Here is a 288,358-nt window from a genome sequence, read left to right on the forward strand (position 1 = left end):
GGGTTCCCATTGTGGCTCAGAAGAAATTAATCTGACTAGTATCCATGAGGACACAGGTTCAATCCCTGACCTCGTTCAGTGGGTTAAGGATCCGGTGTTGCCATGAGCTGTGGTGTAGTTTGCAGAGGTGGCTTGGATCCTGCATTGCTGTGGCTGTGGTGCAGGCTGGTTGCTACAGCTTTGATAAGATCCCTAGCCTGGGGACCTCCACATTCATGGGTGCAGCCATAAAAAGACAAAAAACGATTAATACAGATACGGATCAATAAATTAGAAATAGTTACAATACATGCACATACAAGGGTTGGTATAAACAGATATATTTCCAAGTTTTGTCTGTCTGCTGAGAAGACCTAGAAGCAATGACACCCCAGTTGCAATGAGCACACCTAGGGTCCAGATACTAATTTCTATGCCATTATTCAATAAAAGGAACCAGGACTCCTTGGAAAAATGGTTGATTCTAAGACTAGGGAAGGGAATATGCAAAATGAACTTAGAGCATCTTATAGTGCCAGAAGGAGAGGAAATGCACAAAAGATAAAACAGTGGGGGTACAGTGTGGGGGGTGGGAGTGGGGCATCCTTGGGCATCCTCCCCTCCTGCCATAGCAGCCGGAAAAAAAATAAAAAATAAAAAATAAAACAATGAGAGTATGTCTTATCAATGCAGGGTCCAACTGAAGGAACTCTCAATGGCCAAAATAGAACAATTTGAGCAAAAAAAACAAAGTACTGGGCTATAACCCAAAGTATAAAATTAATATCTATGAATCCATATTGATCTAAATAAACGATTTAAATAGAAATAATTCAGTTAGACAAATCTTTAATGCAGAATTCCAAACCATTTATGTAGACATGCTGTGATAAAGATGGGAGAACATAACTCCCCACTCCTTAAATGTGGGCAGCACAACCAATGGCATAGAAGCAGCACTATTAACAATAGCCAAAAGGTGGAAGCAATTCAAATGTCTATCAGCAAATGTATAAATAAAATGTAGTAAATGCACGTGATGGAATATTATTCAGCCTTAAAAGGGAAAGAAGTCCTGCCATTTGCATCAACATGGATAAACCTGGAGGACATTATGCTAAGTGAAATAAGCCAGACACGAAAGGACAAATATTGTATGATTTCACTTATATGAGGCATTTGCCTTGTAGCTGTAAATTAGCAGCACTGACTAAAACCGAAAATCTTTCTATTCCAACTAGTACTGCACTTCTATTTATGTTATCCTATTATAAGTTTTTAGTTTGAAATAAATTTAGACTTACAAAAACACTACAAAATTAGTCTACAGTGTTCCCATATACCATTCACTTACTTTCTCCATTGTTAACATCTTACATAATCATAGTATAATTATTGAAACCAGGAAATTAACATTGGTTCAACACTATTAAATAAATTACAGACTATTCAGACTTCCACCAGATTTTCCACCAATGTCCTTTTCTATTCCAGAAGCTAATTCAGGATCACATTCTTCTAATCTTACACAATTCCTCAATTTGTCTTCCCTTTAATGACTTTGACACTTTTTAAGAATATTAACCAGTTATTTTGAAGAATATTCCTCATGTTGTATTTGTCTGATATCTGCTATTTCATTATGATCAAATTCAGATTATATACTTTGTAAAATAATACAAAGAGGAGGGTCGGTGCCTTACCGGTGACCCTTACCAGTAGGTACATGATGGCACCATGTCTCATCACTGGCACTATTAACTTCGATCTCTTGGTGAAGGGTTTACTGTTTGCCAGGGATTGGAAATAAGCACATTGCCATTATCTTGCTTAGTCCTCACAACAAACCTATACATTGCATATTATTATTACCCAGAATTTACATTTTTTTTAAAAAAACTGAGCCTTTTAGGAGTTGAGTAACTTGCCTAAATACATATTGTAAATGGTAGAGGCAGAATTTGAATCTAAGCAGCCTAACTCTTTTTGTCTTCTTTTTATGGTCATACCTGTGCATATGGAAGTTCCCAGGCTAGGGGTTGAATCAGAGCTGCACCTGCTGGCCTATGCCACAGCCACAGTAATGCCAGGTCCAAGTCACATCTGCAACCTATGCTGCAGCTTGGGGCAATGTCAGATCCTTAACGCACTGAGCAAGGCCAGGGATCAAACTCGCATCCTCATGAATACTAGTCGGGTACTTAACCTGCTGAGCCACAATGGGACCTCCTAGGAAGTCTAACTCTTGAGCCTCCAGTGTTAACCCCTATGCACACTCTCTCGCTACCCTAAAAACATAGTTTTACCATTCTTTAAAACTCATCACTGAGAGAAGATTAAGATGGCAGAATAGAAGGACTGGAGCTCAACTTCTCTCCGAAAAACAACAAAATTCACAACTGAAAGCTGAACAATCCCCACCCAAATGGACTGGAAACCTTAAAAAAAGATACCCTACTCCAGAAGAACAAGAGGAGGCCACATCAAGAGGTAGGAGGGGCGATTTCACGATATAAACAACCCCGTACCTCCAGGGTGGGAACCTCCACAGACTGAAAACTAATTAGTTCACAGAGAGACTCACCTACAGGAGTGAGAGTTCTGAGCCCCGCATCAAACCCTCACGTGTGAGGATCCGGCACTGGGAGAAAGAGCCCCAGGAGCATCTGGCACTGAAGGCCAGTGGGGCTTGTGCGCAGGAGCTCCACAGGACTGGGGGAAATGGAGACCCCATTCTTGAAATGCACACACAGACTTTCATGTGCACTGGATCCCAGGGCAAAGCAAAGTCTCCATGGGAATCTGGGTCAAACCTGAATGCAGTACTTGGAGGACATTCCAGGAAAACAGGGGTGAATGTGGCTTGTTGTGAGGGAGGGACATTGAAGGCAAAACTCTCGGGAATATTCAGCAGCTGCCTTTCTCTGGAGGTGGCCATTTTGGGAAAATCTGACCCCACCTGTCAGTCAGTGCTGAGAACCCCAGGGCAAACAACAATCCCGGTGGGATCACAGCCCCACCCCTCAGTAAACAAGCTGCCTAAAGACCCCTCAGGCACACAGCTGCCTCTAATCTCATCCAGAGACTAAGCCCCACCCACCATAGGGATAGGAATCAGCTGCACCTACCAGTGGGCAGGCATCAGCCCCTCCTATCAGGAAGCCTACAGCAAGCCCCCATACAGACTTCAGCCACAAAGGGGGGCAGACACCAGAAGTAAGAGAAGCTACAACCCTTTTATCTGTGAAAAGGTCACCACACCAAAAACCTATAAAAATGAAAAGACAGAGAACTATAATTCAGATGAGGGAGAAAGGAAAAATCCCAGAAAAACAGCTAAGTGAGGAGGAGATGCTCAGCCTCCAGGAAAAAGACTTTAGACTGTTGATGCTGAAGATGATGCAAGACATTGGAAATAAACTGAAGGCAAAGGTGGATAACTTACAGGAAACTCTGAGCAAAGAGATACAAGATATAAAACTTAAACAAGAAGAGATGCAAAATACAATAACTGATAAAAAATTCACTAGAAGCAACCAACAGCAGAATACAGGAGGCAGAAGAACGAATAAGCGAGGTGGAGGACAGATTAGTGGAAATTACGGATGCGGAACAGAAAAGAGAAAAAAGACTGAAAACAAATGAATAGAGTCTCAGAGAACTCTGGAACAATGTTAAACGCAGCAACATCCATATTATAGGGGTGCCAGAAGGAGAAGAGAGAGAGAAGGAGACAGAAAAAATATTCCAAGAGATAATAGCCGAAAACTTCCCTCACATGGGAAAGGAACCACTCACTCAAATCCAGGAAGCACAACGAGGACCATATAAAATAAACCCAAGGAGGAATACACCGAGACACATATTAATCAAACTGACCAAAATTAAAGACAAAGAGAAGATCTTGAAAGCAGCTAGGGAAAAGAAATAAGTAACATACAAGGGAACCCCAATAAGGTTATCGGCAGATTTTTTGGCAGAAACTCTTCAGGCCAGAAGGGAGTGGCATGATATACTTACCATGATGAAAGGAAAAAACCTCCAACCAAGACTACTTTATCCAGCAAGGCTCTCATTCAGATTTGAAGGAGAAATCAAAACCTTCACAGATAAGCAAAAGTTGAAAGAATTCAGCAACGCTAAACCAGCCTTACCACAAATACTAAAGGAACTTCTCTAGGCAGAAAAGAAAAGACAGCAACAGGAAACAAAAATTCCACAAATGACAAGGCTCTCCAGTAAAGGTATCTATACATTAAAGATACAAAATCATCCATGCACGATTATACCACCAAAATCAGAAATCATGAAAAGAGGTGGGTACAAATGCAGGACACTGGAGATGAACTTGCAATTAAGAGAACAACAACTTAAAACAATCTCATATACATATAGACTCATATCAAAACTTCAGAATAACTGCAAACCAAAAATCTACCATTGATACACAAACAAGGAATCTCTGAGGAAGAAATACATCTCATAGTAAATAAGTGCATAATCCACCATGAAGGGGGTCATTTGACATCATTCTTGGAATGCTGAAGTCTTCTTACAGCTGATTCTGATTTCCTCTCCATCAAAGAATTTATGATAATTATAATTAAATAATACAACTGTACAATTAAAAATAAATAAATAAATAAATAAATAAAATTTAAAAAAAAAAACAGCTCTGATTAGACCCCTAGCCTGGGAACCTCCATATGCTGTGGGTGTGGTCCTAAAAAGACAAAAGACAAAAAAAAATCATTTGTAAATTTTGTTTCATTCCCAAATAAATTTCTGGCCAAGGGAAGAACAAACAAACAAAGAAACAAACAAAAAACCTCATCACTAAGTTCCTATTCTTCTTTTCCCCTCAGTTCATCACCATATAGATCACTGGCACTCAATCATGAGGTACAGTGTCTGAAATTCCTCCCCTTCCAAATTAGGGGAACATTAACACATTCAAATAAGGTTTTGAGACTGTTTCACGAAAGATTTTGTATAAACATTTGTTCAAAGCATCCTGCATTCCTCGATCCTTGCATCCGGATTATTAACGTGAAGGAAATCTCCCTCTCTCTCAAACACGCACACACTTAATTCCAAAGGCAGAATTGAGAAAATACCATATTAATTAAAAAGCATAACATAATGTTTAGGCATGTAAACTTTGATGTCAGGATGACTGAGTTTAGAACCCAGTTTTATCGCTTATACGGTATGTGACCCTGGTTAAGTTGTTTAATCTAACTTTTGAGCTTCCTATATTCATGTGTAAAACAAAATGTTACTATTTAGTAATAATCAGTAAATGTTAGCTTTACTCTTCCTTTTATTATTATAAAAATAAGTAAGATGACTGAGAAAATAGAAATAACAGGAAAACAACAGTGGGAAAATGATATAAAGCCAGAGATAGAGTCTATATTAAAAAGACCATAATTCCTCTATAACTGCCAGAAGTGAGACAAAAATTTGGCCCTGAGCTCTCTAGTGTCTACTCTTGATCTAAGTAAAAAGGCAAAAAATTAATTATCAGATTCAACAACTTTATAATATGGAGTCAAAGCAACTGCTCAGGAGAGACCCAGCATTTTCTGAAAGCTAAAATTCTGAGAACCCAAGAGGTATTTCCCATGGATTCACATAAAGAGAAAACAGTTTGACATGACAATCTGCATCCTCCATGTATCCCATGACAAATATAATAGTGAGTTTTTTATAGCTTCATCTTATATTGCCTTAATATTTGCCTATCATGAAGTAAGTACTACATAAACTTTTGGTGATTGAATGTCTTCCCTTGCAGGCTAATTTCATAAAACCAAGGAATATTCAGTACCAGTAGTTAGATAAGGGACAATAATAAGGCAATTCAAGAATATAGCTCTCTGATGGTCTAGATTGATCCAAGGACAAAAATCTGAATATCTAATGGTCATAAACTGGCAGCAAGAGAGCTAAATTCAACTTGTGCATGTTTGTTTTAGTCCACTGTGTGTCCTTATTTTTCCTTTTGAATTTGAATATATTAAAAGAGTCCATGTAGTCTCCAGTTCCCTATAATCCCTACCACTCTTGTCTTATTGACTTGAACCTTTTAGCCTTTAAAAGTATGTAAGGTCTCAATCCTTAATAGAAGGACAGCCTATCCTCAAAAACTCCTGCATGAATGTGATTTCTCATAACTAGGCTTTTAATAAGAATCAAGCAGAAAGGGGTTTATGATCATACTCTCTGGAATAATCTGAAGTGTAGAAATCTATATTAGTAAATAAAGTTAAATAATAATAATTTTGAGTGCTTCCTATGTGCCAGTCACTGTGTTAAGTGTTTTACATGGATGATCTCATAAAGTAGTTATTATTACCAACAAACTAAAATTTAAGTAGCAGGCCCAAATTCTTCAGTTAGGTTTCTCAGCTACAGAGTTAGGATTTAGTCAGATACTGTGACTCCAGAACCCCTGCTCTTAACCACCAATAATTAGATAATTAGATAATTAGAAAGTAAACTTGATGATCTCCTAATGCTAACCAGGATCTATGTCTGAATAATTGGCTGACTGACCTACCTCTGCAATTGGATCGGGAAGAGAGTACTTGCAAAACAGAGCAGCTTTTTTTTTTTGAATTATGTATATGTTCCAGTAGAAAGATAAAAGGGCAATAAAGACTCCTGAGCCTTATACCACAGATATGGATGCAGTACTTTTGGCCTGGCATTTTAGCAAAACAGATGTTTTAATCACTAGGAGAGTCATAGACAATAATATTAATAAGCGTTCATTAGACAATTTTTTTTCTTTTTAGGGGCTCATCTGTGGCATATGGAAGTTCCCAGGCTAGGGGTCCAATTGAAGCTGCAGCTTCAGCTGCAGTCCTATGCCACAATCATAGCAATGCTGAATCCAAGCTTCATCATTGACCTATGCCACAGCTTGCAACAACACCAGATCCTTAACCTACTGAGCGAGGCCAGGGATCGAACCTGCATCCTCACAGACATTATGTCAGGTTCTTAACTGCTGAGCCAAAATGGAACTCCTACACAATTTTTTTTGCACCTTTTATTTATTATTATTATTTGTTAATAGTTATTTCCCCAATACAATTTTTCTTATACTGTACAGCATGGTGACCCAGTTACACATACATGTACACATTCTATTTTCACTCATTATCATGCTCCATCATAAGTGACTAGACATTGTTCCCAGTGCTACACTGCAGGATCTCATTGCTAATCCATTCCAAAGGCAGTAGTTTGTATCTACTAACCCCAAGCTTCCAAACCACCCCACTCCCTCCCCATCCCCCTTGGCAACCACAAGTCTATTCTCCAAGTCCATGATTTTCTTTTCTGTAGACACTTAATTTTAAGCAATGATTTCCCCTCAGTACTAGTTCCTATGTTTGTAAAAAAATTAACACAAATTTGGTGCCTTAAAATAGCACAGATGTATTCTTACAGTTCTGGAGGTCAGAAGTCAAACCTGGGCTGCAATCAATGTGTTGGCAGGGCTGGCTTTCTTTCTGGAGGCTCAAGGGGAAAATCTGTTTCCTTACCTTTCCTGGTTTCTAGAGGCCACCTCTAGTCCTTGGCTCATGACCACTTACACCATTTTTAAAGCTAGTGATTTCATTCCAACCTCTACTTCCATCATCATATCTCCTATTCTGACACTTCTGCCTTCCTATTTCACCTTTCAAGGACTCCTATGGTTGGATTTAGGGCCTGCCTAGAAAATCTCCCTACTCAAGATCTTCGATCCATTCCTATTAGCAAATGTCTATTGCCATGTAAGATAATAAACTAATAGATTCCACAGATTAGTATGTTGACATCTTTAGAGGACTATTATTCTTCCTTACAGATAGTCTAAGCAATTAATGACTATACAAAACTGTATAAATTAAAAATAACATGATGACATATAATAAATACCAAGAGGGTTATGTTCTTTAGGAAGCAAAAGCCTAAGTCCTTTTGGAATTAGGAGAGCCAAAGGACTCTCTTTAGTCAAAGGACTAGGAAAGAGAGAGCAACTGATATTTATATCAATTTTAGACTTTATTCTTTGAAATATCATGGCAAAGTCCAATAAATTTCTTGAGCAGATTCAAATATAGCCTGATTTTAAAAAGCCCAAGAAGCAATTATTATTACAAGATATATGGCATTCTAAGTACATTAACCACATCTTCCCAATAAAAACAACTGAAAGTGATGGATAAATTATTACTTTAATTTTTTTAATTTATTAAAGGACCATGAAGAAAGTTTATAGACTATTCCAGCCAAACTCTAAAATATTTCAATGCAATTATCAAATAATTCCCATGCTTAAAGCACCAATAAATATCATCACACTGTGAGAAATCCTAAAAAAAACAAGGAATAAAAGACATTCTGCGTAAGAACCAGCAAAAAAAAAAATTAGCCAAATTAGATGTGCAAAGGATATAGAAATTGCAAATATAAAATAAGTAGGTTAAACATATTGATGTAAATGAATGAAAAGGATAAAAAATGAATAAAGGCAAAAAAGGATCAAAAATAAATAAGCATATTTGAAAAGGACTAAATTGAGCATTTAAAATAAAAAAAAAAGAATTTTCAGTAATAGCAGGCCACAAATTTGGTTTGATCCTCTTGCTGAAGCATACATATGAAATATACTGGGAAATGATATTTTAACTTCCATTTTAAAAATTGAAGAGTGAGAACTACAGAACAATAATCAAGGAAATTAAAGAAGATGCAAAGAAATGGAAAGATATTCCATGCTTCTCGGTTGGAAAAATTAATATTGGAAAAATGGCTATACTACCCAAAGCAATCTACAGATTCAATGCAATCCCTATCAAATTATCCATGACATTGTTCGCAGAACTAAAACAAATGATCCAAAAATTTATGTGGAACTACCAAAGACCCAGAATTGCCAAAGCAATTATGAGGAACAAAAACCAACCAGGAGGCATAACTCTCCCAGACTTCAGGCAATATTACAAAGCCACAGCCATCAAAACTGTGTGGTACTGGTACCAAAACAGACAGACAGACCAATGGAACAGAATAGAGAACCCAGAAATAAACCCAGACACCTAGGTCAATTAATCTTTGACAAGGGAGGCAAGAACATAAAATGGGAAAAAGAAAGTCTTTTCAGCAAAAATTTCTGGGAAACCTGGACAGCTGCATGCAAAGCAATGAAACTAGAACACACCCTCACACCATGCACAAAAATAAACTCAAAATGACTGAAAGACTTAAATATACGACAGGACACCATCAAACTCCTAGAAAGGAACATAGGCAAAACATTCTCTGACATCAAACTTACAAATGTTTTCTCAGGTTAGTCTCCCAAAGCAACAGACAGACATAAGAGCAAAAATACACCCATGGGACCTAATCAAACTGACAAGCTTTTGCACAGCAAAGGAAACCAAAAGAAAACAAAAAGACAACCTACAGAATAGGAGAATGTAGTTTAAAATGATGCAGTGGACAGGGCTTAATTTCTAGACTATACAAGCAACTTATACAACTCAACAGCAAAAAAGCCAACCACCCAATGGAAAAAGGGGCAAAAAAACTGAATAGACTTTTTTCCAAGGAAGATATACAGATGTCCAACAAGCACATAAAACATGCTCAACATCCCTGATTATTAGAGAAATGCAAATCAAAACTACCATAAGATACCACCTCACACTAGTCAGAATGGCCATCATTAATAAGCCCACAAATAACAAGTGCTAGATGGGGTGTGGACAAAAGGGAACCCTCCTGCACTGTTGGTGGAAATGTAAGCTGGTACAGCCACTATTGAGAACAGTATGGAGGTACCTTAAAAATTTATACATAGAACTACCATATGACCCAGCAATCCCACTCTTGGGCATATATCTGGACAAGAGTTTCCTTGAAGAAGACACATGTACCACATGTACCTGCATGTTCATTGCAGCCTTATTCACAATAGCCAAGACATGGAAACAACCCAAATGTCCAATGACAGATGATGGATTAGGAAGATGTAGCATATATACACAGTGGAATACTACTCAGCCATAAAAAAGAAAAAAATAATGCTATTTGCAGCAACATGGATGGAACTAGAGACTCTCATCCTGAGTGAAGTAAGTAAGAAAGAGAAAGGCAAATACCATACATAGATATCACTTATATCTGGGATCTAACAGACAGCACAAATGAACCTTTCCACAGAAAGAAAATCATGGACTTGGAGAATAGACTTGTGGTTGACAAGGGGGAGGGGGAGGGAGTGGGATGGATTGGGAGCTTGGCGTTAATAGATGCAAACTATTGCTTTTGGAATGGATTAGCAATGACATCCTGCTGTGTAGCACTGGGAACTATGTCTAATCACTTATGATGGAGCATGATAATGTGAGAAGATAGAATGTATACATGTATGTGTAACTGGGTCACCATGCTGTACAGTATTAAAAAAATTATTGGGGAAATAACAATTTAAATAAATAAATAAAGTGATAAGAGCTAAAAAGATAATATAGAGACTTCTAGTTCTGGACAAAAATGTTGTAGACTCATTATTCCTGCTCATCCCTGCTATGTACTGCTAAAAACTGTACATAATACAACAACCATAAGAGGATACTAGAAGATGGAGAGACAAAGTGGGACTGGCTAGGGACCTTAGGACCCACAGCAATGAGTTCCTGGTGTTTTCTTTTTATTTTTCATATATTCTAGGTTGGGTACTTGAGAATTCTGTAACCACACAAAAGAATTACACAAAAATAAATCCCAAAAGGAGTTCTCTTGTAGCTCAGTGGTCAAGGATCTGGTGTTGTCACCACAGCAGCTCAGGTCACTGCTCTGAGGCACGTTCGATCATTGGCCCAGGAACTTTCACATGCCTTGGGCATGGCCAATAATAAATAAAAAAATAATAAATCCCAAGAAAAACCAAAGGACTCTCTTTAGCCAAAGGACTAGAAAAGAGATAGCAAAAAAGGAAATAAACTTGCCCTATCTCAGACAAAAATCATGCATAAGCCTCCCTCACCACTGCCCCTCTTTTTATGCAGTGTTAGAGGAAATCAAGTGGAAAGTCTGGACTCCCATGTTTTAATTGCTATGAGTTAGCCCCAGAAAGTATATTCCTCTCTCTGCTAGCAGTGCAGTGAAGGCAAAGGAGGTAGGATAGATTCCTGGCTCCTCACGTTGTAGTAGCTCATAAACCACAGTGGCACTTTCCAAACCCAACAGTGACAGTAGAGATGCTGCAAGAGCTAAGGGCAGTTTTTTTTTCTCCCTGCTAGTGGGGCCAGGTTGTCTGTGGAGGCACCTACCTCCCTGCTGGATGAAACAGGGAGTCTGGTATCATGACCTCCCACTTGATAACAAAAGGAAACTAGAGGAGTCAGTTTACTCTTCCACAGGAATATTATCTTCAGAGACAGAGTGGAGAAACTGCGTTATAACCTCTCATAAACAGTATGAGGGAGCCTAGGGAGGCACTTTCCACCAGAGTGGCAATATCAGCAAAAGCTGAGTGAGGTATATGGACTCCCATGTTCCAACCATCAGTAGCAAGTGATTGAGGGCATGGTTCCATTCCTATGAGGGGCTATTACAACAAAAGACAAAATGAGGAGTCTGGATTTAAACCCATTTTCCAGCAGCATAAAATGGAGTCCATAGCCCTACCAAACAGAGAATAAAGAAAGGATAGCAGAGAAAAGGAGTTAGAGAAAGAAATTCTTTGTACGTTCAAAGGAAATCCTGGGAAGTTCCCTGAATGACTCATACATGACACTGACTAGTATCACACACCCAAAGCTTAAGAACTGATCTGAAATGTAGATAATCACCTTAATTTTTGGAAGGGCTTCCAACTAGCACAGAAACTAAGAGACCAGAATAAGACTATAAGGCCTCTGGATACTAAATCATCATTAGAACCACAGCCCCCCAAAGTAGGCCAGGATTGTATACTAAAAATAAATACAATTTTTTTTTAAAAAATAATACATACATACATACATACGGAGTTAGCCAAAATGGCAGAATAGAAAGACCCTGAACTCACCTCCTCCACAGACACCAAACAACTACTTACAGAGCAACTTTCTATGAGAACAACCTGAAGATTAGCATAAAAGATTTTCTACAACTTAAAGATATGAAGAGGGAACCACAATGAAACAGGTAGGAGGAGTGGAGAAAAAGTATAGTCAGAGCCATCCCCCAGCACAAGGACACACCCACAAGCAGGAAGAAAATCGCAATTGTGGAGGTCCTTTCCCTGATCAAGTGGGATTTATTTCGGGGATGCAAGGATGGGTCAATATCTGCAAATCAATGACTATGATACACCACATTAAAAAACCAAGGAATAAAAATCATATGATTATCTCAATAAATGCAGAAAAAGCTTTTGAGAAAATTCAACATCCATGTTTAAAAACTCCCAACAAATTGGGTATAGAGGGGACATGCTTAAATGTAATAAAGTCCATTTATTGAAAACCCACAGCCAACATCATATTCAAAAAGTGAAAAGCTGAAAGCACTTCCTTTAAAATTAGAAACACTTCAAAGATGCCCACTCTAGCCATTTTTATTCAACATAGTGTTGGAAGTCCTAGCCACAGCCATCAGATAAGAAAAAGAAATAAAAGTAATCCAGTTCTTGAATAGATCCTTTAACCATTAAATAGTATCCCTTCTTTGTCTGTCTTTATGGCCTTCGTTTTAAAGACTATTTTGTCTGATATGATTACTGCAACTCCTGCTTTCCTGTCTTGTCCATTGGCATGAAATATCTTTTCCCACTCCTTCACTTTCAATCTATATGTGTCCTTTGTCCTAAAGTGAGTTTCTTGTAGGCAGCAGATTGAAGGTTTTTGCTTTTTTATCCAGTCAGCCACTCTGTATCTTTTGATTGGAGCATTTAGTCCACTGACATAAAAAAAAAAAAAAGAAAATGTAATAAAGAAAAAAAATTAATCCAAATTTAAAAGGAAGATATACAACCAACACCACTGGCAAATGACAGGATACTAACATATTATATAGAGAGAAAATCCTAAAGATGCTACCAAAAGAAAACTAGAACTAAAAAATGAATTTAGTAAAGTTGTAAGATGCAAAAGTAATACATAAAAATCATTTGTTTCCATACACTAATAATGAGCTATCAGAAATTGAATTTAAGAAAATAATCACATTTACAATTCCATCAAAAGAATAAAATACGTAGGAATAAATTGAACCAAGGTGGCAAAAGACTTATACGCTGAAAAGTATAAGACATTGATGAAAGAAATTGAAGATGACACACAAAAAATGAAAAGATATACCATTCTCATGGATTGGAAGAATTAATATTGTTAAAATGACCAAACTACACAAGGTGGTGCAATCCCCATAAAAATAACAAAGATTTTTCACAGGACTAGAATAAATAATTCTAAAGCTGGCATGGAAATACGACAGACGTTGAATAATCAAAGCAATCTTGAGAAAGAAGAACAAAGCTGGGAGACATCATGCTCCCTAATTTCAAACTATACTACAAAGATGTAATAATCAAAACTGTGGTACTGGTACAAAAACAGACACTCAGATCAATGGATCAAAACAGAGAGCCCAAAAATAAACCCACATGTATATTTTCAATTAATCTACAATAAAGGAGGTAAAAATATGCAACAGAGAAAAGAGCCTCTTCAATAAACAGTGCTAGGAAAACTGGATAGCACTTGCAAAAGAATCAAATTGGACTACTTTCTCACACTATATACAAAAAATGAACTCAAAATAGATTAAAGACTTAAATATAAGACCTGAAACAATAAAATTCCTGGAAGAAAACATAGACAGTATGTTTGTGATATCAGTCTTAGCAATTATTTTTCTTACATCTGTCTCCTAAGACAAGAAAAACAAAAGCAAACTTAAGCAAGTGGGATTATATCAAAATAAAAGGCACTTGTACAGCAAAGGAAATATTCAACAAAACAAAAAGGCAGCATAATGGGAGAAGACATTTGCCTATGATATATCTCATAAATAGTTAATAACTAAAATATACAAAGAATGCATAGAACTCATCAAAGAAGCAAACAATCTTGAGTTCCCACTGTAGCTCAGCAGTAACAAACCTGACAAGTATCTATGAGGATTTGGGTTCAATCCCTGGCCCTGCTCAATGGGTTAAGGATCCAGCACTGCTGTGAACTGCAGTGTAGGTCATAGATGCAGCTCAGATCTGGTGTTACTGTGGCTGTGGCATAGGCTGGCAGCCAGCAGCTCCAATTTGATCCCTAGCCTGGGAACTTCCATGTACTGTGAGTACAGCCCTAAAAAGACACACACACACATACACACAAAGAAAACAAACGATCCAATAAAAATGGGGAGAGGACTTGAATATTTTTTCCAAAGAAGTCATACAGATAATCAACAGACACGTGAAAATATGCTCAACATCACTATGCATTAGGGAAGTATAAATCAAAACTTCAGTGAGATACCAGCTCACACTATTCAAAATGGCTATCATCAAAAAGTCAACAATAATAAATGTTGAGGAAGATGTAGAGGAAAGAGAACCATCATGCACTGTTGGTGGGAATATAAACTGGTGTAGCCATTGTAGAAAACAATATGGGACTTCCTTTAAAAATCAAAAATAGGAGTTCCCGTCATGGCTCAGTGGTTAATGAATCTGACTAGCATCCATGAGGACACAGGTCTGATCCCTGGCTCAGTAGGTTAAGGATCCAGCATTGCCATTAGCTGTGCTGTAGGTTGCAGATATGGCTTGGATCCTGCATTGCTGTGGTTCTGGTGTAGGCCTGCAGCTGCAGCTCCAATTAGACCCCTAGCCTGGGAACTTCTATATGCCACAGGTGCAGCCCTAAAAAGCAAAAAAAAGTAAATAAAAAAATAAATAAAAACAGAAGTGCCATATGATCCAGGAATTCCACTTCTGTATATTTACCTGAAGAAAATAAAAACACTAATTCAAAAGAATAGGTATCCAAATGTTATTGCAGCATTATTTGCAATAGCCAATGTAGGAAAACAACTTAAATATACATTGATAGATGAATGGATAATGGATATAGTGTGGGGGGGGGGTTGGATGGTGGAATATTATTCAACCATTAAAAATGGAGAGAGGACAAGATGGCGGAGGAGTAGGGGGACACGCTCGCCCTCTCCCACAAACACAACAAAAAAAGCACATCTACAGAAGAAATGACTCGCACAGAACAGCAACCAATCGCTGGCAGAGGAACCTAAACTCCAATAATGGCAAGAAGTTCGTGACATTATTGGGCAGAACGGGAGAAAAGAGGAGAGTGAGAGAAGGTGAATCCGAGCGGGACGGGCGCTCCCGAAAGGGAACTGCGGAGGAGAAAGAGATCCTGCACCCTGGAAAGTCTCCTACCGGGCGAAAGATCAAATGAACCGGAGGAATCCCCAGATGCAGAGAAGAGTGTAGCAGTAAGTCGGAGTACGGAAAAACGGATCAAGAACCCAACGGACCATCTGAACTACGGGCACAGTCACCAAAAATTGAGACGCCTGGGTGGGGGCTGGGCACCGAATCCTCGGCTCCAGAGGTTAGTCCCCGGGAAAGGGCCGGGGGACGCCTGGGTGGGGGCTGGGCACCGAGACCTCGCCTCTGAAGGTTGGTCCCCGAGAGGGGGCCGAGGGACGCCTGGGTGGGGGCTGGGCACCGAGACCTCGCCTCCGAAGGTTAGTCCCCAAGAAAGGGCCGGGGGACGCCTGGGTGGGGGCTGGGCACCGAGACCTCGGCTCCAGAGATTAGTCCCCGGGCTAGGGGGGCGGGGAAGAGCGGAAACTGCTTGGGAGGTCTCTAAACCATTTGACGGGGCAGAGACTGCCTGGGAGACTAGAAAACAAAGCTGTCGCAGAGGAAGGGAGCAATACTCTAGGGGCGGGGAAGTGGAAAGCCGCCTCAGAGGGAACCTGGGAGAAGAGCCTGGTCTGCGCCCGTGCTGGGGAGCGGAGAAAAGAAGGGGTGGGTTCCCATAGAATACCCCCCACGCCACAGCAAGCTTACAGGCCCGCTAGCTAGCAGAAAGCTGTGCTTCCCAGTGCATTCCCTCCCCCCACCCCCGCCACCCCCTACGCTCTCGCGGAACCTGGGGCTGCCTGCCATCCAGGAGGGCTGGCCTCAACAATTGCCTGAAGCCTACCACCGCAGGGGCTCTCCCTGCACAGGCCTGCTTGCCCTTTGGAGGGGCTACACTTCCACAGAGCAGCACCAAACACCACCAGCCCCCTAGAAAAGGCCTGCAGCCCAGAAAAGCTAGAACAAGCCTAGCCAGGCCGTGAATAGATCGACCTAATTCTCCGACGGTTTTTCTGAGACGGGCTCCCCCGGGGAGGAGCCTCTTGGGTCTCCAAGGGCCTTGCTACCCGCCCAAGACCCCAGGGGGTGCTAAGACCTAGTGGACCAGCTGCATAGGACTGCCAGCTCCAGGCAGGACCCCCTGCAGCCCAGAAAAGCTGCAACAAGCCTGGCCGACTTAGGAAAAGATCTCCGACGGTCTTTCTGAGTCGGGCTGCCCTGGGGAGGAGCCTCTTGAGTCTCCAAGGGCCCTGATACCCGCCCAAGACCCCAAGGGGTGCTGAGACCTAATGGACCAGCTGCATAGGACTGCCAGCTCCAGGCAGGACCCCCTGCAGCCCAGAAAAGCTGCAACAAGCCTGGCCGACTTGGGAAAAGATCTCAGACGGTCTTTCTGAGTCGGGCTGCCCTGGGGAGGAGCCTCTTGAGTCTCCAAGGGCCCTGCTACCTGCCCAAGACCCCAGGGGGTGCTGAGAACCAAGTGAAATCTGCTACCATCGTGGGGTGGACCTCCCAGTCCTGTCTGCCCTCAGGAAGTCCTCCTTTGCTTCAAAGAAACACTGTTAGCCCCATCAACACTCCAGAAAAGCCACACTGCCTCAAAAAAGATTGACCAACAACGACAGCCCTCAGGAAATATTCCACGGCAGTGACAAGGCAAACACTACCCAATAACGGAGAGTACAACTCCCTCAGGAGAAAGAAGACAACAAGCAAGATGAAGAAGCTGAGAAACCACCCCCAGTCAAACCAACAGGAGAACTCACCTAAAACAGTCAACAATGAAACAGATCTCGGCAGTCTGACAGACCTAGAATTCAAAAGAGAAATACTGAAAATACTGAAGGAATTAAGAGAAGATATGAACAGTAATGCAGATACCCTCAGAAAGGAGCTAGAAAATATAAGGAGGAGCCAAGAAAAACTAGAACATTCATTTGCAGAGATGCAAACTGAACTAGGGGCAGTAAAAACCAGAATGAATAATTCAGAAGAACGAATCAGTGATGTGGAAGATAGAATAATGGAAATCACTCAATCTGGTCAACAGACAGAAAATTGAATCAAAAAACTGGAAAGCAATATAAGAGACCTATGGGATAATATAAAGCGGGCCAATCTACGCATAATAGGAATTCCAGAAGGAGTAGAAAAAGATAAGGGAATGGAAAATATATTTGAAGAAATTATCGCTGGAAACTTCCCAAATCTAAAGGATACTGGATTCAAGATACAAGAAGCGCAGAGGGCCCCAAACAAACTGAACCCAAACAGACCCACACCAAGACACATCATAATAAAAATGGCAAAAGTTAGTGATAAAGAGAGGATCCTAAAGGCAGCAAGAGAAAAACAGAATGTTACCTACAAGGGAACCCCCATAAGAATATCAGCTGATTTCTCTACAGAAACACTACAGGCCAGGAGGGAATGGCAAGAGATATTTAAAGTGCTAAAAGCAAAAATATGCAACCTAGAATACTTTATCCAGCAAGAATATCATTTAAAATAGAAGGGGAAATAAAAATTTTTCTCAACAAACAAAAACTTAAAGAATACAGCAACACAAAACCCAGGTTAAAGGAAATATTGAAAGGGCTTCTCTAAACCAAAAAGAAAGGAAGGAAAGGGAAGAAAAAAGAAAAGAAAAAAAAAAAAAAGAAGAAGAAGAAGAGGAAGAACTAGGACTGAGGAAACCGTAATCAGAGAGCAGTCACTCAAATAAGCCAGCATACAGATTTAATCATGAACATGCTTCAAACAAAATAAAATTAAAAAGAAAAAAATAAAAGAGTCATCAAAACCATAAAATGTGGGCAAGGGATGTTAGGAGGTAAATAATCCTTTTTGTTTGTATGTATGTCTCTCTTCTTAATTTTAATATAATAATGAAGTGTTTGAACTTACAGGACCATCAGGCTAAAACACACAATTATGGGAAGGAGTTAGCATACTTAAAAAACAGGGCAACCACAAGCCAAAACCAAATATTGCATTTGCAAAAAATGAAAAAAAAAAATACACTCAAGCAAATAATAACAGGAGACCATCCAACCAAAAAAAAAAAAAAAAAAAAAAAAAAGAAGAATGGAGAACCATAGAATCAACTGGAACACGAGGATCAAATGGCAATAAATAATCATCTATCAATTATCACCTTAAATGTCAATAGACTGAATGCCCCAATCAAAAGACACAGAGTGGCTGAGTGGATAAAAAGGCAAAAACCTTCAATATGCTGCCTACAAGAAACTCACCTTAGGACAAAAGATACATATAGATTGAAAGTGAAAGGCTGGGGAAAAGTATTTCATGCCAATAGACATGACAGAAAAGCAGGAGTTGCAACGCTCATATCAGACAAAATAGACTTTAAAACAAAAGACATAAAGAAAGACAAAGAAGGACACTATTTAATGATTAAGGGATCCATCCAAGGAGAGGATGTTACTATCATCAACATATATGCCCCAAACATAGGAGCACCCAGATACATACAACAAATATTAACAGACATAAAGGGAGATATTGATGAGAATACAATCATAGTAGGAGACCTAAATACCCCCCTCACATCAATGGACAGATCCTCCAGACAGAAAACCAATAAAGCAACAGAGATCCTAAAGGAAACAATAGAAAAGTTAGACTTAATTGATATCTTCAGGACACTACATCCAAAAAAAGCAGAATACACATTCTTCTCAAATGCTCATGGAACATTCTCAAGAATCGACCACATATTGGGACACAAAGCGAATCTCAATAAATTTAGGAGCATAGAAATTATCTCAAGTATCTTCTCTGACCACAATGCCATGAAATTAGAAATCAACCATGGGAAAAGCAAAGAGAAAAAACCTACTCCATGGAGACTCAACAACATGCTACTAAAAAACCCATGGGTCAATGAGGAAATCAAGAAGGAAATTAAAAACTACCTTGAAACAAATGATAATGAAGACACAACCTCTCAAAATCTATGGGATGCTGCGAAAACAGTGCTCAGAGGGAAATTTATAGCAATACAGGCCTTTCTCAAAAAAGAAGAAAGATCCCAAATTGACAACTTAACCCTCCACCTAAATGAATTAGAAAAAGAAGAACAAAAAAGTCCTAAAGTCAGCAGAAGGAAGGAAATTATAAAGATCAAAGAAGAAATCAATAAAATAGAGACTCAAAAAACAATAGAGAAAATTAATAAAACCAAGAGCTGGTTCTTTGAAAAGGTGGACAAAATTGACAAACCCCTGGCCAGACTCACTAAAAAGAGGAGAGAAAGAACCCAAATCACCAAAATTATAAATGAAAAAGGAGAAATCACAACGGATACAGCAGAAATACAAAAAACCATAAGAGAATACTATGAACAACTATATGGCAATAAGTTTGACAATCTGGAAGAAATGGACAATTTTCTAGAATCTTACAGCCTGCCAAAACTGAATCAAGCAGAAACAGACCAACTGAACAGACCAATCACTAGAAATGAAATTGAAGAGGTCATAAAATCACTCCCTACAAATAAAAGTCCAGGACCAGATGGCTTCACAGGGGAATTCTATCAAACATATAAAGAGGAATTGGTGCCCATCCTCCTGAAACTCTTTCAAAAGGTTGAAGAAGAAGGAATACTCCCAAAGACATTCTATGAGGCCACCATCACCCTCATTCCAAAACCAGGCAGAGATACCACCAAAAAAGAAAACTATCGCCCAATATCATTGATGAATATAGATGCAAAAATTCTCAACAAAATCTTAGCCAACCGAATCCAACAACATATCAAAAAAATTATACACCATGACCAAGTTGGGTTCATCCCAGGTTCACAAGGATGGTTCAACATACGCAAATCAATCAACATCATACACCACATTAACAAAAAAAAAGTCAAAAATCATATGATCATCTCAATAGATGCAGAAAAAGCATTTGACAAAGTTCAACATCCATTCATGATCAAGACCCTCGCCAAAGTGGGTATAGAGGGAACATTCCTGAATATAATCAAAGCCATTTATGATAAACCCACAGCAAATATAATCCTCAATGGGGAAAAACTGAAAGCCTTCTCACTCAAATCTGGAACAAGACAGGGATGCCCACTCTCACCACTGCTCTTCAACATCGTTTTGGAAGTCTTAGCCACAGCAATTAGCCAAACAAAAGAAATCAAAGGCATCCATATAGGAAGAGAAGAGATCAAACTGTTCACTGTATGCAGATGACATGATTCTATACCTAGAAAACCCTAAGGACTCAACCCCAAAACTCCTTGAACTGATTAATAAATTCAGCAAAGTGGCAGGATATAAGATTAACATTCAGAAGTCAGTTGCATTTCTGTATACCAGCAATGAAACATTAGAAAAGGAATACAAAAATACGATACCTTTTAAAATTGTACCACACAAAATCAAATACCTCGGAATACACCTGACCAAAGAGGTAAAGGACCTATATGCCGAGAACTATAAAACCTTAATCAAAGAAACCAAAGAAGATGTAAAGAAATGGAAAGATATTCCATGTTCCTGGATTGGGAAAATCAATATTGTGAAAATGGCCATCCTACCCAAAGCAATCTACAGATTCAATGCAATCCCTATCAAATTACCCATGACATTTTTCACAGAACTAGAACAAACAATCCAAACATTTATATGGAACAACAAAAGACCCAGAATCGCCAAAGCAATCCTGAGAAACAAAAACCAAGCAGGAGGCATAACTCTCCCAGACTTCAAGAAATACTACAAAGCCACAGTCATCAAAACAGTGTGGTACTGGTATCAAAACAGACAGACAGACCAATGGAACAGAATAGAGAATCCGGAAATTAACCCTGACACCTATGGTCAATTAATCTTTGACAAGGGAGGCAAGAACATAAAATGGGAAAAAGAAAGTCTATTCAGCAAGCATTGCTGGGAAACCTGGACAGCTGCATGCAAAGCAATGAAACTAGAACACACCCTCACACCATGCACAAAAATAAACTCCAAATGGCTGAAAGACTTAAATATACGACAGGACACCATCAAACTCCTAGAAGAAAACATAGGCAAAACACTCTCTGACATCAACATCATCAATATTTTCTCAGGTCAGTCTCCCAAAGCAATAGAAATTAGAGCAAAAATAAACCCATGGGACCTCATCAAACTGAAAAGCTTTTGCACAGCAAAGGAAACCCAAAAGAAAACAAAAAGACAACTTACAGAATGGGAGAAAATAGTTTCAAATGATGCAACTGACAAGGGCTTAATCTCTAGAATATATAAGCAACTTATACAACTCAACAGCAAAAAAACCAATCAATCAATGGAAAAATGGGCAAAAGACCTGAATAGACATTTCTCCAAGGAAGATATACAGATGGCCAACAAACACATGAAAAAATGCTCCACATCGCTGATTATAAGAGAAATGCAAATCAAAACTACCATGAGATACCACCTCACACCAGTCAGAATGGCTATCATTAATAAATCCACAAATAACAAGTGCTGGAGGGGCTGTGGAGAAAAGGGAACCCTCCTGCACTGTTGGTGGGAATGTAAACTGGTACAGCCACTATGGAGAACAGTTTGGAGATACCTTAGAAATCTATACATAGACCTTCCATATGACCCTGCAATCCCACTCCTGGGCATCTATCCGGACAAAGCTCTACTTAAAAGAGACACATGCACCCGCATGTTCATTGCAGCACTATTCACAATAGCCAGGACATGGAAACAATCCAAATGTCCATCGACAGAGGATTGGATTCGGAAGATGTGGTATATATACACGATGGAATACTACTCAGCCTAAAAAAGGATGACATCATGCCATTTGCAGCAACATGGATGGAACTAGAGAATCTCATACTGAGTGAAATGAGCCAGAAAGACAAAGACAAATACCATATGATATCACTTATAACTGGAATCTAATATCCAGCACAAATGAACATCTCCTCAGAAAAGAAAATCATGGACTTGGAGAAGAGACTTGTGGTTGCCTGATGGGAGGGGGAGGGAGTGGGAGGGATCGGGAGCTTGGGCTTATCAGTCACAACCTAGAATAGATTTACAAGGAGATCCCGCTGAATAGCATTGAGAACTATGTCTAGATACTCATGTTGCAACAGAAGAAATGGTGGGGGAAAAACTGTAATTGTAATGTATACATGTAAGGATAACCTGACCCCCTTGCTGTACAGTGGGAAAATAAAAAAATAAAATTAAAAAAAAAAAAAAAAAAAAAATGACATCTTACCATTTGCAACAACATGGATGGATCTAGACTGCATTATGCTAAGTAAAATAAGTTAGAGAAAGACAGATACTATATGATCTCATTTATATATGAAATCTAGAAACAGAACTGAAACAAAGCAAAAATAGACTCAGGTACAAAGAAGAAATGGGTTGTTTCCGGAGAGGAGGCAGTGGAGGATATGAAAATGTTGAAAGTGATTAAGAGGTACAAACCTCTTGTTATAAAATTAAAGCTATGACAATGTAATATATAGCATAATATAGTCAACAATATTGTAATAATTTGGTATGTGAACAGTTATTAGACTTACAGTGTTGATCATTTCACAATGTATGTGAATGTCAAATCATGATGTAGTACATATGAAAATAATATATATCAACTATGTTTCTATAAAAGAAACTATATAAGGTGAATCTGGGAAAATAGAGGATTTAAATAAAAGCACAATCTCATATAATAACACCTAAAATATCTGATATTCAATAGAAAATCTCTCATCATACTAAAAAGCAGATAAATCACAACCTGAAAAAAAAAACTATGAACAGAGGTGTATATGGGGTTGATTTAGATGTTGGAATTATCCAGTGAATGCTTTAAAGCAAAAGAATCATAAAATGTGTCAATGAACAATTACAAATATTCTCTGCACGAAGGAAATAGAAAATACTATCAAAGAAATAGAAGATTTGAGATATAAAGTCAAACAGAACTGGCAGAACTGAAAGTACATACTGAAATAAAAACTCACTGCATAAACTCAACAGTAGATGAGAGATGGAAAAGAGTAAGTGACCTTGAAGATAGAACAATGGAATTTAACCAACATCAAAACAGAGAAGACAGAATGGGGAGGGGGGTGAGAAATGAACAGAACCTTATGGTCCTGTGGGATAATAACAAAAAATCCAACACTTCTATCATTAGAATGCCAGAACAAGAAGAGAAAGTGTGAAGCTTAAATAGTATTACCAAAAATACTGGTTGAAAAATTTCCCAATTTGATAAAATATCAGGATGGCCAATTTTATGTATTAACTTGATGAGAATATGGGGTACTCAGATATTTGGCTAAACATTATTTCTGATTACATCTATGATGCTGATTCCAGAAGAGGTACACATTTGAATTGGTGAATTGAGTAAAGCAGATTGCTCTTCCTAATGTGGGTGGGCTTTATTTAACCTGTTGTGGGTCTAAACAGAATTTTAAAGTGGAAGAAGAGAAAATTTGCCTCTCTGACTGCTTGAGCTATGAGAGAAATCTGGTACTCATTACTAGTGGTAACCCCACACTGGTTACCAGCTTTCCCAGGTCTCTAATTTGCAGATGGCATATCATGGAACTTCTCAGTCTCCAATTCCCCACAATAATCTATTTATAATACATATGCTGCCAGCTCTGTTTCTCTGCAGAACTCTATTACAGATTTTAGTACTGAGAGAGGTTTCAGATGAACAGAAAATGTTGAGGATGAAGTTTTGTGTTTTGTTTTGTCTTTTTGTCTTTTAGGGCTGTACTCGCGGCATATAGAGGTTCCCAGGCTAGGGGTCCAATTGGAACTGCAGCAGCCAGCCTATGCCAGAGCCACAGTAACGCAGGATCCAAGCCACGTCTGCAACCTATACCACAACTCACGGCAATGCCATATCCTTAACCCACTGAGCGAGGCCAGGGATCAAACCCACGTACTCATGGATCCTAGTAGGGTTCGCTAACTGCTGAGCCATGATGAGAATTCCAGAGCATGAGTTTTTTTAAATTGGTTTCGGGGTTTCTAGAATTGGCTCTTTGGCTCCCTAATCTGATTAGATTTAAATTGCTAATGACTCTATATTTGATAATAAAGAGAGCACTGATAGTTCATAATGTTATCTGGCGATAGAGATAGGCAAAATATCTTCATGGATAGTCCTAATAAATGGCAGGAAACAAGGAATGAGTGACTGCATGTAAGATACTTTAGAACATTTTTAGAAAACTATTGAATATAAAGGGGCAGGCTGGTCATTCCTAATGTCACTGGCAAAGTGGTAGAAGAAAAGGATGAGCTCAGGGACTCAAATTCCCAGCTCAATTGCCATATTAATGATCTGAAAGCTTCCAAATATGCCCTGAAGGAGACCCTTATCTCCTGTCACCATAGAGATAAGATTGCTAATAATCAAACACAGAATTTCATTCTGAGACTGGCTGAATGACAATGCAACTTGAAGACCTACCTTCACAGGGTGTCTACTTTTAAAGTGAGGGCACTGGCTGTTAAAGAATGGGATAGGTTAAATTGAGTTGGAGATGTGTGAGAAGACACCTTGACGAAGCTGAGAACACTGAGATGCTAAATTTTCATGAGTCTTCTTTGCTAGTGGAAGAGACCTATCCATGCCCAGTGGAAGCAGCTTCACAGCCCATGATAGCTTTCCCACTCCCAGCAGTAGTGTCCACTCCACCCCAATCTGAGGGGATAAACTTTGCATTTCCTGAGAAAACTCCAATAGCCTCCCCTGGGGCAGTTTCCATGCAAAACAATGCTGATTCTCCTCAGTACCCACCCTCCATGATCTCCCTTTGCTTCTAGACCTATGACTATACTCAAATCCCAGCAGACCCCTGAAGGTAATATTAAAAACAATGTGACCCATAAAAGAGTGTGCTACACTCCAAAAGAACTACTTTAGCTTTCAAATTTACACAGAAATCCAGGGAACATGTGTGGGAATGGTTACAATGGCTATAGGATAATGGTGGAAGGAACATAAAGTTGGATCAGGACAAATTTATTGACATAGAATCACTAAGCAGAGGTTCTGCACTTAATGTTGCACCTCATTGAATGAGATAGGGCTCTCACTATCTGGGTGCTTGGTTGGTTTGTTGACTGAAACATGGATGTAAAGGTGGCCAACAGTGAGTGGATTAGACATGCTGGACCTGCATTACTGGTTTAACACAGAAGAGGGGATTCAAGGGCTTGGGGACTCTACAATATTATAGTGGATTTCTCATTTAAGACTTACTCACCCCCACTGGAAGGGTCCAGAAGATACACCCTTCACCAATACTGTAAGAACTAAACTTCTAAGAAAAGCAGCACCAGCACGGAGGAGCTGTGAATGTTCTTCTTTGTAGGCCAGACCTCACAATGAGAACAGCAGTTACTGAATTGGAAAATCTGAATGCAATGGTAGTAACTGAATCTTAAGTTGCTAGGGTCCAAATGACAGTGTTCACTTGGTAAACGCAAGGCAGACATAATTACCATAACGGACAACAGAGACAGAGCTGTTATCAGAATTGTCTGAGCCAACAGAATCCAACAACATATAAAAAAGATCATACACCACAACCAGGTAGGGTTCATCCCAGGTTCACAAGAATGGTTCAGCATATGCAAATCAATCAACATCATACACCATATTAACAAAAGAAAAGTAAAAAACCATATGATCATCTCAATAGATGCAGAAAAAGCATTTGACAAAGTCCAACATCCATTCATGATCAAAACTCTCACCAAAGTGGGTATAGAGGGAACATTCCTGAACATAATAAAAGCCATTTATGACAAACCCACAGCAAATATAATCCTCAATGGAGAAAAACTGAAAGCCTTCTCACTCAAATCTAGAACAAGACAGGGATGCCCACTCTCACCACTGTTATTCAACATCATACTGGAAGTCCTAGCAATCAAACAAAAGAAGTAAAAGGCATCCAAATTGGAAGAGAAGAGATAAAACTGTCCCTGTAGGCAAATGACATGATACTTACACATAGAAAACCCTAAGGACTCAACCCAACAACTACTTGAACTGATTAATAAATTCAGCAAAATAGCAGGATATAAGATTAACATTCAGAAATCAGTTACATTTCTGTATACCAACAATGAAACATTAGAAGAGGAATACAAAAATACAATATCTTTTAAAATTGCACCCCAAAAAATCAAACACCTGGGAATATGCCAGACCATGGAGGCAAAGGACTTATATGGTGAGAACTGTAAAACTTTAATCAAAGAAATTAAAGAAGATGGAAAGAAATGGAAAGATATTCCATGTTCATGGATTGGAAAAATCAATATTGTAAAAAAGGCCATACTACCCAAAGCAATCTACAGATTCAATGCAATCCCTATCAAGTTACCCATGACATTTTTCACAGAACTAGAACAAACAATCCAAATATTTATATGGAACGACCAAAGACCCACAATTGCCAAAGCAATCCTGAGAAACAAAAACCAAGCAGGAGGCATAACTCTCCCAGACTTCAGGCAATATTACAAAGCCACAGCCATCAAAACTGTGTGGTACTGGTACAACAGACAGAACAAGGGAACATAATAGAGAACCCAGAAATAAACCCCAACACCTATGGTCAATTAATCTTTGACAAGGGAGGCAAGAACATAAAATGGGAAAAAGAAAGTCTTTTCAGTAAGTATTGCTGGGAAACCTGGACAGCTGCATGCAAAGCAATGAAACTAGAACACACCCTCACACCATGCACAAAAATAAACTCAAAATGACTGAAAGACTTAAATATAAGCCAAGACACCATCAAACTACTAGAAGAGAACATAGGCAAAACATTCTGTGACATCAACCTTACAAATGTTTTCTCAGGTCAGTCTCCCAAAGCAACAGAAATAAAAGCAAAAATAAATCAATGGGACCTAATCAAACTGACAAGCTTTTGCACAGCAAAGGAAACCCAAAAGAAACCAAAAAGACAACTTACAGAATGGGAGAAAATAGCTTCAAATGATTCAACTGACAAGGCCTTAATCTCTAGAATATACAAGCGACTTATACACTCAACAGCAAAAAAGCCAACAACACAATGGTAAAAGGGGCAAAAGACCTGAATAGACATTTCTCCAAGGAAGACATACATATGTCCAACAAGCACATAAAACATGCTCAACATCCCTGATTATTAGAGAAATGCAAATCAAAACTACCACGAGATACCACCTCACACCAGTCAGAATGGCCCTCATTAAGAAGTCCATAAAAAACAAGTGCTGGACGGGGTGTGGACAAAAGGGAACCCTCCTGCACTGTTGGTGGGAATGTAAATTGGTACAGCCACTATGGAGAACAGTTTGGAGATACCTTAGAAATCTATACATAGAACTACCATATGACCCAGCAATCCCACTCTTGGGCATATATCCAGACAAGAGTTTCCTTGAAAAAGACATATGCACCCACATGTTCACTGCAGCCCTATTCACAATAGCCAGGACATGGAAACAACCCAAATGTCCATCGGCAGACAATTGGATTCGGAAGAGGTGGTATATATACACAATGGAATACTACTCAGCCATAAAAAGGAAAAAATAATGCCATTTGCAGCAACATGGATGGAACTAGAGACTCTCATACTAAATGAAATAAGTCAGGAAGACAAAGACAAACACCATATGATATCACTTATAAGTGGAATCTAATATACAGCACAAATGAACATTTCCATAGAAAAGAAAATCATGGACTTGGAGAAAAGACTTGTGGCTGCCCGGGTGGAGAAGGGAGTGGGAGGGATCGGGAGCGTGGGGTTATCCCATGCAAATTATGCTCTTGGAATGGATTTACAATGAGATCCTTCTGTGTAGCATTGAGAACTATGTCTAGATACTTATACTGCAACAAATCAAAGGGAGAAAAAAAATGTATACATGTAAATGTAACTTAGTCTCCATGCTGTACAGCAGAAAAAATAAATTAAATAAAAATTTATTTTTTATTTTTTTTTTGTCTTTTTGCTATTTCTTTGGGCCGCTCCCGCGGCATATGGAGGTTCCCAGGCTGGGGGTCGAATGGGAGCTGTAGCCACCGGCCTACGCCAGAGCCACAGCAACGCGGGATCCGAGCCGCGTCTGCAACCTACACCACAGCTCACGGCAACGCCGGATCGTTAACCCACTGAGCAAGGGCAGGGACCGAACCCGCAACCTCATGGTTCCTAGTCGGATTCGTTAACCACTGTGCCACGACGGGAACTCCAAAATAAAAATTTAAAAAAAAGAATTGTCTTACTCATGCAGACCTATGATGTGCTTGATCATTTGTTCCTAGAATGAAATAGATAGGAAGCCTAGAAAATTCTTACTTGATCTGTGTAAACAGAAAAGTTCTAGGTCATGAAAACAAAAGTCTAACCTGAATCATGAAAACAGGTAGTCATGGACCTTCAATCAATTCCCAGACTTGATGTAGTTCACAAACCCAGTATCCTTGAATGATGGAGAGGCCGAGCAACCTTGAGGAAAGATCCTGGTACACTACTGACAATTTATACTATTAATCTTTTTCCCAACCTTCCCCATAGGGATCTATAGCCTTTGATCTTTGCATTAGGAAAAAAAAACTAATCATACCTTTGGATGTCCAACTGGCTTTGAACAGATACCTAATTCCAGAAGACCCAAAACTATGGGCCACCAGTCAGAGTACAGGATAACAGAGGTCAGGTGACCAATGAAGTTTTAGCTCAGGCCCATATCACAGGTCTCAGAAGCCATCCTATCATTTTTTCTCCTGCTCTGTAATGCATAAATAGACTATACACACACATCATATTCAGCAGCTGGCAGAATCTCCACATTGATTCCCCAACCTCTAGAGTAATCAAAATAGTGGGAAAGGTCAAGTGGAAGCCATTAGAACTCCTACCTAGGAAAAGAGTAAATCAAAAGTAATACCACATCACCAAAGGGATGGTATGGTATACATTAGTGACACCATCAAGATGCAGAGCTGGTGGTTCCCACAACATCCCCATTCAACCCACTTATCTGGCTTATGCAGAAGACAGATGGGTCTTGGAGAATGAAAGAGGATTATCACACACTTAATCAGGCGATGGTTCCAATTTCCACTGCTAAAGCAGATGTGATTTCATTGCTTGAGCAAATTAATACATCCCCTGGTACCTAGGATGCAGCTATTGATCCAGCAAATGATTTTTTTTTCTGTATCTGTTAATAAGGACCACCAGAAACAATTTGCTTTCAGCTAACAAGACAAGCAATATATCCTCACTATCCTAGCTCAGAGGAATATACACTCTCCAGCCTTATGTCATAATTTGGTTCACAGGGATCTTGATCACCTTCATATCCACAAAATATCACACTGGTCCTTTACACTGATGATATTAGGCAGATTGGACTTAGGGAGTAAGATATAGCTACTACTCTAGACTTATTGGTAAGACATTTGCATGTCAGAGGGTGAGAAACAAATCCAACAATTCAGGGGCATTCTACTTAAGTGAAATTAGTGGTGTGGAGTATGTCAAGATTATATTTTCTAAGGTTAAGGACAAGTATTTTATCTAGTCCTTCCTACAACCCAAAAGAGGCACATCACCTGATGGGCCTCTTTGAATGGTGAGGGCAACAGACTCCTCATTTTGGTATATACTCTGCCTCATTTACCAAGTGTTTCAAATAGCCACTTACTCTGAGTGGGGCCCAGAATAGTAGCTGGCTTTCTAACCTGTCCAGCTTGCTGTGCAAGCAGGACTGCCATTAGGGACTTGTGATCCAGCAGATCTAATGGTGCTTGAAATCTTAGTGGTACACAGGGAAGTTGTTTGAGTCTATGTCAAGTCCCTATAGGTGAACTGCAGTGCAGGCCCTCAGGATTTTTGAGCCAAGCCCTGCAGTCTAATACAGATCACTACTCCCCTTTTGAGAAAGAACTCCTGGCCTACTACTTGGCCTTAGGAGAAACTGAATATTTAACCATCGGCTGACAAGTTATCTTGCAACCTGAATTGCCCATCATGAACTGCATGTTATCTGACCCACCAAACCATAAAGTTTCATACAAAGCATGCTCCATCATTAAACATAAGTGAAATATATGAAATTGGGGTTGAAGAAGCCCTCAAAGTACAAGTAAGTTTCATCAAGATATTGTTCAAATGCCCATTATCCCCACTCATGTTATACTATTTTCTCCTTCCCAGCCTGTACCTATGGCCTCATGGGGAGTTCCCTATGATCAGTTGACAGAGGAAGAGAAATCTCAGACCTAGTTTACAGAAAGATCTGCAAAATATGTGGCTGCCACCCAGAAGTAGACAGTTGCAGCACTACATCCCCTTCCCTTTATGGGACATCCTTGATGGACAGTGGTGATAGGAGGTCCTTCCCAGTGGGCAGAACTTGGAGTTGTGCACATTGATTGTTCACTTTGCTGAGAAGGAAAAAGGGCCATACATACAATTATACACTAATTCATGGATATGGCCAGCAATTTGGCTTAATGGTCAAGAATTTGTAAGGAACATGTTTGGAAAATTGGTGATAAAGCAAAGTTGGGATAGAAGTATAGATATGGGCAAAAACGAATGTAAATACATTTGCATCCCATGGGAATGTTCACCAAAGGGTGATCTCGGCAGGGGAGGAATTTAACAATCAAGCGGATAAAGTGACCAATTCTGTGGATACCAGTTAGGTGCTTTGCCCAGCCACTAAGTCTCTGTCCAATGGGTTCATGAACAAAGTAGCCATGGTAGGAAGGATGGAGGTTATGCATGAGCTCAGGAACATAGACTTCCACTCATCAAGTTGGCTAAGGCAACTGCTGGGTACCCACTGTGCTAGCAGTAGCAACACAGTGTGCCCAACAACCCTAAGTGCCCAATATGGCATTATTCACCAGGGTCCTCAGCCAGTAACATGGTAGCAAGCTGATTATATTGAACTGCTGTCATCAAGGGACACTGTTTTGTTCTTACTGGAATAAACACTTACTCTGGATGTGGATTCGCCTTCCTGTATGCAATGTCTCTGCCAGCACTATCATCTGAAGACATATAAAATGCCTTATTCACTGTCACATTATTCAGCATTCCTTCTGATCAAAGAACTCATTTCATAGCAAAAGAAGTAAAACAATGGATACATGTTCAGGTAATTCACTAGTCTTACCATGTTCCCTGCCATTTTGAAATAGCTAGCTTGACAGAACAGTGGAATGGCCTTCTGAAGACTCAGTTACAGCACCAGCTCAGTGACAATATTTTGCAGGGCTTGGGAAAGGCTCTACAGAAGGCTATATATGCTGTGAATCAGCATCCAATATATGGTGCTTGTGTGGCTGAACTATACTGACTCCATTTTATTAGCTGCAGGAAAGCCTGCAGTCTTACCCTTTCCCCTTTAATGACTGAGCTTTAGCTTACTCACAAGGAAAGTGCCCAAGCCAGATAAGTTCCCTATCAATGTCTACCCTGCCTTCATTTGACAGGAAAAGTAGAAGAATGACTTTTGCTGATGCAGATGGTTAATGGTCATGAGACCTCCAGTGAAGAGGAAGAATATTCCATTTGAAACTGTGGACATGATTATCTCTTGGTAGTCAGATTCTATGTTTAGCTTTGGCCCCTTTAAATCTCCCTGTACCCCTTTTGGCAGTGCAGAGTATAGTTGCTAATGCCTCTGGATCAACATCCACTTGATCTGGCCTATATGTAAGTTATCCACAATAAACACCACAAATGCACTTTATGAAGTTACCTGCTTTGTCTTTTGGTCTTACAGTTCCTTCTCAGTTCTGAGGATATTATTCACTATCTCCATCTCCCAACATTGCTGTTTCTCCCATAGCCAGGATTGATGGATCCAGGAATCATGGGGTAGAAACAGGAAGAGCACCACTCACAATTACCCTCAGGGGCCCACTAGAAAAAATTTGCTTCTTATTCCTGTAACCTAAAGGTCTGGTGACCTAGAGGTCTTAGTTCCAGAAGGAGAAATGATTCCACCAAGAGACACAACAATGATTCCATTCAATTGGAAGTTAAGACTGCTACCTGGCCACTGTGGGCTCCTCTGAAGCAACAGGCAAGGGAGTTACAATGTGGCAGATAACTGATCCTGACTATCAAGGATTAGACTGTACTTCACAATGGAGGTAAGTAAGAGCATTATCTTGAAAACAGATAGGGTGTCTTTTATTATTATCATATCTTGTGATCAAAGTCAATGGAAAACTATAATAACCCAATCCAGGTAGGACTACTAATGGCCCAGACACTTCAGGATTAAAAGCTTTAGTCACCCCATCTGGTAAAGAAGAACAACAATTGAGGTGCTTGCCAAAGGGAAATGGAATGGAATACGGAAAGGGTAGTAGAAGATAGCTATAAATACAGCTATTACCAGTGACTAGTTTCAGTAAATAGAAATATAATTCTTTTTTGTGAGGAGCTGAGGAGATGCAGGGACTCAAAAAAAAAGGACTTTGCCTGACGGCAGAAAAACCTGAAGGCAGGTTCCTAACCAAGGAAGGGAGCTCACCTGAACTGTACATGCCAAAGGTGGGCTTCTGGTCAGGATAAAAGCCTGCCTCTATGGTACAAGCCAAGGGAAGGTCTCAGGTTACACAGCTCTCATTTTGATGTTGATGGGGAAGAATTGGGGCTTTCCTTGGATTGTTTCTCTGGTGACCAAGTCTTTCCTGTTGTTTTATTTGTTATTCAGTTTTCCTCAGTCTTTCCTGGTTATTTACTTATTATTCTTATTTTCCACTCTTATTTTCCTGTGGTGATTTGTGATTTAACAAAATTACAACAGTAATATAATAAAAATTTCATCCTAAAGGACTTTTCCCTATTCAACTCCAACTCAATTAAAACATAGTGTTTATCTACTAAGTAGTTATACTGTAAACTTTAGAGTTAGGATTTTAATGAGGTTTATAGAAGTTAGACATATATTATTCTTGATCAAAAGAAACCCAGCTGTGAGTTTTGTCCTTGATTTTAGAAACTTTTAGTGATAGCTAGCTAAGTTGATTTGTATGTTCTCACACTGTCTCCCTGCCAAGGACACTTTGAAGATAGACACTAGTTTGAAGACAAGACTTTTTTGTGTTTGTAACTTCTTCAGCTTGTGGGAATTGGCTGGCCATGAGATAGATGGTTTGTACTGAGTCTCCTCTTTCCCACATGATATGTTGTGCCTGTTTGTCCTTGAATTGTACTCATTAAATTTAGTTAAACTGAAGATTTTAAAACATGATGTATTGCTACTGTACCATGTGATCAAAAAGCAAAGCCTAATAGTTAACCGATGTACTTTTAACACTATGATGTAATCTGTAGTGAAAAACTGTCTATATAATTAACCACTTATGCCAATAAAGTTTGAGCAGTCCAGCACCCTGAAAGATGGGACAAAGAGGCTGTCTCTGTCTCTTTCGCCGACACTGTCCATCTCCTATCTGGATGTGTACACCCTGGCTGCCGGACCCAGTTGTTGGAGCTGGCCTCCAGCACTTTTCTTGTCTTTTTATGGCTGCACCTGTGGCATATGGAAGTTCCCAGGCTGGGGGTCAAATCAGAGCTATAGCTATAGGCCTACACCACAGACATGCCAACATCAGATCTCAGCCACATCTGTGAACTATGCTGCAGCTTGCAGCAATGTCGAATCCTTAACCCACTGAGTGAAGCCAGGGATTGCACTACATCCTCACAGACCGTATGTCAATTTTTTAATACACAGAGCCACAACAGGAACTCCTAGAAATATTATTCTAATGAGTATTTCCTCCTTATTTTGTTATGAATGTTTTAGTGTATAAGTATGTACATGTATGTAAAGATATATATTTTATCTTCCCTCATTTTTTATCATGAAATATAAGATATGTTAATTCTATATATCACAGTATTTAAGTATTATTAATTTTATTAATTTTACATCATAGGATTTAAGTTATGGGATATCAAGGAGAAGACAAACATCACTCAAGAATTTTTTTTTTTTTTGCTTTTTTAGGGCCATGCCCACAACATATGGAAGTTCCCAGGCTAGGGGTTGAATCAGAGCTACAGCTGCCAGCCACAGCCACAGCAACTGTGGGATCTGAGCCACATCTGCAAACTATACCACAGCTTACAGCAAGACCGAATCCTCAATCCACTGAGCAAAGCCAGGGACTGAACCTGCATCCACATGGATTCTAGTTGATTTGTTTCCGCTGTGCCATGAAGGGGACTTCCAAGAAACTTTACCTCCTCTTCTGTATAAGAGTTTAGCATATTTATATCTATACACAAGAAAGCTGTATTATTTAGGTGGAATTATGACCTTGTCATTATCTTTATTTGAAGATTAATTATGGTTTAAGAAAATGCATAGGGGTGCTTTTTTGAGAAGAGGTGGACTTGCGATGGTTAATTTTATGTGTCAACTTGACTGGTTAATGAGGTGCCAAGATATATTGTTAAATTTGAATTCCGGGTGTGTTTCCAGATTGATATTAGCATTTGAATCAATAGATTGAATAAAAGATATGGCCCTTCTCAGTGCGAGTGGGCATTAACCAATCCAGTGAGGATCACAATAAAAAATAAAAAGTGGAAGAAGGGAAAATATAAAATATGTCTGCTTGAGCTGAAACACTGATCTTCTCCTGCCCAAGAACTGGGAATTAAATTCTCAGCTCCCTGAGTTCTCAGACCTTCAGCCTCAGACTGAACTACACTACTGGCTTTCTTGGGTCCCCAGCTTGCAGGTAGCAGTGAGATTTCTCACCCTCCACAGATACATGAGCCAATTGCTCATAATAACTTTATTTAGGAGGCTGAAATAAGAGTGAAGAAAAGGAGGATGTGGAAATCAACCCCCCCCATAAACACATCAAAAATACCAACTCTCACTTAAAACTAATTGGAGACTGACAGAAAGATTCCTATATAACAATGCTGTAGGAAAGATTCACATAGAATCACATAGGAAAGGAAGGGAAGTGATCAGAATGGAACCTGTGGCCCTGGAAGGGGACTCAGAAGAGGAGGGAGATTATATAGGTGGATATCTTCCTTGGGGAGTGAGCCACATATTGATTTGCCCCAGACCTGGGGTCTGACACTGCTAAATGAGTCCACTTGGCTGGAGCAAGGGTGAGCAGGACTAAAAGGAGGGCCCAAGGAAGCCTTGGACTCTATTCATGAGGAGTTGAACAGGCTTGCTTACTCCTAGAGAAAGGATGAAGAGAGTGGCTTGAAATTGTACAAGTTGTTTGCCATTCTCCCACAGCTGATCTGAATGTGCCCCACCCTGAGCCAAGCAAATGTTCCAGCCTCACTTGTTTCATGACACAGATCCAAACTGGGGCAAGAGTTGCTGCACCCAAGAGGACAGAGCTCGGGCATGAGGCACAAAAGCAACTCAGACTCAGAACGGTGTCTGAGCAGGGAAGTGCGGCCATTATTGGCACTTACACAGGCAGCACATCAGAAGCAGTCCAAGTCTCTGACTGCAGCTGGACCATGAGAGGCCACACTGTGACCCACACCAATCATCTACACCATCCCCACCTGCTCTGTGGTGCAATACCACACTATAGTGGGGCTACAGCAGCCAAGGGGAGAGCTCAGCTATGAAGGACAAATGTGGCTCAGACCCAAAGTGGCAGTGTATCAGAAGTGGTCCAAGTCACTGACTGAGGTTTGAGCCAACACAGACTGTACCCAGACTCCCACTGAACACCCACACCAGCCCCTCTTGCCTCAGCACTGCCCCCCCTTGGGTGAGGGTGCCAGTGCTGGGAAAGGGAGAGAACACACTTAAAAGAAATGGAGCCAGCTCAGACCCAACCACAAAGGCTTCTGCTCGAACAGATTGGCACCTGACCACACACTCGATAGGGCAATGACAGCCACTGAGCAGAGGAGGCCTGCCTCACACTTGGCTCTGGCTCCAGCCCTTCCATTTCCAGTTCCACCTCATATCAAGGTGATAACTGCCAGAACACCCTGGAGTAAGATGTGAATTGTGTTCCTATCAAATCCAGATTTCATACTAAAGGCAGTGGGCACATGAAGATTATATAGGGACACTCTCACATATGATTAGCCCTTCAAGACTGCAATAGGTAACTGTTTCACATAAGTTCATAGACACAGAGCAAGTTAAGCAAAATGAGAAGACAGAGGAGTTTGTTTCAAATGAAAGAGTAAGAGAAAACCCCAGATAAAGCAACATTGAAGCAGAAATAAACAACATACCAGATAAAAGATTCAAAGCATTAGTAAAAAGAATGCTAACTGAATTTAGGGAAAAGGTAGATGAGCACACTGAGAATTTTAACAAGAAACTAGAAAATATAAAGACGAGCCAGTCAAAAGTGAAGAATTCAATAATTGAAATAAAAAATACACTAGAAGGAATTAGCAGCAGACTAGATGACATGAAAGAATGCATAAGTGATTTGGATGTTAGAAAAATGAAACCCTTCCAGCAGAATAGCAAAAAGAAAAACAAATTTTAAAAATGAGAAAAGTATGAAAGACCTCTAAGACAAGATCAAGGGTGCCAAAATTCACATTATAGGAGTCCTGAAAGGAGAAGAAAGAGAAAATGGTCAAAAATATATTTGATGAAATTATAGCTGAAAACTTTCCAAACCTGAAGGAAAAAACATATCACCTCCCAAGACTAAATCAGAAAGAAATAGATAATCTGAACAAACTAATCATTAGTAATGAAACTGAACTTTTTATTTAAAAATTCAGAAAGAGCATCACAGGGAGATAATACCAAACATAAACAGAAGAGCTAACACCTATCTTTTTTCAAAGTATTCAAAAAATTGAAGAGGATGGAACACTCCTACATTCATTCTATGAAGACACCATTACCCTGATACCAAAACCAGACAAAGACAACACACAAAAAAAAGGAAAATTACAGGACAATATCTCTGATGAATACAGATGCAAAAATCTTCAACAAATTATTAGCAAACCAAATTCAACAATATATGAGAAGATTCAACACCATGATCAAATGTGATTAATTACAGGGAATGCAAGGATGGTTCAACACTTACAAATCGATGTGATACAGCACACTAAAAAAGGCAGAATAAAAATTACATGATCTTCTCAATAGATGCACAAAAAGCATTTGGGAAATTTCACCACCCATTCATGATAAAAATTCTCATCAAACTTAGCAAAGAGGGAACATATCACAACATAGTAAAGCCCATTATGACAAACGCACAGCTACCATCATACTCAATAGTGAAAAGCTAAAAACTTTTGTTCTAAATTCAGAAACAAGGCAAGGATGTGCACCCTCACCACTCCTATTTAACAAAGCATTGGAAGTCGTAGCCATAGCAATCAGGCAAGAAAAAGATATAAAATTTATCCAAATTGGAAGGGAGAAAGAAGTAAAACTGTCATTATTTGCATATGACATGATACTTTACATAGAAAACCCTAAAGTTTCCATCATTAGAAAAAAAATGAAATCAGCAAAGTTGCAGGATACAAAATTAATATACATATATCATTTGCCTTCCAATGTGGTGATAATGAACTATCAGAAAGGGAAAGTTAAAAAAAAATACCATTTATAATCACACCAAAAAATAAAATACCTAGGAATAAACTTAACCAGGGGGGTGAAAGTCCTATACTCTGACTAAAGATGAAGAAAAGAAATGGAAAGATAGCACATGCTCTTGGATTAGAAGAATATTGTTTAAATGGCCATAGCACCCAAAGCAATCTATAGATTTAATACAATCCTTATCAAAGTACTTATGACATTTCTCACAGAATAGAGTAATCCTAAAATTGACATGCAATAACAAAAGTCCCCAAGTAGCCAATTCGATCCTGAGAAAGAAGCACCAATTAGAGGTATCACCCTCCCAGACTTCAGTCTCTACTACAAAGTTACAGTAATCAAAACAGCATGGTACTGGCACAAAAACAGACACATAGACCAACTAAACAGAATAGAGGGCCCAGAAATAAAACCACATACTTAAGGTCAATTAATGTATGACAAAGGAGGCAAGATATACAATGGAACAAAGTCTCTTCAATAAATGGTGCTGGGAAAATTGGACAGATACAAGTAAAAGAATAAAATTAGAACATTTTCTTACACCCATACCATATACAAAAATAAGCTCAAAATTGCTTCAAAACCTAAAGGTAAGACCTAAAACAATAAAACTCCTAGAATTGAAGATAGGCAGAACCCTCCTTGACATAAATTACAGCAATGATTTTTTAGTCTATCTTCTAAGGCAAAAAACACAAAAGCAAAAATAAACAAATGGACATAATTAAACTTATAAGGTTTTGTACAGCAAAGGATACCACTGAGAAAACAAAAAGACATCCTACTGAATGGGAGAAAATATTTATCAATGATATGACTGATAAGGGGTTAGTATCCAAAATATATAAACAGCTTATATAACTCAATATCAAAAAACAAAATGATTTTTAAATGGGCAGAAGATATGAATAGACATTTTCCAAAGAAGATATACAGATAGCCAACAGGTACATGAATAAAATGCTCAATATCATTAATCATCAGAGAAATACAAATCAAAACCACAATGTGAAATCCCTCATATCTATCAAAATGTATATCATTGAAAAGATTACAAATAACAAATGTCAGCAAGGATGCTGAGAAAATGAAACCCTTATACATTATTCATGGGCATGTAAATTGCTGTAACTACTATGGAAAGTATTATGGAGGTTCCTCAAAAAACTAAAAATAGACCTACTGTATTATCCCCCAATTCCACTCTTTGGTATTTACCCAAAGAAAATGAAAACCATAATTCAAAAGATACATGTACCCCCATTTTCATCACAGCATTATTTACAATAACCAAGATATAGAAGCAACCTAATTCCATTAACAGATGAAATGATAAGACATGTTGTGTGTGTGAGCATGTGTGTACATATGTATGTGTATATGTATACATGCGCATATATACAATGAAATATTACTCAGCCATTAAAAATGAAATTCTACCATCTGCAACAGTGTGGATGGACCTAGAGGGTATTATGCTAATGAAATAAGTCTGTCAGAAAAATACAATGTAATCATTTATATGTGGTACCTAAAAATAAAACAAACAAATGTATATAACAAAATAGAAACAGACTCATAGGTATAGGTAACTCATGGTTACCAGTGGGGAGGGGGAAGGGGTGATGGACCAGATAGGGGTAGGGGATTAAGAGGTGCAAACTAATGTGTATAAAATAAATAAGCAATAAGGATATGTTTTATAGCACAGGGAAATACAGCCACTACTTTGTAATAACCTTAAATGGAGTGTAATCTATTAAAATAATGAATTATTACTTTGTATACCTAAAACTAATGTTATATTGTAAATGAACTATACTTCAATAAAAATCTCTTTATACATACACTTGCTTTTAGAAAATCATGGTTGAATCAAAAATTAAAATACTACCTGATTATGTGCCACTCAGTATATATAAAGGAAATACTTAAGGCAAGGGAAGTAATACTTAAAGCAGGAGGAGTAAAGGAGCTTATGTGGATGTAAGATTTTCTGTATTTCACTTGAAAAAGTAGAGTTGATATGAGTAGACTGTGATAGGTTAAATATAAATTGTAATGCCCAGAGCACTGACTATTATAAAAATACAAAGCAATATACTTATGAAAAGTACTAAAAATAAATCGAATGGAATCCAAAAACGGGTAGGAACAACAGTTTAATTTGCCTGCATCATCACATTCCTCAGGTCAGCACTACTCATTGCAAAAAGGAAATACCCTAGCAGAATAAGCAATCACCTTTACCAGCTTTGGAAGCATTTCATGAAGGACCTGCTTCTGTTTATCCCCATCCAGTTCTCTGGGGAGACGTGCATAGCTGAGACTCTGGAGATGCTAGGAAAAGAGAAGAATGCCAAGGGTTATCAGTATCAGCCACACAGTGAGCCCATCCATAGAACCCAGTGGCCTGCTGCACAGAATTTCTGAGCAGCTTTCACTACTGAAGAAACCAGCAGACATCACAGCTTTCTTGGATTCATGGCAGTGTTTACCCCTGAGGGCCCCACATGCTTCAGCTGCCTGAGTCTTTCCAACCTGCTCCCAAAAGTTGAGCCTGGACCCAGTAGGTAAACACATTCATGCAGCAAGCCGTGACTCCTATTGTCAGCCCCTTATACTGTAAGCATGCTCACAGCTAACCTCTGTGAACACACCATCACCCTGAAACCTCAGTCCAGAATGCTTCAGTCTCTCACTGCTGGACCTAGAGGCACTTCTGAGAACCCCAAAAGCCCTGGCAGTCAACATGTTCTGCCAGAGCTCTAGCTGCCAAAGATCACACAGATCCTGACATTGAGGGCCACAGCTGCCTGAGGCAATGAAACACAGAACACACACACACACACACACACACACACACACACACACACACAAAGACACACATACCTGGAGCAACTGACTGACTAGGGTGCATAAATCATTTATAACTCTAGTATAAAGGTTAAAAGACAAAAGCATTTTAAGACAACAAAAGCTATGGTAATTTGTTATTGGATATCCAATATGAAAAGATGTAAATAGTGACAACAGAAACATAAAATATGAAGTTGGGGAGAAGTAGTGTAGTGATTTTGCATGTGATTGATGTTAAGTAGTTATCAGCCTAAAATACACTGTTATAAGATGTAACATGTAAGACTCATGGTAACCACAAAGTATAAACCTATAATATATACACAAAAGATAAAGAAAAATAGAACTACTGCAGAAAATCATCAAATCACAAAGAAACACTGCAAGAGGAAAAATGGAGGGAAGGATATATAAAACACTGAGAAAGTAATGACAATAGTAAGTCTGTCCCTATCAATAATTATTTAAATATAAATGGACTAAATTATATGATCAAAAGTCCTACATTGCCTTAATGGATTAAAAAAAGATCAAACTATACGCTGCCTACAAGAGTCTCACTTCAGTTTTAAAGACACGCATAGACTGAAAGTGAAGGAATGAGAAAAGATATTCAAATGGTTACTAAGAGAGCAGAAGCTCTCTTTTATATCATTTATATCATATAAAAATGACTTAAGTAACTGTAATAAGAGACAAAGGTCATCACATAATGAAAAAGGGCTCACTTCTTCAAGGGGAAAAACAATTATAAATACATGTGTGCTCCACACTATAGAAATTAAGTACAGTCACCCTTCAATTTCCATGGGGTATTGGTTCTAGGAGCTCCTGCATATACCAAAATCCACAGATGTTTAAGTCTCTATCCATAGTCCCATATCTGTGGATTCAATGAACCACGGATTGTGCAGTGCTTCTAAACAACCAATGGGTCAAATAAGCAGTCAAAAGAAAAATCAAATAGTATCTTGAGACAAAAGAAAATGAAAACACAATCTATCAAAACTTATGGAATGCAGCAAAAGCAGTTCTAAGACAGAAGTTTATAGTGATAAATGCCTACACTAAGAAAAAGTAAAGCTCTCAAATAAAAACCTAACAAAAAAGAACAGCACAATAAGAACCAGCAACAACCACAAATCCTGGATACATAGAAATATGATGTCAGAATTCATAAAATATAAAATTTAATTGTCCATTTCTCAATGAAATATTGCTAGATAAGCAAAGACACAAAAAGTGTGCCAAATACTCTGAATGCATCCAATCTAATATGTTCATGACAGAAGCCTAGATTCAGAGATTAGTAAATAAAGACTTTTAATAGGCTATTACAATTATTTGCAAAAGATTTAATAGATCATTTAAAGAATTAAAGGAAGTAGGACAGCAGTTCCTGTTGTGGTTCAGCAGAAATGAATCAGACTAGTATCCAAGAAGATGTGGGTTCAATCCCTGGCTTCACTCAGTGTGTTGGGGATCCAGCGTTGCCAAGAGCTGTGGTGTAGGTCACAGACTTGGCTCAGATCCCATGTTGCTGTGGCTATGGTGTAGGCCAGCAGCTGGAGTTCTGATTCAACCCCTTGCCTGGAAACTTCCATATGCCACAAGTACGGCCCTGAAAAGCAAAAAAAAAAAAAAAAAAAAAAAAAGACAAAAATGTATACTTAGAGAATTATTAGTAAAGATTTAGAAATGATAAAAACAATTATATAGAAATTCAGGAGTAGATAAATACTATAACTGAAAAAAGTTCTAGAGACGTTCAATAAAAGATTTGAGTTTGCAGTAAAATAATAGAGATTATCTAGTCTGATGAACAAAATGAAAAAAGAATGAAGAAAAATAACAGAACATCAGGAATATGTGGAACATTCTCATCTTCAAGCATATTAACATGCATAATCATAGAAGGAGAAAAGAAAGAGAAGGGGAAGCTAAGGTATTTGAAGAAATAATGGAGGAAAACATGCCAAAATTGATGAAAACATTAATGTGAAGATTCAAGAAGCTTAACAAACTCAAATTAGAATAATCTGGGAGATAATACCAAAATATGCCATACTCAAATTGACCAAGGTCAAAGGAGAAAAAAAAAGACTCGAGATATAAATGTTACTTAATGAGAATAGTGGCTAATTTGTCATGAATATCAGAATAACCATGAATAACAGAAAATAGTGTGGTGACAGCTATTGAAAGAAAATGAATGTCAGGCAAGAATTCTGTAAAGTCTCCTAGGGATTCTCCTTTAAAATAAAGATGAATTTAAGACATTTATAGATAAATAAAAACTGAGCAAATGTACTGATATCAGATCAAACTTACAGAAAATACTAAAAGGATTCTTTCAGGCTGATAGGAAACACAGAATGGTAGCTCAAATATAGAAATGAAGAGAACTTGTAAAAGTAGCTGTACATGTACTATGAAAGACAGTATATGTATTTTTGTTCCTCTTTTTTCCTTGTACCTATTCTAGAAGAAAACAAAACAATAATTACCAAGCCATGTTATTGGGTCTATGAAACATAAAGTTATAATGTGTATGACAATAATAACACAAAGAATAAAGGAAGGATTGGAGTTTATTGGAGCCAAATTTTTATATACTATTGACATCAAGTTAGCATTTATCTAAATGTGATGTTTTTAGTTAAGATGTTAACTATATTCACCAAAGTAACAAAAAAGAAAATTGTGTTTAAAAGATATAACATGAAAGAAACAACAAAGAAATGTAAAAGGCACAATAAAAGTATCTATTTAATTCAAAAAAGGGGGGGCAGGGTTTGAGGACTAGAGGAAAAAACTAAGACATACAGAAAATGAGTTGGAAAATTGACAGATATAAAACCTACCTTATCAGAAATTAAGTTAATATGACTGGATTAAATACTCTTATCTAAAGTCGCATATTAAGAGAATGAAGTAAAGAAAAAAAAAATGACCCAACTATGTGCTATCTACAAGAAACATGCTTTAGATTCAAAGACAAAAACAGTTCAAAAGGGAAAGAATTATAACAAATGTACCCAAGTAGCAGTAACAAAAAGAGAGCTGTGGTGCAAATACTAGCATACAAAATAAAATTTAAGACAAAAATTGTTAGAAGAGACATTTTTATAATGATAAGCAGGTTAACCCATCAGGAATATATAACTGTATGTGCACATAACAACAGAACCTGAAAATACATGATAAAAATTGACAATATTGATAGAAGAGAAAAAAACTATCCCAAAATAATGTTTTGGGATTCCAAACACCCACCTCAACAATGGTTAAAACAACTAGGCAAAATGTAAGCCATGAACTAGAAGACTTGAAAAATACCATAAACCAACTAGCCCTAACAGACATGTATAAAACATTCCATCCATAACAGCAGAATATATATTTTTCTTAAGTGCACATGAAACATTCTAGAGGATAAACAATATGCTAGTATATAAAACAAGCCTCAATAAATTTAAAGGAACTCAACTAATACAAGTGTACAAAGTTTGCTCTCTAACAACAAAGGAATCAAATAATATATCAAAAATGGAAGAAAATTTGAGAAATGTAAAAAAAATCTGTGGAAATTAAATAATACTCTACTAAATAGCCAATGGATTGAAGAAAAAAGTCACAAGGAAAATTAGAAAATATTTTTGGCAAATGAAAATAAAACCAAAACATACCAAAATGCATTAGATGCAACAAAAGCAGTGCTTAATAGTGATATCTACAGCAGTAAATGCTTGTATTAAGAAAGAAGAAAGATCTTAAATCAATAACCTGACATTCCACATTAAGACACTGAGGAACGAAGAGCAAATAACCTAAAGCAAGTAGATAATGAAAAAAAAATAAAGATTAGAGAGTAAATAATTGAAATAGTAAATAGAAAAGCCATAGGAAAAAAAAATCAATGAAAAAAATGGTTCCTTCAAAATCAACAAAATTAAACTTTTGGCTAGAAAAAAGTTCAAATTGCAAAAACAAATAGAAGTGCAAAATTACTACCAACCTTACAGAAATAAAAATTATTAAAAAGAAATGCTATAAATAATTTTTTACACCAACAAATTAGATAATTTAAATAACATGGAAAAAATCAAAATACACAATCTTCTGAAACTAATTCAATAAGAAATAAACAAGCTATATAAACTTATAACAAATGAAGGACTGAATCTAATCAAAAAATAACCTACGAAGAAGAGCCCAGGCCTAGATGATTTCACCTCTGAGTTCCACTAAATATTCTTCTTGAATTAACACCAATTATTCACAACGCTTCCAAAAAAAAGAAAAGGGAACAATTCCCAACTGATTTTTGAGGCCAGTATTACCCTAATACCAAAATAAAATAATGATATCATAAGAAATTAAAACCACAGGCCAATATGTCTTTTGAATATGGACATAAAATTACTTAACAAAATACCAACTACCCAAATCTAGCAACATTATACATCATGACCAAGTGCAATTTATCCCTGGGATGTAAGATTGGTTTAATGTAATATATCAATGTAATTTTTAAAAATCACATAAATATCTTGGAAGTTCCTGCTGTGGTGCAGTGGGTTAAGAATCCAACTGCAGTGGCTCAGGTTCAATCCCCAGCCCAATGCAGTGGGTTAAAGGATCCAGCATTGCCTCAGCTGCTGGGTAGGTTGCAGCTGTAGCTCAGATTCAGTCCCTGGCCTGGGAACTTCCATATGGGGCAGATGCAGACATTTAAAAAATTACATAAATATCTTCATAAACACAGAAAAAGTATTTGACAATATCCAACATTCCTTCATAATAAAAATGTCCAACAAACTATGAATAGAAGGGAAATTTCTAAACCAAATATACGGCATCTAAAACCTACATCCAGGTATCTCTCTGAGATACTGACTTCATTACTTTTGGATATATACCCAGAAAGAGATTTTTGACTTATACAATAGTTCTGTTTTTAATTTTTAAAGGAATTTCCATACTATTTTCTATAACAGATATATTAATTTACATTCCCACCAACAGTTCCCTTTCCTACACATCCTCACCAACACTTGTTACATTTTGACTTTTTGATAATATCCATCCTAACAGGTATGAGGTGATATTGGTAGTTTTGATTTGAATTTTCCAGATGGTTAGTGATGTTGGGCACTGAATTATCATGTACCTATTGGTAATCTATATATTTTCTTTGGAAAAATGTCTATTCAGGTCCTCTGCTTATTTTTTAACTGGGTTATGTGTGTCTTTTTCACCATTGAGTTGATTAGGTTACTATATAAATTAAATATTAAGCCTTTATCAGATATTTGGAACATTAAGCCTTTATCAGATATTTGGCTTGCAAATATTTTCTCCCATTATGTCTGTTGCCTTTTCATTCTTCATATTTTCTTTTGCTGTGCAGAAGCATTTTAGTTTGATCCAATCCCACTTGTATATTTTTGCTTTTGTTTCCTGTGCTATTGATATCACTGCCCAGGCCAATGTCAAGAAGTTTTATCTCTATGTTCTCTTACAGTAGTTTTATGGTTACAGGTCTGACATTTAAGTACTTACTCCATTTTGAGTTATTTTCATATATGTGGTGAGATACATATTGTAGCATTGTTCATAATATCCAAGATATGGAAACAACTTAAGTATCTGCAAATGCATGAATGGATAAAGAAAATGTAATACACACACACATACACACACAGAGGAATATTATTCTGTCTTTAAAAAAGAAGGAAATCCAGCCATTTGCAACAACATGGAAGAACCTGGAAGATACGCTAGGCAAAATAAGCCAGACAGAGAAAGACAAATACTGCATGATATCATTTATATGTAGAATCTAAAATAGTCAAACTCATAATATCGGAGAAAGAGCATAGGATGGTTGTTGCCAGGGGCTGGGAGCTGCATGAAATGAGGCAGTGTTGGTCAAAGAGTACAAAATTTCAATTGCGTAGGATGAATAAATTTTGGAGATCTAATGTACAGCATGGTGACTACAGTTAATTTGCTAAGTAAATTGACCTTAAGTATTCTCACCACAAAAATATCAGATAACTATGTGAAGTGATAAATATGTTAATTAGATTGATTGTGGTAATCATTTACAATGTATACATGTATCAAAACATCACATTGTATACCTTAAATATATATGATGCTTATTTGTCAAATATACATTAATAAAGGTGGGAAAATATTTTTAAAAAGAGCCTATTAAGCTAGGATAGTTAGGAGACAATCGCTTCAAGTAGAGAATTGACTTTCTACTAAGTTAAGTAAAAAAGATTTTGGACTGTTATAAATAAATAAGTAAACCTCAATTTTCCTCATTTATAAAATGGGAAAACAAATGGTACAGAACCCACAGTCATTGTAAAGATGAAATGATTAAAAATATATCAAAGCAATGGAGTTCCCGTTGTGGCACAGTGCTTAACGAATCCGACTAGGAATCATGGGGTTGGGGGTTTGACCCCCTGGCCTCGCTCAGTGGGTTAAGGATCCGGCGTTGCTGTGAGCTGTGGTGGTTGCAGACGCGACTTGGATCCTGCATTGCTGTGACTGTGGCGTAGGCAGGCAGCTACAGCTCTGATTTGACCCCTAGCCTGGGAACCTCCATATGCCGCAGGAATGGCTCAAGAAAAGGCAAATATAGATAGATAGATAGATCTATATATATCTATATATATAGATAGATATCTCAAATAAAACACTTAGAATATCCTAATACACAGTAAGTACCTAGTAATAATTATTTGAAGATGTGGAATCAGATTGCAGCAGCTGGGATCACTGTGAAGCCACAGGTTTGACCTGTGCTTCACATGGATCAAAGGACCCTGCACTGCCACAGCTGCAGTGTAGATAGCAGCTCTGGCTCAGATTCAATCCCTGGCCTGGGAACTTCCATATACCGTGGGTGTGGTCATTAAAAAAAAGATGTGGTATGCATGTATATATGTATATCTATAAACAAACACACACGTAAAATTACACACAACAGAATATTACTCAGCCTGAAAAAGAAGAAAATCCTGCCAATTGCAACAACATGGATGAAACTGGAGGACATTTTGCTAAATGAAATGAGCAAGACACGTAAGAATACTGCATGTTCTCATTTATATATGGAATCCAACAACAGCTGAACTGATAAGGGTGATTTTTATTTCCTGATTTTTTTCTACTCTTCTTCCCCAAATGAGCAAGTATTCCTCATACAATTTCAAATCTAAAGAAGAGACAGAAAAGAACAGATCCTGCCAATCCTGATTAACAGAGCAGGATTAAAGTGCATGTTTTATATTATCAGCAAGTAACTAGGGGTCTATATTGATCTCTTATAGTTCAGCCCATAACCAGGGCCTCTGTCCAGTCAAATAAAAGCTGCAGTCTTAAATGGTTCCTAATAGATTACTCAGAAATTGTGAATAGTGGAGTAACTCCAACTGGTTACGAAGACCTATTGATTTTGTCTCCTGGATGTCTCTTTAATGCATCCACATTTGTCCTTCAGCAATGCCATCACCATAATCCATGTCACTGTCTTCTCTCACCTGAATTATTGAAAAAGCTTTGTAATTGGCCTTTTTTTTTTTTTCTTGAAACAGGCTGAATAGCAAGAGCTACCATTTATGGAGCAATTACTGTGTACCAGGAACCATAGTTCTCTGCATCTATCAGTTCCTATAACCCCCATCACAACCCTATGAGGTAGGTCCTTACTGTAATAATCTCCATTTGACTGATGGGGAATCTGAGGATTTACAAGAGATTTAGTTATTTTTTTCTATGCAACTATGAAGCAGAAATTGTCTGGGGCCAAAGCACATGCTCTTAAACACTATGGTACAACAGCTTCCTCCCCCACCCCCGACTCTGAAATCCATATTGAAGTTAAAGTGATGTTTCTAAACCACAAATTTGGCATTTTCAAAGCTTTACTTAAATTCTTACAGTAGTACAGCATTACCTGAGGATAAAACCCAAAGTCCTCACATGGCACACAAGACCTAATACGACGTGGATCCTGCTTATAATTCAAACCTCCTGCCATGCCTATCCTTACCTCACACAACCAGGGCTCTGCTTCCTGAACATCTTGGGCTCCCTGAAAGTGCCTACACCTTCTTCACTTATACTCTTGCTCACACTGTTCTTACTGTTGCTTGTAATTCATTTTCCTATTCTGTCCACCTGAAACACTCTTATTTCAAAGACTCAGGTCAAGATTCAGCTCCTGTCCTAGCTATCCAGGCAGAGGTACATACACACTTCATTATCCATGGAATGTCAGTCAATCCCCTATACTTGTATGTTCTTTATATATTTCAGTAAGTTTTTCTCACCTGTTAGTTACTTCCACTAGACTAGGCGATCTGCTGGGCAGTACATTGTATCATGCCTGACCTACAGCAGGAGCTTAAATGTGAGTGTTTAACTGGGAATTAACAAAAGAATTATTTATGTGGGCACACTTAACTACTTCTATTTCTGTTTCTGTCTTTCTTGAAGATAATCCTACCCTACTCAATCTTTAAAACATGCACTGTTGTAACGCCTTCATAAAACCAGGTACTCTTAAAAAGTATACTGTCTAACAGTAACTGATACTGGTCACATAAACATCTACTGATATAGTCAAGTTTAGACTACATATATAATTTTAAGCACAACAAACTTTCTAACAAAGTGATGTCTCCCTACCTATCCCTTTATTTAGGTGTGTGTAAATGTGGTAGGAGCCTCTATGATGGACCAAAATGTTCTCCACCTCCTGGTATCTTGCCCCTATGTCATTTTCTACCCTTTCGTGTGAGCTGGACCTACTGACTTGCTTCTAGATAGGATACCACTTCTGGCAAGATTAGGTTGTATACAAGTCTCTGATTGCCATCTTAGGTTCAACCTTGTGTGTGTGTGTGTGTGTGTGTGTGTGTGTGTGTGTGTGTGTGTGTGTGTGTGAATCACAGCTAACAGCCAGTGAGGCCCCGAGGCACACCAATAGCCAGATGACTAAACTCAGAAGTCGTCATCTCCCAGTGAAGCCTTGAGGTAGCTACAGCCACAGAAACACCTGGACTGCAGCCTTGTGAGAGACCTTATGCCAGATCCACTCAGCTAAACTGCGCCCAAATTAATTTTCTGTAAAAGCTGTTAAGTAAAAATGTTTATTGCTGTTTTCAGCCTAAGTTTGGAGGTAATTTGTTTTTCAGTGGTATAACTAATATGGCAGTTATGAAGCCCAAGAATGAACTCTCAGAATCTCTAGGAAGGAGGTTTAATGAGAGGAGAAGACAAAAAATAAAAAATAAAAAGAGAGTTGTCATATGATCCAGCAACCCCACTCCTGGGCAAATATCCAGACAAAATTATAATTCAAAAAGATATATGCACCCTATACATGTTCATAGCAGCACTATTAACAATAGCCAAAAAATGGAAACCACCTAAATGTCCATCAACAGATGAATGGATTAAGAAGGTGTGGTACATATACACAATGGAATACTATTCGGCTATAAAAAGGAATGAAATAATTCCATTTGCAGGAATATGGATGCAACCAGAGATTCTTATACTATGTGAACAAAGTCAGAAAAAGACAAATATCATATGATATCACTTATATGTAGAATCTAAAATGACACAAGTGAATTTACCTACAAAACAGAAATGGACTCACAGACACAGAGAACAGACCTGTGGTTAAGTGGGAGGGGTTGGGAGAGGGACGGATTTAGAGTTTGGGATAGCAAATGCAAACTATTATATGCAGAATGAATAAACAACAAGGTCCTATTGTATAGCACATGGAACTATATAATCAGTACCCTGTGATAAACCATAATGGAAAAGAATATATATAACTTTGCTGTACACCAGAAACTAACACAGCATCAAAATCAATCATACTTCAATTAAAATATTAAAATTAAAGAGAGAAAGAGGAGAAGAAATGGAGCAGAGTGGGCATGAAGGAAAGTAGGTAAGGTACTTTACAAGCACCATGCGAGCCCCTCTGCTTTTGAATTCTTCTAGCATAGCTTATTTTGTGACAGTTTCTAAATTCTACCAATTAGAGATTCATTCACTGTCTCTCTTTTAAAATATGAAGTTCCTCTAGAGTTATCATAGTGGCTGCATGGAAATGAATCCGACTAGGAACCATGAGGTTGCGGGTTCAATCCCTAGTATCGCTCAGTGGATTAAGGATCCGGCGTTGCCATGAGCTGTGGTGTAGGTCACAGACATGGCTTGGATCCTGTGTTGCTGTGGCTGTGGTGTAGGCCGGCAGCTATAGCTCCAATTAGACCCCTAGCCTAGGAACCTCCATATGCCACGAGTTTGGCCCTAAAAAGCGCAAAAAAAAAAAAAAAAATGAAGTTCCTCTGAAAGAGCTATCAGCCACTTTACCTCTTGTGATAGAGTAATCTGATTAAATAGTAAATACTAAAACCAGGATAAAGGGAGAAGGCAGTACCAAGTAATGGGAGAAGCTGACTTTTTACCATACTGATCATAACAGAACAGTGTTTTGACATGTGTCATTTTCTAATTTCTCTAGAATAAGTTTTCCATTCACTTCTGTTATGAGCAACATAAGGAAGGAAACTATTTTATTCATGCATGACATTGGTTTCCATAAGAGGCAGTTTTTAAAATTAAAGGACTCATACTAAATCCAAAAGAATTCCTAGAAATGACTAGGATTTACTCCATTAAAAGTTATTTCCCCTTATATTGGTGGAAATCCTAAACATCATAGGGCCTAAAATCTCACCCTAGAATAAAAATTAGATAGGATCAACTTATAAAACTTTTAAAAATCATATATCCAAGGTTATTCTTGACGCCATTTCAAAAAATATATAGAAAGAGAGTTTTTTGAAGGCATAAAATAAAAGCATTTTGGTAAGAAAATGAGCATCTTTATGTTTTTTTTTCCAAAACGGGAAAAAAATCTTGTCTCAGCATGAGTAGAAATGCCAAATAAAATTTACATTTGGCTTTCCTGCAAGCAAAAAAGCTATGACATTATCTGTATTAAAATTACTTCAAAGAAATGATGAAACAGCTTTCATTAGGAAGAATGCACTCATACCTCATGAAGGACTAAATATTTTGAAGCTGATCATCCAATGTATTGACAAGGGACAAACAGTTCTTTGGTGGACATATTCTTACTGACCTTGTGATGTAACTGTCACTAAGCCCCCAAATGTAAATCTGCTTCTTACTATTTTTTTCTATACAGATAGAAACTAATTTGTCAGCATGCCAGATTTAACTAGCTGAGATGAAGCTAAGCTAATTTAATAGGAACTGTTCAATAGCTTTGACTGACCTGACACTGTCTGCTAAAGTGGCTCTATGCCCCACTGTCTTTCATTATTCTCAGTTCTTTTTTCAGAATGGTTGAACATCAAGTCAGATAATATGCTTAGTAGTCAATAGACCTGACTTTTTCTCAAGGACATTCTTTTGGTGCCAGTAACTGTCAGTGGAAAAACATGTACTGTGAAGGTGAGAGGACACTAATTAAATATACATAGCTCTAGCCAAAGAAGCATGAGGCACAGCTTGCTGAAGGAAACTCCACTGCATGCTTGGCTGAGGTCACAGCTGTTGACTTGCTTAACTTCCTAAGTTGCAGTTTCTCTTTGATATGATTTAACATCCCTGTATTTACATTAGGCACAAGCCATTCTCAAGGAATGCAGTTCTAAGCGCAAATGTTCTCGTTTAATGAAGCATGCTTCATCCTTAGGTCAGTGAACTTCTTTAGCTCTTTAGCTACATGTACTGTTTTTAAAGTGTTAAGTTATTCTGACCTGTGCTGAACATATGATTTGAGCAAGAAATAACTAGGGTTGGGTAAACCAGAAAAAAAAAATAGTTCTTCTTTGGTAGTATCATGTAATGATGCTTTGGAGTCAAACAACTTTTGAAGCCCTTAATAATGTTTTAACCATGGGCATCTCTGTGCTTCAATTTCCTCATTTTTAACATTCTAATGGCAATAATTTCCTTTGCCTCTCAGGCTTATTATGAGAACAAAGAAAATATACATAAAACTTTTAGTGTAATACTTCTAACTTAGTATGTGCTCCAAAAGCTATAGCCTATAGCATAGGTTCGAATTTAAGAAAGCTCTTTGCAACAAGACATTCTAGATGGTCCTCCCTCTTAATTAAAATCTACCTTTTAGCTCAAATGTAATCACTTCACCTTTGATATAACTGACCTAAGAACTGTTGACTTAATAATCTTTAAAGCATCACAAAGTCTAATTAAAATTAGTAATTTTTTGGTATGTTTGTTTTTCAAAAACTATTCATAATTGCCACCTTCTTGGATTGTCAAAGTGGTATATCTTGGGTATCTTCTTTGGCACATAAAAAGATGAAGAAATAGGAAAAAATGACAAATGTTTTGTGTTAATACTATGAGTGAAAACTATCCCACATACACTGCACTGAAATTCAAGTGCCATTGATATATATGTCGCCAAAGATTGCAATACCCATATATTATTAATCACTTTCAATTTTATGAACATTTCTTTACTGCAACTGAGTAAAAATGCCCTACTGCTTCTCATATTTGACAGTTTAAGGATGAAAAGAAAAAGGGAGGGAGGATTTCTCAGATTTCAAGAAAATGCCCCCAAATCATAAGCTTTAATCCTTGCATTCAATCTTCTTTTTTTCTTTTTTCTTTGTATGGTCACATCTATGGCATATGGAAGTTCCCTGGTTACAGGGTGAATTGGAGCTTCAGCTACAGGCCTATGCCACAGCCACAGCCACACCAGATCCAAGCTGCATCTGCAACCTATGTCACAGCTTGTGGCAATGCTGTATCCTTAACCCACTGAGCAAGTCCAGGGATCACACTCGCTTCCCCACAGACACAGTGTCGGGTTCTTAACCCACTGAGCAACAACTGGAATTCTACATTCAATCTTTTAACCCAATTTTAAATAGACCCAATTTTGAATAGACCCAATTTTTTCTAGGTGAAGTCTAACAGCTTCTAAGCCATTACCAGAACTTAGTAGGTGTCAGATGTAGCATTATCACTGTGATCTATGAACATCAAAAACAGGATTCAGATACATAAATATTAATGAAAAAAAACTTCTGGCAATAGCTACCTTCAAAATTACAGGAGATATAAAACCCTATAAATGAGAAATGAAATATGATCACAGTTAAAGAAGATGTTACAAAGTTATTAAACAGATTGGTCAAACATCTTAGGAGTTCCCGTCGTGGCGCAGTGGTTAACGAATCCGACTAGGAACCATGAGGTTGTGGGTTCGGTCCCTGCCCTTGCTCAGTGGGTTGACGATCCGGCGTTGCCGTGAGCTGTGGTGTAGGTTGCAGACGCGGCTCGGATCCCGCGTTGCTGTGGCTCTGGCGTAGGCCGGTGGCTACAGCTCCGATTCAACCCCTAGCCTGGGAACCTCCATATGCCGCGGGAGCGGCCCAAGAAATAGCAACAACAACAACAACAACAAAAAGACAAAAGACAAAAGACAAAAAAAAAAAAAATCTTATGTCAGTAAACATGAAAAGTTAGCTGAAATTGACAATTTCATGGAACAATGTAAATTATCAAATCGATTCAAGAAGAAATAAAAAGTATAAAGATTCCAATAACTACAACAGAAATTAAAGCAGTAGTTTTAAAACTTTTCACAAATTAAACACCAGACCCAGAGTTTTACAAGAAAGATCTACCAAATTTTCAAGGAACAGATCTTTCCAATAATATGGGAACTCTTCCATAGACTAGAACAGGAGGAAATATTACACAACTTAGTGGACACAACAAATCCAAACAAGGGTAGTAAAAGAAAAGATAACTATGAGTGATTTCAAATGTTACCACAGATGCTAGTAATCCTAAACAAAAAGCTAACTAAATCCCTAGAGTGTGAATAAGAAAATATACCATGACCAAGCTAGGATTATCCCAATAATTTGAGGATGGTTTATATTAGAAAATCTATAAGTGGCCATTTACCACTTTATAGGAAAAAAAAGTATAATCATTGCACTCTACGAAAAGCTATTTAGTAGAAATCAACATCCATTCATGAATAAAAAAATAAGAAAAACTTTTTTAATAAACTAGAAATAAGAAAACTTCCATAAATGTATTAAGAATTACCTACAAGAATCTACCCAATCAGCATCCTAAATGGGAAAAATTAAAAGAACTTAATTAAACAAAAGACAAGGCTGTCTAATATTACCAGATCAATTCAATATCTCACTGTAGGTCTTAGACTAACAAAAAAAGAAACACAAATAATTAAAGGCATTAGGATTTGGAAAGGAGAAAATAAAATGTCCACTATTTGAAGACATGCAAAAAGAATCTACCAACTACTAGAAATAAGATAAAAGCTTAAAAAATTAGATATATAATATCAATTTACATCTAAGGCCAATATTACTCATGAATACACATATAAAAATTCTCATCAAAATATTAGTAAACTGAATCAAGCCATATATAAACCTTATTTTGTCATGACTGAGTGAGATTTATCCAAGGAATTCAAAGCTAGATTTACATCCAAAAATCAAACAATGTAATTCTTTAAATCAACAGACTAAAGAAAAAACATGATCATCTTGATTGGTGCAGAAAAAGTATTTGTCCAAATTCTATGCCAATTCATAATAAAGAAACACAAATTTTAAAAAAATCTTAATCTGCAAACTAGGAATATAAGGAAATCCCCACAACTTGATAAAGAGCATCTATAAAAATCCTACAGTTAACTTCATACTTAACAGTGAAAGACAATACTTTCTCCAGATCAAGAACAAAAGAAAGGATGTCTGCTCTCCACACTCCTATTTACCATTGTGCCAAAAGTCCTATCCAGCACAGCAAGAAAAGATAAAAATAAAAGAAAATGCATATGGACTAGAAAGAAAGAAATAAAACTTTCTCTATTCAAACACACTGGTCTATGTAGAAAATCCCTAAAAACGTACCAAAAAAAGCTATTAGAATGAACAGGTGAGTTTAGCAAGATATCAGGATAAAAAGTCAATGTATAAAAATCAATTATATTCCTACATACTAGTAGTGAACAAATGGAAATGGAAATTATACAGAGTATGGCTTACAATAGCATGAAAAAATTACTTAGGTATAAATTTAAGAAAATATATGTAAGAGCTTGCTGTATTCTGAAAACAGCCAGACACTAATGAAAGAAATCAACAAGACCTAAAATAAAGATGCATGCATATCACATTTTACTTCACTTCACTTTATTGCACTTTGCAGAAAATGTATTTTTTACAAGTTGAAGTTCTGTGTCAAACAAATCTATCAGCACCATTTTTCCAATATCATTTGCTCACATTTTGAGAATTGTGTTTATCGATTGCATCACATTTTGTTAATTCTTGCAATATTTTAAACTTTTTCATCATTATTATTATATTTGTTATGGTGATTTGTGATTAGTGACCTCTGTTGTTACCAGTGCAAAAAAATTTATGACTCACTAAAAGTCATTAGCATTTTTATCAATAAGATATTTTAAATTAATGTTTGTTTTTAAGACATAATGCTATTGCACACTTAATAGACTATAATATAGCATAAACATAACTTTATATGCACTGGAAAACCAAAAAAAATTACATGACTTGCTATATTGTGATATTCACTTTATTGCAGTGGTCTGAACCAAACCCACATCTCTGAGGTATACTTCTATACTGTGTTCACGGACTGTAACACTCAGTATTGATAATATGCAAAAGTAACCTATGATTGGAATGGAATTTCAATAAAAATTCCAGGAGAAATTTTTACAGAAACTGATTCTAAAATTGATATTGAAAGGCAAAGCAACTACAAGAGGGAAAACAATTATGAAATGGACAAAACTGGAAAACTTACATTATCCAATTTCAAGACTTACTACAAAGCTATAGTAATCAAGTCAGTACTGTGGACAAAGAATGTCATCTGCCATATCAGTAAACAAAGGTTGTTGCAGCCATCAGCCACTGCAGCCACCCTTAACTGTGCACTCTGTGGGGACTCAGGGTGGAGAAAAGCACAATACTGGCCCTAAAGAGTTAAGTTGCATATCATAGGAATGATTTCAATTAGAGTAGCCACTTGCATCTTTCCATATATAGAAAAGTGCTAAATTTATTAACTTGAGATATCTGGGGTTTTTTTAATTAACAGTAATCTTTTGATGTTCCTATTACCTGGTTTTCCTTGTTTCTTTGTTTGTTTACCAAAACTCCTGTATATCCTGGCTCCTCCCTTACCTCTTCAGAACAGTCCATCAGAACTGAGAGCCTGTCTCCTGGGCTTAAGTCCTCAGTATGTCTGCCAAATAAAACATAATTCTTAACTTTTAGGTTGTGTAATTTTTTTCAGTCAACAATGTGGTATTGGTGAAATGATAAATACATAAACCAATGGAACAGAGCAGATATTTTGAAATTAGATCCACGCAAAAGCGTTCAATTGATTTTCAACCACTGTACAACAAATGGTGATTGAACAATTGGACAGCCCAAAACGTGAACTGATCCATATATAACACCACATACAAAATTTAAGTCTAAATGGGTAACAGTCCTAAATGTGAAATATAGAACTATAAAACTTTTCAAGGAAAACATAGAAGAAAACCTTTTTGTCTTGGGTTAAGCAAAGATTTCTTAGATATGACATAAAAGCAAATTCCATTAAAAATTAGATACACTGGATTTTATCAAAACATCTGTTCACTGAAAGAGAATGAGAAAACACACAGATTAATAGAACATATTTGAAGAACACACATCTCATTCATTACTGGTATTGAGAATATATAAAAGATTCTCAGATATAATAATTAGTAAATAAACAACCCATGGTCAGAAGACCTAAATAGACATTTCTCCAAAGAAGACATACAGATGGCTGACAGGCTCATGAAAAGGTACTCAACATCACTAATTATTAGAGAAATGCAAATCAAAACTACAATGAGGTATCACCTCACACTGGTCAGAATGGCCATCATCAAAAAGCATACAAACAGGAGTTCCCGTCGTGGCTCAGTGGTTAACGAATCAGACTAGGAACCATGAGGTTGTGGGTTTGATCCCTGGCCTTGCTCAGTGGGTTAAGGATCCGGTGTTGCCATGAGCTGTGGTGTAGGTTGCGGACGCAGCTCAGATCTTGTGTCGCTGTGGCTCTGGCATAGGCCAGCGGCTACAGCTCCGATTAGACCCCTAGCCTGGGAACCTCCATGTGCCACGGGAGCAGACCAAGAAATGGCAAAAAGACAAAAAAAAAAGTATACAAACCATAAATGCTGGAGAAGGTGTGGAGAAAAAGGAACCCTCCTACAGTGTTGGTAGGAATGTAAATTGGTACTACCACTATGGAGGAAAGTATGGAGGTTCCTTAAATAACCACAATTAGAGCTATCATATATGATCCAACAATCCCACTCCTGGCCATATATCCAGAGAAAACCATAACTCAAAGATACATTCATTCCAATGTTCATTGAAGCACGGTTTATAATAGACAAGACATGGAAGCAACCTAAATGCCCACTGACAGAGGAATGGATAAATAAGATATGATATATTTATACAATGGAATATTACTCAGCCATAAAAAGAATGAAAGAATGCCATTTACATGGATGAACCTAAAGATTATCATACTAAGTTAGGTAAGCCAGACAAAGACAAATATCATATGATATCACTTATATGTGGAATCTAAAAAAATGATACAAATGAACTCACATACAAAAACAGAAATAGACCCACAGACATAGAAAACAAACTTATGGTTACCAACGTAAAAATGGGGGAGATAAATTAGGAGAAAAAAGACATATGCACCCTAATGTTCATAACAGCATTATTTACAATATCCAAGATATGGAAGCAACCTAAGTGTCCATCAACAGATGAATGGATAAAGATGTAGTATATACAAAATGGAATTATTATCTTTCCATAAAAAAGAAGGAAAATTTGCCATTTGTAACAACATGGATAGTCCTGGACAGTATCATACCTAGCTAAGTAAGTCAGACAGAGAAACACAAATACTGTGTTTTCAATTATATATGGAATCTAAAACATAAAACGAATGAATGAATATAACAAAACAGAAACAGACATACAAATACAGAGAACAAACTAGTGGTCACTGGTGCAGAGAGGGATTGGGATAGGGATAAAATAGAGAAAGATTAAGTGGTAAAAACTATTAGAATAGTAAGATACATTGATGTAATGTAGAACATAGGGAATATAGCCAATAATTTATAATTTTATATGGAATATAATCTATAAAAATACTAAATCACTATGTTGTACACATGAAACTAATAATGTAATCAATTATACCTCAATAAAATTTCACACTTGGCAATTTATTATTTGTAAAGAACTTCCTGCCAAAAATATGCCTAAATTCTGAATTTGAACTTGAGGGAATTTGGGCACACACATCTCTGTGCCTTAGCTTCCACTTCAAAGATGAGGATAATAACAGTATCTATTTCATGGGATTGTTGTGAGGATTTAATGAGTTACTACATATAAAGAGTTTGGAATGGTGCTTGGGAATAATAAGTTATATACCAGTATTAGATACTATTACTATTATTATCTCATTATTTTGACATATGAAAGGAAAATTATAAAAAAAAAACCAGTTAAATTTGTAAGAGCAATATATCAGAATTCCATACATAATTTAAAAAATCAGTTCACATATCATACTTCTTCTTACATAATCAGAGAGTATGCATAGCTTACTAAATGGAGACAAACAAATTTGTCTTTGTATACTTAATATTATTAAAATTTTTAAATGTATTTTACATAATTTTTTGTAATAGACTGATCTAAAATAAAACATTTTAATTTAAAATCACTTTTCTATCATATGTCATACAAGTAATGACAAAAGATTTTTTTGATTCCCTAGGCAGGTCCATGAAATTATATATTAATAATTTATCACTTTGCAAATATTGCGTGCCTATTACGCCAGACATTCTAGATTCTAGAGATCTGACAGTGAAAAAATATATAAAGTCTCTTTTATAGAGCTTATTAAACCCAAGTGAAGACGAAGAAGACATGATAAGGGTCAAGATGAAAAATAAAGAAGGCTAAGGGCATAAATTAGAGAGTGACACATAGGATGGTCAGGGAAATCTTCTATGTTGATATTACATTCGAGCAGAGATCTGAATAAAGTGAGGGGACAAGCATATGACTATCTGGGGGTGTGATGTTCCAGGCAGAGGGAAAGATCAGCAGAAAGGCTCAAAGGCAAGAGTACAGTTCATGTATTCAAGGAACAGGATGGTAGCTACAATGGTTTTAGACCAAAAAGATTAGAAAACACTACAGAAAGTTATCAAACAAATATAAATGCTTATAATAATAAACAAACAAACAAACAAAAAAACAAGAAAACAGAGACTTTGGTATCCAAAGAAGAAGCACTGTTTCTTAGATGCTCCTTTATGGAATGCGCCTCTGTCATCTACTAGCTATAACTTTCTCAAAGACAGGAGTCATATCTTACTAATTCTCCTCAGTACTTTCAGATACCAAACACTTCACATAATATTTGATGGACTGAATCACTTGCATAGCATATCTGATCATGTTCCCTAGTCTTTTAACTTCTACTATATAACTGACACTAAATTCAAAGATCATGAATTCAAATTTTGAACATCGATATCAATATTAGTAGTTTAGGGTCACTGACATAGATGAATAGGATGATTTGGGCCCCGCAAAAATTAAATATGGACTCCAAAATCTAGGGTCAAGATAAGTGAGCCTTTCTCTGGGACACACAATGTAAATGTGATAAATGTACTATAGTGAGGATCCTGAAAGAAAATTATCATTTGTCTGATTACATGTGTTAGTGGAGATTAAGGTTAATCTGCAGATGTGTTATGAGTTCAATGAAACTGAAATCTAATTAAACCTCAAGATAGAAAGTTAACTTTGAATTCCATTGATGTGGAGGAATGTTTGAGTAAAGATTAACTTTTGGAGCCCAGTGAATCTTACCTGAGGTTCAGAGTATGTTCTCGATCACTGAGAAGGTATATTCCATATTAGAAATATTTAAATGGGCATTTTGGATATCTTAGATTCATGTGAGTTTGATGAGCAATAATTTCCTAGAACCTGATCACCTCTGGAGAAAATGATACACTCAAGCCTCTATAATTAGAAAGCTCTGGACAACTATTGGAAAGATTCAACAGTGAGGTTGAAGGTAGAGTGGAAAGAGCAGAGGAGTGAGGAAAAGTGAGGGACCTAGAAAAAGACAAAGGGAGGGCCAGACAATATGAAGAAAGGTCAATACCTGAATTTACAAAAATGTCCAAAAACCTTTTTTTAAATGTGGAAATATAATATTCTATTTTACATTATGTATTTAGTATAACTCCTCTCATTAATAGCCCTGAATCTTTAATAATAAAAGTCTACAACATGGAGTCATTTTATGTGCATGTCATTTGGGGGGGCCAATACCGTATAAAATTAAAGACATAAAATGGAGTCTGAGAATTCTATAGAAGTTGGAAATCAGAGTCAGAGTTAGCTGGGAGAAATATAAGCCTCTGGGAATTTATAGAAATTTTCATGAGAGCATTAGACTTTCCACAAGACGAGCAGAGGAGATTTGAGATGATCTTCCCTAGGTTTAATGGGCAGAGTGATCCCAGCTGGCATCTGGGTTACAAAAATCCAAAAGAGTAGATTTAAGTGCAACAAATATGTATTGCATGCAAGTCCCTGTGCTGGAGCTTTCAAGTCGCAAAGATGACCCTGTGCTGAAGGAAAATAAAATGCTGTGGTTGTACATACTATTTTTATTATTATTATTGCGCTATGGTGTGATTGGATTTGGTACAGGTAGCATTAAGAGGCTTCTTGGGGCCGTAAGAAGAAAATGTGTCTTGTTTGAAATCTGAGAGGCAGAATCAAGGGCGGCCAGTATTAGTCTAAAAACTAAACTTTCTTTTAATATAAATTATTCAAATATAAACATCTCAATCACTCAGCACCTTAATCATACTATTTATCACTCATTTTCAAATACAAGTTACAACAAACCTTCCCTTATATCTGCCTAAAACTCAAGCTTCTCTACATAAAACAAGGATGATTTTACATTATTTTAAAAGAAACTACAGTAAACTCCATTATCTGGGACACTAAAGAAATGGAGTATCGTGGTTTATCAAATAATGCAAAGAAAGTGAAACTATATTTAGGGGCACTTAGCAGATAGGGTTGGATTCAAAATGTGAATTCATCTCTTTTATTGCTCTAAGTCTTTTAAAGGCCAGGAAAGATTTTTTAAAAGAATAAATCCCTGAGAACACTGGAAAACAAGAGGGGAATATAAGGTACTAGAAACAGAACTTTCTAGAAAATTAAGAGCATATGGCATGGTATATTTACTGAGAAACAGAGAATAATATCAACAGCTTAAAACATGATCGGGAAAAAGTATTTTGAAGGCAAGAGAAACTCCAAATGTAATAAGGGAAGATAAAGTGTAAAAAGGTATCCTAGAAAAATTAGAGGCAATTAATAATTGTAGATATAAAGAGAGTTTAAAGAGTAAAAAATACATATAATTTTATACCAATTAATTTAAAATTTTATATTAAATCAATTGCTTACTAGGGAAATTTAAATTAAGTTATTCATGAAGAGGTAGGCAATCTGAATACAGTAATAACTATAGCAGAAGCGATCAAAGTATGAACAATCTACCTATCAAAGCTACACCAGGCTCAGATACCATCACCGTAAAACAGAAAAAGATGAGAAGCTACCCAACTCATTTTTATGAGGCTAGCATACCCTAATGGCAAAATTGAACAGCAGAATACAAAAAGAAAGAACAGAAGGGAAGAGGGTGGAAGTAAAGAAAATAATAGGTGGACCTCATTTAGAAACATCAATGACAAAATTTGAAATACATAATGAATAATACATTAAGATTAAGTTGATTATAGAAATACAAGTGTGGTTAAACACTAAGAAAATGAACTTGGGTGTTCCCATTGCGGCTCAGCGGGTTACAAACCCAACTAGTATCTATAAGGATGCAGGTTCAATCCCTGGCCTCACTCATGGCTGTGAGCTGTGGTGTAGGTCGCAGAGGCGGCTTGGATCCATGCTGCTGTGGTTGTGGTGCAGGCTCAGGAACTTCCATATGCTGCAGGTGCAGATGTAAAAAGAAGAAAAGACAAACAAAAAAAATCCAAAAATTTAAATAGTAGAGAAAATGAACAAAAGTATACAAGAAAAATATGAGAAATACAAGAGAGAGCACTTTGTCCTTTGTAGTGGTTTGAATAGTGGCCTCCCCAAAAGATATGCCCACAGCCTGATCACCAGAACCTGTGAATGTTAATTTATTTGAAGAAAAAGCCATGGCAGATATAATTAAATTAAGGATTGTGAGAGGAGAAGATTATTCTGAAGAGATTGGGTGCATTCAGAGCAGTATGGCTGTGGATGATAAGATTATTCTGGATTATCTTGGTAGGCTCTAAATCCAAAGACATGTTTCCTTTTAAGATTGAAGCACAGAGAGATTACAGAGATAGAAAAGAAGAGGTCATGTGACTATGGGGGTAGTGACTAGAGTGATGTAGCCACAGACCAAGGAAAGCCTGGGGCCACCAGAAGCTGGAAGATTCAAGTAACAAAACCTCCCATGCAGCCACTGGCAGGAGTGTGGCTCTGCCAACACCTTGATTTTACACTTCTGGCCTCTAGAATGGACAGAATAAATTTGTTTTGAAACTACCCAGTTAGTAGCAATATGTCATCAAACCCACAAGAAACTCAATAATCCCATCCAATGATTAAAACATTTAATAAAGGTATTAGTAATTAAAGAGTATGGTAGTAGCACAAAATAGACAAAAAAATCCAATAGAAAATATATCTAGTTTTATACAGGTATTTAATATGCAATAAAAGTGGTTATTCATATAAGTAGGGAAATTGTGGTGTATTAAATACATTGTATTAGGGCAGCTGGACAACTGTTTTTTTAAAATCAATCCCAAACTTAAAACCGAGCATAAAAAATAATTACTTGATGGGGTTAAAGATTTAAACATAAAAAATAAAATGTATTAGAAGAAAATGAAGATTTGTTTATAATCATGATAGGGGAAAGAACTTTTTTTTTTTTGTATTTTATCTTTTTAGGGCCGCACCCACAGCATATGGAGGTTCCCAGGCTAGGGTCTAATCAGAGCTACAGTTGCCAGCCTACACCACAGCCACAGCAACGCCAGATCCAAGCCACATCTGTGACCTACACCACAGCTCATGGCAATGCCAGATCCTTAACCCACTGAGCGAGGCCAGGGATTGAACCCACAACCTCATGGTTCCTAATTGGATTCATTTCCACTGCGCCACATCAGGAACTCTGGAAAGAACTCCTTATGCAGAAGCTATAAAGGAGAAGAATGAGAGATTTTGTGGCCCTTGACATGCTGAGTCCAGAAAATATGTGGAAGAGCAAAGGACCAGGAAAAGTCTAGACAGTCTAGAAGAATAAGTTGGAAGGATGTACTCTACCAGATAACAACATTTATTTTTAAAAAGCAGTTTGGCATTGCCTAGTAAGTTGAATATATGTATACCTTATAACTCAGCATTACCTCTCCAAGGTATACCTTAAAAACTCTTTTCACATATACATCAAGAGACATGTAGAAAAATGTCTATAGCTTTGCTCACATAACAAATAGATGAGACAACCTAAATGTTCATCAACAGTGAAATTTATAGGAGTTTCCGCTGTGGCAGAGTGGGTAAGAATCAGACTGCAGTGGCTCAGATCACTGCAGAGGCCTAGGTTTGATCCCTAGACCAGCACAGTGGGTCAAAGGATCTGGCATTGCTACAGCTGGGGCATAGGTCACAGGTGTGACTCAGATAAAGTCCCTGACCCGGGAACTTCTATATGCCATGGGTACAAACATAAAAAAAAAAAGTGAAATTTATAAATTGCAGCATATTTAAAAAGCTGAATTCAAAAGTGAAAGTAAACTACCTCTATATATGCATATGAATACACTGTGAATATATAATATTAGACCAAAAAAGCCACATATGAATAAATAGATTTGACAGTTAATTTTATATGTCAACTTGTCAGGCAACAGGGTGCCCGGATACTTCACAATAGTTTTAAAAAAGTGAGATAGATCGGTTTATTTGTAGTAACATAAAAAAACTGCTAAATGAAAAACTAAGTATCAGAACACTGCACAAAATGTTCCCATTTGTGGGAAAGATACACATATGTACAGATATTTGTATGTGCTCAGATATGTGTGTGTGAGAGAGAGAGACAAAAAGAGATAGAGGGTAGATAAGTAGGTAGGTAGGTAAATAGAGAGAAAGATGCATATATTTGATTTGCACATATGTTTATGCATGTATATAGGGAACCACTTGGAAGGATACACACCAAATGTAACAACGACCACCTCTTAGAAGAAAGAGGTATTTGGGAAAGGGGGTCGGATAGAGAAGGCAGTAAAGAAAGACTTTCACACATTAGAGACATCTGAATATTTTATACTGAAGTTAAGTTAGTATAACATTTGTCTAAGAAATTTTTTAATTAAAATTATAAAGAGGATACAGCTTTTCCAGAATTTCAAACAGAATTAAAGTGCAAAAATACCATGGGGCTTTAATAGTGTGAAATAGCTATCAATGAAGGCGATTTAGATGTGATTTAAAATTAAATCCAAATGATCAATCATGCCTTCTCCTATAAGCAATGAAAGAAACAAGATTACACTTTTTAAGTGGTCTCTACTCTCCTGTCATGATTCTCTAATTTGACAGTCAACTCCTTTTCAGCCGATACCATCATTAATGACCAGACCAATACTCTTGTCAATGAAACCAATTAATCTTATCTCACACAACATGACAGTCCTTAACAGACTCATCTTGCATTTGGAACTAAAATTCAGTGCCTTCTTCATCTCTAACCAACCAATCCTTCTACATGAGATCATTCTTATTAATTTCTTGTCTCAGTCACCAATTCAGTTTAATAACAGATGAAGTCACATAAGATTAACTTTATCACCCCCAATTTTTATGTGAACCATAAATTCACAGCAAACCTTACTTAAACAAATCTCAAAAGTAAATAAGTTTCTCTTCCTTTTTCATCTTTCTGTTCCTACTTTCTGTCAGGACCTGAGTGAGCTGCTGCTAGAGATACAAAGATAAGTAACATGTGGTCCTTAAATGTTCTGCTGGGTGAGGTATATAAGGCTTTTAAAATTGTATTTCCTTATAAAAAAATGAAAACATGATCATTGTATAAATTTTGGAAATGGGTAAAAAAAAGTATAAAGAAAAAGTAAAATTACTCGATATTGCACTATCCAGATATAATTTCGTATAATATTTTGATGTATTTTGGCTGGTCTTCTTTACACAGTTAGGATATTAATGAGACAATTCTGTATAGAGCTTTTGTTGTTTAGCATTATACTATAAACAATTCTCATGTTCTTGTAATACTTAATAATCATAACTTTTAATAACTACACAGTGTTCCACTATAAATATGGCAAGCAGCCAGCAATAGAAGAAGGCTTTCTCAGGATGCTAACATTTCCCCTGAATCATAATGGAATGTGTTGATGGGGTGGGATAGGTAGTAGGAATCAAGGAAAAGGAAAATCATCTGAAAAGTATTCTAAAATGACTGGAGGCAAGGGAAACATAGCACTTTCTCAGAAATCCAAAGTAGTTCAGAACTATTAGAATACAGAGTTCAGGTGGGAATGACAGGAAATAATACCAGAGTGATAGACAGGGGCCTGATCATGAAAGGATCATGAGGGGGAAAAGCCACTTGTACTACACAACTATGTACTAAGCACTAGACACAATTCTGTATTAAGTTGTGAAGGGCTTTATACTCTATGCTAAAAGATTGAAATTTACCATTGAGGCTGTATGGGAGGTGAGTTGGAGTCACTGAGAAATTTTAAGCTGGGAATTTACATGATTAACTTGGTAATTTAGAAAAATTTCTCCAAAATTATGTTTATGAAGATGTATTAAACTATGATAAAAGACTAAGAGAAATAAGCAAGATGGTACTGTAATGAATTAGAGGTTTTGATTACCAAGATTTGGGTAACATGTCGGAAGAAATACATATTTGTAGAAAAACAGAAAAAAGTGTTCAAGAGAGACTGCTGTTTTTGAGAGCCTTGGGGCAAAGGGCCATTTGTGAGCTGCTTGTTACCAAAGAGGAAGAGGTAGGGAAGTGCAGTGGAGGGCACTCAGAAGGAAAAGATCTAAGGAGGAATTGCAGAAGTTGTACTGTGGACGGGACCCTAACACTCTTGTGATGCTCCTTGAAGAAAACCTAATGTTTGAAGAAAACCTAATGTTTGAGTTGGACTAAAGTTCATTCCAACATAGCCTCATACAAGAACTTCAAGGCAAAAGCAAGCTAAGCCAGGTTTATATGGATTAAAACAACGTCAACAATATGATTTAAAACTATGTAAAAACGTAAGGTGACAAATTTCAAAATAAAACATCAAAAAGTAACAGTCATTATCTGTGACTGATGAGAGTATTTTAATTTTTCTTCTTGCTAAATTTCTGTTATTTTCTAGTTTTTTTAATAGTGAACAATATTTTTGTAACCCTCATGAATATATAAATCTTAGAAGAAGGGTCTAGATTTGGAGTCCTTAGCATTTAAGTTGCAAATTAAGGTAGGTGTATGGATGAACTAGCCCAGAGAATATAGGAAATGCAAAGTAGTCTAATGACAAACTTGAGAAATATTAATTTTTAAGAATAAAAATGGGAGGAGCCAAACTACAAAAAATTGGTTTTTTGTTTTGTTTTGTTTTGTTTTGTCTTTTTAGGGTCACACCCATGGCATATGGAAGTTCCCAGGCTAGGGATCCAATTGGAGCTGCAGCCACCAGCCTACACCATAGCCACAGCAATGTGGGATCTGAGCCCCATCTGCAACCTACACCACAGCTCATGGGCAATGCTGGATCCTTAACCCACTGAGGAAGGCCAGGGATCAAACCTGCATCCTTATGGATACTAGCTGGATTCATTACTACAGAGCCACAACAGGAACTCTCACAAAAAAAAAAAAAAATCCAAAAACTTATGTGAAACCGTAAAAGACCCAGACTTGCCAAAGCAATCCTGAGGAACAAAAACCAAGCAGGAGGCACAACTCTCCCAGACTTCCGGCAATATCATAAAGCCACAGTAATCAAGACAATGTGGTACTGATACCAAAACAGATATACAGATGACTGGAGCAGAAGAGAGAACCCAGAAATAAACCCAGACATCTATGGTCAATTAATCTTTGACAAAGGAGGCAAGAATATAAAATGGGAAAAAGACAGTTTTTTCAACAAGTAGTGCTGGGGAAAAGTGGTGCTGGGAAAACTGGACAGCTGCATGTAAATCAGTGAAACTGGAACACATACTCACATCATACACAAAAATAAACTCGAAATGGCTTAAAGACTTAAACATAAGACAAGACACCATTGAACTCCTAGCAGAGAACAGAGGCAAAACATTCTCTGACATCAACCTTACATATGTTTTCTTAAGTCAGTCTCCCAAGGCAACAGAAATAAAACCAAACTTAAACCAATGGGACCTAATCAAACTGAAAAGCTTTTGCACAGCAAAGGAAACTATAAAAAAAAAATGATACCCCATGGAATGGGAGAAAATAATTTCAAATGATGCAACTGACAAGGGTTTAATCTCTAAAATTTACAAACAACTTTTACAACAGCAAAAAAACCAACAACCCAATTAACAAATCGGAAGAAGACCTGGATAGACATTTCTCCAAAGAAGATATACAGGAGTTCCTGTTGTAGCTCAGTGGTTAGTGAACACGACCAGCATCCCTGAGGACATGGGTTGGATCTCTGGCCTTGCTCAGTGGGTTAAGGATCCAGCACTGCCATGAGCTATGCTGTAGGTCACAGACACAGCTCAGATCTCTGGCATATGCTGGCAGCTACAGGTCCAATTGTACCCCTAGCCTGGGAACTTCCATATGCTGTGGGTGTGGCCCTAAAAGGACAACAAAAAGAGGAAGATACACAGATGGCCAACAAGCACATGAAAAGATGCTCAACATCACTGATTATTAGAGAGATGCACATCAAAACTAGTATGAGGTGCCACCTCATACCTGTCAGAATGGCCATCATTAATAAGTCCACAAATAACAAATGCTGGAGGGGGTGTGGAGAAAAGGGAACCCCCCTACACTGTTGATGGGAATGTAAGCTGGTAAAGCCACTATGGAGAACAGTATGGAGGTACCTCAGAAAACTAAATGTAGAACTACCATATGACCCAGAAATCTCACTCTTGGGCATATATCCAGATAAAACTTTCCTTGGAAAAGACACATGCACCCCAATGTTCATTGCAGCACTATTCAGAATAGCCAAGACATGGAAACAACCCAAATGTCCATCGACAGATGAATGGATTAAGAAGATGTGGTATATATACACAATGGAATACTACTCGGCCATAAAAAAGAACAAAATAATGCCAGTTGCAGCACTGTGGATGGAACTGGAGACTCTCATACTAAGCGAAGTAAATCAGAAAGAGAAAGACAAATACCATATGATATCGCTTATATCTGGGATCTAATAGACAGAACAGATGAAGCTTTCCGCAGAAAAGAACTTGTGGACTTGGAGAACAGACTTGTGGTTTCCAGGGGGGCGGAAATCTGGGGTGAATAGATGCAAACTATTGCATTTGGAATGGATAAGCAATAAGATCCTGCTGTATAACTAAGAATTATATCTAGTCACTTGTGATGGAGCATGATGGAGGATAATGTGAGAAAAAGAATGTATATATGTATGTGTGACTGGGTCACTTTGCTGTACAGTAGAAAACTGACAGAATGCTATAAACCAACTATAATGGAAAAAATAAAAATCATTTTAAAAAATTCTGATAATAAGCAGTCAGAAGTAGAAGGAGGAGGAGTAATTCCTTTCATTTAAACAAGGGAAGAAAAGAATCTCAAGAAAGGAAGGATTAAGGGTTTCAACACAGACTAATAATCAACTAAAATACAGGAAACTGCCCAGGGGATTTGTGCCTTCTGGGGTTCTTGGTGACATTCCCAAGAATAACTTTAATAGACTAACGTTCACGGACTGAAGAGTTAATGGGAAGTAAAGTTAAAATAGTAGAAGGTTCCTTTTTCAAGAATGTTGCTCTGTTTGCACTACAGAGAAGTTGTCACTTAACAGCTATTTAGTCTACCTCCATGGAAAACCATTGGTATGAATTTTCTTCTTTCTACTATAAATTTACAATTAATTTTTATAGTTTAAATAAAAATGTTCATCATGGAGATTATTAGAAGGATTATAATGATGAATCAAATAAAATATGAAAGAAATAAACACAAGGCCTGGTACATAGGAGAAACCTAACCAATGTGAGTTCTCAGAAAGAACTGCATCAACAAAATAATAACAACGGTCATGTTAGAGAAATGATAGGAAGGTGTTTTTCTTTTCTGTAATGTCTAATTTTTCTAAAATATAATTCATTAATCTCATATTTTGATGTTTCCATTCCTCAGAAGCATTGACATAAAAAAATCATCACGATGTAAAAACTCAGTTTCCAGCATTAAATCAGTAGCAGCAAAATCAAAGCACAATACAACTCATTAAGCATTGGAAACATAACCTACATTCAAGATAAAACACTAATATAATAGATTTCTGCATTGGAATACATACAAAAATAAATCTAGTATGTAATACCATGCCTGATACATCAAAAGACATTAATACATAAATGAACAAATGAAAAAACTCTGGTGAATGAGCGGACAGTGGGATATTGAATGAATAATTTATGAATTTGCATTCTATTCAAATCCTGCCACTCAAAACATCATTAAATATTTTTCAACTTCTAAAATTTTGTTTGTGAAATGGGAAAAATAGAGAATATCTTACATACCTTTCAGGTTTTAAGGATAAATTAACAATTTAAGAAGCACTTACGCCATGCCTGGGGTAAACTCCACGTGACTTGAACCCTGGCCAGTGATCTGGAGCAGAGGAGTGCACAGTCAAATTAAGACTCATAAGACACACTTATTGCCAATGCCTCATGGGTCCACACAGAGCAGGAACTTTCCCCTCTGTTCCCCAGGACTGAAACATATAGGAAGCACACTCTTCACTCCATTACTAACTCTGCCCAGGAGATGTGGAGCAACTTCCCTGACTGGTAAGTTAAAGCTAAGGAATTGAACTTGCTTGGAGGTTTTCTGCAGAGGGGGGCTGCGTTATATGCTATGTTTTGAACATCCTGAATTGTCTGTGCTAGTTCCTGGATCAGTAAGTTTATCTTCCTCAAGAGTGAAGTATTAAGAAGTCAGTTATGACTGCCCATATAAGCCATGGCTTGGCTTCCAGCATTTTTTATTAATAGACACTTTGCTCTCCATCTCTCTCACTTGTTCCTGAACTTGAGTGTGGAAGACAGGAAGACTTATTTCTTCCTCTCTAAAATCCCCTAAGGATCTATTCCCAGTCATCCCACACAAAGCCAGTCATTTGGGGAAATGTAGCAGTGTAACAGGAACTTCTTCCTCTTTTTAACCTTTCAAAGATACACTCAGACCAGCTCCCAAGACTCAGAAGAATAACAGGGAGCCAGAGTTAACTACATAAGAGAGCTAGCGTTTTTTTTTTTTTTTTTTTTTTTTTTTAACCTTCTCCAATTTAGCTCATCTCCGTGCTCATTCAGTTCTGACCATCAAATGTCCTGTGTAAGTTTGACAGTAACTTCATTTTTCCTCATTACCATCTCATAGATAACTAGCAAGGTCTCCAAGATATGGTGGATCAAGTCTGGATAATAAATATTCTTGAAATATTCAGTGGAACCTTCTTTTATTGGATATTACAATCTATGTCTGCTAATGATAGGTCTGTTTATTCTAGGTTTACTCCCAGTTCCCTGTATACTCTCCTTCACTATTTATACATTTCACAGATAGACATATATTTTTACTTGATGGTCAGATATACACATCATAGAGTAATAGAATACCAGGGTACTGATACCAGGGTACTGCTAAGTGATTTGTTCACATTAATCAGATCTTTGATCATGTCATCATTATTTTATAAATAAAGAAGTGGAGGTCCAAGGAAATCAACTCACTTTCACAGTAATACAGCTTGAAAGTGACAAACCAAGAACTGAATTCAGGTCTGGCTGACTCTTGAGCTCATGTATTTAACCACTGCTTATGGTTTCAGGTTGTGAAATGGAGTTGGAGTTTTCTATTTTGTGGGGTTGCTAGATGCAAGCTATTACATTTAGAATGGATAAGCAATGAGGTCCTGCTGTATAGCACAAGGAACTATATCCAATCTCTTAAGACAGAACACTGATGGATGATAGTATGAGAAAAAGTGATATATATATATATTTTATTTTTATTAGATTATAGTTAATTTACAGTGTTGTATCAATGTATGCTGTATAGCATAGTGACCCAGCATAGTGGGTCACTATATATATGACTGGGTCACTATGCTGTACAGCAGAAATTGACACCACACTGTAAATTAACTATAATCTAATAAAAATAAAAGTTCTGTATTAGAAGCATTTTTCTTCAAATTTTTACAGAAAATTACAAACATAAAGAAAAAAGTTTATACAGGGAGTTCCTGTTGTGGAGCAGCAGAAATGAATCCAACTAGTATCCATGAGGATGCAGGTTCGATTCCTGGCCCTACTCAGTGGGTTAAGGATCCAGTGTTGCCATGAACTGTGGTGTAGGTTGCAGACACGGCTTGGATCTGGCATTGCTGTGGCTGTGGTGTAGGCTGGCAGCTATAGCTCCAATTGAACTCCTAGCCTGAGAACTTCCATGTGCCACAGATGCAGCCCTTAAAAAAAAAAATAAGAGAAAAGTTATATAGCACAGGGAACTGTATTCAATATTCTGTGATAAATCATAATGGAAAAGAATATGAAAAGAATATACATATATGTATAACTGAATCAATTTCCTATACAACAGAAATTAACACAACATTGTAAATCAACTATACTTCAATGAAACTAAAAAAAAATAAAAGGGAGTAGAAAAATCCTGGACAGTGACATGAGGTTAAGATAGGTTATTTTTTTTTAAGGAAAGATTTGTCTGGATATATGTATGTGTAACTGGGTCACCATGCTGTAAGTAGAAAAAAAGAAGTATTGGGGAAATAACAATTTTAAAAAAAAGGATGGGTTAAAGCAGATATGCACTACCATACATAAAGCAGATAAACAGCAATGTCCTACTGTATGCCTCAGGGAAATATATTCAATATCCCATGATAAACCATAATGGAGAAGAACATGAAAAAGAATATACGTTTATAACTGAGTCACTTTGCTGTACAGAAGAAATAAACACAACTGTAAATCAACTATATTCCAATAAAATAAATTTTAAGTTTAATTTTCTAGTGAATATTAACACAGCCACCACCTAGGTTCTACAATTAACATTTTACTGTATTTGCTTTAACCTATATCTGTCTACTAACCTACCTATCCTTCTATCCATCCATCATTCTATCTTATTTTTATGTATTTTAAAGTTACAGATATCAGTACACTTTTCCCATATACTCTAGCATGTAGATCACTTACTAGAGTTCAATATTTGTTTATAGTTTTTTTCTTTTGAGTTAAAATTTACATACAATGAAATATACAAATCTTCTCTGCAAAAAAGAAAAAAACAAAAAAACAAAAAAAAACCACCTGTGCAACCCAAACCCCTCTCAAAATACAGAACATTACTATCACTCACATCTGTTCTCTATAAATCTCCACCTTCAACTGCCAGAGGTTAACTAGTGTTCTGGTTTATTTCCACCACAGATTAGTTTTGCCTTTCCTATGACTTGAAACCAATGGATTCCTGCAATGATTTGTACTCTTTTGTGTAAGATTTCTTTCACTGCGCACATTTCTATAGTTTATCTGTATTGTGTTTATCAGCAGTTCATTCCTTTTTACTGAGTAGTACTTAATTTTATGAATGTACCATAGTTTGGGTTTTTTGTCAAAAATTTTTGTATTTTTTTAAATTTTTTAAATACTTAATGAATTTTATTTATAGGTTTACAGCAATCATCACAACCAAATTTTATAGCATGTCCATCCCAAACCCTCAGTGCATCCCCCACTCCCCAACCTGTCGCATATGGAAATCGTAAGTTTTGCAAAGTCTATAAGTCATTATCTGTTCTGCAAAGAAGTTCATTGTGTCCTTTTTTTAGATTCCACATGTCAGTGATAGCATTTGATGTTGGTGTCTCATTGTCTGACTGACTTCACTTAGCATGATAATTTCTAGGTCCATCCATGTTGCTACAAATGACGTTATTTCTTTCCTTTTAATGGCTGAGTAAAGTTCCATCGTGTATATGTACCACATTTTCTTGATCCACTCCTCTGTCAATGGACATTTAGGTTGCTTCCATGTTTCAGCTACCAAAAACCGTGCTGCAATGATCATTGCAGTACATGTATCTTTTCAAGTCATGGTTTTCTCTGGATAGATGCCCAGGAGCAGGATTACTGGATCAAATGGTATTTCTATGTTTAGTTTTCTGAGGAATCTCCATACTGTTTTCCACAATGGTTACACCAATTAACATTCCCACCAACAGTGTAATTAGACAGAAATATACATCATAGGAACAGGATAGAAAATCCAGTATTAAACCCATGCACCTACAGTCAACTAATCTATGACAAAGGAGGCAAGAATATACAATGGAGGAGTTCCCGTCGTGGCGCAGTGGTTAGCGAATCCGACTAGGAACCATGAGGTTGCGGGTTTGGTCCCTGCCCTTGCTCAGTGGGTTAACGATCCAGCGTTGCCGTGAGCTGTGGTGTAGGTTGCAGACGCGGCTCGGATCCCGCGTTGCTGTGGCTCTGGCATAGGCCGGTGGCTACAGCTCCGATTCGACCCCTAGCCTGGGAACCTCCATATGCCGCGGGAGCGGCCCAAGAAATAGCAACAACAACAACAACAACAAAAAAGACAAAAATAAATAAATAAATTAATTAATTAATTAAAAAAAAGAATATACAATGGAGAAAAGACAGCCCCTTCAATAAGTGGTGCTGGGAAAACTGGACAGCCACATGGAAAAGAAGGAAATTAGAACACCCCCTAACACCACACACAAGAATAAACTCAAAATGGATTAAAGACCTAGATGTAAAACCAGATACTATAAAACTCTTAGAGGAAAACATCGGCCAAACACTCTCCCAACATAAAGACAGCAACATCTTCTCAGATCCACCTCCTAGAGTAATGACAGTAAAAACAAAAATAAACAAATGGGACTTAATTAAACTTAAATTTTCTGTACAGCAAAGAAAACCCTCAACAAAACGAAAAGACAACCCACGGAATGGGAGAAAATAGTTGCAAATGAAGCAACTGACAAGGGATTAATCTCCAAAATTTATAAACACCTCCTACAGCTCCATACCAAAACAACAAACAACCCCATCGAAAAATGGGCAGAAGATCTAAACAATTCTCCAAAGACATACAGATGGCCAAAAAACACATGAAAAGATGTTCGGCATCACTCATTATTAGAGAAATGCAAATCAAAACCACTATGACGTACCACCTTACACTGGCCAGAATGGCCATCATCAAAAAGTCTACAAACAATAAGTGCTGGAAAGGTATGGAGAAAAATGTACCACAGGTTTTTTATCCATTGCCAAACCATGGACACCTGGAATGTTTTCATATTTTGACTATTATGAATAAAGCTCCTATACTTTTTTTGTACAAGTGTTTTTTGGTATTAGAAGCATGTTAATCATTGAGGTTTGGAAAGAGAAAATATAAACATAGAAAATGCATAAGAGGAAGAAAAAAACTTTGGGGGGTAGGAAAGCTGGGACAGTGTTCTTCAAACACAGGATGTGCTGTCATATGAAGAAAGTGAATCACACTGATAAGCTGATTCAGTGCTCAGTGTCTGCTGTTCTACAATCTAATTGTGAGAACCTACCTTCTTTGAATCTCAATTTTCTCATCTGTCAAAATTCAGTAATATTATTTTTCTTCCAGGATTGTTGTGAGAATCACATGAGATAATGTGTGTAATGTGGTTCACCATTGTTGTTGTAGCTTTTAATAAACCAGCCATATTTACTTTAAATGTTACAAGAGAGGGACTTCTATAATGCTATGTTAGTGAACTAGCTTGATCTGAGATTGGGTATAAACTCCAAATTCAGGAGAATTTATAGGTATTGAGAAACCATTTGGTGATTAACCCCCGAGCTTTCTTAATTAGTTTATCTAAAGTTTACTTTCACTGTATCCCAGGTCATATTTTAGGATCTGGTAATATTACACTGAGTGGAAAAAAAAAAAAAAAAACACCACCTTAGCCCTCATGGATGTTAATACAATAATAAAGAACAAATGCTTATAAATGAGGGGATGTAATAAAAGTCATACAGAGGGCAATTTGGAATCTGGGTGACCTAATGCTCAAGTCTTTCATAAGCATATTTTTGTTTAAAATAGCACCCCAAGGAGAACAAAAGGCTTTAATTATCTATAAAATTTATTTACTCACTTATTCTCATCTTCATTCCATCCCTCTTCTCTCAGCCATCCCTTTCCTGAAAATTCTATTAGAGAAGTGTTGATATTCTTAATGATTAGTAAATGTATCTAAAAGGATTTAAATGACAAAGAATAGGACTCCTCCTCATCATATATATACACAATGGAATACTACTCAGCCATAAAAAAGAATGACATAATGCCATTTGTAGCAACATGGATGGAACTAGAGAATCTCATCCTGAGTGAAAGGAGCCAGAAAGATAAAGACAAATACCATATGATATCACTTATAACTGGAATCTAATATCCAGCACAAATGAACATCTCCTCAGAAAAGAAAATCATGGACTTGGAGAAGAGACTTGTGGTTGCCTGATGGGAGGGGGAGGGAGTGGGAGGGATCGGGACCTTGGGCTTATCAGACACAACTTAGAATAGATTTACAAGGAGATCCTGCTGAATAGCATTGAGAACTATGTCTAGATACTCATGTTGCAACAGAAGAAAGGGTGGGGGAAAAAATGTAATTGTAATGTATACATGTAAGGATAACCTGACCCCCTTGCTGTACAGTGGGAAAAAAAAAGATCCCATTATTAACAGCAGTTTACTCTTCTTCCTCTCCCTTCCCTCACATTCAACATCCAAAACTCAAGACTATATGTTAGATTGGGAAATAACAAATATGGTTATGTCTCAATCCATCTCAATATTTAACAGTTCTTTGTCCAAGTAAATTGACTTTAACAAGTAATAGTAACATTTTCTTTTTACCATTTAAGTCATCAATCAGCACACTAATACACTTAACATGAATGTTTCTTTTTCATTTTTTTTCTTTTTTGGGCATACCCATGGCATACGGAAGTTCCCAGGCCAGGAATCAAATCTGGGCCACAGTTGTGGCAATACCAAATCTTTAATCCACTACACTGCATCAGGGATTGAACCTGTGCCACCTGAGAGATGCCAAACTCTTAACCCACTGCACCACAGTGGGAACTCCCAAAATTAATATTTCTAATGACAAGATTGCTATCTTTGAAATGAAGTGCCAACAAGGTACTTAGTTGTAACTGGCCTCACCACTCTGTTATTCTCTTTATACTGGAATATTGCTTTAATGAGATTTGGTTTAGATTTGGAATGTGTAGGTGATCTAACATGTCTTATTCACATGCTTTAGGCATATGGTTTCTTTGAACATACACTAAGAAATATGTAACTCAAAGAAAGGATGCAATATAATTTTATATGTAACTCTCAGGAAAGAAAATAATCCCTAGCCTATTTTTTCAGTACTAAGAGAAGCAGGTGCCACCCTTGCCTCAACTTTATGTTTAACAACTGCACAAGTACATCTTTCTTTATTATTTAATATTTATAGCCTCTTTCTAGGCTTTGTAAAAGCATCCCAGAAAGATGTACATTGTATCTATTCCACTCTTCTTGATTTTATTACAGATATTTATAATCTAGTCATATTACCCATTAACAGGCACATATTTTGTTTAAAGCATGTTAATGGAGGATAATTTCTAGCAGCCTGGTCAATCTATTAGAACTCTTCTTAAAGACCAGAGGAGTTTCAAACTTGAAAATATTATCATCAACCAGGTAGGTCTGGGTCAATCAGAAGGCAAATCAAACACTGAGGTTAAGATGATCAAATAATTTGTACCACTTTAAAAGTACTAATTTAAAGTAGCGTTAAAAAAAGGATCAGGGCTTTTTAATTCTTTTCAATAGTAACTTCAGCATGTTAAGTCCTTCAAAGCCCTTAGTAAAATCAAATATAATCTAGTTTGTGGTTTCCAATCTTTTGAGGTGAGGTTACTTTATATTTCCCGGAATAGCTACCATTCCCTGAATACCACATTTAACAGGCCTTTCATATGTCTGCATTATCTCACATCCTTATAACACCCTTATGACATAGGAATTTTTTAATCTACAATTTAAAGATGAGGAGCCAGAGAAGTAAGATAACATGTTATATGCCCAGTAAACAGTGGAGGTGAGAATTTGAACTTGAATCTTAACTGATTCTGGAGCTTGAGCATCTGGGTACTATATTACACTGAACAAATGAGATTCCTGGGTCCTTTTGAGATCTAGCTATACACATACGAGCGTAGAGGGAAAAAAACCTCAGTATCTGGAGGAGGATTGAGAAAGATACCTAAGTTTTGCTTCCTATCAGCACTGTCAATGAGGTTCTAGAAAGGAATCATAGCAAGTCCTAGAGAGGAATGGCTGTGGGGTATGTGAGACCCTTGGCACAAAAAATCAAGCCTTAGTAAAGATTATTTTGTCCACATTTGGCACAAAGTCAGCTATTGGTCCCCATACCTGATAGTCACTCAGTCTAGGACAATGGACATCTCAGTGGTATCTATAGGGTTAGACAAATGAAGACCAGTCTCTCACCTAAAATACTGGTACAGTTGAAGACCCTAAAAATGTGACATAAACCCTATAAGTAGGGAAACTTAAACATGAAACTTTAAATTTCCACTAGCCATCCCTATGGAATGGAGACTAAGAAGCAGAGATTATGTTATTATAGAAAATGAAGTCATATTTCTGGCACACTGAGTCCAAAGATGCCTCCCGTATTTCTACCTGTAGTGTCACAATAGATCCCATTTAACTATTACAGCATGTGATGTACTAAGTGCTTAAGAGCTAAGCACTTAGCACAGAACGTGGCACACAGAAAGTGTTTAATTTTAGATGTATAGGTCATACTAGCTATTCATTATATCTCATATAATTCAATTGGGTTGTTTCAGTGTAATATTAAAATCATATGCATTTTTAAAGACAAAACTTTAAACCAATGAACCTTTAAATCTGATTTCACATCTGGTCTGAATACATTACTTCCTATTATAAATATGTTTATTAACCTTAACTCAGAGTTCCTGTCATGGCTCAGTGGTTAACGAATCTGACTAGGAACCATGAGGTTGTGGGTTTGATCCCTGGCCTTGCTCAGTGGGTTAAGGATCCGGTGTTGCCGTGAGTTGTGGTGTAGGCAGCAGACACGGCTTGGATCCTGCATTGCTGTAGCTCTAGTGTAGGCCAGCGGCTACAGCTCTGATTGGACCTCCATATGCCACAGGTGCGGCCCTAGAAAAGACAAAAAGACAAAAAAAAAAAAAAAAAAAAAAAGTTAAAAAAAAAACCAATTAACTCCCTTAGTAGAAATTGGACATATGTGTGTGAATATAATATATAATTTAAACATGCTAAATTCAACTTGGTCTACCTAAAATGCATGTATATAACTTGGGAAAACATAAAAAAATCGAACAGTTTAATTTCATATAGTATTCATCACACTTGTGTTCTAGCAATATAAAAAAGTATTATGGGCAGCAATTATGTGTATGCTGTTAACCTAAGTCCAAATTATTTCAGCCCCATTCCTGATATTGGACAAATGCTCCACAAATATGCTTCATATAAATAGTGAATGTAGCTTACTCCCGCCTTGGAAAGGCACTTAAACTCTGTGCTAAAAAATGGAACTTGACTATCAACTATATTTTATGTCATATTTTAATACTGAATTTGATGATTTTACATCAATTTCATTAAAATAATGATAGTACAGAAACAGTAATAACAACAATGCAGAACAAAGTATATCAACTAACAGTAAACTCCCCCTTTCCTCAAGTAATTACTGCTAACAGTTGCATGTGTATCCTTCAGATATTTCTGTATTGCTGTTTAACTTTTCATGCATATAGGATTTGTTTCCTGCCTCCCTAATTAGACACTGAGCTCATTAAGTACAGGGACTGCAGCATATGCTTCTTCTATACTCCAAATAACATCTAGCTCTGTGCTGGACACCTTGTAAATATGCAATAGAAATAACTGTGGCTGTTATGGTTCTGCTTTAAAAAAAGGAAAAAAAAATTGAAAGCCATGCACAATGTTACACCAAATCAGGGCAACATTTAAGGTCAAGGAGTAAAAATCTTTGCTCAGTAATCCCAGGGCCACAGTACTAAATTAAGATGATTCATTTTTAAAAGTTTAGGTATATAGGCACTCATGCATTTAACAAATATGTGCAGAATGAACACCTGGCTATATTCTGTTGGAAATACACCATATGGGAAGCACAATCATCTCATGAAGCAAGCATCATTATCATCTCCATGTTATAGACAAAGAAACTGAGATATAAAAAGGCTAATTATTCACCCAAGGTTATGCAATTAGTAGGTGCCCCAAGTTGTAATTCAAATTCAAGCAGTCAACTTTTAGTCTATGTGCCTTGAAGGAAAGAAACAGACTTGAGAGTCGGTATAAAGGAAATATTAGAACATGTTCATTTGAGGATGTGTGTGAAAGAGAAGCAGGCAAAACGATTGTGAGGTTTCAAGCCTAGGTTTTTCCCGAAATAGTCTAAGATAATTTCCAGGTCATTATTCCAAAATACATATCAATACTGTATGTTCTCCCATGCAAACATGAAAACCTCCAAGGCTAGGGGTCCAATTGGAGCTGTAGCTGCTGGCCTACACCATAGCCACAGCCACACAGGATCCGAGCAGCTTCTGAGACCTACACCACAGCTTGCAGCAATGCCAGATCCTCAACCCACTGAGTAAGGCCAGGGATCGAACCCACATCCTCACAGACACTAGTCAGGTTCGTTAACTGCTGAGCCACAATGGGAACTTCTAAATTTAAAGTTATAAAACACAATCATGACTCATTAATAATATTGCTTTATTTTTCCTGTATCATCCTACATCATACAAATATACTTGGATTTTTTTTTTACATCAACAACAGGAGGTAACTAGGATATTCTTGGCTAAAGTACAACTTCTTAACAGGCTTATGCAGAGCAGATTAATAAATGATGATCCTCTGTGCTCAGAGGTTAAAATCTTGCCAAGCTCACATAATCATGGCAGGATCAAGTGTCTGCCAGTCACGTATTCTTTCCTGTAGATTGAATTAAGCATTCAATTCCATGTTAACTGCTGGAGTGGATAAAAACAGCAGAAAACCACAGCAGGAGTATGGAGAACAATTTTCTTATATGAATATACTGTCTGGATCAGAGTAGGTGCTTTCTATCTCCTGCTAATATTTCTTTATGTCTTATTAATGGTTATCCAGTGATTCTTTAAAAAAGTGCATATGCAAAACTGAGGGCCAACAAATTTGAAGGAAATATTATAAAAATGTTACCACAGAGAAATTACAAGAACACTGTAACTTCCAGAGGTACTGACAAAAATGGAACACCATGTCAGAATGCCTGTGAATGATCCCATAAATGTACTTGGTGACTTCTGTTATGTGAAAGAAGCCAGAACTCACTCAGTTGGATAATAATTACTTCCCGCAACATCCTTCCCCTCCATACTAGCTATCTCCATGAATGTTCCTCTCTAAATATCAAAGTTTTCCCTTTATCACTTGCACAAGTCTGGTTAAAGAAGAAAAAAAAACCAAAGTGAGATTTGATGGGATTTGTTTCTCTGACATCTAATTTGGAAATCTTCAACACAAATCTCTATGAAGATTTGTACTCTGAAAAAGATCCTAAGTCCCAGCTTCTAAGAAAAGATTTATTCCCTTCCAGTAAATGCCATTAAATGGAGTGCATCTGTGAAATAAAATATACTCAACATGGAAGTATTAGAGGATTTAGAAAAGATATGTTGTTGTTCGTATTAGTAAATTACATCTGCACAGCAATGCACACCGGGTAACAGGATAGGAAAAATATATTCAGCCATCTTGATTTGCCCATCCCTGAGGATGGCAGGAATCCACAGATTAAAAACCTCAGTGCCACCTATTCTACCCAGTCGTCTTAGTGGGTCACAGAAAATAAGACCTGCTGGACACATTCTTTAGTCAGAGTTGATAGTAGACAGTGGAAAATATATTTCAACAGAGAACCTATCTTTCATGAAATATTCATGAAAATGTTTTGTTCAACAGGTATGTACTTGCCTAGAGGAGATCTATAACAACATTTCTGTATTTTTACATACGTGGCCATAATAATGGCTTGGGCTGTTGTGGTCAAACTGATTTGTTTCTAATAACAATTGGAAATACATTCTGAATGCAAAAGTCTAGACACATTTGAGCTAGTAATTCCTAATTAATACTCTGGTCTTTTTGCTAAAATGTAAATTATCTGCCTTCTAACAAGTACCCCACATGAGACTCAGTTTAATGATCTGAATTATTTTCTGCTATGCCTATGTATAATTTAACCACAAAATGAATAAATAGTATAAAGAATATGGACAGAGGCATGATCTACAATTCTATATGTCTCCTAGTTTTAAAAGTGGTTCCAGAGCTCCCATTGTGGCTCAGCAGGTAAATAACCTAGCATAGTGTCTTGAGGATGAGGGTTCGATCCCTGGCCTCACTCAGTGGGTTAATGATCCAGCATTGTCACAAACTGCAGCATAGTTCACAGATGTGCTCAAATCCAGTGTTGCTGTAGCTGTGGCAGTCCTGCAGCTATATTTTTGATTCTACCTGGGAACTTCCATGTATCACAGGTGTGACCCTAAAAAGAAAAAAAAAAAAAAATTCGCTTGCCCAAGGTGACGTAACTAGTAAGTGGAGAAGGCATATGTATCTGAATCCCAGATCTGGATCACTCCAGAGTGAAGAATGTTTAAAAACAAAAAAGTATGAATATTTTGCAAAGAACATACATCTGTGTATGCATAGGAAAAAATGTAATGCTTATCCATGCATAGATTTTGACTTTCATGAAAATAAAGGCAATGATCTACTTGAGCACTACTAATAAGTTTCTCTTTGCTAAGAAACTCTTCAAGGACAGGGGCTGTTTTATGACAGGTAGTGATAACAGCTGTGTACTTAGGAAAATTGCATTCACAATTCCTTCATTATTTGATCAGAACGTTCATGTATAAAGTCTTAAGCATGCACTTTTGGAATAATCAATACCACTGCTTCTTCTAACACCATAAGTAACTCTTCCTGTTTCTTGCCTAGATTCATCACAGATTCTTTTTTTTTTTTAATTGTTATTTATTTATTTATTTTGTTTTTTTGCCATTTTCTTGGGCCACTCCTGTGGCATATGGAGGTTCCCAGGCTAGGGGTCAAATCAAGAGCTATAGCTGCTGGCCTACGCCAGAGCCACAGCAACACGGGATCTGAGCCGTGTCTGCAACCTACACCACAGCTCATGGAAACCCCGGATCCTTAACCGACTGAGCAAGGCCAGGGATCAAACCCGCAACCTCATGGTTCCTAGTCGGATTCGTTAGCCACTGAGCCACGACAGGAACTGCCATCACAGATTCTAAGAGATTAACTTCATTTACTGAAAACCACCCCAAATCTTGCCAATCTGTATATGAATTCTCTGGAGAGGGAAACAAAATGAGCTAGATTTTTCAGAGAATCACTTAATATACAGGACTAAGAAAATATATCTTAGAGATTACGCAACAGCTAGAAAGACTAGGGATAGAATTTCATTGATCTCCTTATTCTACTAGATAATAATACAATTAGTACTAACTATAGTTACAATTGATTGATTATTTACTACATGACAGAGATTCTGCTTTTGGGCACATTATATTATTTATTCCATACAAACTTATGAGTGAGCTGCTATTATTACCCCCACTTACTGATGAATAATCTGACATTGGAGAAATTAAACTAAGTTTCTTCACACATTTTGGCCTTGAATTAGGTCCACAGACCTCCAAAACCAGTCTTCTCACATATATGTATAGCCGACACACTACCAGAGAAGACATAGCAATAATGAAACTTGTGGTTTGTTTATCATTATTCAGCAAGAAATATTGTCAGCTATATTAGAGTTGACAATATCCAGCCCCTTCTTGTATCTCACAGCAGCATAGTTTCCAGGAGATAAAAGGGGGGAGGGATTATTAAAGAAAATGCAACTGCCTGGAAAATACAAAATAAACAGTAAGTGGGGGGGGGGCTACTCTTTATGTAGTGGTACAAAGACTGTAGCCTCAACATATATATATAATAAAAACTTCCTTGGAAGGGTGTGGAATGTGGGACCTCCAAGACTCACTGAGATTAGCTTCTTATCAGAAGAGTGCCTAAAGGGTGCATAAGAGTTATGAGAGAGGAGAAAAAAGTTTTCCCAAGGTGGAGTTGAGGAGAGGCATTACTGTGAAGAAAGGTGAGGATACTAGTTGTACCGGTCAGGGTTCTCTAGAGAAAGAGGACAGAAGGTGTGTGTGTGTGTGCATGCGTGCGCACAGTTGAATCTTGAACAATGTGGTGGTTCAGGGCACCAACCCTCCATGTAGTCGAAAATCCACATTATGACTTATAGTTGGCCCTTTGTATCTATTGTTTTGTATCTGCAGATTCAGATCGTGTAGTACTATTGGAAAAAATCCACATATAAGTGGACCCAAGCACAGTTCAAACCTGTTCAAACCTGTGTTGTTCAAGGATCATCTATACACATACATACACACACACAAACAAACATACAGAGATTGACTGGTTATAAAAAATTGGCTTGACACAGAGGCTGACAAGTCTCAAGATCTGTAGGCAGCGAGCTAGAGATCCAAAAAAGCCAGTGGTGTAGTTTTAGTTTTAGTCTAAAGGCCTGAGAGCTAGGAGAGCTGATGGTGCATTTACAGATTGAAAGGCCAATAGGCTTGACCCCCTAGTTCTAGTTCTAGTTCAAAGGTCGGGGGGGACGATGTCCCAGCTCTAAGGCAGTGAGGCAGGAGTTCCCTCTTACTTGCAGAATGGTCAGCCTTTTTGTTCTACTCAGACCTTCAACAGATTGGATGAGGCCCACCCACATTAGAGAGGACAGTCTGCCTTACTTAGTCTACCTATTCAAATATGAATCTCATCCCCAAACACCTTTACCAACACACCCGGAATGGTATTTGACCAAATATCTGGACATTGCATGACCCAGTCAAGTTGACATATAAAATTAACCATCCCACTGGTTATATTGGTTATAAAGTCATTAAAGTGGTAATTGCTAGAACTAATACTCCCAACACAACACTCCTGAGGTAGTCAAGAAATAGTTGTGTAGAAAAACTGAAACAGGGGTTTGGGTCTTCCAGGACATCAAGGCCCTGACATTAAATATTTCCTCATTAAGAACTGCTATAACAGAGTTCCTGATAATAACCACCTAAGCAGTAGACCCAGTAGCATCGCATGGGTAAATACTTTGTTAATATTAAGTCTTGCTTTCACGTAGTATACTAGAAAGATACTGTCCAACAAAATATTATATCTTCAAACTCTCAATCTCTCTCTCCTTTAACCCAGAACTACTTAAGCAACCAACAGAGAAAAAAATATCCTAAAATATCAGAAATTTCTGTGATAGACAAAAACCAAAGGTCAATATAAAAATGGGAACTCTCACTGAAAGAATTATGACCAACTACAGTGCAAATGTTTAGCCCAGTTGCCTCTCTACTCCTCTTCAAGAGAAAGTAAGTGTGCAATTAATAACTTTTTTAGGAAAAAATACAGATCTATTTTTTAAGTAATAATTTTGTGTTATTTTAAGCTGCTAAGTTTGTAGTAATTTGTTATGACAGCAAGAAAAGTCTAATGCACACAACTAGGGTGTGTGAAATAGAGAACAAAAGGAGAAATATGTCATTCAGCTCCCTTCTAAGATTTCCATGCAGCAGATCCTTCAGCTTTAGGAAAAATGCAAATGGCGTTCAGGAAAAGAAAACGACTGTTACTTCACTTGTCCTGAGTGAAAATTCTCAGTTATGCCCAACTTTTAATGAGCTATATGAATAGTACTGAGGCAGTACTTTTAAATATGTGTGGGGGGGAGGTAGAATATATACGAATAATCTGTATTTGGCTTTGGAACTGATGTTTATTATTATTAAATGGAAGCAGATCTTCTTCTTTTTCACTATGAAAAGCCAATTAATAATTAACAATTATATGCCTTCTTCTAGATCTGGCTCAACATCATTAGTCATCAAGGATATTCAAACCAAAATCATATTAAGAAACCACTTCACACCCTCTAGAATGACTGGAATCAAGAAGAGAGAATTATAAGTGTTGGCAAAGATAAGGAGAAATGGAGCTCCCATATATTGGTGATAAAATGTGCATCCACTTTTGAAAGTAGCCTGGCACTTCCTCAAGAGGTTAAACGGTTGTCACATGACCTAGCAGTTCCAGCCCTAGGTATATACCCGAGAGAAATGAAAACAAATGTCCACATAAGTGTTCATAAATGCATTATTCATAATAGCCAAAAGAGCAGAAACAAACCAAATGATATATCCAAATATTCCAAATGATACAATGGAATATCATTTGGCCAGGAGTGAAGTATTGACACATGCTTGAATATTTAAAATATTATGCTAAGTGAAAGCAGCCAGTCAGAAAAGGCCACATTTTCTATGATTCCATTTATATGAAATTTCAAGAACAGGAAAATCTATAGAGACAGATAGTAGATACATGGTTCCTAGGGCTGACAGAAGGGAAAGCTGGAGGGGAACAAGGAGTGACTGCTAATGGGTACAGGATTTCTCTATGTGGTGATGAAAATGTTGGATTATGTTGATAGTTGCACAACTCTATAAATATACCAAAACCCATTGAAATGTATATCTTAAAAGTAAATTGCAATGTTTGTGAATTATCTTATAAACCTGACATTTTCAAAAGAAAAGAGCAAAATAATAACCTTTGAAGACTGGAGGAGGGAGAAAAGATTTTGATTTTTTTCCTCTGTGATCTTGGAGAGAGAGGGGAATGAGGGAGAGTGGAGAGGGAAAATGCTGGGTTCCTTTTACTTCAGTATTATTTAAACAGAAAGTCATAGAGTTGTTTCAAGTATTTAGAAACTACAGAAAACAACTAGAGCTTATCAATTCCTAACCAGGGAAGCTTAAATCTTAAAATGAAGAATGTAAAAGAAGGTATAAACTATGTTCAATATCAGAATTTACTCTATTTTCATTTCTTAACTAGAGATGTTTGATTTATTTTCAGGCATTTTCTGCCACTGAGGGTAATGTTATTAGAGTATTCCATGTCTTTATGAAGACAGCAATTTCTATGGGCTAGTCATTTCTCAGCTGGGATTTTCAGAACCAGAATAATTGCTAATTTATTGCACTCCATTTAGAGGTAAAAACAATCCTCCTGGCTGAGATTTCCATTTCATCTTTACAAATTACATAACATTTAACTATCCAAAAAATGGTATAAAAAGCAAAAATAAACATACAAACCAATGGAACAGAAAAGAAAACCCAGAAATATATCCAGAAGCCTATGGTCAATTAATGTTTGACAAAGGAGGCAAGAACATAAAATGGGAAAGACGGCCTCTTCAGCAAGTGGTGCTGGGAAAACAGAACAGCTGCATGTAAATCAATGAAACTAGAATGTACTCTCACACCATGCACAAAAATAAACTCAAAATGGCTTAAAGACTTAAACATAAGACAAGACACCATGAAACTCCTAGAAGAGAACAATGGCAAAACATTCTCTGACATCAACTATACAAATGTTTTTCTTAGGTCAATCACCCAAGACAATAAAAACAAAAATAAATCAATGGGACCTAATCAAACTTACAAGCTTTTTCAGAGCAAAGGAAACCATTAAAAAAAAAAAAAAAAAAAAAAGGAAAAACAAAAAGACAACCTATGGAGTGTGAGAAAATAGCTGCAAAGATTCAACTGACAATGGCTTAATCTCCAAAACATATAAACAACACAACTCAGACAACTCAACAGCAAAAAACCCCAAACAAACAACCCAATCAAAAAAAAATGGGCAGAAGACCTAAAAAGACATTTCTCCAAAGACATGTGGATGGCCAACAGGCACATGAAAAAATGTTCAACATCACTGATTATTAGAGAAATGCAAATAAAAACTACTGTGAGGTACCACCTTACACCTGTAAGAATGGCTATCCATAACAAGTCAACAACAAAAAAATGCTGGCAAGGGTATAGAGAAAAAGGAACCCCCCCCATACACACTGTTGGTGGCAATGTAAACTGGTACAACCACTATGGAAAACAGGATGGAAGTACCTCGGAAAACTAAATATAGAACTACCATATGATCCACCAATCCCCATCCTGAGCATATATCCAGATAAAACTTTCATTTAAAAACATACATGCACCCCTGTATTAAGATGGCAGAAGAGAAGGACTGGAGCTCAATGTCTTTGATAAAAACAACAAAATTACAACCAAATGCTGAACAACCTTCAACCAGATGGACTGGAAACCTTCAAAAAGATATCCTACTCCAGAAGACAAAGAGGAGGCCACATCAAAAGATAAGAGGAGCAATTACATGATATAAACAACCCCATACCTGCTGGGTGGGAAGTCCAAGACTGGAAAGCAACAGTATCACAGAGACACCTACAGGAGTGAGAGGTCTGAGCCCCATACCTAGGGAACTGACATCAGGAGAAAGAGCCCCCAGAGTATTTGGCATTGAAGGCCACTGGGGCTTGTGGGCAGGAGCTCCACAGGACTAGGGGAAACAGAGACCCCATTCTTGAAAGGTGCACACGGGCTTTCATGTGCACTGGGTCCCAGGGCAAAGCAGAGGCTCCATAGGAATCTAGGTCAGACTTGACTGAAGTTCTTGGAAGATCTCCTGGGAAGACAGAGTGTGACTGTGGCTCTTTGTGGGTGAAAGACATCGGAGGCAAAGCTCATGGGAATGTTCACCAGTGTGTGTTCCTCTGGAGGTGCCCATTTTGGGAAAATCCAGCCCCACCCATCAGTGCTAAGAAGCCCCAGGCCAAACAATAATCCAGGTGGGAACACACCCCCCCATCAGGAAACAGGCTGCCAAAAGACAACCCAGGCACACAGCCACTTCTAATCTCACCTATAGACAAAGCCCCACACAACAGAGGGATAGGAATCAGCCTCACCTACCAGTGGGCAGGCACCAGTCCCTCCCATCAGGAAGCCTACAGCAAGCCCCCACACCAATTTCAGCCACAAGGGGGGCAGACATCAGAAGTAAAAGAGGCTACAACTCTATTATCTGTAAAAAGGTCACCACACCAAGAACCTATAAAAATGAAAAGGCAGAAAACTATAACTCAGATAAGGAAGCAAGAAAATACCCCCAAAAAAACAGCTAAATGACCTGGAGATTATCAGCCTCCAGAAAAAACACTTTAGACTGATGATGCTGAAGATGATGCAAGACATTGGAAATAAACTGGAGGCAAGAATTGATCATTTACAGAAATATTGAGCAAAGAAATATAATATTTAAAATTTAAGTGAGCATGAGTTTCCATCATGGCTCAGTGGTTAACAAATCTGACTAAGAACCATGAGGTTGCAGGTTCAATCCCTGGCATTGCTCAGTGGGTTAAGGATCTGGCATTGCTGTGAGCTGTGGTGTAGGTTGCATGTGCGGCTCGGATTCTGCATTGCTGTGGCTCTGGCGCAGGCTTGGCAGCTACAGCTTGGATTAGACCCCTAGCCTGGGAACCTCCATATGCCACAGGTGTGGCCCTAGAAAAGGCAAAAAGACAAAAAAAAAAAAAATTAAGGAAGCAGAGATGCAAAATACAGTAACTGAAATAAAACATTCATCAGAAGCAACCAACAGCAGAATACAGGAGGCAGAAGAATGAATAAGCAAGGTGGAGGACAGACCAGTGGAAATCACTGATGTGGAACAGAAAAGAGAAAAAAGATTAAAAAGAAATGGGACAACATTAAACACACCAACATCCGTATGATAGGGATGTGAGAAGGAGAAGAGAGAGGGAAAGGGACAGAAAACATATTTGAAGAGATAATAGCCGAAAAATTCCCTAACATGGGAAAGGAACCACTCACTCAAATCCAGGAAGCACCATAAGTACCACATAAAATAAACCAACCCAGGAAGGAACACCCTGAGACACATATTAATCAAACAGACCAAAATTAAAGACAGAGAAAATATTGAAAGCAGCTAGGGAAAAGAAAAAAATAATATACAATGGAACCCCAATAAGGTTATAGGCAGATTTTTCAGCAGAAACTCTGCAGGCCAGAAGGGAGTGGAATGATATACCTAACATGATGAAAGGAAAAAACCTCCAACCAAGATTACTTTACCCAGCAAGGCTCTCATTCAGATTGGAAGGAGAAATCAAAACCTTCACAGATAAGCAAAAGCTAAGAGAATTCAGCAACACTAAACCAGCCTTACAACAAATACTAAAGGAACTTCTCTAGGCAGAAAAGAAAAGGCCACAACTAGAAACAAAAATATCACAAATGACAAGGCTCACCAGTAAAGGTATATATACAGTAAAGGCAGGAAATCATCCATGCAAAAATATGCTACCAAAATCAGAAATCGTGAGGAGTGTGTGGTACATATACATAATGGAGTACTACTCAGTCATAAAAAAGAACAAAATAATGCCATTTGCAGCAACATGGATGGAACTAGAGACTCTCATATTAAGTGAAGTAAGTCAGAAAGAGAAAGACAAATACCATATTATATCACTTACATGTGGAATCTAAAATATGGCACAAATGAACTTATCTACAGAACAGAAACAAACTCATGGACATAGAGAACAGACTTTTGGTTGCCAAAGGGGAGGGGAGGGAGTGGGATAGATTGGGAGTTTGGGATTAGTAGATGCGAACTATTGTATTTACAGTAGATAAGCAACTAGGTCCTGCTGTATAGCACAGGGAACTATATCCAGTCACTTCTGATGGAACATGATGGAAGATAATGAGAAAAAGAATGTATATAAATGTATAACTGGGTCATTTTACTCTACAGGAGAAATTGATAGACCATTGTAAATCAGCTATAATTTTAAAAAAATTTTAAAGGGAAAAATAAATAAAATTAAATTAAAAAAAAAAAGAGTTCCCATTGTGGCTCAGTGGTTAATGAATCTGACTAGGAACCATGAGGTTGAGGGTTCAATCCCTGGCCTCACTCAGTAAGTTGAGGATCCAGCATTGCCGTGAGCTGTGGTGTAGGTCGCAGATGAGGCTCAGATCTCACGTTGCTGTGGCTCTGGCGCAGGCCTGTGGCCACAGCTCCAATTAAACCCCTAGCCTGGGAACCTCCATATGCTGCAGGTGCGGTCCTGGAAAAGACAAAAAAAGACCAAAAAAAGACCAAAAAAAAAAAAAAAAAAAAAAAAAAAGGAGTCCCAAGCCAAAACTGATTTAAACATTTATCCAGGAAGCCCAAACAAGGGAACAGGTGAAAAAAGTGAAAGAGGAGTGAAGGTAGACAAAGCTAGACAAAAAGTAGAATACTTAAAAAAAAAAAAGAGAGAGAGAGAGAATCTGAAATATAAAAAGAAGCAGTTGAAAAAATAGTGAAGGCCCTGAAATTAAAAATCCTTTGTTGGTTCACAGAAGGAAATTCACATACTCGACATATATATATAAATAGTCCAGACTGAGAAATATGCTATTATAACTTTTATCTGGAACATGGTGGCTAGACCAGTTGTGGCAAGGGTGGAGTTTCTAATGAAGGAAATGAGAGTTTCAACTTTCCCCCTGGGATAACAACAGACCATTTCAAGAAAGGAAGATACTCCTTTTTTTTGCCAATCCCCAAGTAAACCCTAGTCACGTGTAAAGGAGAGCGCCAAGGGGCTCCAGTGTCAGAAATAAGTTGGCCCTTGCAACATGTATGGCATCAGGGAGGACTGCCATTTGGGGACTCCTGTGCAAAGGCACAAACAACGTATCTCTGATGGCTAGTTTTAAAATTTCCCTTTTCTGTCTGATAATTTTCTTCTGCTATTCCCAAACCATCAATAAAGTTTTCTTAAGCATAAGGGTCAGGTATGAACTATGTTTAAGGGATTTACTTTTTAGTGTGATGTGTTAGCTCTTAGTATAATGTGGATTGGGGTAAGAGACAGCAGCATGGAGTGAAGTAGTCATGAGACAGCACAATAAGACCAGTAGAAAAGTCTGAAGCATTTGCCCTAAGAATTGATAAGGAACCAGCAGACATACTTTTGGACCCTATAACCAAGCACTCTCTAGCGTTTCTTGGAAATATTTGGGAAAGGAAACTAGGTTACTTGGTTAGCTTAGTCAGGTTACATGAGGGAAGGAAGGCTGAGGCTAGGTTATTTGGGTATTTAAAAGGAAAAGCAGTCATTGAAGTCAGAGATTGGAAAACTTGGTTTGATAGTAATTATTAAAAAAAAGATAGGATTTTTTTTTTTTTTGGATAATTATCCGAAAAAATGGAAAGGGAAAGCAGCATGGTTTTGTGGGCTTCTCATTACCTAGTTGTTTTGTGACCTGGGAAAGTATTTAGATGCAATGAGCCCAAGATTTCTCACCTATAAAATGAAGAAGTAGATCATCTTTAACATTCTGTTAGTGTCAGCATAACTGGAATAATTACTTAGTCGTAAGGTCATCACTGGAAGGGAACAATGCTTGTGTGTATGCTCTTCATATATTATTTTAAAAATTAGCTTCTAATAATGCATAGCTCAAAGACGTGCCTATATAGCACCTACACAATTCCCTATGTTTCTGTAAGCTCCACATAATTGTCTATAATTCTAAAATGTTCCTGTTTCTCCCGCTATCTCTTTTCCGATTCCAACAGTAACTTCTGATCATTATATAAAATTTGGAATACAAAAATCATGACTATAAAGTACCTATAACTCCATTGCATATAGATTAACCACTACCAGTATTTTGGTGTACTATACATAATTTATGTATATATACATACATTTCCATACTTTTGAGAACTTTTCATTGAACAATTTATCTTACCTATCTTTCAATGTCAGGATAGATCTACATTATTACTTTAAATGCCTTTACATTATTCAACTGTATGAATGAACAATAGCTTATAAACCAAACCCCCCTTTTTGAACATTTAAATTGTTTCAGACATTTCAGTATTGTAAGCAAAACCAAAATGAACACTTTTACAATTGTTTTTGCTCACTATTATTTCCTCAAGATAAATTTCTTGAAGATTTTCTAGGTGAAAGAGTACACACATTTTGAAAGTTTTTATTAAGTATTGCTAAATCATATTCCTAAAAATGTGTATGGACCATTATCCCTTTCCACTTGCAGCATGTGGATGGGCATTTTCTTTACTTGCAGCACATGGCTGGGCATAGCACAATGATGGGAATTTTTATATTTTACTTTCACCAACAAAACAGGTAAATAGCAGTTAACTTATTTTAATTTACATCTATTTTAAGTTTCATCTTTTTATTAGTTATACAGATGAGTGTTTTTCATATTTATTAGCAAAAAGATTAAGATCATATAAAAATGTTTTTCTAAATTGTTTATTCATTTCCTTTATAGTTTTTCCTTAAGTTTGTCAGTCATCTTATACACTGTTTTATAAATGGCATTAGTATGATTTTAAATAGAAAATATCAAGACACATGCTAAAATTGGATGAGAAATGTCACCTGGTATTCTCTCTTCCACCTTTCCTTAGGCACAAAGTACCATCAGGAAAATTATCACAAAACAGGTTACTGGATAGAGAAGACAAGCTAAGCAAAAGATCTTCAACATCAACCAATTCTGCTATTTTTTAAGTCACTGAATTCATTTTCGATGGATAAGAATATTTTTATCTGCCCTGAATAAATGAAACTTTGACTCAAGTGCACTTTACTATACACAAATACATTTTGTTTACTATGAGAAAGATGATAATATTAAGACAGATATTTAAGCCATACTTAATATGAAATAAGTGTTTCTGCATCAAATAAAACAATTAACATTCTCTTTTTGCATATAAATATTATGGTAATCGAGGTATGCCAATACTATTTGCAAGTTCTTGCTCTCTCATGAAAAAGTCTTTAAATAAAAATCAAATTGTTGGGTTAATATTTCTCCAAACATGTAGTTTTAATACATAGCACTTGTTTTGTTGGGTCTTATAAATTTACTTTTATCACTAATAATTATACTATTGAGAATATTTAATAACACAAGCTAAGCAAACCTAAACATAACATTCGAAAAGATCTAACTTATTTCCAAAATAGGTGTTCAGAAAATCAACCTAAGCTAGAGACATTTTCTGATACTTTCTCATGTGCTGTTTAGAGATTGTTCATTTAGTATAGATTCAATTGCAGGAAAGTCAGGATTCATTTTCACAAAATCTCATCATCTAGAGATTTTTTTAAAGAGCTACATTCTTTCTCTAGTGCTTCAGCATAATTAAATACAGCTGTAGTCTTCCTTCCTGCAAAAGCATTTCCAACAACCTGCTGACACATTAATTATGACATTAATTATGACACATTAATTATGCTGTGAAAATACAACTTTTCCAATATTTAAAAGTATATTACACTTGGTAAAATGTTTTCCTAGCACCCTGAACCTAGCCAAAAATAGTGAAAAAATATTTAAATATTTGCACCGGTGCATTTTTTTTACTTGTCTTTCAATCCAAGGACTGACAAACTCCATTAAAACTTGAATTACACCTAAATAATTCTAAGTAATGCATCTTAGCCCATAAACCTTATTTTTATTGGATTGAAAGGGACATTCTCCCTTAAAGCAAGACAGGCTGGTGTGAGTTAATACCAATTTCAGCAGTTCTAACATTGTAATATTTTACCTAAAGTTGTAAATAGTGGTAACAGTTTAAGGAAAATATTACCAGAAAGATTTTTACTTTCCTCGAATTTCATTTCCTATGGGGTGTGATGAAAATGTTCTAAGTAGATACCATCTGGTATGTCATTCATTCATTGCCTTTCACCTCTAGTGTTCGGTAAAATTTCTGCAAGCAATTCTTACAAATGAATTTCCTCACCAAAAGTACATTTTTTAGAAACCACGACAAAAAAATTTCTGTCTTGACTTCTACCCTGGCCAAAACTAGAGGAGCCTGGAATTCCCTGTGGTGTAGTGTGTTGAGGATCAGGTGTTTTCACTGCAGCAGCTTGGGTCACTGCTGTGGCCTGGGTTTGATCCCTAGCCTGGGAATTTCCACAGGCCACAGGTGTAGCCAAAAAAAGCCGCCCCCAAAACAACAAACAAGCAAAAACTAGAGGAGGTAGTGAGGAAAGCAATCCACACTAGAAATAGTTTGTAAATCACTATCTTACGTATAAATGCATGCCAGGAGTCTAGAAATGGACCAGTTCTATTCAAAATTACTAAAGAAAAAAGTTCATGTCATAGACTTTGGTGTAGGCAACATACTTGGTAGTGCACTCACTCCTTGGAGGAATAAATAAAAATTCAAAATGACCTTCAACGACTGAAGATATAGGGATGATGCAGGCAGGTAGGTGTTTACCAGGAATCAGTTTAGAGCTGATTAGGGAGAGACAATCCAAGGCAGAAATAGGAGGAGTGACCTGAAATCCATGAAAGAAAAATTTTCTTCCTTGAAGACAGACAAACCGGGGTGAGAAAATACCAACATTACTATCTTTAGTATCATGGTATCTTTACCTAGGATTGCCAAATAAAACTCAGTTATCCTAACTATAGCAATAAAATTTTAATTTGAATGGTTATTGCATGCCAAACACTCTAAGTGCTTGATAAAGTCTTAAGCCTTGCAATTATTCTATGAAGCAGTCAGGTAACAGTCCCATTGTATAGATAGGAAAGCTGAGGATTACAGGGGCTAAGCAACTTGCATAGGGTCACATAAGTGAAAAAAGTAGAGTTAACACCAAACCTATTAGACTTCCAATCCGTGCTTTCATCCTCTATAATAATATCTGTAAATTTCCCTTTGGGTTCTGCTCAAGAATGCCTTTAGGAATAAATCTCTCTTCAGCTTCTTTTTCCTTCTTACACCTACTGATTTAAAGGCTCTTTATTGCTGCCAACTACAGGAAAGCAGACAGGGAGGTTGGAAAGGTAAAACTGTAATAGTTGTATGATGTAAATTTCACCCTGTGTATGTTGGATATGACCTAGAGGGTAACTCCTACCCGGAGGTGTCACTAAGCTATAAACTTAATGTTTCTCAGAAATGAGCTACAAGTGGATTCAGTGGGCACCACTTCTGGGTAAGTTGAAATTCTTAGTTTTCCTCTATAGATGGGCATCCCCTTTCCTTCCAGGTTGTACTTATTTCTTTTAGTCCTGAGTATGGACAATGTGCTTCTCTAGATTGTACAGCATGGGAGAGAGGTCATATAATAGAGCAGTTAAGAACATAGAGGAGAGTCAGATTGCCAAGTTTAAAGCCTAGCTATGGGAGTTCCCGTCGTGGCGCAGTGGTTAGCGAATCCGACTAGGAACCATGAGGTTGTGGGTTCGGTCCCTGCCCTTGCTCAGTGGGTTGGTGATCCGGCGTTGCAGTGAGCTGTGGTGTGGGTTGTGGACGCGGCTCAGATCCCGAGTTGCTCTGGCTCTGGCGTAGGCCAGGGGCTACAGCTCCGATTCGACCCCTAGCCTGGGAACCTCCATATGCCGGGGGAGCGGCCCAAAGAAATAGCAAAAAGACAAAAAAAAAAAAAAAAAATAGTTGTCAGAATTTAGGGACCCGAGAGGAAGTTAGAATGAGGGGGTTTCATTGTGGTTGGTAATGAAATAGTTTTGAATTGATTTTAGGGTAGTTTCATGAATCTATGCATGTGATAAAATGACATAGAACTACATACACACTCACATACACACACAGGAATGCATGGGAAATCTAATAAAATCTGAATGAGGTCTGTTGATTGTACCAATGTCAGCTTCTTGGTTTGGGTATTATTATACTATGGTCATATGTGTTACCATTAGAGGTGGCTGGGTAAAGGGTGCACAGTACTTTTCTGTACTATTTTTGCAGCTTTCTGTGAGTCTTTAATTTTCTCAAAATAAAATTGTTTAATGTCGATTAATGATCCTTTTACAAATCTGGGCAAGTTTACCTATTTGGTCAAGGCCAAAGTCCCAAACTGGTATTTCAGGAACACTAAAAGTTAAGGAGAATTGTTAATAGCTGTGCTGCAGAAAAATTTTCTGAAGTCAATGCATCCAGAGAACACGACACACTCTTTCCTCTTTTGGAGATTCCCCTCCCCAGTGCTCTGTGGTTTTCAATTCTGCCTGTGCATCAGAATTCCCTGAATAAAGATTAAAGGCAGAGATGACCTTCAAATCAAAGAAAGAGCCACAATCCCAAGCCACACACTGGAAAGAGCATCTTCCACTTAGAATGAAATTTGAACCAAAAAAGAAAAACGCAGGTCTCTGAGCTAATGCTTATTTTCCCTTAAGTGATTTAGGCCTGTAGCAGACACCAAAAGCAGCAGGAAATGACCCCTTCAGGAAACAGCCCCATAACACAGAACAAAAGGGGAGCTGAAGTTAAAGAGTAACTACCAGCATATCATCTCCATTTCCTGAGAGCCTCTAGAGACTGCTTCAACATGAGGAGAGGAATATGCCAAGGAGTAATTCCACAGATGATAGCCAGTCTGTTGAGCAGAAATTAAGTACAAGATTGCCACAGAACACCTCTAACTCAAGACATTTCACTGAGTCATGCTAACCTGCTCATTCCAAAGCGGGCTCTGGTGAGGGCTGAGAAAGGAGAGAATATCATAAACTGAAGAGAGAAATGGCCTCTGGCAGATATATATATATATATATATATGTATGTATGTATGTGTATATATATATGTATGTATGTATATATATATGTATGTATGTATATATATATATATGTATATATATATAGCAATTTGGAGAGAGAATGATATGAGATAAACCTGAATTGAAGTTTCTGAGATGCTCAAGTTAATTTCCTCCCATCTCATCAAACATCTCACTTCAGCAAAGAGTTGCTCCCATTCAAAGCTGAAAAAAGGGACAATGCCTAGCACAAATGATTTAAAAATAAGCAGAGGAGTTCCCTTGTTGCACAGTGGGTTAAGAATCCAGTGTTGTCACTTCTGTGGCTTGGATCTGTGGGTTCAATCCCTGGCCTGGGAACTTCCCCTTGGCCTAGGAGTGGCCAAGAAATTTAAAAAAAAAAAAAAAAAAGAAGAAGAAGCAGAGAAGCATAAGCAAAAGGCGAAGGAAGAAGAAAGTGAAGAACTGGTTCTCAATATTTTTTAAAAGCATATTTCAACAGGTAAACTTTAAAAGTCTAAGGAAGGATATAAAAACATACTTGATTAAATGGAAAGACACTGCTTGTCCTTGGATAAAAAACTGAATAATAGGAAATTCCTGATTCTCTATAAATGAATCTATAAATTGAAACAAACTTTAATCAAAATACCCATGGGCTTTAGGGAGGGAGCCAGAAAAAAAGGGATACTGCAATTCATCTGGGAAAATGAACTGGTGAAAATACTTGACCCCCCCATCTTAAAAACAAAGTTTTGTGTTTTTTTTTTTTCTTTTTAGGGCCACACGCTTGGCATATGGAAGTTCCCAGGCTAGGAGTCGAATCTGAGCCGGCCTACACCACAGGCAATGCAGGATCCAAACCACATCTTCAAACTACACCACAGCTGAGGCCAGGGATCGAACCCGGTCCTCCTGGATACCAGTCAGGTTCATTACTGCTGAGCCACGATGGGAACTCCCTAAAACAAAGTTTTATAAGTAACTATTTTTACCAGATAGTAAAATGTTTATGAGAAGTTTGTTTTAGAAGATTTCTGGCACAAGAAATAAAACTTCTGAACAAAACAGTTCAGAAATAGACACATAAGGGAATGGATTATATAATAAAGGCAGCAATTAATTATATTAGATATTCAATATTCAATAAATGGTGTCCAAACAACTGATTCGTTGTGTTGAGAGAAAAAAGTGTATAGCTACCTCAGTCCTTATATAAAAATTATTCCAGAAAGACTAAAACTTTAAATGAAACAATAAGAGTATTCAAGGAGGAAAACATAAAGCAATCAAAAAAAAAAAAAAATCTTGGTGTGGAAAGGTCTAAGCCAAATGCTCAAGATCCATAAGGGGGTTAAAAGATAAATATGACTTTATTAACATTAAAATGCTTCTGCAGAAAAAAAAAAACTGAACAAAATCAAAAAGGAAAATATTTCATTATAAGCAACATTTTTAATTCAAAGGCAGTGCTTACAATTACCAATCCATTAGAAAAAGATGCTCCTGACTTAAATGTCCATAAGAAACTGATGAAATAAATTATGGTATATCCATGAAATGTTTGTTAAAAAAAAATAAAGTTTACATGAACTGAGATAGAAAGGATTCCAAAATATATTAAATGCAAAGTGAAAGGGATGGAATAGTAGTTATGTTAATTAAGATAGATTTAGGTATTTCCTTTTCAGGTAAAATGTGGTCACGGAATTGTTTAAAAATACCTTTTATACTTTTCAGTATGTTTTCCACATTTTCTGTAAAGAACATTTTTATAATCAGATGATGTAAAAATTATAATAAAGTGACAACTTTCAGTGAAGCATACTACAAAGAAAACATTTAATTACTTTAGTTTACATAACTCGAGTAAAAGTTGACAAAACCACTTGCAAACATTAACTTCTACTAGCAACATAGTAGGAGATAAGAGCTTATGTTTATTTTCATATAAATCACTGTGTCATATAAAATTCAAAATCAATCTAGGAAACTTGTTATCCATGTGTTATTAACAATTCTTTATGCTACTTTATCCAAGTGACAACATTTTGTAATGCACCATAGAATGATAAATAATACACAATTTATAGAACAGTAATGAAGGTACACCTGGTCCAAGTTAAAATTTAAGCCCTCCCTACTTCGGAGGTGGAGGCAAAGCACACGCGAATGGGCTCTTCAAAGGACGTTTTTTCCCCCAAGTAACTATTAGCTTTATTGAAAAGTTCTGATAGTTTTTCCAGTTACTCTCTAAAGGTTATATGACAAAAATATCATAAGGACTAAACTACAGATGCTTTAGAGAATTTTTTTGTTTCCATCTTTTGAAAACTATACTTCTAAACGCTGTTTTGATACTTATATATTTCGTTTTTTAAATTTAAAAAATATACTCCACAAAAAATACAAAACATAATTTGAAGTAATGCACACGTTTGTTGAAGTTATTATACAGCAGGTTGTCCTAATCCTTGGGCTGGTGGGCACAAACACCTAAACAAGAGGATTTATCCTTTTTGCAAAAGCCTGCAGTATCTTTTCAAATTCAGCATCTACCTTATCACTTGACCCCCTGAAGCTTTCGGAGGGCAAGGACGCCCTTCTCTTTAGGCCCTCAGAATGGGGGCATTTGTATCATCTGATTCATCCCGTTACCCTTTCTTCACTTTGCTCGACAAATCTCTTCCACGACCTCTATTGCAGCCACTGCTGCTACTCAGGAAAAGCCCCTCCTTATTTGAGTCTGCCAGGTTAAAGGAAAACAACAACAGCAACAAAAAAAAAAAGTTTACGAATAAAGGCCCCGGAGGCTCTGAGCCCAATTCAGGAAGCGAAAAACTCACAAATGAGAAGGCGGGGATGCCCGCGGCGGCGGCGGCGGAGGAGACGACCTCTTTGGTCCGGCTGGGGACTGGAGAAGGGATCCGCCGGCCTCAGCCCTGACTCAGCAAAAGGAAACAGCACACCGGTTAGAAGGCACGCGGGAAGACCCCCTTAAAAGTCTTCTCACGCCCTCTCCCCCTGCCCCGGAGTTTGGTTCCAAGTCGGCTCTTCTTTCTGGCATCATTCATTGGCTGAGCGCGTGGGATGAACAAACCTGCAGCCCAACCAACGCGCAAGCCCATCGGTTTCCCGGCTCTATTCACCTTTGACTTAGCCTAGGTGGTTGAAGCACCCACCACCCACCGCTTGCATTTCCGGAATCCTAGCTTACTTGATTCAAAAATCCTTGAAACCTGCCCGCTCCCCACCCCCTACCCATGACATAACCTGAAAAGGTAAAAATACCAATAAACTTCTTACCAATTAGCTTCTTACACCCGCCCAACCTGATTAGAGCCAAGAACTTGTGATAAAACCTAATCAAGTGAAGGACTGGGAGAAAATACACCAATCTATATACAAGACATGTCTTCCTGTAGTGTGCTTCTGAATGACTTATTATCTGCATTTCTGCTTCTATTTTGCAAAGATTCTATAATGACAACAGTTCCTTTAGCAGTGGAAAATACAGAGCGCGAAGGGGCTAAATACTTCCTTAAGTGTTCTAGGATGCAATAAGGATGCTTAATTCCATGTAGAAATTTTAAGGGCTCTACTATTTGTGATGTCTGGTAAGCACAGTATATATCCAATTTGAGAACTTCTGCAGCAGTTAGGTACATGCTATGTATGATAGTCTTCATTTTTATGTTGGCGTATGAGTAAATCTGCTGCCACACTCCTTCTAGATGGATGCAAAAATCTCAGAACTAAAAACAAAGACACTCTCAGAATTGAATGCTTTTGCTAAAAGCAGTAATTTGCTTCCTGGTTTTGTATAAATCCAAACCTAAATATCCAAACATGCATGATTAGTTAGATATATATTTCATGGGTTGGAATATTTTTATAGTTATAGACATGGGGGATTATTGTTAAGCAGGGATAAATGAAAGATACTGTATACCATATATATGTATATATAGAGAGAGAATGAGAGAGAGAGAGATCTGGGAAGACTAGCAGGTAATTTTATTCCTAGAGACCCAGAAATCCCAAATCCTGTCTTCCTCCTACCACAGCCCTTTCATGTAAGGTCTTGAAGGGATATATATGCAGTTGGGGAAATGATCAATGTGAAATAAAGCTATTTGTTGTGCTTTGTGACTTTGGGCCCAGTGCAAAACTTTCTGGTAAACTGAGTTTAAGGGGCCTCCTCCTCACACTAAAATCTCATACCAAAATCTCAGGTTGAAATTACCCTGTAAGCAGCTGAATGGTGCAGAAGGGGTGAAAGCATAATGTCACCTACAAGGAAAAATAAACGACACTTGGGAGTGAGACATCCTCCCAAGTCATGGGGGAAGGTGGGCCTGGGTCATTTACCCATCCTACTCTTGGAAGTTAAAGCAACAGCTTATATAGATGTCCTTTCAGGGTGAGGCACACCTGCCTTACCCCCTTTCCTCATTTCAACTTCTCTTCCTTTGCACATCCCATCCTCCTCCCTTTCCCCTCCTGCCCTCTCCCTCCCTTCCCTCCACCCTGCTCCCTTCCCTGTCTCTTCTCCTTTCCCATCATCCTCCCTCCCACCCTCTTATTTCACCTCCCTTTCACCTTCTTCCCCTCCCTCCCTCTTCTCCCTACCCAACTTCCCTACTTCTACCCCCTCTCCATTCCCACTTCCCCTTCTCTTCCTCATTCCCTCATTTTAACCTCCTCCCTTGTCCCATTTCTCTCTGATCACTTGAATGTGTATCCTGCAAAAAAGAGCTAAGATCTGAGAAATGCATCAGAATGTTAATTATAGTTATATACTTCTAAATGTCCCTTTTCCTCAGGATTCTCTACTTTTTCTATAATAAGTATATTTTTATAATGAGGAGATAATGGTAGATTTTTATAGCATGATACACTTTATTTGATGTTTATTTATGTTATGTCGGAACAGAAGAACATGGAAAAAAAATACCAAATGATGTAAGGTGATTCTTTCCAGCGGAAGGCAAAGTAGAACATATTACAAAGAAAATGTGGTTAGTACCTTCAGTTTACAGTTACACAGGATAAGATGAGCAAACTTTGTTTTAAATAGTCATATTAACACCTCAGTGGTAAACAATAACTCCATTATGCTTAAATTTATAAAGCACTATGTCACATTAACAAGCTCAGTCCTATCATATATGGTTTTGATGGACATTGTTAAATGTATGCTATTTTTTTCAAGCAGTCAAATTTCCACAATGCATTGTTCTAGTTAGTTTAATACTGTATTTCTATAGCAGAGTAATGAAGGCATAGCTAGTACAAGCAGATTTAAACCCTTAGCCGTCTGGGCTGAAAAAAAAAAAAAGCTTGCATTGATACGCCAGGAACTTTGTTTTTTTCAAGCAAGTATTTGTCTCAGTTAACAATTCTGACAGTTTTCACAGCTACATTCTAAGAGGAACATGACAAAAGTACTTCACAGAAATCAAAACTCTGTAGCACCAAACTAACATGCTTTAGATAATTGACAGCAGTTTACATATTTTGAAGAATATTACACTACAACAGACTAGATAGAATAAACTGATACTTAGACACTTTAGGACAATATTTTAGGCTACCAAGAAAATATGACAACACAAGACTGTGAGGAATTCTAGTGTTGAGGTTATATGGCAGGTTTTCTTTTCAAGGCTATATAAACCTGCTTCACTTTTGTTTGATATTTGAGACTCTCGAAAATTCTTTCAGGCAGACTCTTTTTTATTTTCGATATTTCCTGTTTCCATAATCTTTACCAACATCATAGGTATCTTTGACTTCTCCTGTGTAGTAATAGATAGATTTCAGGATGACGTTATCATGTAAAATTTGACCAATTTCAAAGTCCTCATCAAGGATGGCATCTTCTCTGGGTTCAAGCTTCCCTATGGTAGGAATCTCAGGAGGGCTAAAGAAATTGAAGAATGATGCATTAGGAACCACTCTTGGCTGGGTTGCAACTTCACCAGTGGCAGTTGTGCGACTCCGGGCGGTTGTGACTGTAACATCCTTTCCTCTTCTCCAATCTATCTTACAGCCTTTGCAATCTTGGATTTCCCAGCCCCAGGAGAAGAAGGGATCATTGTGATCTGGCTTTGACTTTATTATATATGTCTTGGTCAGCACCTCATTTCTGAAGTATGGATTGGGTAGGAAGCAAAACTCAAATGTGTAACTTATAGGCCGGCCAGGTTTTGAGAACTTCAGGCTAACATCTGACAGGAACTTCAGAATGGGCTCATCATACTTCTGAATCATGGGTCCCAGCTTGTCAACATTCTTTAAGACAGTCAGCCAATAGTCGGGAATGCCTTTAGGATCTTCTCTTTTAGGCTTTCCTTTGCGAGCTCTTTTCAGAGCCCTTTCTTTAGGCCTGACCTCAGGAATTCTTTTAGGAGCTTCTTTTACAGCAACCCTGGCCTTAGTCGCCTCTGTTGCTTTAGGCTGCTCTCTGTCTTCTGCCTTTGCTTGGGGGGCTTCTTTTGGATCTTCCTTTACTTCAGGCTTGGCCTCCAGAGCATCTTTAGACTCTGCTCTTTCTTCAGCCTTTGCCTCGGGATTTTCTTTAGGGGCTGCATTTTCTTCAGCCTTGACCTCAGGTTTTGGTTTTGGGTCCTCTTCTTCCTCACCCTCTAAGGCAGGCATTTCACTAGGGCCCTCTTCCTGCACTTCCTCATCACTGCTAAACACCTCATCCTCCGAATTCCATTCACATTCTTCCTCCGTGGGCTCATATTCTGCATTGATGATTTGGAATCGCCGATCATACAGAGGCCTATTGAGTTCGGCATATTTTCTTTCGAGCTCGTGAATTGCCTTTAAGAACAGGGCGTCTACCTTGTCACATTCATCTTGAATATTTCTGAGCGCCTGCACACGATTTCTAACTGCCCGAGGCAGCTGATCCACGAAACTTCTACCCGACGGAGCCCGCCGCGCCCTTCTGGAAGGCCCAGGTACCCTCTTCTTTCTATAGAAACGGCTGCGGCTATTGCTGCTGCTGCTGCTACTGCTGCTGCTGCAACTAGTGCTGCTGCTAGAGCTGCTGCTGCTGCTGCTGCTGTCAGATTCTTCCCCAGAATCGCTAGACGAGCTAGCCACCATCTCTTCATCCACCCCCTGGGCCGCAGCTCCCGAGACCCTGTTAGGATCCGCTTCTGCCATTCTGCAAGCCTGCAAACCGCTTAGCGTGGTGACTACCGCGCGCACAGAGATGGGCCGAAAATGACTCACGGATGCTTGGGTGGCAGCGGTGGAGGTCGGGGCAGCGGCGAAGGCAGCAGGAGTGCAGGGCGGGGTGGGGCTGGGCTGAAGCCGCGGAGGCGGCAGCGACACTGGAGGCCTGAGCAAGAGCGGCAGAGGTAAGGGCTCTCCCGGCTGCAGCTGCTGCGGACCGAGGCGTGCCTCAGCCGAATGGCGCAGTGCGAGACCCCGAGATCTCTTCACTACTAAGATATTGAACCCCCCCCTCCCCTAGCCGTCAGACCTCCCGTTAATTTCGTTCCCAGTGTGCCCTTTAGCTCTCACCTCATTTGCTAGGCATGCTTGATCGACAAACCCTCAGGCCAATGAGTAGCCAAAAGCACCGCCCCCTCCAGACTCCGCCCACCTTCCCAGACGCTCCTAGGTAGCTAAGGCTCATACCCCAGGAAGACGTTTTTCCCCCTCAAAATTTTATCCTTATAGTTTTATAATTCAAAAAAAAAAAAAAGCTTAGCTATGAGGTAAAAATACTAGTCATGGTTTCTAACAAGGGAAGAGGAGTATCCTTCTCCCATCTGCCCTTCATTAATTCCCGTTTGGTTTGTCAGGGGCCTCGTGACAAAAATCTGTTTTTTAAAAATTGGATGAAAATACTCCAAATGACATCTTTGGGTAGTGTGCTTGTGGATGATTTTTTAATTCTCTTTCTTCTATCTAGATGTTCTATGAGCATGTATTTTTACACTGGGGGGAAAAGAGGGAGTCGTTTATTGGCAAAGCGGGGAGGGGCTAGAAAGCAGGCATATTGCCTTCCACGTAACAGTTTTAATAAGTGCTGTCTGTGGTGTTTGGCAAGCCTGGTTTATATCCATCTACAAGGTTTGCGAACCCATGTTGCCGTGAGTCAGTTACACCATTTTTTACTATATTTCTCCTTTTAATTTGGCGTGTAATAAACCCCAACCTTGCTGCTGATTTGCCACGTAGTCCTTCTCAATGCTTGTAACAACCTTGTAGATAAAATAAGAGGGCATTCAAATGTTAGGTAGTATTTTTTAAAAGCAGACGCTTTGTTCTATACTTTCATGCAGCACTTTTCCATTCCAGGAATAGCAGGATGGGAGGGGGAGTCTGTGCTGATGAAACTGCATCCTCTGTCAGGGTATACTTTACAATGTCATCTGCCACCAGTTTCCTTCTAAAATTGTAAAATGCTAGCCATACTAAAGTATGATTTACAAATCCAGTAATATGTGAATAAACTTGCAAAATGAAGTTTAAAAACAGCTGTTATTTTTATTTGCAGGATTCTTTTCTGCCACAGAACAACTCCCTTGGTACAACCAAAAAGACCCGTGTTTACTTTTCATTAAAAGGTAAGGAACATATTTAGCCCATTTTTATGAATGACAAGAATTACCTATATATATTTGAATAAAAATTCACGACAGAGTCTTTTAAAGACTTAATTGGAAGATAGTTCTATGTAAGCAGAAAAATCCACAGAGGTGATTTAGAATATTAATGAGGAAAATAACCTAATTAATGACATTCACTTTCTAAACCTGCTCATAGAAAGCAAGTAGCAAATTAAAACATAACATCTGATGAATTATTCATTTCAAATGAGGAAAAATATTAAAGTAAGATTAATCTTTATGTTGCTTCTTTATTATAGGATTTGTGCTTAGTCATTTAGTCATGTATTTATAAATTAAGAAACACTTTTATTTTCTATTTTGTAAATGAATTTAGTTTTATTGTTTATTCCTGATTGTCAAAGTATGTAAGCATTGTAAGGGAAAATACAATATAGAAAATTAAAATAATAATAGAAATACACAATTTTAATCAAATGATAACTATTGTTAGCATTTTGATGCATTTCCTTCTGGAATTTTCTTTGTACATGTACATGCCTGCCTATTTATATATACTGTTTCATCTTGTGAACTTATGTTTTGTAACCTGTGCATTTATCAGTTAATTGTGGCTATACTTTCATAGAAACCGATCAATATTTTATTTTAAAATAGATGCATATTTCATGGAAATATTTGCCTTAATTTACTTAACCAGATTCCTCTTGTAGGGCAGTTACTCCCTGCACCATCTTTCCACTAACGTACATTTTCCTGTTGTTAAAAAAGTTAACCCTGGATACCTGCTATATGAACTTGTAAAAACTAGTCATCTGATGAATTCCTAGAAATGGAAGTGCTAGAATGAGTTGTATTCTCATTTTACTCTTTGACACATATTGCCAAGCTTCTCTCCAGAAAAAATGATCACAATTTAAAATCCCAACAATAATGCATGAGTTTATTTAGCCATTCAACTAATATATTTTTGTGCCTGCCACGTGCCAGGCACGTGTGGTAGAGGATAATGATATAATGCTGAATAAAACTTAATGGGTGCATATCCTCTCATTCTATAATTTTCATTAAAATATATACTATGGAAGGTATGATTTAAATCAATGAAATTATGCTATAAATATTGTTCTACAAATTATTATTTTTTTAAATGATGGACATATTTTGTTAATGCTTTATATTTTTATAGTACTTTAATGATTTCATATATATGTTAAATTTTATACTATCAAGAATCAGCATTTTGGGGAGTTCCCTGGTGGCCTAGCAGTTAAGGATTCAGCCTTGTCACCACTGCTGTGGCTTGGGTTCAGTCCCAGGCTGGGGAACTTCCACATGCTGTGGGTATGGCCAGAAAAAAAAATAGCATTTGGGAATAAGCAATGAGTTAGGGGTCTGGACTTTTTTAGTGTATTTTTATTAGCTATTTTCTTAGTACCGCTTATTTGATAATCTTTCTGTCTTACACTTATTTGAAATTCAACCTTTATTAGCTAAATTACTTGGAGAATTCTGTTTTATGATCCATTGTCCATAACTTTTCTGTACATCACTAATGAGGCAATTTTTTAAAAACTTTGTATTTTGTGAAAATAATAGAGATTGAAAAATGTCAGTACGTTGAAACCCAAGTAAGAAATTTAAAATAACTCAAAATATGCTGGGATAATCAATATTCACATTTTAATGACCATCTCTAAATTAATTTCTTATTAATGTGTATTTGTATTTCTTAGCTTAGTGGTAAGATTGTCTTTTCATATGTTTATTGTCCATTTGGGAATTGCTTATTCATATTCTTTTCTTGTTTTTCTGCTGAATTGAGGAAGAAACTAATCAGTGCTGAAATCCTAAGGGTAAAAAATTTTGGCCTTGGTTTAAGACAACCGTGACATTTTAGAGAATATCTCTCTTCTGAAGTTATGATATTGGACAAATGTGACTCAACTACAGTTTTCATTCTAAAATGATCTACTTAGAGAGTTGTTTAGATGCTTTTCAAGGATTAGTACTTAATCATTCACACTGATATAGAAAAGTCTGGGATGGAATATGGAGAATAGAAAGAGAATAAAAGCTTGTAAAAAACCTCATACAAAAATAATATATTAATGAGCTATTCTGATTTTTGATTGGAAATATTTTTCCCAAGCCATAGATTTTAGGTGACTTCTCTTAACAACATTCTCATTTTGATGTGTATGTGCTACCTTAGGTACCTTGTAGCACACTTTTATTTTTGTAGGTTTTTTTTGATCTATTAGTTAATTTTATAATGACAGGTCCCTAAAAAAAGTATTTTATTCATGTAATGAATTTAATTTATGTGTAATACTAATTTTTTTTATGAATATTAGTATGAGCATATAATATGCTATTTTTCTTCATAAGGCTATCTATAAGTTACTTGCATAGTATTCTCTAATCCATTATTTTATGATATTCTTTTGGGGGATTAAATGTTCATAGATAATTTTATGTGAGATGATGCTTAACCCAGAATCTATTGGTATATTTCAGACTGAACATGGCTCTTGGACATCTGTTTATACCTTCAGTGTTATCAATATGTATGCAATCCCACCCACCACCCCTGCCACACAAGCATATATTATACACAATGATAACTGCTATAGCAATATCTTTTATTGTAGGTATTTAAGAAGGCAAGCATTGAAAATTCATTTTTTTTGGATTTAATTTTTTTTTTTTTAGTTCATCTAGATAGATTTTATATTTTCTTGTCTCTCTTTTTTTTTTTTTTTTGGAGGGGGGTCATCCATGTGGAAGTTCAAGGCCAGGGATAGAACCTGTGCTGTAGTTGCAGACTGCACTGCAGCTGAGGCAATGCAGAATCCTTAACCTGCTGCACTACAGTGGAACTTCCTAGACAGGTTTTGTCTTAATAAACAAGTTAATTCTTTTTTAAAACACTTTCATTGAAGTACAGTTGACCTTTGAACAATACAGGTTTGAGCTTCATGGATCTACTTATACAGAATTTTTTTCAATAAATGCTGTAGTACTACTACACAAGCCATAGCTAGTCAAATCCCTGGATATAAAATCATGGATACAGAGATTATAAAGTCATAAAAGTATTTTCAACTATGCAGAGGATTGGCACCCTTAACCCCTGAGCTGTTTAAGGGTCAACTGTATAATAGATACAATTGTACATAAAAGTGTACAATCTGTTAAATTTTGATAAATCTATACACCTATGAAGTCATCACCACAGTCAAGATAATGAACATTTTCATCACTACCAAAAGTTTCATCATATCTCCCCCATCCCTAGGCAACCACTGATTAACTCTTTTGGTTTTCATTTTCTAGTATATCATGTAAATGGAATCATACAATATATCCCTCTTTTTTGCTTGTCTTCTTTCACTTAGCATAATTATGTTTAGATTTTTTTCCATGTTGTGTGCATAAAGAGTAATTTTTCTATTTTGTTACTGAGTAGTTACCCATTGCTTGGATATATCACAGTTTGTTGATGAGCATTTGTGTTTTGAGTTTTGGGCTATTGCAAATAAAAGCTGCCATGTTTATTTGTGTATAAGTTTTTGTGTGGACTTATAGTTTCATTTCCTTTAGAAAAATACCTAGGCATGGAATGACTGGATCACATGGTATGTGTATGTTTAACTTTAAGAAATTAGCTATTTTCCAAAGTGGTTGTACCATTTTGCATTCCCAATAGGAGTGCCAACATTTGGTATAGTTAGTCTTTTACAATTTAGGTATTCAAATAGGTATGTAAGAGTATCCCATGTAATTTTATTTTGTATTTCCCTAATGACTAATGATGCTGAACATCTTTTTGTGTACTGATTGACCATCTACTTAGCTTCTGTGTTGAAGTGTCTATTCATATTTTACCCATTTTTCTATTAAGTTGTTGTTTTACTATTAAGTTTTGAGAATTCTTTGTCTACTCTGGAAACAAATCCTTTATCAAATGTAAGCTCTGCAGATATTTTCTCCCAATCCATGAATTTTTTTTCATCTTAACAATGCCTTTCACATTTTTTTAAAGAACGAAGTTTGTAATTTTGACAAAGTCCGACTTATCCTCTTTTTTTTTCCTTGTATGAGCCATGCTTTTCTTTTCCTTTTATTTATTTATTTATTTATTTATTTATCGTCTTTTCTAAGGCCGCACCTGCGGCATATGGAGATTCCCAGGCTAGGGGTCTAACCAGACCTACAGCTGCCAGCCTATGCCACAGCCACAGCAACGCCGCCAGATCTGAGCCACATTTCCTTGGCCTTTCATTTCTGCTCTCTAATATCTGAGATAAAGGGGCAATTAAGAACAGTAATAACCTAGAAAACCAATCAAAACAAAAAACAACAAATGCTCTTCTATTTTGTGGAATTGCCAGTGTGTGGCTGTGTACAGCCTAGCCACAGAATGATAGCTAGCATTACTCAGGAGCACAAATGATGCCTTTTTCTCATCTTTGTTAAGAGAGACCTGTTTGGTAAAATTAAATAAAAAGTATTTTGTTTTTTTTGGGGGGGGTCTTTTTGCTATTTCTTTGGGCCGCTCCCGCGGCATATGGAGGTTCCCAGGCTAGGGGTCTAATCGGACCTGTAGCCACTGGCCTATGCCAGAGCCACAGCAACGCGGGATCCGAGCTGCGTCTGCAACCTATACCACAGCTCACGGCAACCCACTGAGCAAGGGCAGGGACCGAACCCGCAACCTCATGGTTCCTAGTCGGATTCGTTAACCACTGCGCCACGACGGGAACTCCAATAAAAAGTATTTTTAAGCTGTTAATAAATTCTGGCTTTAAAGGAATAGTAATAAAAATTGGATATTATTTCACATTATGGCTTTCAGAGCAAAATTATATCATTCCATACTCATTCCTAAAATAAGAATACATACAAATAAGTAGAATGTGGTATGTAGCTATAACATTTGATTTTTAAAAGGAAATATCTGTTAAATTTATGCCATTAAAGCCTTAACTGCATGGAATTTAAAAGTACAATTACAATTAATGCAATGGCAGAGAAGGAAAATTAGTTACTAATTTGGTTATTCTAATACTAGTTTTTTACTTTAAAATAGCGCGCATTATTCAAAAAATGTAAATCCATATCACAGATGAACAAGGGTACTCAAGAATCTTCTTTAGTATGAAGAGTTTTCATACTAAAACACAAATAATGTAAACTTTTTTAACTGCAAATTTGGAAGCATTTATCTCATTCTACTAAAATGGGAGGAAAAATTATTTGAATGGTGAGCAATGTCCATGCATGTATATATGACTGTAATAACTATTTCTAGATTTTGCATTAAATTTGGATGATGTAGAACAAGCCCAAATGTTACTTTCTCATTTTCATCCAGAATACCCAAATATATTTAATTAATTTGTTTAAGTACATCCTCTGAGGAAAAAAAAAATATCTTATGGAATTGCATATATTCCTGCTGGTGGGAACAAATACCTATTCCACAGCTCTACAGAGGTGATGGTCATTTTTGTATCAAATAACATACATACATTTAAAAAAAACTTTCTTAAAGTTTAAAAGAGTAGAATCTCAATAATAATCAGATTTCAGCATTTGATTTCCTTGGCGAGATATTATGACCTAAGTGATTTTAGTACAGGTTCTGGAGTCAGAATTGCTGAACTTGAATCCTGATTTTTCCTCTTACTAGTTGTATTAAATATTGAGCAGGCTACCTCACTTTTATTATCTCTATTCTTTCTCTCTCTAAAATAGGCTAATTATGGCACATAGAACTCAAACTCAAAATTGTTTACTATTTTTACAATATTATTGTTCATCAAGATTGTGTGTAAAGGAAGTTCCCTTCATGGCTCAGTGGATAATGAACCCAACTAGGATCCATGAGTTCGAACCCTGGCCTTGCTCAGTGGGTTAAGGATCCGGCATTGCCATGAGCTGTGGTGTAGGTCGCAGACGCGGATCAGGTCTCGCATTGCTGTGGCTGTGGTGTAGGCCGGCAGCTATACCTCTGACTTGATCCCTAGCCTGTTCCATATGTTGCAGGTGTGACCCTATAAAGCAAAAAAAGAAAAAAATTGTGTGTAAAGAAGCCTTTCTTATTATATAGTCTCATAGATTTCTTTTTGACTATGCTGTGACTTTTATTTTAGAAATAGCATAGAACTCTACAAATGGAGATTTTCCAAATCCAATATGCATGAGGGTGGAAGTTTCTTGGATTCTGGAAACTCCTTGATATTAATATTAGGTCTTGATAGTTCTAAAGACAGATAGCCACTCATCCTGCTCAGCATTATCTGCCCACAAAATGTCTCTGGTTATTTCAAAGTAAAAAAATCAACACAATTTTAAATAAAATTCAAACCAAGTGTTGTTTTAATAATTTACAATACGCACAGCCCTCATTCTTTCATGTGAGATTTCAAACTTCCTGATAGTCTTAAATTATACGTCTTTATTATTTAAACCTCAAACTTATATCTATTATTTATTTTTGATACCTTTTATTTTTTATTCCATTAAGAAGGTTGAATATAAAAATTGCATACAATTAATTACAGATAATTTAAAATATAATAAAATAACTCCTAATATGTTAAATAATGACCTGTGTTATTGATAGTAATAACATTTTTAATGACTTTATTTATTTATTTATTTATTTTTGGCTGCACCAAGAATCCAAACTGAGCCACAGCTGCAGTTGTAGGTTACAGCTGTGGTGTATGTGTTGGTTGATTTTTGAGTACTATACACTGTGACCTACCTTTAAATATTCACATCATGCCTTAGATTTTCCTCTCTCATTTCCATTGCTTAGAATATTGGGGTCGAGCCTACCAATTGGGTGAAAATATTACCTTTGTTGGAGGCAGAAGGGATTTTAGAGATAATCTCATCCAGTCTCCTTATACAGACTGAGGAAAATGAAGCCTTTCTTTGTTGGATGGACATTCTAAGACTTTCCATATATTTGTCACTACAAACAATTCTGCAGTTAGCATACTTTTATATATATTATGTATTCAAAAAGTCATTTTCACAAATGTCAATGAACTTGGTTTAGGGGCAGATTAAGGAATAAAAAAATAAATATCAGGTCCTCTAATAATGGATAATTACCCTAAGCATAAGCCTTATGTAGTTAGTATACATCACTGTAACTAACAAATAATAACTAATTTTATTTATCACTTCCAATGTATCAGATGCTGGACCAAGTGCTCTACTTTTACTATTTAATTTTGATGAACCCATTGAAATGTTCATTATCATCCTAGTACTATCCTTATATGATATTATCCTCATATCATCCTTAGTATTGTATCCTCAGTGAGGATACTGAGACTAAGGGAATAACTTGTCCAAGGTCATATAGTTTATAATCAAAAGAGCCCAGATGTGAAACCAGATAGTTTAATTCCAGAGGTTGAGTTCTTAGCTACTCTATTATACCACCTTTAATGAACAAAAGTGAATGAACTCTGCCCAGAGGTGCTAGAACTAGGGTTAAGTGACTGCCCTGGCCATTCTTCCATTTCTCTGTTAATTGCTATGTCCTCATGGTATTAACACCTTTAGGGGCATCAGTACTTATGTTCCTCTGACTTACACAGTCTTAGCTTAACCTGACAAGGTATACTAGAACAAACTAATTTAATGAAAAAGATGATTTTCATTAAATTTATCATGCCTAATGACTTTATTTGGTTAACAGCGAAACACTAAGATGCCAGAGCTTAAAGTAAATGCCAATGTGTTCAATTCACTGTTAAATGAAAAATATCCTAGTAATTTTTCCATTTAATATCCCCAGCAGCAGAGGAACCTGTACTTTGAGGAGGCTGAAGATATGACCTGAAGCTACTCATCAAAAGCAGGAAATCCTTGAAATCTATACATTTTATCTATAAATTTCTTTTCAAATTATGACTTGTATTCCATAATTTTTTGTTCCATAATTTACTCACATAGTTTTTATATAAGATTTTCTGTCCCTAAGTAAAACTGCCACCCAGGAAGATGGGCTGGGATAACCCAAACCATTTTCCCGTGAGTTTCAGGCAACAGAGCAAGCTCTGGGGTCAGACTGCCTGGATTTCAATCCTTCTCCTTAGAATTCCCATTGTGGCCCAATGGTAACAAACCCAACTAGTATCCGTGAGAATCTGGGTTTGATCCCTGGCCCCACTCCGTGGGTTAAGGATCCGGGGTTGCCGTGAGCTGTAGAGTAGGTTGCAGGTGCAGCTTGGATCCCGTGGTGCTGTGGCTGTGGTGTAGGCCTGCAGCTGTAACTTCGATTTGACCCCTAGCCTGGGAACTTCCATATGCCACACTTGCAGCCCTAAAAAGCAAAAAATAATAAATAAATACATACATGCATACATACATACATACATAAATAAATCTTTCTCCTTACTGTTTGTATGACCCTGAACAAGTCACACATTTCCAACCCTCAGTTTTTCTTATCTATAAAAAGAAAATGATGATAAGAAAAACCCAAATGGAGTTGTTATATGAGAATTAAGGGGCTACTCTGTGTAAATTACTTATCAGATGCATAAAAGTTAGGAACTGTTGTCTATTATCATTATGCCACTCACAGGGCCACCTAGGAAGTCCTATCCCAGTTAAATAGGTATGATAAAGGACCAAAGCTACAAGTTTAATCAGTTTGAGTTGCTGTGCTTTATATGTGTACCATATCTTTCACCTTAGAAAATAAGTTGAATTTGCCTTGTGACCCAAAGTCACATTTTGTTGTTAAGGTAAGAACTAATATCCTTGGTTTAGTTATTCTCCACTGCGGCCGGCTTTTCAGTTAAATTACATGCTTAGCATGTAGTAAAGACTAATGCTCTTGCTGTATAGCACTGGAAACTATATCTAGTCACTTATGATGGAGCATGATAATGCGAGAAAAAGGAATGTTTATGTGTATGTGTGACTGGGTCACCTTGCTGTACAGTAGAAAATTGTCAGAACACTGTAAACTAGCTATAATGGGAAAAAATAAAAATAAGTAAATAAAAATTTTAAAAGTCTAATGCTTCAGCAAATCTAGTTAGTATTAATATTTTCAAAATGAAAATACCTAACACTTTACTCTTCTCTAACTCATCAGTGAAAGAGAAGAAGCAAGGAAATTGCATCATGACTAAATACAAGTGAATAAATCAACAGGATAGCTAATGAAATCACTATTGTTTTAGTTATTGAAAATATATTTAATACACAGGAAAAAGTAAGAAATGGAGTCATAAACTCTCAAGATTCATCACTTTGTTTCAGTGACTCTTTTAAAACAGATGTAACCAAAATTTCAAAATTATATTGAGCAGTATTATCTGTCTTGTTTTATAACCAACATTTGTTTATCTAAAAGACTAAGTTTTTTTGTTTAAATATAACCAAATGCTGTGAGCTGTGGTGTAGGTTGCATATGCAGCGTTGCTGTGGCTCTGGTGTAGGCTGGCAGCAACAGCTCTGATTAGACACCTATCCTGGGAACCTCCACATTCTACAGGTGCAGCTTAAAAAAAAATAAATAAATAAAAATGAAATAAAATTCACTTTTGTGTGTAATTCAATAATTTTAGTAAATTAATAGAGTTGTTCAACCATCACTATAATTCAGTTTTAAGATATTTTCATCATCCAAAAAGTTCTGTGGGGCCCATTAGCTGTTAATCTCTTCTCCCATGCCCAGGCTTAAACAAATACTCTTCTGTTTTCTTCCTCTATAAATTTGCCTTTTCTGTACATTTCATACAAATGGAATCATGTAATATGTCATCCATTGTGTCTAGCCTAATGTTTGTAAGCCTATATGTTCTATGTAGTATGTATCAATAACTTGTTCCTTTTAATCAATAATAGTATTCCATTGTGTAAATATGTCATATTTTGTTCATCCATTTACTAGGTGATGGACATTTGGATTTTTTCTACTTTTTTCTTATTATGAGTAATGCTACTATGAATAGTTACACATATGTCTCTGTGTGGACATATATTTTTATTTCTTATGGTTAGATTCCTAGGAGTAAAATTACAATTATATGATAAATTTGTGTTTAACTTGTCAAGAAACTGCCAAAATACTTTCCAAAGTGCCTGTACCATGTTATATTCCCACCAACAGTACACAAGTGGTCTGCTTTCTCTTCATCCTCCACACTTCGTAACATCGTAACATTTGTCTTTTTTATTATAGCCATTCTAGTGGATGTGTAGTAGTTTCAGAGTTTTTGATTGATTTCTTCCTAATGACAAATGATGTTGCATATCTTTTCATACTGTTTTTTTCTTTTCTTTTTTTTTTTTTTTTTTTGTCTTTTTACTATTTCCCTGGGCTGCTCCCACGGCACATGGAGATTCCCAGGCTAGGGGTCGAATCAGAGCTGTAGCCACCAGACTACGCCAGAGCCACAGCAACGCTGGATCCGAGCCACATCTGCAACCTACACCACAGCTCACGGCAAGGCCAGATGGTTAACCCACTGAGCAAAGGCAGGGATCGAACCCGCAACCTCATGGTTCCTAGTCGGATTCGTTAACCACTGCGCCACAATGGGAACTCCTTTTCATACCGTTTTTAGCCATTCATATCTTCTTTGATGAAATGTCTATTCAAATCACTTGCCTGTTTTTTAATTGGATTTTAGTCTTCCTAATCATCGAGTTGTAAGTTATTCAGATATTCTGTATTATAAGCTTTTTTATCAGATCTATGACTTGCAAATGCTTTCTGCTAGTCTGGCTTGCAATATTATTTTATTTTTTTCTTTTCTTTTTTCTTTTTTTTTTTTTTTGTGTGTGTGTTTTTCTATGGCCACACCCGCGGCACATAGAGGTTCCCGGGCTAGGGGTCTAATTGGAGCTGTAGCTATGGCCTACGCCAGAGCCACAGCAACGCAGGATCCAAGCTGCATCTGTGGCCTACACCACACCTCACAGCAACGCCAGATCCTTAACCCACTGAGTGAACCCAGGGATTGAACCCACAACCTCATGGTTCCTAGTCAGATTCGTTAACCACTGAGCCATGATGGGAACTCCTTTTTTTTCCTTTTTTTTTTTTTTTTTTTTTTGCCATTTTTTTTGGGCCGCTCCCGCGGCATGTGGAGGTTCCCAGGCTAGGGGTCGAATCGGAGCTGTAGACACTGGCCTACGCCAGAGCCACAGCAACGCGGGATCAGAGCCGCATCTGCAACCTACACCACAGCTCATGGCAACGCCGGATCGTTAACCCACTGAGCAAGGGCAGGGACCGAACCCGCAACCTCATGGTTCCTAGTCGGATTCGTTAACCACTGCGCCACGACGGGAACTCCTCAGGTCCTATTTTAAATCCCACTTTCAAAGAGAGGTCTTCCCTGATTCCATTGACTAAGTACTAGTTATGTGCTATCATCAAACCCTGTGCATTTTCTTTATAACACTGTCACAGTTTTAAATATAAAGTTTTTTGTAGGTTATTTGTCTAACATGAGTATTCCTAAAATCCACGAGGTTAAGGACCATGATTGTACTGTAATGTCAACAACATTTTTTAGCACAGTTATGGGCACATAGTAAGCAGTCAGTAAATATTGGCTGAATGCATTAGTAAACATGCCATGGGAATCTAAGGGAGAAAGAAATTGTTTCCTGCTAAGGAGGAGCTGGAACATTGGTGATTAAAGGAAAGGTATTATAGGCAAAGGAAACAACATGTTTATACAAAGTCAAGGAGTTAGGAAGGATACTAGAATATTTGAGGAGTAGTAAGGTATTTTCTGTGGTTGAACCATAGGGATTTCAGGATATATGAAGGAAGAAGAGAGAATAAGATGAAGAGAGTTAAGGAGAGAGGAGTTTGTAGAAGCAGGTCAAGACCAGGGTCATTCTACAAAACTAAGGAATCCAAATTTAACTAAATAAACATTAGGGAGTGACTGAATCAGATTTTTTAAAAGAAAGGTGACAAGAGTTGGCAGTATGGAAGATGGACAGGACAGAAAAAGGAATAAAGAATAATATGTGTGCAAGTAGGGCATACCTGATGTACAACATTTGCAAAGCAATCTATATTATTTATAGCACCTTCCTAAAACCTTATCATTTTCTTTATTTTTATTTTTTTATTTTCTTAAATTTATTTTTTATTGTTATTTCCCACAACACACTTTTTTTCCCACTGTACAGCATGGGGACCAAGTTACACTTACACGTATACATAATATTTTCTCCCATTGTACTGCTGCGTTGTATGTATCTAGACATAGTTCTCAGTGCTACACAGCAGGATATCATTGTTAGTCCATTCCAAAAGCAATAGTTTGCATCTGTTAACCCCAAGCTCCCAATCCATCCCACTCCCTCCCCCTCCCCCCTGGCAACCACAAGTCTATTCTCCAAGTCCATGATTTTCTTTTCTGTGAAAAGTTTCTTTTATGCTATATATTAGGTACCAGATATGAGTGATATCCTATGTTATTTGTCTTTCTCTTTCTGACTTACTTCACTCAGGATGAGAGTCTCTGGTTCCATCCATGTTGCTGCAAATGGCATTATTTTGTTCTTTTTTATCGCTGAGTAGTATTCCGAATCCAATCATCTGTCGATGGACATTTGGGTTGTTTCCATGTCCTGGCTATTGTGAATAGGGCTGCAGTGAACATGTGGGTACATGTGTATTTTTTAAGGAAATTTTTGTCCGGATATATGCCCAAGAGTGGGATTGCTAGATCATATGGTAGTTCTATGTGTACTTTTCTAAGGTACCTACCTACTGTTCTCCATAGTGGCTGTACCAGCTTACATTCCCACCAACAGTGCAGGAGGGTTCCCTTTTCTTCACACCCCCTCCAGCACTTGCTATTTGTGGACTTATTAATGATGGCCATTCTGACTTGTGTGAGGTGGTATCTCATGGTAATTTTTATTTTCATTTCTCTAATAATCAGGGATGTTGAGCATTTTTTCATGTATTTATTGGCCATCTGTACATCTTCCTTGGAGAAATGTCTTTTCAGGTCTTTTGCCCATTTTTCCATTGGGTTGTTGGCTTTTTTGCTGTTGAGTTGAATAAGTTGCTTGTATATCCTAGAGATTAAGCCTTTGTCAGTTGCATCATTTGAAACCATTTTCTCCTATTCTGTAAGTTGTCGTTTTGTTCTCTTTTTGGTTTCCTTTGCTGTGCTAAAGCTTGTCAGTTTGATTAGGTCCCATTGATTTATTTTTGCTTTTATTTCTGTTGCTTTGGGAGACTGACCTGAGAAAATGTTCATGAGGTTGATGTCAGAGAATGAATGTTCTGCTTATGTTCTCTTCCAGGAGTTTGATGGTGTCCTGTCGTATATTTAAGTCTTTCAGCCATTTGGAGTTTATTTTTGTGCATGGTGTGAGGGTGTGTTCTAGTTTCATTGCTTTGCATGCAGCTGTCCAGGTTTCCCAGCAATGCTTGCTGAAAAGACTTTCTTTTTCCCATTTTATGTTCTTGCCTCCCTTGTCAAAGATTAATTGACCTAGGTGTCTGGGTTTATTTCTGGGTTCTCTATTCTGTTCCATTGGTCTGTCTGTCTGTTTTGATACCAGTACCACACTGTTTTGATGACCGTGATTTTGTAATATTGCTTGAGGTCTGGGAGAGTTATGCTTCCTGCTTGGTTTTTGTTTCTCAGGATTGCTTTGGCAATTCTGGGTGTTTTGTGGTTCCATATAAATGTTTGGATTGCTCTTTCTAGTTCTGTGAAAAATGTCGTGGATAATTTGATAGGGATTGCATTGAATATGTAGATTGCTTTGGGTAGTATGGCCATTTTTACAGTATTAGTTTTTCCAACCCATGAGCATGGAATATCTTTCCATTTCTTTACATCTTCTTTAATTTCCTAGATAATGTTTTATAGTGCTCGGCATATAGGTCCTTTGCCTCCTTGGTCAAGTGTATTCCCAGGTATTTGATTTTTTGGGGTGATATTTTAAAAGGTATTGCATTTTCCTATTTCTTTTCTAATACTTCGCTTTTAGTATACACCCAAATTCTACCTTAAGGTTCACTGTTGCTACTGATTTCTGAATATTAATTTTATATCCTGCTAGTTTGCTGAATTTGTTGATCAGTTCAAGTAATTCTTGGGTTGAGTCCTTAGGGTTTTCTATGTATAGTATCATGTCGTCTGCATATAGTGAAGGTTTTTTCTCTTCTCTTCCTATTTGGATGCCTTTTATTTCTTTTGTTTGTCTAATTGCTGTGGCTAGGACTTCCAAAACTATGTTGAATAGCAGTGGTGAGAGTGGGCATCCTTGTCTTTTTCCAGATTTTAGTGGGAAGTCTTTCAGTTTTTCTGCATTGAGTATTATATTTGCTGTGGGTTTGTCATAAGTGGCTTTGATTATGTTAAGGAATGTTCCCTCCATATACACTTTGGTGAGAGTTTTTATCATGAATGGATGTTGGACTTTGTCAAATGCTTTTTCTGTATCTATTGAGATGATCATATGGTTTTTGACTTTTCTTTCATTAATGTGGTGTATGACTTTGATTGATTTGCATATGTTGAACCATCCTTGTGAACCTGGGATGAATCCCACCTGGTCGTGTATGATCTTTTTTATATGTTGTTCAATTCGTTTGGCTAAAATTTTGTTGAGAATTTTTGTGTCTATATTCATCAAAGATATTGGCCTACAGTTTTCTTTTTTGGTGGTATCTTTGTCTGGTTTTGGAATGAGGGTGATGGTAGCGTCATAGCATGTCTTTGGGAGTGTTCCTTCTTCTTTAACCTTTTGAAAAATTTTAAGGAGGATGGGTATAAATTCTTCTTTGTATGTTTGGTAGAATTCGCATGTGAAGCCATCTGGTCCTGGACTTTTATTTGTAGGGAGTGTTTTTATGACATAGTGAGTTTCATTTCTGTTGATTGTTCTGTTCAGTTGGTCTGTTTCTTCTTATCATTTTTTATGTATGTGTGTGACTCAGGTTTACTTTAATTTCAAAATTTGCCAGTTTTTGCCTTCATGATTTTGTTGTAATTCTTTACACTAACAATTCTAAAAATATGAAATTACATCAGCCTGTAGCATTTACCTTTTGAAGTATTTCCACATATATTACCTCATTTCATATTCACCCAAACCCATTTTTATTTTTAGAGACAACTTTGCTTATTTTATCAATGTGAAAACTGGATTCACAGAGGCTAAAAGACCAGCCTAAGGTTATGTAACTATTATTAAAGATGCATCATAAGAACCCTTTTCTAAGTCCAAGGCCCTTCTCAATTTGGCACATATGCATTTTAGTACTAATTTTTACTGTTTTTGCTTTTTATAACTCATGCTTTTAAGATAAAATTTCATAATGATTTTTTATAACTTTTAAGTAATATGGTTAGCTTCCCTCAAGTTTCTCTTTTGAAATATTTCCACAAACCCTAAGTCCTGAACAAAGTCATCTCATTTCTTTAGAAGGTGAGGAAAAGATTAAAAGAAACTGCAGTAGAAATGTAAAAAGATGGAAATGCCAATATGGCTGAACATCATTTGGAAAAGATTATCCTGCTTGTGATTTATAGTAATTTCATTTGAAATGTCTTTTTTAAGACTTTATTTTTTAGAGCATGTTTACATTTACAGCAAAACTGAGAGAAAAGCACAGATATTTTCCATATACTCTCTGTCCTCCACACATGCATAGTGTCCCCCCATTATCAACATCACTCACTAGAATGGTGTAATTTTTTGTTTTTACCAAAGATGAACCTATGTATCATAATCACCCAAATTCTACCTTAAGGTTCACTGTTGCTGGTACACATTCTATGGGTTTAGACAAATGTATGATAATATATAATCACCATTGTTATATCATACAGCATATTTCACTGCCCTAAAAATCCTCTGTGCTCTGCCTCTTCATCTTCCTCTACTACAGCCCCACTTCAGACAACCACTATTTGTTTTTTATTGTCTCCATTGTTTGCCTTTTGAAGAATGTCAGACTTGTCAGATTGGTTTCTTTTCCTTAGTAATATTCATCTAAGTTTCCTTCATGTCTTTTCATAGCTTGACAGCTTATTTCTTTTTTGTTATAAATAGTATTCCAATGTCTGGATATGCAACAGTTATTTATCTATTCACATACTGAAGGATATCTTGGTTACTTCTAAGATTTGGCAACTATGAATAAAGTTGCTATTAACATCCACATGAGGGTTTTTTGTGTGGATGTAAGTTTTCAGCTCCTTTTGATATATACTAAGGAGTGCAGTTGCTGGAGAGCATAGTAAGATTATGTTTAGTTTTATAAGAAACTGTCAAAATATCTTCCAAAGTGGCTATACCATTTTGAATTTACACCAACAATGTATGAGTGTTCCTGTTGATCCATATCCTTGCCAACATTTGGTATTGTCATTGTTCTGGATTTTGGCCATTCTATGAGGTATATAGTGGTATTTGTTGCTGTATGGATTTGCATTTCCCTGGTGACATAAGATACTGAGCATCTTTCATATGATTACTTGCCATTCTATGTAAAGTCTTTACCACAGGAAACTATTCTCAAATTACCATAATATAAGGCTGATAATGTAAAACTTATCAGAGAACTAGCTGTGAGTTTCCAGCAGAGTCTAGGAAAGATAATGCCCTGGTTATCAGATTGGAATACTCTAGTCCCCAACCCAATGGTGGAGATCAATAGGTAGATCAAATTAAATCTGGAGGCAGTAATCATTAAGAATATATACTGACTGCTTTTTTTTAATGATTCCAGGCTTACCATAGATATTTATGATTATAATTTGGTTTTGTAAGTGTATTTTCTAATAGATTCAGAATATGCTGTTATCAAACTGAACACCCTTTGTTTTTAATATTTCCTATTATAAACTAATGGATGGGAATCTGATTTATACATTGATATCATGTGACTTTATTTAGCCTGAATTAGCATACCTCATCCTGGTACTATTGGCACTGTCAGAATAGTATATAATTTTACATTCACAATCAATAAAAGAACCAAGTGGTGATATAGAATATGTTTATTTTTCCTTTGATTTTTAATAGTTTCTTATTGAAATTTCTTAATGACAATGATTTTCAAACTTTTTACTGTAATAACCTGAGAAAATTTATAAAATTACAAATTCATAGGTCTTACTCCCAAAAATTCTGACGTTTGGTCTAGGATAAAACATAGGAATCTGCATTTTTAAAATCAACAACCTACATGATTCTGATCTTGAGCATTAGTGGTCAATACCTTGAAAAACACTGTTCTACAGAAAACGTTGCTGTATTTAAATAAGCCTGGAGTTCTTAAAGTGATCATTCACCGTTGGGCAGTTTCATGAATTTCTATTAGCTTTCTGTTAACTGGATAAATCAATGACATCATAACCAGCCTCAGATCCCTGATTGGTCAGAATTATGTATGCAAATCACAGCAAGCCTTGAGGAAGTGAACTACAGCTTTGTAAAGATAACCGATTTGGGGGTGGGGCTAAGGGACGACAAAATGACTGCCCGCTTCAAGGTGAAGAGAGAATAAAATCCTCTGAGGTTTTCTCTGTTTAGGAGTAGAAGCAAATAGGTAAGTGGTGATGCCAAGGTGTAGCTGCCCCAAATGAAACAATCTATGTCAAAGCAGAATGCTACGAAAGTTCAACTTTAAGTCCCTAACTTTCTCTAAGAATTACTTCGCCTAAGCGCCTCTTAACATAGAAAATTTTGAGCTTCCTCTGGAAATTAGGACCTATTTAATTGAGGATGTGCACTTGGAAGAGGATTCAGAGGAAAGCGAGAGCAGAAAATTGGTTGGTCAAGGGTGGTATAGGCTAGGGTTATAAATAGGAAATGGCTGAACTAGAATTTGAATCTATCAGACCCCAAAGTCTATATACCTGTTAAATTTTTTCTAACGTTAGTGTGCAAAAGAGTCACCCGAGGGCCATGTTAAAAATATAAGTTCATTTTTATTTATTTATTTATTTTTATATATAATTTTTTTTATTTTCCCACTGTACAGCAAGGGGGTCAGGTTATCCTTACATGTATACATTACAATTACATTTTTCCCCCACCCTTTGTTCTGTTGCAACATGAGTATCTAGACAAAAAAAAAAATGTAAGTTCATGACCCTAGAAGTTATGATTTAGTAGGTATCATATAGAGTCTAGAAATCTATACTTTTAACAAACATCCCAGATAGCTCTGGTGCATATGGTCAGCGCATATACTTGGAGAAACATTATCCCAGAGGAATAGTTCTCAAACCGTTTGGATTCCTTTACACTATTATAAATCACTGAGGATCCCAAAGAATGTGGTAAATAATATCTAACAAATAATAACTATTGATATTTATGGTATTAAAAACTAAAAACTGAGAAATTGTTAAAGTACTTATTAATCCATTTGAAAATACAAATAAGACCATTAAATTTTAACCAAATATTTTATGAAAATTATATTTTCAAAATTAAAATAATAACAGAGCTGTATTATTTTACATTTTAAATCTCTTTAATTCTGACTTAGTAATTCTTAAAACTGTACATTCAGTTTGTAGTGATATGATGTTTTGGTTGAGGTATATGAAAAAAAATCAGGACTCACACAAATGACATAGAGAAAAGAGAACCTTGCAGACCCCCTGAAAGGATCTAGGAGACTCCCATGGGTCGTGGGACCACACTTTTAGTTAGTGTCTTAGAGTAATATCTGTTACTGTTCTCAGAAATGGTTATGTTGTTCAGTTTGTGTTTGGTCATCAGAGTTTAGGGACATCAAGGAAGGTAGAAAATTAATTTATTCCTTAGATTGTTTTGGGTTAAATTGTTTTATAAAATTTATCCCAATATTGCTCTTTTATTAATTTCCTTTGTAAATTTGAAAGTACTATAGAAACATAAAATAGGAGACCAGGTGTGAGGCAGAATCTTCTTTAAAGAAGGTGGGTTTCAGAACACAGATTCCTTTGAGAGTAGTGGAGTTTCAGTAGGCAAGGAGAAAGGAATACATTAGGTGACCAATATTTGGTAGGAAAAGTGTGAAAGCAGAGAATAATCTGTTGTTACTTACAGTAGATATTTACAGTTGAATAAATAGCTATAATGGTGAGATAATGCCAATTGTAGCCTTTTAAGGAGGGTTATTATTTTGCCTGAATAAAAGAACCTTCTTGTCATCATACCTTTTCAAATTTGGTTAAATTTGTTGTTGTTGTTGTTGTTACTTTTAATTCTATAACCTAAAATTTACTGCCAGCTTATACAAGGATTTTAACAAGTATTATCTCATTTCTCAACTTTGGTCAAAGTGGAAGAACCTGGAAAAGTCCAAGAAAAGAAGCAGCTGGGAAAGTGAGAGGAAAACGGAATGTTTATATCCTTGGAAGCTATTTGAGGTAAGTGTTTCAAGGAGGAAGGAGTGACCATTCTGTCAACTGATGCTCATTGATGCAGAGTAAAATGAGAATTGATCATTAAATTTAGTGACGTGGAGGTCATTAGTTACCTGGACAACAAATGTTCCCATGGAGTGGTTGAGGTAAAAGCTCCATGGGTGTGCGTTCAAAACAGAATGGGAAGAGTTGAGAACTACACAAAGAGCTTTTTCCAGATGTTTTCGTAAAAAAGAAAAACAGAGAAGTGGAACAGCAGAAAACAAGACAAATGGGGAGTTCCCGTTGTGGCGCAGTGGTTAATGAATCCAACTAGGAACCATGAGGTTGCGGGTTCGATTCCTGGCCTCACTTAGTGGGTTAAGGATCCGGCATTGCTGTGAGCTGTGGTGTAAGTTGCAGACGTGGCTCAGGTCCTGCATTATTGTGGCTGTGGCATAGGCCAGCGGCTACAGCTCCGATTAGAGCGGCCCTAGAAGAGTCAAAAAGACAAAAAAAAAAAAAAATACATTCTCTTTCATACTCTCAATATTATAACATTTAAGGTAATTAAAAATAATTCCCTGGTATCATCTAACACCTATCGATGTTAGATATCCATAAATGTCTCCTCAAAATCATTTTTAACAGCTTTATTGTGTTGTAGTTTTAACACTATGGAAAGTATTCATTTTAAGATTCAAAGGTTTACTACAAATTTATAAAAGTTGTGCAGCCATAACCACAATGTAATTTTGGTACATTTCCATCACTCCAGAAAAAACCCTCATACAACTGTATTTTATTGAACTATAATAAAATCAAGTTCATGCATGGCATTTAATTATGTTTCTTTAAATATTTTGTTCTAGAGCAATCTTTATCTTTTTCCTCATGATTTTTAGAAAAGACCAGATGTTTGTTTTATAGAAGGTCCCACATTCTGGATTTATCTGTTTCCTTCTGTCATTTAACTTATTCCTCTATTTCTCCCACCCTCAACCACCACCCAATATTTTCTGTTAAATTCTTAATTAGATTCATTCTGACATATTTGGAATAAAGCCCAAATTTTTTTGTTTTCTCCTTCCTCTAACATGTCAACATGTTAATCCCATGAAGTTATAGGCTTTATCTGTCTTGTTTAACACTAGTACCTGGTTCATAGTAGGATCACAGTAAACATTTGTTGAGTGAATAACTGAAACACCTACATTCAGATTATGTATTTTTGCTATGTAGAGTCAACATTATTTTAAGGTATTTTTCTTTCTGTTCATTTTTTGGAAAATGTATTAAATGTATTAAAAATACATTTTAAAATTGTATTATGGTCAAAATAAATTTATGGAACCATGATTTATTTTCTAAGCTGGTAGTTCAGGCTGATGAAAAGTAGGATTCCTTCCATTTCAGCATGCCATAAACATTTTAGGTGTTCCTCTAATTTCTAGGACATCAAATTTATTTTCAAGATGAGGAATTTAATGCTCAAACATTTTGGAACAGATAAGCCAAATAGATTGCATAGTTTTGATAGAGCTGCTTATCAAAAGATTTAAGGAATTGCATAAGTACTCTGTATGCTCTCATTCCAGGCTATTGAGGGATATGAGTTTAGATTTAACTTCTTCCATAGAGAAAAACAGTTATCTAGAGTTACTGGGTTTGGAGTAAATCAAGAAAGGCTGCCAAGTGGGAGGGGGAGGGAGTTGGACGGACTGGGAGTTTGGAGTTAATAGATTGAAACTATTGCATTTGAAGTGGATAAGCAATGAGATCCTGTTGTGTGGCACAGGGAACTATATCTAGTCACTTGTGACTGAACATGATGGAGGATAATGTGAGAAAAAGAATATGTGTGTTTATGTGTGTTTGACGGGGTCACTGCTGTACAGTAGAAATTGACAGAACACCATAAATCCACTATAATGGAAAACATTAAAATCTTAAAAAAAAGAAAATGTACTGGGATCTTCAGGTTCCTTATTCAGGCAATTATATAGGCATATTATTTCAGTATCAGTCAAAAAGTGAAAAAGATTCAGGGGAGTCTGAGTAAAAACAGTTGACTTCCTAGCATGGAACTTTTCTGTATTCCCAAGTACTGCATAACTGCTGCTGGCAATGAAATAATAAATAGATAAAAATAACTGATGTGACATGTTAAGTTTCAGGTTAGCAAATTCTGTGACTCAGGATATCTGCCAAAGCAAAGGGTAGAGAGCAAAATTCATGTTACAAGACATTTGTTAAATAGAAATTGGGAAATGGGGAAAGAGATGTGGCAAACCTTACTTGGGGGGTGTATTTTCATGGGAGTCATGTTACGCAGATGTAAAGAAACTAGTATTCAGTTAGCATCAGTTCTGTAAGGTGAACCCTTGAATAAAGAAACTGTAATTTTCAGAACTCCTAAGACATTTTGGTTACATCATGTATTTCCATGACTTACCACATATAAATACACATTGTAGGGCAAAATCTGTTGTCAAGGAAGACTCAAGAAACTCGCTAATGAGTATCCAAAACTTATCAAATGCACTGACAAAATAAATACCTTCTTGGCAAATAGTTGAGTTCAATATGTATGTAATGATTTTCTACAGAGGGTTTCTTAAAATATTGACACTGGCACTACAAACCGTACCATTATTTTTTTCATGGTTTCTTGAGTAGGGCAAAGTGCTAAAGGAGCAAAGCTAGTTCTTCTGAGGGCCTTGTTCTTCTTAATAGTCTTAGACTTTTCAAACAATTTCTAAAATGTATACAAGACAGATCCATTCCTACTAATTGGGAAGTAACTATAACAAGGACTCTGTTGATGATGAGTCTGTCATGTCACTTAGATGCCACATTATAGTCAACACAGTGTTCTGCATTCTACTTCTAAATATTTCATGTTTGTCATCCAAGTGCCAGGTACTTAGTTCAAACTTAATATGTGACTGACTGTATTAAAATCATTTCATGTATTTCCTAGCTCTGTCTGCTGAGAGGGCCTAGAAGCAACAATACTCAAACAGGATTCTACAGCTATTTAGAACTTCTACCCTCTTATGACCATTATTTTCTATTTTATCTCTTGCACCTGCAATGTGTTGTTGCTGCTATAAGCTTTCTGGCATCATTCTTAAGATATTAGAGACTGATCCCTTGTCATTTGACAGTTCTGTAGACAGAAAAAGAGGAGGCTGTATTTCAAACTCTACACCTTTTCCTTAGAATGACAAATGCTCCATGACACAGCTATGCTAGAGGGAATTCACCTGAGATGAATGCTTTTAACAAAGCACAGCTTTCTATCATGTTGATCCTAGTCAAAGTAAGAGGGATAATTTTTCCCTCAAAACAGCCACGTTAACAACTAGAATAGAATGTTTTGTTGCTTGAGTCTTATTTAGAAGAAATGATATCATACACACTTGGTAGAGCTAGCTAGATATTTTCAAGAAATTGTCAAGTATCATTAAATGTCTCCATAAACGTTCTTTGTCTCTTATTTGGCCTGAGAATTAGATGATGCTGCGACCGTTCTCTATATTATCAATCAATGTGAAATTGCAGAATGTAGCGTGATAATTAAAGGTATTGTTAGTATATATGTGCAGATTATTATTATTTTATAATATAGTAGACTCATTTCTGTCTTAAAGCCTTTAAAATACCTTTAAAAGAGGCATTTATTTCAGTAGAATGGTACTTAAACTTACATTAGCTAGTAGGAACAAAGAACATTAAGGAACATTAAGTTTTTTTTTTTTAATAAGAGCCTCATCCAAATCCAGACCTTTACAAAAGACTTAGGTGTTTCAATTAAGTCTCAGAGCAATTGCCAACTATTTTGGAAAGGATTTCCAGCTGAAGTGCATATGTCTATGCCGCTCCTGCGGCATATGGAGGTTCCCAGGCTAGGGGTCGAATCAGAGCTGTAGCCGCCAGCCTACACCAGAGCCACAGCAACTCGGGATCCGAGCCGCGTCTGCGACCTACACCACAGCTCACGGCAACGCCGGATCGTTAACCCACTGAGCAAGGGCAGGGACCGAACCCGCAACCTCATGGTTCCTAGTCGGATTCGTTAACCACTGCGCCACGACGGGAACTCCCAGTTATTCCAAATTCTAATTATTGTTCTCAAAACTCTTATGCTACCTCAAAGTGTTTTAATCTTAGCAGATCACCTTGGCATCTATCCGCTGAGTGAAAATCAAGGCTGTTATGTGAGAAATACTTCAACTTTCTCCCTTTGATTTACTCCCGAGAAACTGCCCCTCCCGCCCCCACACTCAAAAGCTTTATTCTTTGCCTCTGCTCTTTCAAGAAGAGACATCTTCTAACTGTGACTTTGATTTCTCTCTATTTCTTCTTTGGTTTTGCTACAAAGAATTATTCCTTCTGTTTCCTATCTTCTTAAAAGTCTTTCTACTTAAACCTTGTCATCCTGTGAACATATTCAAGTTTCTTCTACAATAAAAACAAACAATAAAAAATCATTTTCTTTAATTCTTCATTCCTCATTATAGATACCATCTTATCTCTTTACTTTCCTTCTCAAATGAGTCTGTGTACTCTGTGTCTCTAATTTTTCAACTCTCATTTAGTTTTTAACTCACTGACATCTGGCTTCTTCCCTAATTAATTGAAATTTCATTAGCAGAGGTGCTTAAATGATTTCTTCATTGCCAAATATAATGAACATTTTAAGATTTTATCTTACTTGACCAATCTGATGCATTTAATATTGTTGTCCATAACATCTTTTTCTCCTCCATTTTTTTAGTCTTTAAGATAATACCTGCTCATTGTAAAAAATATAAACATTGTATGACAACTTATAAAAGAAAATAATGTCTCTTCATATACAGAGAAAACCAGTGTTTACATTTGGTGAATTTTTCAGTGAACAATAAGTTGCAGATATAGTATTCCATTGGATACATATACTATAATTCATATAACCTGTTCATTATTGATGGACATTTAGGTTTTTTTCCCCCAGATTTAATATTTAAAAATTGCTCAAATGAAATTCATGAACATTGGCCTTTGAGGAATATTGCCCTCATCTTGCAACTTTATTCACCCCATTGTGTTTCTGTGACGCCAACTTTTTGTTTTCTTTTTTTTTTTGGTCTTTTTGTCTTTTTAGAGCCACACCCATGGCCTATGGAGATTCCCAGGCTAGGGGTCAAATTGGAGCTGTAGCTGCCAGCCTATACCACAGCCACAGCAACACAGGAACTGAGCCACATCTGAGACCTACACCACAGCTCACGGCAACGCCAGATCCTTAACCCACTGAGCGAGGCCAGGGATCAAACTCATGTCCTCATGGTTGCTAGTCAGGTTCCTTAACCACTGAGCCAAGACGGGAACTCCCCAACTTTTTGTTTACTGATACTCATCTAGCTCTTACCACTCTGGTTCATTTTCTGAAGTGTTCTTTGTAAGCTTTTCTTTCTCTCCCAACCCCTTGTGTGTTGTTTTTTAATTGGATACAGTGCTTAAACCTTTTTTCATTTGAAATCTTCCCCAAAGTGATTTAATTTTCTGTCATGACTTTAGCCATCACTCAGTGACTGCCAATCCTATATCTCTAACTCAGGGCGCATTTCAGAGTACTAACACCCATACATCCAATTTCCAACATGTAGATCTATTTACACATTTCACAAACACCTCAAACTTTATGAATCCAATATTGAACCTAGACCTTTTCTCAAAGTCTATGCCATGTCCTTTATTACCCAGTCATTGGCCTTGCCTTTTATCTGATCTCACAAGCCAGAATTGTGAGATTCCTTTGTCTTCCTCACCCTTTTTATCTAATTGATCATTAATTTCAGTAGAGTCTCCTCGTCTCATATATTTCCCCCTCTTTTCATTTACAATACCACTATTTTAGTTCACACTCTTTCATTTCTTATCTGTATGAATACTTGAATGAATCTCATTGTCTTCATTCTTACCTACCTCCATTTCATCTTTCATGCTGTAAGAAATTCTCTTAAATTTTCAGATGTGACCATATCACTCTCCTGCTTAAAATAGTCAATATTTCCCCATTAGCTTCACTCTAAGTCCCTTAGAATAAATTCCAACCTCAATAGCACATCCAAATCCTTTGTGAACTGGTCTTTGCTTGTCTTTCTAGATGATGTCAGGACTAGGTCTCAAGGAGCTGAAATTAGAATGGATTATGCTATTCTTTTTTTTTTTTTTTTTTTTTTTTTGTCTTTTTGCTATTTCTTTGGGCCACTCCCGCGGCATATGGAGGTTCCCAGGCTAGGGGTCCAATCGGAGCTGTAGCCACCGGCCTATGCCAGAGCCACAGCAACGCAGGATCCGAGCCACGTCTGCAACCTACACCACAGCTCACGGCAACGCCGGATCGTTAACCCACTGAGCAAGGGCAGGGACCGAACCCGCAACCTCATGGTTCCTAGTCGGATTCGTTAACCACTGCGCCACGACGGGAACTCCGGATTATGCTATTCTAAATGTACAGTTGCAGAAACTACCAGCAAGTTTAATGTGAACTATGTCCTTAAGGGCTTTTGATGTTCAAGTCTTGGAAACAATGATATTTGACAGATCTGTAGAGTAGCATTAAAAATGAAAATGACAAAAAGACCCAAGAGGAGCTGGGCAGAATTGAAGAGGAAGGAAAATAAGATAATACAACAAATCAAACACAGAAAACTATTACCAAGAATCAGTGTAAAATCTGTGGCATTGAGCTTATGATGAGTAAGTATGTTAGGTTGACTTAAAGGGTCAGAGTCAAGACGGAGACTGACAGAAAAATCTGTGATATGTCCTATCATCTTTCTCTTCAAACTTTGATAGCTTCCTAACAACTCTAAGACAAAATCCAAAATGTTAAAATAACCTAAGAAGGCCTGATGGTCAAGCTACTTACTTCATATGCAGCCTCACCTCCTACCAGTTCCCTCTTAACACTTTAGGCTCCGTCAACACTAAATACATAGTGCTCCTTCAGATCTCTCAGGTTTTTTACATACTGTTTCCTCTGCCTAGAATGTCCTTCATTTCCCCATTTCCTGAGTGAACTCCTATTTATCCTTCAAAACCCTATACTGACGTCACAAACTCCAAGAGGCTTCTCTGGATGTCCCTCTCTCACAGAGTTATCAATACAGTCATTTATTTGTTTATTATTTTGCACATATTTATTGAGTACTTAGTGTGGGACATATGCCATGTTAGGCCCTGAGAAAACCATGGTGTTGTAAGACAAATCAAATATGACCTTTACCCTCTTGGCCTTATATTTAGTGATGGATACATACACACAGACATGTACACACACAAATACACACATATCCACATAGATGTATAAAATAATTATTGATTTTCTAAGTGCTGTGAATAAAAGAAACAAGGAACTGTGGTACAAAATAATGAGTATGAGAGAGAGCTACAGAGGTAACATACTTTGATATAAGGTTGAACCATATGAAATTGTTGGTATTTGACTCTTTTTGTCCTATATAATTGGTGATTTTATATAGTTTGACCTAATAGTTACCTTTCAGAAAAACTGGCATTTAAAATGAGACCTGAAAATGAGGTGAAACTGGCCTGGAGCTTACACGTTCCCGAATCAAAGAGAAGATCAGAAAAGATAGAGTTGAGAAAAGGGGTAAATAACTCTAGATGAAAGTAAGAGGATCCACCAAAAAGGACCTTTATAGGAGTTTGTATTTGATTCTCATTAAAATGTAAAGCTACTGGAACATTTTAAGATCCTTCTGATTTCAATGTGGGACTGGAATGGAAGACAGAATGGGTAAAATAGGGCTATCAATTAAGAAGTTGATGTAAGGAGGCAATAGAGCGTTGTGTTAGGTGTGTAGGTTTTGACATTAGGCTGCCTTGATTTGAAGCCTGGTTTTGCCATATGCCATTTATTATGTTACACAAGTTATTCAAAACCTCTAAGCCTCTGTTTCTTCATCTGTGTAATAGGGGTAATAATAGGACCAACCTCAAAGAATAAGTCTTGAGACTGAATCACATAATCTACTGCACAACACTAAGGACTCCCTGGCATATAATAAACCCTTAATAGATACTAGAGATTAATAGGCCAAATGAGAGATGACAGTACCTGGACTATGTTGATGACAACATATATGGATAGAAGTGAACAGACATGAGATCTATTATTGTGGTGAGTTTAAACAGCAGGATTTAGTAATGAATTGGATGTGAGAGTTGAGGGTGAAGGATTGTTCAGGTATGACTCCTAGGTTACTATCAAAGAGTGGAATGCTTTATGATGTACTTTCTTAAGATGGAAAAGGTCTGCTTGCTACAGAATTTAGCTATAGAAATTTTTCTCTCTTTATACCATATTAGGCAGAATGAAAGAAAGAAAAAAAAAGGTAAATATCATACAATGCAAAAGGAAGTAGTTATTTAAATATTTAGATAATAGAACCTCACATGAGGTATAAAAAACACTTTATATTATATTCATACCACAATGTCTAAAATAGGCAAAAATTGTGTATTATCTTTTCTCTAAGATTTTGGAAATCTTTCTACTATACTGTGTGATAGACAGTGAACAATTAAACTTATGTGCTTACTTTGTCTTATATTAAAGATGTTTTTTAATCATTCCATCTGCTTCTCTCACAGAATGGAGCCTACTTGTTATACCAGCAGATGAAGAATTTAAGGAGGGTGTCTATCTTTATTCTCTTTAACAACTGAGAGTCTGCTCTGGGAACCATCAGGCACCATGGGGAAGCGGGATAATCGTGTAGCTTATATGAATCCTATAGCAATGGCCAGATGGCGGGGCCCCTCGCAATCTGCAGGCCCAACAATACAAGATTATCTGAATCGACCGAGGCCGACCTGGGAAGAAGTGAAGAAACAATTAGAAAATAAAAAGAAAGGCTCCAAGGCATTAGCTGAATTTGAAGAAAAAATGAATGAGAATTGGAAGAAAGAACTAGAAAAAAGCAGAGAGAAGTTATTAAGTGGAAACGAGAGCTCATCCAAGAAAAGGGAAAGAAAGAAAAAGAAAAAGAAGAAATCTTGTCAGTCTTCGTCGTCTTCTTCATCAAGCTCTGATTCTTCAAGCAGTTCTTCAGATTCTGAGGATGAGGAGAAGAAACAAGGAAAAAAGAGAAAGAAAAAAAAGAACCGTGCATACAAATCATCAGAAAGCTCTACATGTGAATCTGAATCAGAGAGCAAGGAATCTGTAAAAAAGAAGAAGTCAAAGGATGAAACAGAGAAAGAAAAGTATATTAAAAGTCTCAGCAAAAAAAGAAAGAAGACTTATCCTGAAGATAAACCTTTATCATCAGAGCTCTCATCAGAATCAGATTATGAAGAGGAGATGCAAGCAAAGAAGAAAAGGAAACGTGACGATCGAGAAAAAGCAACAGAAAAAGCAAAGAAGAAGAAGAAGAAACAGCACAAAAAACATAGTAAGAAGAAGAAAAAGAAGTCAGGTTCAAGTCACAAGTCAGGATAATATCAAGAAAAAAAATAAAGCAAGATGTCCCTATTGAAAAAAGCAAGGTCTAAAGGAAACTTCAACTGTGAATGTTAGGGCATATTTACCAAAATGCATGAATTTCCCTGTGTTAGAGTTATTCCCGGACTTTTGAGTTGCCAGTCAAATGCTACTGTGCCAGAAAGGGCCATAATTGTTGCCTGCAGCTTAAATATAGGATTTTGTTTCATTTGTGTGTTTTTCCTTCCACTGGCTAATTCCTCAGAGAACTAAAACCCTGTTGTCATACTAGTGGTTAAAATGTTTGGAATTAAAGTAAAATGTTTTAGGTGATAAATAATTTTGACCCAAAAATGTCCCTAATAGTCAAGAGATCTAATTTGGATACATCTTAAAAATATAATCAGAACTATCCAGATGACAATAGTTGACATTTTTGAAGCAACTATTGATGCTCAAAAATGACTATTTGATGTCTCCAAATACTTACTTTTGAAGATTAAAAATTTAGTTTATTTTTCTTTTCTCCTTAATAAACTTTTGTTCTCATGGGGAAAGGGCTTGCGGGGGAAAAAAGAGTTTGCTATCACTTTGGCTAGCTGAATAGTGTGCCTTTGGTCCTTACACATCCTATTTTTGCCTGTGCGGCAGCCATTCTTTTCTTATTTGGTGATGTTGTATGCTACTTTAATGAACAAGAAAGACAGCAATTTACAGTATATATAAGACCCCAATTTTATGAAATTTACCTCCACTACCACAGTACTGAATAATATTTAGTGTTACAGTGTTACATGATTTGAATTAACGTTGATACCCTTTGCAGGGGAATCGTTTTCAATAGACCCTGGTATTTTTTGATTAATAAAGATTCTGAAATATTTTGCATGTTTTATACTATTAAGTTATGATTATCCAGGGATATTCTATATAACCAGTAATCATTTTTATATGATTTATGCTTAAAATTCAAGTTTCAAGTTTGTAATTTCTTAATCTTACTATATTAATTTCATTACTCTGTTTAATTGCACACTTGGTAAAATATTTAGCATGCAAAAAGAAGGTTTTTAAAAAATATTTGATGCCTTCATATTGAAGCTAGTTTACTGTAAGCAAGTTGAGTGCCAGACCTCTAGTACGCTATATGTCTTGTTACATAAAACTACTGTCAAAATCTTAGTAAGTACACTGTTTAAAAATTTGTTGTCTTAAGCATTAATATTGAATTAAATAGGAGTTAAGGAGATTATAGTTTTTCTGTTTCATACTTTTCTAAGATTTGGTGTTTGTTGCCTCGTGTTTGTTGCTGATTCATGTTCACCACTGTGTTAAAATAAGTTGAAATATATTTTTACTTTACATTTTTTATATCAGAGTAATATGAATTATAAATTGATGTCTAAAAAACACCTGTTACAGAGGATGTGCTAATTGTAATGTCATACATACAAAATATTTTGGCATGAGGAGAGAATCAATAGCTATTTTTTTAATAGCTGATTTCATGTCAGCTGCCTTGAACCACAAGTAAAATTGTAAAGAAAAAAACATCTGGTAAATAACATATTGGCTCCCCAAATTTTTGCAGTGCGTATACCAGAATCTCCAGTAACATTCTTAGAACATTATAGATGTAATACCTTATTAGGTTACATTGAAGCTTCATAACTTTAGCTGTTTCCTAAACTATATCTATATATGCTGATTAAAACTATTATATTTAAGGGATATTTTGTATCCATATAGAGTTTTTCAAAAATTGTTTTTCCTTAAAATATGAAAAAAGCTTATATTATTTGTTGAATGTGGCAATGACATTAACAGCTTATCAGATATCTATGTGCTCCCATTCACTTCCCAGCCCCTTGTAGTTAGGCAATGCCATTTGACTACTTCTAGCAGAGGAATTGCAGAGAAATTGTAAGTGGAAGTGATGTGTCGTTTCAATACTGGAGCAGTAAAAAGTCCAGTGTGACTCTCCAGCTCTCTTTATCTGTCATGATGACCTGAAAGTAATGTACTACAAATGTTGTACTAACAGTATGAATGCAACCTGGATCTTTAACTTACTGTTTATAAGAGACCTGCCCAGGAGAGCTGATGGACTTGTAGTGAATGTTTTGAGTGAGAAATAAACTGTTACGTGTTAAGCCACCGAGATTTGGAGTCTTTTTTTACTGCCATAGCAATCACCTATCCTACTCTAAATAGTAACATGGAACCCTAGAATGTCTATTTCAAATAACTCATTTACTCTCTGTCACATTTTCCTGTAGTCTGCGGAATGATTCAGAGGTGATCATTTATGCCACAGCAGAAGGAAATATTATTTTATTTGCACTGGCTTTTTTGTAATGACTGAGAAAGAGGGTGGTCTAGCATATTTCGCACTTAGCAGCAATGCTTACTGTCTAGGAAGCAAAACCCTCATTTTTCCTCTGAGTATGGCCAAAACAATCTTCCAGTAAAGACTTGAGGAAGGAAATATTAAAAGCACTCATGGGTGGAGTTCCCATTGTGGCTCAGCCAGTTATGAAACAGAACCCCATGAAGATGTGGGTTCAGTCCCTGGCTTCAATCAGTGGGTTAAGGGTCTGGCTTTGCAGCAAGCTGCAGCATAGGTCACAGATGTGGCTTGGATCCCTCACTGGTGTGGTCGTGGTGTAGGCTGTGGTGGCAGCTGCAGCTTCAGTGGGACTCCATATGCCGCAGATGGAAAAAAAAAACACTCATGGGGAGTCAATAAAAAACAAGGAATGCTGTTTTATATATGTGTGTGTGTGTGTGTGTGAATATAGGAAATGGTAGAAAAAAGTGGTATGGAAATATGTAAATTCTACTAAATACTAAATAGATTTAGGTAAACATATAATATACAGCCTTCAGAATGAAAGCAAAATAATTTATCCCTTATGTGGGAAGCACTAAAGTTATTAATGATGTGCTTTATATGATTCATAAGAATAGTTTTAGCCATAATATTCAACTAACTTTGTGGAAAGGGAAAAAGTGGGAAAGTCAGTAAGAAAGACAGGAAACAGGGAGAAATAAGTGGAATCTAGATTAGGAATGTAATTGCAAGCACAAAATGAAGAATTTGAAAGATCTCAGGCTGAAAATAAAGGATTAGATTAGCGATGAGAATGAATAGAACTGGGGGTGCTGGTTTTGTATCTTGTATTGGTTTATTACAAATTTATCTTGAGAAAGTTTTACCTTTGATATTGTGATTCTGTAGTCATTTTCCACTTGACCATATTTTTTACTAAAAAAATTTCATCTGTGATGTAGGTTTGAAGCTCCTTTTTGACTCATGGAAATGATAGCCAAACATTCAAACATACCTATGTACTTTTGAGCTGAACTAACTTTCTAGTCCTTCTTGAGCTGCAAACAAGATGTGTTCTTTCTTCAAATGAATCTATCAGTTTTTCTTGACTCTTTCATGACACTTACCTCAATCTACGTTGTATTTTGTGTATCCATGGACTCAAGTTGTTAAGAGTGCCCTGGCTCTTGCACTAAACACTAGGTTAAAATTCTCATTCTTCAGTTTCTTGATATGTGACCCCAAGTAAGTTAATTCACCTCTCTGTATCTGTTTCCTCAGATACAAAATCAGAAAAATAACTATCTGTCTGTCTGTCTGTCTGTCTATCTATCTATCTCTACCATGGTTATTAGAATAAGACCAAATAACATTTAAACCATTTAACACAGCTCTTGGAACATAGCAAATGCTCAGTAAATGCTATATCTTCTTTTCCTCCTCCTCTTGTCATCATCATCATCACCATTATTATTGTATCATCATCCCCCCTGCTGCATTGTAACTTCCTGAAAAGTAGGGGCTGTTTGATCTTTTATTTCATGCAATGACAGTAAACAGTGTGCATATGATAGGTGTCATGATTTTCATTGAGTTAGTTGGTCAGGCCCTGGGAGAAAGGAGAATCTGAATGAATGCAATGTACCAATGCTATGTGTAAGCTCCCTACCTCACTTTTAAAACAAGATATAATTCATACGCCATACATTTCACATTTTAAAAACATGTAGTTCAGTGTTTTTTAGTTACAGGTAAATGCAAGCATAACCACAACCAGTATTAGGACCTTTTAATCACCTCAAAAAAGAAACTCCAGGAGTTCCCTCTGTGGCACAGTGGATAAATGATCCAGCTTTTCTCTGTGGCATTGCTGGCTCAATCCTCAGTGAGCAGGGTGTTAAAGGATCCAATGTTGCCACAGCTGTGGCATAGGTGTGGCTTGCTATGAGTGTGGCCGAAAAAGGAAAAAAAAACTCCATATCCTATTCTTCCCATCCCACTCCCAGCCTCTACATACTTTCTGTCTCTATAGATTTCATACAAATGAAACTACACAGCATGTGGTCTTTCATATAAAATGAAATTATACAATATAAAGGTAGCTGGCTTTTTTTCCCTTAGCATATTTTCAAGGTTCATGCCTTTTGTAGCATGCACCAAGATAAAATGAAAGAAAATCTACTCAGCCATCAAAAAAGAACAAAATAATGTCATTTGCAGCAACATGGTTGGAACTAGAGACTCTCATACTGAGTGAAGTAAGTCAGAAAGAGAAAGACAAATACCATATTATATCACTTATATCTGGAATCTAATATATGGCACAAAGGAAACTTTCGACAGGAAAGAAAATTATGGACTTGGAGAATAGACTTGTGGTTGCCAAGGGGAATGGGGAAGGAGTGGGAGGGACTGGGAGCTTGGGGTAAATAGATGCGGAATGTTGCCTTCAGGGTGGATTAGCAATGGGATCCTGCTGTATAGCATTGGGAACTGTGTCTAGTCAATTATGATGGAACACGTAATGTGAGAAAAAAGAATGTATACATGTATGTGTAACGGGGTCACCATGCTGTGCAGTAGAAAAAAAATATATATGTAAAGAAATAAAAATAAAAAAAATTTTTAAAAAAAGAAAATCCATTTCACCTTACCAAATTTCTGCTAAAACCAGAAGAAATTCCACCTTCCATACATATATATGCTGGGCATAATTAATCTGACTTGTACTTCCTTTAGAAATCCTGATTATACAGCAAGCCATTTGAGGGATTATATTTTCTACATGTAAAAATATTCAAATATTCATTAGAAGAAATCAGATCAATTTTTATTTTGGAGGCATACATGAGTGTGATTTTGTGCTCAGAAACTTGGCAAGAGCAGAACTGTTTTAAGGACAGCTCTGATATGCTAATATTCACTCCAATAAGCTACTACTTTGAATAGTAAAATCAAGAACTCTATATATTGTGTTTTCTGATGACTTTTCTCAGCTGTTTACAAAATAATTATCATTAATAGTGTTTCCATGAGAAATCATCTTATTGCTATTTATTTTTGGCATCTAGTTTCCCATGTGGGGAAAATAAACCTTTTATTTTTTGCTTGAATTTAAGCTGAAATGAAGTTTATAGAATTATTTTATATACTGAAAAATGATCACTATTTTGCTATCTTACTGAGAACTCAAAATGCTATAGCTCTATGGAAACTTAAATTTAAGTGGAAACCAACTTATTCACCATTAAAATAACCGTTTGTATCACTTAGAGTGATTATTGTTATCAAATATTTGTATGAACTTTATTTTTCAAAAAATATTGATCAAATATTTTTAGTAATGGCACTAAGAATAACCAGTGAAAATATGATCTTATAAAATCCAGATTATTCTCCACGCAATAAGGAAAACCTGGGTAGTTTGAGAGTCTCTGCATTTGGTTTGTACATCCTGTTCTGTGACAGGCCTGTGGACTATGAGGTTACTGTTCCCACCACTCAGACTATTCCCCAGTATTTTTAGACTTAATGGAATTGTATAAAAGAACTTTAGATAATAATGCTGCCTGACGACTCAGGAAAGAATTCATTCATTCATTCATTACTTTGGTTAAGGAGTCTGACTATATAGTACTTTCATGAAAAGCCAGCACAGAAATAATTCTCAAGGTTATCTTCAAAAACTTTTTGTTTATACTAAAAAGTAAAGGTTTTGAACCTGTTGCCCATTTCCTTTCCTCTGACGGCATTGTATTAACCTCTTACAGGATTCAAATACATAGTGTGGCCAGTGGACCCCCACACTATACATACACACATTCTCTGAAGGACTAGTGTAGGCACAAAGGAAACGTTGTATTATCTCCTCCCCAGCCTCATGGCAGGATTGTTGAGGTACATATTTAAAATAAGTACATAAGAGTTCTCATTGTGGCTCGGCAGGTTAAGAACCCAACATAGTCTCTGTGAGGATGCAGGTTTGATCCCTGCCCTTGCTCAGTGGGTTGAGGATCCAGCATTGCTGGAGTTCCCTTCATGGCACAGTGGAAACAAATCTGACCAGGAACAATGAGGTTGCGGTTTTGATCTATCGCTTCTGTCAGTGGGTTAAGGATCTGGCGTTGCGGTGAGCTGTGGTGTAGGTCACTGATGTGGCTCGGATCCCATCCCACATTGCTGTAGCTGTGGTGTAGGCTGGTAGCTGTAGCTCAGATTGGACCCCTAGCCTGGGAACCTCCATATGCCATGGATGTGGCACTAAAAAGAAAAAGAAAAAAGGATCCAAAGCTGACATGTGGATTGCAGATGTGGCTCAGAAACCACATTGCTGTGGCTGTGGTGTAGGCTGGCAGACATAGCTCCTGTTTGACCCCTGGCCTGGGAAATTCCATATGCTGCAGGTATAGCCCTAAAAGGCAAAATAATAATAATAAAATAAGTACTTATATACTTCTTTGTTTCTGGACTTCAAAACTCCTAATATGAATATTATGAAGTCTTTTCTATACATATGTGACTACCTTCCTCCCATTCCAATTCAGAAACTAGGCTACACCTCAGCTATACATCAGCTGCCAATCATTTTACCTAAGTACATTATTATATAGTTGACATTAAAAACTATGAAAAAAGGCTTGGTATAAATTATTTGGTTTTGATTAATCCATGTTGCAGCTTTACTATAAACATAATGACAAATTTAGAGTCAGTACAGTGTGAAGATTAAGTGTGCAGGACTTGGAGACAGACTGCCTCGCAACAGCCCTACAATTAAATGAGTTAATCAATGAAAAATATTTAGTCTTTAAAACTCTTTTCAACCACTCCCATCCACTCCATTTTAAAATCCACAGATATCCCTTGCATCCCAATATAGCACCCCTCTGCCTCCCCCAATTCTTAATACTCCCTTGCCTTAAGTATGTGTGTATGCATCTACATCAATATACCATCAAAGTGCAAATAGTCAAATATACTCCATGAATTTTTTAAGATCTCATTTTCTCCTGTTTTCTCTTTATGAGACAGATTGTCTTCTTTCAAAGATAATTGTAATCCTCTGTCTTTAGTCCCCCCAAACAAATTAATTTAATTATTTTGTTATCAGTATAGCTCATTCTCAAAATCCTCACCACTTTTTTTTTTCTTTTTAGGGCTGCACCTGTGGCATATGGAAGTTTCCGACCTAGGGGTCTAGCTCTGAATTGGAGCTATAGCTGCTGGCCTATGCCACAGCCACAGCAACATGGGATCCAAGCCACCTCTGCAACCTACACCACAGCTGGTGGAAAAGCCAGATCCTTAACCCACTGAGCAAGGCCAGGGATCCAACCCACATCCTCATGAATACTAGTTGGGTTTGTAACCTGCTGAGCCACAAGGGAACTCCCTAAAAATCTTTAAAGCTGTATCCTATTACTTCAACTTTCGCAGGATTAACTTATCTAGACCTTCTTCAGATTTAATCCACAAGAAGATGTTTTATTTTTTAGCTTCTTTACTCAGATAAAGATTTTACCAATACGACAAACTTAATAGAAAGTGGAAAACCATATTAAATCCCCATTACATCTATCACAGATGAACAGGAGGGAAACCAGTGAATAAAATCTGTGGCCTAGGATAACTCAAAACAATATCAATATTATGTCAGTACATAAAACAAAATAAAATAGAAAAATTAGTATCAACCCTCCCCCCCAAATTTGAAACTTTAAAAGGACATCATTGCCATTAAGCAGTCACTTAATGACAGCTCAAGCCTAATGGACATATATTTCTGGACCTAGTCAAGAATCGCATATGAGTGATTTCTATAAGCCCAGTAGTCCTTGCACAAATCTTTAACAATCAAATTCTAAAAGTCAATTGCAATTAAGTAACAGGACAAAGATGATTACCCCCAGTATATATCCATATATGAGCATGAAAACTTTAGAAACTGCCTATAGCCATGTGGCACATACACACCCAACCATATATAGTGGGCCAAGAGCATTGCCCAAGGGATTGTATCAATGAGAGATCCAATCATTTAACATAATGTACACCCAAATTAGGATAATTTGAAAGGGTTTATTTATAAAAGGGTTATTTACAAATGTGTTGGCAGAAGGTAGGAGAAACATAGGAGATAGTGCAGTAACCTGGGGTTGGTAATAATTAGCTGTTCCAACTTCTAGGCCTGAAGAGATGAGAACTGTGTATAGAAGACCATTTTGAGCTGAGCATGGTCACAGTTGGCCTGAGCTGACATTTTAGAGAACAAATACCCTGACCTCACTTTGCTCTTTCTTTCTGATTTCCTATCTTGTTCCCCATTAGCTGTACCCAACTGGAAATTGGAAGTCATGGGATCTTATCAATATAGTCCAACATAGGTCAGCCTCTTGGGGCACCAAACCAGTTGAAAAAGGGTGGAGAGTAGATCTGCAAGGACAAGTGAAATATAAGCAGCACTGCATGCCCTCTTTTCACCTCAGCATTAATTCTTGTACTTCTGAGTGAAAATTTAATGTCTCCACCCAAGGGGTTGCATGAAGGCATACAAGTTTCCATATCATTGCATGATGTAATTTTGATCATGCTTCATGAAAAATATTAGCCACTACTGAAATTACGCATTAAAATAATGGTGGAGAGGAGGAGAGGAGATAAAAGGAATGAAAAGCATAGTGCTATGTTTTTCTCCCTCGTGAGTATACATGAGGCTATATTGGTAACAACTTATTGCCTTTTCTCTCCAATTCCATGCTCCCCTGACCCTCTGTGGGCACCCGGATGGATGAGGTTCTTCACTTGGTTGGGCATAATAAGCCTTCATTTTTGAGGGATATTAGTTTTTTGGTCTTGCCTTGGTTGGGTTGTTGCAGTTTTCAGTTGATGAGGACAGTTGGACAACGGAGTAACAAGGAGAAGAGAGGGTGGTGCCTCTTCTTACTCCCTTCCCCAGCTATCAAGCCCATGGATTCCAAACATAATCCTCTTTGTCCCACTATGTAGCAACAACTCTATTTCCCCCTAAAATTAGAATCAATTACATAGTTCAATACAGTGACTCCCTTCTTTGCATATTGGTTTAGTGGCATGAAGAGCTAAATAAAAGTCCACGAAGTAGTCCCAGCTTCCCATGCATCAGACCTATGACCTTGTTTTCTGGTGGAATTATTCCTCCCTTGTATACTAGGATTTCCAAACCCACAAAGCCTAAGTTTGTGGGCATGGAAGCAAAAATTCTTTGAGTATATCATGAGCTGTAATTGTAGGAAAGACAACACCCATTCACCACTTAGTTCCTGGCTTTGAAAGAAATTGCACAGTTTATTGGCTACTGGTTTAAGTCATATACTGCATCCTTTAGGACATCATCTTAAACTTGCATGTTGCTTTCTCTTATTTGTCAAAACAAATAAATCATCAGCAGATCACATAAGACACATAACAAAACCAGTGAATTCTGTGTGAGCCTATCACTTTAAAATGTATCCCCCAGTTAGAGATAATATTGCATGGGATACCATGGCAATTGATAAAGGCATTCTGTAAATCCATAAACAGTGATGCTGGCACAATCTTTCCAGGCAGAGAAGGGAAATCCATATCCAGAATACATATTTATCCCATCAAGGACACAATGTTGCCTCTTCCATAAGAAGATGTGTCCACTGTAATCAATCTGACATCAAATAGCCTGATGGTTAACTAGAAATGATACCATATTTGAGGCTCACCATTGGCATCTGCTGTGAGCATGTTGGTTACTCAAAAGTGATGGTAGCCAAGTCAGCTCTGGCAATGGAAAGACCCTGTTGTTGAACCCATGCATAGTTCTCTTCCTGCCACAATGTATATTTTGTACATGGCCTATTGAATAAGCATCAGGGTGACTGGGGAAAGAAGTCGACTAACTGCAAGATCCAGTCATCTTGTCCACCTGATTATTGCGAGTTTGGGCAATATTTGCATAGGGTATTAATATCTTCACACTCAGTTCATTTGAAGAAGTCAATTCAAATACCTCCCCATTCACTGTGACTTGTCACTGATTTCCAATTCTGATCAGTCCAAATTCCTAACCAATTTTTTGCTCATGAATTGATATAGAGCCATACTTCAGGCCATCTCTCCTCTGACTGATGTGCAAAGTCACATATACTGCAGAATATTCTGCCCACTAGAAGGATTTCTCTTCACCAGTGACTTCCAAAGCCATTCCTTCTAGGTATTATTGGCATATACCTTTGCAGTTTCATCTCTAAATTGGGCCCATGCTTTTTCTTCCTCATTAAATACTCTTAAGGAACTCCTCAAAAAGTCACAGGTGTGTTTGAGGGAGGGGTGTTAAAGCCGTATAACCAGATGTCATGAGAATCTGAGATATCTGCTCATAAATTTTAAACTTTATTTGTAGAGCAGTATTAGGTTCACAGCAATACTGAGTAGAAAGAATGAAGATTTCACATACACCCCCTTTCTTCACACACACATAGCCTTCCCCACATCAACATCCAGCACCAGAGAGATACCTTTGTTATAATTAATGAACCTACATTGATACATTATTACCTGTAGTTTACATTAGAGTACTCTCTTGGTGTTGTAGAGTCTTTGGGTTTGGAAAAGCATATAATAACATGAATCCATCATCATAGCATTGCATAGAATAGTTTCACTGCCTTAAAAATCTTCTATGCTCTGCCTATTTATTCCTTCTTCTCCCCAACCACTGGCAACCACTAATCTTTTTACTGTCTCCATAGTTTTTGCTTTTTTCAGAATGCCATATAGTTGGAATCATATATGTAGACTTTCTAGATTGGCTTCTTTCACTTAGTAATAATATGCATTTTCACTTTCCTCCCTGCCTTTTTATGGTTTGACAGCTCATTTCTTTACAGTGCTAAATAATATTCCATTGCCTGGATATACCACAGTTTATCCATTCACCTACTGAAGGATATCTCGGTTTCTTTAAAATTTTACCAATTATAAATAAAGCTGCATGTGTAGTTTTTTATGTGGACTTAGGTTTTCAATTCATTTGGTTAAGTACCAAGGAGCACGATTTCTGGATCATCTCCTTGTAAATTTTACATCTCCTTCAAGATCTATTTAGGCCAAGTATATACCACGTCCATTTTATAATGAAATACTGCTGTGCAAATCCAAATTCATTGTTGTGTGAATCAGATATCACCAATACATGATGAAAAATAATCTCTTTTGGGGCCCATTTTTAAGGAATTGAGTTTTTTTTAATGGAAAATAGAGTAGGGTAAGACTTTTCTCCTAAACCAAAGGGTTCTGTGCTATTATCTTTTCATTAGGGGTTTCCAGAGGTTCCATATAACATATCTTTCTGCCACAGAAACTTCCCATATCTTTGACATTTCTGATTTATAAAGCCTTAGTAGTGAAACATGTTACCATATAGCCTGGAACTCATGGAAAGCCCATTCTTTTCTAGAACCCACTTAAAGTTAGAAGATTTAAAGACTGCTAATGAATCTGTTAAAGAAGCACAAATGTGTTCTATGTCGCCTCCTAAATCCACAGAGGACCACCAAGCATTATGCCTATTTTGGAGGGTGTGGAGTGTGTTAAAATGTGAGGCAACTTGTCTTATTATGGAAGGAAATATCTCAATATATTCAAGAACAATGGACTCCTAGAAGCCTCACTGATATAGCAGGTCTTGAATTTTTGCCTAGTTCATCTCCCACTCTCTGGCGTTCATATGTCTTACAAAGATACCTATGGCAATGCTACTGAAAGTATGTTTCCCAGACTCATGTCATTTCCTAAACTGTTTATCATTTGCCTACAACAAGATAAATATAGAAATCGATATGGGAGTTCCTGTTGTGGCTCAGTGGTAATGAACCTGACTAGTATCCATGAGGAAGTGGGATCAATCTCTGGCCTCACTCAGTGGGATAAAGGATCCGGTGTTGCTGTGAGCCATGGTATAGGTTGCAGATGCAGCTTGGATTCCATGTTGCTGTGGCTGTAGCTGTGGCCAGCAGCTGCAGCTCTAATTAGACCCCTACCCTGGGAACTTCCATATGCCACAGATGCAGCCCTAAAATGAGAGAGAAAAAAAAGAAAGAAATTGATACGAAGTTCCCTATTGACACAGTGGGTTAAGGATCCAGCATTGTCACTGCTGTGGCTCAGGTCGCTGCTGTGATGCAGGTTTGATCCCTGGCCTGGTAACTTCCGTGGGCTGCAAATGTGGACAAAAAAAAAGAAAAGAAATTCACTAAGAAATTGATAGAAATGTAGCAATTTGACATATGATATCCAATCACATACTTTTCTAGTAAATTGTGTTTACCATTTTTGCAAAAGTATGTCTTTGATGAAAACATTAATTAAACCTTTTTTTTAAAAAAAATGGAAATTAAAAATGATCCTTTACCAATGAAGTTTGATAAGGACTGATCCAGAGTGCTTGCTCCCTCCTAGTCATTAGGTCCAATTAGCATGGTATCATCAACCTAAAGGCCAACATGATAGTCTTCAAGATGTCAAGATGATCGAAGTCCCACTGGACTCTATTATGATTGACAGCAGGAGAGTTCACAGCTCAGAAACAATATAGTAAATAATATATCACTGTCCATGCCATGCAAATGTAAATTGTTTCTGATGTCCCTTACTGATTAGAAGGTACAGGAAAGCATTTTACAAGTCAGTAGCTGCATACTAGATTCCAGGGACAGTGTTGATTTACTCCAGTAAATATTCTACATTTGAAACCACAGCTGCGCTTGGCATCACTTCCTGATTATTTGCAATAATCTACTGCCATTTTCCATGATCCATCTGGCTTTTTCACTAGCCGAACAAGTGTGATAAATGGGAGGGTTATAAGAATAATTTCTCCTGCATCTCTGAAGTCTTTGATGTTTGCAATAATCTCCACAAATTCTCCAAGGGCTTTTGGTTTGTTATCTTGGAAGAGGCCCCCACTTCACTTTTCCCACCGTAATAGTCCTCTATGAAGCTATCTTTCTACCATTATAGCCTTCCCACTTGACATATCATCACTTCACAACATGATCAATTCTATAAAAAATTTCAACTTAACTGCATGAGACAAAGAGATATTGTGAAATTCTGCCATTTACTTAATATATCTATTCCCACTGTATACTATGGAACCAGAGAAATAACAGAAAGGTCTACGTTCTAAATGGATGTATTGTGAAATGTATGTGGACCAAGATTCCATCTCTCACCTGATTTCACTAAGCCCCTACTTTGACAAGTGGACTACAGTGGCATTTTTGTCTCTAGTAGTCATCAACCTAAAGTCCAGGTAAGTCACCATTAATCCCCAGAAGGTCAGGGTATTTTCCTTCCGCCAGTGCATAGTTACTGGGTTAATGGCTGAAGGTCTCACTGGAGAAGGATTGAGGGAGAGTTCATGGTGTCAGCCTGTGGCCACACTGCAGTGTCCTCAAAATGTCACAATTTTCACATAAGTTAAAGGACTTTGACTTGATGAAATTTGAGGATTTAGAGAAGAGTCCATGGATTCCCATGACAGTGACTGAAGTGAGGCTTCTAACTTGATTTGGCATTTTTCAATTGGTCATTGCCACAGTTTGCTTTAGGTCAAAATATTCTGATTATCGTTACATTCCTTATGTGTTGATTATTGGGAAATTGCACACACCTTGTCTCTGATAGCTAAATATTGCTACAGTAACCTCTACCACACCAGGATCCCATTGTTCCCATTAATATCAGGGAAACCAAATCCATGACACCCTCTATGTTTATCTCTGACTTACAATGTTCAGCTGTACCAGAGAAGAATGAATATGACTCCATATTGGATCTATTCCTTTATCTGTAATCTTTATGCTCTGTTGCCTGTGCCTGGTCATGTTGGCTCTGCACCTTTGAAAAGAAAATTTGCTTATAGTTTGAAATATATGTAATAGCCCTTTCTCAAGGCTCTGCCTCCCAGGCTTGACCTTTAAAAGTATAAGGCTTTTCATTCATATAGAGATTAAAAAGTGGCAGAACAGAGAATAGCATTTGTCTTATTGGAGGGTTACAGTAATATTGTGACCAGACCAATGTGGACAACTGCAAGAGCAAAGGGTCACCACATCTCCTATAAGGTCTGACCGGCACCAAGAAGTTTGCAACACCAGCCACACCCCAATCCCCATTTATTTATTTATTGTATTTTTATTTTTTATTGTTTTTCCACGTGTTTTTCTTTTTAAAATATTTTATTTATGTGTATATTTTTTTCTACTGTGCAGCATGGTGACTTAGTTACAGTTACATGTATACATTCTTTTTTCTTATATGACGTTTCATCATAAGTGACTAGACAGAGTTCCCAGTGCTACACAGCTGTATTCCATTGCTAGTCCATCCTGAAGGTAATATTCTGCATCTATTTACCCCAAGCTCCCAGTCCCCACCACTCCCTCCCTTCCCTCTTGGCAACCACAAGTCTATTCTCCAAGTCCATGATTTTCTTTTCTGTGGAAAGATTCCTTTGTGTCGTATATTAGATTCCAGATATAAATGATATAATATGGTATTTGTCTTTCTCTTTCTGACTTACTTCACTCAGTATGAGAGTCTCTAGTTCCATCCATGTTGCTCCCCTTTTAAAATAAATGAAGCCTGAATTCTAACTCAGGTAAGGTGGTTCTTTGGGACACTAGTTCACCATCTGGCTTCTGAATAAAGTCATTATTCCTTGCACCAACGTCTCATCTCTTGATTTATTGGCCTGTTGTGCAGTGAGAAGTACAAGCTCAGACTTGGTAATACAGCCACTACAGAGTTCAGAAGATTACATATAATGAATCCATTCTAACATTCCCATTTCCCTGGGCCTTTGGCCGCTTTCCTTTAGTGCAGCAGTTCTCAAACATCAATGTGCATCAGAATCATCAGGAGGGTTTGTTAAACTACACATTAATGCTTCCTATGCCAAGAGTGTCTCATTAAGTAATTCTGGTTTGTTACTCAAGAATTTGCAATCAAACAAGTTCACAGGTTAGGCTGATGATGCCGGACTAGGGACTACTGAACCATTGCTCCAGTGTATGCCAAGAAAATATTAGCATTTCTATCTCATTAACTGTAGGCCATCATTGAGTTCAGAATTAAATTAGCTAATCGAACAGAGCTATTGCCAGGTTCTTGAGCCAGTGTATTAAATGCTGAATCCTAAGTGAATACACCCATGTCATTGTATTCAGTCCTTTATGTCTTAAATCTCATCCAACTTTGTTTAGCATCCTTATAATCTACTCCCATGCATGTTCTCCACGTCATCCTGCAGTCCTGAAGACACTGATAGGTAGTGATTCACGAGGAAGAATAATTCCAGTTTGTGAGGCAACCATTCCTGGTGCTACTACTGGAAGGGTTTGATTCAGAGATACTACTTCTGCTGGCAAGAGAGATTAAGAGATACAGGAGCCTGAACTGACCTCACAGAATAAATAGAGGAATAAACACTGGGAACTCACTCAGCTCCCTCTGCTATCTCCTTCCAGGGCTCCCTTTGGGCCAAACCCACTGAATGCCAGAAAGCATGAGAGATTATTGATGTAATCTGAAATGGTTAGCAAAGGATGGAGAAGAGTAGAGTGGAGCTTGAAGGGCAAATAGATATTGAGCACAGGGATCCATTTGTTGATGATCAGTATGCTCCCATGGATACCTGAGCCCTAACTGACCCTCTTTCCAGTCTCTTCTCAAATCTTGTCTGCCTTATTGCCTAGGTCCTGAATCCTACTTAACATATCATCACTTCACAACTTGATCAATTTTATAAAGTATTTCAACCTATTGTCCAATGGGCTTTTCTTGGTGTTGATAGTCATTAGTGCTGTTCAACAGATATTTATGGTTCTCCTTCCAAACATATGATAATATTTCACTTGTTTACCTCCTTGCAGTGCCGAGTCACTATGTCTACATATCAACACTGATGCTCGCTTATGCCAACTGTATTAAAAAAGTTTCCATAAACAAAAATTAGGAATAATATCAACTTTCCATGTGTAGAAAAATCTACTTGTCTACATTGAATACTCAGTTATCAAAAAAGTCTTCAGATACATGAAGATTAGAAGAAGCTAATAGAAATTGATGGCAGCAGTGAAGAGTGGGCAGAATTTGAGCCTCTCAAGTTTGTCAAAAGGCAACTAGACAAATTAGGAGCATTAAAAATACATTGGAGGTTTTCCCTTGTGGTGCATCAGGTTAAGGATCTGGTGTTTGTCACTGCAATGGCTTGGTTCACTGCTGTGGGATGGCTTTGATACCTGGCCCAGGAATTTCCACATGCCACAGGCATAGCCAAAAATACCCCTCAAATGATCAAAACCAAACAAAAACCTAAAACTCTAAGTGGAAATTAAAAAAATACAATGTTAACAGGAAAAAAGGGAAAATGAATTTTAGTATAGGCATATAATGAAATAGTGCAAACATTTTCATTCTTTGTTTATGGGTAAATATATTTCTGATAATAGTAGAATGTGATGCATGGGAATGATAACTAAAGACAACTAATTCAAGATATTGACAAATCAAGATATTGGCAAAGTCAAGATATTGACTTCTGAGTGTGAGGAGGGAAATTTGATTGGACAATAGTATCCTAGAGTATAACTATATTTGTAATGGTGATATAGGGGTATATGTGTATTGTTTTCCTTATCTTTTTATTTATCAAGCATATAATAATAATAAAAGGGAACTAAAATCATGAAAAATTATTTATTTGCTTTATTTAATCAAATAATTTCCTTTATGAATTAGTGAATAGAATATCCTCTATTTCACTTATTAGTAACGTAACTGTTTCCACTATTAATGCTTGGAAAGCTCTTGAAAAAAATTAAAATCCATGGAGTTCCTGTCATGGCTTAGCAGAAATGAATCCAACTAGGAACAATGAGGTGTGGGTTCAATCCCTGGCCTTGCTTAGTGGGTTAAGGATCCAGCGCTGCCATGAGCTGCAATGTAGGTTGCAGATGCAGCTTGGATCTGGTGTTGATATGGCTGTGGTGTAGGCCAGCAGCTGTAGTTCTGTTGCCACCCCTAGCCTGGGAACCTCCATATGTCTTGGGTGTGACCCTAAAAAGACAAAATGACAAAAAAAAAATCCAGTCATATTGGGTTTCTGTTAAGAATTACAGCTACAACTATCTTTTCATCTTGTGTATGACACTCTGTGCTATCACCCACCCAACTCATATTTAGAGGTTATTATAAACATTCTTGTAAAATAACTTTGACCTGAGTGGATGACATTTCATTGTGATAGAACCTATGTCAAAAATTAAAAATGCTAAAACAGTCATACCAAATATGTCTTTTGTGACATTCTTTATACATTGTTAACCTACCCTTATCTCAAACATTTCATATAAGGAACGTTTTTATTAAGATGTTGTGCTCAGATTACATGTATCAGAATCAAACGAGGAACTTGTTAAAAATAGAATTCTGAGCCCTATGCTAGACCATCTTGATCAAATTTTCTAGCTGTAGGGAGTTCCCACTGTTTTGCAGTGGAAACGAATCTGACTAGTATCCATGAGGATGCAGGTTCAATGCAGGCCTGGCTCAGTGGGTTAAGGATCTGGCATTGCTGTGAGCTGTGGTATAGGCTGCAGACATGACTTGGATCCCACCTTGCTGTGGCTGTGATGTAGGCCAGCAGCTGTAGCTCTGATTTGACCCCTAGCCTGGAAACTTCCATATGCCTTGGGTGTGGCCCTAAAAAGTAAAAATAAACAAATAAAATAAAACTTTCTAGGTGTAGACCTGAAATTCTTCATTTTTTTTTCTTTTTCATCTACACTATCCCAAACTTTGGTTTCTTTTCTTTTTTTTTTAAATTATTGGAGGAGTTCCTGTCATTCATGGCTCAGTGGTTAATGAATCTGACTAGGAGCCATGAGATTACGGGTTTGATCTCTGGCCTTGCTTGTAAAATAACTTTGACCTGAGTGGATGACATTTCATTGTGATAGAACCTATGTCAAAAATTAAAAATGCTAAAACAGTCATACCAAATATGTCTTTTGTGACATTCTTTATACATTGTTAACCTACCCTTATCTCAAACATTTCATATAAGGAACGTTTTTATTAAGATGTTGTGCTCAGATTACATGTATCAGAATCAAACGAGGAACTTGTTAAAAATAGAATTCTGAGCCCTATGCTAGACCATCTTGATCAAATTTTCTAGCTGTAGGGAGTTCCCACTGTTTTGCAGTGGAAACGAATCTGACTAGTATCCATGAGGATGCAGGTTCAATGCAGGCCTGGCTCAGTGGGTTAAGGATCTGGCATTGCTGTGAGCTGTGGTATAGGCTGCAGACATGACTTGGATCCCACCTTGCTGTGGCTGTGATGTAGGCCAGCAGCTGTAGCTCTGATTTGACCCCTAGCCTGGAAACTTCCATATGCCTTGGGTGTGGCCCTAAAAAGTAAAAATAAACAAATAAAATAAAACTTTCTAGGTGTAGACCTGAAATTCTTCATTTTTTTTTCTTTTTCATCTACACTATCCCAAACTTTGGTTTCTTTTCTTTTTTTTTTAAATTATTGGAGGAGTTCCTGTCATTCATGGCTCAGTGGTTAATGAATCTGACTAGGAGCCATGAGATTACGGGTTTGATCTCTGGCCTTGCTCAGTGGGTTGAGGATACAGCGTTGTGGTGAGCTGTGGTGTAGGTTGAAGATGCAGCTCAGATCCCACGTTGCTGTGTCTCTGGCGTAGGCTGGCAGCTACAGCTCCAATTAGACCCCTAGTCTGGGAACCTCCATATGTCTCAGGTGTGGCCCTAAAAGGACAAAAACAAAAAAATAAAAAATAAAATAAATAAAAAAATAAAAATTATTGGAGTATTTGACTTATAATATTATGTTTCAGGTGTACAGCAAAGTGAATCAGTTATATATATACACATATCCATTCTTTCTCAGATTCTTTTCCATATAGGTTATTACAGAGTATTGAGTAGATTCCCTTGTGCTATACCACAGGTCCTTGTTACTTATCTATTTTATACATAGTAGTGTGTATGTGTTAATCACAACCTAACTTTTTCTTTCCACCAACATATCCCCTTTGGTAAGCATAAATTTGGTTTTGAAATCTTTGAGTCTGTTTCTGTTTTGTGAATGAGTTCTTTTGTATCATTTTTTATTATATTCCACATACTGGTGATCTCATATAATATTTGACTCTGTCTGACTTACCTCATTTAGTATGATAATTTCTAAGTCCATCCATGTTGTTGCAAATGGCATTATTTCATTCATTTTTAAGGCTGAGTAATATTCCACTCTATATATGTACCACATCTTCTTTACCCATTCCTCTGTTGATGGAAACCTAGGTTGTGTACATGTCTTAGCTGTTGTAAATAGTGCTGCAATGAACATTGGTGTGCATGTATCTTTTCAAATTATGGTTTTCTGTGGATATATGCTCAGTTGTGGGATTGCTGGATTATATAGTAGTTCTATATTTAGTTTTTGAAGGAACCCCCATACTGTTTTCAACAGTGTTTGTACCAGTTTACATTTCCACAAACAGTGTAGGAGGGTTCCTTTTTATCCATAATCTCTCCAGCATTTCTTATTTGTAGACATTTAGATAGTGCCATTCTGACTGGTATGAGGTAATACGTCATTTTAGTTTTGATTCCCATTTCTGTAATAATTAATTATGTTGAACATGAGATTCTTCATTTTTAACAAACTTCTAAGCCAAAACTTCAACACTAAATTCTTAAAGGTAGTTTATGAAATAAAAAGGAAATTAGTGGTAATGTTTGCTATAAGTAGGTTTTTTTACTTGAGAGTTAGTGACGTGAAACCTTAATACAATTGAACTTGACTAGGTAGAATATTCACTCAACACATATTTAAAGAGTGCCTACTTTGTGTCAGACACTGCTAGAACTAGGTATAGAGCATTTATTATAACATTGTGAAGAGGATAGACATGCATAATAATCATAATTCATAACTAATTGTAATCTCCATAATTAATTGTAATTAGTGAATTATAGTGATAGGCACAGAAGACTGATTCCTAACCCAGACTGAGAAAGTCAACAGGGTCTTTTTGGAGATCGTGACACATGAGATGAATCATAAAAAAGTAAGTAGAAGGTGACTCAGTGAAGGGAGAGATGTTTGAGGTACACGCATTCCAAATCAAAGGGATGGATGGAACATATTGGGGGATATTTGACTTGTAGAAGAGAGAAGCTGAAATCCTTATAAATTAAAGATAATTTTCCTACAGCGTTTGCTCCCTAACCTCTCTTCTTTGAAGCTGCCGCTTTTTGCCCACGCTTTTCCTAGACTCATTTTTTTAAACTAATATCTTGGGCACTTCCCATCTCGAGAGAGGGATTTGGTGCTTCACACAGTTTCCTATTCATGTATTCTCTTGTCATCCTGAGTAAAGATGTTCCTAGTAAATTCAAAAGCATGGTAAGAACTCACCTAAAAACAGAGTTTCACAATGCTGATATCTCTCTTTTAGTTCATCAAAGATTCTCACCAACATCCCTGTCATTTGCTCTCATGGCCACACCCTAGGGATTGTAAACATCCAGAAGAGTACAAACTCTGAATTCTTGAATTTTGAAACTATTCTCTCTTCTCACATTCTCATATTTTTCCACTTCTTCCACTTTCTCATTTTCCACTCTTCAAACTTCTTTCTGAAAAAAATTTTTATCATAGTTGATTTACAATGTTCTATCAATATCTGCTGTAAAGTGACCCATTTATATATTTTTTTCTCACATTACCCTTCATCATGTTCCATCACAAGTGATTAGATATAGTTCCCTGAGCTATACAGCAGGTTCTCATTGCTTATCCAAACTTTTATACAGACCTTTGATACCTCCCAGTTCTCCCAATCTGTCAGGCCCCTCTAGGTTTCACTACCTGCCCATTCTAGTCTAGATAGCTTGTCAACTACACCTTTAGGCATTACAGCTCCTCAACTTATCTTGTTATTCACCTTAAAACTTTAGCTTCAAAGAGTCTTTTTTTTTTCTTTTTAGAGCCACACCCGTGGCTTATGGAAGTTACCAAGTTAGGGGTTCAATCTGAACTGCAGCTACAGGCCTACACCACAGCCACAGCAATGCTGAATTGGAGCTTCATCTGTGACCTACATCACAGCTTGCAGCAACTTCAGGTCCTTAACCCACTGAGCAAGGCCAGGGAGAGAACCCACATTGTCGTGGGTATTAGTTGGGTTCTTAACCCTCTAAGCACACAATAGGAACTCCCCAAATAGTCTTGATTGTCATTTCTCATTCTTTACTCTCTACCTGAGGAATCATATCTATTGATGAACATGAAACAGTCTTTACCCTGAAGCATCTCAGAGTCTAGTTTTAAGATTGATTTAATTTAGCAAGGTAAATTGCTTCAGCTATTAATTAGAGGCTGATGTTCCACAGCTTTATAATTCCAGCCATGATCTCGTCCTCCTAAGCCTTAGACTATATATCCAAACTCTGCTGGATAACTCCATTTCCATATTCTCAGACACTTCTAACTCAAAATGCCCCAAATGAACTTGTTATACCCCTACACAATTTTTTGATTGTCTCAACTTGATGAGTTTTATGTAAACAGTCAATAGTTGCCTTATCTTCACTGTAAAAGAAGCCCCTAAAGTCAATTTACTTTTGAATATTTCTTTGCCTGTATAATTCCCTATAAAATGAGAATAATAATAATAATAATAATAATAATAATAATAATAGTGATAATAATAATAATCAATATAAGAGTTCCCGTCGTGGCTCAGTGGTTAACGAATCTGACTAGGAACCATGAGGTTGCAGGTTCCATCCCTGGCCTCGCTCAGTGGGTTAAGGATCCAGCATTGCCATGACCTGTGGTGTAGGTTGCAGACATGGCTCAGATCCCAAGTTGCTGTGGCTGTGGTACATGCCGGCGGCTACAGCTCCGATGGGACCCCTAGCCTGGGAATCTCCATATGCTGCAGTTGTGGCCCTAGAAAAGACAAATAATAATAATAATAATATACATATATATCACACAGAGTCATGGAGAAGAACAAAAAGGTTAGTATATATGTAAAGATCTTGGAACAATATCATGTATAGTAAGGGCTATATCCATATTATTATTTTCTAAATATTACTTTAAGACAATCAGTTGTTTTCAATATAGTGTATAGCCAAATTGTTATTTAGAAATGCACAATTTTTGTTTCTAAGCATTTGAACTTTTTCAATATTACTTATATTAGATTGTTTTGTTATCAAAGGTTAGCCTGTGATATTTCTGCAAAATTGATTTTAAATTTTTTGGTAGCTTGATATATTGTAAATTTTTATATACTGAGAAACATTTTGCAAAGAAGGTATAATCTCAATCAATGAGTTATAGACTTCAAAGCATGTTTGCTAATTCTGACTTTTTGTTTTATTTACTCTATGCTATTTAATTTTTGTTTTGTGTTATCTGTTGTAGATTAAGTTTAACATGTCACATTACAATTTTGTTTCCCTCAATTTTTCTTTGTTTCTAGTATTTTTTAAACTATTTTTGCTTCATATACTTTAGTCTTTCTTCATCTTTTTGCTCAAAGCAGGTCTCTTTATGCAACATATTATTGAGTTTTATTTTTAACTCACTCTGAGGTGAAATATGATTTGATGGGTGAATCTAAGACACTTATATTCCTTGTGATAATTATACTTTACTGCCAGTTTAGATCACAGTTTGTTTGCTTACTTACTTATTTGCATATGGACAGGCTATTGCTGTTGTTGTACTGAGCCCCCACCCCCCACCCCCTTTTCATTGCTGATTGACAGCTGGGGTGGGTCTTTGCTCCTAAACGACACTTGTGTTACTTCTCATGCTTTCCATGCTTTCCACTTCTGCAACAGTGAGTCAAGTCCCTCTTATGCTTTAAATCTTTCTGACATTCCATGATGCCACCTCTCTTTGACTTCAGATGAAAAAAAAAAAAAAAAACTTTTGTGCATTTAAGGGCTCATATAATTGCATTGGGTATCCTTAAGCAAGGATAATCTTTTTATCTTAATGTTGTTGACATTGATCAATCTGCAAATTCCTTTTTGCCACATAATGCAACATATTGATAAGTTCCTCATGTTAGGGTTGTGGATATTTGGGGATGTTCTACCTACTACAATACTTCTGTCCCAGTAAGATTCACATCCCTTCCAAATGAAAAATATATTCACTTTATCCAAAGGTCCTTAAAGTTCTCATCCCATTACCGCATCAGCTCCAAATCCAAAACCCTCATATCAATCTCATCAGCTTAATAATCCCAAGTCCCACCATCTAAACCAGATGTGGATGAAGCTCTGGCTATAATCCATTAAGTTCAACTTTTAGGGCATAGTTTCTTTCCATCTGTGGAACTATGAAACTAAAGAAACAAATCTTCTCCCAACATACATGTGTGGCACAGCCATATAGAGCAGATTATAGATATTCCATTTCCAAAAGAGGATATTGGATAGTAAAAAAGAATTCCCAGTCCATAAGAGTTTTACACTCCAGTCGTTCACACTTCCTTATAATTTAATACCTGGAAATAATTTTCTGTAGCTCTCAGCTTTGCCCTCTATGCTCTAAGCTCTTCTCTTTTGGATATTGGCTCTGCCCTCTGCATCTTCTTTCCTTTTTCATGAGAGGTGGCACATGTTTGCAGCTGAGTAGTTTTTATCAGCCAGTAGCCTTTTGGAGGTTCAGCTGCCTTCTTTCATTCTGTACTCTCTCTATCCTTTTCAATCCAAGCTGGCAGTGTTTCTGCTGATATAAAATTTCATAAAATTTATGGGTCTCCTGTGGATGTCACAAAGATTCAGCTTATTAGAGACAAAAGTTAGGTCTACAAATCTTTCTGAGATGATCTCTCTCTATTTTTGGCTTCTGCTGAGACATCTAAGGAATAATGCCATTACAAATCCTAGAGGCTCCCTGATTTGTTTGAGAGGATCTGAGTCACACCCTTAACCTCTTCAAAGAGTATTTTGTTTGACTGAATATTCTGATCTTTTGGCATCTGAATACACTAAGAATTTCCCAAATCATTAAGTCCTGATTCTTTTTTGTTTCACACTACTCCCCTTAATTTAATGCTCTCTTCTTGCATTCCATTATAAACACACACACACACACACACACACACACACACAAAACAGTCTACACCATCAACACTTTGCTTGGAAATCTCAACTAAATGACCAGACTTTTATTCACAAATTCTGCTTTCCAAATAACTGCAGGATACAATTACACTAAACTGGTGGCCATTGCATGACAAGGGTTCCCTATCCTCCAGTTTCTAAAAATATGTTCCTTACTTTTTTTTTTTTTTTTTTTTTTTTTGTCTTTTTGCTATTTCTTTGGGCCGCTCCTGCAGCATATGGAGGTTCCCAGGCTAGGGGTTGAATCGGAGCTGTAGCCACCGGCCTACGCCAGAGCCACAGCAACGCGGGATCCGAGCCGCGTCTGCAACCTACACCACAGCTTATGGCAACGCCAGATCCTTAACCCACTGAGCAAGGCCAGGGATGGAACCCGCAACCTCATGGCTCCTAGTCGGATTCGTTAACCACTGCGCTACGACGGGAACTCCTGTTTCTTACTTCTTTCTGAGACTTCACTATTAGTATACTCCAAGTCCAGATTTGATGGTGACAAAGGTTTTCTCTAAAGTGTTTAGGATTTCCTTTAAATTTCCTCTCTTCTTTCTGAGCCCTCCCAAGCAGCAACCATATTTCTACTGACAGTGTATTCAAGGCAATATAAGCTTTTCTTATCATGTTTTCGAAAATTCTTCTATCTACCACTTACTACACAATTGCAAACCCATTTGCACATTCTTTTGGTATTTGTTATATAACCATCCCACTTCTGATATGAAAATATGCATTCTTTTTACAATGCTGCCTTAACAAATTATCACAAATTTAACATGTTAAAACAGCACTCATTTGTTATCTCGCAGTTCAGAAACCCAGAAATTCAGATACAACATGACTCAGCTGGGTTCTCTTCTCAAAGCCTCAAAAAATCTAAGGCAAAGTGTCAGCAGAGCTGCATTCCTTACTGAAGGATCTGGGGAAGAATATGCTTCCAAGCTTATTCGGCTGTTGACCACGTATATTTCCTTCATCTGGACAACAAAGGTCCCTATTTCCTTGCGGACTGTCTGCTGGGGCCAATCATTTCTTCTAGAAGCTGTTGGAATTCCTTCATATGCTTTCCATGTGTCTCCCTCCAGCAAAGGCTCCTTGAGTTTTTGCAGGCTTTAAGTCTCTCTGACTTCTCTTTGTTCTGACTCTGACTTCAGCCAAGACCTTAAATACATCTACACTGTCCCTTTTGCCAGGTAACATAATCTATTCACGGGTTCCAGGGATTAGTGCATGGATGTCTTTGGTGGCCATTCTACCTACCTCAATATTTTAAATAACAGGAGGAAAATACACTATTTTCCTATGTAATAGGCTATTTACTTTCTAGTAGTTTCTTTTTATAGCTTTTCCAGAGACTTTAGTTGTAATCAGTGTAAGAGAGAAGCTATAGTTGACTTGCTTTATTTTTACTGTCACTAATCTTTGATTTTTCATTAATTAATTTAAAAAACAAGTGTTTATCAAGTGCCTTCTGTGCACTTAGCACCATGAGGTACCAGGCAATGAAAGATAGGATGGTGTTCCTAATATTAAAGAACTGATAGTTTTTTCAGGAAAGAATAAAAACTTATTAAATTCTGAGATTCAGGAAATCTGAACCATATTTCTTTCTTAAAGAACATTTTTTCTGCAAATTATTTGTCCTCCTGTAGTTGTAATTCATTAATAGAATTTCATCAGAGTAATAACAATGCACCTCTTGAAATATCAGCGTGTTCATGAATAGCTAATTTAATTTTCTGATTGACCTTAAAAGACTGTACCAATTGCAAAAGTAAAAAAAAAAAATCAAAGTTATTTGAAAACTGCTGTTATAGAAACAGACTTGTTTCAGCATTTTCAAAAGGTTATTTGTGTGAGTTTGAGGGTAAAGTTTGGGGAGAGAATGAGAGCTAAAAAGGAAGCATAAACATATACAAAAAGAAAATTACAAATATATATTAAAGAAATATGAGAGAAAGAATGAAATGGAAGGAAAAGGATGAGAAATTGAATGAACATATGAGGAATTCTTCCAAGGCGGAGATAGTGGCTTTAGTTGCAAAGTCAGTTCTATAAAGGAGACAGTGCTAGTTATTTGGTTAACAGTTCAGAGAAGGAATTAGCCATTCTATTCTCAACACCGTAAGAAGAAACTGCTACTGTTTGTGATAAGTGCTTCAGGAAGATTTCTCTGGTATTGAGTTCTTAGGAAATGTTCTCCTTGACATAATAGAGTAGCACCAGAGCAGTGATAAAGAGCCCAGTTTCTGGAGATAAATGGTCTAGATTTGAATCCTGGTTTTAAATCATCTGTGAATACTTGGGCAAAGTTACTTAACCTCTCTGTGTCTCAGTGTCCTGATCTGTAGAAGGGGAAATTAATAATAGTACCTGGGAGTTCTCTTGTGGCTCAGCAGATTAAGGATCACATGTCACTGCAGTGACTTGGGTTGCTACTGTGGTACAAGTTTGATCCCTGGCCCAGGAACTTCTACATGTTGTGTGTGTGGCCAAAAAGAAAAAAAAAATAGCACCTGTCTCATTAGGTTATTGTGAGGATTAAATGAGTTTTACATGTAAAAACTTAGGATAGTACCTGGTACAAAGTGAGTAATGTGCTGGTTATTATTATTAACTGCAGCTGGCAACAATAGCAAGCGGGAAGTCTGATTCCATGTCTTTAGAGTCCAGGCTATTGTAAAAGCAGAATTATCTGGCACTTGGGAGACAAGGTACAGCCAGCAGGACATATCATCCAAGTCATGACCTTTTGGAGTTTGGCAGGTAACTCAACGGAAGACAAAAACTTTTGGCAAACAACATTAAAATATTTTCTTGATTTCATACTGTCTTCAGTGCTGTAAGCTATGAGGCAAAGTCCTAGTTCAAGTCTGACCGATAATGAAAGAGAGAGAAAAAAGATGGAAAGACATACATTTTTACCAAGCTCCAATAGAAGGTAAATTTTATGAAGGTAGGGATTTTATTTTGCTTTCTTTTGGTCATTGTTGTGTCACAAGCTTCTAGAACAATACGTGGTACACAATAGTTACCCTGTAAATTCTGCTGAATAAATGAATAATATAAGCAGTTCCAACCACCCTCCCAGCTCCACCCCTTCCTGCAACATAATGCTAATCATCCATATAACACTGGAAACTTCTGTGAGTGAATGTAATCAATTAGTAAATTTCTCCCATCATCCTAAAACATGTCAAATCCAATTTTATTCCAAAGCTTCCTCTGGTCCTTTGATATTACAGATAGGCCATAACCAGACATCTAAAGATCCCAAGCCAACCATCGAAAACCCTAGATTTATCCACTTTTCCTAATATTTAGCCCTTTATTTATAGGTGATGTCAGTGGTGTTCTAACTTAATTGTGAATGAAAGGGAAAAAGAAATGTCATTATGCAGATGTCTGCCCATTTAAAGCAATCAATCAGGCCTTAAATTCATTAATCCCTTCATTTTTCTAATGCAGTGTTTTTCAAATTTTAGCATGGAACAGAATCTTGTGGAAGGCATATTAAAACATATATTGTTAGTCTTCAATCACAGCATATCTGATTCAGTTGTTCTGAGATGGGCCCAATAATTTGTATTAAATGTTTTTAATTAAAGTATATTTGATTTACAATGTTTCAGGTATACAGAAAAGTGGTTTAGTTATATATGTGTGTGTGTGTATGTGTGTATATACATATATATAGTCTATAAGATTCTTTTTCTTTATAGGATCTTATAAAATATTGAATATAGTTCCCTGTGTTATACAGTAGGCCCTTGTTGTTTATTTTATATATAGTAGTGTGTATATGTTAATCTCAGATTCTTAATTTATCCCTCATTTTCCCCTTTGGCAACCATAAAATTATCAATGAGTCTATTTCTGTTTTGTAAATAAGTTCATTTGTGTCATATCTTAGATTTCACAGACAAATGATATCATATGGTATTTTTCTTTTTCTGTCTGACTTCACTTAGCATGATAATCCCTAGCCCCATTCATGTTGCTGCAAATGGCATTATTTTGTGCTTTTTATGGTTGAGTACTATTCCATTATATATATGTACCATATCTTCTTTGTCTAATAATCTATTAATGGATATTTAGATTGCTTCAATGTCTTGGCTATTGTAAATAGTGCTGCTGTGAACATAGGGTGCATGTATCTTTTAGAATTCAAGTTTTCTTCAGATATATTCCCCAAAATGGGATCATGCTAGATCATATAGTACTCTATTTTTTTGGGAACTCCATACTGTTTTCCATAGTGGCTGCACCAATTTACTTTCCATCAGTAGTGTAGGAGGGTTCCCTTTTCTCCACACCCTCTCCAGCATTTATGGTTGTAGACTTATTAATGATGGCCATTTTGACTGGTGTGAGGTGACACATCATTGTAGTTTTTTTTTTTTTTTTTTTTTTTTTTGCCTTTTGTCTCTTTTGTTGTTGTTGTTGTTGTTGTTGTTATTGTTGCTATTTCTTGGGCCGCTCCCGCGGCATATGGAGGTTCCCAGGCTAGGGGTCGAATCGGAGCTGTAGCCACCGGCCTACGCCAGAGCCACAGCAACGCGGGATCCGAGCCGCGTCTGCAACCTACACCACAGCTCACGGCAACGCCGGATCGTTAACCCACTGAGCAAGGGCAGGGACCGAACCCGCAACCTCATGGTTCCTAGTCGGATTCGTTAACCACTGCGCCACGATGGGAACTCCCATCATTGTAGTTTTGATTTGCATTTCTCTAATAACCAGGGATGTTGAGCATCTTGTCATATGCCTATTGGCCATATGTATGTCTTCTTCAGAGAAATGTCTATTTAGGCCTCTGCCCATTTTTTTGTTTAGTTATTAATTTTTGGTTACTGAATTACATTAGCTGTTTGTATTTTCTGGAAATTGAGCCCTTGTCAGTAGCATCATTTTCAAATATTTTCTCCCAGTCCATAGATTCTCTTTTCATTTTGTTTATGATTTCCTTTGCTGTGTAGAAGCTTGTAAGTTTGATTAGGTCCCTTTTTTTAATTTTTGCCATTCTGACTGGAATTTGCATTTTTAACAAGTTCTGGGGTGATATTGCTGAGACTGATACAGAGACCACACTTTGAATGTCACTGCTCTCATACATAAAAAAACTTGAGTGCCAACTATATTTCAGGAACTATCCTGGGTGTTGAGGATACAGTGGTAAACAAAAATAAGGTGTGTACCATATGAAACTTATAATATGTTGTGGAAAATAGACAAAAATATAATATCAGTTATATTTTATCAGTTATTTACATTATATTATATATTATACATATATTATATATAATATATATTTATATATTGTATATTATCAGTTATATTATATTTTATTCCACATAGCAAATAAAAGCCAGACAGCTAAAGGGATAGAAAGTAATGGGATTGGAGTTCCTTCTGTGGCACAGTGGGTTAAGGATCTGGTGTTGCTGCAGCTGTGGCATAAGTCACAACTAAGGTTTAGATATGATCCCTGTCCCAAGAACTTATATATGCCATGCATGTGGCACACACACAAAAAAGTGATGGAGTGCTTTTATAGACAAAGTAGTCAGGAAAGATCTCTCTGCTGAATGATATTTCAGTAGATGCCTTAGTGAATCTGAGCCAATGGGAGAGGAATGAAATTCCTTAAACCACTCCAGGATTAGCATCAGTCCTCCTTTCAATTTTTAATATTGTATTACATAAATTCTATTTTTAAAATAAAGTTTTTGTGACAGTCCTTTAAAATCTTAAGAGATACTTAGCAGTTAAAATAAGATAAAATCTTTACTGAGAGATAAAACACAACATTTTATCTGTTTAAAACAAAGAAAATCACATTTTCCCTCTGCCTTAATATGTAGATTATTTCCAGCTTCCTTAGGAGGTGATGATAATGGTCCTCATTTTGTATGAAGGAATGGACTCTGAAAGGGTTAGACATGATCTTCATTATATATATAAAAAAATCAAGCTATTTAGGCATATCTTTAGTATTTTGAAGAACTCAGAAACGGCAGCCTTCCTCACATCCTTGACAAAGACAGACTCCTGGACCTCTCCTCAGGGGAAAATGGATGTTGGTCTGGTATATTATGTTGAATTTTAGCTTTCCTCTTGTCTCAGTGTGGATCTCTATCCCTCGGTTTTTCCTTTTTGTGCCTTAGTTTTATCCCTTCTTTGAGTCAACCCTCCGTTATGGTTTCTCCATCATGTACCATACAATCCACTGCTTCATTTCTTCTTTCTCAAAATAAACATAGAACAAATTTAAAATTTATTAAGTGTGGCATTGAAAAAAAAAAAAAAAACATTTCTTCACTTTCCAAGAGGCAACAAGGTAAAGTGGGCCAAGTTTTAAACTTACAAAAACCTGGTGACATCCCTGTTGTCCTATACAAATTTTGCTTCCCATCTGAGCCTATTTCTTTTCTTTTCTTTTTTTTTTTTTTTTTTTGGCTTTTCTAGGGCCACACCCGGCATATTGAGGTTCCCAGGCTAGGGATCTAATCGGAGCTGTAGTCGCTGGCCTATGCCAGAGCCACAACAATGCCAGATCTGAGCCGTGTCTGCAACCTACACCACAGCTCACGGCAATGATGGATCCTTAACCCACTGAGTGAGGCCAGAGATCGAACCCGCAACCTTATGGTTCCTAGTCGGATTCCTTAACCACTGAGCTACAAAGGGAACTCCTGAGCCTACTTCTTGATTTCTCAAATGATGATAAAGAACTAGAAGACGTTGAGCATTTTTTCATGTATTTGCTGGCCATCTGTATATCTTCTTTGCAGAAATGTCTATTCAGGTCTTATGCCCATTTTTCCATTGATTGATTGGCTTTTTTGCTGTTGGGGTGTATAAGTTGCTTATATATCCTAGAGATTAACCCCTTGTCGGTTACATCATTTGAAACTATTTTCTCCCAGTCTGTAAGTTGTCTTTTTGGTTTCTTTTGGGTTTCCTTTGCTGTGCAAAAGCCTTTCAGTTTGATGAGGTCCCATTGGTTTATTTTTGCTCTAATTTCTATGGCTTTGGGAGACTGACCTGAGAAAATATTCATGATGTTGATGTCAGAGAGTGTTTTGCCTATGTTTTCTTCTAGGAGTTTGATGGTGTCCTGTCGTATATTTAAGTCTTTCAGCCATTTGGAATTTATTTTTGTGCATGGTGTGAGGGTGTGTTCTAGTTTCATTGCTTTGCATGCAGCTGTCCAGGTTTCCCAGCAATGCTTGCTGAATAGCCTTTCTTTTTCCCATTTTATGGTCTTGCCTCCCTTGTCAAAGATTAATTGACCATAGGTGTCAGGGTTTATTTCCGGATTCTCTATTCTGTTCCATTGGTCTGTCTGTCTGTTTTGGTACCAGTACCACACTGTTTTGATGACTGTGGCTTTGTAGTATTTCTTGAAGTCTGGGAGAGTGATGCCTCCTGCTTGGTTTTTGTTCCTCAGGATTGCTTTGGCGATTCTGGGTCTTTTGTGGTTCCATATAAATGTTTGGTTTGTTCTAGTTCTGTGAAAAATGTGATGGGTAATTTGATAGGGATTGCATTGAATCTGTAGATTGCTTTGGGTAGTATGGCCATTTTTGCAATATTGATTTTCCCAATCCAGGAACATGGAATATCTTTCCATTTCTTTACATCTTCTTTGATTTCTTTGATTAAAGTTTTATAGTTCTCGGCATATAGGTCCTTTACCTCCTTGGTCAGGTGTATTCCGAGGTATTTGATTTTGTGAGGTGCAATTTTAAAAGATATTGTATTTTTGTATTCCTTTTCTAATATTTCATTGCTGGTATATGAAATGAGCCAGAAAGACAAAGACAAATACCATATGATATCACTTATTACTGGAACCTAATATCCAGCACAAATGAACATCTCCTCAGAAAAGAAAATCATGGACTTGGAGAAAAGACTTGTGGCTGCCTGATGGGAGGGGGAGGGAGTGGGAGGGATTGGGAGCCTGGGCTTATCAGACAGAACTTAGAATAGATTTACAAGGAGATCCTGCTGAATAGCATTGAGAACTATGTCTAGATACTCATGTTGCAACAGAAGAAAGGGTGGGGGAAAAAATGTAATTGTAATGTATACATGTAAGGATAACCTGACCCCTTTGCTGTACAGTGGAAAAATAAAAAAAGAACTAGAAGACATTCTCTAATAGTATACTTTTATTTTTGGGTAAAAAATTCCATGTGTATACTCATCTTCCTACTGTATTGTGCCTTGCTTCTGGATTTAACCCTCTGTATGTAGGAATAACTCACATCTACACCTAGTCAAGGTAAGAGGGGGGCATTCTGAATGATTTTTTTCCTCCCATAGCCCTTTACTCAATTATTACCTTTATCTCTATGAAGAATAGGGGATATAGTGTATTGTCCAATCCAAGCTCTCCTCCCTGATTCTCCCCTCCTGGCATGCTTCTCCTTGGACCATTTCCTCTTAGCATCAGTCTTTGGGTTTTTCTTTAGCTTTTCTTTTCTTCTTGCTCTTGACACTGTTCACACACACACACAAACACACACACACACACACACACACACAATAAGCCTTTGGCTCTGCTGGACTCCAGTTTTTTTGTAGATTTGTTTTACATACTCAGTTGCTGATATATTTATTCTTTTGTTCATTATGCCATGCAAATATAAAAAAAAATCCCTATTTAGTTATTTATCAGTTTTCTGCCTAGCTTACCAACTATTTTCACATTTTTCTGACTGGTAGTTTAGGATGCAACCACCTGGAGTGTTGAAACCTATAACAAACAGTTTTTTAACTATATATCAACAGCAAATCCTTCAAAATGTAATGATTTGAAAGAGGAAATCTGTTCTGCTTCTTATGCAGTTATGTGAACATAAAGAAAACTGTGTTTTTAAAGCATCAAGTTATGAAAGGTACTTGTTAGGATCAGTTACTAGCTGCAATTGACAGAGGTTTACAAGCTGCAGTTGACAGAGGTTTACAATCATAATATTTGTCTGGCCATTTATTATATCAGTTTCCTAAAAGAATGGAAGTGACACTGTTTAACAATTTTCAAAGGAAAAATGGTATTCTAAATTTTCTTCTTAATTATCTGAATTTCAGGGTTTTATTTGCTTGTCTGTCTTAGTTGTTTTGCTTTTGTAATAGCACATTTATCTAAATTCTCTCAGCACCAAGATTTTGTGCAGTTTGACAATCTCTTGGGCAAGCCAGACACTATGCAGGATGATTCTGCTGAAATGAGAGGAGCAGTTCTCAAAGAGAGTTCATATAATTAGACAATGGCATGGTGTGTGCCAAATATGCAGGTATAAGGAGATATAAGATGAGACTAAAACACTTGCATTTATGCTTCCTTCACATTCCTCTATGTTGAAGTGCTAACTCTAAGCTGGAAAGACATTATATACACAGATAAAATAAATTTAGAGACACAAATGGATGACAAATGTATCTTAAAATAGCAACTGGGGAACAAATGAATATAGAAGGGAAGTCCTTAGTCAAAAAAGGTATTCTTGTGCCTCTTAAGGTGACTGATGCCAGGTTTTCAGAATCCTTGGATCAAGCTCCTCTTTCTGAAACTGAGTTAGGGAAATTATTGCCATGGGTACTTAAAACACTAAGGCAGACATTAGAGAGGGTGGGGTAGGATATGGAGGCAGAACTACTTTTTGATTAAGCTAGCTGACATCTTATCCAAAGATGGCTCAACATCTGATTTGATTGAAATTTTAGTATTAACCATATTTTTGCAAGATATTAAAGAATCCTTTTAAAATACTTGAGCTAGATAGGAGTAGAAAACATTAATTCATTAACCAAATATTTATTGAGTGGCCACTATGCACTAGATGTGCCTGATGTGGTTGGTGCAACGATGAAGAGATCTGGGTCTCTGACTTCAAGGAACTTCTAGTCTGATGGGGAAGTGGACAAGTAAATGTGCCATTACAAGTTGAACAGTGTGGGTAGGGGGTGATGGGATAAGTATAGGTAGCTTAAAGACCACAGAGGAGAGCCACCTTACTCAAAATGTAGGCTGTGTCAAGAATGGCTTCCAAGAGAATGTAATGTCTGAGACAAACAGCACAGATAAGGCTGAAATAGTGAGCAGGGGGTCATTATATAAAGGGATTAGAGATAGAGGGGAGTTTTCTCTTTTTTAAAAAGATGTAAATATATATTAAATGGAAATATAATTTATTTACAAGGTTGTATTAATTTAAGGTGTACAGCACAGTGATTCAGTTATAAAGACATATATACATATATACACACACACATATATACACATTAATTTTTCAGATTCTTTTCTATTATAGGTTATTAAAAAATATTGAGTGTAGTTCCCTGTGCTATACAGTACAGCCTTGTTGGTTATCTATTTTATATATAATAGTGTGTATATATTAATCCAAAACTCCTAATTTATCCTTCCCGCCTCCTTTTTCCCTTTGATAACCATATTTGTTTTCTATGTATGTGGGTCTATTTCTGTTTTATAAATAATTTTTTTTGTCTTTTTGTCTTTTTGCTATTTCTTGGGCCGCTCCCACGGCACATGGAGGTTCCCAGGCTAGGGGTCGAATTGGAGCTGTAGCCACCGGCCTACGCCAGAGCCACAGCAACGCGGGATCCGAGCCGCGTCTGCAACCTACACCACAGCTCACGGCAATGCCGGATCCTTAATCCACTGAGTAAGGGCAGGGACTGAACCCGCAATCTCATGGTTCCTAGTCGGATTCGTTAACCACTGCGCCAGGACGGGAACTACTATAAATAATTTCATTTGTATTATTTTTTTAGATTCCATATATTAGTGATATATGGTATTTGTCTTTCTCTATCCAGCTTTAGTACAATCATTTCCAGTTTCATCCACATTGCTGCAAATGGCATTATTTCATTGTTTTTTATGACTAATATTCCATTGTATGTGTGTGTATACATCTTCCTTATTTTCAATAGATGATTATACTAAATTAATATAAATGAAGTAACAGAGAAGCAAATGGAGAGCAACACATGAGGTAGTATGCATACACCCACGTGCAAACAGACAAAACTCATTCAATATTTTGGTTCTTTGGAATGCCATTTAAGATCAAGCACCACTTTGGCCCTCACCTTCCTTTCCACTCTCATTTTTTAAGATCCTACCAATCCTAAACTTTCTAAATTTAGACAATATTTTCATCATAAAACATAATTATTGGATCCTAATTTTGCTCTTCTGTTTTGTTATGGTTTTATTTTAATTTCTTGAGACCAAGGTTTGTGATCTATTCCCTCTTACATGCTCAAACCTGTCAAATATTTTAAAAACCAACAACAGACCTCACATTCTGAAATAGCAGATTGAAAACTTTAATGTTACCCCTGCAAAATACTTATCATATAACATTGCAGTGTTCATAAAAAGATATATTGAAAATCAATGTATCTTTAGGGCTTCAGAGCCTTATATCATAAGCAGAGAGCAATTTGGAAGGATGTTTTAGCAGTGTGTTCTGTCATCTGGCTATCTCTTGAACTGCACTGAGTGCCTCTGATGATTTTGAATATAACAATTGTAGTGTATATGCTTAATTAATTTTCTTCCTCAAATACTATTATGAAAAGAAGACAAAAATCCCAATGAGACAGCATTATGCACAGTTAGAATAGCTAAAATTAAAAAGGCCGGAAATGCCAAGTTTTGGCAGGGACGTATAGCAATTAGAACCCTCATTCTTTGCTAGTGAGAATGAAAAATGGTACATCACTATGATAAATGCTTTGGCAGGTTCCTAAATTGTTCAACATATGCCCATCATATGATACAGCCATTGTAATCCTAGGTAATTACACAGGAGAAAAAGAAACAATTGTCTGTACTGAGGTCTTACATGACTGTTCATAACAGTATTATTCACAAGAGCCACAACCTGGCAACAGTTCAGCTGTCCATCAATAGGTAATGTATAATGGAGTAAAATAATTGAGTTATATACATGTAATGTACTACCTGTCAGCAATAGCATGAAATAATATAAATGAATTCTGAAAGAATTATGCTAAGTGACAAAATCCAGACACAAAGACTGCATTCTTTATGATTCCATATATATATATGCAATCCTATAAGAGGTAAGATTTCGGGGCAAATAATAGATGAGTAGTTTCCAGAGCCCAGGGATTCATAGAGCATATTTACTACAAAAGAGCACAAGGAAACTTTCTGGAATGATGGAAATAATCTATGATTAAATGACTGTATACCATTTGTCAAAACTCATTGAAATGTGCATTTTTAAAACACAGATTTAATTTTGAATAAATTATACCTCAAGTATTAAAAAAATAGACAAGAGCTTTCAATCATGTATTTTCTAAGATAATTCATACAAAAGTAGATCATAGTCCCTAATAATGCTATAGAATGTGGGGTGGAGTAAACCTGTGGCAATTAGCTTTGTAATTAACAACCCTGCCTTTTGTTCTTCTCATTCCCTGTAATAAGTCAGGTAGTTGAGGAGGTACCTCTATTTTCCAGTCAGGATATATGGTAGGCAATGAGCAGTTCTACTGTAGATTTCATGACTCAGCAGAAGGAGAACAGGGAAACTTATAGCTCTTATATGAGATGGAATTACCTTATATCAGCAGTAGTTTTTTTTTTTTTTTAAGTGGGTTAAGGTTATTACTTGTGAATCAATTTAGTGGGTCTTGACAATTCTTTTTTATTTTTTAAATATAATAAAGGAGAATTGGGAGTTCCCTGGTGGCTAGTGGGTTAAGTTCTGGTGTTGTCGCTACTGTGGTTCCATCCCTGGCCTGGGAACTTCTGCATGCTGAGTATGGCCAAAAAATTAAATTTTTTTTAAAAGGAGAAATGAAGATATGAGTACATATCAAGTAATAAGTAATAAGTGTTGTTTTCTGGAACTTTTGGTTTCTATATGTGTGTGTATGTGTGTATACACACACACATATATATATGTATGTATATTATATAACACATATTACATCTATATATAATATATACTCCACATATAATGGAAATGTATATGTGTGTGCATTTGTGTATTTGATGATTCAAGACATGAAATATATTTTTTACTATAGATTTCAATTAAAAAAAACCTCAAAAGCTTGAATACCTTATATGGCAACAGCATTTTTAGTGTCGATATGGCTTCTCCGAAACCTAATGGGATAAAAGGTAGAGAGTCTGTGTCTCAGACTTGTCCAATTTGGCCAGGTCCACTTTCTGCGTCACCATCAAATATATAATGTGCTTCTATGAAGAACTAATAAGACAAGGAGAACTTATATCCATTAACTCATTTGTATCCTAGTTGGGCCTCACTCATTGGGGCAAGCAAGTACATGCTTTGCAGTATTTCCTAAATAACTGTTGATCAAAATCCAGGGTGTGAAATTATCTTGTGGCTCAGCAGGTTGGGGATCTGGCTTTGTCATAGCATCAGCTTGGGTTGGTGCCATGGCATGGGTTCAATCCCTGGCCTGGGAACTTCACATGCCATGGGTATGACCCAGAAAGAAAAGAAAAGCAAAACAACACAAAACCCAGGGCTAATGAACTTACAAGGACTAACCTAAGGACAAATGGCCAGCTGCATTATGTGGTATGAAAGGTACCAGGTTAAACATTGTTGTCCCCTCAAAAGTCTTCTTTTGAAATGCAATTATTTCTGAGGGGACTTCTAAGAGAACTTGACATATAGAACTTTATTGGTAATTATTAGTATATATGATTCTTTCCTTTTTTTGGAATGGAAGAGTATTAAGTGCGGGAAGGCACTTGATGTCTAAGAGATAAGAGAAATAAAAAAGTCTGTCCAGGAGTTCTCGTCGTGGTGCAGTGGTTAATGAATCTGACTAGGAACCATGAGGTTGAAGGTTCCATCCCTGGCCTTGCTCAGTGGGTTAAGGATCCGGCGTTGCTGTGAGCTGTGGTGTAGGTCGCAGAGGCAGCTCGGATCCCGCATTGCTGTGGCTCTAGCGTAGGCTGGCGGCTATAGCTCTGATTCAACCCCTAGCCTGGGAACCTCCATATGCTGAGGAGTGGCCCCAGAAAAGGCAAAAAGACAAAAAAAATAAAAAAATTAAAAATAAAAATAAATAAATAAATAAAATATAGTTAAAAAAAAAGTCTGACCAATATTCTAAAAGATGGTAAGATGGACTACATCAAAGGTCACTGTCACATAATTTATTTTTTTATAAAGAGCCAGTTCTAGAGGCTTTTCAATTTATTTTCCTGATGACCTAGTGATCTTTGCTGTGACTCATAGTCATTCCAACTAGTTATCTTTAAATAAAAATATTTTGTCTATGTATGTCTCTCCAACCGCCTCCCACTCTTCCAGCTGGAATCACTCTGAACCACCTATAATATCTATATCTATAATCTATCTACCTGCCTACCTATCTATGAAAAGGAAAACATTCCCATCATAGGGGGAAAATGAGCTTCCTTAATGATTAAACACTGAATTGGTTCAAAATTTACTGATGACATCCCAATATGTATTTTAACATCACTCTTTCTCACTCACTTCTTTAGGATAAGAGAAAATAACCATTACCCTGGCATGGAATAAAAATTGAGATTCTGGTTAAATAAACAAAAACCTTGGCTGTTTCTGGCTTATTGTTATAATACTGATTCAATTAATGAAAATTGTATGATACTATTGGGTTGGCTTGGTGTTTATCTACTGAATTAAAAGTAAATAATTCCAGGAGTTCCCTGGAGCCCTAGTGGTTAAGAATCTGGTGTTGTCACTTCAGCATCTCCAGTTACTGCTGTGGTGCAGGTTCGATCCCTGGCCCAAGAAATTCCACATGTTGCAGGCGCAGCCCGCCCCCCACAAAAAAAGTATTCTGATGTGTTCTTCTGGGTATCCCTATCTTTAAATGACCTCAAGATGATCAATTTCGTTGATTCTATGGTTTTAAGCTACCTAAGAGATGGAAACACATTTTCCTGAAGTATAAACTCCTTCAAGGCAGGGAGTAGTTCTGATCTCTCTCTGAGTGCTCGGTGTCCAGTGCAGTGTCTGGCACAGGAAAGAGAGCAAGGAATGGTTTTGAATTAACTGCTTTAACTGCTTTAAATGAGCTTACAGAGAGAGAAAGGGATTAAAGGGAATGATCATATCTAAAAAATGAGTTATGGCTAGGAAGTAGTTTTTAGGGAAAAACTGTTGGAGAAAAGAGGATTATTTTAATTCTTAGGTCTCCCCACCCCAACAAAAGACCAAAACAAAAAGCAAAAAGCAAAAAAAAGAGAAGGAAGTGTACGCATGGTTTATTTATTTCCTCAGTACAAGCTGAAGTGCACTGTTTTCCAGGAGCTCTGGGACAAAAAGTTGAAAAGTAACATGCACTTATGATAAAAAGCAAATGTCAGGGTCATTCAACTGGGCTGCCTTCTCTGCAGGTGGCAGGCTAAGAGAGCACTTAGGTCCAGGGCTGCTGGCAGTGACAGAAGGGACACAAGCTACTGCTATTTATTGTGTAGGCAGTCATGATATGGATGATTCACTCATGCTGCATGGACAGAGTGGGCTAGAAGAAGGAAAGGAGGTGTGTGTGTGTGTGTGTGTGTGTGTGTGTGTGTGTGTGTGTATGCTGGCCATAAATCCAATATGACCCCACACCCTGAATTAATGTGGGTGTGTTCTACCTTTCTCCAAACATGCACAAAGACAGTTTGGTACTTCCTTTACCTTTCCCCCAAAGTCAAACAAATAGGGAAACAAAAACTGCAATAATCCCCCTCCCCCATGCCTACAAAATGAGTAACTATATCTGGACTGTGCCTTTCAAGTTGTCTTGCAAAGTGATTGCTCAAAAAGATGAGTTCTCCCTGTGAGGCTGCAGGCGGATGTGGTCTTGAATTCCTAATGAGAAAATGCTGCAGTCTTTTTCAGGCAAAACCTGCCTTGTTTGCAGAATGAGGATCAGCACCACTTCTTGTTCAAGTTTCCTAAAAAAAGCAACTGAAGGTGAGAGAAGAGCAATCAGTATAAAGGGTTTAGAAAGCAATTAACTCTTTCAGATCCCAGAAAGTCTTAAAGCCTAATGTCTGATAATAGTAGTTTTGGTGTACTTACCAAATGTCAGGGGATTTTCTAAGTGTTCAGCATAGATCATTTCTCTTAATCATCACAACTGTTAGTGAGTTTCTTAACAGAGAACCAAATTTAGGTAATCTGATTCCAGAGTTCCATGTCTAAAAGCCCTGTGTGGGTTGCCAGATACATAAAATTTGGATTCAGACCGCTCTGGATTAAAATGCAGCTTCTGTCAATCACCAGTCTTATTACTTTGGGCATATAAACTTATGGATCTGCACTGCCTCATCTGTAAAACAGAGAAAACAATACCCGGGTCACAGCATTGTCTAAAGCTTAAGTTAAATAAATCTCACATTTTGTATAGTGTCTAATACCATGTCATTCCTCTATACCTGGTAACAATTATTATAAGCAACCTAATGCACCCCATTATATATTTATTACATAAATACTTACTAACATCAGCACAGAGAATTGTGATAAGGTTATATAGATAGTCAACGAACAAATCAGAAAAGACCTTGTTTACTTTGCTCCCAAAAAGGAATCTTATGAGTACATTTGCCTTTTTAATGAGGTCCTACTCTATAGCACAGGGAACTATAGATAGAATATGATGGAAGATAATATGAGAAAAATATGTATATATATATATGTGTGTGTGTGTGTGACGGGGTCACTTTGCTGTACAGCAGAAGTTGACACAACATTGTAAATCAACTCTAATTTTAAAAAAATTAAAAAGATAATTCTATAGCACAGTAAATGGAGACTGAGCTTTGAGACCAAGAAAATTAGTTAAAATACTACAATAATAGTCTAGGGGAGAAATAAAGACTTAAGGTAAGAGAGGACAGAGATGAGAAAATAGATATGAATTATTTTAACTGAGTATTTTAACTGGTTGAAATGACCTAATGATTTCTTGGAATGTAGGGTAAGGGATGCAGAACTGACCAGGATGGCACTCAGATTTCAGGCCTGGGAAGATAGTGGGATAATTGTTTTCATTGACTAAAACAGGAAATAGAGGAAAAGGAGTGGGTTTGAAAAGGAATAGCTTTACTTGGATAAAGCCAAGTTATATTTTGGATGTGTTGAAATGGAATTATCTGTGAAAATATATAGGTTGTTGCTTTGGACAAAATATGGTCAGGAGCAATAGATTTGAGATTTGTCAGCAACCAGGTTGAAATACTAAATGTAACAGGAATCGAACTAAGGACCACGTTTTGAGACAAGTAGGCTGAGGGCAAAATCCTGGGACACATCCACATGTATTAGGTAGGCAGAAGAGAGGAAGATAAGGTAACCAAAAAATTCAAGAAAAAGCAATCAGGAAGGTCAGAGAAATATTAAAGGGCTAAATTATATAAATCACTGGAGGGGATATGAGGGCCAGTGGGTCCCACAGTGTCAAATGTTGCAGAGATCAAACAAGTTAACAATTGTGAGGTGGTTATTGGGTTTGGGAACATGGACATGCTGAGTATCTTCTGGAAGCCTCTCCATATCCACTCTTGACCCTCTCTGCTATACTCTGATCTGTGCCCAGGCAGTTGATGTGTGTGAACTTCAACAGACTTTGACTTAGGCTCAAATGTTGGGGAGCCCTTGTACATTTGAGTGAAGGAGGAGAGTGAGGTTTGGTTATTTATTCACCTGACTCCTGTTACTGAACTAAACTTGATCCACTTGCCCATGCAGAGTAAATCCAATCAACACCAGGTTGAGGTGAAGAAAAATGTGATGTTTATTGCAGGGCACTAAGCAAGAAGTCCAGGGCAATGAGTGCTCAAAACACCCAAATTCCCCAACAGTTTTCAGGAAAGGCTTTTTAAAGGCCAGGTGAAGGAGTGCCCCCCACCCCTGCCCTAGGGTAGTTCTCTGATTGACTGATGGTGAGGTAATAGGGTGGTGTCACAGGGCTCCAGTGGTCTGGCATCTATGTGCTCATCTTCATCTTCCATTTTGTATGGGCTTTAGCATCTGTAAAACAACTCAGGAAATGTGCATCAGATCCTATTCTCTAGGTACTTGAGAGAGGATCTACTGCAGAAGATATGGAGGAGGAGTCTGTCTGGAGAAGGCCCCAGAGGATTCTGCTGGGTTACACTCCCTCCCTGTGTTCAGCATATGCTAAATTGTTCCTATGATAGAAAATCACAGCTTCCGTACAGTGCCCAACTCCAGACAGATTTCTCTATTTACAGGTTCTAGAAACCGCTTCCTTCTCTTGACCCTTCAGGTTGAAGGGTGGTAAAGTGATCCACTGTTACTAAATCTAGGACTCTGCAGTTTTTGCCTTACACCTGCCTAAATCTTTATAAATAATCCCTTTATTTATTAAGTTATCATTAAATTTCCAAATTCTAGGATGTCATCTCTTTTCCTCCTGGGGTCCTGACTGATACTTGGAGATGGTTGGTAGAGTTTCACTGTAGTAGTGGGGACAAAAGCTAGGTTAGATGGAAATGTGGAGCAAATGGAAAATGAAGGAATGGAAATAGTGAGTATAGAAAAAAGTTAATATAAGGTCAGTTGAAAGGACGAGACCCGAGTTCAGGCATAAAACATTTTATTAGTGGGGTATACCGCTGGGCTGACTCACAAAGGGAGGTCAGCAGTCAGTCTGTTCAAGGAGGGAGGTTACATGTGGGTGCCAAGAAAGGGGGTTTCTGTGCAGAAGCTGATTGGCCATTTCTTATATAAATAGGGTGAAAAGGAACAGACCAATCGGTTTGGGGGAATTGTTAGTAGGATATGAACAGAAGTTTAAATATTCTCCTGGGTAGTGGGGTAGTCTTTAAGATTGGGTCACATTTTTTCAGGAAGACTTAGTCATGTCTCTCCAGGGACTAGGCAAGAGCCTAGAGCTAAGTCTTGTTTTCCCAGGATGAACCTAACAGTTAATAGTTAAAGCAAGTGAGGAGAGGGACTGGTAGCTAGAAGGGGACCTAAAGGGGTCAAGGGCTTTATATTTTTAATGTATCGGTGATTTTAAAATATTTATAGGCCAAAATAAACTAGCTAGAAAATAGAGAAGGATAGATTGACAATATAGTAAAGAGAATACTATAGTTAGAACAAGATTTCAGAGGAGACAATAAAGAATGTAACCCAGAGCATGGGCAGAAACATTCATCTTGGAAAGAAAGAGACTGAACCGATAGAAATAAGGTTATATAGATAGAGATAAGTTTTCAGGTTGGTAACAGGAAATTGCAGTCGTTTTTGCCTGAAGACATCTATTCTCTGAGATGAATAGAGAATTGTGAAGATTTTTACTCTCCTGAGATGAGAGTAGATAGTTGTGAAGAATAGATGATGTCAGAAATGGAAGAAAGATCTTCCCAGGGATACTTGAACAAATTATCTTTCTTTTTTGAGAGCTCAGCTGTGGTTGGAATCCATAAATTTGTGGTTGTACTGATATTAATAATTATGGAGAGATGGCCAACATTGGTAAGAGTGGTGAGGTCACTGAGATTAGTAACCTCAGGTGAAGTGAGGGAATTAGTAGGTTGGCTTCATCCAGGTTTTAGAATTTGTTGGTCAATATCAAACACAGAGACAAGAGAGTGGAGGATGCTAACATGAGAACAGTTGAAGAGACGGATCTTAGTGTGAGTTGAATAAGGAGGAAAACAAGATTCAGAAGGGGCTGATGACTTGAGGAAAAAGGAAAATGACTAAAGAGCATGAATGAAAATTGTTACTTACCCTATCAGCAAACAAAGGATGCTGAGGCTATCAAGCCATCAGCCACTTCCACTGCCCTTATGTGAGCCCTGTGGGAACTCATGATGAGAGACCGAGGGGCTACCTGCAGCCCATCCCTTGGCCACTGCAGCCACCACCTAAGGTGTACCCTGAGGGGCTCAGGATTGGAAAAAATAGGATATTGGCCCCAGATAGCTAAAGTGCATATCAAAGGAATTGTTTCTGTAAGCCCAGAGTCTTGCATTTTCCCATACACAGAGAAGTGCTAAATTCATTAATTTGAGGTGTCTGATTTCTTTAATTAAGAGTAATCTTTTTTTTTTTTCTTTTCCAGCCTCACCCATGGCATATGGAAGTTCTCAAGCAAGGGACTGAATTTGAGCTGGAGCTGCAACCTATGCCACAGATGCAGAAATGCTGGATCCTTAAGTAGGGATTCAACTGGCACCTCCACAGAGACAAACAAGATCATTAACACACTGTACCGCAGCGGGAACTCCCTGACAGTAAATTTTTTTTTTGGTCTTTTGTCTTTTTAGGGCTGCACCGGCAGCATGTGGAGGTTCCCAGGCTCGGGGTCAAATCAGAACTGTAGACACCAGCCTACGCCAGAGCCACAACAATGCAGGAGCCAAGCTGTGTCTGCGACATACACCACAGTTCATGGCAATGCCAGATCCTTAACCCACTGAGTGAGGCCAGGGATTGAACCAGGGTCCTTATGGATGCTAGTTGGGTTCGCTGACTGCTGAGCCATGATGGGAATTTCCCTGACAGTAATCTTTGATGTTCAGACTAAGTGATTTTTGTTGAAAAACTCCTACATATTCCTATATATCCTGGCTTCTCCCTTACCTCTTCAGAGCAGTCCCTCAAAGTTCTCTGAGAAATGGTCTTCTGGACTTAAGTCCTCAGGAATTCTGTCAAATAAAACATAATTCTCAACTTTCATATTGTGCCTTTTTTTTCAGTCGACAAGAGCTAGATTAGTTCAAAGAACAATATAGTGGAAATAAGGAAATAAGAATGCCAAAGTGATTTTGGCAGGTTGGTTTCCAGTGAGGCAGCCCTGAACAATGATATGGTCCAATGGATGGCAACCAATTGGCAAATAAACTTAATTTACAGAACATACAAATTACCTTACACCTTATTTATTTCTTCATATTGTTTAGAGACTCTTATTTACCAATTCATGTATTCTTACAATTTTCTAGTTGGATAAATATTTATATGATGCTATTAATAGGATTTTTTCATCAAATTCAGAGCTATTTATAAAGACCTAAAAACATACTGTAGTAATGTTTAAAACATTAAATGCTACTTTTAATAGTCCCTAAGTGCAAAAGATTTTACTAATAGATCTTCCTTTCTAAATTTTAAAATTGAGCAGATTATTTTATTATATATAACAGTAGACAAGTTTTTTTTCCCGACAGTATTTTGTATTCTGCTCAGGATCAGTTCTCTCTCTTAATTGTCTATGATTAATGGCTAATTGGTAGCAGAAAGGAGTATGGTAAGTTCTATGGGAGATTCTCAAATATTTAATAGGATCTATATATAATAAATATTATTTACATAATTTTTGGCTAGAGATTAAAGACAGAATCTTATTGTTTTGGAGAACATTTATTCTTTATCCTCTTTCCTTTCTTCCCTGTGGGGAGGGCTCCATTAGTGACCTTTCTGAATGATGAGTTTGAGGGAAGGAACTGTGCTTGTGTGGCTCAGTGATTAACTCATGTATCCTCTTTGAATTTTGTCTGCATCTGCTTTATAGTAAAAGCCAAGCCCCTGTGTACAAGGTCTTGTGCTTCATGACTCTCTGTTACCTAGGTAGATATCTAATTGGAGGTTCAGTGCTGAAGTTCTCTGGTGGCTGTGGGGTTAAAGCACTGAATCCTAACCATTAGACCACAAGGGGTGGCAGGCTTGATGTGGATCCCCAGTCTTTGTCTCTTTGAGGAAAAAAAAATTCAGCAAAGATGCTGGGAGTAGTGAGGCAAGTAAAGTGTTTATTAGGAGAGAAGATACATGCAGAAAAAGCTCAGGTGGGCTCAGAGAGAGGGAAAGAATTCCATGTGCTTTGGGGGTGGTTCAAATCACTCATATGGGGACCATCCTTCTGGGCTTCCTCTGGCCAACCATCTTGCTTCATCTGGCCTTGAGTCCATATTTGTCCTGATTCAGGGCCCTCCCCTGTGTGCATGCACATCTTTTAGCTGAGATGGTTTTCTGGGAAGTTGACAGGAGGTAATATGGTCTGGTGCCCCTCCCTTCTCTGACCATTGAGGAACGAAACTTTCTGTGAATGTGTAGTTCTGGAGGTCTCCTTGACTTCAATAAAGAGATATGAGTGGTTTCTTTATCTTCTTTACAAGAGGGACTTGGCTCTTTATCTTGAACTATATGTACACTGATGACAGATTGCAGTTGCTCAGCCTGGGACCCAACTATCTCCTGCCTCATTAAGAACCACTCTTTTCCTCTCATGGAAGATATACTCTCCAATATCATTTTATAACTTATAAAGGGGATCTTTTGATGTCCATCTGCTGCACTTCTGTGACTCTATTTCTTAGTTAGTTCTGAGGCTGACAGTAGCCCTGTAAGGTCAACATGGCATAGTTGTTAAGCATGGACTGTAAAGTTAAACTGCTAGACTTTGAATGCCACTTATACCACATACTAACATTGTGATTTTGAGCATTTCGCTTCAATTATCTGTCCTTACATTTCTTAATCTATAAAATGGAGATTATAATAGTACCCGCCTCATATGGCTGTGAAGATGAAATGAGGTAATACATTTTAAAACACTTCGATTATATCCAGTCACTTATGATGGAACATGATGGAGGATAATGTGAGCAAAAGAATATAGGTATGTGTGTGTGTGTGTGTGTGTGTGTGTGTGTGTGAGACTGGGTCGCTTTGCTGTATAGTAGAAAATTGACAGAACACTGTAAACCAGATATAATGGAAAAAATACAATTCATTACAAAAAATTAAAACACTTTGATCTGGGCCTGGTATTTAGTTGCTATTATTTCTCCACTTTGGAAATAAAAATCAGAGCTTCAGAAAACAGCTGCAGCTTGCCCAAAGACACTTGGCTAGTAACCAGAACCAGAATCCTTTGAGTTCCAAAACTCCCACACATTTTTCTATAACCTGAGTGTCCTCTTGGGAAGGCTTGGTTCATGTATCCTCTTCTGGAGATTGCATTTCATTAAGCTCCTAGAATAAGCGTGTGAAACCAAAACATCCAATCCACTGGGAAGCAAGCCCACATCTGTGTTATCCATGATGCAAAGTCCTGTGAGTATTTGTATGATTGTCTCACTTTTTGTCCAGATGCTTATATGATGGCATACATTTGCCTTCACAACACTTAATAGTACCCTTTAGTCCATTGTCAAAGTGTGGTCAAGATGAGCAGCATTTGCATCACTTGGTAACTAATTAGAAATGCAGAATCCCAGCCCCACCCCAGACTGAAACAGTCTGCAATTAAACAAGATCAAGGTAATTCATAGGTACATTGCTGTATAAGAAGTACTATCATGGTTAGTAATTAATACAGGAAATTAATTAAATGGGCATTTGATATATTACATTTTCTATATATTTGCAGTCATATTTTAATAAGCTTATCTATCTGATTTATATGTTTAGGATTTAGGCAATATTTCACATTGCCTGAGCATTTGAACGTCTAAATACTAAACTAGATATTTATTTTTAAAAGAAAGGTAAAGAATCAAAGGATTAGAATTTCTTTATGGCAATTCAACCTCAAATCACTACAGTTCTTAATTTTTCCTGAGCATCTGTGAAGTATAATCATAATTAACCACGCTTTGAATATTAATGATGTCTGTGTCATTAAAGTGTTAGGACAAAATGAATCAATAATATGCAAACTCTTATTTAAGAACTCTGCCAAATGTTTCAATCATTTATTTTATATTTTTCAACTAAGGAAATCATTATTAATAATTGAATGCCTCTTACTTTCTCCAGCATACAAGCAAATAATTCCATAATAGATGCTGAAATATGAAAGTAGAGATTTTGAGTTGTGGGGTGGTGCTATGTACTGATTATTTTCTACAGTGAAATTATTCCATAGTTCCTCCAGTATTTCTTAAAATCTTTCTGAAATCCAAATTACATTAATAGATCTTTGTGGAATTACTTATCATGAGAATTTTATTCTAATATAAGGAATATATAGCAACATTTACATAATTATTTCACTGAAAACAAAAAGCTGCAAACCAGTATTTCAGATTCCATTTTTTTAATTCAAAGGCAGCTTGACAGTAATGCTCATTGATTTATAAATAAAGCTTAGCACTTTATAGAGTGACATTAAAAACAACTGAGAAACACAATTTAAATGCAGTAATAGATAAATATGGACTCATTAAATGAAACAAAATGAAGTTGATTTTTAAGCTCAACCTCTTGGAATTTTACTTTTATCTGTTCTATGACTTTTTTTTTTTTTTGTCTTTTTGCCATTTCTAGTTTCCAGGCTAGGGGTCTAATCGGAGCTGTAGTCGCCGGCCTACACCACAGCCACAGCAATGTGGGATCCTAGCTGCGTCTGCAACCTACACCATAGCTCACAGCAACACTGGATCCTTAACCCATTGAGCAAGGCCAGGGATTGAACCCGCAACCTCATGGTTCCTAGTTGAATTTGTTAATCACTGAGCCACGAAGGGAACTCCGTGTTCCATGACTTTTTAAATTTTCAAATATTGGACAGATTTTGATCAAATTGTATGTAATATGGGTATCAGGAGACACTGTAAGTTTAATTTTTGGTTTTTGTCCAAAACAAAATGGAAAATGGATTATATATCCATTTATATTTTCAAATGGATTATATTTCCAAATGAATATATCTTATGTTGACTTGGGTAATATTTGCTTCTTGAAATATATTTTCTGATAAACAAATGGTTTACTATCATATATTAAAATGCAGTATTTATAGTTTATGACAGAGAAAATTCCCTGAAACATACTTTAATTCATCCCATAAATATATTAATATATCAACATTTGGATATATTATAAGAAATATATTGGTACATACATTAGTTGCAATGTTTCAAATTTTTATATATTAGAACAAGTAAATGCTACATATTATAGAACAATTAGTTAATTACTTATGGTACTTCTAGAAAGCCAGACTGGGATACATAATGAGTTTATGTAGTCAAAATTAAAATTCCTTCCATCAAGTAGTATTTAACACAGGTGAATGGTAAGACAGTGACAAGAGGCAAAGAAATATATGCAAAGAAACAAGAGAAATATAGCAGAGATTCACTGTTGAACAGAGATATATTGAAATTGTTAATGGCTTCCATCTATATGGCATGTTAATGATTTCACATACATTATCTCATTATAGCTCTTGTGAGAGAGGCTAGCTAGACACATGATATAATCTTGATTTTGCAAAGAGGTTAACAGATTTGTCTATCCATATGGCCAGTAAATGGCAGACTAAAGTCAAATTAAGATTATTTATTTATTTTATTTCATTTCCCTTTTTTGTCTTTTTAGGGCTACACCTCAGCAAGGGTCCAATCGGAGCTTTTGGTTTCCAGGCTAGAGGTCCAATCGGAGCTTTTGCTGCCAGCCTACACCACAACCACAGCAATGCCAGATCTGAGCCTCGTCTATGACCTACACCTCAGCTTGTGGCAACAATGGATCCTTAACCCACTGAGAGAGGCTAGGGGTGGAACCTGAATCCTCATGGATACTAGTCAGATTCGTTTCCACTGAGCCATGACAGGAACTCTGAGTAAAGATTATTTAAATCCCACTATACTGTTCTGCATTTCTAAAGGCTATTTGATTGTGGAGATAAGAAGAATAATATCATCAAGGCTTTATTTGTTGAGGACCTGAAATCAGTATATTTTGGCTCCTGAGGAGCATAAGCATGCATTTTACCCTCCTCCTCCTCACCTAAATTTGCATAAGAATAGAAAGGTTCATTTCTATGCATAATGACAGATTTATGAGTTAAAAACTAGTCACAAACCTTGCCAGATTATCACAAATGTTAATTAAAAACGAACATATTTACAGTGTTGCACTGGGAACTAATATTATTTTACACAGGAAGGAAAGGTGTAGAAGGTTGAAAAGACTTGTGCCAATTGTGTTTGAGACACAATGCTGCCACTTAAGGGACACTAATGACTCGTCTAAGGTCATTCGGTGAGTGGAATCAGGTCTGAAATTACATCTGGGAACTCCCAGTCCCATATTTTTTCAAAATCTTCAAGATGTTCACCAGATCTCATGCAAAAAGGCCAATGACAAATCACAAAGGAAAAGTCAAGGTACCCAAGTATTTTGAAACACTATGATATGGAGGCTCATAGTGGAATAATTGAGTATTGATAATTAGTACAAGTGTTGGTGAAATATTGTGTTTTAAAAGGAAAACATTCCTAGTATGTTGGTGTAGGATTAATTCCTTCAACAAATAGGAATTGGGCTCCCACTGTTGCTAGGCACTATTCCAGGCTCAGATGATACATCAGTGAACACAACAAAGTCTCGGCTCTTAAGAAGACTAATCTGGGGAGTTCCCGTCATGGCGCAGTGGTTAACGAATTCGACTAGGAAACATGAGGTTGCGGGTTCGATCCCTGCCCTTGCTCAGTGGGTTGACGATCCGGCGTTGCCGTGAGCTGTGGTGTGGGTCGCGACGTGGCTCGGGTCCTACGTTGCTGAGGCTCTGGCGTAGGCTGGCGGCTACAGCTTCGATTCGACCCCCAGCCTGGGAACCTCCATATGCCGTGGGAGCGGCCCAAGAAATGGCAAAAAGACAAAAAAAAAAAAAAAAGACTAATCTGGGATGTGGAGGGTTTTTGCAAAGTAATCAAGCAAACACAAAATAAACTAGATAATTAGTTTTTCACTTTTAGAAGGTGATAAAACTATTTAAAACTAGCTGACCAATAAGAGTTTTCTGAATAATCAAATCAATTTCATGTAGGGCAATTTTCAAAAGATGATTTTTTTTTTTTTTTTTTTTTGCCATTTCTTGGGCCGCTCCCGCGGCATCTGGAGGTTCCCAGGCTAGGGGTCTAAACGCAGCTGTAGCTGCCAGCCTATGCCAGAGCCACAGCAACGTGGGATCCGAGCCGCGTCTGAGACCTACACCACAGCTCACAGCAACGCTGGATCATTAACCCACTGAGCAAGGGCAGGGATCATGGTTCCTAGTTGGATTTGTTAACCACTGCGCCACGACGGGAACTCTAAAAGATGAGATTTTTAAAAAAAGTTTAAAATTTATGGAATTGTAAGGGAACAAAATTGTTACAAAAATAATATATTCTGATGCTCCTCCAACAGATGTATGTTAAAATTAATCAAAAAGAAGCACTGAAATCAGATTCTGGGATAGTGGATATTCAAGACTTGCCTAGGTACCACTTAATTACTCATTCTAATTTTGAGTCTAATTTCTATTACTCTTTCTTATTCATTACTAATTCTGTGTGTTGAACTCACTCTTCTTGCAACTTATTATAGATTTGTTTTTTGTTTATGAACTGTTGGCCTCAAACCAATCATGTGACTTCTTCCCTTACCACCTTATTACTAAATGCTTTTAATTGAAATTCAAGTACATGCGAGGAGATTTCTCATGCATGTAAGATATATTTTCCTAAACCAGTTCAAGAACCAAGCAGGAAAAACACAATGAAGCTAATTACAGATTATTTCTTTCATGGGAAAATATTTAAAGATAATCTAAGTTTTCAATGTGAAAATTTTACGTAGTTGGGTGAACACTTCCTTAGAAGACAGATTCTGAAATGTTTCAGATAAATGAATAAAGTAATTGCCACCAACTGGAAATGAAAAATAGGTGTTTTGAATTTGTATACTATTTAGACACATTATCTGATAAATAGTAACAAGTTACTGGTAAATAGTAACTTCTCAGGTTATATAAGTTATCTCTTCATTTCTATATTTTATCAATGGCATATATAAAAATGTCTAGAACAATGTTGGTACAAAAAATATGCTCAGTTAATACTTACTGTAACCTAGCAGGGCCCTCTGGGGCTCCTGGGCACACAGTCTTTCTGTGTCCTCCATTTCTTATTTTTAGGAAATGGGCCTCATTCAATGTCCATGGACTTCCCTAAGTTCTAAGGGACAGTTTCAGCCAGTTGCTGCTCAGGGAAGGAAGAACATGCAAAGATAAGGGAGGAACAGTCGAGAAATGATAATACAGCCTTGGGGAAGAGTCCTAATTCCCTCCCAAGGGATACACATAATTATATAGGCATCCTATAACCTAAGAAATAAGTTATATTTCTTATGCATCTTTTAGAAAGGAATACTTTAAAATTTAACAGCTTAGAGGCCTTCCTTGTCCTTCTCCCTGGCTTAATTGCACCCTAAACAACCACCGATAAGCTAAAGATTAGGCACCCTGAGCACAACTGCCTATGGATTAAAGATTATTAGCACATGATATTTTTCAGGAACTTTTCTAGTTTGTTCTGTGAACTGAAGTTTGGCACGTTCCATCAGCCTCTACATGGAATAAAACATGAACAACTCCACCTTCCAACCTGCAGCACCGCCTGAGTGGAGCTCAGGATGGAGACCAGGAGCGAGGCACTCTGTGCTCTGGGAAACCTGGAAGAACAGGCATTCAAATAGTCATATATTTTTGGGAGAAGGTTTTGTGCGCCCAATTCTTGCATCTCCTCATATCTAGAAAAACACTAAAATCCTTCATGGTGTTGTCTGCTCCATGTGACTGGTAGTAACCTTCAGGAGATCTGCAGCAAACTTTTGTAAAATGTGTGTATGCTGCATGCACCACCCCCTCACATTTATCCTATTCCTAATATCCCCCCTTTTCCTCCTTGGGTGGTATTTCAGCCAGGTCTGTAGTTAAGGATAAAAAATGTCACAGTCTGAATTCTATCAAACATATAAAGAGGAACTGGTGCCCATCCTCCTTAAACTCTTTCAAAAGGTTGAAGAAGAAGGAATACTCCCAAAGACATTCTATGATGCCACCATCACCCTCATTGCAAAACCAGACAGAGATACCACCAAAAAAGAAAACTATCGCCCAATATCATTGATGAATATAGATGCAAAAATTCTCAACAAAATCTTAGCCAACCAAATCCAACAACATACCAAAAAAATTATACACCATGACCAGGTTGGGTTCATCCCAGTTTCACAAGGATGGTTCAACATACACAAATCAATCAGCATCATACACCACATTAACAAAAAAAAGTCAGAAATCATATGATCATCTCAATAGATGCAGAAAAAGCATTTGACAAAGTCCAACATCCATTCATGATCAAGACCCTCGCCAAAGTGGGTATAGAGGGAACATTCCTGAATATAATCAAAGCCATTTATGATAAACCCACAGCAAATATAATCCTCAATGGGGAAAAACTGAAAGCCTTCTCACTCAAATCTGGAACAAGACAGGGGTGCTCACTCTCACCACTGCTCTTCAACATAGTTTTGGAAGTCCTAGCCACAGCAATTAGACAAACAAAAGAAATAAAAGGCATCCATATAGGAAGAGAAGAGATCAAACTGTCACTGTATGCAGATGACATGATACTATACATAGAAAACCCTAAGGAGTCAACACCAAAACTACTTGAACTGATTAATAAATTCAGCAAAGTAGCAGGATATAAGATAAACATTCAGAAGTCAGTTGCATTTCTGTATACCAGCAATGAAACATTAGAAAAGGAATACAAAAATACGATACCTTTTAAAATTGTACCTCAAAAAATCAAATACCTCAGAATACACCTGACCAAGGAGGTGAAGGACCTATATGCCGAGAACTATAAAACTTTAATCAAAGAAATCAAAGAAGATGTAAAGAAATGGAAAGATATTCCATGTTCCTGGATTGGGAAAATCAATATTGTAAAAATGGCCATACTACCCAAAGCAATCTACAGATTCAATGCAATCCCTATCAAGTTACCCAGGACATTTTTCACAGAACTAGAACAAACAATCCAAACATTTATATGGAACCACAAAAGACCCAGAATCGCCAAAGCAATCCTGAGGAACAAAAACCAAGCAGGAGGCATCACTCTCCCAGACTTCAAGAAATACTACAAAGCCACAGTCATGAAAACAGTGTGGTACTGGTACCAAAACAGACAGACAGACCAATGGAACAGAATAGAGAATCCGGAAATAAACCCTGACACCTATGGTCAATTAATCTTTGACAAGGGAGGCAAGACCATAAAATGGGAAAAAGAAAGGCTATTCAGCAAGCATTGCTGGGAAACCTGGACAGTTGCATGCAAAGCAATGAAACTAGAACACACCCTCACACCATGCACAAAAATAAACTCCAAATGGCTGAAAGACTTAAATATACGACAGGACACCATCAAACTCCTAGAAGAAAACATAGGCAAAACACTCTCTGACATCAACATTACGAATATTTTCTCAGGTCAGTCTCCCAAAGCAATAGGAATTAGAGCAAAAATAAACCAATGGGACTTAATCAAACTGACAAGCTTTTGCACAGCAAAGGAAACCAAAAAGAAAACAAAAAGACAACTTACAGAATGGGAGAAAACAGTTTCAAATGATGTAACCGACAAGGGCTTAATCTCTAGAATATATAAGCAACTTATACAATCCAACAGCAAAAAAGCCAATCAATCAATGGAAAAATGGGCAAAAGACCTGAATAGACATTTCTCCAAGGAAGATATACAGATGGCCAACAAACACATGAAAAAATGCTCAACATCACTGATTATAAGAGAAATGCAAATCAAAACTACCATGAGATACCACCTCACACCAGTCAGAATGGCCATCATTAATAAATCCACAAATAACAAGTGCTGGAGGGGCTGTGGAGAAAAGGGAACCCTCCTGCACTGTTGGTGGGAATGTAAACTGGTACAGCCACTATGGAGAACAATTTGGAGATACCTTAGAAATCCTACATAGAACTTCCATATGACCCCGCAATCCCACTCTTGGGCATCTATCCGGACAAAACTCTACTTAAAAGAGACACGTGCACCCGCATGTTCATTGCAGCACTATTCACAATAGCCAAGACATGGAAACAACCTAAATGTCCATCGACAGATGATTGGATAAGGAAGAAGTGGTATATATACACAATGGAATACTACTTAGCCATAAAAAAGAATGACATAATGCCATTTGCAGCAACATGGATAGAACTAGAGACTCTCATCCTGAGTGAAAGGAGCCAGAAAGACAAAGACAAATACCATATGATATCACTTATAACTGGAATCTAATATCCAGCTCAAATGAACATCTCCTCAGAAAAGAATATCATGGACTTGGAGAAGAGACTTGTGGCTGCCTGATGGGAGGGGGAGGGAGTGGGTGGTATTGGGAGCCTGGGCTTATCAGACACAATTTAGAATAGATTTACAAGGAGATCCTGCTGAATAGCATTGAGAACTATGTCTAGATACTCATGTTGCAACAGAAGAAAGGGTGGGGGAAAAAATGTAATTGTAATGTATACATGTGAGGATAACCTGACCCCCTTGCTGTACAGTGGGAAAATAAAAAATATAAATAAATAAATAAAGAAAGAAGGAAATCTACCAAATGAAAGCTAAATATGGGAATGAAACCCATTATTATCCATTTAAAATTCATGAAAAAAGCTCTTTTTCTTTTTTTTTTTTTTTTTTTTTTTGGTCTGTTGCCTTTTCTAGGGCTGCTCCTGCGACCTATGGAGGTTCCCAAGCTAGAGGTCTCATCAGAGCTGTAGCTGCCGGCTTACGCCAGAGCCACAGCAATGCTGAGCTGCGTCTGTGACCTACACCACAGCTCACGGCAGCGTCGGACTCTTAACCCACTGAGCAAGGCCAGGGATCGAACCCACAACCTCATGGTTCCTAGTTGGATTCGTTAACAACTGAGCCACCATGGGGACTCCAAAAAGCTCTTTTTCAACCATTGAAAATTCTGCATAATTTCTTTTTCTCCTTGAACTTCTACCTCCATTCTGTTACCCCTACAGACTTTTATTCAAATGTTGTTACTTTATACATTTATGTTGGAAAAGTTTTATTCTATCATACTTCTGTGCAACAGAAACATGTAAATAGATTGATGTTTAATCCTATCACTAGATTAAAACATTTATTTCTACATTAGGTTATTGCCATCATGGAACATCAATCACAGCAACCTAAAAAATAATTTTTGAGTAGTAGTTACTAAACATTAAAACTGAATATGCAGTTGGTGGGATTGTAAATTGGTGCAACCACTGTGGAAAGAAGTATGGAGATTCCTCAGAAAACTAAACATAGAACTACCATTTGATCCAGCAATCCCACTCCTGGGCATCTATCCAGAGAAAACCACGACTCACAAAGACATATGTATTCAAATGTTCATTGCAGCACTATTTACAATAGCCAAGACATGGAAACAACCTAAATGTCCACCGACAGAGGAGTGGATCCAGAAGATGTGGTACATATACACAATGGAATACTACTCAGCCATCAAAAAGAACGAAATACCAGCATTTTTAGCAACATGGATGGACCTAGAAACTATCATGCTAAGTGAAGTCAGCCACACAATGAGACACCAACATCCAATGCTTTCACTGACATGTGGAATCTGAAAAAAGGTCAGACGGAACTTCCTTGCAGAACAGATGCTGACTCACAGACATTGAAAAACTTATGGTCTCTGGAGGAGACAGTTTGGGGGGTGGGGGAATATACTTGGGCTGTGGGATGGAAATCCTGTGAAATCAGATTGTTATGATCATTATACAACTACAGATGTGATAAATTCATTTGAGTAATTAAAAAAATGAAAAAAAATAAACACACACACACAAAACAATATGCAATTTGAAATGCATTTTTTTGTCTTTTTTTTTTTTTTTTTAGGGCTGAACCCATGGCATATCAAGGTTCCTAGGCTAGGGGTCGAATCAGAGCTCTAGCCACTGGCCTATGCCACAGCAACATCAGATCCAAGCCACGTCTACGACCTACACCACAGCTTACAGCAACACCAGATCCCCGACCCACTAAGTGAGGCCAGGGATTGAACCCAAATCCTCCTAGATACTAGTCAGATTCATTTCCCCTGCACCACAACAGGAACTTAGCAATGCATTTTTAATTTTTTTCATTAATTTATGTATATGCATTGATATTACTTATTGGTATAATGAGAGATAGTTCATCTTCAAACTCATATCTCTTTTGTTGCTTTTTATAAATGTAAGTAATAAGGAAATTTACTTGGTAGATGAGAATGTAATGTATATTATAGCAGTATCACTCAATTCTTTGACTTCTTTAGCGCTATATGTTAAAAATAACATAGTGATCTATCATCAAGTATTATTTCTTGATAACCTACTAGCTGATAATTGGATTGAGTAATCTTCTAATTTTGTTGAAAGCAAAGAATTGGAAATCACCTGGATTGCAAATGGATTTGTTCCCAAACATCACAGTCCAACCAGACACCAATATTCCTTAATTGTCTTTTTGTGTGGTTCCTTGGAATTCCCCCCCAACAGCTTTATTTAGGCATAATTTAAATATCAAAAATTCACCCATTTTCAGTGTAGTACAATACAATGATCTTTTAGTAAGTTTATAGAGTTGTGCAACCATCACCACAGTATAGTTTTAGAACATATCCATCATCCCCCAATTTTTCACTCATGTCTGTATGACATCAATCATTTCTTCTAACCCCAGGCCCAAGCGAAAACTATTCTGCTTTCTATCTACATAGATTTACCTTTTTTGGAACTTTTATGGGGATGTAATCACACAATAAGTAGTACTTTGTGTCAGATTTCTTTAACTGAGGAAAATGTTTTGGAGGTTCCTCTACATTGTAACATACCATCTGAGACAATCACTAATAAATCATGTTATGGATGGGTAAGAGGTATGCTTTTCTTCTGTCAAATAAGAGAAGGGTGATGGTGAAAGAGGATTTAGGAAATGAGCAATATTTTGATAAAATAAATCATATATGGAAGTTGAGATTTTGAAAAGGATTTTAAAATAGAACTCATGCCTGTGCACTTCTCTCCTTGGAAAGTCTTCAAGAATCATCAGGAGTGAACATACCCAATTTTGAAGAAAACTGGGTTAAATTTGTGGGAGTACTTAACAGAGTGGGTTAGAAAGGAAGTTTCAAAAGATGTTTTGGTCACTTGGTCTCTGTGCTTCAATGTCCTGATCTGCAAAATGAGCACAATAATAGTGCCTTACATTTTTGATGTGGGTGTCTGAGAGCCCAAGATTTGTGAAGAGAGGATAGAAATTACACCCAGCATTTGCCCTTTCAGATACCAGTTAGCAAATGGTCATACAGAACTTCTAGCCAAGAGCTCACATTTCACTTCAACCTGATTCTTCCATATTGTAAAGGATCTGACTGGATCAGTGTTAAGATCCACAGATCTTTCTGCAGTAGTTGATCTCAGTCTTATACCTAAATTCTGGTATAGTAAAGATCTCCTTGGAACTTGGAGTTCCTATAGGTTGGGCTCAAAGATTAGAACCTACTATGCATTTAAGAGATAAAGGTATTTCACATCCAAAAGACTTCAAAACAAATTTTGTAAATTTGATGTCAAAAATAATGGCTCTGTGGGTTAAGGATCTGGAGTAGTCACTGCTGTGGCTTGGGTCACTGTTGTGGCACGGGTTTGATTCCTGGACCAGGAAGTTTCATGTGCCTCAGGTGAGGCCAAAAAAAAAAAAAAAAAAAAAAAATCCAAACAAACAAACAAAACCCAGAAATGAATGCAATTGGGTTTTGTTTGTTTGTTTGGATTTTCTTTTTTTTTGGCCTCACCTGAGGCACATGAAACTTCCTGGAATTTAATAGAAAGATGTACAAGGTATATTTATATTGCTATAGAATTTCCCAACTTACTCACCCCCTACTCCTAAGGCAGTTGGGTAGAGGTAAATTCTGTCACTATCATGTTGTTCAATCCAATCTATCAGTCAGTCAGTTCTTCTAATTTGGATGTAACCTGATTATTTATCAAGAATAGGGAATCGTAAGCAGACAGAAGAACTGAGTGTGTTCCTTAAAGAATGGTAATATTTACAACCTTCTCCACAAGTCTAAGGGATTCAGGAAAAGGAGGTGGGGAGATGGATAAAATCTGATTTTCCCTGGGAAAACTGTTTTAATTGAATTAATTTTTCAATTGTAACTGGAAGATGAATTGAAGCTCCAATAACGATGATAGCATTGTTGCCCAGCAAAGAGGAATCTTAACATGTTGCTGCAGCTGGATAGAAATTCAGCACGCCTGGCGACCAATCATTGCAGGACGAGATGTAATTGCTTCTTTCCCGCAGTAGCAACAGAAACCAATGGGTAATAGAAATTAATAGTAATCACTGTTCCAAACCCCCAAAAGAATGGAGCTAAAATAAGATACTTGACACACTTTTTCAGACTCCTGCCTGTGAGGTGGTAGACATACAGTATTTACCACTGAAACAAATACTTTCTCTGTGATAATTCTAAGGTGATGCCAGCAAAATTAATCTCTTTTGCTATCACTTAGCTTGATTCCACACTCACTGTCCTTAAAAAGATACCAGAAAATCCTGTTCCTTGTCCTTCAGCCATAACATCCATCCCTTAAAGATTGTCCAGTTAGAGTTCTCACTCCATAATCAAGCATTCTGGTTGTATACAGTATTTAGAAGGCTGCTCAGATTACATGTTTTGGGCATTGAAAAGGCTTTGTTCTCAGGCCTGTGAAGGCTACTTAATTCTCCAAAATCCTATATGAGCACATCCATCAAGGTCATTTGTATCTGTCCCTGCTCCCAAATTCTCCAATGCAGATAGCATGTTACAATAGGAGTAGAGAGAAATGTGAGATCACTACAATGTATTTTTTCCTGAATCAATTGCATCTAAATTATAGTTCAGTTTTTGGGTAGTTTCTATTAGGAAAGAACACCAATGAACAAACATAAGATTTATAAGGGAGAAACTTATTCACCATACACCTAAACATTATATTATGGACTATTTCAAACATATCCCAAAATAGAGGGGATAATATAATGACCCTCCATGTATATATCAGCCTGAATATTTATCATTTTAAAAATGTTTATTTAAGTATAGTTGATTTATAATATGTTAGTTTCTGGTATAAAGCAAAGTGATTCATATATATTTATACACACATATATCTGAAATAATAAAATATATATTTAATATGTAAATATATTATTTTTATATTTTTTGCTATTATAGTGTATTACAAGATATTGCTGTATTTCCTGCTGTGGTACAGTGGGTTAAGAATCTGACAGCAGGAGTTCCCGTCGTGGCGCAGTGGTTAGCGAATCCGACTAGGAACCATGAGGTTGCGGGTTTGGTCCCTGCCCTTGCTCAGTGGGTTAACGATCCGGCGTTGCCGTGAGCTGTGGTGTAAGTTGCAGACGCGGCTCGGATCCCGAGTTGCTGTGGCTCTGGCGTAGGCTGGTGGCTACAGCTCCGATTCAGCCCCTAGCCTGGGAACCTCCATATGCCGCGGGAGCAGCCCAAGAAATAGCAACAACAACAACAACAACAACAACAACAACAACAAAAAAAGACAAAAGACAAAAAGAATCTGACAGCAGTGGCTCAGGTCGCTGCAGAGTCGCTGGTTCAAACACTGGCCTGGCACAGTGGGTTAAGGATTTGGTGTTGCCACAGCTGTGCTGTAGGTCACAACTGCAGCTTGTATTCAATCCCTGGCCTAGGAACTTCCATATGCTGTGGGTGTGGTCATTAAAAAAAAGTGATTGAATACAGTTCCTTGTGCTATACAGTAGGCCCTTGTTGTTTATATGTTTTTTATATAGTAGTATGTATCTTTTAGCCCCAAACTCCTAATTTATCCCTTACCCCCTTCCCCTTTGGTAACCATAAGTTAGTTTTCTATGTCTGTGAGTCTATTTATGTTTTGTAAATAAGTTCATTTGTATCATTTTTTAAGGATTCCACATATGTGATATCATGTGATACTTGTCTTTCCTTGTCTGACTTACTTCACTTAGTATGATAATCTCTAGGTCCATCCATGTTGCTGCAAAAGGCATTATTTTATTATTTTTTATGGCTGACTAATATTCCATTCATTTGTTGATGGACACTTAGGGTGCTTCCGTGTCTTGGGTATTGCAAATAGCACTGCTATGAACAGTCTTTTCAAATTAGAGTTTTCTTTTCTCTGGATATATGCTGAAGAGTGGGATTGCTGAGTCATATGGCAACTCATGCCTGTACATGTGTAAGTCCCTGGGCCAGGAAAGAACCCTTGTCAGAGCAATGACCTGAGCTACTGCACTGACAACCTGTACTGCAGGAGAACTCCTATTTTTAAGTTTAAAAGAACCTCCATACTGTTTCCATAGTGGTTGTAGCAATTTACATTCCCACCAACAGTGTAAGAGGGTTCCCTTTTCTCCACACCCTTTTCGTCATTTATTGTTTGTAGACTTTTTGATAATGACCATTTTGACTGGTCTGAGCTGATACCTCATTGAAGTTTTGATTTGCATTTCTCTAATAATTAGCAATGTTGAGCATCTTCTCATGTACCTGTTGGACATCTGCATGTCTTCTTTGGAGAAATGTCAGTTTAGGTTTTTTGCCCATTTTTGGTTCGGTTGTTTGTTTATTTGATTGATATTGAGCTGTATGAGGTGTTTGTATATTTTGGAAATTAATCCCTCATTGGTCACATTGCTTGCTAATATCTTCTCCCATTCTGTAAGTTGTCTTTCCATTTTGTTTATGGTTTCCTTTGCTGTACAAAAGGTTATAAGTTTGATTGTCTCATTTGTTTACTTTTATTTCTCTATGGCCTTGGGAGACTGACCTAAGAAAACACTGATGATTTATGTCAAAGAATGTTTTGCCTATGTTCTCTTCTAGCTTATTTATTTATTTATTTATTTATTTATTGGCTGCACCTGCAGTATGCAGACATTCCCAGGCCAGGTATGGAACCTGCAACACAGCTGTAACCAATGCCATAGCAGTGATCCTTAACCGATTGAGCCACAAGGGTACTCCCTCTTCTTGGAATTTTATGGTATCATGTCTTATATTTAAATTTTTAAGCCATTTTGAGTTTATTTGTGTGTATGGTGTAGGGGGATGTCTAACTTCATTGCTTTACATAGGGCTGTCCAGCTTTCCTAACATTACTTGCTAAGGAGACTGTCTTTTCTCTATAATATATTCTTGCCTTCTTTATTGAAGATTAATTGACACAGTCTGTGGGTTCATTTCTGGGCTCTCTATTCTATTCCTTTTATCTATATGTCTGTTGTTGTGCCAATACCATGCTCTTTCAATTAATGTAGCTTTCTAGTATTGTTTTGCGCCTGGGAGGATTATGCCTTCAGCTTTGTTTTTTTCCTCAGGATTGTTTTTGGCAATTTTTGGTATTTTATTTTTCCATATAAATTTTACAATTCTTTGTTCTAGTTCTGTAGAAAATGTCATAGATAATTTGATAGGGATTTCATTAAAACTGTAGATTGCTTTGGGAAGGATGGCCATTTTTTTTTTCTTTTTAGGGTCGTGCCTGTAGCATATGGAAGTTCCCAGGCTTGGAGTCGAATTAAGGCTGCAGCTGCTGGCCTATGCCACAGCCACATCACCATGGGATACAAGATTGATCTGCAGCCCACACCTCAGCTCATGGCAATGCTGGATGCTTAACCCAGTGAACGAGGTCAGGGATTTAACCTGCATCCTCATGGATGCTAGTTGGGTTTATAACATGCTAAGCCACAGTGGAAACTCCAGGATGGCCATTTAACAATATTAATTCTTCTAACCAAAAAGTATGGGATATCTTTCCATTTCTTTGAATAATCTTCAGCTTCCATTATTGTTTTATTGTTCTCAGCATATAAGTCTTTCACCTCCTTGGTCAAGTTTATTCCTATGTATTTTATTTTTTGATGAGATTTTAAAAGGGATATTTTTAACTTTCTGATATTTCATTGTTGGTGTAAAGAGATGCAGCAGATTTCTACATGTTAGTCTCGTATCCTGCTACCTTGCTGAATTTGCTTATCAGTTCTAATACTTTTTATGTGATATCTTTAGAGTTTTCTATACATAGTATGTTGTCATCTGCATGTAATGACAATTTTACCTCTTCCATTCCAAATAATTATAATTTTATGACCAAAATAGTCCTTCATAAACCCTTCTACTTTCCATCACCACTTCCAGAATGATTTGAAGTAAATCTCAGACATTATATCATTTCATCGAGAGATAGTTATTACATATCTCTAAAAGGACTCTTTTAACCCAAAGTCATTATCCACACCTTAAACAAGTTAACAGTAATTCATAATATTATCAAATAATCAGTTCACATTTCTTGATTATCTTATACATCAGTGCTTGTCAAATGTTAATGTGTATAAGAATCATTGGTGATTTTCTTAAAAGGCAGATTCTGATTCAGTAGATCTAGGGTGGAGCCTGAGATTCTATGTTTCTGATAGGCTCTCACATTATGCTAATATTGCTCATTATCAGATCATACTTTCATTAGCAAGTTCATATTTTTTTTGTTTGTCCCTGAATTTTTTTTTTGGCTGCACCCACAGCATGTGGAAGCTCCCAGACCAGGGATCAAATCCACACCACAACCATGACCTGAGCTGCTGCAGTGACAATGCCAGATGCTTAACCCACTGAACCAGCAGGGAACTCCTGTAAAGTTTTAGTAATGTTAGAAATTTCAATTTAGAGAGTAATGTGCCTAAAGATTTCAGAGAAATACACAGTACTGTTTCTTATCATTCATTTACTCCCAAATAAACTTTAGTGGATACCTGGTACAGTATTGGGCATTGGGAATCAGAGAGGTGGGTGGTGTATAGACCCTCTTCATCTCTTTTGTCAGGTAATAGCTTAATTCAAGAATAGAAAGGAAGAGTGTATACTCGTATTGCATTTTTCCCCCATCTATCTCTTAAGCATACAAATTCCTAATATATATGTATATTTCCCTTTTATGAAAGGGTTGCTGTGTTTCTTGTGACTTGACTTCTGTAATAAATTACCACAACTTGGTGGCTTTAAACAACAGGAATTTATGCTCTTACAGTTTGGGAGTCTATAAATCCAAATAAAATTCACTAAACAGAAATCAAGGTGTTGGCAGGGCTACTCTTCTGGAGAGTCTAGGGGAAAACCCATTCTTTGCTAATTCCAGCCTCATGTGGGTACTGGCACTCCTTGGTGTTCCTTGCCTTGCGGCCACATGATTTTAATCTCTGCCTGTCTTTACATGGCCGCCTCTTGTTTGTTTCACCCTCTCACTTCTGACTTACTCTTATAAAGACTCTTGTGATTAGATTTAGGGCCCATCTGAATAATCCAGAATAATGTTACTATGTCAAGATCCTTAGGCTCCAAGGATGAAGGTCTGATATCTTTGAGTGACCATTATTCAGTCTACTACATTAGGTTCTTAATTTAGTTGAAAATTTATCAACTACAGGACCTTTCCCAAGTGCCCCATCCTCTCAAAGATAAGTAACATAAATCTGTCACAATTATCTTATTTACCCTGTGAAGAAAGAGGAGATCCCTTTCCCTAACCAAAATTAGGTAAACTGGGATGGGTGGCACAGAGTGTGGCCTGGGGAGAAAAATGAAGGATAAGGAATCCAATAATTGGTTACTCATTTTCTAAAGAACACAAGTTGATTGTCACGAGGAGGATACTACCACCAATATCAATACTTTTGTGAGTGAATACAGTTAATAGATGTATAGAATATAAGATTATATTCACAATGAAAATGACCAACTTATCATCTATAACACCTGACATGTCAGCTGCCACCTTGCTGTATTAGTTGCATTATTGCAAATTATACACATGGTCAGTGGTCCCTCAACTTTTTATTACTTTGTAATTACAATTTTGGATTTGAAAACATCATCATCCTAGATTCATAAGGGGAGGGAAGTGCAAATTCATGCAGTTCTCAGAACTGCTGTGATCATCTCTTCTCTTAATTGTGAAAGGTCTGCAAGAAGACTGTCAAAATCTATTTCCAATTAACAGACATCACCAATCCACCTTACAAAAGGAAGACTCAAGTATGATTATGGGTTGCTTTATTGGCACTCTCATCAGGAGACAGACTATTATTACCAGCAACCTAGGAGCCGCCCATGAATTCTCTTCATCATTACTCTCCTTCAGAGTAACCTCTACTATATATATGTTTTCAGCTTTATATTTTTTTGTAAATTAAATCATATTTTTTAATCTTTGTTTGCATTTTTCCACTTAGTATGATGTTTGTGAGAATCTATATTTTGGGGTTTCATTGTAAGTCAGTCATTGTCATTGTTCTATGGCATCCCACTGGGTGAATATATCATGATTTATTTATCTGTTCTACCATTGATGAACACTAAGATTTTCATGTTTTTAACTATTAAAGTGTTGCTAGGAGCATTCTAGTAGACATCTTTTGGTGAACGTATGCCCACATTTCTATTTCATATATACCTACGAGTGCAGTAGCAGGATCATAAAATATGCATATGCTTACCTTTAATTGATATTCCCAAAGCATTTGTACAGATTTATATTCCCAAAAGCAATGTATAAAAGTCCAAGATTCTCCTCAACCTTGTCAACTCTGCATATTTTTTTCATTTTAGCCATTCTAATGGATGTGTAGTGGTATTGCATTGTGCTTTAAATTATATTGTCTCAATGACTAATGGAATTGAACACTTTTTGTATGTTTATTGGCCGCTTGGATAGCCTCTTAGTGAGGTATCTGTTGGTCAAATCTTTTGCTCCTTTTTCTATTGGTCTGTGTATACTTTATACAGACTGGATGAGTCCTAGGACAGATATATGTTCTTCAAATATCTTCTCCCACTCAGTCATTGCTTCTTTATTCCCTTTATAATATAAAAATATGGTTATGTTTTGATTTTTAAAAACACTGTGGTACATTTTTAATGTATGGTAATTGCTTTATGGATTATAATTACATTATAATTACATTCCTTAGCCCATTACATTCCCTTTGCCGGTATACATTCTTCCCCTCTTCCTTAACTAACTACTTATTTATCCTTCTTTTCTTAATTTTAGTCTTTCCTACAAGGTACATTAAGTTTCCCCTGATGCTTCTTGCTCTGTTGCTTTCTAGCAATGATTTCCACTGACATAGCTTTATTCCTCTTTCTCATTTCTCTTTTTTCCTTCTTTTCTGGATATTCCCTGAGGACAAAGACTTTTTTTTTTTTTTTGTCTTTTGTCTTTTTAGGGCTGCACCCGCGGCATATGGGGGTTCCCAGGCTAGGAGTTTAATCAGAAATGTTACTGCCAGCCTACGCAAGAGCCACAGCAATGCCAGATCTGAGCCATGTCTGCGACCTACACCACAGCTCACGGCAACGCCAGATCCTTAACCCACTGAGCAGGGCCAGGGATCAAAACCAAAACCCCATGGTTCCTAGTCAGATTCGTTTCTGCTGCGCCATGACAGGAACTCCAAGACTACTTCATTGTTGTTTCCCATTGTATCTCCAATACTTAGCTCATAATAATAATATGTAACATTCATTGAATGCCAGGAAATGTTCTAAATTCTTTAAGTATGCTATTTCCCCTTAATTCTTACAGTAACTTTATGAGGTAGATACTATTACTATCCTCATTTTATAAATGAGGGTACTGAAACACAGAGAAGTTAAAATGTCTTACCCATTGACATACATGGCTAGTAAACTACGGATACCTGATTTGAATCAAGGTATTGTGATTTCATAAACATGCTCTTAGCTTCTATGCTGTATCCTTATAGGAGGCAATTAGTAAATATATGTTGAATGAACAAATTAGAGCTGGAAAGTACCATGCACATCATCTAATTCAACTGGCTTATTTTAAGAATGTGTTAATTGGGGTCAAGCAGTAAGGTGACTGCTCATCATCACACAGCTAGTAAATGTCAGAATTATGGCAAAATTCCAAAGTATCTTGACTGATACTTTAGCAATCTTTCTCTTGTTCCATGTTCTGGATGTCTATTTTCAAAATTGAGGCCATATATTTCTTTGTACAATCTTGCTCAACTCCATTGCTTTCAAGATAATTATGGGCACAAGGCATTTCTTGTGATAAAAACTGTGACTTAGGCACATGGCATGAGAGCTAAACAAATTTCATGAAATCATATTATCTGTAGAATGATATTGTTATAGGTAAGCAAACTTAACATCTTTATATAAAGTGAAAATTGCAAAGATTTTGAAGTATTTGAATGTTTTCCATTGTGAGACAAAAACTGAGAATTTCATTTTTAATGTGTGTGTTTGTCACCATGGCTAGACTGAAGGCAGTCTTGATATAGCCTGCCCTCATCTGCTTTAGTACTCTGCTCCTCTCTCCTCTCCTCCCTGAGCTAAATTCTGCCCACTGCTGTTGTCCAGACTGCTACATCCAGACTGCTAACTAAGCCTAATTTAAGATAGCTCAGACACTGACAGCTATTTCCTGTTTGTTTTGTTTTGTTTTGCAGTTTCACCAGATACAAACTTGCATCAGGGAAATCAAACCGAAATAGATTTGGAAAGAATTGACTTTGGTAAATGGCTAAAATTGAATATTTCCCCCATGGATCTTAGTTTTCTAACATGTTGTTTCTTTTGTTATATTCTGAGGCCATAGCCGATATAGTTCTGCACTACATTCCAGATCTGTAATGAAATTCCAGGGGAAAAACCATTAAGACAAAAGAGGAAATAGAGCAGTATAGCAAGAAGGCATACATCTAGCTCAAATAATCCAATTTTCATTGATTTCCAATTTATTATAGTGTGGCAAAAGATCAGAAGTGTACCTTCTGTTTTTATCATAGACTTTAATAGATTAAATAACATTATCTGACCATTGAAATTCCTAAACCTTAGAAGTATTCTTTTTGGACTTTCAGAACTGAATTGGCTAAGGTAGTGATTTCTACGTAAGTAAACTTGTATTTATCTTCAAAGCCTTGCTGCGTTAAACTTTAATCCCTTATAGGATATGCATCACATAATTGTTCAAAATAAGCTAATCTCGCTTCTAATGCCATTGTGTTAGAATTTATTATACTTTCTATTGTTATAAGTGAAGTAAATTTTCTTTTGCAAGTCTAGTCATTCTCCTGCTCATTCTCTTATACTCACTGCCCTTGAAGCCTATAATCTAATGCTGAAACTAAACATGGTATTTTAAAAATTATGGATATTTTCAACCATGTACAAAAGTAGAGAGTGTAGTATAATGAACCACGTATGCACCTCACCCAGCTTCCACTGTTCATTAATTAATAGCCAATCATGTGTCACCTCTAATTCCATTCTTCCCCTCCTTGGATAATTTTGAAGCAAATCCCAACCATCATATCGATTTATCCATAAGATTTTCAGTACGTCTCTCTCTCTTTCTTTTTGTGTCTTTTGTCTTTTTAGGGCTGCACCCATGGCATATGGAGGTTCCCAGGCTAGGGGTCAAATCGGAGCTGTTGCTGCCAGCCCACGCCAGAGCCACAGCAACACCAGATCCAAGCCACATCTGCGACCTACACCATGGCTCAAGGCAACGCTGGATCCTCAACTCACTGAGCAAAGCCAGGGTTCGAATCCACAACCTCATGGTTCCTAGTAGGATTTGTTTTTGCTGTACCACAACGGGAACTCCCAGTATGTCTCTTTTAACAAATGAAACTTTTTTATTTATAAAAAATATCATTACCACAGTTAAAAGAAAAAGCAACAAATTATTTGATATCAAATATACAATTGATTTTCAAATTTACCTAAATGTTTTAGGCGTTTTAATAAATATTTTGTTTGAATCCAGATCCAAACAAGTCCATCCAAACATTGCATTTGTTTTTTACACGTCTCTTAAATCTCTTTTAGTCTATAAAATCCCCCTCCCATTTTTCTCCCTTGCTGTTTTGTGTATTTTTTATGGCCGCAACTGTGGCATATCGAAGTTCCCAGGTTAGGGGTGGAATATAAGCTGCAGCTGCTGGCCTACACTATAGCCACAGCAATGCCAGATCTGAGCCATATCTGAGACCTACGTTGCAGCCTGTGGCCATGCTGGATCCTTAATCCAATGAGTCAGTCCATGGATTGAACATGCATCCTCAAGGAGACTATTTGGGTTCTTAACCTGAGGAGCCACAATGGGAACTCCTTTTACTGTTTATTTTTTGAAGAAATCAGATTTTTTGTCTGATAGAGTTCCTGAAATTCTGGTTTTATTAATTGCAGTCCTGTGGTATTTGAAAAACCAAACCAAACCAAATGTATCCCTCTATTCCCTATATTGCCTGTAAATTGGGAATTTAATCTAGAAGCTGCATCAGATTCAGGATTATTTGGCTTTGTTTGTAACAAAACTTAATCAGTAGTATTTTATCCTTCTTATTATATCACATTACAAAGTGTATAATATCTGGTTATCTCTCCTGTAGTCATGTTAGGATGGATCATTGAAATTAGGTGTTGTTTGTTGATCCCTGCATTATAAAAATTTCCATCAACTTTTCATTATTTTATTAGGAAGTTCACATTGGTGATATCAAGTCTATGATTACTTCATTTATTAGCAGTCATTCTTCTAAAAATTTATTTATTTATTTTTTATTTTATTTTTTTGTCTTCTTAGAGCTGCACCTGCAGCATATGGAGGTTCCTAGGCTAGGGGTCTAATCGGAGCCACAGCCACTGGCCTATGCCACAGCCAGAGCAATTCAGGATCTGAGCCACATCTGCGACCTACACCACAGCTCACGGCAATGCTGAATCCTTAACCCACTGAGTGAGGCCAGGGATCAAACTTGCAACCTCATGATTCCAAGTCATATTCATTTCCACTGCACCATGATGGGAACTCCCTAAAAATTTATTTTTGAGATGCTCTTTTAAGGAGAAATTTTCCTATCAACTATTTTGTCACCTCATATTTTATCAAAGGAAGTCAGAATAAATGTTTGATTCCTCTTTTTTCAAAGGAATTATGAATTAATTTTCTTGTGTCAATGAAAGATGCTCAATAAGTTTTCAAAAGGTGATTATTTAAAACCTCATATTTTAACCCACATAGGTACCATTTCCATTTTTTCACTCCTTTTTGTAGATGCAGTTTCCTTCTGGTATTATTTGTCTTCTACTGAAAGGACTTCCTTCATCTTTTCTTGTAATGCATGTCTGACGGTGATGAATTTTTGTGTCTGAAACGTCTTTATTTTGCCTTAACTTTTGAAAAACATTTTCAGTGGGTGCAGAATTCTAGGTTGAACATTTTTTTCACTTTTAGTACTTTAAAGATATTGCCCCAGTGTCTTCTCACTTGTATTGTGTGTAATGAAAAATCTGCTATTGCCCTCATCTTTGTTCTTCTGTCCATATGTGTCTTCAAAGGATTTTTCTTCTTATCATTGATATGAACAATGTGATTATGATGTAGAATTCCTCCTGTCTCTTGTGTTTGCATTTCAGTGAAATTCTGGATCTACTGATTTATAGTTTTTATCTAATTAAAATATCTTCAGCCATTATTTCTTCAAATATTTTTTTTTCATCCCCCACCCCTTTCCTTTGGAGACTCCATTTACCTGAAGTTGTTCCACAGCTCACTGATGCTTTGTTTATTTTTTCTTTCTGTTTTCTTTTGAATAGTTTGTATTGCTATTCCTTCAAGTTTTCTAATGTTTTCTTTTGCAATATCTAATCTACTATTAAGCCCAAGTAATGTAGTTTTTATCTGACATTGTAGTCTTTGCCTTTAGGTGTTTGATTTGGGTCTTTTTACATCTGCTATGTCTTTACTAGTTTCTAGGTACTAACTATGTCTTTAGTAACTTCAGTATAATGGAATACAGTTACAATAACTTGTTTTCATCCCCTTGTCTGCTATTTCTAAGATCTGGGTCAGTTCTCAGACAGTTTCAATTTATCTATTTTTATCCCTTCCTTGCTTCTTGCATGCTTGATAATCTTTTATCAAATGCTAGACATTTTGAAATATACCCTATTATGTGCTGGCCTTTTTTTTATTACTACAAATATTGTTCAGCTTTGTCCTGGAACACGGTTAATTTATTTGGAAATGATTTGGTTCTTTCATATTTTGCTTTTAAGAGTTTTAAGTCAGACTAGAGTAGTGCTTAGTCTAGGCTAATTATTCCCTACTACTATAGGAAAACCCATCTAATACCCTGTCCAATAGTCTGAAGTCTGGAGGTTTTTGCAATGTAGCTAGTGGAAACAGAAATTGTTTCCAACTGTGTTTGATTGTTGGATACTGTTTCCTCTAATCAGGTGATTCTTTCCTTGGACTTGTGTAATTTCTTAGGTATGCACAATCAGTATACATCTGGATACTCAAGAGGGGGGCCTCTACATATGTCTGGGATTCTTTATGCAGCTCTCTGGCCCCCTGTACTTTACTCTACGGAACTTAGACACTTTGGTGGAAATTAGCCTTCTTGGTAACTTGGTCTCTAAATGCCATTGACTCAACTCAGGAAGGCCATGGGATCCACCTGGGTTCTATTTCACTGCACATGGCCTGGAAACTCACTGAAGGCAGTAGGCTTGGGAATTTGTAAGGATCAGCTCACAGCAATGCCGGATCCTTAACCCGCTGAGTGAGGCCAGGGATCGAACCCACAACCTCATGGTTCCTAGTCGGATTCCTTAACCATTGAGCCATGACGGGAACTCCAGCCATATAAATTTAGAATTACAATTAGGATTTTAAATCCAAATGAGAGTTCTTTGCACATAATCTAGTAGTCATAGTGTAGATAAAAGTATAACCATGTTTTACTAAATTATTTTACCCAATATATGTATATATAGTCAATGTAAAAATATAGGAAGTAGAAATAAGTAATAATAAAATATTAAATTAAAATCACACAAAAAGCCTATACCACAGGATGACTATTGGCCGCATATTGGAAAATATCTTTCCAGATGTTTTTAATGGGTATGTAGTCAGCTATTTTTTTTCTTTTTCAAAATTATTTTTTTATATTGGTCTGGAATTCTTTTGGCATTTTAATTAAAAAAATAGAAGTCATATATGCACATAATTAAAAATTCAAATTATATAGTAAGACAAAATGAAAATTAAAAGTCTATGTAGGCTTACTCTGAAGATACAGCCATTAGTATTTTTAAAGATTTTTAAAAAAATTTTATGGCTACACACAAGGTATATGGAATTTCCCAGGCCAGGGGTTGAATCTGAGCTTCAGCTACGACTGGAGCCACAGCTGCAGGAATGCCAGATCCTTTAACCCATAAATAATGAAAAACACACAGGAAACTTAATAGGAATAATTATAGATTATTCCTTAAACTGCTTGAGAAACATAAGGGCAGAAAGCCAAATGATTTTGATTTTTCAGTTTGCTTTATCTTACTCTCCCTTAATTTATTTATTCTCCGTATTGCTCTGCTTTTAATCTTTGAGCATTGATATTCCTAATCTTAAGTTTCTGTTTTCTACTTATCTATCTATCATCTATCTATCTATCCCTCTGTCTACACTCATGTCTACATCTACATACACACATACAAACTCAGAACAATAGAGTGTACCACACTGGTCATGTAGGAAGAAGGGAGAATAATGAACTTTAAGTATTAGCCCAAAATAGGGTTGCTCATGATTTTACTTTTTTCTTCAGTTTGGACCTGATTTAATGATTATTCCTATATTGGGTAGAATTCAGAGTTCTCCTCGGGTGGAGAAAATGTGTGTGTGTGTGTGTGTATGTGTGTGTGTGTGTGTGTGTATGTGTCTTGAGGCTGGGGGAGAAGAAGAGACAAATTTCAGGGCACACACAAACCCAATATTTTGTCTGTCACATAGCTTAATAGATCACCACTTTAGAAGTGATGAATAATTTTATTTCTGGCAGTGTATCAGATATCTCCTTGTGCATGTAAAGGAAGTAATAACCACTCCAAACTCAATTACTCTTCACTAAGCCCTCTTGAGTGTTAGATACTTCTAGATCATTATAATTGAGCCATGTCTGCTTCTAAATGTTACATGTATCACTGATGTAATGACCTGAAGTGGAAGGATCAATGGCTGACAGCAATGAAAAGCCAGTAGAAATAAGGAAAACATTGAGTTTCAGACTTGTATTTCTGTTCCTCAGCTTCAGTCTGTGCGTACTATATCTAAACTACATTCAAGCAGAGCTCTCATCAGAACCCAGAACACTCAGAAAAGAGTTGTTGAACATACTCGTAAGCATATTCTGTAGCAATTTTGATGTCATCATCTTCTTTCTTACTCCTGAAGGCTTTGAGCCAAGTGCTTCCTGGGGGGCTAACCTATTTTCTCTTGTTCTAAAATTTTCTCCTGTGCCAGTCTACCTCTCCCTGATGCCTCCCTTTTTTACTTAACTTTTATCAAAATCTTTATCTCATTCAGACTGTCAGGATCTGGCTCAGGGATTGCTTAGAGCACCTCAGTTCCCTAAGTTCCAGATTTTCAGGCAGTACTTAAAAATAAGCCTCTGCACATCCTTTACCTGGTTGCATTTCTGTATATGAAATATGAAATATTTCTAATATATGAAATATTATTTCTAATATATGAAATATATTTCTAATATATGAAATATTTCTAATATATGAAATATTATTTCTAATATATGAAATATATTTCTAATATATGAAATATTATGAAATATTAGAAAAGGAATACAAAAATACAATGCCTTTTAAAAACACACCCCCCAAAATCAAATACCTAGGAATCAACCTGACCAAGGAGGTGAAAGACTTATATGCTGAGAACTATAAAATATTATTCAAGGAAATTAAAGAGGATTCAAAGAAATGGAAAGAAATCCCATGCTCCTGAATTGGAAGAATTAATATCGTAAAGATGGCCGTAATCAATCTACAGATTCAATGCAATCTACACATTCAGTGCAATCCCTATCAAATTGCCCGTGACATTTTTCACAGAACTAGAACAAACCACCCCAAAATTTATACAGAACTGTAAAAGACCCAGAATTGCCAAAGCAATCCTGAGGAAAAAAAACAAGCTGGAGGTATAACTCTCCCAGACTTCATGCAATATTATAAAGCCACAGTAATCAAGACAGCATGGTGCTGGTACCAGAACAGACATAGAGACCAATGGAATAGAATAGAGAACCAGAAATAAACCCAGACCCCTATGGCCAATTAATCTTTGACAAGAATATGAAATGGGGAAAAGACAGTCTTTTCAGTAAGTGGTGCTGGAAAAGCTGGACAACCACATGTAAATCAATGAAACTGAAACACACCCTCACACTGTACACAAAAATAAACTGAAAATGACAAAGACAAATACCATATGATATCACTTATAACTGGAATCTAATATCCAGCACAAATGAACATCTCCTCAGAAAAGAAAATCATGGACTTGAAGAAGAGACTTGTGGCTGCCTGATGGGAGGGGGAGGGAGTGGGAGGGATCGGGAGCTTGGGCTTATCAGACACAACTTAGAATAGATTTACAAGGAGATCCTGCTGAATAGCATTGAGAACTATGTCTAGATACTCATGTTGCAACAGAAGAAAGGGTGGGGGAAAAACTGTAATTGTAATGTATACATGTAAGGATAACCTGACCCCCTTGCTGCACAGTGGGAAAAAAAAAAAAAAAAAACTGAAAATGGCTTAAAGACTTAAACATAAGACAAGACACCATCAAACTCCTAGAATGGATCATGGATGGCTAACATTTATCATTATCGTCACAGCTCAGATGGTGAGACTGCTCTCTATCTCCCAAACAACTGTTACATGCTCATCCTTGCTCATTTTCTTCAGTGCTGAGTTTTCTAATATGAATTTGTAAGACTCCATATATTTGCTTCTCTGTTTGACATCTCACATAGACTCTGGCTAATGTCTACTTGTTCTCACTCTTTGGATTAATCCCTAGGGACATGCAATTCTGGGATTTGAAGTTAGATTCCCTTGGCAGTGTATAACGGTAATAGTGAAGGCATTCACCTGTGCGAGAGGCTTTCAGTGAACAAAAACTTAAAGTGTATATACTCCCAAGGATAAAAGGCAGCTTTACATTTTCAGTGCAGTGAAAGGTTGCAGTCAGGTGTCTTGAAATGACTTTCTGGCCAGACTCTGAAAAGTGGGAGAGCCATATTTAAGCTATAACTTTTGAGATAAATAGTAAGAACATTGCAAAGCCAGTTAAATTTATGCATGACAAAAGCACTTCTCAATTCACTTCTTTTAGGAATATTCTAGTTCTTTTGGCTCCAAAGGAAAGATTCAGAGGACCTTCTTCTTACCAAGAGGATAGAGTTGTTTTTGTTTTTTTTTCCTCTCCCTTTTGGAGAATGTCAGGGGAGAACTCATTAAATTGTTCTGTTTGGGAAATTATCACTCTATTTGCCTTACATATGATATAGTACTGAACCTCAAATTCCAAATTACTGATATCAGTATTCTCAGGTAAGAGAAATATCTGGAATTTCCCACCTGTTATAGGTTTAATCTTTCAAACTTCATTTATTTCGGTTGTGTCCACTTTAAATTGTTCTAATAACGGAATAAAAAACTCATGGGAATTATATTTATAGATAAATGATGCAATATCTAGGATATTTAAATAAGTCAACAAAAGAAAAAGGGGATCACAGATATAACAAGATTGGACAGAGTTGATAAAGTTGAAGCTGGCTGTTGGATATGAGGCAGTTCATTGTAATCTTGGCTCTACTTCTATGTATGTTTGAAAATTTCCATAATAAAAGCTTAAAAAATTATAGGCGTTATTCTGCATATAACCTGAGAATCTCTGGTAGTAGCTGAGACAGTATGTTTAACCTTCTGGAATAAATCTTAGTTTCACAGCTACAGACATCCTTCTTAATAAGCAAGAGTGCAAAAGCCTGATAAGGGCCTTGAGTGGGATTTTCTTCCTTGAAATATCTTGCTTAGGTAAATCATTAGAACATGATTAAAATTAAAACAGAGACTGTAAAATACCATTCATAAAGCTGGAATTTCCAAAACCAGTCTTGAAATTGTTGCTGTAGGTGAGTGGAAAGAGGCCCCTGGCATATTCCACTGAGTGTGATCGTGATTATCCTTTTGTTTGGCTTTTATAAACATGGAAAGAGGCTGGCTGAGAGTAAAAACCTAGCCATATTTTCAGAAGAGTGAGCAAAGGGGATCTGGCTAGAAATGCCAGTTAGAAATGCCACCTAGATTAGAGTTTTCAGAAAAGAGTTCCCCGGTTAAAGTTTTGCTACCAGAAAAGAATGAGAACCACTAAGCCCTACAGTCTTTTTCAGTGTGTTTCTGACCCTGCTGTTTCTCCCTGTTGCTCTTTAAATACTTTCCATGGGAAGAGATTCTGTATTATTGCTAAGATTTGTTGATACCTCATTCTCTTTTGAAAAATATTTATTTTAATCTTTATAAATTAGAGTTGAAGCAGTTCTAATTTTTGATAACCATAAGTGGTATTGATGCTGTGACTTTCAAACAATAGATTGCCTCAGGCATTTCTTTGGTACCCTTTGGTAATCTAATTATATTACCAAAAATATTTCAAAACAGAAGTTCATCTTTGGTCTCCAAATTTGCTGCTTTTTTTTTTGGCCATGCTGACAGCATGTGGAAGTTCCCAGGCAAAGGATCGAACTTGAGCCACACCAGTGACCTGAGCCACAGCAGTGACAATGCCGGATCCTCAACTGCTAGGCCACCAGGAAGCATCAGATTTGCTGCTTTCTAAGGAAATTGTTTATCCACTTTTTGTTCTCTTTCTGTGATGTTTTAACTACCTAGAATGGTTCTAATGCTAAAATATAACATTGGTAAGATTTCATAGGTATGTGAAGATTATTTTGATGGACAGCATCTAGACATAATCCCCTTTGGTCTTCATCCCTATAAGATGTTTTGTCAATAGTCAGGAGACTGTTCTTACAGAGTTAATATCAAGTGACTTTGATTTACTCTATCAGACCATATAAACCAAATTTTGGGGGGCCACACTCATGGCATGTGGAAATTTCTGGGCCAGGGATTGAACCCATGCTGCAGCTTCAACCTGCACCACAGCTGTGGTAGTGCTGGATCATTAACGCACTGCACCACAAGGGAATTTCCTGAACCAAATTTTTAATATTAAAACTTAGCTGAAATATCCTTGTAATTCCCCGAGTTTTGTAGTGAGCCACCAAGCTGACTTTGTTTTCCTCACATTCTAAAGTTCTGTCTTGTTTTTTGTTTGTCTGTTTGTTTGTTTTTTTTTTTGTTTTGTCTTTTTAGGGCCACACCCATATCATATGGAGGTTCCCAGGCAAGGGGTCAAATTGGAACTGCACCTGTTGGCCTAGACCACAGCCACTGCCGTGCATGATCTGAGCCACATCTGCAACCTACACCAGAGCTCATGCAATGCTGGATCCTTAACCCACAGAGCAAGGCCAGGGATCGAACCCTTGTTCTCATGGATACTAATAGGATTCGTTAACTACTGAGTCACAGTGGGAAATCCATGATTTATTTTTTCATTTTGTAAAACAACCTGCATGCAACAAACTCAGAGAGAACCATATATTTAGAGGAATTATCCTTTTTAAAAATTGTTTTTAGCTAAATAAAATAACATACAACTTCACCAGAAGATTTTGATGCTAGGGGAAAAGAAAGACCATCTGATCCTCTGCTTCTAATTTCCTCAGAGACTCCAATAGATTTACTAAATGGCAATGGGTAGGAGTGTATTAATCAGATAAATCAGTCTCTGCTACAGTGACAATGAGCTGGTGGGTTGTCCCACTCAAGGAAGATAATGAAAGCCTTGACCAAATTAATATGTACACAGGTTCATGAAAAGTGTTTCATCTAATGGTGTAAATTTAAGGCAATATGGTAGTCTGGAAAAGATAAACATTGCTTCCTCAATTATACTATGTAGCCACTGTTATAAGATTGGCTCTTTACAACTCCTTGGCTCCTTGGCTCTTTCATTGCTAGTCCTGTCTTAGCCTGTGAATCCAGCATAATCTTAATAGGGGGATTTATAATCTGCTGTACATAGGGAAGCAGTTCCTATTTGATTTTACTTTCACAAAATAATTCTTTTATATGTCTGTATGTATCTAGAGAGGGCATCAAATATATGGAAGAGTGGAATCTTGACCAGATTTGAATATTAATAGGTAACCAAGACAATTGTTTTCTAAAAATACTTGAATATTATGCAAAACTATTCTGGCTCTCCTTTTGAGGAAATATGAAACTTTCATTAAAACCTTACTTTACATTTCCATGGTGCTTGACAGCAGAAAGTGCTTTCATAAGCATTATTTAATTTGAAGTTCACAACAGGCCTGAGAGTTAGATAAGACAGAAACTCTCACTCCCATATAGCAGATAAAAACACTAAAGTGATTTGTTCAAGTTCACTGAGCCATTTAGTGGCAGAACCTATGTCCTCTGTCCATTCTGTATAATTCAACTTGTAAGTATCAAGCAGATGCAATACCTGACAGGTAAGAACTTCCTCATGGGAGAATGCTGGATTTCATTTCCCCTCCCTGTCCTACTCCCAAAGGAAGACAATACTTGGTAAGTATCCTGACAGAGTTTTGGCCATCATGTCTATTGGATGAAAGTTAAAAAAAAATCAACTTTTGACCTGGATTTTTTCCTTTTGATATACCACAATTTAGGAACATAGAAATTATTGGCTTGCCTTAGTCCTTCTTATCCTGGTGTCAATTCTACATTAATCTGAAACCTCCATACAGTTTCCTAAAAGTGGAGGCACTTCAAGAATTACTAGATGAGGTGATCCTTTATTATACAATCATTTGTTGAAAATCTTCTGTTTAGAGGAAAATAAAACAAGGTGATGGAATGGAGAATGGTGGGGATGGGAATGGGACTGGGGTATTTTATTTTATTTTATTTTCAAGTTTCATTGAAGTAGAGTTGATTTACAATGTTGTGATAATTTCAGCTGTACAACAAAGTGATTCAGTTATACATGTACACACATCCATTGTCTTTCATATTCTTTTCCCACATACATTATCATAGAATATTAGATAGCATCCTCTGTGCTAGATAGGATGGTTTGAGAGAGCCTCTTGAAAGAGGCAATATTCGACCTGAACTCTGAATGATGAAAAGTGGGAAGAGCATTCCAGGTAGATAGAGCAGTAAACACAAAGGCTCTGAGGCAGAGATCAGTTTGATGTATTCATGAAACAAAAAAGCAGTGTGACTGGAGGATGGTGGGCAAGGGGGAAAATGATAGAGTATAAAGCTGGAAAAGGAGGTTGTAGACAGATCACATAGGGATGTTTCAATTTCGCTAAGTCATCATGATTTTAAAGAAGGGATGATTTTGGAGGAAAATGTCATTTGGGAACTACCTGCCCTCAGCATCCCTTTGTCCCTAAGTGAAAATACCCTTTCAAATCCCTATGGAATTAGTTAAGTTGTAGAATGTGATGCCACAAAAACTTGGCCTCCTTGATCCTAGCAACCCCACCACTATCTGTATTAGTGAACCCAGTGTAGTTTCCCCTGTGAATTGGGCATTTCTTTCTATAGCCTTCTGAAATGGCTAAATTCACACTGGTGAACTTTTAAATTCTACAACTATTTCCCGAAGGCACAGAGAATCCATAAAGTTGGAAGAAGGGAGGGTATACTGAGTGAGGGCTGGGAAAATTATGTTAGAGGCTACTTTATTTTTTGGTTCTAGGATTTTATTAAATATCATGATGACATACCATTTTGGAGAACACCAGAAATATATTTTCGTGAGAGAATTCTGTGAACATATGTTTTTTTCTGGGTTATCAGACAAAACTACCTGCATAATGTAATATCCACTCCAAACCACATCACTCAAAGAGTTTCCATTAAACCTGTATCTTAACTTTAAATTCCAGTAGTTCAGAAGCTCTTTTGCCAAAAGGATGAAAGTGTCTAAATATCAGTTAAAAAGGACAAAATATTTCTTTGACTATCCTGAGATAAAAAGGTAACCTTCTCTATCATAAAGGCAACATTTTTCCTTTCACATTTTTAAAAAAATTGCCTTACAGTACATGAAACCTTTTCCCTCCTAGAACCGAATGCCTAAGACATAGCAAGATTTCAAACACACACACACACACACACACACACACACACACACACACACACACACACACATTCTTCTTTCCAATGTGCTTTTAAAGAGCTTTCTTTTGATTCAGATCTTTAGCAATGGCCATGGAAAAAATCTCTGATAGCTAGAGGGAAATGCAGTAATTTAGAAGAAAGGTTTCCTTTTGGGTTTAACTCTACAGTTTGGTCTAATTTTATTTGACATTTTTTTGTCCATCACAGTTTAAGAGTCTTTATTTTTTCATAAGTGAAAGAACAATTTATTTCTTTTAGGCTGCTGCCCTGTTATTTGCTGGTCAAAAGAAAAAAAAAGTTTTCTTCTTATCCTTTTTTTTCATAACCTCTGAGTGGAAAGCTTACCAAGGTTGGGGAGTTGATAGCAATAAGAGATTAAGAAATGTCTTTAATTCACAAATAGCTCTGGAATTACAGTTGTTCAGCCCTAGTGATGAGCTAGAGTTATGCTTTTCTCATTTCTTATGTGGGCAAGGAAATTACTCACTGGGTTTCCAGTTTATACTTCAAGGATATTTTAGTTTAGGGGGATAGGATATATTGGCAAGGAGGGAAGAAGAGAAGGCATGCCTCTTAAAAAATCAATAATCCTAGCTTCTAGCAGGCTGGAGAGAAACATCTCTGTAGTCAGACTATAGCTATCTATGAAATGAGGAAAAGTGATCAAATATTTCCTGAGTGCTACTGGAGGCTGAGCATGATACTAGGCGTTTTATATATGCTATATCATCCCCAGAACATTTTTGTGAAGTACATCTTACTCTCTTCCATTAACTGAAGCTTAAATAATTTGTGATTTGATCATCGTGCTGCTCTGTGTGTTTCAGACCTTGGATTTTAACCCGAGTCTGTTCATACTATTTTCCACTGCATTATGCTTTCTTTTTCAGAAATGGTCAAGAATGCAGCAACCAGTATGTCTGTATATTCTTTCGTTTCTAATAACCAGTGTCTAGATTTGGTGCTGCACATTTCCCTGAGTGTGTCATGCATGACACGTCTTTGAGAACCTTAGTGGTGTGTCTCTCCTGATGGATTAACAAGTGTAAGAAGTTTAGGCCACCCTTGTGCATGTTCATATAAACCATCCCTGATCACACGTAATAGTAATAATAGTAGCTAATATTCATTGAACCCTTACCATGTGCCAGGCACTCTGTTAAAAATTTTTGAAATATAATTTAATGCTCACAGCAACCTTAGGAATGAGACATATAATATTGTCTTTAGCATTTAAAGAAGTGGAGATACAAATAGATTAAGTGGTTTGTTCAAGGTCACAGGGCTGTTAAGCAGCAGGGTCATAATTTGAATTTGGATGGGCTGAGTCCATAAACTATGCCCATATCCAGTGCACTATACTGCTTATTATATACATGGTGGAGTAGGGGAGGAAGACAGATCAAAGTATAATAGAATATATCATGCCTCAGTGGTTTTCTTATGTTATCTGAGAAGCATACTAATGCTTTTGACCATATTAGCCAACTGGGGTTTCCATTTTGGTAATATTATTTTCAAAATATTCAGAGTAAAGTGTTGTAATCAAATGTTCCAAACGTCACATCACCAAAAAGTATCTGCTGAGCTCCTACTGCATTATTGGTAGCAGTCAGAATTTAGATGGAGTTAAAATAAAGAAGAACCAACACAATCACCAACCTCACAAACTTTCCTAGACACTGCTTTTAGTGCTGGTATGACAAACCTATGCCTGCTTATGTTCCAATGAACATGCTTCTTAAAATGGGCACATTGGAAATAAAGGAATTATTCCAGCACTTTTGAGATAGCACATGATTTATTGAGTCTAAAAATACATGGTTGGGGATGGGTGTGTGATCCATAGTCTTATTATAATTTCCCATAAGGCCTATTGAATCTAGGCAACATATAAGTGGGATATGAATGGTGTAATATTTCATCAGGAAGAAGAGAATAAAGTCAACCAAATCACAGCATGTTTAACTCGTGGAATTGTCTCTTATGTCATCTGAACATCACATTTATAGCTAAACTGGCAATTATTGAGAGTACAGGTTCCATTCTTTTTTTTTCTTTCTTTCTTTTTATGGCTGCACCAGGTGGCATATAGAAGTTCTCAGTCGAATCGGAGCTGCATCTGCAACCTATGCTGCAGCTGGTGGCAATACCAGATCCTTAGCCCACTAAGTGAGGCCAGCGATCCTCACATAAACAATGTCGGGTCTTTAATCCACTGAGCCACAACAGGAACTCCTACAGTTTCCATTCTAGACTGTTATCCATATGGAATTAAAAACACCATATACCATTGGAATAGTGTAAAATTTCAGACTTAAGGATATAGTAGAGATGGAAAAGAGCATTTTTCAGGTAGTTATCTAGCAATATAGTGGCAGTGTAGCATAATAGTCAAGTGTGAAGACTCTGGAACTGGATTGTCTAGATTGTTCTCTGGCTTTGTGATCTTGGTAAGTTACTTTACCTCTCTGTGTGTCAATTTCCTCATTTGTAAACTAGTATTTACCTCATCAGGTTGTTCTAAAGTTTACATTAATTCATCTAAGCCATTTAAAATGAGCTTGGCACACAGTAAGCCTTGTAACTATTTTTATTTTAATTTAATAAAATACAGTATTTCTGAGATTTGTCTAAAAAACAAAATGATTCAGCCACTGAACTGTATAACTTTTTTCATTTTGAGGGACTTTGTGTAGTTATTTGCTGTGCTTCTTAATTCTTATAACATGGAGGGGCTCAGAAGCAGTAAAATATTTTTGTATAATTTTGTTTTCATCATCATCACTAGGACATTAGGAAACACATTATGTCAACAGGTTTTCAAGTTTCCTGTTTTATCACAATAAGTTGAATTTTTAAATTATCTTGTATCTTTTTAGAAGAGTGTGGTGTTGATTTCCTTTTTAAATTTTACTCTGCCTTTGGAACTAAAAGAGCCTGAACATATATTTTAGTTACGCTTAGCTGGACACACTGCCTCAATGGTTTCATGAATATTAACATTCATATTCAATAATTTTTTTCTCTTTAAATGGGTGAAGAATGTATGACTTTGTTACAGTTAACCGCAGTTGGGAATCATTTGATGTTTATTTCAGAGATGAAACCCTTTCATATTGAGAGCAGAAGGGCTAGTGAATTTGATATGAGGGAATAATAATAAAACCAGCAAAAAATTACCACATAAAGAGTCAGAGAATTATTATATGGTAAAGAAGGAACATGTTGCTACTGAGAAACAGTCTGGTCAACTAAAAGCATACCAGCCCTTGATTATTTCTCTAATATCTTTTGATTAACTGCTATGCAAAAATGAACTTTATTATTTTCAGACCAGAGGAACAGATTAGCACATAGCAGTTAATGTTCTATTAAGCATGCATCATTTACTAGCCGTGAGGGGCTGTCATCTAACCTGTGAGCCAGCTGTTTCTTGTCCTGCAAACTGAAAGCTCTAGAAGAATTCACCTAACCCTGAATATTTTGGCTTGGCATAGTGAATGGATTTTCAAATTTTAAGTTTCTACTCCACACACATAATCAAACCCTAATAATCATTCTTGAAGTACTGCTATAATTAACACTCAACCCAGTTTTCCTTGGTTTTGGAAAGGCCAATTACATAATATACACCTTTCATCGGAGGGGCATACCCTCAGCATGTGCAACTTCCCAGGCTAGGGATCGAACCCATGCCTCAACAGCAACCTGAGCTGCTACAGTGACTATGCTGGATCCTTAATCTGCTTGCCACCAGGGAACTCTTATACTTTTTAAGTTTCAGTCCTGCCAGACTGATGTGTTTTGAAATGTATTTATTTTGCCTACGTACATAACCACTTAGATTCATTACTAATTAGCTGCCTCCATGGTAGTGGAGCCATGCCTACAGGTCATCTTTATGCTTTGTTGCAATCATTTCCTTACTGAGCAGTAGGAACTAAATACATTCTCAGCAGTGACTTATAGGATGAGCTTTAGCTGATAAAAAGTATTTAGGGAGGATTTGTTTAGCTAGTATTAGCAGTGGCTGTAATAGGCAGGTTGAAATTTAGATGCCGGAGTTCCCGTCGTGGCACAGTGGTTAACGAATTCGACTAGGAACCATGAGGTTGAGGGTTTGATCCCTGCCCTTGCTCAGTGGGTTAAGGATCTGGCTTTGCCGTGAGCTGTGGTGTAGGTTGCAGATGCAGCTCGGATCCCGCGTTGCTGTGGCTCTGGCGTAGGCCGGTGGCTACAGCTCCGATTCAATGCCTAGCCTGGGAACCTCCATATGCCGTGGGAGTGGCTCACGTAAAGGCAAAAAGACAAAAAAAAAAAAAAAAAAATTCAGATGCCATTAAAAGAGCGGGGATAGTTTGACTTTTATAAAACATATTCTGTCTCTCATTGCTCTAGTATTCATAATGCTAATTGAAATTTACACCTATTTCTAGATCACAGAATGTTTTGACTTTTTTAACAGCTTTATTGAGATATAATTCACACACTATACAATTTACCATTTAAAGTTTATAATTCAATGTTTTTTAATTATAGTCACAGAGTTGTGCAACTATCACCTTATTTCCAGAATATTTCCATCACTGCCAAAACAAAGCCTGTATCTCCTAATCTTCCAACTCACCGTTCCTTGGCAAATTCTAATTTACTTTCTATCTCTATGGATTTGCCTATTCTGGATATGTTATATAAATCGAATCAAACAATATATGGCCTCTTGTGATTGACTTCTTTCACTGCTAATAATGTTTTCAAGATTCATTCATATTATAACATGTATCAATACTTCATTCCGTATTGTTACTGAGCAGTACTCCATTGTGTGGATATACCACAGTTTATCCATTAATCATTTGATGGACATTGGGTTGCTTTTACATTTTGGTTATTATGAATATTGCTTCTATGAACATCTGTGTACACATTTTTGTTTGAATGCATATTTTTACTTCCCTTGGGTATATAGCTAGGACTGGAATTGCTGAGTTATAACTATATTTAAACTTGACTGGAACTGACAGTTTTCCAAATGTTTTCATTTTTCTTTTCTTTTCTTTTCATTTTTCTAATGTGATCTTTAAAACAACTTATTTAAGAATATATGCCAATTATTTATTATCCTCATTTTTTAAAATAAGGCACCTAAAATTGGGAGCCATTAGTTTACTTTCTCATGTTAGAAGAGCTGGTAAGTAGGCAAGTTGGGACTCTAAGGTTTCTGACCATCCACTGTAAACCCTAAGGTAAATACCCGCATTCTACCTAGAATCTCTTATTTCTTTAAACTAAATTTGTGTCTGTTACTATCTAGGACAATGAGTACAGAATTTAGGTTTCTAAGGTTGGTTTTGCCATTAGCAAGTTATTTAGAAATTCTTTCTCTGGCAGTATTCAAAATCTTTACCTAAGCTTTGCGGCCCTCTGGGTAGCAAGAGGTTCTTAAAAGGAACAGATCTGGGTTTAGATACTAAATGCAGTATTTACTGGAGACCTTGGGTACACCCATTTTTCTTGTCTCAACTCTACAAATAACTAGCTGTATGATTTTTCCTGAACTCAAAATCCCTGAGGCTCAGAACCCAGTCTTACAAATGTTCCTGTGAGGATTAATGAAATAAACCATGTAATATATCCAGCTAAGTGCTGGACACAAAAAGTAGAAAAGTCAAACTCTATATAGTGCTCTGGAAGATACATAATATCTATCTATCTCTCTATCTATCTTTCTACCTGTCATCTTTATTCACACCTCTCATTTTATCCTATCCTCCAAATGTGGAGAATGTCCACCATGTCAACACACACTTAAACGTTTTAGAAATGAAACTAATATTGGAAATTGTGAATCTGACCATTAACAATTCAGAATATTTTCATTAAAGATGAAATGTATTCTCTTGTAAAAAAAAAAAAAAAGACAAACCAGCCAACTTAAGATGTCTCTGTTATGTCGCAAGTACTTTACCATCCCTCAGCTAAATACTTAGATCTCTATTTTCGGCTCAGAAATAACTACTAATCAGACCTCTTCAGCATCTAGAAAGGTCTACTTAAAAAAGTTTATTTCCTTTGAACACGTACTAGTTGTTAATAGTTGAGTCTAATAGATTTTAGTTTAGTGATTAAATTAGAATCTCCCTGGAGATACAAATGGAGACACTATATCAAGTGTTTTTTCATCAAACTGGATTACTTAGCTTATCTTCTACCACATTTTCTAACACTTACTACATTAGGCATGTGTTGATAATGATTCTAGAACAAGTTAAAAGCAAAGAAAACATTCTCCAAATGTATTATTTGATTCCACTTAAACCTCCATCTTATTTATTGCAATGATATTTTTAGTGTAATGATTTTTCAGTATATGGATATATGGATATCCACCTAGAGACACAGTTACTTACGTTTACAAAAAAATTGAGAACAATTTAAATAGAAAGTAATTATAATAAATACAAATAATCTGAATAAGAGCAGGTACCAAATGCCTACATTTGTCAGGAAGTTTTCCTAGTAATATATATGATATATTCCTAGTAATATATATGTATATATATTTAGAGCTATGTATGCATATTTTGAAATAAGTATTTTCTGGTTATACTTTCTATACAGTTTGGAATTCTATTACATTAATGCAAAGGCTTCACACTGGAAATGTGAAATATTCAGAATCTGAGACCAGATTTAGCAGATTTAGACATACTTTTAAAAAAGTGAGATTGTTTGCCTCTCTGAATTCTTTAGCTTAGCTGCTCATCTCAATACCAAACGTGGAGACATTTAAATATTTCCACCTTCCATCAGAAATAAATTATTATACTGACTCAAAACCAGATCCCTGTTTCCCAAGTGGGTTAACTGTTTTATGAAGAAAGATTATCAAAACTTTTTATGATAATTCTTTGGTACCGCTAGATTTATCAGTTTGAAAATATGTCATGTTTCTTTTCTCCATATTCTGATAGGTGTAAAATTTCATCAACATAGGACTGCCTGAGGCAGTGGTGATATTGCACCCAGTAATCACTACATTTTAGTGTAAATCACACTTTTGTTTCCATAGCCCTATGGCCTTGATAGTACATACTCCTCAAATGTGGAAAGAATCAAACTCTTCGGTTCTCATGAGAAAAAAATGATGCATTATACTAATCCTCAACAAAAGTAGCTTTGAAAATGTCCTCACTATGGCCTTGATAGTACATACTCCTCAAATGTGGAAAGAATCAAACTCTTCGGTTCTCATGAGAAAAAATGATGCATTATAGTAATCCTAAACAAAAGTAGCTTTGAAAATGGCCCCCTTTTAGTTCTTGTTTCAACTATCCAGAAGGAAAATCATCTTTTATCCTAACATGTCTTCAGCTCTATGAAAATTCAATAATTCTTCTATGTGTGATATATCATCAGAAGTGTTAAAATCTCATTTCAGAATATTTATGACATTAGACTCTAATGCATAAATGAATTATGTTGCAGTTACCGTTTAGGCCAATTTTTCAATCTCTCTTAACACTATTAATTAGAAGAAAATATTTTTATGCTACTAAATGGAAGGAAAAAAACCAATTTTTATTTTTATTTTTTGTCTATTTAGGGCCGTGCCCACAGCATATGGAGGTTCCCAGTTTAGGGATCGAATCTGGGTTGTAGCTGCTGGCCTATGCCACAGCCACAGCAATGTGTGATCTGAGCTGTGTCTGGCCTACACCACAGATCACAGCAACACTGGATCCTTAACCCACTGAGTGAGGCCAGGGATCAAACCTGCAACTTCGTGGTTACTAGTCAGGTTTGTTAACCACTGAGGCACAATGGGAACACCATATTTTGAATGAAATCAAATCAATCAAAGAGAACCAGTGCTAAGTGAGAACCATTTTAATACTATCTGATTCTAACTGCACACATCTTAACTTTTACTTTCAGTCTGTTCCCCCCCTCCACAGCTTTTATATAACAAACTTGTTACACTTCAGATTTTCTCATTAAATGTGTGACTTGAATCTCTGGCTCAGGCAATAGTCCCTGAAGTAAATTACCTGGAGAATTTTCAGAGTAAGTCCTCTTGGTTTGAGGACTATCAACTGTATGCATATGTAATTTCTTTCCTGAAGTTACAAGTATTAATTGTTTTTAAAAAATTATTAGTTCTTTGCAAGTTCAATAGGAAACTAAATTTCATTCCAAATATGCATTATATTTTTATTTCTCAATTGTTTTCTCACTTTTAATAAAACTTCAATAACTTTTACTTTTTTAATGCTCATATGACTCTATTTTTAACCTTAAAGGAACAACATTCTCAAATATATACAATAAATTGCCATTTCTGTTTTGCTTCAGCCCCTGAACAAATGAAATTTAATTTCCTCAGATGTCATATGAACCCAAATGTCCCTCTGATATTAATGTACAGGGTAATTATGTGTCTACCCTTGAAGATAAACAATTTCTTTCTTTTTTCTTTTTTCTTTTGGCCATAAATGAAGCATATGACCTATGCCACAGCTGCAGCAATATCGGTTACTTAACCTGCTGTACCACAGTGGGAACTCCTTATTTCTTACTTAAGCAACTAATGCATATACATTATAATACAGATCTTAATTATACAGATAATATAGATAATATGTAGTACAGATACAGAAATTACTTTTTCTTTTTTGCTTTTTTTTAGGAATGCACCCAGGGCATATGGAAGTTCTCAGGTTAGGAGTCAAATCGGAGCTACAGATGCCAGCCTACGCAACAGCCACAGCAGCGTAGGATCCATGCCGCATCTGCGACTTACACCACAGCTTATGGAAACACAGGATTCCCGAACCACTGAGCGAGGCCACAGATGGAACTGTCATCCTCATGGATACTAGTTGGATTCGTTTCCACTGCATCACATTGGGAACTCCAAGAAATGACTTCTTAGATTAGATTTACCATCTTTTATTCTTAGTAGATTTAAAATGAGTTGGAGATCCCATTGTTGCTCAGCGGGTTAAAAACCTGATATAGGGTGCACGAGGATGTGGGCTCAATCCCTGGCCTTGCTCAGTGGTGCTGAAAGCTGTGGTGTACGTCACAGATGTGGCTCAGATTCTACATTGCTATGACTGTGACATAAACCCTGAAGTGACAGCTCCAATTCCACCCCTATCCTGGAAACTTCCATATGCCGTAGGTGCAACCCTATAAATAAATAAATAAATAAATAAATAAATAAATAAATAAATAAAATGAATTGATTTGTGATCATAAATGTTACCCTTAAAGAAAAAGTTGACCTTGATTTAATATACAAATAATACTGAAATGCCAGTGGGCAGTGTGCTATAACAGAAAAAGTGAGGCTAAGGAAATCTGGATGAGTTTAGGCAAATCATTTTACTTTTCTATATTTCTGTTCCCTAATCTGAAAGATCAAAGAGGAAGACTAGGTGATTAATTTCTATGGTCCTTATAGCCATGATGTTTTAAGCAAAATAATAAAAGTATAATATGAATATTATGTATTATATAGCAAAGCAATTCATTATCTTCATTACTGGAATTATGATTAAAATAACTTAATTTTAATTTTATGAAGTAGTTAGAGGAAATGATATATCTTTGTTACTGCAGTTTAAATAATTTTTTCATGACTTTTAAATATAGTGATATCATGTATTTTCAGCAATTTCAAATCTCTAAGCTAAAATTGTAACTAAAAAATGGACTCCATACACTTTACTCTTGAAAGGAGATCTATGATCTCATAAACATACTTAATTTTTTTAACTATTCTCCTTTTTATATATTTCCCAAACTTTTTAATTTGAAAAATAAAATATCCAAAGCTGCAGAAAATTTGAAGGTAAAGAATAGTGAATATCCATCTAGATTCACCAAGTGTTAACATTTTGCCACATTTGTTTCTGTTTTTCTGTCTCTTTTTTTTATGGCCAGACCGGCAGTATGTGGAAGTTCCTGAGCCAGGGGTCGAATGGAAACTTCAGCTGCCAGCCTATGCTGCAGCCACAGCAACGCAGGATCTGAGCCACATATGCATCCAATGCCACAGCTTATGACAATGCTGGATCCTTAACCTGAATTCTCACAGACACTATGTTGGGTGCTCAACCTACTGAACCATAATGGGAACTCTCCCTTTTTTTGTCTTTAAACAGAGACATACAAGCAGACACAAACACAAATACACACATATTTTCAGAACCCTGTTAAAGTAAATTACTGATATCATGAGACTTTACCCCTAACATTTCAGCATCATGTATCCCCTAAGAACATAACTTTCCCTTATATAGCCACAAAATTATTACCACAACCAAGAAATTTAAATATGTAAATAATATTATCTAGTATACCAACCATATTCAAATGTCCCTAATTATTCCAATAATGGTCTTTATAGTTATTGCTTTTAACTGATTTAATATCCAACTGAAACATTATTTTAAGGAGTCCAGATCAGTTAGTTTGTAAAAATAATGCAAACTAGATTTGTCTGATTGTTTCCTCATTATTAAGTTCAGATTAAATATTTTGGTAAGATTGCTACATGGGGGATATTGTATATTTTCATAACATCACAAAGTGAATTATAACAATGTGATCCCATTATTGGTAATGCTGAATTTGATTGATCACTTAGAAAATGTCTGCCTCAAAATGTACGTTTTCTCCTGTAAGTGTACATTTCCCTTATAAATTAATAAGTAGTAGTCTACTGTGTGTATATATCCCTATCTATCTGTCCATCTTTATGACATCTTTATCCATTCATCCACTGATGCACATTAGGTTGTTTCCATAGCATGGCTATTGTAAATCATGCTGCAGTGCACATAGGGGTGCATATATCTTTCCAAATTAGAGTTTTCAATTGCTTTGAATAAATACTCAGAAATTGAATCATTGGATCGTATGGTAGTGCTATTTTAATTTTTTGAGAAACCTCCAGAATACAAAAAACTAACAAAGAAACAAACAAAATAAATGAACAAACTAAGCCAAACAAGAACAAACACGTAGATACAGAGAACAGAGTATTTGCTGCCAGAGGGAAAGGGGCTGATGAAGGGAGAGTGAAATGGGTAATCCTGATCAACTGCAAGGTGATGAATGGAAACTCAGTGTTTGATTGTAAGCTTGTTGTAGTGCATACAGAAGTAGATATATAATGGTGTACACATGAAACTTACATAATATTCTAAACAATGTTACCTCAATTAGAAAACAAAAAGAAAATTGGTAACCATACAAAAATAGAATGATACCTTGAGACCATCTGAATATCTTGTTTTCCAGCACGTTTTCACTCAATGGATTTAGGATGCACAAAGGATCATTAGCATGATCCTTGCCTGAATTAGTCATTACATTATAGTAGAAAAGTGGTGATAATCTAATTACATTAGTCCTTTTATATTTATTAGTTAGCAGTTTTTTAAAAAGAAAGTTATTTATTTATTTAGCTTTTTTAGGGCTGCACGCATGGCATATGGAAGTTCCCAGGCTAGAGGTCAAATTGGAGCAGTAGCTGCCGGCCTACATCACAGCCTCAGCAATGCCATATCCAACCTGCAGCTGTGATCTGAACCACAGCTCACAGCAACGCAGGATCCTTAGCCCACTGAGCGAGGCCAGGGATTGAACCTGCATCCTCATGGTTCCTAGATCTATTCGTTATCACTGAGCCACGATGGGAACTCCTGAATGTTTTCTTTTTTAAAAAAAATTCTTATTAAATAACTTTACAAAGATATATGAAATAGTATAATACAATGAACTCCCATGTATTCATCACTTAGTCTCAACAGTTAATAACATTTTGCCAATGTTGATTCATTTACTCTTTTATGTTGGCATGCTTGTGCTGCCAGAATATTTTAAAGTAAATTCTGCATATTATAATATTTCATGCATACTTTATTTAAAAATGCCACAATTTAAGTAAACCCTTATTTTCTCTTTTCCTAATAGATTAGAAGTAACTAATTTAGAATATATGGAGAAATGTTGGAGGCAAGCAACATGAGAGTTTTAACAGCTCATCATAAAATAATACAATGAAAAAGTAGATGCAGAATATGGCTCTGTGCTATAGTATAATATGATATTGAATATTTATAATGATGACCCTGAGTTAGTCAAAGGAAAGTCATGTGTAATATTTAATAATTTTTGTATAAGAATGCAAGGACATGCATAATATTTTATAATGTTATATAGACAGATACCTATAGAAATACTTACTAAAAGATTTGTAAATGAACATGAAGTTTTATACTTGGATAGATCATCTTTAGTACCTAGAAAATTTACCCATAAGGCTAGATATAAATCAGTATGAAAAAGTAGTAAATATTATTACATTGTTTCACTTTAGTCCCTGGTATCTAGTAGAACTAAGATTTTTAAACAGGGCTATAAAACAAGTGATGTGGGAATCACAAAAATTATTATTTAGTCATATATGCTTCCCAGATATCAGCAGTCAGAGTAGACTAGATGGATTTAGGGATGACTGAATCTATAGGTAGATCTGAGTCATTTTGTTGTATGACTCCCAGAAACTAATTATAAAAACACCTAGGTGTGAGGACAGGCCATGCCAGGCCTTAAATGAATGGAAAAACCTTAAATTGCAGTTAGGGAGTTCCTCTCATGGCTCAGTGGAAACCAATCCAGCTAGTATCCATGAGGATGTGGGTTCCATCCCTGGCCCTGTTTAGTGGGTTAAGGATCCGGCATTGCCATGAGCTGTGGTGTAGGTCACAGACATGGCTCAGATCCCACTTTGCTGTGGCTGTGGTGTAGGCTGGCATCTGTAGCTCCGATTTGACCCCTAGCCTGGGAGCTTCCATATGCTGAGGGTGTGCCCCCCCAACAAAAATTGGCAGTTAAGTTCAGTCAGACCAAGTATATGGTTTTTTTTCCTGACTTTACCTAGAGGGCTTTAGGATTTATCTCTTGAAATAATATGTTTTGTAACATATTAATTAAGATGAGCAAAAAATTCATCATCCTACATTTTGCAACAAGATGTAAGTTCTTCCTCTGAGTCTTTTCTGAACCGATGCCCATTTCCAGAGATGAAGACATACTGACTTTTTGAAGTGCTACACTTGGCTTCAAAAGTCTGTTTTATAACTGACACAGCAATGTTGGAACCTGGCTCCCTTTTAGAATAGAAACCACAGGAAAACACAAAGTTGGCCAAGGATTTGGTATATGGAATTTTAGACAAAATCAAAGATCAAGAGGAGATAGGGAAACTCTAGTTTATTTCCTAATGAAAAATGTATATGAAAATTTTGGCCAAAGGCTTTTCATATTTTTCTCCTTTTTGCAAATAACTTACTTAAAGTAATTTCCAACCATTGGTAGCATAATTAGAAGCAAAATGTGGTTTCAGTTGTCCCATGTCATAAAAATCATTTGATTGTGAATTGGAGTAATTATGGGAAAGTAGGAGGAGAGTCAATTAATAGTAGGTTACTGTGAGGATGTAAACCAGTTTGATTTGTTCTTGAGAATGGAAGAGGTGTGATGGGAATTTATAATAAGAAAGGGTCAATATTTATAATTTTGGGGGGGGAGTTGTGGGTGTTTTTTTTTTTTGTTGTTTGTTTTTTTTTTTTGCTGTTTAGTGCCACACCTGTGGCATATGGAAGTTTCCAGGTTAGGGGTCAAATCAGAGCTACAGTTGCTGGCCTATGCCACAGACACAGCAATGCTGGACCTAAGCTGTGTCTGTGACCTACTCCACAGCTCACAGCAATGCCAGACTCTTAACCCACTGAGTGAGGCCAGGGATTGAACCCACATCCTTATGGATACTAGTTGGGTTCGTAACCCACTGAGCTATGGGAACTCCTTTATAATTTTGAAAGTGGAGCACTATTCAATCATGAGAATGATCATACAGTGGCCTTATTGGGTGATGGATTACAATAGATGAGATCATGTAAGTTGAGGAACCACGGTGTCACACTTATAACTGTTGAAATCTGTGACTGCACAGAAGGTAGGTATGTGTGAGGATTATGGGATGCTGATGTCAGTAAAGATAATGGAAGAGCATCCCAGAATCTGATAGATGAATGTAATATGAAATAGGGAAGTAATCTAAAACTTCAAAAGGGAGGACATTTTAAAGTGAATATTATAGAACTTTGGTGGGGAAATAGTGAAAGACAAAGATTATGGTAACCTGTATTGGCCAGGCACAGTAACCTCTGTTGAAGGAGGTTATTGGTATGTAGTTTTGGATAAATGTTTTCTTCCTGGTTAAGGAATGCAAAATTGAACTAATTCCTTGAGGATATCTTTATTTACTTTAATATACATAGGCATGTTTTTGCTTGTGTTCCATGTTGTCCTTTTAAAATTAATGTTTCATTTACTTAGATGAACGTGCTATAGGGAAGAAATGCAACACACACTTAAGATAAATGGGCAGAAACCTTTGTACACATTAAAATCTACTGTACTTTTCACCCAGTTTTTAACCTAGTTTTCCTAATGATAAATGTAATCTACACAGTCAGTGTGGAAAATTTGTTAAGGGTAAGAAAATTATGTAGAAATAAAAGAAAAAATGTAGCATGGTCCACCCCTCAGAAATATAACTTTCTTAAAAAATATTTCCTTTTGGTCTTCTTTATTTTGAAAGATATATATTCTAAACATATAGGAAAATATATAGAATAATATTACAGATATCCATATGCTCATCAACCCAGCTATTACAAATACTAACTTTGGTCACATTGGCCATAACATCATTTTTTTAAAAAAAGGAAAAGAAATAACATTTAACCAAAGAGATTAACAGTATTCTCTAAACTATTCCTCCCCTCTCACTGCCCAGTAAATACCATCCTGAAGTTGATTTCTATCCTTTCTGTATTTTTATATATTTACTATGTATTTATATATTCATAAATGAAATAATGTAATATTTTGTGTTTTTAAAATTAACACAAAAGGAATCGCACTGTGCATGTCTGTTTGAAACTCACATTTTTCATTCAGTGTTATGTCCTTGAACAGATTGTCCATGTCAATACATGTAGATCAAACTTATTCATTTTAACTGTTGACTAATATTCCATCGCATGAATATACCATACTTTATCTTTCTCTTATTAATATACATTTCAATTATTCCCATTAAAATGAAAAATGCGTTGCAGTGAAAATCCTTATTCATGTGGCATTGCAAAAATGGATGAAATTTCTCCTGTGTATATATCTGGAAGTGCACTTGCTAGGTAATAAGTTATATTTTTAACTTTATTATATGCAGCCAAAATGGCCTTCAAAGTGGCCATAACAATTTATAGTCTCATCCACAATGTACAGGAATTCTCCTTTTCCTATGTGCACTCTTGGTGTCGTCAAGTCTTTTTACATTTTTGCCAATCTGCTAACTGCAAACTAATCTCTGGTTCCATTTCATTTCCCTGATTTCTAGTGAAGTTGTGTATCTCTTTAAAGCATGTGTTGGTCAATATGGTTTCCTCTTTTGTGAACTTTTTAAAATGTTTTTATGGGTAATTTGTCTTTTATGATTTGTAGTTTTTACATATTAGAGGTACTATTATTTTTGTCAGTTTTATGTGTTGCAGATATCTTCCAATCTGTGTCTTCTCTTTTAGCCTATCTTTAGCTTAGCTTAGCTTAACTCGTGTAGCAAAGCTTATTTTATGGTATATTTTGATGTATAGGCGTTTTTAATTCTAATGTAGTCAAAGAAGAGATGATGGTGAGCAAAAGAACTTTGCATTATTAATAGTTCACATCAGCTAGATGCCAGGCACTGTTCTAAGAAACAAGAACCAACTTGTCAAAGTCTTTGAACTCCTGAGGATTATTAGTAGGTGATATTGGCTAAAAATGCAAATACACACCCCACATAAAATAATATCACAGTAATATATATCATAAAAAGAAATAAAGCAGGGTAGGGGGGTATAGAATGAAAGGGAGTGATGGGCTATTTTAGGTAGGAGTGGTTAGGGATGGCCTTTCTAAGAAGTAACATTAGAACAGATTGCTGAATGAAGTGATAGAGCAAATCACACTTGTGTGTAAAACATTCCAGACCATGCAGAGATAAGTGTAGTTGCTTTGAAACAGCTCTAGTGTTCTTGGGCACTTCAGCAAAAGGAAGGAAAGGCTGGTATGCCTGGCCTGCAGTGAGTTAGGTTGGGGAGGTAAAGTTTAGTGGGATGGACTCTAAAAATTGAGGGATATTGATGTCCATTAGACCTTTATGTTGTGGTTATTTTTCCTGGTTGCATTTTTAATGGATGGGCTGAGTATTTAAATCGTCCAGATTAAAATGGCCATCAACTGTCTTGTGAACTATATGGTATTATTATCAACAGTTTTGCAGACAAGAAAAGAGAAAAGTTAAGCAACTCACCTCAAGATAACAGAAGCAGGGGACATGTTCTCAGGTCTTTTTACTATGTGATCTCATTGTATTAAGCAATGAAAAACTAAGCTAGTAGTCCTTCAACATCAGCATAATAGTTACCTATGGTTGAGAATAGGTTTGTGGTTGCCAAGGGGGGTGTGGGGGAGGGAATGATTGTGAATTTGGGACTAGCAGATGAAAACTATTATATATAGAATGGATAAACAACAAAGTCCTACTATATAGGATAGGGAATTATATTCAATATCCTGTGATAAACTATAATAGAAAAAATATAAAAAAGAATCTATTATCTATCTATCTATCTATCTATCTATCTATCTATCTATCTATCCATCTATCATCACTTGGCCATACAGCAGAATTTCACACAACATTGTAAGTCAACTATGCTTCAATAAAATAAATTGAAAAAAAATTGTTACCTGTGGTATTTAACATTCAAATTATTGAGTCCCATCTGAGGAAATTCAGAGTCAGTAGATCTATAGGAGATTCCAGGAATTTGCATTTTATCTAGAACCACCATCCTGCCTCATGTTATCTGATGTATTTATTCCAGGGACCACGCATTGAAAAAAACTGACTATACCAATAAGCCAAGTTTGAGTCCAGAAGTTTTACACAGAAGATATCGAGCCAGCGGGAAGGCAAGATCCAAGTGAAAAGTGAGATGGCATAGAGGTACATGTCAGGTAATTTTAAAAGAGGTAAGTGAGCAGAGCTTGCTCCACAGAGAAGAGACCCAGCTAAAGATAACTGAGCGACCTTGGGACAGTGTATCTAAAACATTATGTAAATCATAATAATTTGGGAAGCTTTAAATAGATATAGATTCCCAGAGCCCACCCTAGACATTATTTAACAATGCCAAGGAGAAGAAACTGAGTGGTGGAAAGGAATTCAAGAATTCTGAAGGTCAGCTAGAATTAGAATCTACTGAGATTAGCAATCAGCCATTGAGAGCCTGAGCTGCAGAGGATAAAAATCTAGACCTGAGATATAGAAATGCAGCCCTTGAAAAGTGGAGGCACAAAGGACTCAGAGTCAAGCTCACTAGGGACAGAGGAAGTCAGCAGCCGAGTGACCTGAAGTCGAGCCAGATCTTTTGAAATAGGAGTTCAAGTAGGACTGAGTTGTTTTGAGAAGAAAAATAAACCACCTGCTGGGATTATAAGAGGCTGGAATGAGGAACCAGCAAGCTGAGCAACATGATTCATTTGATTTTTCTTTGTGTTTTAAGATGTGGTGGAAGCACGTTTTTGACTTATTAATTCATTCATTTTTCTGTTGAAAGGAGAAAATATAAAGAGGGGAAATATTTTTTCTTGATTGAAATTTTAGTTTTTTCCATGTAAACCTTTATTTTAACATGCTAGGCCCTGTTTCAACAATTGTCTTTGTTCCTTTGGTTTTTATTAGCTGGATTTGGAATAGTTAAATGGATCAGACAGTGAAATTTACTGTAAGAGCTTTTATTTTGATACAGCCTGCATTGTACCATTTGGCATCTGAAGGATGAGAACTCTTTTTTTCATCCTTATGAATATGATAGAGTCTTTTAACCCTTCTTTCTCTACACTCTGAAATCTCATCATTTTTTATTTCACTTGTAACTGGCCTGTTCTTTTCAGTTTATTATAGGTTTTGAACATTCAAAATATTCTAATTATGTTTAGCATGCCGTGTGAAAATGAAAAATAAAATCGAATGGGCAGGAAATGAAATTAGGTAATGCTTATAATGTTATTATATGTTTATCACATATGAGAACTAAAAGCTAGAGATGTTCAAGGGCCAACACAGGTCATTTGCAGCTGGTTTTAGAGTCCTTTTTTGTTGGTGGCAGTTTTTCTTTTGCTTCTTTGAATTGTCAGCTGCATAAAGTCTCTTTGAAACAGATCCAGGCTATTGTAAAATGTAACACTTGCATGAGAATAATAAATAAGTCGACCTTCCCTTGAGTTCCCCTATTTTAGCCTTATTTCTTGTTGGGTCGAATTTAATATTCACTACCTAAATTTTTTTTCAGGACCTTATTTTAACATAAGTACTGTAGAGATTAACGTAATTAATCAGATATTTCAGATGATGCTCCTGGGCAAATTCCAATGTGGAGAATTGTTTTTCATTAAGTTTTAATGAGAAAATCATGCAAGAATGTCTTGTATAATGAGATTCTATCAAAATAAGGTTTGTAGGATCCAGAATGAAAATCTAAATGTAAAAAAATCATTAGCCTTTTGCTTTCTGCCCATAGAATGACTCAGCAGTCCCTCGGTACACATGGTGCCAGTGCTGCAGTTTCCCTATTGAATTGTAGAATTATTAAATGGGCATGTAGCCAGGTCAATGCAGGATCCCTGCTGCCAAAGATCAGGGGAGCGACCTCTTCTGTTTAGCAGATTTCTCCTTTTTTTCTTCTTTCCCAGAGATGTCTACTGCGGCCATGGATTTTTGACCCATTTGCTGTAGTACCAAAGAATTTTGTTGATGGCTAAACACATCATCTTTCCCTCTAAAATTGTTCTTCCCTTGTTTCTAATTGAAATGACTGTCACTGCATAATAATTATGGGCTCCTGGATGGCTGTTTCTCTCCACTAGAAACGAGTTGAATAATAACCCTGTCTCCCTGGATTGATAATTTCATGATACCAGGAAAAGATGTAGAATATTTACATCTATTGCTTTAAATACCAACTTTATTGAGGTATAATTTACACTCAAGAAAAAGGCACACATTTTAAGAATATAGTTTAATGTGTTTTGACAAATGTGTTAACCTGTGTAACTACAATCCCAGTCATAATATAGAACATTTCCATCACCTCTAAAGCTTCTCTTAAGATCTCTTGTTATCTGTACCCCATCTCCTGCCCCAGGCAACAGTGTATCTACTTTCTATCATTCCAGATTAGTTTTACCTCTTTGAGACCACACTATAAATGGGAATTATACAGTGTGTACTCTGGCATCTAGCTTCTTTCACTCATTCAGCATAATGTTTTTTGAGCATCATCAGTGCTGTTGCATGTATTTTCAGCTTATTGTTTTTTATTGCTGAATAGTATACCATCATATATGGCTATGCTACAATTTATTTTTCTGTTTTCCTATTGATGAACATTTGGTTGTTTTCAGACTTTAGCTACCATGAATAAAGTTGCTATAAACACTGATTTATTTCATTATTTTTTATTTTTTATTATAATTGATTTACAATGTCCTACCAAGTCTAAAATATGGCACACTCTATCTGTAAACATTCACCTAAAAGTCTCTATGTGGATATATATATTTATTGTTCTTGAGTAAATATCTAAAAGTAGAGTTGCTAGGTCAAAGGATAAGTGCATGTTTAACTTTATAACAAATATCAAAACTGTTTTCCAAAGTGATTGCATCATTTCATACTTCCACCCACTACAAATTAGAGTTCTAGTTGTTCTATATCCTTGTGGACACTAGGTCTTGCCAGCTTCATTTTATTTAAAAAAAATTTATCCATTCTTGTCATGTTTAGTGGTACTTCATTGTAGTATTAAATTGACATTCCACAAATTAATAGATTCTCAACATATTTTCATGTACTGATTGGTCATTCATAAATTTGCTTAAAGTGTCTAGTTTTTAGCTTTGTCTACATTTTACAGAGTTTTCTAAGTTCTTTCTATAGTCTGATACAAAATCTTTTGTCGGATATGTAGTACTTATACCCCAGCCCCAGATTACTGTTTTCATTTTCCTAACAAGTTCTTTCAAAGAGTAAATTTAAAAATTTTTGACTAAGCTCTGCTTATTATTCTTTTTTCTTTCATGATCAATATTGTATATGTCCTGGCTAATCTTTGCCTAATCAAAATTTGCAAAGATTTTAAAAAATATTTTCTTCTAGAAGATTTACAGCTAGGTTTAATGGTCTGTGATTAATTTTGAGTTTATTTTTTGTGTGATATAAAGTAGGAGCTGAGGAATTTTTTTTCCAAACCAATTTTGATTTTTTTTTAAACATTAAAAAGTTTTTTCAAGAGTTCCCATTGTGGTGAAGCAGAAACGAATCTAACTAGTATCCATTAGGATGTGGGTTCAATTCCTGGCCTTGCTCAGTGGGCCAGGGATCTGGCATTTCCATGAGCTGTGGTGTAGATCACAGAGGCTGCTCAGATCCCACATTGCTGTGGCTGTGACTGTGGCTGCTGGCTACAGCTCTGATTCAACCCCTAGCCTGGGAACCTCCATATGCCGTGGTTGTGGCCCTAAAAAGCAAAAAAAAAAAAAAAAGTTTTTTTCAAGTATAATATATGCACAGTGAAGATAATTTGGAAAACATAGAAAAACACAAAAAGAAAGTAAATGCACATGATCTCAATGACCTAGAATAACAACTATTTACAACTATCTCTTTGTCTTTATTTTATCTCTGCTTATATATCTATACTTTTTTGACTTAAAGAAACATCAGACTGTAGAACTATTCTGTCGCCTAAAACTTGCATAGCAATATGTTGTTTTCCTGTATTAATAAAAATGCCTGGTAGTCCATCATGTGGATATTCCAGCATTTTTCTAGCCCTTCTTGATTTTTATACATTACTCCTTTTATTTATCTAGTTTTACCATTATAAATAATGACATGATTAATTTTAAACTTTATTTAGTATAGTTATATATTAATGTAAAAACTATGAAGATGTTACAAATGATTACTGTATACCCCACAATTTCCCCTATTATTATCACCTTAAATTACAGTGGTACATTTGTCACAGTTTATGAACCAATAGTAATACGTTTTTATTAATTAAAGCCCATACTTTATTCAGATTTCCTGTTTTTCTCTACTGTCCTTTTTTTGCTCCATTTTCCCATCCAGGATAGCACATTATGTTTGGTTATAAATTTATCCTTAGGCTGCTCTAAGCTAAGATAGATTTTCAGACTTTTTGTTTTTGTTTTAGGCTGTGCCCAGAGCATGTGGATGTTCCTGGGCCAGGGTTTGAACCCACACCACAGCAGCAACAACACCAGACCCTTAATCCACTGCACCACAAGGGAACTGTGGACTTTGCTTCTTTTTGATGATCTTGATGGTTTGAGGAGCATTGGTCAAATATTTTGTAGAATGTACCCTCTATTGGGAAGTCTGATGTCTTTCTCATGATTAGACTGGGGTTGTACATTCTTGGGCAGCAGATTACAGAAGTTCCAATCATCACATAATTATCAGGGGTTCACACTCTCAATATGATTTATGACTACTGATCTTGACCTTGCTCACCTGAAAGTAATATTTGCCAAGTTTCTCCACTGTAAAATTATTCTCCATCCCACCTTTCCATATTCCACCTTTTAGAAGGAATTGCTCTGCACAGTCCACACTTAAGGGATAGTGTGAGTGATTCATTTTTGTATGTACACCTTTGACAGTGTGCTTGATTTTTTCCCCTTTAAAATCGGTTCCTAGAAGTGGGATTGCATGGTTTATGATTTAGGATATCTTTAAAGATGCCATTTATTACAAAATGACATAAGGTCAGAGGAAAAAAATAGTACACACAAAAATGTAGAAAGTAAGAGAGAAATATTTTCTTTCCTGTCACCCACAATACTTTGGTGTATATCCTTCAAAATTCTATATGCTTATTTAATTTGTACACATGCACACACAAACAGGTCACTTCACATACCATGCACCCTCCACATACACCCCCACATGCCACAAAGCTTCTTCATACGGCAAGCACACACATGCACTCATACACATGATTTAATAAAACCAATGCTTTGCAATCACTTTTTCACTTGCTATTAAAACAGTAGAGTGTAGTACTTAAAGTATTGGCTATGGAAACACACTGTTTGGGTTTTAATTCAGGCTCTGCCATTTGCTACCTGTGTGACTTTGGGCAATTTACTTAGCCTCTCTGCCTCTGAGATTTCTTATAAAGTGGTCGAGAAATGATTAAGTTAGAATACACATAGGAGCTTAGAACAGTGACTGGACAGTCACTCAATAAGTACTCAATAAATGTTTCAGTATGTGCTCAATAAATGTGTTAGCCATTTTTCTTTATTATTATTGTTATTTTCATATAATTATGTAGGATTTTATGTCATTATTTCCAGTGACATCATAATACTCCTTTGTAAAGATATTTATATAACTAATCTTCTGTTGATGTAGATGTCTTTCTTTTTGTTTTAAACTAGATTTTTAAAGTAAAATAATATCTGCACATTATTAAAATAAACTCAAATTATACCAAATAATATAAAATTAAAAGTAAAAACCCTCACACTCTCCCATTCCCTAGCAGCAAACACTTTTAAACAGTTTCTGTATTTCAGTTCAAATGGTAATCATTGAAACTTAAATACTGTAGTGTAATTCCTGTTTCTCAGTATATTAGTTTCATGCACCCTCTGTTGACTGTCCACTGTGAAAGGTGACAACTTACTGCATTTACCCAGGCTCTCATGGGATCATGGAGAAGGAAATATATGCTTCTGCCTTTAAACCTGTCTCTCACACAACATTGTCTCAAGTACACACAAGGCCATGGGTTTTCTTTTTTATTCATTCTCACTTTTTTTTTTTGGCTTATTCTGGGTCCTACTGAGCCGCCACTGTTTCCTACATCGTTGTTACTTACAATACATTTATTGAACCAACCCTGGAGAAATATTATACCAGTTTGTCTTCCAACCAGCAGTTTTACAAGAGTGTCTAGTTCCCTAACTCCTGCCAATACTTGTCTATTTTAATTTTCTTTAAAATTCCTATTTGGTGGGTAAATGGTGGTATTAGGTTTTTATAATTGTCTGATTGTTAGTGAGGTCAGACATAATTTTATTCTTCAACTGGAAATAAAATATACTATAGTGATTAAAAGTTCAGTAATAAGAGACCTGGGCTCAAGCACCAGCACTCTATGATCCAGGAAAGTGAGTTAACCTCTCTGAAGCTCAATTAACTCACAGGTCAAAAATAAGTAACTATAGCATACTCTTCATGTATCAAATATAGACAATTACAATGTATTTTCATAGGATTTTTGTGAGGACCAAATGAGAAAATTCTTGTAAAGTTCTGAGCACTAACACTTGGTGTATTACAGAGATTAAATAGACATGGTTCTTGTTATTTCATGTGTATTGCTTTTTTAATGTGTCACTTTCATTTTATTTTATACTTTTCATTTTACTGACTTGTAGGAGGTGTTCATGTATTTAGGTTGTTAAAACTTTTTTCATATATGTTGCAGCTTTTTTCTTTTTTATTTCCCACGCAGCTTTTTTCTTGGTTTGTAATTTCCTTTGTTTTAGTTTATAATTCTTTGACATAGTGGTATTATAAAACAATGTAACCAGGAGTTCCCGTCATGGCTCAGCGGTGACGAACTCAACTAGTATCCATGAGGATGTGGATTCGATACCTGGTCTCACTCAGTGGGTTAAGGATCTGGTGTTACCATGAACTGTGGTGTAGGTTGCAGATGCAGCTCAGATGCTGCATTGCTGTGGATGTGGTATAGGTTAGCAGCTGCAGTTCCTACCTGACCCCTAGCCTGGGAACTTCCATATGCCCTAGAAAGCAAAAAAGCAAAAAAAAAAAAAAAAAAGTAACCACAGCTATCACATTTCTTTTACAGATTTGCTTAGCATTGACTTTCCCATTCCAAGATTTTATATATACATATATATCCTTGTATTTCCTTATATACATTTCATAGTTTAATTTTTAACATACATTTTTAATTCACATAAAATTTATGAATTAAGGAAGTTCATTGTATGTCCTTTTCAATGAACAGTTAGTTTTCCTAATAATATTTATTGAAAAATTGATCCTTGTCCCACTGACTTAAAATGGCAATTTTATCATATATGAATTTATAATAAAGATGTGAGTCTTTGCTTGATTTTGTTTTTCCGTTCAACTTCTCTGCTCCTTGCCATAGACATATTTTATTGTATTTCTTTTTCTGTTTTTTTAGGGCCACAGGTACAGAATATGGAAGTTCCCAGAATAGGGGTTAAATTGGAGCTGCAGCTGCTGGCCTATGCCACAGCTACAGCAATGCCAGATCTGAGCCACATCTGTGACCTACACCACAGCTTGTGGTAATGCCAGATCCTTAACCCAATGAACTGGGCCAAGGATCAAACCCACATCCTCAAAAGTACTAGTCAGTTTCATTTCCTCTGAGCCAAGGCAGGAACTCCTGTTTGTTATAAAGCAAGTGCACCCTTTGTGCCATTCTTCCTACTATTTACCTGGCTAATATGATCTGTTTCTTTTTCCAAATCCTTTTTTTTTTTTTTTTTTTTTTTTTTTTTATGGCCACAACCATGGCATATGGAAATTCCCAGCTAGGGATTTAATCTGAGCCACAGCTGTGATTCACAGCATAGCTGGCAATGCCTGATCCTTTAACCCAGTACTCCCCAGGCTAGGGTTTGAACCTGCGTCTCTACAGGGACCCTAGCTACAGCAGTTGGATTCTTAACTCATTGTGCCAAGCAGGAACTCCTCCAAATATATTTTAAAGTCATGTGTTGAATTCCCAAAAAATCTCATTAGGGGTTTGATTGCAGTTGGATTAAGTGCATACGTAAATCTAGGAAGACTTTTCATCTTTGCAAAGTTGGGTCTTCCCATCCAGGGACACAGTGTTTCTTTTTCTTTGTTAAATTCTTCTTGTCTCTTCATCTGACTCTAAATGGAAAGTAAAACTCCCCACACCAGTCGTGAAACTCTTCCACACCCATTTCAAGTTCCATTTTCTTAATTAAGCCTTCTCCAGTGTCTCTGATTAAATGAACTGGTGAAGTTCACAAGATACTGGAATTGTTTAGAATTTATAGACACTGTGTTGTTTACCTATTAGGTGTTCCATAGATTTTAGTTTGGTCTGAAGTACAATATATCCTGTACTCTATGATTTACCCTAAATAAAGTGCTCTGTTTTGGAAACTTGTGAAAAGGATATCTTGCATATCTTCAAGAGTATAAATAGAATCCAGAAAATGTGCATTTAAGTTGCAGTCCTGCTTCTAGCTGTCAATTTGATCTTGATGAGTTATTAAACATCTCTGACATTCATATACTCACCTATGGAAAATAAGAGGAAGGATTTAAGAAATACCTACCTCACTGAACTCCTTAAACTATGATGTCCTATAGAAATGTATGCTTTTATTTTTATTTTCCTCCATTTCTTATGAGCAACTAACTTTATATGTATGCATGTGCCTGTGTGTGTGTTCCAATAAAACTTTATAAAAACAGGCAGTGGTCTGGATTTGGCTGATAGTTTGCTGATCCCTGGTTTAAAGAGGAATTTCAAAGCAAAGTCTGCATAACCACCACCCAGGTCAAAAACAAACACAATACACAAGAAATCTCTCTGTGCCTCACCTAGATGATAATTCCTCATTCCTTTCTAGATACTTATGGTAAACATTTTCTTGCTTCTCTTTAAAGCTTAGCCTTCTATGTATGCATTCCTGAACAAGAGAGCTTATTTTTGTCTGTTTTTGAATGTTAGCTAAATGGAAGCATATTCAATGCATTGTTCTTTTTCTTCTTCTCTTTCTCCACCTTCTTCTTGGTTTGTTTATTTTATGCTTATGAGATTCATCCACAAGTGACTATACTTTGTCATTTTGTTACTGAACAGTGTTCTGTTGTATATACACACTTTTTTTTTTCTTTTTTTTGCTTTTCAAGGCTGCACCCATGGCATATGGAGGTTCCCAGGCTAGGGGTCTAATCAGAGCTACATCTGCCAGCCTATGCCAGAACCATAGCAATGCAGGATCCGAGCCACGTCTGTGACCTACACCACAGCTCATGGCAATGCCAGATGCTTAACCCACTGAACGAGGCCAGGGATAAAACCCACAACCTCATGGTTCCTAGTTGGATTTATTTCCGCTGTGCCACAACAGGAACTCCCACATTTTTATTTTATCCATTTCACTGCTGATTGAAAGTTGGGTTGTTTTTCAACCGTGGGCTATTGTGAACCATGTTCCTGTGAATGATTTAAGTGTCCTCTGATGCACAAATTTATACCCATAGGAGAGGAATGGGGGCAGTTGGCTATGTGTATCTTTACCTTAAAAACTGCTGTCCTAACTACTTTTATCTATTTATACTCCCAGTGTCAGTGAATGAGAATTCCCCTCCACCCATAGTGTATATGAGTTTCATTGCCCACTTTCCCATCAATATTTTGTAGTGTTAGACTTTATTTTGCCTGTCAGCTGAGTATGTAATGCTGTCTTATTGTGGTTTCAATCAATAAATCTTGATTTCTCTTTCTTTCTTTCTTTCTTTCTTTCTTTCTTTCTTTCTTTCTTTCCTTCCTTCCTTCCTTCCTTCCTTCCTTCCTTCCTTCCTTCCTTCCTTCTTTCTTTCTTTCTTTCTTTCTTTCTTTCTTTCTTTCTTTCTTTCTTTCTTTCTTTCTTTCTTTCTTTTTCTTTTTTGCCTTTTCTAGGGCTGCTTCCGTGGCATATGGAGATTCCCAGGCTAGGGGTCTAATCAGAGCTGTAGCCACTGACCTATGCCAGAGCCACAGCAACGCAGGATCCCATCCGCTTCTGTGACCTACACCACAGCTCACAGCAACGCCGGATCGTTAACCCAATGAGCAAGGGCCGGGATTGAACCCGCAACCTCATGGTTCCTAGTCGGATTCGTTAACCACAGCTCCACGAAGGGAACTCCTCTTTTTTTTTTTTTTTGCTTTTTAAGGCTGCATCTTCGGCACATGGAAGTTCTCAGGCTCAGGGTCCTGGCCTATGCCTCAGCCACAGCAACATGGGATCAGAGCTGCAAGTGTGACCTACACCACAGGTCAAGGCAACTCAGGATCATTAACCCACTGAACGAGGCCAGGGATCGAACCTGCATCTTCATGGATACTAGTTGGGTTTGTTAACTGCTGAACCACAGCAAGAACTCCAGGAACTCTTGATTTTTAAGCATATTTAGGATTTGTAAAGGACAGTGGTTCTATCTTTATTTTTTTATATAGTATTCATACTTGTAAGTTCTAGTACATTTGGTTTAGGTAATACAGATATTATAAAGCAATTAAAATATGTTTTTTTAGGATAAACATTCAAGCACATAACTACATAATTTTACATTGTATAATAGAGCAAAAACGTCTTCTAAATAAAATATTTCCTATAATATATATAAACTTGAGATTTGTACTCCGTAAGTTCAGAAAGTAATTATTTTTTTTTCAGGGCTGTATCTGTGGCATATGGAAGTCCCCAGGCTAGGGGTCGAATTGGAAATTAAGCTGCTGGCCTACACCACAGCCACAGCAACATGGGATCAGAGCTGCAAGTGTGACCTACACCACAGCTCAAGGCAACTCAGGATCCTTAACCCACTGAACGAGGCCAGGGATTGAACCTGCATCCTCATGGATACTAGTCAGGTTTGTAAACTTCTGAGCCAAATGGGAACTCCCAGAAAGTGATTTTTATTTTGTAATTAAAAATTTTTTTATTAAGATTTTTATTTTTTCTAGTATAGTTGATTGACAGAAATGTTCTGTCAATTTCTGCTATACAGCAAAGTAACCCAGTCATACACACACACAGACATACACACACACATCTATATACAGCAGGACCTCATTTCTTATCCACTCCAAATGAAATAGTTTGCATCTACTAACCCCAAACTCCCAGTCCATCCCACTTCCTCCCCCTCTCCCTTGGCAACCACAAGTTTGTTCTCCAAGTCCATGAATTTGTTTCTTTTCTGTAGATAGGTTCATTTGTGCCACATACCAGATTCCTGAAAAAGTGATATCATGTGGTATTTGTCTTTCTCTTTCTGACTTACTTCACCTAGTTTGAGAGTCTTTAGGTCCATCCATGTTGCTACAAATGGCATTATTTTGTTCTTTTTTATGGCTGAGTGGTATTCCATTGTGTATATATACACCACTTCTTCTTAATCTGTTCATCTGTTGATGGACATTTAGGTTGTTTCCATGTCTTGGCAATTGTGAATAGTGCTGCAGTGGACATAGGGGTGCATGAATCTTTTTCAATGAAAGTTATGCCTGGATATATGCCCAGGACTGGGATTGCTGAGTCATATGGTAGTTCTATATTTAGTTTTCAGAGGTAGCTCCATACTCTTTTCCATGGTGGTTATACCAATTTATATTCTCACCAACAATGAAGGAGGGTTCCCTTTTCTCCACACCCTCTCTAGCATTTATTATTTGTTGACTTGTTAATGATGGCCATTCTGACAGGTGTGAGGTGGTACCTCATTGTAGTTTTGATTTGCATGCTCTAATCATTCGTGATTTTGAATATTTTTTATGTGCCTTTTGGCTATCTGTATATCCTCTTTGGAGAAATATCTACTCAGGTCTTATGCCCATTTTTCAATTAGGTTTTGTTGTTGTTGTTTTTGTTGAGTTGTATAAATTGTTTGTATATTTTAGAGATTAAGCCCTTGTCACTTGCATCATTTGGAACTATTTCTCCCATTCCGTAGGTTGTCTTTTTTTTTATGGTTTCCTTTGCTGTGCAAAAGATTGTCAGTTTGATTAGGTCCCATTGGTTTATTTTTGGTTTTATTTCCATTTCCTTGGGCAATTGACCTAAGAAAACATTTGTATGGTTGATGTCAGAGACTGCTTTGCCTATGTTCTCTTCTAGGAGTTTGATAGTGTCTTGTCTTATGTTTAAGTCTTTAAGGCATAATTAAATGTTTGTTTTCTTCTGGGAACAGATGACTTTTCATTGTAGCAAAAGTCATGTGCCTTGTGGGGCAGTTAAGATGGCCAAATAGGATTACGGCGAACCATTGGCCATTTTCCTCTCAACCTATAATATTTCCAAAAGCTTCAAGGAGTAAAATGACTATGTAGTTGTGCTGTTTCTTAAACATTTGGAATATATTTTACTTTATTATTTATAAAAGGAATCAAACCATTTCACAGACTATGTAAAAAAACTAAAAATAGAAATATAAGGTATGAATTTACCATTGTAACAGGTTATCATTTTCCCATTATTCTCAGATTTCTCCAGTAAATATCATCTTCAAATATAGCATAGATACAATTGCATGGTGCCTTAACCTCCTTGAAACTTTTCAGATTTTAAATGTTTTACCATCATGGAAAAAAATAGGTGGTATTTGTGTTTCATACAACATATAAACACTAGGTATTACCAGTAAACTTAATGACTGTGTTTCTATATTGATAATCATATTTCTCTATTGATGCTATAACTATAACCATACATTTTAATGGCTGAATTCATTGAATCAAAGTATCTTTTTCTCAGCTTCTCTACTGAAAATGAATACTGCAGTTGTGTCTAATGTGTCTTTACAGGGCTTTTCTTTCCTTTAGAGAAAAGTTGTATTTGTATTGATATTGCTTAACTCACAGTTATCTCCTACCTTGTTAAAATAAATTCATCTACCAATGATTAATAAAGTTCTATAACATAATGGATACAATTTACTCATTTTCATCCTTATTAAAGACCAAAGGAAATGAGACAAAATGTGTAAAACTTTATTTGTTAATTCTCTTTTTAATGTCAGTACTTGAAGCCTTCCCATAGTATTGATTTAATTCGTAATCTTTGGTAGAGTGACTTTGGGAAGAATCTCAGTCAAAAGGAAGAGTTAGTGTTCAACTCTTTGTCTGGCATCACTACAATATTCCCCTAAATCCCTATGTTATTTTATTGTATAGATCTAACTTGTGAAGCTTGTATGCTAAATCTATGTTGGTATGACAATGGGAAATTAAAGCTTTACATGTTGAACAAATTTGCCAGGGTTTGCCTTCAAGCTCTGTGCATCAATATTATCCTTCAGGGCATGTTACAGAAAATTGGACCAATTGGACTTTTTGTTTTCTACCATCTCTGTTGTATTGCTCTTGCATTAAATGAAGGAGTAGGGAGTATAAACACAGGTGGAAGAAGTGCAGGTGCAGCTATAAATCAGGAACCAAGCAGAAGGGAGCCAAATCATATGTGGTGGATAAAAAAATGAGGAAAATTAAAAGAAAGCTAACAAGAGACTCAGTAGGAAGTCAATAAGAGCAAAAAATAAAATATAAATAAAAAACAGGAAAAGGAAGACATAAAACAAAAAATTCAACCAAACATTTTAACATCATTATTTAGGTAGGTCATTATTGTCAAGTTATACATGTAGTAATTTTTCCTAGACAATGCATTTTCAGAACAAAATTTCATTTTGTGCATGATGACTAGTGATGACTGATTTCACATACGTTGTTTCTGGAGTTCCCATCATGGCGCAGTGGAAATGAATCCGACTAGGAACCATGAGGTTGTGGGTTCGATCCCTGCCCTTGCTCAGTGGGTTAAGGATCTGGCATTGCTGTGAGATATTGCATAGGTCCCAGATGCAGCTCGGATCTGGCATTGCTGTGGCTGTGGTGCAGACTGGCAGCTGTAGCTCCAGTTAAACCCCTAGCCTGGGAACCTACATATGCCATGGGTGTGGCCCTGAAAAGACAAAAGACAAAAAATAAAAACAAACACATGTTTCTCAGAAGCAATGTAATTTTGGGCTTTGAAGGACTACAGTGAACTATATTCTACCTATTCATGCCTTTTCTTCATAAGCCACATTTTAATTAGTACTTTTTTCACTAATGACTTTATATGTCTACCTCTGTTTACTCAAATCAAAAGGGCTTTTCTTTTAAGTACTTTTAACTTCAAAACAAATATTTTCATGAATTTTGGAATTTTTCTTTTTCCTCTAAAAAGTTGTCCTATATCAAGCTGTTTTATATTTTATGCTTAATGAATCCATTCATTATTAAGGGAAATACTTTGCTACTTTTAAGTTTGATTCGAAGCCTCTCTTTAATTAGCCAGGTTTGCTTTATTCCTTTCTGTTATTACTAAAAATAAAGCAACTCATAATAGTAAGATACCTAGGGGTTCCCGTCCTGGCTCAGTGGTTAACTAATCTGACTAGGAACCATGAGGTTGTGGGTTCAACCCCTGGCCTCGCTCAGTAGGTTGAGGATCCGGTGTTGTTGTGAGCTGCGGTGTAGGTCGCAGACACAGCTTGGATCCTGCGTTTCTGTGGCTCTGGCATAGGCCAGTGGCTACAGCTCTGATTAGACCCCTAGCTTGGGAACCTTCATATGCTGTGGGTGCGGCCCTAGAAAAGACAAAAAAAGAAAAAAAGAAAAAAAATAATGATACCTAGTTTAGAAAAAAAATAGGATGCTTTTCCCATCAATGTCTGCTACTAAGATTGAGCAATTAATGGATGACATTATTGCTTATTACTACATCTGTTTTAGCCCTCTGACTTTCTGCACTCCAACCTCTAAGTAGGAAGAGGCAGCCCTTTGTGAGGTCCCATTCTATTTTTATTTCATTTTGCTTGTTTTTCTTTTGCTAAAAAGAATACAACGAGCCCTCCAGGCCAGTTTGACTATATGAGTTTACTTTTTACGTGCTAATATCGAGGACTCCTGTTTCCTTCCCTTCCTACACCTTCCTCTGCATTAACCCTATTTCTCTCCCAATGATGCATAAACCTTTTCATCTGGGGTCATGTGTATGTCCTGATCATTTAATAATTGCATCATTCTTCTCTTTTTACCTTTCTTGTATTTCCATGTTTTTTTTATTATTTTATTTAGCTCTTATATAGTGTATTTAACACTTACAGAATGCATATTATTTCAGGCTTTTATTCTTAGCACTTTACAAATTAACTCTTGCACCTTATTTTGAAGGACTCTGCTTGATTTTGCATCTCATTCTTATTCTGGTATTGATGCTGTCTGTTTCCAGTGATAGCTTCTGTGTTAGATCCTTGAATGTTTACCAAGGAAATTATCAGGCAGAAAAGGAAGGAATGCAGAATATGAGATAGATCATAATAGAGCTATTTTCTATTTTGAATATATTACTTCCATTTGCCTGTGATGTAGACAGGGTATTTAGGGTAACATTATTGATAATACAGATGGTTGCCATTTATATAGTGCTTCATGTTTTAAGTACTTTACATGTATTATCTTTGATCCTGACAACAACCCCATGCAATTTAGCTATTACCATATCCTGTTATGAAAGAGTCAACAGAGGTGCAAAAAGGTTATGTAATTATACCTAGAAATTTAATGCAGTGGACCAGACTCCAATGCCCATGCTCCTTCCATTTATACTGAGATATATTTCATAAATATGACAACTGAGGTACAAAAAAAAATCAACATTATTTAAGTACCCGACAGATATAGTTTTATTTTGACTCCTAGCCTGGGAACCTCCATATGCTGCAGGTGTAGCCCTAAAAAAAAGCAAAAAAAAAAATTAAGTACCAATTCTAAACATATAATTTTTTTTTTAATTTTCCCACTGTACAGCAAGGGGGTCAGGTTATCCTTACATGTATACATTACAATTACATTTTTTCCCCCACCCTTTCTTCTGTTGCAACATGAGTATCTAGACATAGTTCTCAATGCTATTCAGCAGGATCTCCTTGTAAATCTACTCTAAGTTGTGTCTGATAAGCCCAAGGTCCCGATCCCTCCCACTCCCTCCCCCTCCCATCAGGCAGCCACAAGTCTTTTCTCCAAGTCCATGATTTTCTTTTCTGAGGAGATGTTCATTTGTGCTGGATATTAGATTCCAGTTATAAGTGATATCATATGGTATTTGTCTTTGTCTTTCTGGCTCATTTCACTCAGTATGAGATTCTCTAGTTCCATCCATGTTGCTGCAAATGGCATGATGTCATTCTTTTTTATGGCTGAGTAGTATTCCATTGTGTATATATACCACTTCTTCCTTATCCAATCATCTGTCAATGGAAATTTAGGTTGTTTCCATGTCTTGGCTATTGTGAATAGTGCTGCAATGAACATGCGGGTGCATGTGTCTCTTTTAAGTAGAGTTTTGTCCGGATAGGTGCTCAAGAGTGGGATTGCGGGGTCATATGGAAGTTCTATGTATAGATTGCTAAGGTATCTCCAAACTGTTCTCCATAGTGGCTGTACCAGTTTACATTCCCACCAACAGTGCAGGAGGGTTCCCTTTTCTCCACAGCCCCTCCAGCACTTGTTATTTGTCGATTTATTAATGATGGCCATTCTGACTGGTGTGAGGTGGTATCTCATGGTGGTTTTGATTGGCATTTCTCTTATAATCAGCGATGTTGAGCATTTTTTAATGTGTTTGTTGGCCATCTGTATATCTTCCTTGGAGAAATGTCTATTCAGGTTTTTTGCCCATTTTTCCATTGATTGATTGGTTTTTTTGCTGTTGAGTTGTATAAGTTGCTTATATATTCTAGAGATTAAGCCCTTGTCAGTTGCATCATTTGAAACTATTTTCTCCCATTCTGTAAGTTGTCTTTTTGTTTTCTTTTTGGTTTCCTTTGCTGTGCAAAAGCCTTTCAGTTTGATGAGGTCCCATGGGTTTATTTTTGCTCTAGTTTCTATTGCTTTGGGAGACTGACCTGAGAAAATATTCGTAATGTTGATGTCAGAGAGTGTTTTGCCTATGTTTTCTTCTAGGAGTTTGATGGTGTCCTGTCGTATATTTAAGTCTTTCAGCCATTTGGAGTTTATTTTTGTGCATGGTGTGAGGGTGTGTTCTAGTTTCATTGCTTTGCATGCAGCTGTCCAGGTTTCCCAGCAATGCTTGCTGAATAGACTTTCCTTTTCCCATTTTATGTTCTTGCCTCCCTTGTCAAAGATTAATTGACCATAGGTGTCAGGGTTTATTTCCGGGTTCTGATAGTTTTCTTTTTTGGTGGTATCTCTGTCTGGTTTTGGAATGAGGGTGATGGTGGCATCATAGAATGTCTTTGGGAGTATTCCTTCTTCTTCAACCTTTTGGAAGAGTTTAAGGAGGATGGGCACCAATGCCTCTTTATATGTTTGATAGAATTCACCTGTGAAGCCATCTAGTCCTGGACTTTTATTTGTAGGGAGTGATTTTATGACCTCTTCAATTTCATTTCTAGTGATGGGTCTGTTCAGTTGGTCTGTTTCTGCTTGATTCAGTTTTGGCAGGCTGTAAGATTCTAGAAAATTGTCCATTTCTTCCAGATTGTCAAACTTGTTGCCATACAGTTGTTCATAGTATTCTCTTATGGTTTTCTGTATTTCTGCTGTATCCGTTGTGATTTCTCCTTTTTCATTTCTAATTTTGGTGATTTGGGTTCTTTCTCTCCTCTTTTTAGTGAGTCTGGCCAGGGGTTTGTCAATTTTGTTCACCTCTTCAAAGAAGCAGCTCTTGGTTTTATTAATTTTCTCTATGGTTTTTTGAGTCTCTATTTTATTGATTTCTTCTTTGATCTCTATCATTTCCTTCTTTCTGCTGACTTTAGGACTTTTTTGTTCTTCTTTTTCTAATTCATTTAGGTGGAGGGTTAAGTTGTCAATTTGGGATCTTTCTTCTTTTTTGAGAAAGGCCTGGATTGCTATAAATTTCCCTCTGAGCACTGCTTTCGCAGCATCCCATAGATTTTGAGAGGTTGTGTCTTCATTATCATTTGTTTCAAGGTAGTTTTTAATTTCCTTCTTGATTTCCTCATTGACCCATGGGTTTTTTAGTAGCATGTTGTTGAGTCTCCATGTAGTAGGTTTTTTCTCTTTCCTTTTCCCATGGTTGATTTCTAATTTCATGGCACTGTGGTCAGAGAAGATACTTGAGATAATTTCTATGCTCCTAAATTTATTGAGGTTCGCTTTGTGTCCCAATATGTGGTCGATTCTTGAGAATGTTCCATGAGCATTTGAGAAGAATGTGTATTCTGATTGTTTTGGATGTAGTGTCCTGAAGATATCAATGAAGTCTAACTTTTCTATTGTTTCCTTTAGGATCTCTGTTGCTTTATTGGTTTTCTGTCTAGAGGATCTGTCCATTGATGTGAGGGGGGTATTTAGGTCTCCTACTCTGATTGTATTCTCATCAATATCTCCCTTGATGTCTGTTAATATTTGTTGTATGTATCTGGGTGCTCCTATATTTGGGGCATATATGTTGACGATAGTAACATCCTCTCCTTGGATGGATCCCTTAATCATTAAGTAGTGTCCTTCTTTGTCTTTCTTTATGTCTTTTGTTTTAAAGTCTATTTTGTCTGATATGAGCATTGCGACTCCTGCTTTTCTGTCATGTCTATTGACGTGAAATATTTTTCCCCACCCTTTCACTTTCAATCTATATGTATCTTTTGTCCTAAGGTGAATTTCTTGTAGGCAGCATATTGAAGGTTATTGCCTTTTTATCCACTCAGCCACTCTGTGTCTTTTGATTGGGGCATTCAGCCCATTGACATTTAAGGTGATAATTGATAGATGATTATTTATTGCCATTTGAACCTCATGTTCCAGTTGATTCTATGGTTCTCCATTCTTCCTTTCTTTTTTTTTTTTTTTTTTGGTTGGATGGTCTCCTGTTATTATCTGCTTGAGTGTATTTATTTTTTTCATTTTTTGCAAATGCAATATTTGCTTTTAGCTTGTGGTTGCCCTGTTTTTTAAATGTGCTCACCCCTTCCTATAATTGTGTGTTTTAGCCTGATGGTCCTGTAAGTTCAAACACTTCATTACTATAGTAAAATTAAGAAGAGAGACATACAAACAAACAAAAAGGGTCTATTTATTTCCTAACATCCCTTGCCCACATTTTATGGTTTTGATGACTCTTTTTTCTTTTTAATTTTATGTTGTTTGAATCATATTCATAATTAAATCTGTATGCTGGCTTATTTGAGTGACTGCTCTCTGATTGCGGTTTCCTCAGTCCTAGTTCTTCCTCTTCTTCTTCTTTTTTTTCTTTTCTTTTTTCTTCCCTTTCCTTCCTTTCTTTTTGGTTTAGAGAAGCCCTTTCAATATTTCCTTTAACCTGGGTTTTGTGTTACTGTATTCTTTAAGTTTTTGTTTGTTGGGAAAAAATTTTATTTCCCCTTGTATTTTAAATGTTATTCTTGCTGGATAGAGTATTCTAGGTTGCATATTTTTCCCTTTGAGCACTTTAAATATCTCTTGCCATTCCCTCCTGGCCTGTAATGTTTCTGTGGAGAAATCAGATGATATTCTTATGGGGGTTCCCTTGTAGGTAACATTCTGTTTTTCTCTTGCTGCCTTGAGGATCCTCTCTTTATCACTAACTTTTGCCATTTTTATTATGATGTGTCTTGGTGTGGGTCTGTTTGGGTTCAGTTTGTTTGGGGCCCTCTGTGCTTCTTGTATCTTGAATCCAGTATCCTTTAGATTTGGGAAGTTTCCAGCGATAATTTCTTCAAATATATTTTCCATCCCCTTATATTTTCTACTCCTTCTGGAATTCCTATTATGCGTAGATTGGCCCACTTTATATTATCCCATAGGTCTCTTATATTGCTTTCCAGTTTTTTGATTCGGTTTTCTGTCTGATGACTGGATTGAGTGATTTCCATTATTCTATCGTCCATATCACTGATTCGTTCTTCTGCATTATTCATTCTGGTTTTTACTGCCCTTAGTTCCGTTTGTATCACTGCAAATGAATGTTCTACTATTTCTTGGCTCCTCCTTATATCTTCTAGCTCCTTTCTGAGAGTATCTGCATTACTGTTCATATCTTCTCTTAATTCCTTCAGTATTTTCAGTATTTCTCTTTTGAATTCCAGGTCTGTCTGACTGCAGAGATCTGTTTCATTGTTGACTGTTTTAGGTGAGTTCTCCTGTTGGTTTGACTGGGGGTGGTTTCTCAGCTTCTTCATCTGGCTTGTTGTTTTCTTTCTCCTGAGGGAGTTGTACTCTCTGTGATCGGGCAGTGTTTGCCTTGTCACTGCCGTGGAATATTTCCTGAGGGCTGGCGTTGTTGGTCAATCTTTTTTGAGGCAGTGTGGCTTTTCTGGAGTGTTGATGGGGCTAACAGTGTTTCCTTGAAACAAAGGAGGACTTCCTGAGGGCAGACAGGACTGGTAGGGCCACCCCACGATGGTAGCAGATTTCACGTGGTCATGCAGAGCTTGCTCTGGTGGTTTTAGGCTGTGGGGTTCTTGCAGGTGGTTGGCGGTGTTGGGCAGCTGCTCCTCAGGAGTGCAGCACCCCCTGGGGGCTGGGGCAGCTATCTGGGTCACTGAGAACCTAAGAGGCTCTTCCCTAGGGCAGCCCAACTCAGAAGGATGGCCTGAGAATGTAGGCGGATCTTTTCACAATCTGGCCAAGCTTGTTGCAGCTTTTCTGGGCTGCAGGGGCTCTTCTAGGGGACTGGTGGTGCTGATTAGCTATTCTGTGGGGGTGCAGCACCCCCTGGGGGCTTGGGCGGGTAGCAGGGCCGCTGGAAACCCAAGAGGCTCCTCCCCAGGGCAGCCCAACTCAGAAAGACCGTCTGAGATCTTTTCCCGACTCAGCCAGGCTTGTTGCATCTTTTCTGGGCTGCAGGGGGTCCTGCCTGGAGCTGGCAGTCCTATGCAGCTGATCCACTAGGGCACCCCCTGGGGGCTTGGGCAGGTAGCAGGGCCGTTGGAAATCCAAGAGGCTCCTCCCTGGGGCAGCCCGTCTCAGAAAAACCATCCGAGAATTAGGCCGATCTGTTCACGGCCTGGCTAGGCTTGTTCTAGCTTTTCTGGGCTACAGGCCTTTTCTCAGGGGCTGGTGGTGTTTGGTGCTGCTCTGCAGAAGTGTAGCCCCTCCAAAGGGCAAGCAGGCCTGTGCAGGGACAGCCCCTGCGGTGGTAGGCTTCAGGCAATTGTTGAGGCCAGCCCTCCTGGATGGCAGGCAGCCCCAGGTCTGGTGAGAGCGTAGGGGGTGGTGTGGGTGGGGGGAGGGGATGCACTGGGAAGCACAGCTTTCTGCTAGCTAGCGGGCCTGTAAGCTTGCTGTGGCATGGGGGGTATTCTATGGGGACCCACCCCTTCTTCTCTCCCCTCCCCAGCAGGGGTGCAGACCAGGCTCTTCTCCCAGGTTCTCTCTGATGTGGCTTTCCACTTCCCCGCCCCTAGAGTATTGTTACCTTCCTCTGAGACAGCTTTGTTTTCTAGTCTCCCAGGCAGTCTCTGCCCCGTCAATTGGTTTCTAGACCTCCCAAGCAGTTTCCACTCTGCCCTGCTCCCCCAGCCCAGGGACTAATCTCTGCAGCCGAGGTCTCGGTGCCCAGCCCCCACCCAGGTGTCCCCTGGCCCCCTCTTGGGGACTAACCTTCAGAGGCAAGGTCTCGGTGCCCAGCCCCCACCCAGGCATCTCAATTTTTGGTGACTGTGCCCGTAGTTCAGATGGTCCGTTGGGTTCTTGATCGGCTTTTCCGTACTCCAACTTACTGCTACACTCTTCTCTGCATCTGGAGATTCCTCCGGTTCGTTTGATCTTTCCCCCGTGTAGGTGACTTTCCAGGGTGTAGGATCCCTTTCTCCTCCGCAGTTCCCTTTCGGGAGCGCCCGTCCCGCTCGGATTCACCTTCTCTCACTCTCCTCTTTTCTCCCGATCTGCCCAATAATGTCACGAATTTCTTGCCGTTATTGGAGTTTAGGTTCCTCTGCCAGTGATTGGTTGCTGTTCTGTGCGAGTCATTTCTTCTGTAGATGTGCTTTTTTTTGTTGTGTTTGTGGGAGAGGGCGAGCGTGTCCCCCTACTCCTCTGCCATCTTGTCCTCTCTCCTAAACATATAATTTACTTAACCCTCTTAACGACTTATGTTGTAGGCATTGATGACTTGCCAAATCACATACTATTACACGGAGCCAGTTTTCAAAATCAGGCTTTATGATTTCAAATCTTAATAGTGTTTTGACCCTCCAAGAGTGTCACAAAGACTGGTACAAAAGATGTATTTAGATGATCTATTTTTTTGGCTACACCCAAGGCGTGTGAAATTTCCTGGGATAGGTATCGAACCTTAGCCACAGCATTGACAATGCCAGATACTTAACCGCTAGGCCACCAGGGAACTCCCTATGGAAAACTTTTTATTTTATTTTAAAGGTTATGTATTTAGTTTAAAATATGTTGGTAATATATAGCTAGTATGAAATGAACAAATAGAAATTCCAATTAAATACAATTGAGAGACCAGAAGGCAGAGTTCTCATGCCTTGTGATAATAGCAGAGCCCAATATAAAGAAGAAAGACTCCTTTCCTGACCAGGATTTAGCCAATGACAAGTCATGAACTCTTTGTTTACTGTAGCCCTCCAAACTTCCTCTTCCTCTCAATAAAAGCTTTATCCCTCCCTTGTCCTTCACATAGTTGCACATGGCTCACCATTTTTGCAGACCCTAAATTGCAGTTCTCTGCTAATCACAAATAAAATCCATCTTCACTAATGAAAATATCTGGCAGTCTATTCGTTTTAGGTCATCATTAGCATATCACACCTGATATTTTGCTGATATCAATTCTTAGGCTGAATATGGGATTTTATTAAGGAAAAGTGTTAAAAATATTAATATAGTGTAAGAGATATGCTATGTGAGAATGTAATAAAATGATGTGGAGATGTGGTAGAAATTGTAAAAATGCTACTCACATGACTGAAGTCTGGGAAACACTGGAGACCATTAGGCTACATTGTATTATAGATAAGTAAATGCAAACATGTTTAATGGCTTGCCCAAATTTATGAAGCTGATTTACAAGGAAAGGTTGACACTTTGAGTGGATCCTGGAATAAATGGAGACTAAGGAAAGGAGTGGCATAACTATGTCTAAAGCTATGCTCAAAATACAGAAAATGAAGTCATTTCTCTCTAGGGGTTGAATTGGACATGGTGGTGATGAGTGAAATTATATTGCTGCAGTGACTGGCAGTAGAGCTAGGTTTTTTTTCCCTTCCAGAAGGAGGCAATGGCAAGTATGAAAGTTGTAATTTCTCCCTTTTCTCCCATTCTCCTTTTGCCTTTCCTTTCCTCTTGTCCCCCAAGAATGGCACTCTGTCTCCTTTAGGCTGTTATTGACATTCAGGGCAAACTGACTTCGTCTGTCTAAACTGTTGGCCAGGATCAGGAGGGAGGATGAGGCACAAAGTATCTCTTGTCCTGGGGCTTTATATGTCCCTTTTATACTTCCCATTGGCCATCCCTGATAATGTATTTTCACAAGATAATTTCTGTGCTATGAAAGAAAGCTATTGCAGTTTTAGTGTGTTTGTGCTGAGGCGAGAACAAAGTAACCTTACTTAAAGAATGACAGGTTACATAGCCAAGAAACATTCAAAGCAAATGGGTCTGTGAAGAGATTTATTGCAACTAAAGAGCAAATGTCAATTCAGAATTAAAGCTGGAAACAGCTAGGCAAGTCAAAGATGCCTCTGAGCACTTTCCTAGCAGATAACAAAATGTCTGGGTGTTTTTTGGCAACAGAGTAAGGTTAATCTTTATGTAAGGATGAACTATGCCTGACAAAGTTCTCAATTGGTTTTGTTCAAACAAACTTTCCAGCAGCATCAAGTATGGCTTTACAGATTTATTCTTTCTTCTGTGCACTGGGGAAAAAACAACCTAGGAGGCAATACTTGTGCAAGGGCATTTTTTTTCCTATGAAAAAATAGCTGTGTGTCTTAGGGCCGGTCAGCCTTTGGCAAAATTGTGAAGCAGCAAGATTTATCTTGAGAGAATGACCTCCCACTAGCTATGCTCATTCAGCAGGAACTTTCTCAGTCATTGACAAGTTCTGTCACATCATGGTGTGAATCACTTTACGTGTTCATTTTCTTGGGGGAATTTGGATTTTAATAGAAAATCTACTAAAAAGAGCAGTGATTAACACCAAAGATTGACTGTAGCATGAGATCTCTGTCACTGTAGGGAAATGTGTATGTGTGTGTGTGTATTTACCAAAGGGATAGTAGAGCTGATGGAGAGGTATTTTTGAGCAAGAGGATCCTACGGTTCACTCATAACCCATAAATCTGGCCCTGGCTATTATAACTATGGAAGTGGTTTGCTCTCTGCTGATTATTGAATATAAACACAATGTTGAGTGATGGTGCTTAATTTATAGAATGCCAACATTATTCAAGACCCACTTCAGAAATATGCCAGGCAGAAAAAATGCACCAGGCTGCACAGAATGACAATAACAGTTAACATTTGTTGAGACTTTACTGTGCCAGGCATTGGTCTAATAAGTTTAAATCTATTAACTCATTTAATCTTTACAGCAGTGATACAGGTAGGAACTATATTTTCCTATATGGAAATTAAGGCCTTGAGAGTCTAAGCTACTAGCTCAAGGCTGTACAACAATTAGAAAAGCTACTAAATGTTACTTCGTACACTTAGAAGTACATATTACCTTAGAAATAATTTACATAGCAGACAACTGACGTCCCCTTGCTACTTAATCAAACTTGGATCCACTGGCCTGTGTGCAGTAAGGCCAAGCTATTGACACCACATTGTGGTGAAGGGAAGTTTAGTGTTTATTAGAGGATGCCAAGGAGGGGGTCCAGACAGCTAGTGCTCAAAACTCCCTGATGGGTTTCAGAAAACATTTTTAAAGGCCAAGTGAGAGAGGGGTGTTGCAGGGTATGTGATTAGCTGGTGCACAATTCTCTGATTGGATGATGGCAAGGTAACAGGGCAGAGTCACGGGGGTTAACATGATTAATCCTCAGGCTCCAGTAGGTCTGGCATCTATGTGCTCATCCTCATTGAGTAGTTAACTTCTTCCATCTAGTGGGGGCTTTAGTATCTGCAAAATAGCTCAAGAAATATGCATCAGATTCTATTATCTACATAACTTCAGAGAAGAGCTAAACCAGAGGACATGGGGGGAGAGATCTGTTCCAGGAAGCCCCTGCTCCATTACTCTCTATGTAAGGCAAGTGACTTGCTTAGGATTACCATTTACATTTGTGGAAAACCTAGAATTAGAACGCTGGCCTCAAGATATTTCAGTACTTCCTACAGTCTCTGTTGCCTGTGGACATGATACTTTATCTTGTTTCTCTTGTTCACACATTTCTCTTATTTCAAAATGTGAAGTTGGGGTTTGTAGAAGGAGAAAACAGTGAATTCAGATGATACAATTCCTGCAAGTATAAGAAACTTTGGTACCAACCAGAATATGAAGTGCCATAGGATGAAATTTGTACTATAGGGCTTTGAAGACAAGAGAGTTTACATGGAAATTGAGGATCTAGACGAGTCTCATGTACTTAAAATAAGGAAACTACATAATCAGGTCCCAATTCCCAATTAGGACTCTTAAGTGAAAAGCAGTCTGTAAGAAACAACAAAGCTGTTAGAGAAACTAGTTTTGAACTATCAGAGTAGCCCAGGCACGAAGTAATTAGGGAGAGTGGGAATAGAAGAGAAATGATAAGGTTGACAGATACAGCAGAGCTCAAAAACCATCATTACTTGTCAACTGTCTACCCAGAGGGATGATGGAGAAGTTGGAACCAAAAATGACTCCTAGATTTTAAATATGATTGACAGTTAACAGAGACAGGAAAATCAAGAAGAAAAGTGATTTGGAAGAAGAAAGTGAGAGCCAGTCAATAGTACAGGCAGGACATCTTGGAGGAAATGTACATATAGAGACATAAAGATAGAACTCAAGAAAAAAAGTGGAGTCGGTCATAGAGATTTGGGGCACGTATTCATGGGAGTGGATGGGATTTCCAAGATGAGGTTAGGGGCTTGACTTAGATGTGGAGAGAGGAAATATCAGAATAAGAACAAGAACAGACAGAACCAAACTTGGCAAACATGACACCACACTATTTTTGATAATAAACCTAACAGGTTTCCAATGTTTTACTCTTTGAAAATCTATAATATGCACAATCTCAGGTATTCCCAGAACTCCCATCTGACATAGTATTGTCATTAATTTTACAGGTGCCCCTAATAGGGACTCTGTGACTCCCAAGCCTCAATTTTGTTATTTCACTACTCAATACTATCAACTAGCGGTTTTTATATCCTTACAACCATTATAAAACCTTATTCTCCGTAAATCTGACTACCATAGGTTATATTTTAACCCAGGAACTCTTTAATATGGCCCTTTGACCAAGGGCACTAACATAAGAGAGAACATCTAGGTTTTACTCTCAGCCTAGCCACATATACAATCATTTGTATGTTTCAAGAATTACTTATTGAGAACAAATTGAGGACCAAAGCTTGGATTCAAACAAAAATGATAAGGACTTGTTAATTTTTGATTTATTAATGTAATACAGAATTATTATGTCAGAGTTAAGCATTTGAAGTTGAGGTTATCCCACCTCCTCTGTCCTATCAACAAAAGAAGGTAATGTGCTTTTTGTACCTCTGCGAAGGAGCAGTCACTGCGTTTTACATGGAATCAGAGCCAACCTTCCACAATGATATGAAAAGTAAGTGGCTGCACAGCACTCCCCAGCTTTTTGGTAAACTTCCCTTTCTCCTTTGTTCTTAGTCCTTATCTGCCCAATACCCCATTCTGCAGCCCTTGAAAGTGTTGTCTCACCCTGAACTCTGAGGCAAATGGAGACATGTATTTCTTTGCTGTGTGAATTAGAAAGAAACAGAATAGGGTATTTTGAGGTTATCTGTTCTATGGGATTTAAAGGACATTTTGTTTAGTTTTTAGTTAAACTTCAGTTTTTGAAAGAAGATCAATTATGACTGGAGGATATGTTGTATCTAATAGGAGAGAAAGAGTTTAACTTGTTACGAAATTCCCAGCTGACATGGAAGAAACAAACAAATAAAGAAGAAGCAAAATAAATTAGTTTGAAAATGCCAGTAAACTAATTAAAATAAAAGCCATTAAGCAGTCAAGTATACAGTAAAATTGCTTATTTATTTGGTGATTATGCTGTTCATACTTTTAGTTACATAAATTATCACTGATATGTGGCCTCAGTATATGTTGACTTCCTATATGGTTTGTGATGCATGACTATTAAGATCAAAATTAGCTTTTTGGTAATTAATGAAACCCCAGATGGGTCCTGTATGCAAGGCAGGAATTCTCTCAGAGAAACTAAGGGAAGTATATGCTAGTTGGATCCTGAGATTAAAGAATTCAATATGTGATATGTTGGTTAACATAATTTGTAAGGTAATTAAAGTATCTGAAATGCCATGTGAAATGTGAAATAAGAAATATGACATGTTTATTTGCTGTCTTAACATAAAATGGTCTCATGCCAAGATTAGAAAGACATTTATTTTGTATAGAAAAGGGTATATAATATACAAATGGAGAATATAAATAATATGATTAAGGTTAACATTTCAATTTTTGAAGTATATCTATTTTGATTTTAAATCCCATTATAATTTCATCACCTTACCAGTAATTTACCAAAAGTATGACTTTTTTCTATAATAATTCACAAGCTGAATGTGAAATATTAAGGGTGCTACTCTTAAATACTCAGTATTCCATAATGGATAGAGTAACATGGTATACTTCAGCCAAAGAATGAATTATATAAGTACTTACCTTTATCAGCTCATGAAATTTGACTTCACTTGTCAGGAGTGAACACAAGGGAATAGGGACACAAAGGAAAATCTACTTATGTCTTATGAGAGTAATGGACATTTTATCTCTATAGTTCTTCCTTTTTTATCTTTTGTTGAAAATGTATATCACCCCTAGAGACTGAGGCATGTCCTAAAAACGGGAGGTCAAATTGGGGTTGGGACATGGAGAGGGTTGGGTAGTATATAATTTGAGAAGCCTCCCTGGGTCATTCTGATACATGGACCCACCTGGATAGAAAAATCACTGGCTTAGACAATTCTCTACCACAAATTACAAGGAAGATAATGTTTGCAGTATTTTTAGAATCCATATTCTTTTAGTGAAAGGAAATAGAAATCTATCATCATAACAGATTTCAATTACTCTGGGATTGTAATTTGATAGCCATCCAGCATGGATGCCAGTAGAGGGTTGGCAACACATGCAGTAAGCTTAGATATCCTAGATAACTAATCCAATAATTTATCTAAAATCTTACTTGCTCTCAAATTTTTGGATAATTCATACATTGCATATGGATGTTTTATTTTTTCCTTCTTTGTGTGTGCATGTGTGTATTCATCTGAATTCTCTTGGTAGTCTCAGAACTTTGCAAGTCAGCCTTAAGGCTGCTATCCAAAATTAATCTTCATGTCAGGAACAAGAAAAAAATGTGGGCAAGTCATCATTTGGGAGGTGGGGAGCAATCAAAGGTTAAAACCAGGAGGCACTTACTGAATTCTCAAAACTGGGGTCTACCAGAGAGCCTAGGATCCAGGGAGCAAAATTGCCCCAGGGTCAGCTCAGCATGGCAACCGTATTTCTTTTTCTTTCTTTCTTTTTTTTTTGTGAGAACTCAAGGGGATAGCCAAATCTAGGGGTAATAAAATAAGTGGTGGGGAGACTTTGGATAATGAGGTCTAATAAATAAAACCTTAGCAATTCATGCTGAAATTTGTGGCTATAACTATAATTGTTCAGCAAAAATAAAAGCTTTTCCTCCTTATTGCTCCATCCACTGAATTTTCAATCCTAAGGCATTAACCAAGGCAGAATCAAAGATTGGTTCCTCCACCTTAACAATAGGTGTAGAAGGATCTTGTAAGAATGTACATCCATATATCTTAATTCAAAGACAGAAAATGCCCATCTTCCACAATTTTGAACAAACAGCTGTGCATCACTTTGGGTTATCACTGCTCCCTGGTGCTGGGTTTACGCAATTCAATCACCTGCAAATGTTTTCCCCATTCTGCAACCACTCCCCTCAGGTTTTGTTTTGTATAGATTTTCACAAATGACAGCACCTTAAGCAAATATGTATTTTGCACATATGCACAGAGGGCCCATTTATATAGATCACTCTAAAAAACTCAGAAGGTTTTCGAACTCTCTCATTAATGAGTTGTTGAGAGATGGATCAATTGACTGACCTTTAAACAATCAAACTGTTTGTCTAGTTTTTGTGAGCAGTAGCTTCCTTGAATGGGGAAAGAAATGACCCTTCACCTTCCCAGTGAGTCAGGAAATGGCTGAGGGGTGCAAAGATGGTTTGGGCATCGCATAATACTGTGTTTTCAAGCTGCTAGGGATAGCTGCTTATTTTAGGGCATGGTGACTTATGAGTAGCCTTGGACCACACTGCCTAATATTGTGTGAACTAAACTGCTGAATAAATAGCTAATATTTTTAAGCACCCGTATTATTACATTTAATCTTTGCAACATATTTTAATGTTATTTCCACTTTATGGACTAGGAAAGTGAACCTTAGAATGATTACATAACTTATTCCCTTTACAGAGATATCTAATAAGGAAGCCAAAATTTTCAATTTGAATTTGTCTGACTCCAAATCCAGCATTTCTCCCTATTATGCTGGTACTGTTCTTACATACCACAAGAAAAGTAAGGCCAAGGTCAACTTAATGAATTAGAGCTGAATTAGCTGTCCATCCATGGCCTTATGGTATCCACTGGGGGTTGGATAAGTGGTGAGGGACAAAGGAAAGTGGCAAAAAATTTCTACAAAGAACAAAAATCATGTTCAACCCTCAATGAGATGACTGTACCCTGCATTTATTGCATGCAAATCTGTTTATTAATCTCTTGCCTCTGTCCTGAACAGCAATGACTACCAGGAAAACATTTGCATTTTTCAGTATGTGACTGTGCTGACAAATCACTGTTGTTCATATATTCCCAAAGACCTTTTTTTTTCTATGCAGCCAGTATCCAACCAATCAGTGAGTCTCTGATGAATCCTGAAACACATTTGTTGACAAATAAAACCTTATGTTCAGTGCCAATCAATCCAATTGTGCTACCACTGTTCCAATTGCCAGCCATGAGATATTATTCTGAAACATGGAATTTATTGTTGGAAAGAGCCAGTATCAATCTGGTTATCCTGCTGCTGTTTGGCAGGTGCATCTTGCTATTCACCAAGCACATCTGACTGATTCCAGATGCATATCCATCTTAGCCTTAAACTCATTTATGCTGCCTACTCTGACTATATTATATCCTATGCTATTCCCGATTCCAGTATTTATCTTGGAGATGGATCCTTTTCTAAACTTAAATATAGCCTACACTTTTCCTTGCATGACACCCCAACCTCTTCTTTCCATGTACATTTTAACTAATAATAAACACAGATTCATGTACTATATTTTTGTGTCTATTTAAATTTGGTAAATTTTAGCTAAAAGAAATAAAATACCCAATGCTCAAAGGAAAGTTCTAAATGAAAGAACAATTTGAATTCAGAGCTCTGAAGACAAATAAATTGAGGAAGAACAAATCACTTTTGTATGTTAAACTCAATCAAATACAGGTTTTTAAAAAATAGTGAATTCCCTACAAAATTATAAATATCTCCCTGTATATGAGGATACTGTATTTTTGTATGTCTTATAAAATATTAGCTCAACTGACAGTCAAATCTGACATGGACAGGAAGTGGATGAGTAATTTATGCTTTATCAACATGAATATTTGGGTGCAATTTTAGACTATAGGATCATATCACATATAATGTTCATGGATTTAAATTTCAGAAAATGGGACTGTAGATGCATGTACAGAGCCAAAATAAAGTTAATCATGATTTCATCTTTTGGAAGAGGCTGCAGAAGTCATGAAACACCTCAGTCTGCAGCAGCATTTTGCACTCCAGATATTAGTTTTGCAGATAATCGAGGTTTCTTTAAAGTTGTTTTTGCTTGTGCTGTGCAGTTAATTTCACTAATTCTTGCTGACATTGTGTTTAAAAAACCAATCCAGCATTAGCCTAACATGAAATACTTGATGGGTTAGTTTTCTTGAGACTCACAAAAGGCAGAGGCACTAATTTCCACATTATCTGTCTCTCTTAGAGCTGTAGTGGATTCGTCACAGAGAAGCACATTTGCCAGATAGACTTAACTATTGATGAGGCATATTATTATATATTACAAAATTTATATAGAGTGTTTTACATCTGGAGATTATGCAAATGGAAACCAGGCCCTTGGCTAGAATCAAGAATTCTATATATGCAAAGGCATGTCTTAAAAATAAAACTTGGAGATGGAGCAAGAGGGAGGAGAAGTAAGAGGTCACGTTCACCAATGAAAGAAAGGAACAAAGGAGAACCATAGAATCAACTGGAAAACAAGGTTGAAAATGGCAGTAAACACATATTTATCAATAATTACCTTAAAAATCAATGAACTGAATGCTCCAATAAAAAGATATGGAATGGCAGATTGGATAAAAAAAAATAAAAGCCTACAAAAGACTCACCTCAGGGCAAAGGACACATATAGAGTGAATGTGAGGGGATGGGAAAAGATATTTCATGCCCGTGGAAAATCAGGAAAGCAGGAGTTGAATTACTGTTCATATCTTCTCTTAATTCCTTCAGTATTTTCACTATCTCCTTTTTGAACTGGGTGTCTGTTAGACTGCAGAAGTCCGTTTCATCGTTTGCTCCTTCAGGTGAATTTTCTTGTTCTTTTAACTAGGTATGGTTATATTTTTTATTCTGTGAGTTTAGGGAAAACAAGTACTGTAGTCTTGGAGGGCTATTTATATGCACAAACACCCCTGAGTATTTTGTGAGAGCCTACTAATTTTAGGATGCTGTACGTGCTTCCAGGGAGATGGAGGCAATGGGCAGGGCTAGTAGTCCTGGTTGCTGGGCCCTCGATAGTGGCGAGGACCATGGAAGGTGGTGCAGGCTTCTCCTAGTTTCAGGGCCCTGGGGAGTGACAGTGATCAGACAGGTGTAGGTGGAGCCCCAGAGCATTTGGCAGTGACAGCAGTAGGGTGGGTGTGTTCCCAGGAGACTGAGAGTGATTGGGTGGTGCTCAGTTGCAGAGCCCCCTTTGTTGCCAACTTCTGAGGTGACTGGTGCTGCAGGTGGTGCCTTTTCACAGACCCCTAGTTGTGGTGGGCTGTACCTACTTCTGGTGTCTCAGATGACTGCTGTGGTTTGCCCCCACCACAAATAGACCACACAAGATGTGCTGTGTCATGCTTAGCCCTCCACTGCCCTTAGCCCACTCAGTACTCAGGATAAATTGAAGATAAGTTATTTCAGTATCTTTCTATGGAATTTAGGGAACTTTGTAAACAATGATTCAGCAGTTTATCATGAAATGAAACATTTCCCCTACCTGATATACCGACAGGGAAATAGTCCTTTTAACCAAAAGGCAAATGATGGCAATGTAGGAATTAGCTTCTTCTGCCTCCAAGTGGGAGTAGAGTCCTTCCATTTATTTTTGTGACATGGACTAATGTGTTATTTTTGTATATTTTTTGTTGGGTAGAACAAATCAGTAAGCTAAAAATGTTACTTGAGCCTCAATGTACAAGGTTATGGTACCTGTATAGCCCTAATGGTAGTACCACTTGTTAATACAATTGCAGTTACATTGAACACATTTTTTCTAGTATCTGATATAAATATTTCTCTGGCCCCAGTTACATGATTTTTTCCTTTAAACACACACATGTAGGTACACATGTGTTTGTGTCAGCACTCACATATAAATTCACATCAGGTGTGTTAACAAGGGAGCAATGTCTAGAAACTAACTGATGAAGATCCTCTGCATTAGGCAGGGACTTCATTGTCACATGGATACACACAGAAACATAAATGTATTTGCAAGACAAGATATAGGATGAATATAATCTCAATATGTTTTGTAAAGAAAATAATGCATATATAGGCATCTTCAATGAAATATCAACAAGTATTCAGGGAAATTGGTTCAGTGAAAAATGGTGCTACTTTTCTATTTTCCTCCAAAGTGTAGGCCAATAAAACATAGTTTAAAATTCTTTCCAGACAAATAAAACTTGTCATCAAGACACCTTGTCTGGGTCTCTGGAAACAAGTCTATATCTTGAATACTATCCCTATTCTAAATTATTATACCTTCAATATAAAGAATGATGACTAGGTGCCAGGCCCTGTCCTAAGCACTTTCCATGTGACTTCTCATTTGGTTTTCACCACATCCCGATATTAGGAATAATTACCTCATTTACCAGATGAATAAACTGAGCCAAACCCTATGTTCTTAACTATTAGACTAGACTGTTCCATTTTTGGAAAAACTATTTTGAATAGTTTCCATTTCTGTGTCTGACATGTTCTCATCTTAAGCAACAGTTTTTAAAATTATTGAAAGAAATTTTCAAGACTTTAATTTTTTTCTTACTTTACTCTATTTCAGTCCTATTTCTAAAGCCATGGTTTCTGAAGCCTGTATTCTCTTGTATTCTCATAATAAGCTAGTGCCATTGCCACAGTAGATAAATGAGTTGACCTTGTTGGTGTTCCTGCCTATCTCAGGGACCTGAAAGCACAGCTGAGAGCAATTATAAACAATATTACTACCTTGGCAGGAGCTGTCAAGACTCACATTTCTGGTCTGATGCTGGATATGTGTATGCTGAATGAAAGTCACAGAAATAGGATATTTCCAATCATCTTTAAAAATGGGAGAAAAATAATAAAGTTATAAAAGTCTTTGTTTTCATGAAATCTACAAGAAACACAAAGTATATTTTGCATGAATGTATGTGTGCATATAACTGTGTGTAAATGTGTGTATCGGTGTGTATAATCTCACTGAATCCCTAAATAATGCTGGATTCTTTAACCCACTGTCCGAGGCTGGGATTGAAGCTGTGCCTCCACAGGAACCCAAGCTGGTACAGTCAGATTCTTAACCCACTATGCCAAGGTGGAAACTCCTCATTACTCATTTTCTTTAAGCTCCAATTGTTGATGCTGGAAGAAATACATTTACTTCATTTCCGTGAAACTGGCTTGTGAAATAAACCTTCAGAAGAAAAAGTGAATTTTTAGCGATTGTTGACTTAGGATTCTCTAGTGAATGAACACAAATAACAATGGAAATTTAGACAAAATGAATGTTTTCTTATATATTTTTATATCTATATGTATACCATAGATTGAAAAGTACAATTTCTCACCAAAAATGATATCTGTAACTAAGAGGTTAATTTCTGAAATGGTAAGCTTGAATCAGCCAGGGAAATACATTGGGAGTGTCAGGTAGACTAGCTAATCTAAATGTATGAGTTATCAGCCTTTACTTCTTTAGGGAGTGAGGACATATAACTCTTTCCAAAGAGGTTCTTGGAACTATTTCCTAATGAGAGTTTCTTGAGAAGGAGCTATATACTGTAGGCTCATAGCACAGTTTCCAGACATACCAATCGTGTGATCGTTATGATGTGGAGGAGTTCATGGTGGCTCAGCCACTAATGGAAAGGATAGAAGTAGGAGTCTGTACAAATTGTCTTACCTAGAGTCACCTTGCATATGTTCAATTATGAATCAAAAATAATATGAAAATGCTTCCTCTAGAGTCACCTTTTCCTTGTTGCTTCAGGGATATTGGTATTATCCACAGCAAAGAACATGTTCTCCCCTTTATTTCAAATATTAATAGCCATCTTACTCCTTGCCCAACAAAATCCTTTGACAGGTCCTCAGTTTCTTTATTTTTAAACATCCACTTGGACTTCAACTATATATTTTTTCATAACATGAATGTTCAGAGTTGGAAACAATACTAATATATAGTTTGACCAAAAGTATCATGCACCGCATCACTCAATCTGTACATTATATTTTTCTCCATAGAAACTTAGGATATTTTATTAGCTCTCTGGCCTCTGTTGGTGTTTGGCTGGTTTAAAGAGGAAAACTTAACAGTGTTTTATTCTCAACATTACAGTATCTTTTTCCAAACTACGTGAAAATTCACTCCATCCTATAACCTAACCAACATTGAAGAAAGATGATCCACAAGTTTGTCTCTTCCTTTGACGTGCCATGATTTACAGCAACATCAAACACAATAGTTTTGGGAGTTAAAGGTTATTGAAAATGTACCTGTTTTCAAACTTTCAAAATGTACCTGTTTTGGTTATAACTGAACCAAAAAATAGCATAAATCTTGTTAAGGAAGTAATTGCATTAAAAATACAAAAAGGGAAAGATTTTATGCAGATGTCATAACTGTATGATCAGTTGTATTCCACCTCGTGGTGAAATAGGTTTCTGGTTCTCAAACCCATATACATATTAGAACCATTCAATAAGCTGTTAAAAATAGTGACTATAATCTTCAAAAAAATTAATGGGTTTATTGAGGTAGAATTGACACACAGTAAAATGCACATATTAAAAATATAAAAATTGAGAGTCCTAACATATATTTGCAATAGTGAAACCATCACCAAGGACAGCAGCCCACCCAAAAATGTTCCCTAGTACTCCTTTGTAATCTTTACCTTCTAGTATTCCCAGGCAGCTACTGACCTGCATTCTATCATTGCAGAATATTTAGCGTTTTCTAGAGTTTTAAATAAATTACATCTTGCAGTATTTACTCTTTTTCTGTTTTCTTTTTACTAAGTGTAATTATTTTCAGATGTGTTCATGCTGTAACTTGCACTTACAGTTCATTAATTTTTTTTATTGCTGAGTAGTATTCCATTTTATGTATTCCACAGTTTGTTTATCCACTAAGTACACATTTGAGTTGTTTTAAGTTTTTGTATTACAAATAAATCTGTGTGATTATTTGTTTACAAGCCTTTGTATGAACATATACTTTTATTACTCTTGGATAAAAACTTACCAGTGGAATGGCTGAACCATATAGAAAGAATATGTTTAACTTATAAGAATATCTTCTTCGTGCACCATTTACTGAAAAAAACCTATTCTTTCTTTACTGAATTGACAAAATTAGGTGAAATACATATATATATGTATATATATATATCTGTATCTACCTCTATCTATCTATCTATCTACTTAGATTGCTATTCTGCTCCATAGATCTAGTTTTATATGAATAGAATTCTGTCTTTGATAGTTGCTTTATACATCTTGAAATAAGATAGTGGTGGTTAGTATTCCAACTTTTTTCTTCTTTTTCAAACTTGTTTTAGCTATTATGAATGCTTTTCACTTCTATATGAATGTCAGAATCAGTTTGTCTATTTCTACAAAAAGACAGCAAAGCTTTTAATTGGGATTACTTTGAATTTATAAACCCATTTGTGGACAAATAAACAATCTTAAGTACTATTAACAGTGTTATTCAATGGGATACTATTCAGCCATAAAAAAAGAATGAAATAATGCCATTTGCAGCAACATGGATGGAACTAGAAACTCTCATACTGAGTGAAGTAAGTCAGAAAGAGAAAGACAAATACCATAAGATATTACTTATATCTGGAATCTAATAGATGGCACAAATGAACCATTCCACAGAAAAGAAAATCATGGACTTGGAGAATAGACTTGTGGTTGCCACGGGGGAGGGAGAGGGAGTGGGGTGGTTAGGGAGCTTTGGGTTAATAGATAACAAACTATTACCTTTAGAATGGATTAGAAATGAAATCTGCTATGTAGCACTGGGAACTATGTCTAGTCACTTATTATGGAGCATGAGAATGTGCAAAAAAAAAAAGCGTTATTAACAATATTAACAATACTGAGTCTTTAACTCCATGAACATGGTGACACTGTTTATTTAGTTCTTATTTAATTTCTCTCAAGGATGTATCAAAGACATGAAAACCATTATTTTTCTGTTTTCTATTAAATTGATGTCTGTGCTGATCTTAATAAATTTCATTCTTATCCTAACTTTGGAATGAGTTCACTGTTCTTTTCCTAGTTTCCAAATGTGAAAGCAAATGTACCTCATTGGAAAATTTTCTTCTTTTCTAATATAAGCATTTAGTGCCTTAAATCCCCCCTGAGTACTGACTTAGTGGCATCCTACAAATATTGGTATGCTGTACTTTCATTTTCATTTAATTTGCAATCCTTCCTAATGTCACTTTTGAAATCAGCGTTCACCTATGGATTAGTGTGTTGTTTAGTTTGATGGAGTTCAGGACATGCTACCTCAAAATTTGGTACTTTAATATATTGAATATCTTAAGTTGAAGGAACTTGAGAAAACAGCAGAAGAAACATCACTCTGACCTTATCCCCGCACTTCACTCTTCTTCACTGAAAACAAGAGATAAATCTCCCATGAGAAGAAGGAACACATTCTTGTCATCGGAGACAGGGAATTTGGGGCCAAAAAATCTGTATCAACAAACTTTATTAAGACAACCAAAACTTATTAAGCTAACCCCTCCGAGTTACTTTTTGACCATTTCCACCCATAGCCGTTTGTGTTATCATCCTTCACAAATATATTTTTTCTTTTTCTAAAAGGAGTGGAGACTTCCTACTCTTGTCATTTTTTTGGGTCTTCATTCACTTGTCAAGGCTCCTGTGTGCATGTAAACATTTAATAAGATATGTATACATTTATGCTGTTAATCTTTGTCAATTTTATTTTCAGACTCAGCCAGGAACCCTATGAAGGTTGAGGAAAACAATTTTTTTCTTAGAATTTGTAAATACTTCAAGATTTTCCAGAGAATTTTTCTGTTATTGATTTCAATTTTTTTTCCACTTGGTCGCAGAGCATACTTGATATGACTTGAACCTTTTAAATTTATTGACTTATTTTATGTCCCAGAATATGGTCTATCTTGGTCAACATTCATGTGCATTTGAAAAGAATGTGTATATTTGTTGCTGTTGGTTGGAGTACATTATAAATGTCATTAGGTTCTAATTGGTTGATAGTGTTGTTCATCTACCACATCCTTGCTGATTTTATGAACAATAAAATTAATTACCAAAGAGAGAAGTCTATTAATTACCAAAAGAGAAGTCTTGAAATTTCTGACTATAATTATAGATCAATATATCTCCTGCCTGTTCTATCAGTTTCTGCTTCATGTATTTGGTACCTGTTAATAGGGATATAAATGTTTAGGATTGTTTTGTCCTCTTTTTGGATGATGACTTTAATATTATTAAATTCTCTTCTTTACCCTTGGTTATATTCTTTGCTCTGAAATTTTCTTTGGCTAATGTTAATATAGATACTTCAGTTTTCTTTTGATTAGTGTTAGGATGTATATACTGTCCATCTGTTATGGATTGAATTGTATTCTCCTCAAAAGATAGAGTCTTTACAGAGTTAAAATAAAGTCCAGTATGACTGATGTCCTTATAAAAGTAGAGAATTTTGGACACAGAGGTAGATATTCACTGAGGGAAGAGGATGCGATGATGCAGACACAGGCAGAATGCCAAATGAAGATGAAAGTGTAGATTGGTCTCATAGAGTTGTAAGCCAAGGAATGCCAAAGATTTCCAGCTACCATGAGAAAGTAGGAGGAGACATAGAAAGATACTTCACAGAGTCTCAGAGAAAGTATGATCCGTCTAACACCTTATAGACTTTCAGCCTCTAAAACTATAATAAATTTACATTGTTTTAATTTACCCAAATTTTGGTAATTTGCACAGAAACTTTAATGAATTAATATACATCCTGTTACTTTTTTTTTTTTTGGCTACACCCACAGCATGTGGAAGTTTCAGACCAGGGTTGAACCTACACCACAGCAGCGACCCAAGCTGCTGCAGTGAAAACGTCATATCCTTAACCTGTTTCACCACAAAGGCACTCTCTACATACTGTCACTTTTTTTTTCTTCTTAGGGCCACACCTGTGACATATGGAAGTTCCCAGGCTAAGGATCCAATCGGATCTCTGGCTGCAGACCTACGTCACAGTCACAGCAATGCCAGATCTGAATGGCAGCTGTGACCTATGCCTCAGCTCATGGCAATGCAAGATCCTCAACCCACTGAGCAGGATCGAGCTCGCATCCCTGTGGATCCTAGTCAGGTTTGTTACTGCTAAGCCACAACAGGAACACCAATCCTGTTACTTTTAATGTATGTGTGTATTTATATTTACAGTGGGTTTCAATTAAGCAGCATATAGTTAGGTTTTGCTTTATTTATTCAATGTGATAATCTCTGACTTTTAATTAGGGCATTTGGACCATTGCATTTAATGCAGTTGTTGACATGTGTGGTGTTAAGCCAGTGATATTGTTATTTTTTTTATTTGTCTGATGTATTCTCTGTTTTGTTTCCTCTTCTGATTTTAGATTAATTGGATATTTTAACAGTTCAATCTTATCTCTTTTGTTGCTGCCTCATAGGGAACTCTTTGTTTTTAGTGGTTGTTTTAGGCATAGATTAGCCATTTCTTTTTAAACAGCTATACTACAATGTTAACTTTACTAATCACTATATAACCAAATAACAGATTAGAAGTGATTTTTAGGGTAGCATCATTTGTGTTGATGAAATCATTACTTGGACTTAAAATTGTTTCAATATTTGAAGTTAAGGAATGCTTATATTGTGTTTATTAAATATTATTTTAAGTAAGGAAAACTTCTAATAATCAGTTGGTCTTGTTTCTATGATGTTAAACAGCCAAACGGCCCTAATCCTTTTTGTTGAGAGTGTATGTATGTGTGTGTGTGTGTTTGTGCATGTGTCTTCCCCTGGTTAATTTTGTGTGGCCTGGGTCAGGGGCACCCAGATGTTTATATTTCATGTAGAGTTGTCAACTTTTAATTTTTTCAGGTAGTGATATTTTTAAAATGTCATTTACCATCACAAAGTTCACAAAGAAATGATGTTTGAACATCAAAAACAGGATATTCAGAAAAACATCAAAAACATAAAAAATAGGATATTCAGAAAAAAATACATTTCTTTAAGTTAAATATACTTAGCTTATACATGATTTCCAGGCTCAAATGGAGATTTCAACCTTTTTTTTTTTAAATATAGGCAACATTTAGCTTTTTGCAGTAAATGTCATTATTTTGTGGCATTTCAAAAGAGCATTGCCATTGCTTTTTAAAGTCTTCTCTGGAACTAAAAATATATAACAAAGCAGTTAATGAATTGCAAACTAGAAAAGTAGTAAAAATAAGTTATGAGTTTTCAGATGTCAAAAAATACATAATATCTGAAGCTGAATTTTGACAATTATCTTGGTAGCAGTCTGTTACATATATATATATATATATATATATATATATATATATACAAAAACACTAATATCTTTCAAAATTCAAAAATGGCATTTATGTGTAGCACTTAGTTATAGTCACTAAAATAATTTTATGCACACATACCCACATGCTCAACCACATGTACATACAAGATTTCTTTTAATCAGTTATTTTGACTTTCTGTTTGTATATAACAGGTATTTCTGCAGTCTGGAAGAACTGATAGATAAATAGTACATTGTTTCAAATTATGATGTTAGGACTAAACATCAGAGACTTAAATTAGTCTGTGTCACTTTCCTTGCTGGGGTATAAAGACAGGTCATAGAAAAGTTAGAAAAGATTACAGGGGCTCCTGAAATTAAAGTCAGAAAGTAAATGCTTCTAAAGGAAAGGCTATCCAATGGAATTTGCAGAATGTATTATTTAGGATAAGAGTTGACAAGGACAATAGGTTTGCATTGAACTTGAAATGTTTCTTTTTGAGTAGGTTACTGCTTGGTATAATGCTATTTCTATGTATGAGCTATTGAGCCACATTCTCATATTGCCTAAAGCAAGAAGGTGTCAGTTAGTGCATTGAAATAGGAATATGCCTTTCCAATGGCCTGAAAGATTTCTGCACTGTGTGAAAACTGTTTAGTCTGTAAAAATACCCACACTATTAATAGTTGCAGTATTAATAAAACAATATAATACTGTGCTGTTTTGTATTTATTATTTCCTTTAATAATAATCTTTAGAAATACACTTGATTTGATTATTCATGGTAGTTATGTTCTGTAAAGTCACTGCAAAATCTTAATCAGTGAATACTCACCAATTGTCCCTAGGCAAAATACAGGGTTAGATTCCTAGTCACAAAATTCTTATCAACAGATCAACACATAATCTTGTTTTATCTTTGTTTCTGTTTTAAAAACCCCTTATTTTATTTAGATGGATGACTTATTAGCATCGATCTCATGGCCAACATCATTACAACTCATGTTTGAATGAAGCCTATCTAACATAGTATTTTCTCCCTAATTATCACATATTAAAGACTTCCTGTGCTTAAGAACGCTTAGAATGACTCCAGCACTGAATTGGGGGCCATTTTAAATAGTGAAATCACCAACAAAAAGCACACAAATATGAAAGAGGGGGCACTAAATAGAACCCAAAAAGGACATTTACTTACTTGATGAAAGATGAAACAAAACAGAAGATCATCGCCTCGTTCAAGTGGAGTTTGGGACATGTGCATTGGGGAATTAAATTTTTCACCACACTTCATGTGTCCACAAATGACCAGAAAAGCACCACAAGTCTTTATTTTGGGTTTCAAATAAATTTTAATGAGTAGATGAATGTACAAATATTGAATCCATGAATAATGAGGATCAATTTTAGACACAAAGGATTACCATGAGGAAGTATAACTCAGAGTGGATGAATAACTTGCCTATGGTCAACAGCTGATGAGTGATAGATCTGAGTATTTAGGTCTAAGTTAAATTCCAAAGTGTATGCTCCTAAATGCCCAATACCAATTATTATTCATATAAGTTAAATATAAATATCGCAACAATGTATATAAATTGGCTTCCAGATATTGCCTCAACTGTGTGTGGATTATAGTTAACATGTTTGCATACCTTCTTCATAGATTTCATTATTACAGGAACTAGGGCTCATGGAATTACAAGGATAATAGTGACTGATAGAGCATAAACTAAAGAGGGTAAAAAGTTGTGTGGCAGAAGAAGCTGGATAGCTAGGCATAGATCTGATAGAAGGATAAATACAAATGTATCTAGGAATGGTTAGCAATCTTTAAGACACATTGAGAATCACTGTCTAAAAAGATTGAGAAAAATGAATTTCCCATTGTGGTGCAGCAGAAACAAATCTGACTAGTATCTCTGAGGATGCAGGCTTGATCCCTGGATGGGTGGGTGGGGGCATCTGGCATGCCGTGGGCTGTGATGTAGTTCACAGATGTGGCTTGGATCCCGCATTGCTGTGGCTGTGGTGTAGGCTGGAGGCTGTAGCTCTGATTCTACCGCTAGCCTGGGAACTTACATATGCTGTGCATGCAGCCCTAAAAAGGAGAAAATAAAAAATAAAAAGATTGCTATCCAAGCTTCACTCTTGGAGCAGACTCAAGTTGATCTGAGGTGAAATTTATGCATCTTTGATTTTCCAAGCTCCACAAAGGCCTTCCAATGTAACACCCTGGGTTTCTCTGGAGTAGTCAAGTCTTTGAATGTCTACAATTCCAGTTGAGAGCAATACTTGCACCACTCAATGGACATTTTGTGATTCACTTCCATGATCACTCCTACAAAGCTTCATATAATTTTTCCTCCAGTTTTATTGAGATATAATTGACGTACAGCACTGTATAAGGTTAAGATGTGCAGCATAATAATTTGATTTACATATATATCATGAAATGAATATGATCATTTCATTTGTCATCTGAACATCTATCTCATATAGATACAAAATTAAGGAAATAGAAAAATATTTCCTTGTGATAATAACACATAGGGTTTACTCTCCTAACAACTTTCATATATAACATACATCAGTATTAATTGTATTTATCAAATTATACATTAAATCACTAGTATTTATTTATCTTATAACTGGAAGTTTGTACTTTTTGACTGCTTTCATCCATTTCACTCTCCTGAGCCCTGCACCTCAGATAACCACAAATCTGATATTTTTAAAAGAGTTTGTTTTTGAAGTATAGTTGACCTACAATACTACGTTTGTTACTATTACTGAACATAGTGATTCAATATTTCTGTATAATTCAAAATGATCACTATGATAAGTCTAGTTACCATGTGTCACCATACAAATGTATTACATAGTTATTGATTATATTTCCCACACTGTACAGTTGATACCCTTGAGTCACTTATTTTGCTACTGAAAGTTTGCACTTCTTAATCTCCTTTGACTATTTTTTTCCACTCCTCTCCCTCTTCCCTTCTGACAACCACCTGTTTCTTCTCTGTATCTATAACTCCGTTTTTATTTTGTTGCTTTTATTCATTGTCTTTTATATTCCACATTTAAGTGAAATTACACAGTATCTGTCTTTTTCTCTCTGGCTTATCTCACATAGCATAATACTCTCTAGGTCCATCCACATTGTTGCAAATGGCAAGATTTCCTTATATTTTATGGCTGAGTAATATTCCATCACGCACACACACACACACACACACACACACACACACACACACACACACATATGTATATATACCATATCTTTATCCATTAATCTATTGATAGGCATATAGGTTGCTTCATATCTTGGCTATTTTAATTCACACTGTGATGATTATAGAGGTGCATTAATCTTTTCTAATTAGTGCTTTTGTTTCCTTCAGATAAAAACCCAGGAATGGAAATTATTGGATCATATGGTGGTTCTATTTTTAAATTTTTGAAGAATTTCTACAGTGTTTCCCATAGCAGCAGCACCAATTCGCACTCCCACTAATGGTGCACTGTGTTCCCTTTTCTCCACATCCTCCCCAACACTTGGTCTTTGTTGTTTTTTTGCTTTCTCATTGCCCTGATGAAAACAGCTGCCATGTTTTGTGGTGCTCCATGAAGAGACCCATATGTCAAGAAACTGAGAGAGGTCTTTGGCTAAGTGCCAGGGAGGTGCTTAGGCCCCCAATCCAGTGAATCTGAAAGAACTGATTTCTGCCAATGACCACATGAGTGAATTTGGCAGCAGACCTGCCAACACACCCCAGTCCAGCCTTGAGATGAGTTCAGCCCCTGCCTACATTTTGATTCACAGCCTTGTGAGAGACCCTGAGGCTGAGGACTCACCTAAGACATGCCCAGATTTTTGATTCACAGAAACTATGAGATGCTATATATTTGTTTTAAGTCACTAAGCTTTGGGAAAATTTTTAATGCAACAAGAGCTAACTAGCACACACTTCTACCCTGACATGAATTTTAAATTTTAATAAAATAAGTAAGAAATTAAAGTGTTTGACAGGGGCATAGAACTAAATCTATAAATTCCACAGACTCCTAAACCACCTCCAAGTTTCTTTTCAAAAGTTGTATGTGTTTGAATAATTTATTACCTGGACACGACCTTCTATTATAAAAAAATGCTTAATCTTTTCTCAAAGGCATTGCAATTTTAATTCATTGACGTAAGATTAAAAAATAAGAACTTGAATATTTTCTCATTTCAAATCAAACATAATATTTTATACATTAATATCATATTTGATAGTTTCACAGTTCTTCTGCACCTAATTCTTGTGCATCTATACTATTTTCTTCATAAATTTTCTATACCACCACTCCATGAAAGAAAAAGTTTTCTTCCTTTACCTTAATCTAATTTTATACACAGCTGTTAAAGGCACCATTCTATGTGCTTTGACCCTTAGCAAATATGTTGTTACTAACATGATGCCAATATACTTATATTTTGATTAGATATATGTTTATAATTTTATTATCATAAGTACCATGGAGTACAGACTATGCTTATTCCAATAAAACCCAGTGCATAAAAGGTTTTTAAATGCCCACAATAAAGAGAAATGTATAAAAATCCTCAGCTGCTGCTTTAGCTATCATTTTAGACTAGCCTTTTGAAAAGAGCTGTTAGTAAGTACTAAAATTGATGGAATTCTATTTCACCTTTTTAGTGCTCCCTCTTAACCTATGGTGGAGGTAATGATAAGAAGGCAAATGACCAGAACAGTGGAAACGAGGAGGAAGATTATTAAGGATTGATAAATATTAATCAGAATAACCCTAACTTGAATAATCAGGAATTTTCTGAGCTTGGATTGAACTGCTTTTTCCACTTAGAGTACAATTATCAGTGTTCATTTATATCAGAGTTTGCACTCCCATGCTTTTAAAATCATTTGAATCTACACAGCCATTGTCCTTCCCCTGAAATAACCATGGATGTTGTTAAAGTCTATTTGAAAGCATTTCTTAAAAGCCTTGCTGTTTGCTGTTCTGCTATGCATAATTTGCATTGGGCAACCACTACTTGCATATCATTAATAGACTGTGTTCTAAAAAGAAAAATTTAATGACTATGTCTCACGCTATTTCTTTTTCTACATGTTTCAGATATCATTTGTTCTATGAGACACTGTAATATAAAGATCAGAAACTATGGGGTCCAGGAGGAGACTTTTATATAGATGAATCATCTTGAGCTCAAATCTGTAGATGTGACAGGTCAAGACTTCTTCAGGGTGGGTTGGTTCATTAATAAACCATTCAAATGTCTAGCACCTATAACTTCCTTGTTCAATCTAAGCACATAAAAAAAAACTAAGACAATATTACTTGGAGAATGACCCTTAGTAAATGAATAATTCAGATCTTTGACATTGGCATTGCATTGCAAAATTTTCTCAACATTTCCCTGAGTTTTCCTCAGTATCAAATCTTTTACCTTACCTTTGGGAATTCATGTCAGTCAATTCTATATTCTTGTAATAGACAAAATCTGAAAAGTTCTATGTGACCTACAATCGACCACTGAATTCAATACAGTGCTACAGAGGAAGATGTGGCAGAAGATAGATGATGTGGGAGTTATTTAGCTAATACCTTAAATTTTGGAGATCCCCTAATTCTTTTCCCTTGCCTCTCACCCAACTCAGTGCAACCCTAAAGATAAGTATACCAAACACCTTTGAGTTAAAAAAGGAATACTCACATAGATTTGGGGGTCTGGCTCTTATTACTTGTACCAGAAATTGGATTTTCCATCTTATAGTGAAGTGTTTCTCAACCTCTTCTTTCCATTCATGTCCCTGCTACAGAGATGTTTATACATTTTTTCATAATTACCCCCCTCATGAAATTTTAATACCATAGATGTATTTTGTATCTGTTTTTGTGCTCCAGCCTTTTAGAGTGCCACAAACTATTGTGATGTCAATGGCTTTTGCCTCCCAAGAACCAATTTTTCTCCCGTGGAGGATATTTCACCCCTGTTGAGAATGTGTCATAGTCTCTTTCATGTATCAATCAGTGTGATACACCCTTGTACTCTGTAGTTATAGGCTTCCTCATACAGGCTTAAGATTTCTGTAGAAAATCTTGGTTCCCATGCCATTCTTAACAAATATCAACGATCCTCCCTTACCAACTCAAAGCATCACCCAAGCCACCAGAAAGATTCTCAACTCTAATGGACATGTACTTATCATGAGCATATATGCAATCATTTTGGTTACTTCAAATTGCTTATATAGGAGACAGAAAACATTTTAAAGTAAGTGTATTTGCTAGAAAATATAAACAGTTGAATGTATTTTAAAATCCTAATTTGTGTTGTCATGTCACCATGACTATCATAAAGGCTCATTACAGATGAATATGAAGTATTGTTGTATTTATGCCCCATTAACAAATTTCTTTTAGAAGACTACCACTATGGAGTTCCCTGGTGGCTCAGTGGTTTAGGGACCTGGAATTGTCACTGCTGTGACTTGGGTCACAGCTAAGGCATAAGTTTGATCCCTGGCCCCGGAACTTCTGCATGCCATGGGTGCACACAAAAACAAAAATAGCCCAGTAGGATAATCAACCAGAATATTTCACATTTGTTTTCCAATATAGACAGTGGAGTGTTTTTCTTTCTGTTGAACCAAAGTAGCTTACAAGATTATCAAATAATGTTCTTGTCCAATATCCATTGTTATTTCATATATAACACTATACTAGAAAGCAGCACTTGAAACCTAGTAAAATCCAGGCTTGTAAAGGTTTTTTGGAGTGCAATGCTTGAGTAAATTGTTGGCTATGAAAATATACATTAAAGAATGAAAACCAAAAAAGACAGTTTAGCTGTCGAAGTTTCATTAAATATTATGTAAATGCATCTGGATCACTATTTTACTTTGCTTAGTAGTATATATGAGGGAGAAATGATAAGCAAGATACTACATTTCTATTTAGGCTAGTAACTTTTAAAATATAGTATTATTCAAAGTTGTGTAATTGAGTATAAACTCATATTACCTGTTTACGAAGCTTTTTGTTTGATTTATTTCTTTTTTAACCAATTCTGTTCTTGTGAATAGAAATAAAGTTTAAGATGAGGATACTTAAAAAGTTGTGAAGAGTATTGTAAAAGGTTAATCTAGACTATTCTAATCTCATGAAACAATCAATACATAACTAGATAAAGCGTTGTTTTTAGTAATAACTGTTTAATTTTTTTATTAAATTCTCTGGAGTTATAAGATGAAATAAACCAAAATCACATTTCTTTTTTTTGTCTTTTTTTTTTCCCTTTTTTAGGGCTGCTTCGCATGGCATATGGATGTTCCCAGGGTAGGGGTCTAATCAGAGCTATAGACCCCGGTCTACGCTAGAGCCACAGCAATGTGGGATCTGAGCTGCGTCTGCAAACTACACCACAGCCCATGGTAACACCGGATCCTTAACCCACTGAGAAAGGCCAGGGGTCGAACCTGCAACCTCATGATTCCTAGTTGGATTCGTTAACCACTGCGCCACTATGGGAACTCCTCACATTTCTTCTCTGGGCGAATTTTTCAAGTCTAACACAGCAGGAAAATGAGTTTCACTTTTCAAAAATTCCTAGTAAATTAGTTCAAATATCCAACATTTAGCTAACTACCTATCACATTGGAAACTTTATCTTATATTGATAAATATAGTTTCATTAGCTTAATTAATGATAAAATCAAGAGATTATATATATAATATTGTCAGTGGGTTAATTAATTCCTAAAATCATTAGAATTATTTATCATTTTAATTTGTCTTTTAGAAAATAGTAAATTATTTTCTGAAGTATGTTATAGGCTAATACTTATTCTTATATATATATACATACACATATATGCATATGTATCTTTATCGAGGAATAATGTAGCAGACAATACCTACATATATATAAAGTGTGAAATGTTTGACATATGTTTACACCCATGAGACCATAACTACAATCAATATATTTATCACTCCCCACAAGTGTCCAGGTGCCCCTTAGTAATCCCTCCACCTGTCATGCCCAGGTAGACTTTGAACTGCTTTCTGATACATAGATTATTTTGCATACTCTAGAGTTTTATATGAATGGATTTATACAGTATGTACTCTTTTTTTTTTGTCTGTCTGATTTCACTCAGCAAGATAATTTTGAGATTCATCCATGTGGTTCTGTATATCAATAATTCATTACCTTTTAGAATAGTGTGTGATATATACATATGTGTGTATATATATATATATATATATATACCTAAATTTTTTATCGACTCACCCTTGATAAATATAAGTGTTTTTTCTAGTTTTAGGTTATTGCAAATAAAGCTGAATAAATACTTACAAATATTTGTATGGACATATGCTTTTAATCCTCTTGGGTAAATACCTAGTTGTGAAATGGCTAGATATTATGGTTGATAAGTCATCAACTCTTTAATAGACTAACTAATTGTTTTCCAAAGTGGTTGTATCATTTTACATTCCCAGCAACTGGTTTGAGGGATCCAGCTGCTCCAGGGCCTCACCAACACTTGGTATAATTAGTCAGTGTTTTTAATATTAGGCATTCTAATATGTGTATACAGTATCTCAGTTTTGTATTAATGTATATTTGTTTGGTGATGGATGATGTTGAGTATCTTTTTATGCACTTGTCACTTTGCTAAAATGTGAGTACAAATCTTTTTCTTATTTTACTATTGGTTGTTTATTTTCTTACTTTTGAATTTTGTGGGTTCTTTATATATTGTAAGTTCAAGTCCTTTAACAAACATAATTTACAAATATTTTTCTCATAGTCTGTCACCTCTCTTTTCATTCTCTTAACAGTATCTTTTGATCAGTACATGTTCTTAGTTCTGAAGAAGTCCAAAAAGTGTTTTTTCCCTCTTTTGAATGATTCTTTTGGTGCCATCTTTAAGAAGCCTTTGCTTAACTCAAGGTCAATTTTCTTTTTCTTTTAGAAGTTTTACAGCTTCAGGCTTTGTACTTTGTTCTGTGATCCATTTTGAGTTAATTTTTATATATGGTTCAAGGTATGGATTTAAATTATTGATTTTTTGGGATATACTTATATGTGATTTTTTCAGCACCATGTGTTAAAAATACTACTGTTTTTCCACTGAATTCCCTGTGCACCTTTGAAAAAAATCAGTTTTCCATATACGTGTACATCTATTTATGGACTTCATTTGATCTACTTGTCTACTCTTTATGCTAAAAAAACACTGTCTTGCATGCCATATCTTCATAACAGTTTTTGAAATTTGGTAGTATTTGTATTCCAACTTTATTATTTTTCAATATTGCTTTGGCTCTTATGGGTCCTTTGCATTTCCATATGGCTTTTATTATGTTAAGATATGTTCCCTCTATACCCACTTTGGTAAGAGTTTTGATCATGAATGGATGTTGGACTTTGTCAAGTGCTTTTTCTACATCTATTGAGATGATCATGTGGTTTTTGGCTTTTGTTAATGTGGGGTATGATGTTGATTGATTTGCATATGTTGAATCATCCTTGTGCACCTGGGATGAATCCCGCCTGGTCGTGGTATATGAACATTTTTAGGTGTTTTTGGAATGGGTTGGCTAATATTTTGTTGAGAATTTTTGTGTCTATATTCATCAAAGATATTGGCCTATAGTTTTCTTTTTTGGTGGTTTCTTTGTCTGGCTTTGGAATTAGGGTGATGGTGGCATCATAGAATGTATTTGGTACTGTTCCTTCTTCTTCAACTTTTTTTCCCCTTTTCTTTTATTTTTTATTACTCAGTGAATATATTACATTTATAGTTGTACAATGATCATCACAATCCAGTTTTGTAGTATTTCCATCCCATATCCCCAATGCATCCCCCACCCTCCAAACTCTATCCTTTGGAAACCATGAGTTTTTCAAAGTCTGTGAGTCAGTATCTGTTCTGTAAAGAAGTTCATTTTGTCCTTTTTTCAAATTCCACATGTAAGTGATAGCATTTGATGTTGATGTCTCATTGTCTGACTAACTTCACTTAGCATGATAATTTCTAGGACCATCCATGTTGTTAAAAATGCCATTATTTCATTCCTTTTAATGGCTGAGTAATATTCCGTTGTGTATATGTACCACATCTTCTTGATCCACTCCACTGTTGATGGACATTTAGGTTGTTTCCATGTCTTGGATATTGCAAATAGTGCTGCAATGAATATTGGAGTACATGTATCTTTTCCAGTCATGGCTTTCTCTGGATAGATGCCCAGTTTTAGAAGTCCTAGTCATGGCAAATAGAGAAGTAAAAGAAATAAAAGGAATCCAAATTGAAAAGGAAGAAGTAAAACTATCACTATTTGGAGGTGACATGATACTATACTTAGAGAATCCTGAAGACTCTACCAGAAAACTGTTAGAGCTCATCAATGATTTGGCAAAGTTGCAGGACACAAAATTAATACACCAAAATCAACTGCATTTCTATATACTAACAATAAAATATCAGAAAGAGAAATGAGGGAAGCAGTCTTGTTTACAATCACATCAAAAAGAAAAAAATCTTTTGAACAAGTTTAAGGAGGATGGGTATAATTTCCTCTTTGTATGTTTGGCAGAAGTTACCTGTGAAGCCATCTGGTCCTGGACTTTAATTTGTAGGAAGTGTTTTTTAGGACATATTCAATTTCAATTCTAGTGATCAGTCTGTTCAGTTGATCTATTTGTTTTTGATTTAGTTTTGGCAGGCTGTAATTCTCTAGAAAGTTGTCCATTTCTTCTAGGTTGTCAAATTTGTTAGCAGACAATTGTTGATAGTATTCTCTCATAGTTTTTTGTATTTCTGTATATTCTGTTGTGACTTCTCCTTTTTCATTTCTTATTTGGGTTTTTTCTCTCCTCTTCTTGGTGAGTCTGGGCAGAGGTTTGTCAATTTGGTTTACGTATTCAAAGAACCAGCTCTTTGATTTATTTTTTTTTCTATTTTTTAAATCTATTTTATTGATTTTTTCTTTGATCTTTATGATTCCCTCCCTTCTGCTGACTTTAGGTTTTCTTTGTTGTTCTTTTTCTAATTCACTTATGTGGTGGGTTGGGTTGTCGATTTGAGATTTTTCTTAAAGCCATTTATGAAAAATCCACAGCAAATATAATACTCAATGGAGAAAAGCTGAAAGCCTTCCCGCTAAATTCAGTAACAAGACAAGGATGCCACTCTCACCACTCTTTATTCAACATAGTACTGGAAATCATACCCACAGCAATAAGACAAACAAAAGAAATAAAAGGCATCCAAATAGGAAGAGAAGAGATAAAACTGCTACTGTAGGCAGATGACTTATTATATATAGAAAACCCTAAGGACTCAACCCAAAAACTACCTGAACTGATTGACAAATTCAGCAAAGTAGAAGAATGTAAGATTAACATCCATAAATAAGTTGCATTTCTATATTTTAAAAATGAAATATTAGAAAAGGAATACAAAAAAATAATACCTTCTTAAATTGCACCCTATAAAATCAAATACCTGGGAATACACCTGACCAAGGAGGTAAAAGACATATGCTAAGAACTATAAAACATTAATCAAGGAGGGAGTTCCCATTATGGCTCGGTGGTTAACAAAACTGACTAGTAACCATTAGGTTGCGAGTATGATCCCTGGCCTCGGTCAGTGGGTTAAGGCTCAGGCATTGCTGTGAGCTGTGGTGTAGGTCACAGACATTTCTTGGATCCAGGGTTTCTGTGGCTGTGGCATAGGCCAGCAGCTGTAGCTCCAATTCAAGCCTAACCTGGGAACTTCCATATGCTGAGGGTGCAGCCCTAAAAAGAAAAAAGACAAAAAATTAATCTAGGAAATTAAAGAAGATGTAAAAAAATGTAAAGATATTCCATGCTCCTGGATTGGGAAAATCAATATTGCAAAAATGGCTATAGTACCCAATGCAATCTACAGATTCAATGCAATCCCTATCAAATTACCCATGCCATTTTCACAGAACTAGAACAAACAATCCAAACATTTATATGGAACCACAAAAGACCCAGAACTGCCAAAGTAATTCTGAGGAACAAAAATGAAGCAGGAAGCATAACTCCTCCAGACCTCAAGCAATATTACAAAGCCACACTCATCGAGACAGTGTGGTACTGGTACCAAAACAGATAGCCAGACCAATGGAACAGAATAGAGAACCCAGATATAAACCCAGACACCTAGGATCAATTAATCTTTGACAAAGGAGGCAAGAACATAAAATGGGAAAAAGACAGTCTTTTCAGCAAGAATTGCTGGAAAACCTGGACAGCTGCATGCAAATCAACGAAACAAGAACACACCCTCACAAAAATAAACTCAAAATGTCTGAAAGGCTTAAATATAAGTCAAAACACCCTCAAACTCCTGGAATAGAACATAGGCAAAACATTCTCTGACATCAACCTTATGAATATTTTCTCAGATCAGTCTCCCAAAGCAACAGAAATAAAAGCAAAAATAAACCAATGGGACCTAATGAAACTGACAAGCTTATGCACAGCAAAGGAAACCAAAAAGAAACCAAAAAGACAACGTACAGAATAGGAGAAAATAGTTTCAAATGATGCAACTGATAAGGGTTTCACCATTAAAATATACAGACAACTTATATAACTCAACAGCAAAAATCTAACAAACCAATTGAAAAATGGGCAAAAGACCTGAATAGACATTTCTCCAAAGATATACAGATGAACAACAAGCACTCGAAACAATGCTCAACATCCCTGATTATTAGAGAAATGCAAATCAAAACTACCATGAGATACCACCTCATACCAGTCAGAAAGGCCGTCATTAATATGTCCACAAATAACAAGTACTGGAGGGGGTGTGGAGAAAAGGGAACCCTCCAGCACTGTTGGTGGGAATGTAAGCTGGTACAACCACTTTGAAGAACAGTATGGAGGAACCTTAGAAAACCATACATAGAACTAGCATATGACCCAGCAATCCCATTCTTGGGCATATAGCCAGAGAAAAGTTTCCTGAAAAAAGACGCATGCACCCTCATGTTCATTGCAGCACTATTCACAATAGCCAAGACATGGAAACAGCCCAAATGTCTATTGATAGATGATTGGATTAGGAAGATGTGGTATATATACTACTCAGTCATAAAAAAGAATAAAAAATGCCATTTGCAGCCACATGGATGTAACCAGAGTTTCTCATACTGAGTGAAGTAAGTAAGAAAGACAAATACCAGATGATATCACTTGTATCTGGAATCTAATAGATGGCACAAATGAACCATTCCACAGAAAAGAAAATCATGGACTTGGAGAATAGACTTGTGTTTGCCAAGGGGGATGAGGAGGGAGTGGGATGGATTGGGAGCTTGGGGTTAATGGATGCAAACTATTGCTTTTGGAATGGATTAGTGATGAGATCCTGCTGTGTAGCACTGAGAACTATGTCTAGTCACTTATGATGGAGCATGATAATGTGAGAAAAAAGAATCTATACATGTATGTATAACTTGGTCCCCATGCTGTACAGTATAAAAAAAATAATGTATTGGAGAAAAAAATAAAAAATAAAGAACAGAAATAAAATAAAATTAATTTGTCAATTTCTATAACAAAATTCTGTTTTTCTGCTGAAATATTGTTTGAGATTTTTTTATTGATCATATACATCAATTTGGGGAGAATTGATATCTTGAAAATAATGATTATTTCCATCCACAAGGAAGTTATATATTTCCATTCATTCAAGTCTTCTGTATCTCTTTCAGTATGTTTTTTCAGATTCATCCATAAGTGCTTCATATTTTTGGATGCTCTTGCAAATGCTATTATTTTTAATGTCAATTCTGAATTGTTTTTTGCTATTATACAGAGAAACAGTGAGTTATATATACTGATCTTGTACACTATAGCCGTTAAAGTATTTATTTTTTGTAGTAGCTTCTCTGCAGAGTCCTTCCAATTTTCCATATAGACATACCATAAATTATTGCAAGAGGGATGTTGAAAAATCTGACTATTAATTATTGATTTTTCTAATTCTTGTCACATTTTCTATAAGTTTTGT

General features: G+C 36.7%; 2 protein-coding genes and 1 long non-coding RNA gene across 5 annotated transcripts; 1 reads left to right on the forward strand and 2 right to left on the reverse strand.

Moving 5' to 3' along the window:
- Positions 1–37,395: 37,395 nt before the first annotated feature.
- Positions 37,396–101,433, reverse strand: LOC146394695 (uncharacterized). Its single transcript, XR_014834601.1, has 2 exons — positions 101,306–101,433; positions 37,396–40,389 (listed from the first exon to the last, which is right to left on the reverse strand). It is a non-coding gene; the product is annotated as an uncharacterized LOC146394695 (long non-coding RNA).
- Positions 101,434–103,341: 1,908 nt separating this feature from the next.
- On the reverse strand, positions 103,342–105,935 carry NAP1L3 (nucleosome assembly protein 1 like 3). Its single transcript, XM_003360391.5, has one exon. It carries the CDS (start codon positions 105,639–105,641, stop codon positions 104,199–104,201), a length of 1,443 nt encoding a protein of 480 aa, XP_003360439.1. The 5' UTR covers positions 105,642–105,935; the 3' UTR covers positions 103,342–104,198.
- Positions 105,936–106,073: 138 nt separating this feature from the next.
- On the forward strand, positions 106,074–138,119 carry FAM133A (family with sequence similarity 133 member A). 3 transcript variants are annotated; one of them, XM_013986306.3, is made up of 4 exons: positions 106,074–106,352; positions 106,987–107,056; positions 126,391–126,477; positions 135,127–138,119. In XM_013986306.3, exon 4 carries the CDS (start codon positions 135,230–135,232, stop codon positions 135,974–135,976), a length of 747 nt encoding a protein of 248 aa, XP_013841760.1. In that variant the 5' UTR covers positions 106,074–106,352; positions 106,987–107,056; positions 126,391–126,477; positions 135,127–135,229; the 3' UTR covers positions 135,977–138,119. The 3 variants fall into 3 exon arrangements, with proteins under 3 accessions (XP_013841760.1, XP_005673829.1, XP_005673828.1); XM_005673772.4 differs by having other exon boundaries at positions 106,074–106,201; XM_005673771.4 differs by lacking the exon at positions 106,074–106,352 and adding an exon at positions 106,511–106,579.
- Positions 138,120–288,358: the final 150,239 nt, after the last annotated feature.

This window comes from Sus scrofa, chromosome X, assembly GCF_054392235.1.
Source record: "Sus scrofa isolate SSC_HxYL_T2T_F1_AM1 chromosome X, Sscrofa_HxYL_maternal_Yorkshire_Landrace_v2.0, whole genome shotgun sequence".
NCBI classification, from domain to species: domain Eukaryota; kingdom Metazoa; phylum Chordata; class Mammalia; order Artiodactyla; family Suidae; genus Sus; species Sus scrofa.

Excerpts from the sequence above, each read along its gene's own strand:
- FAM133A (XM_013986306.3), top strand. The coding sequence starts at position 135,230 with ATGGGGAAGCGGGATAATCGTGTAGCTTATATGAATCCTATAGCAATG.
- NAP1L3 (XM_003360391.5), bottom strand. The coding sequence starts at position 105,641 with ATGGCAGAAGCGGATCCTAACAGGGTCTCGGGAGCTGCGGCCCAGGGG.